Source organism: Mustela lutreola, chromosome 5 (assembly GCF_030435805.1).
Source record: "Mustela lutreola isolate mMusLut2 chromosome 5, mMusLut2.pri, whole genome shotgun sequence".
In the NCBI taxonomy this organism is placed as follows: domain Eukaryota; kingdom Metazoa; phylum Chordata; class Mammalia; order Carnivora; family Mustelidae; genus Mustela; species Mustela lutreola.
In genome coordinates this window covers 78,198,959-78,483,791 of record NC_081294.1, presented here as the reverse complement: position 1 = coordinate 78,483,791, position 284,833 = coordinate 78,198,959, and the positions used below count along the sequence as shown (strand labels likewise).

Sequence of the window (284,833 nt, the reverse complement as noted above, 5' to 3'; positions counted from 1 at the left end):
ATGTCTTCTGCCCATTTTTAAATTGGATTATTCATTTTGTGGGTGTTGAGTTTAATAAGTTCTTTATATATTTTGGATACTAACCCTTTATCAGATATGTTATTTGCAAATATCTTCTCCCATTTCATAGGTTGCCTTTTAGTTTTGTTGATTATTTCCCTCACTGTGCAGAAACTTTTTATCTTGATGAAGTCCCAATAGTTATTTTTGCTCTTGTTTCCCTCACCTCCAGAGACTTATCTAGAACGAAGCAGCTACAGCCATGTCAAAGAGGATACTTCTAATGTTCTCCTCTATGACTTTTATGGTTTCAGGTCTCACATTTGGTCTTATTCCATTTTGAATTTATTTTTGTGTGCTGTGTAAGAAAGTGGCAAAGTTTCATTCTTCTGTATGTTGCTGTCCAGTTTTCCCCATACCATTTGTTGAAGAGACAATCTTTGTCTCATTGGATATTATTTCCTGCTTTGTTGAAGATTAATTGGCCATATATAGTTGTGGGTTCATTTCTGGGATTTCTGCTCTGTTGATCTACGTGTTTATGTTTGTGCCAGCACCCTACTGTCTTGGTCACTGAAGCTTTGTAATATAACTTGAATCTGGAATTGTGACACCACCAACTTTGTTTTTCTTTTTCAAGGTTGCTTTGGCTATTTGAAGACCTTTTTTAGGATTGTTTGTTCCAGCTCTGTGAAGAATGCTGTTGGTATTGGTAGAGATTGCTTTAAATGTGTAGGTTGCTTTGGGTAGTACAGACATTTTAACAATATTTGTTCCTTCAACCCATGAGCAGGGAATGTCTTTCCATTTGTGTCATCTTCTGTTTCTGTTTTATAGTTTTCAGATTACAAGTCTTTCACCTCTTTCATTCAACAACACAAAAGCCAATAGGTGTTGGTGGGGATGTGGAGAAAGGGGAACCCTCTTGCATTGTTGGTAGGAATGCAAACTGGTGCCGTCACTGTGGAAGACAGTACAGAGGTTCCTCAAAAAAGTTAAAAATGGAACTATCCTATGACCCAGCAACTGCACTACTAGATATTTACCTGAAGAATTAAAAAATATTAATTCAAAGATATACATGCACCCGTATTTTTATAGCAGCATTATCTATAATAGCCAAATTACAGAAACAGCCAGTGTCCACCAACTGATGAATAGATTAGATAGATAGAGATAGATAACTATTTGTATTATATTTATATTAGGTAGATATAGATAGATAACTATATTTACATTTATATTTATATTAGATAGATACAGATAGATAGATAGGTAAATATCATAAAAAATGAAATGTTATCATTTGCAGTGACATGGATGGAGCTACAGAATATTAATGCTAAGGGAAATAAGCCAGTCAGAGAAAGAGAAATATCATGATTTCTCTCATATATGGAATTTAAGAAACACAACTGCTGCTGCCCCTCGGAACAATTTGTTACTTAAAATGTAACCTCTGGAGGATTTTACTAGTTACCAAGCACATTTAGATATGGCCTTAAGAAATACATATACTGACAACAGGTCTTTGGGGAGAAGGACGATATACGACCGTGAAGCTGGGCAGCTGGGGATGCCCCGCTCGCTCAGGGCGGAATGCCGCTCCTTCACAGAAGCTGGGCAGCTGGGGATACCTGGCTCGCTCAGGGCGGAATGCCGCCCCTTCACAGAGGCCAGGCAGCCAGAACGCCCCACCTGCCCAGGGCAGAACGCTGCCTGCTTCTGGGAAGCCGAGCATCCAGGAACATCCGGTCAGCTCAGGGTGGAACAAAAACCGCCTGCTTCCCTTATCCGTTATCGCTCCTTTCTCATCCCAGAAGCACCTGTTGTTAGTTAGATGAGTCCTTTAAATGTGCTTGTTTAACTATAAACTTTATCCTCCTTCTTGCTTGTCTGCAAGGCGGGATTAATGTTTGACCTTCATCAATCCTTCTATTGGCTATTGTTTTCTATCAAATAAAAGTGAGACTGTGGAGTTGCTCGTGGCAGCAGTCCTTTTTGACTGTTGTCCCCTGTTCCCAATCTCTTGCATCTGACTTGTTTGTGCCTAATTCTTCTCTCGTCTAGGACTGGAAGCGTCAACAACAAACAAGCAAAGGGGGATATAGACTCTTAACTCAAGAAAACAAACTGATGGTTACCAGAGGGGATGTGGGTGGGGAGATAGCTTAGCTGGATGATAGGGATTAAAGAGTGCACTTGCTGTGATGAGCATTGGGTATTGTATAGAAGTGTTGAATCACTATATTGTATACCTAAAACTAATATAACACTATATGTTAACTAACTGGAATTTAAATAAAGACTCAATAAAAGGGGTTCCTGGTGGCTCAGTTGGTTAACCATCTGCCTTTGCCTCAGGTCATGATTTTGGAGTCTATAGATTGAGCCCCACATCCCACATTGGGTTCTGCTCAGAGGCAGTCCACTTCTCCTTCTGCCCCTCACCCCACTCAGGCGTTTTCTCTCTCTCTCTCAAATAAATAAATAAATAACATCTTTTAAGAAAATTTTAAAAAGTAAGAGAGGACAGAACCTGAAATCACATAAAATGCGCAATCAAAACTAGAGACACGTGTTGCCTGGGTGGCTCAGTGGGTTAAAGCCTCTACCTTCAGCTCAGGTCATGATCCCAGGGTCCTGGGATTGAGCCCCACATCGGGCTCTCTGCTCAGCGGGGAGCCTGCTTGCCCCTTTCTCTCTGCCTGTTTCTCTGCCTGCTTGTGATCTCTGTCTGTCAAATAAGTAAATAAAATCTTAAAAACAAAAACTAGAGAGGGTAGACAGGGGAGGCAAGATAGAAGCATTTATTTATTTAAGATACTTTATTTTATCTGGTTCCTCAAGTTTAGCTAGATATCTATGAAACCATTCTGAACACACATGAATTCAGCCCGAGATGTACAAAAATATACCTGAAACTCTACAAGCAGAAAAACAACTGCTTTTTGCATGGTAGAAAGTGCAGAGTTGTGAATCTGTGGAGAAATATCAGAAGATAAACGGAGGGGGGGAGGCAGCCTCCATGAGCCAACTACTGGAAAGTGATATAAATCAGAAGCATAAAATCAGAACCCTTAGGAATCTGCTCCAGTGAGAGATACCCCTTTCTGAAAGAGGCAAGCAGAATGAAAGGAATAGAATTCTAGGTGGGTCACTGAGGTCTCAGGATCCTAGGAGACACACAAAGAATGAGGATGCCTGATCTGATAGACTGTCCAAGTAGTGGACCAGGGAAACTAGCTATGGTCAGTGAGTCCAGAAGAGACTTTCAGCTCCAGTGGCCATAAACCATGAGCAGGGCAGGTAGGGAGACCATTCTTTGCCTGACCACCCTGAAAAGAACTGGAATGTGTGGGCTGTTTAAAATAATAGAGCTTCCTTATGACCCTGCTATTGCACTACTGGGTATTTACCCCAAAGATACAGATGTAGTGAAAAGAAGGGCCATCTGTACCCCAATGTTTATAGCAGTAATGGCCATGGTCGCCAAACTGTGGAAAGAACCAAGATGCCCTTCAATGGACGAATGGATAAGGAAGATGTGGTCCATATACACTATGGAGTAGTATGCCTCCATCAGAAAGGATGAATACCCAACTTTTGTAGCAACATGGATGGGATTGGAAGAGATTATGCTGAGTGAAATAAGTCAAGCAGAGAAAGTCAATTAACATATGGTTTCACTTATTTGTGGAGCATAACAAATAGCATGGAGGACAAGGGGAGATGGAGAGGAGAAGGGAGTTGAGGGAAATTGGAAGGGGAGGTGAACCATGAGAGACTATGGACTCTGAAAAACAATCTGAGGGTTTTGAAGGGGCGGGGGGTGGGAGGTTGGGGGATCCAGGTGGTGGGTATTGGAGAGGGCATGGATTGAATGGGGCACTGGGTGTGGTGCAAAAATAATGAATACTGTTACACTGAAAAAATTAAAAATTAAAAAAAAATCCCCTGACAGAGCGGCAACAGCTGCACTCTCAGGGTGGCAGTGGCCCCAGAAAGGACAGTAGGAGGGCTCCCAGCCATGATGTGGGAGCAGCAGAGCAGAGTGCACCCACGAGCCCACAACCACTAAGTGTGGCTCTCAGGCCGGGGACCACCCCCTCCCCCGCCCCGCCAAAAGGGAGAACTGCAGTAGGGGCAAACCGAGAGAATCTTCTGGTTTGGGGCACACAGAAGTGGAGATGGTTTGACCTGGAGTGTTTATTGAAGAAGGGAGACTATGATCTTGTGGCTTTGGGCCAGAGATCCCAGCACAGCCATTTTTGCCCTGACCCTCTGATGAGGCATGGGAAGCCACCAGAGAACAAAAGCCACACAGAGGACCAGCTCATCTTGAGCCCATCCCCTTGATAAGGTCCCCAACTCTGCCCAGGCCTGAAAACAGAATAGTAGGCCCCTCGCACAGAAGACAGACTAGAAGAATAGGTGAGTGAGAAGCTTATAGATCTCACAGGACTATAAAACTCCAAAGCCAAGGGAAAATAATACATTGAACCCCACATGTTTCCTCATGACTTGTTTTTCCTTCAGTCTGAAATTTTACATTTTTAAACTCTTTTCCTGTTTCAATCAGGTTCTTTTATTTAATTTACTTAATTTATTTATTTGTGAGAGAGAAAGAGTACAAGCAGGGGGAGTAGTAGGCAGAGGGAAAAGCGGGCTCCCCACTGAGGAAGGAGCCCTATATGGGACTTGATTCCAGGACGCTGGGATCATGACCCGAGCAGAAGGTAGACACTTAACCAACTAAGCCACCCAGGTGTCCCTCAACTAGATTCTTATTTTAGCAATTTATGTTTTTAAGTCGCTTTATAACCTTTTTTCACATCTACATTTTATAGATTTATGTCTCATTTTAGTCCTTTTTATATATATATATATATATAAATATATATATATATATATATATATAGATATAGATATATAGATATATATATATATCTCCTTTGTTTTCTTTGCAATTTTGGGATGTAGTGTCTTCGAACACAGAGACCAAAATTCAACAGGAACAAGAAGAACAAGTAGATCATCCTGCTTTGTCCACCCTGTGAGATCATAGTTTCCCTCCTCCCCACCTTCTTTCATTGTTGTGTTCATTTTGGCTTTGAATGCTTTTCTGTGGTGGACTCCAGCCACTTCAGAGTTTTTCTAGGTGTATTTTGCCTGGGTTGTGGTTGATATTTTAGACTCTATTCATTTGCTCACCCATCCTTCCTTGGACAGAATGACTAGAAGGATAAACTCACAACAAGGAAAGAACCAGAGACAATCTTCTCAGCCACAGAATACAAGCAAGGTGTCAGAGATATAATTCAGGGTAGCAATTATAAAGTTAACAGCTAGGCTTGAAAAAGGAATAAATGACAATACAGAATCTCTATAAGTGGAATGAGATCTAATCAGGCTGAACTTCAAAATGCTATGAATGAACAAGATGGGATCAGGAGGGAGACAAACCATAAGAGACTCTTAATGTCACAAAACAAACTGAGGGTGGCTGTGGGGAGGGGGGTAGGGAGAGGGTGGTGGGGTTATGGACTTTGGGCAGGGTATGTGCTATGGTGAGTGCTGTGAAGTGTGTAAACCTGGTGATTCACAGACCTGTATCCCTGGGGCTAATAATACATTATATGTTTATTAAAAAATTAAAAATTTTTTCAAATGCTATGAATGAGATGCAGTCTAAATTGGATGAGCTAACAGCTAGTGTCAGTGAGGCAGAAGAGAGAATAAGTAATATAGAGGACGGGCTGATGGTAAGGAAGGAAGTCAGGGGAAAAAGAGAAAAACAACTAATAGCCCATGAAGAAAGGCTTCGAAAGTATAATGATACATTGAAAAGAACTGAGGCGCCTGGTGGCTCAGTGGGTTAAAGCCTCTGCCTTCCGCTCAGGTCGTCATCCCAGGGTCCTGGGACTGAGCCCTGCATCAGGCTCTCTGCTCAGCAGGGATCCTGCTTCTCTCTCTCTATCTCTCTCTCTCTCTCTCTCTCTCTGCCTGCCTCTCTGCCTACTTGTGATCTCTATCAAATAAATAAATAAAATCTTAAAAAAAAAAAAAGAGCCAATGTCAGAATCATCAGGATCCAAGAGAGGCTGGAAAGAGAAAGAGGGCTAGAAGGTACACTTGGGGAAATCATGAGAACTTCCCTAGTCTGGGGAAGGAAACAAGCACTCATGTCCAAGAGGCAGAGAGGACCCTTCGCAAAATCAGTAAAAACAGATCAACACCCCTATGTATAATAGTGAAGCTTACAAATCTTAGAGCCAAAGAAGCTATCCTGGGAGCAGCTAGGGAGAGGAAATTCCTCACATATGGAGGGATGAACATCAGAATAACATCAGACCTATTAACAGAAACCAGGCAGGCCAGAAAGGGCTGGCAAGATATATTCAGGGTACTAAATGAGAAGAACATCCATCCAAGAATACTTTATCCACCAAGGCTTTCACTGATAATAGGAGATAAAGAGTTTCCAAGACAGAGAGAAACTGAAAGAATACGTGACCACCAAGCCAGTCTTGCAAGAAATATTAGGTGGGATACTATAAGTGAAAGAGACCCAAGAGTCACATAGATCAGAAAGTAACAGAGATAATCTACTGAAACAGGTACTTTGCAGGCAATACAATGGCACTAAATTTCTATCTTTTAATATTCTGAATGTAAATGAGCTGAATTCTCCAATCAAAAGACACAGGGTATCAGATTGAATATAAAAAGCAGGACCCACCTGGGATCGAGTCCTACATCAGGCTCTCTGCTCAGCAGGGAGCCTGCTTCCTCCTCTCTCTCTCTGCCTGCCTCTCTGCCTACTTGTGATCTCTGTCTGTCAAGTAAATAAATAAAATCTTAAAAAAAAAAAAAAAAAAAGCAGGACCCAGGGACGCCTGGGTGGCTCAGTTGGTTAAGTGGCTGCTTTCAGTTCAGGTCATGGTCCCAGTGTCCTGGGATCGAGTCCCACATTGGGCTCTGCTTCTCCCTCTTCCACCCTGTCTGCCTGTGTGCTCGCTCGCTCGCTCTCTGTCTCTGACAAATAAATAAATAAAATCTTAAAAAAAAAAAAAAAAGCAGGACCCATGCAGATGCTGTCTACAAAAGATTCAATTTGAACCTAAAGATACATACTGATTGAAAGTGAGGGGATGGATAAATCATTTATCATGCTAGTGGACCTCAAAAGAAAGCTTGGTAGCAACCCTCATATCAGACAAGTTAAATTTTAAACCAAAGACTGTAGTAAGAGATGTAGAGGGACACTATATCATACTCAAGTGATCTATCCAACAAGAGCTAACAATTGTAAATATCTATGCCCCCAATGTGCAAGCAGCAAATTATATAAACCAATTAATATCCAAAGTGAAGAAATGTATTGACAATAATACATTAATAGCAGGGGACTTCAACACCCCACTCACAGGAATGGAGAGGACATCTAAGCGGAAGATAAACAAAGAAATGCAGGCTTTGAATGACACACTGGACCAATGGGCTTCACAGATATCTACAGAACATTCCATCCTAAAACAAGAGAATACTCATTCTTCTTGAGTGCACATGGAACTTTCTCCAGAATAGATCACATACTGGGTCACAAATTAGGTCTCAAATACCAAAAGACTGAGATCATTCCCTGTATATTTTCAGACCACAATGCTTTGAAACTGGAACCTAATAACAAGAAGAAATTTGGAAGGAACTCAAACACTTGGAAGTTAAGGAATATCCTGCTAAAGAATGCATGCATCAACTGGGAAATTAAAGAACTTAAATAATTCATGCAAACTAATGAAAATGAAAACACATTGATTCAAAACTTATGGGGTACTGTAAAGGCAGTCCTAAGAGGGAAGTACATAGCAGGCCGAGCTCCTCTCAAAAAATTGGAAAAATCATAAATACACAAGCTAACCTTTCATCTACAAGACCTGGAGAAAGAACAGCAAATAGAGCATAAACCAAGCAGGAGAAGATAAATAATAAAGATTGGAAAAGAAATCAATAAAATAGAAACCAGAAGTACAGGAGAATAGATCAAGAAAAGTAGAAGCTGGTTATTTGAAAGAGTTAATAAGATCAATAAACATCTGACCAGACTTATCCAAAAGAAAAGAGAAAGGACCCAAATAAATAAAATCATGAATGAAAGGGGAGAGGTCACAACCAGTATAGGTAATATAGGTAAATATATGTTAGAACATATTATGAGCAACTATATGCCAACAAATTAGGCAATCTGGAAGAAATGGATGCGTTGTTGGAAACTTATAAACTACCAAGACTGAAACAGGAAGAGGAAGAACATCTGAACTGACCAATAACCAGCAAGGAAACTGATGCAGTAATCAAAACCCTCCCCCAAAAAACAAGAGTCCAGGGCCAGATGGCTTCCCAGGGAATTCTACCAAACATTTAAAGAAGAAATAATACCTATTCCACTAAAGTTGTTTCAAAAATAGAAATGGAAGGAAAACTTCCAAACTCTTTCTCTGAGGCCAGCATTACCTTGATCCCAAAACCAAAGACCCCATCAAAAAGAGGAATTAGAGAGCAATATCCCTGATGAACATGAATGCGAAAATATTCACCAAGATCCTAGCCAATAGGATCCAACAGTACGTTAAAAGGATTATTCACCATGACAAGGTGGGATTCACTCCTGGGGTGTAAGGTTGGTTCCAGACGGTGATACTGGAAGTCCTAGTTAATACAGTAAGAAAAGGAAAGGAAATAGGATGTACATATTTTGAGAAGGAAGAAATATTATCCATGTTTGCAGATGATAAGATTGTCTATGTAGAAAATCCCAAAGAATCAACAAAAAACTTCTGAAGCCATTAAGAAACTATAGCCAGGTGGTTGCAGGATACAAAGTTAATACATAAAAGTCAATTGCTCTTCTATATAATAGCAATGAAAAATTGGAATTTGAAATTTAAAACATAATACCATTTATATTAGCACCAAAATAACTGAAACACATAGGTATAAGTATAACAAAACATTTAAATAATAGCTGGAAAATCCCAAACTATGTGGAGATTAAACAACTTACCTCATATGTTATTAAATAACAGTAAAGTCACAGAATAAATTTTTAAATGCATTGAACAAAATGAAAATGAAAATATTACACAGCAAAATCTGTGGGATATAAAGGATCTATATGAGGAAAACTACAAAACTCTGATGAAAGAAATCAAAGAATAGATACATAAATGGAGAGAGATTTTATGTTGAAAAGAAAATTTAATATTATTAAGATGTCAATTATTTCCAAATTGAATCTATTGATATAGATCCAATGCAATTCCAAAAAAATCCCAGCAAATTATTTTTTGTATACTGACAAACTGATTCTAAAATTTAGAGACTATGGACTCTGAGAAACAATCTGAGGGGTTTGAAGTGGCGGGGGTGTGGGAGGTTGGGGTACCAGGTGGTGGGTATTACAGAGGGCACGGATTGCATGGAGCACTGGGTGTGGTGAAAAAATAATGAATACTGTTATGCCGAAAATAAATAAAAAATAAATTTTAAAAAATAAATTAAAAAAAAAAAAGGAAAAAGACCCAGGGTGGCCAACAGAATACTGAATCAAAACAAAGAGTATTGATTCTAGCTGATTTTAAGACTTACCATATAATGCTACAGTGTTCAAGACAGCATGGTATTGTCTGGAGAATAGAAAAATAAATCAGTGGAACAGAATAGAAAGCTTAACTAATATAGTTAACTGATCTTTGACAAGGGAACAAAGGCAAATCAATGGAATTGGGAATCTTTGCAGCAAACGTCCATGCTGGAGCAAGTAGACATCTGAATGTAAACAAACAAGCAAACAAAAAGAATATACATGCATACCTTACACATCTCATAAAACTTAATCCCCAGAATGAATCAATAGATATAAATGTAAAACGCAAAATTATAGGGGTCTCTGGGTGACTCAGTGGGTTAAAGCCTCTGCCTTCAGCTCAGGTCATGATCCCAGGATCCTGGGATCGAGCCCCATATTGGGCTCTCTGATCAGCAGGGAGCTTTCTTTCCTCTCTCTCTCTCTCTGCCTGCCTCTCTGCCTACTTGTGATCTCTGTCAAATAAATAAATAAAATCTTTTAAAAAATGATACCATAGATCAAAACACACATTTCTCTCACCAAAAAAAAAGAGGGTATACAAATGGCCAACAATAACAACAAAAGAACATATGAACAGATCACAAGATATTCAGGAACTGAAAGTTAAAACAATGAGATATCACTATACACCAATCAGGGTGACCAAAATCCAAAACACTGACAATACCAAATGCTGCCAAGGTTGTGGAGCAACAGGAACTCTCTTTCATTGTTGGTGAGAACACCACCTTGGAAAACGTTTTGGCAGTTATTTAGAAGACTAATCATGGGTTTACCATATGATCCAGCAATTGTGGTTCTAGATACTTACCTAATAAGTTGAAAACTTTGTCCACAAAAAAACCTGCATACAAATATTTATGGTAGCTTTATTCATAAAGGTCCAAAATTGAAAGCAATCTAGATAGCTTTCAATAAATGAATGGATAAACAATGCATGGTACATTGGTCAAATACTTTGAAAATATTGTGGGTTTGTTAAGATGTCTATACTGCCTAGAGCAATCTATACTGTTAATGCCATTCTGATCAAAATTCCACTGGTACTTTTCAAAGAGCTGGAGCAAATAATCCTAAAATTTGTATGGAATCAGAAGAGACCCTGAATTGCGAAGGAAATGTTGAAAAAGAAAAACAAAACTGGCAGCATCACGTTACCTGATTTCAAGCTTTACTACAAAGCTGTGATCACCAAGACAGCATGGTACTGGAATAAAAACAGATACATAGACCAGTGGAACAGAGTAGAGAGCCCAGATATGGACCCTCAATTATATGGTCAAATAATCTTTGACAAAGCAGGAAAAAAAAATCCAGTGAAAAAAAGACAGCCTCTTCTTCTTCAATAAATGGTGCTGGGAAAATTGGACAGCTATGTGTAGAAGAATGAAACTCAACCATTCTCTTACACCATACACAAAGATAAACTCGAAATGGATAAAAGACCTCAACGTGAGACAGGAATCCATCAGAATCATAGAGGAGAACATAGGCAGTAACCTCTTCAATATCAGCCACAGCAACTTCTTTTAAGATATGTCTACAAAGGCCAAAGAAACAAGAGCAAAAATGAACTTTTGGGACTTCAAGATCAAAAGCTTCTGCACAGCAAAGGAAACAGTCAACAAAACAAAGAGGCAACCCACGGAAAGGGAGAAGATATTTGCAAATGACAGTACAGACAAAAGACTGATATCCAGGATCAATAAAGAACTTCTCAAACTCAACACACACAAAACAGATAACCATGTCAAAAAAAAAAAAAATGGGCAGAAGACATGAACAGACACTTCTCCAATGAAGACATACAAATGGCTATCAGACACATGAAAAAATATTCATCATCACTAGCTATCAGGGAGATTCAAATCAAAACCACATTGAAATACCACCTTACATCAGTTAGAATGGCCAAAATTTGCAAGACAGGAAACAACGTGTGTTGAAGAGGATGTGGAGAAAGGGGAACCCTCTTACACTGTTGGTGGGAATGCAAGTTGGTGCAGCCAATTTGGAGAACGGTGTGGAGATTCCTTAAGAAATTAAAAATAGAGCTTCCCTTTGAACCTGCCATTGCACTACTGGGTATTTACCCCAAAGATACAGATGTAGTGAAAAGAAGGGCCATCTGTACCCCAATGTTCATAGCAGCTATGGCCACGGTCGCCAAAGTGTGGAAAGAACCAAGATGCCCTTCAGTGGACAATGGATAAAGATGTGGTCCATATACACTATGGAATATTATGCCTCCATCAGAAAGGATGAATACCCAACTTTTGTATCAACATGGACGGACTGGAAGAGATTATGCGGAGTGAAATAAGTCAAGCAGAGAGAGTCAATTATCATATGATTTCACTTATTTGTCGAGCATAACAAATAACATGGAAGGTATGGTGAGATGGAGAGGAGAAGGGAGTTGAGGGAAATTGGAAGGGGAGATGAACCATGAGAGACTATGGACACTGAAAATCAACCTGAGGGTTTTGAAGGAGCGGGGGGTGGGAGGTTGGGGGAGATTGGTGGTGGGTATTATGGGTATTATGGAGGGCACGTACTGCATGGAGCACTGGATGTGGTGCATAAACAATGAAGTCTGTTACACTAAAAAGAAATTAAATTAAAAAATATATATATTGTGGGTTTGGTTCCAGACCACCACAATAAAGTGAGTGAAATGAATTTTCTGATTCCCCAGTGCATATAAAAGTTATATTTACATTATACTATAGTCTATTAAATATGCAATAGCATTATATGTAAAAAAATATATACATATTTTAATGTAAATATATTTCATTGCAAAAAGATGCTAATAGGGGTGCCTGGGTGGCTCAGTGGGTTAAGGCCTCTGCCTTTGGCTCAGGTCATGACCCCAGGGTCCTGGGATTGAGCCCCACATCGGGCTCTCTGCTTGACGGGGAGCCTGCTTCCCTCTCTCTCTCTGCCTGCCTCTCTGCATGCTTGTGATCTCTGTCTGTCAAATAAATAAATAAATAAAAATCTTTTTTAAAAAAAGATGCTAATCATCATCTGAGCTTTCACCAAATTTTAATCGTTTTTGCTGGTGGAACATTTCGCTTCAATGCTGCTGACTGATTAGATTAGTGGTTGCTGAGGGTTGGGGTCACTATGGCAATTTCTGAAAATAAGACAAAAGTGAAGTTTGTTCCATCAATGGACTCTCCCTTTCACAAGAATTTCTCTGCAGTATGTAATGCTGTTTTTTTAAAGAGTAATTTATGTATTTGAGTTGGTGGGGGAAGAGGCAGGTGGAGGAGAGACAGAATCCCAAGAAGACACCCTGCTGTGCATGAAACATGACACAGGACTCGATCCCACCACTGTGAGATCATGATCTGAACCAAAAGCAAGAATCAGATCTTAACCAACTGAGCCACCCAGATACTCTACACGTGATTCTGTTTGATAGCATTTTACCCAGGAACTTCTTTCAAAACTGGAGTCAATCAGTCAACCCTCTCAAACCCTGCTGCTGCTTTATCAACTAAGTTTATCTAACATTCTAATTCTTTGTTGTCATTTCAACTTTCACAGCATTTTCACTGGGAGTAGTTTCCACCTTAAGAAACCATTGTGTTTGCTCACCCATAAGAAGCAAGTCCTCAACTATTAAAATTTTTATCAAGAGATTGTGCCAATTCAGTCACACCTTCAGGCTCCACTTCTCATTCTAATTCTCTTGTGATAGCCATCACACTTGCAGTTATTTCTTCCACTGAAGTACCCCTCAAAGCCAGCCATGAAGGTGGTAATCAGCTTCTTCAAAATCTCTATTAATGTTGATAGTTTGACCTCTTCCCATGAATCTAAATGTTTTTAATGGTATCCAGAATGGTGAATCCTTTCCAGAAGGTTTTCAAATTTACTTTGCCCAGATCTATCCAATGAATCATCATCTGGGGCAGCTGTAACCTTACAAAATGTATTTCTTCAATAACAAGACTTGAAAGTCAAAATGACTCCTTGATCCATTGGCTGCAGAATGGATGCTGTGTCAGCAGGCATGAGACATCTGTACATCTCCATAAGAGTTCTTGGGTTATGAGGTGCATTGTCAATGAGAAGCATTATTTTGAAAAGATCTTTTTTTTTTTTTTCCTGAGGAGTACATCTCAACAGTGGGCTAAAATATTCAATAAACCACGTTATAACCAGATGTTCTGTCATCCAGGCTCTGTTTTTCCATTTACAGAGCACAGGCAGAGTAGATTTACAATTATTCTTAAGGGCCCTCGGATTTTTGGAATTGTAAATGAGCATTGGCTTCAACTTAAATATGTACTATGTGTTGGCTAACTGAATTTAAATAAATTTTCTAGAAAGGAAAAAAAAAAGTCACCAGCTGCATTAACACCTATTGAGAGAGTAAGCCTGTGCTTTGAAGCCAGGCTTTGACTTCTCCTCTGTAGCTGGGAAAGTGGCATCTTTTTCCAACAAAAGGCTATTCTGTCTACATTGAAAATAAGTTCTTCGGTGTACCATCTTCATGAATTATCTTAGCAAGATCTTCTGGAAATTTACTGCTTCCACTTGCACTGTTTTTTAAGTTTTTATTTAAATTCCAGTTAGTTAACATACAGTGTAAGTTTAAGGTATACAATATAGTGATTCAACACTTCCTTAGAACACTGAATGCTCATGACAAATGCATTCCTTAATCCCCATCATCCATTTAACCCATTCCCCCACCCACCTCCCCTCTGTTAGTCATCAGTCTATTCTCTATAGTTTAGTCTATTTCTTAATTTGCCTCTTTTTCCCTTTGCTCATTTGTTTTGCCTCTTAGAATCCACATGAGAGTGCAATCATATGGCATTTGTCTTTCTCTGGCTTATGGAGCTTACCCTAATACTCTCTAGCTCCATCCACATCATTCCAAATGGCAAGGTTTCATTCTTTTTTATGGCTGAGTAATATTCCATTGTGTATATATCCAATATCTTCTTTATCTATTGAACAGTTGATGGACACTTGTGCTGTTTCCATAGTTTGACTATTACAGATAATGCTGCTCTAAACATTGGGGTGCATGTATCCCCAATTATCATTTGAATTATCATTTTTGTATTCTTTAGATAAATGCTTAGTAGATCCAACTCCTGGATCATAAGGTATTTCTTTTTCTTTCTTTTTTTTAAGATGTATTCATTTGAGAGAACACACAAGCAGGGGGAAGGGCAGAGAGAGAGAGAGAGAGAGAGAGAGAGCAGACTCCCTGCTGAGCTTGGAGCCCAGCACAGCGTTCCATTTTATGATCATGAGATCATGAACTGAGCTGAAACCAAGAGTCAGGTTCTTACTGACTGAGCCACCCAGGCACTATATATATTTATCCCCCCCAACCCCAAAAGAGAGAGAGATGGGGGAGGGGCAGAAGGAGAGGAAGAGAGGAGAGAAACTCCTAAGCAGGGTCGACACCTATGGTGGAGCATGACATGGGGCTCAATCTCACAAACCTGAGATCATGACCTGAGCTGAAATCAAGAGTCATAGTCTTAACCAACTGAGTCACCCAGGAACCTCAAGTAATTCTGGTTTTTGTCTGTTAGTTTGTTTTTAACTTTTTGAGGAACCTCCATACTGTTTTCCACAGTGGCTGTACCAGTTTGCATTCCCACCAACAGTGAAAGAGTGTTCACCTTTCTCCACATCCTTGCCAACATCTGTTGTTTCTTGTGCTGTTGATTTTAGCCATCCTAAGAGGTATGAAGTGATATCTCATTGTAGTTTTGATTTGTATTTCCATGAGGATTAGTGACGTTGAGCATCTTTTCACGTGTCTGTTGGCCATCTGCATGTCTCCTGCAGTAAAATGTCTATTCATGTGTACTTGTACCTTTAAGTCATGGAGATGGCATCTTTCCTTAAACCTCATGAACAAACCTCTGCTAAGTTCAAAGTTTTCTTTTGCAGCTTCCTCACCTCTCTCAGCCTTCATAGAATTGAAGAAAGTTAAGGTCTTCCTCTGGATTAGGTTTTGGCTTAAGGGAATGTTGTAGCTTATTTGATCTTCTATCTAGACCACTAAAACCTTCTCCATATCAACAAGGCTGCTTCACTTTATCATTCATGTGTACACTGGAGTAAAACTTTCTGTAACTGACTGTGAACAATCAGTTGAGATAACTCACTACCTTCAGACCAGCCTGGAATAGACCTTTCAATTTCCTTCAAGAACTATTCCTTTGCATTCACACACAACTTGGTTGTTTGGTCCAAGAGGCCTAGCTTTCAACCAATCTTGATTATCAACATGCCTTCCTAGCTAAGCTTAGTCATTTTTAGCTTTACTTCTTTTGTTAAATGAACACTTAGAGGCCATTGTAGGGTTATTTCAATATTGTTGTTCCTCAAGTAATAGGGAGCCCCAAGGAGAGGGATTGAGATGGGGGAACAGCCAGTCAGTGGAGTCAAGAACACACCCAACATTTACTGATTAAGTTCACTGTCTAAATAAATAAATATATATATACATATATATACATACATACATATATATGTATATGTATACATATATATTTTTTTCTTTAAGTAGGCCCCATGCCCAGCATGGACCCCAACGTGGGGCTTGAGCTCATGACCCTGAGATCAAGACCCAAGCCAAGATCAAGAATTAGACACTTAACTGACTGAGCCATCCAGACACTCCTGGTTTACTATCTTATATGGGACAATTCATGGTGCCCCCAATAACAGTAGTAACATCAAAGATCACAGATCACAGATCACTATAACGAATACAATAAAAATAAAAATTTGAAATGTTCTGAGAATTACCAAAATATGACACAGAAGCAAAGGGAGTTAATGCTGATGGGTAAATGGTGGTAGTAGACTTGCTCAATGAAGGGTTGACACAATCCTTCAATTTGTTAGGGAAAAAAAAACCATTATCTGTGAAGTACAATAAAGCAAAGTACAATAAAACAAAGTATGCTTGGGGGCAACTGAGTGGCTCAGTCAGTTAAATGTCTGCCTTCACCTCAGTTCATGATCCCAGGAGCCTGGGATCTAGCCCTGCATTGGGCTCCCTGGTTAGCAGGGAGCCTGCTTCTCCCTCTCCCTTCTGCCATTCCTCCCATCCCCAGCTTGTGCTTTATGGCTCTCTCTCTCTGCCAAATAAATAAATAAAATCTTAGAGGAAAAAAAGTATGCCTGTATTACTGAGTGATTTAAGAAATGAGCTATCAAGCCATGAAAAACTATGGAGGAATCTTAGATTCAAATTGTTAAGTCAAAGAAATCAGTTGGAAAGGCTACATACTCTAAGATTCCAATTATATATCACTCTAGAAAAGGCAAACGATGGACAGAGTTAAAAGATCAGTGGTTACCAGCAGTTTGATGAGGGAGATGGGATTAATAGGTCAAGCACAGGGCATTTTTCAAGGCAGTGAAATTATTCTATACGATACTCTAATGGTGGAAAGATGAAATTATGCATTTGTCAAAATGCACAGAACTATAAAATATAGAGTAAACCCTAAAGTAAACTATAGACTTTAGTTAATATTAATATATCAACATTAGTTCATCAATTTTAACAAATCTACCACACTAATGCAAAACGTTAATAACAGAAAGGGGGAACGAGAGAGAGGGCACATAGGTCCTCCCTCTATTCTGTGGAATTTTTCTCTAAACCTACAATTGTTTTACTGAGGTAAAAAAAAAAAAAATTAAATGTCAGCAAAGAAAATCCAACAACACATTATGTAAATAACATCACAACTAAGTGGAATTTATCCCAGATATGCAGAATGCAATATTAGGAATTACAATAGTATAATTTACTGAATCAGTAGATCTAAGAAGAAAAGCATGACTTTTTTCCCTATGTGCAAAAAGACCCTCCAATAACATTCAAAACACATTCCAGATTTTTAAAAATAATTAAAATGGTAATTGGTAACTATATCTCTAACCTTACCATGTGTGTACATTAAATTATATCATCTTATATCATATACATATTACATATATATACACACATACATAACCATGTTAGGGACACATCTTACTTAATGGGGAAACAATGCAAGAATTCCAATAAAGGTCAGGATCAAGGCAAGGATGCTTTCTATTTTTACTACTTTTCAACATTACATTGGAGGAATTACCCAATGCAGTCAGAGAAAGGAAAACAAATAGAGATATATAAATTGGAAAAGAAGTTGGGGCGCCTGGGTGGCTCAGTGGGTTAAGCCACTGCCTTCGGCTCAGGTCATGATCCCAGGGTCCTGGGATCGAGTTCCGCAACGGGACCTCTGCTCAGCGGGAAGCCTGCTTCCTCCTCTCTCTCTCTGCCTGCCTCTCTGCCTACTTGTGATCTCTCTCTGTCAAATAAATAAATAAATTCTTTAAAAAAAAAAAAAAGGAAGTATAAACAATTCAGTAAGGTGTCAGCACAAAAATTTACACACAAAAATCAACAATCTTGGGGCACCTGGGTGGCTCAGAGGGTTAAGCTTCTGCCTTTGGCTCAGGTCATGATCTCAGGGTCTTGGGATCGAGCCCCACATCGGGCGCTCTGCTCAGCAGGGAGCCTGCTTCCTCCTCTCTCTCTGCCTGCCTCTCTGCCTACTTGTGATCTCTGTCAAATAAATAAATAAAATCTTTTAAAAAAATCAACAATCTTCATACATTTGAATAATAACAAGTTAGAAAGTGTTAAGGAATTGGAGATCCTATCCACAAACAAAACAAGATGAATTCTTAAAAGCAAACCTGTTAAATGTACAAAATCTCATGTGTGGAAAATTTTAATGTACTTCTAAAAAGGACAAATGTGGACTTGAACCAGTGGAAAACTTCCCTTTGACTTAATATCATAAAGATGTCAGTTGTCTCCAAATTAATAGGTAAGTTAATATGATCCCAATAAAATACCACCGTTTTATGGATGCAGACAATAATAACAGAAAAATAAACATGCAAGAATAAAGAGGAAATCATGTTATTCCCATTAAAATGACTACCATATAAACAAACAAACAAAAAAACAAACACCCCAAGTGTTGGCAAGGATATGGAGAAACTGGAATTTTTCTGCACTCTTGGTAGGAATGTAAAATAGTGCCCTGGTATGAAAACCAGCATTCCTCAGAAAACTAAAAATGGAATGACTGTGTGATCCAGCAATCCCAGTTCTGAGTATACATCCAAAAGAAATGAAAGCAGGATCTTACCCTCTTCACTACCTAGTAGTTGTACTTGATCTGGCTTGACGTCAGTGACTTTTAGTGGCTTAGTGATGTGCTGATGGCAAAATGACTCTCTTCCCTAAATTATTTGATGTAACAGTAATAACAATTCACTAATTATAAGCCAGTTATTGTTCCAAGCATATTTTAAGATTTTTTTTTAAAGATTTTATTTATTTATTTGGCAGACAGAGATCACAAGTAGGTGGAAAGGCAGGCAGAGAGAGAGGAGGAAGCAGGCTCTCCGCTGAGCAGAGAGCCCGATGCGGGGCTCGATCCCAGGACCCTGGGATCATGACCCGAGCCGAAGGCAGAGGCTTTAACCCACTGAGCCACCCAGGTGCCCCATATTTTAAGATTTTAACTAATCTATACACCCAACATGGGCTCAAACTCACAACCCTGAGATCAAGAGTTATATGTTCTACTGACCGAAGCAGCCAGGCACCCCTCCATTTCATTTTTTTTTTTAAGTAAATTCTACCCCCAACAATGGGTCAAGTTCACAACCCCAGCCAGGTACCCCTTGATTTCTTTTCTAAGTAAACTCTACCTCCAACATGGGGCTCAAGCTCAAAACCCCGAGATCAAGAGTTGGGATGCTCTACCAACTGAGGCAGTCAGGCAATACTCCATTTCATTTTTTTAAAGTAAACTCTACCCCTAACATGGGGCTCAAACTCACAACCCCAAGACCAAGAGTCATATGCTCTATCAACTGAGCAGCCAGGCACCCCAATACAGTGAATTTTCATAAGAACTATACAAAGTAGGTGCTATGAATGTCAATGTTTTAGAAATCAAAAAAGCAGTGTAACAGAGGTAGAGTTATTTGGCTAAGGTTACAAAGTGTGGAGGTTCTAGAACCAGGGCTTAAACCCTTATACTCTGCCCCTAGAGCCAAGACCCTTAACCTCTACACTAAAGGGCAAGAGGGGTTAAAGCAGGATCATTTTTTTTTTAAAAGATTTTATTTATTCATTTGACAGAGAGAGATCACAAGTAAGCAGAGAGGCAGGCAGAGAGAGAGGAAGGGAAGCAGGCTCCCTGCTGAGCAGAGAGCCCGATGCGGGACTCGATCCCAGGACCCTGAGATCATGACCTGAGGCGAAGGCAGCGGCTTAACCCACTGAGCCACCCAGGCGCCCTAAAGCAGGATCTTGATGAGATACTTGTACAGCCATCTCCGTAACAGAATTCACCATAGTCAAGGGGTGGAGGCAACCCAAGTGTCTACCAGTGAATGAATGGATAAACAAAATGTGGTGTATACATATGTGTATGTATGTGTGTGTCACACACATACACAACAGACTATTATTCAGCCTTTAAAAGGAAGGAAATCCTATCACATGATATGGCATACATGAACCTTGAGCACATTATGCAAAGTGAAATAATAAATAAGCTGTCACAAAATAAAAGGCCAGTCACAAAAAGACTCATTCTGTGATTTCCCTTATACAAGATACCTAGAGCAGTCAAATGCATTGATGATTGATGTACCAATAATAATGATGATGTCAGAGGCTGGGAGTGTGCATGAAAGTGTTTAATGGACAGAGTTTCAGTTTTACAAGATGAAAAAAGTTCTGCAGATGGGTGGTTATTATGGTTGCATAACAATATGAATGTAAATACCACTGACTGTCCTCATCCAAATGGTTAAAATGATCTGTGTACTTCACCACAATTAAAAATTTTTTCAAGGAAAAAAATTAGATGGCCTTCAATTTCCCATAGAATAATACCAGCCTGGGCTCCACTCCCAAAAATGTGCCTTCTATTTCACTTCATATTGCCAACAGTAGAGCACATTCTTCAAGTAAGAAATATTAGCCTGCCTCACTTACAATTGTTGAAACTGGAAAATAAAAGCATCTCAAAATGAATAGAAAATGGCAGGCATTACATTATAAAAAGTCAACAAAAAATGAGAATATATTGAAAAACCTAACTATTAAACAAATGCAACATTCCAGCCCAAACTAAATAAACTTAAACATTTGGTGTTATGAAAAAATATTGTGAATCAAAAAAAGAAGTCAGAACTAAAGCAAACAAAAAAGAAAAGATATAAGACAAAAGTTAGTCAAAACTTTTGTCAAAGACAAATCATCTCAGGGGGTAAAAAGTCTAATTTGTAAGATGTCCAAGGTAAATAGACTTTATTTACAATATAATAAGTGATATTAAGGAAAGGAATTAAAAGAGTCAAGAAATAAAATCAAGAAAGCAGTAAGAAGGATCAGAGAGAAAGTACTAGAAACCAAGGCAAAACAAACAACAACAACAAAAAAAACCCCGCCAACATATATTATATATATTCCTTAAAGAAAAAAAGCAAAAATAATGGATCAGATGTAATATTCAAAAGCATAATACAAGAAAAACTTTCTGGAAATAAAATATGAATCTACAGGGGCGCCTGGGTGGCTCAGTGTTAAAGCCTCTGCCTTTGGCTCGGGTCATGATCCCAGGGGAGCCTGCTTCCTTCTCTCTCTCTGCCTGCCTCTCTACCTACTTGTGATTCTGCCTGTCAAATAAATAAATAAAATCTTAAAAAATATATATGAATCTACACATTAAAAGGGTCATTCCATGAACCTACGGAAAACTGATATGGAATGGTCAATTCTGAGATTTATCTTAGAAACTGAATTATATTTGAAAGAAAAAAACCATCCAGGCCTCAGGCAAAAGATGAAATCATTTAGGAATTAAAGAATCAGGTTGGTATTTTCACTGCAACATACAAAGAAAGGTAGCAAATAAGTTTTTAAAACCTCAAGGAAAGGAACTATGAACCAAGATCTTATAGCCACCTGTCCTTCAAATAGCAAAGCTATAAAAATCAATTTGGGATATACAAGAAGTCAAGAATACAGTATTCAGGAACCTCTCTTGAAGAATTTACTGAAGAATGAATTTCATCCAAATAAAGACTAACTGGGGAGAAATTCAGAAAACTGTATGATGGGGAACATTAAATATATTAAGTTGTAGATATTTAAAATAAAGGTGGTGATAAGAATGGAAAACCCATATGCAAATTTTGTTTCCTAAAAACAACATGACTAAAAAACTGGGAGGAGAGAAAACAGAATAAAATAATTGGGGTTATATAATAGGAGGGAGTTAAGATATGGCTGACAAAGGAAAATACAGATTCCCAATGAGGAAAAGAAATTTGAGGACACAAGAAAAGATACAAGTATAACCATACCTTTGGAACAGAAGGACAAACATTACTAAACACCTAAAGAAACTCAGTTTTTCATATATTTGTTTTGGGTTGTTTTTTGTTTTGTTTGTTAGCACTTCCTTACTTTCTGGGACTGTAAGATGCTCCAGGTTCACCTCTTCATTTCCTTCCCCAGTCGTAGCATCAACTTTCCCCAAGAAGCCTGGTTCCTGGTGTAAAGGGAGCTGAACATTCACTGGAAGCCCAGTTGCTCTATGCTCTGGATGGGGGAGGAGTCTTATACACTCTCTCCAAGGCTGATTATTGGGAAAATGAAGAGAACCAGCACAGCAATAAAGAGCTAGAATATCCTGAACCATTCCAGTAGTTAGGAGGTGCTTTATTTCAAGGAACTGCTGACCTAGGGCCAGTCTGGCCACATCCTCCGAATTGTATTATCTTGAATGACAAGAAAGATGTGTGATACAGTAAATTAACCAGGAGTGATCCAGTATACTCTAGCATCCAAAAAACTGCCCTATCCAGACACTCTGAAGGACTACCTGAGGACACACTGCTGTGAGGACTCACATCTCATTAACCCCCTAGCAAGCTCTCACAAGCAGTTCCCTTCCAAGCTTATTCTGTTACTATACGGCAGTCACCTGGTCCATGAGTCTCTGGACACACCCCCTCTAGCCTCTATACTCATCAGACAACCACAGGGAGTCGCTCTGTGATCAAACCAATTTTCACAGTGCCTGAGTCAGAAGAGTGGAATCTTTACAAGGTGCAAGCTGTATTCCAGGCCTTAACCTCGCAATTTTGAGGCCAAACCAGATAAACCCCACAGCTACTCACCCAGGTATCATAATAGGTGTTACATGGTATTGCTTCTAACTATTTTAAACATTATTTTAACCCCCACATATGCTCATTCCTGGGTTTCAGCACCCAAACTATTTTTTTAAAACCACCAAAAATAAATAACCCCACATGAATATTCTATTCCTTTTATGTACATTTAACAGCTATCCTTTCTCTTCCCGTAATTCCTTCCAGGTAAGTTGTGTCTTTTTCTCAATCTACATATTTAATTGTATGTACAATATAGTTTTATGAAGGCAGTTAGGGCAGGAGGTGTGGAAATCAAGGTATTGATTTTGTGCTTTTTTGTACTTAATAGTACTTAATAGTATGTCTTGGTGATCTTTCTTGTTAGCACACAAATCTAATTCACATATATAGTAATGGTTGCATTATATTCAAGAATAAATGTACCAGTTTTATTTTAAATGTTTCACTGTTATATAAACAAAGCTGCAGTAAACATCCTTGCAAGTATATGTACACATACACAGATATGTTTTTAGGATAGACACTTAAGTGTAGAATTGCTGGATTAAAGAATCTTCACATTTAAATTTTTGGAGGGGGTTATGAGAGAGATACAAGAATCACTGTAGGTGCGGAAGCCACAGAATCATCTGAAGCCATCCGATCTTTTGTTCCCTAGGTACTTTAAAGGCAATTCCACCAGAATGTAAATTCCATGACAGCTGAAACCCTGATGCCTTACCCCAGAAAATACCAGGGCCTAGAACATGTTCAATATCTAAGCAACCACTGAATAAATGAACACATGGAGGCCAGTCACAGGCATAGTCCTCAACCAGAATGCAAAATTTTCATGGATTTTAGAGACCACAAATATCAAAGAAACTTCTCTTATAGAGGTTTCTGAGTTACCTGGGATTGCTCTGGGCTCCTAAATTTCCATCCCATCTTCTTCCCCCTTTCCAAGTCACCACCTTGAGTCCTTTCACATACCCATGACATGGACCAACCCCTTAGAGAGCCAACCACTTGCCAGTCCCAAGAGAATTTAGAGAACCTAAAATTTAGAATGCTTTTTAGAACAGGTGACCAAAGTTAAGATTCCACCATACCAAAGGGAGCAGGAAATCATTTGAAGACAAGCTGAATTAGGTGGTTTCCTGAAGAGTACTAAGAAACAGAAGGAACTCAGCTGATGCTTTCTCCAGCCTGCCTTGAAAGGGGAAGCAAAAGGGCCCAGTCTACTAGAGTAGAGCATTACTTGAAGGACCTGTAGAGCACATAATCCTATCAAGGGAAGAACCCATTAATCTGTCTGCAATTGGCTAAAAAATACTCTATGTGAAACTCTGAGCCAGTAGACAGACACATTCACAGTGATTAGGCAAAAGTTATGCCTGGCACCAAGGGAGTTATGTACAAAAGTCCAAAGGATAGAGTATAGTACTTTAAGGGACCCACAGGTGGTTCAGACGCTTCAAGGGGCTAAATGAGGCAGGGAATGTAGATAAGCCATATGGTGGCAGCCTTGCTAACCCACACAGAGCCCACTTTTCAGAGTACAGAACCACCAAAGGTTATTACAGAATTCACCTAGTTGGAGTTTGTGTAAGTATTGCTGGTTTGTTCAAGAGACTGATTTTTTTTTCCCTCTGTAACCCTGGGATCTGGCACAGTACCCAATCCAGGGAATATCAAAGCTTTCTCTTCAGTTAAGCAGTATGTGTCATCCAATTCTCAAGTGAGACCAAAGTAGGGAAGGCAGCTTATCAATGCTTCTCAATGGGACTGAGGGGACACATCCTATCTGTCAAACTCGGGGAGGAGGTGCTACCAGCATCTAGTAGGCAGAGGCTAGAGAAATGCTAAAAACATCCTGAAATGCACAAGAGAGCCTCCACAACAAAGAATTAACCAGGCCCAAATGTCAAAAGTTCCAAAACCAAGTAATCCTGTGCTTAGCATAACTGCATATAGTAAAGAAAACACTAAGTTCAACCCTAAACTCTTCCAAAAACAGACCAAAGGAGGCTAAAATTATAGGGAAAGTTCTGTTCAGACTCCTCCGGACACACATCCCATCAGAGGAAAATACAACTCGTGCTGAAGGAACCTAGGAAAAAAAAAAAAAGTGACAGGGCTCAAATGAAGGGAAAAGAAAGAAGGAGGTCTATATGTAAATATTCAGTGTAGGAAGAAAAAAAACAATACACAGGGAAGAATATGGAATGTTCCCACCAAATTAACAGGCCCAGTCAATGCCATTTATTATACATGTTGAACAGTCTCTGAGACCCAAGGGTTCCCATATTAAGGTTTTTTTTTCCTTTTTCTTTTTTGCATCAAACAGGTTCTTCCAAGAGCCTGCTCACAAGAAAGAAAAAAAAAGAGTAATCCTCAACAAAATGAAACAAACAGGAAAAGCTGAACAGTCTACATATGAAAAAGAAAGGTTAAAAAACTCACCAGACAAAAACCACACCAAACGTTCGTCCCATTTAATTTCCCGTTACATGCACTGAGGGAGCCATGAACATAAGACCCCAAGGCAGCAATGTTCTGAGGTTCTAGCTCTGGCTCCCTCTATGTGACAAATTCATGCACACACGCCCGCACATACCACTGACCCAGGCAGAAATACACATACATGCACAGGTGGTGAAGAACCACAGGGGGTTGGGGGGGAAAGAGGGCTATTCAAAAATGTGCTATCAACTGGACACTGGGACCCAGAAAATCCTTCTGCTGCAGGCTAAGCAAGAGTCAAAATTAAAACAGAGAGAAAACACAGGAAAAATGTAGGATGCTCAGAGAAGAAATTGGACAGATGAAGAGGGAAAGATACAGGGGGAGTTTTGGGAAAGCAGCCTCAGAAGAGGTTTTTCTTTATTGGGAACTCAGGCAGAGGTCCTGTGACTCCAGTGACATACTGAGGGAATACGCCACAGCATTACCTTTGCATCCTGTGCTCTCTCCCAAAGTAGAGGGAAACCACAGACATCCACCCTCTAGACCTCCCCATTGTGGCTCTTAAGGACTTTCCCAAGTATCCCCCCAAAAATGACACCCCCCCCCCCACACAAAGTTAGCAAAGAGCCAAGCACGGAAAGCCTCAGTAACTCTTCTTGGTGGAACCAAAGCCAGAGAAGCCCATCACAGCTGCCATCTCATCATCCTCCTCAAATGTCAAGTCCTCCTCAGCCCTCCTTTTCTTCTCCTTCTGTTTCTCTTTCTTGTAGGCTTTGGCCTTTTCCTCCTAGGGGGGAAATCACTCAGAATCAGTTCAGACTCCTGAGCCAAACGTTGCAAGAGACAAGTGAGTGTCAAGACTCCTTTCTATCTTTAGGAGAAAATAGTTAAAGGCAAGTAAAATTTCAAGAGCAGAGGAAAAGCCACAGTAAAGATTTTAAGGAACAAAAAAGAGCAGTTTTAGCCTGTGAAGAGCACTTCTCAATCCTACATCCCAGTTCATCTCTAGTTCTTAAAAAAGTTATGGAAGGAAAACCACATAATAGCAACTATCACTCTGGGGCACAAAGTATATGCCAGTAATTGATCTAAACACTTTCTGTAGATTATAAACTAAGATCTCTGATGGGAAAACTGAGGCATGGAGAGATTAAATAACTCGCCCAAAAGTCATAGCCAGTAAGTGAAGGAAATAGAATTCTGACCCAGGCAGCCTGGTTCCATGAGCCTCTTAGGGATTAGGTATATTTAATCCCTGCTATAGTTTAAAAACAAAAACAAAAACAAAAAAAAAAACAGTAGGCCCAGACAGTCCAGGAAAAAAAAGGATAGGTTTATAGCCATATCCTTCAGATTTCAAGAGTCCCAAACAAAGGTAATAAATGTTCCCCCCAATATAGTGAAATTCAGGATACATCTATCCTCTGAGGGTGGGAGTGGAACAAAGAAGAGCGCCTCTTCACAATTCATAATATGAAATTCAAAGCTGGTGGACAAAAGAGGGAAGGCTAGCAGAGCCTTACCTCTTCTCTGAGCTCTTTCATTCTTTCCTCAAAATCATAATCTTTCTGTTTCTCTTCCATCTTCTTCTTGTTGACTTCAAATCGTTTCTTCACCTGATCCAAGGTGGAACGTTCCACACGCATAGACATGCCCAGATTTCGCTGATCTGGGTGGGAACAACAGAGAAAAAGGTAATGGCATTACAATAACCTCAGCCCCTGAGAAACTCTTTGACATTTAAAAAAGTCTCATAAAATACACATCAAAAATAATTATGACTGGGAAAAAACTCCCTTGGTTTTACTTATTCTCAGAAGCAGCAGCTACAGACAGCAAGATCCAAGTGACTTTCAACTGCCCTTTCTTAGCAAATGCACACTCGTCAGGACAGCTAGGCCTTGGAGAAGCGCTCTGTCTGGGCTTATTGAGAGCCTAGAACAGTGTCTCACCTCAGGGCCTCCAAAAACATTAGATAATGAAGTAAAGCATGCCCTGTACTGAAGCCACTGGAGAAATTCTCGGGCATTAAAGAAAGATCCAGTTGAAACCACCCTTTCTCCTACCCCACCTCCAAAATCCAGTCCCAGCTCCAGTCACAAACTACCTCCAAGCCTTACGTTTCTTTCCATTAATGTGATCCAGGAAGTTGATAGAGTCCTTCACCACACAGTCACAGACATTACAGTAATACCTAGCAAATAGAAGAAACCACATTTGTGTCAAATCTAGCTATAAGAGCTTAATGTTTTCAACCAACAAACTCATATATTTAGGTAAATTTCCTTTTTACAAGAAGAAGACACTTCTCATTTTCATAAAGTATTACCTCTTAGAAGCATATGGTAGCCAGCCTCTAAGACGGGCCCCACAACGACCCCTAAATTCCTGGTATTTGTACCCTGGGACGTCCCCTCCCAATTTGTACTAGGGTTCATCAGTAACCAAACGAATACATCATGGTGCCTAGCAGCTCAGTCAGTTAGGTGTCTACCTTCGGCTCAGGTCATGACCTCAGGGTCCTGGGACTGAGCCCTGTGTCTGGCTCCCTGCTCAGCAGGGAGTTCGCTTCTCCCTCTGCCTGCTCCTGCTCTCTCTCTCAAATAAATAAGTAAAATATTAAAAGTTCAAAAGTGATGCTATAGCATTTCCAAGATTAGGTTACATTAAAAAAAAAAAAAGTGGCTTCAGTATTAGTCTATGTCTTATTCTGGGGAAGCAATTACTTTATTGTGAGCAGCACTGTGGAGAGGCCTCCAAAGCACTGTCACACGAAAAGAGCTTTGAATCAAATCAATCAGGCACACTTATGCCTCAAATGAATGCAGACCTAGAAGACACCTTCAATGAAGCCTTGTGAAAACCTAAGCCAGAATCAGAGTTAAGTCTTTCCCAGATTACTTCCCACAGAAATTGTGAGCTACCTGCTATTTTATGCTGCTTAATTTTGGGTGAACTTGTTATTTTACACAGCAATAGATAACTAATACAGAGAGAAATGACATGAGTGGGTTTCCTAGGCAACCCAAAGACATGTCACTCACTGCTATTTTTGCCCTCCTGCTAGAAAACCTAAATAAACAGAGAAATAGTGGTGGGCAAAAGACTAAAGTTCTTTTTTTTTTTTTTAAAGATTTTATTTATATATTTGACAGAGAGAGATCACAAGTAGGCAGAGAGGCAGGCAGAGAGAGAGAGAGGAGGAAGCAGGCTCCCTGCTGAGCAGAGAGCCCGATGCGGGACTCGATCCCAGGACCCTGAGATCATGACCTGAGCCGAAGGCAGCGGCTTAACCCACTGAGCCACCCAGGCGCCCCAAAAGACTAAAGTTCTTGCAGGACACTTCTTCCCATGGGTTATAGTCTTGTTCTAGGAAGAAGGTGTACAATCAAGTAATCCGTAACAACTACAAAATACTTTGCACCAGTCTGGAACCTCAACTCCCTTTATTCACCATCAACAGCTCCTAGGCTCCACTCTAGCTCTACCTAATCTCTCCCCTAGAAATGTCTTTAATAGTCCTTTCCTTCATTTTTTCCTTTTAAGATATGAAATAGTAGTTACAGCGCTAATATGAAGAGGCCTACAGAGTGGTCCCTGCTTAGAGACATTAGTATGTTTATTGAGGCTTTGGTGGGGAAGAAAGAAAAATCTAATGGTAGAATTATAGGTAACATGGTTGTTTTCCTGGGGCCAGAAAACCTCCTCAACACTTGCTAAAACCAACACAGACAGTTTATTTAACCTATTTTTAGCTCCTGAGAAAGATGAAAAGTCACTCACCCTCCCATCTCAGATTGCGGCGTGGTCTTGGTAATGACAATTGTCTTGCCAAGCTTGGATTCCAGGTCCACCTTATAGTCTCTATGTCGGAGAAGCTCCCGTTTGACTGGCTGCACTGGTTTTCCTAAAATTATTATAGTAGAGAAAGAAGTCCCTTTAATATTACAGTTCCTTAAGCAGAAAGGGAAAAAAAATGCATGCAACCCAAAATACAGATATCTACTCTCATTTCTTTCTTGAGCCTGAACCAAGGGAACAGTGAGAACCTCTAGCAGCAGCTAGTGAAAATCTCAACAAAGGAAAAATGAAAAGCAATCCCTAAGCTCTCCAGACTTTTTATCACTTTAAAACCAACAAGTCTAAGGGCACCTGGATGGCTCAGTGAGTTAAGCCTCTGCCTTAGGCTCAGGTCATCATCTCAGGGTCCTGGGATCTAGCCCCACAACAGGCTCTCTGCACGGCAGGGAGCCTGCTTCCACCCCCCTCCCCACTCTGCCTGCCTCTCTGCCTACTTGTGATATCTGTTAGTCAGATAAATAAAATCTTAAAAAAAAATTAAAAAATAAAAACCAACAAGTCTAAAAGCAAAGTTTATTTATTGATTAACTGAACTGAAGGGGGTTCTTAATTTTCACAAAAAGCAAACTTTTAAAAGAAAAGCAAGGAGGGGCACCTGGGTGGCTCAGCTGGTTAAGCATCTGCCTTCAGTTCATTTCAGGTCATGATCCCAGAGTTCTAGGATCAAGTCCCGCATCGGGCTCCCTGCTCAGCGGGAAGTCTTATTCTCCCTCTGCCCCTCACCCTGCTTGTGCACTCACTCTCAAATAAATAAAATCTTAAAAGAAAAAAAAAGATTAAAAAAATTAAATAAAAGCAAGGATAGGCAGTAATACTTTCAGATAGATATCCCAAGTACAACACAAAAGTAATCTTTGGAAGACTGGGGAAAATTTTTTAAAGGGGACCAACATTCAGGAAATACCTGTCACATACTTGGCACTACTGTATAAATTATATCAAAACTAAAAGGATTAGGGGCGCCTGGGTGGCTCAGTGGGTTAAGCCACTGCCTTCGGCTCGGGTCATGATCGCAGGGTCCTGGGATCGAGTCCCACGTCTGGCTCTCTGCTCAGCAGGGAGCCTGCTTCCTCCTCTCTCTCTCTGCCTGCCTCTCTGCCTACTTGTGATCTCTCTCTGTCAAATAAATAAATAAAATCTTAAAAAAAAAAAAAACTAAAAGGATTAGTGTGTGCAAGGTGGTGTAGAAGTGAAGTGAAAGAAGAATGCATATGTTTGAATACAGATGAAAAAAATAGTATTTCTTTTTGTATAGTGGAATCTCTACCTAGGAAAGAAGAACCAACTCCCTGACACTGTACAAAACATAGGGAACAGTACCACTAACCACCAGCTGAAATAATCACACGGTCGTTGGTGAGTACCCTTGCTCTTCTCAGGTTATAGGGAGGGGAAGGTCCTGATTATTATGTTCTTCTTCCCCTTAAGTGACTTCAAGTGAAATAGTATCTTCAGTAGCAGTAATGCACAGCTGCGAAAGTCATTTCTCTACTAAGGATTCTACTGTCCTCTCCATACTTGAGGAAAGGAGGAAATGAGCTAAGCAAAAGGACGACAAAGAAAGTAGAGGAAACAGAGCTGGAAAACACCTCAACACTGCTTCAGTCCATTTCCTCGCTCTCATTTTCTACATTAAGAAATCCAGAACCAGGGAGGCAACACTGTGCCAGAGGATACACAGGGTATGAGGACATCGCATTTCAACTTCCCACCCGTTCTCCAGCTATGGCTTCGCTTCTACGATACCCATGGCCCTTGATGGAGCAGGCACCCACCATCCTTCTTTTCTCTCTCTTCCGTGAGCCTCTTTTCGGCGAGTTTCTCATATTCATCTTTGTCCCACTTTCGGCGAAAGTCCAAGTTTTTTGTCTGTAAGGAGAAAAGCGCTCAAGATTCGCTGCTAATCATATCCGACCCCTAGAGAAACGGAGGGAACCGCGTCCACGCTGGCAAGGCGTCCCCCGGACCTGTACAGAGCGAAGACTTTCCGGACCGCACCAGGAGGCTGAGGTGGCCTCAAGACCCTAACCCAAAAGACCGCCGGGAGTCCATAGACCCTCCGCCAGGACCCCACGGGGAAGTTCTTGAACCCGGGACACTGGACCGCAAAAAGGTGTTGAGAAGCCAGTCGGGTCAGGATATTCCGCGCTGAGAAGCCACCCTCTGCCCCCCAACCAAAGCCTCTTCACACACAACACCTACCCCGCTACCCGACGCCATCTTCACTGCGAAGTGAATGGGAAGCCGGAAAATGACGTAAAAAGCGGCCCCGAGCCGTAAAGCAAGCTTGCCCTCCAATAAAGTTAGAGTCTCGCGTTCTAAACGAGCTAAGGACTGGAGGGCTTCTAAAACAAGCTTGTCGGCCCCGCCTCTGCACCGAGGAAATGGCGCATGCGCATGGAGAATGTGAAGCAACACGGAAGTAAGGGCGCCTACAAATGTTTTCGCCTTGGCTTTCTAAACAAGCATCATCAAAGGACTGATTCAGTTCAACTCGCCCATTTTACAAAGAACGACACGGTTTATATCGGTGCCCTTTGACCTAGTCTAATCAATTTTGTGTGCGTTTGCCAAGAGTTTCGAAATTTTCTTTAGGGTCTAATGGGTTATCAGGAGCCTGCAGCTGCCCCATTTACCCGTATGCACTAAAGATATGGCCCCGACACCAGTGTTTTTAAAAGTTGCAGCCTCCCCAGCGCACATACAGAAAGCATTTTTTGCACATGTCTCTTTATTTTTGAAGCAATATTATCACCCTTCGGTTAATTCATCTTTCCTTCTGGGAGGAACTTTATAGTCATTCAATCTATAGGGCACAATTTAGTCAACATGATTGGACTTGGAAAGGCCAGTCATTAGCCTACAGTCATCAGCCGTAGGGTGAAGAACTCTGGCAGACAGTTCACTATATGTTGATTTAGACATGACTGTGTCTCCAAGTTAGGGAGGAAGGGACAGTGGGGAGCACTGGGGAACTGACTGCTCCCTTCACTTAATACAGAAGCATCACACCTGGAGGTTGCTCCTAGCTCTCAGAATTCTCCAGTGTACACTCCAGCATTTTCTACAGCCAATGCAAAACAATCTCCTGATAACAAATCATCCAAACTACTACATTTAATATTTTATTTAATGTATTATCCATTCACTTCTAGAACAGCCACCTCCATAGGAGAACACAGAATATAGACAAGCAATAATTCTGGCACAGGAAATGATTTCCAAAATCTCAAAAGATTAGACCATTTTGTCAGTCACCTATTGAATTCAACATTCAAGATTACTATAAAGACAGCCTCACTCTATTAAGAGTGTGGACTAGACAGATTACATGTCAAAATGAGCACTCCTATACCGTTAGGACAGCATTTTTGTCCTCAAACAAAGGAGAAAGCAGCCATTTGCCCCTTCTTTGCTGTCTCCCAAAACTCCCTGGACAAGCCAAGGGAAGGTTGTGGACAAATTTCCCCAAATTTGGTCAGAAGCCATAGTGGAAGATTAAGTACCTGACTTCTGATCTTAATGGTCTCGGCTTGAGGCAACTTTCCTAGAGCCTTGCTCAAAGCAACCATCTCGGCACCTCTTGGTAGCATTCAATAGCACTTCAAATCTGCCATCTGTCTCTGCAGTTAAAGCATGCCTCTTTCACATACCAGCCATCTGCAACCATGCAGAATAGCTGCTCACACTAGCCCAGGAATCCTCAGGGCCTCCTACAGTTCTGTACCCAGAAAGGATGGAGGAGGCAGAGGAACTTGTCACTCATCCTGGCCAGCAGTTGTGAAGTCCATCAGGAACTCAGTCCTAGAAGAAACACCTTCTAGAAAGAGCAGCAGATGGCAAGCAGGCAAGGATTAAGACTCAGATAGTCTCTTCTGAATTTCAGTCACAAGACTTTCCCGTTTAATGGCCACCTGTAAAGTAAGAGAACCTTCATGTGACAAACTACAGAGTGTAATACTAGCTTCTTAGTCACTGCATTTCCAAATTCATTTTATCCTGCATCTGTTCCCACTACTTATTTAACCAGTAGGAAGAAGCGTGGGCTTCAAGCTGAACTAGAGAACGTATGCACTTAAGACTAAAGAGATTCCGGGGTGCCTGGATGGCTCAGTGGGTTAAAGCTTCTGCCTTCGGCTCAGGTCATGATCTCAGGGTCCTGGGATCAAGCCCTGCACCAGGCTCTCTGCTCAGTGGGGAGCTGCTTCCCCCTCTCTCTCTCCGCCTGCCTCTGCCTACTTGTGATTTCTCTCTCCGTCAAAATATAAATAAAATCTAAAAAAAAAAAAAATTTCATCTGTCCTTCTGCCCACCTACCTAACCCTAACTGGCTAAAAGATTGCCTGTGTGGCTCTTCATTCTTCTCTATCACTATTAACCCTGAAAGTACTTCCTCAGCCATAAGATATATATTTCTTAAAGAATCTAAGGTTCCTTCTACTCCCCCACTCACCTCCTCCCTGCTGGCCACTGAACGAAGTTTGATTACGCCTTCTTTAAGTTCTTGCTCACCAATAATGACTACCAATGGAATGCCCATGTGCTCACAGTAGTGCAGTTGAGTTAGTAGTTTCGGGTTGTTCTTATACAGCAGCTCTGCCTGGAAAGGGTGAACACAGAATAAGAGGCTTAAAAGTGACCACACTCCTCAAGCATTTACAAAGAAGTAAGGAGCTAGCTCTCCTACCAGAAGATACTTTAGTGAAAAGAAGGTTTTGAGTTCCGCCTTAGGCATTAGGTAGAAATGGCCACCTGAATGGCCACACATACCTAGATGACTTGGATATCAATTCTACTATACCTTGATCCCAGCATCCCAAAGCTCTGAAATTAGCTTCAACCGTTCATGAAGAAAGTTCTTCTGTGGTGTAGCCACAAACACTTGGGTCTCTGTGGTCCGTATCTTCTGACCAGAAGTCTGATTAAAGAGAGAGAAGAAAGTAAAACTAATAAACAACTTCCTGTGCATAAGTAATTAAAAAAAAAAAAAGACATAAAGAATCATCAGAAAACAGTCCAACTGTATATCCACAAACATGAGTTTTTAGTCTCCAGCTCCACCCCACCCCTACCTAGTACCTACCTTTATCCTCTGTTCCAAAATGGTGAAGATTCGCTCCACCCCAATACTGAGCCCCACACACGGCACTTTGTGGCCCTTGGGGTCAAACATGCCCACCAACCCATCATAGCGTCCACCAGCAGCCACACTGCCCACATTGAGGGACTCCTCAGACTGAGCTGGGGTCTGTAGTAGCACTGCTTCGTAGATCACTCCAGTATAGTAGTCCAGTCCCCGAGCTAGGCTTAGGTCAAAAGAGATCTGTGGGAACAAGACTATAATAAGTCCAAAAAAGACTCAGAACACTAAGAACCCCAAAGTTCACCAGGAAGTCCCCTCCCAATTCAGCTTACCTTCTCAGCAATTCCAAATAAAGTCAGGTATTCAAATAGCAGCTTCAAGTCCCCCAAGCCCTCTAGGGCCTGCTTGTTCTGGGATAGTCTAGAATCCTGCAACATTTCCTCTATTAAGGATACCCCACCTGGGGAGATATATGGGGAGAAATAAGATCTGTGCTTTCACCCAGAAGTGTTTTACCCAAATTTATTCTTAATATGCTCCAGCTAATCCTCACTTTCTTATTTAAAAAAAAAAAAAAAAAAAATCCTGGGCTCATGGGTGGCTCAGTGGGTTAAGCCTCTGCCTTTGGCTCAGGTCATGATCTCAGGGTCCTGGGATCGAGCCCCGCATCGGGCTCTCTGCTCAGCGAGGAGCGTGCTTCCCCCTCTCTCTCTGCCTGCCTCTCTGCCTACTTGTGATCTCTCTCTCTCTCTGTCAAATAAATAAACAAAATTTTTTAAATAGAGTCATTAAAAAAAAAAGTCCTGATCTCTTATGACCAGACTCTCCTCCTCTGCCTTTGCCATCTGAAGACATAAAGTGTTTATTACACTAAGTAAAAGAGAAATTAAATTCAAGCCAGACTCTGGCACTTAGCTTATCTTTGGAAAGGAGCTATTTCAGGGGCACCTAGGTGGCTCAGTGGGTTAAGCCTCTGCCTTCGGGTCAGGTCATGAACTCAGGGTCCTGGGATCGAGCCCCACATTGGGCTCTGTGCTCAGCAAACAGTCTACTTCCCCCCACTCTCTGCCGACCTCTCTGCCTACCTCTCTGCCTACTTGTGATTTCTCTCTCCACCAAATAAATAAATAAAATCTTAAAAAAAAAAAAAAAAAGAAAGAAAGAAAGGAGCTGTTTCAGAGATAGAAGTTGTACATACCTCCCCGTCAGTTTGATCAATAGCTCTGAAAATGCTGGTTCTTACCATGACATTGAACATAGTCACCAATTCTATCAGCCACTTCAGGAGCCAGGCCTTTCTTTGCCACCATCTCGTGTCTTACATCATTCCACGATATCTGCACAAATACCCAAACATTAGCCCACTTCCAAGATCCTTCTTCATCTAACTGGAAATGTCACGACTAGCTAACACTATACTCAACAAAGTCGGAGACAACTTAGAAAATGCAGTCAGTCAACAAAGCTTTTGCACAACAAAGTTCAGGTCTTGCTTCAGAATATCTCCTTACCTTCCCCAGAGAAAGCTCATTTCCAGCTATTGTCTCCTTATTTTTTTCTAGGGGTACAGATTTCAGGGCAGGGCAGAGATTCTGATATGGTCTACTGAAGCATGTCTTTTTAGTTACCTTGTCTAGTTTGTCTATTGAGGAGCAGATGGCATGGAACTTGCTTTCAGGAACACCACAGACAGCCAACATCCCATCCAAAATCCGCCGATCATTGACCTGTGAACTCAGTGGAAATAACCCCAGTCCCTTGTCCATGTGCTTTCCCTCAAAACAAGAGCAGTCCCTGTTAGCCTGTCTCATAAAAAGGACAGAAAATAATTTCCACAGCATCACTATATAGACGAAATATAACAGCTGTACTGAGAAAGTCCCAGGTCTACAGGCTTAAGGGCTGGAGTCACCTATGTTTTAGGAGGGCACCCAGATCAAATCCAGACTTCTCCCTTCAGTCCTCAGCCCTAGTCTCACCTTAATGAGAAAGTCCCCCAACTGCAACCCACTTAGGATTTCACACATAATCTTTAAGCACTCTGCATCGGGGATCATAGGGTCAAACTGACCAGCAATGTCAAAATCCTGCAGCAAAAAAAAAGGGGAAAAACGAAATCTTCACTGAGCAGCCAATTCCCAGGTTGCAGATCCCCAAACCTGTATCAATGCTGGTCACTTACACACTGGCAGAACTCCCTGTAGCGACCTTGGACTATGGTTGGGCTCTCTCGCCGCCACACCTTTCCAACATGGTAGCGTTTCATCCTCTTCACTTTATTCATAGCAAGATAACGAGCAAAAGGAACCTCACATAAAGAGGTTAAGGAGAAAGCATACTGCCTCCAAAGCTTGGGCCCAGTGTACAGACATTTGGGAGAACTGGGCCATTACCAACTGGATCTCATCCACTAGGATGAAAACAAGGACGTTCTGTCTTGTTTCCCACTATCCCCAAGGTCTAGAAGTGCTTGACATTCAATATATATAAATGAATGAAGGAACCCCATCAAGCAAAAGTGCAAGTTCAGTAAAAAAGCAGAGGAAATTGGCCTGCTGCCCACTCTATGAGATAAAAATGACCCAAGAACTCCAAGCATGGGCTATTCCTTCCCATTCAGATCAATTCTCAACCATTTCAAAATAGTCAAGTTTCAGAACCTGGATTTGCCTGCAACTTCTATGTCAATTTTTTTTTTCCCTTCTTCTCTTTCTTTTTTTTTAATGCCAACGTTTCTTAAAGTATAGGTTGAGAACCACCCACCTCTTCATGACCCCAGTGCCTGTTTAAAATGCAGATTGTTAGGGGCGCCTGGGTGGCTCAGTGGGTTAAAGCCTCTGCCTTCGGCTCAGGTCAAGATCCCAGGGTCCTGGGATCAAGCCCCGCACCGGGCTCTCTGCTCAGCAGGGAGCCTGCTTCCTCCTCTCTCTCTGCCTGCCTCTCTGCCTACTTGTGATCTCTGTCTGTCAAATAAATAAATAAAATCTTTTAAAAAATAAATAAATAAATAAAATGCAGATTATTAGATTGCTGAACCCCAATCCAGGTACAGAATTAATATCTGGGGATAAGGTCCAGAAATCTGTATTTCTGCAATCTTCCTCAAGGGAGTCTGATACACAATGAAAGTTAAATGAATGTTTCAGGCCAGGCTCTGCTGGCAGAATTGCCTTCTGGGAAAAACTGGAAGTAAAGGCTAATGCAAATAGACCTATGGATCCTAGAGGCACTGCTGTCCCTTTTGTCAAAGAAAACCCTCTGGATTTGGAAAGAGATGTCAGTCTCCTAACACTCAGAAAGATACAGTAAGGTCATAGCGCAGGGACAACAGCTCTCCACCTTGATCCTTCAGATCATAGATTAGCCCAGAGTCCTCTCCATACTTCTCAGTGAGCATTTCCTGCAGGGATCAAACAAAAACCACCAGAGTTCAAAGGAGGACTCCAGAAAACAGGCTAAAAGCTCTTTGGGAAACTGAAGGCAAGAAAAGAAATGGAGTTCCAGCACTCTCTTTTCTCTTCTTACCTTAAGTTCAAATGCTGGAGTATCTAATCTCTTTGCTCCGTGACGTTTAAAGCAGCCAACCACCATATCAAGAATTTTCTCCCTTATAACCATCTGCTGGGGACTAAGATCTCTGGTGCCCTAGATACCAAAAGTAGTCATGGTGAAAACACAGACAAAAAACAAGATCATTTAAGACAAAGGGTTAAACAACACCTGTAATTGAAAATCAGTAGTTGAAATCTCTTTTGAGTTCAGCTGACTGAGCCTCATCAGTATCTCTAGAATAGTGACTTTTTAAAACCTAATCTTAAAAGACATTAAGATGGATTAGGAAGAGACAAGCAGAGCAGAGGGCAGTCCTCCAAGGCACTCTAATAGGACAGAGTGGGGCAAAGGGCATTACCTTTGGTGTCTTAATAATAAAATTTGATTTTTCTTGATGTGGTTTCAGTTGGGACGTTATCACTGCCTCTGAAACCTGGCAGAAAATAGAATGTGAGATGTGAGCCACAAGACTAGCCAGACTTGGGACATCTCTCGCCCTATCACCAGACCTGAAAAGACCTCTGGTCTTGAGCAACAGACAACCTGAACACTGTTTTATCCATTTCAGTCTCCGCCTCCCTCCAAAACATGCATCATATTTGCACTATATACTTAATACAAATAAGATAACATCTTTATCATATTTGGAGGGTTTTTTAAAAGATTTTTTAAATTTATTTATTTGACAGACAGAGATCACAAGTAGGCAGAGACGCAGGCAGAGAGAGAGGAAAGCAGGCTCCCTGCCAAGCAGAGAGCCTGATGTGGGGCTTGATCCCACGACCTTGAGGTCATGACCTGAACCGAAGGCAGAGGTTTAACCCACTGAGCCAAACAGGTGCCCCAATATTTGGAGTTTTTAAATGAATACCCTGTATTTGGGCTTTTTAAACGTCTGGAAAAGCTTAAGCACCCAAGAACAATGAAGGCACAGAACAACCTACCAGTAATGCCACCAACCATCTAGGAGTAGGGATTAGTATGATCTCTAATTCTTAGTTCCAACTCAAAGAGCAAACACATGAACATGAATTTTTAATACAGAAGCAATGGTCATTAGGCTTAGAGACATGGAAAAAGTAACCTAAAGACAGAAGGGAACGCAGAACATGCCTGGTTGAGGAGAGAATAGGAAATGGCTATCCAAACTGAACTAAAAAAATCAGACTGGTAGGATGCTCTAACTGAAAATTAGTAACAAAAGATCTGAACACTGCTGTTCAGGATAGCACAAAGGATCTGCTAGGGTCTTTACCAAAGTAAAACTGAATTGGTAATTTTGTTTATTAGGAGCAGGCTGTATGTCCTTCCAGAAATATAGAGAGTATGGTAGTTCCTTATTTTGGCGGATTGTCTCCTCCAAAGGATGGCAGTTCAAGTCCACGGTCCTTCCTCTGCAATTCCAAAATCCCCAAATTTCTAAAAACCGCAAAGTGGTTTGTTTTGGCGTTTCTTTTTCGGCGGCTGGGAGGGGGGAGCTTATTTTGAGGTAAACTCTAATGTGAACTCAGTATACCTTTGGTCTTCAGTCATCTCACTTAATGGGACTATTTATATACTTTGCTTAAGAATGTATTTGACCCCAAGAGGTTCACCTCAGGGATTGCTGGGCCTATGTTAAAAATGCTCCCTCACTATGTATCCGTAGATAAGTCATTTAACCTTGCAGACTGTTTCCTCAACTGTAAAATGGAAATAATCCCAACTTCTCAAGATTGCTATGAGGATTAACTGACAAAGCACCTAAAATGCTTAGTTCAGTACCGGTAAACTACTCAAAAAAACCCGACTGTACTACTGGACTGCCCGCTGCGAGTCCATGCTTTCAGACTTGGATATCCTGCCGCAACTGACCACTCAATCTGGCTCACCTGACTATGAAAATGTACCTCCCTGATGCACACAAGACCGGACGGTCGCAGGAGCTGGCTCAACAGTGAAGCCCAGGCCCTCCTGTGCCGGAGTCCGAACGAGGGCATCGTGTAACAGGAGGCCGCCTTTCCGAGACAGGAGCCAAAGGACCTGGGAACGAGGCAGGTCGGACCCCACCCTAGTGAGGGTGCAGACAGCTGTAGAGGTTAGCCGTGGCACCGGCGAAAACGCGATCACTTCCGCATCTTCCAAAGACTGAAAGGCGGCTCTAGACCTCACGGGCTCCGTTTCAGCTTCAACACTTCCGGTAGTAGCCGGAAGTGGTTGTTGCGTTCGGCGGAGGCTCTCTAGGCGTACGGGCCAGTGACTCGATAGCCGGAAGCTGTCCGTGCTGAGGCTGCGGCAACAAAAGCTGATCTAGACAGCGTTCAGCGCCGGTTGGCCGCAGGATGGCAGAACGTGCAGCACTGGAGGAGCTAGTGCGACTTCAGGGAGAGCGCGTGCGGGGTCTCAAGCAGCAGAAGGCCAGCGCTGAGCAGGTGCGACCCAGGTGGCAGGGGAGAGGCCAAAATTAGGGCCAGGGAGGACTTAGAGCTGGGTGGTCTGCATAGAAGAGAGATGTGGGAAAGGAGACCGGGCGGGGAAGGGAGAAGCAGGGCCTGGTTGAGGAGGTGGGCGGGGTAGGACCCGAGAGAAGCAAAGCTGGGCTTGGGGAGAGAAATGTGCCTCAAATTCTGATGAGGGTGGGATACTGAATGAATGGCCGAGAGAGGAAGGAGTGGCAGACGTGATAGCTCAGCACCTACTTTACGTCCACAGATCGAGGAGGAGGTGGCAAAACTACTGAAACTGAAGGCGCAGCTGGGCCCTGATGAAGGGAAACAGAAGTTTGTGCTCAAAACCCCCAAGGTAAATATAATTCCTTTAAGGAGAAAGTCCCTAATCCCACTCCCAAGGGTGGATGCCCCTGCTTCCTTGAACAGTTCTTCTGGGAGCTGGGCTGAATTGGAATCTGAGTCATTCTGGGATAGCAGTGATGGCAGAAACTAGACCAGCTGGGTGCTTAGGGGAGTATGCCAGCTACTGCTACTCCTTCTTTCATTAAGTAAATATTTACTGAGTGTTTCCTAAGTGCCTAGCACCATAATATGTGAGTATGCCATGATGAACAATATAGCCTGCCCTCATGGAGCTTACATTCTACTGAGGGAAACAGACTTAGGACAGATAATTCCACTCTTGAATATGTAATTATAGGTTGTGATAAATGATATAAAGAAATGATAAGCATTCTCTGGGACAAATAAGAACTAGAGCGTCTGAAAAAGCCTCACAGAAGTGATATACTAACTGACTAAGATGAATGGGAGGTAGCCAGGGAGAGAGCATGAGGAAGGTAAGTTCGGGAACAGTATGGAAATCCTGAAGGAGAAGAGAACGCTAGTAGTTTCCAGGAATTAGAAAAAGACTTGGATTAGTAGAACCAAATATACAGGAGAGTAGAGGAGTGGAAATCCGTTGGAGATTACTAGCGTGGTCTCCTTCGGGAGAGGAGGAGTTCAGATGTCATTCTTTGTAAGTTCTATAACCTGAACTATTTACCATTTCATCTAGGTTCCCTTGGCACTTCATATATATATATATCTACTATTGTATTTCTTGGTGACTTTTATACACATAGTTTATTTACCCTGAGAGGCTGAGACTGGTGTCTGGAACTGAACAGATAATTCAATAAATGTGTGTGAAATTGGACTTCAAAGGAGAGGGGTCTTCCTTGTGTTAAGGTGTCACCTTTTTAGGTTCATTCTTTGGGCTCCTAAGTTAATTGAGCTATTCCTTTCTACACACAACTAATTTCGAAGGTGAAAGAGACAATGTAAAATTACAAAGCAAATATTATCAATAGTTTTTCAAACTCTTCACTGAAAAATTAATGGGGAATTTGTGACAGATCATGCTGGCCTCACTAAACCCAATGATAGATCTTAACATCACTAAAAGTAGGACATCCAGACATTATGTTTCTCCTGATGTGACGCAATAAGTACACAGCACCACCTATGAAATATTCTTGCCGGGGTGTCTGGGTGGCTCAGTGGGTTAAAGCCTCTGCTTTTGGCTCAGGTCATGATCCCAGAGTCCTGGGATCGAGCCCCACATCGGGCTACCTGCTCATCAGGGAGCCTGCTTTCCTTCCTCTCTCTCTGCCTACTTGTGATCTCTGTCTGTCAAATAAATAAATAAAGTTTAAAAAAAAAAAGAAAAGAAAAGAAAAAGAAAGAAATATTTTTGCCAAGAAAAATTGAACCTGAATCTAATCAGGCCTTTTGACCTACCAGTTTACCAGAAATATGGGAGATGGAGGAATGTATTAAATGACACATTGTATACACTGTTAATGAAATCCAGAATATGAAAAGTTCTTTAGGACAAATTACTCAATTTCCTCAAAATAAATGACATTTTTTTAAAAAGGAAAGGAAACTGTTGTGGATTAAACAGACAAGAGACAAACAAATACAGTGCATGGGCTTCATTTAGAATCTAATTCAAACAGTCAACCCTAAAAAAGTATTCTTGAGGCAACTGGGGAAAATTAAACACGGCTTGGGTATTAGATGATATGAAAGGGCTGCTGTTTGTTTTGTTGTTTGTAATAAAGGTATTTTAGTGTTTTGGCTTTTTTTAAACCTCATGCTTTAGCAAATGACAAATATTTAGGGACAAACTGATAGGATGTCTGGATTTACTCTAAAATACGCCAGGAAAGGGGCGCCTAGGTGACTCAGTCGGTTAAGCCGATGCCTTCCCCTGAGGTCATGATCCCAGGATCCTGGAATCCAGTCCCGCATTGGGCTCCTTGCTCAGTAGGGAGCCTGCTTCTCTCTCTGCTTCTGCGCACCACTCTGCCTGCTTGTGCTCTCTCTCTCTCTCTCTGATAAATAAATAAACAAACAAACAAACAAATAAATAAATAAGTTCTTAAAAAAATAAAATAATCCAGAAAAAAAAGTTGGACCTTAGATAACATAAAAATAACAGACACTGATAGTTATCGAAACTGGGTAATACATAACGTGGTGGTGTATGATACTCTTCTCTATAATGTGTGTTTGAAAATTTCCATACTATTTTATTTATTAAGTTATTTATTTATTTATTGACAGAGCCCAATGCGGGGCTTGATCCCAGGACCCTGGGATCATGACCTGAGCTGAAAGCAGAGGCTTTAACCCGCTGAGCCACCCAGGCACCCCTATACTATTTTAAAAGAAAGTGAGATTATACTGGAGAGTTAGTATCCACTTTAGTTTGTTGAAATGTGTCTCTTGATGTGTAATTTATATTAACGGAAAACCCAGTATCATGGGGTAGGACTCTTCCAAGAGGTTTTTGTGGTCAAAATTATTTTTATGATTATACTGACATATATTTGCCTTTGTGACCACATTTGTTAATGAAAATGCAAAAGCACTGGTGAGTAGAACTGCTGGTGTCTTAGCATGAAACATGACAGCAGCCCTACACTATTTGAGTAGCCATCATGTTCTTTATTTTCCTGCATTCATAATTTTTTTAAAAATTAGTTTTAATTATGAATGTCCTTGATAACAGTAAAATTTGCTCATTTTATTGAATCCCAACCCTTGAGTACTCTCTTTTTTAGTATTCTGTGTGATGAAATGGTAAGAATACAGAAAGCCCTTCTGCTGCATTCCAGAGCAGGAAAAACACTTGTGCTATTGCATGAGTTTAAGCTGCCTACCTACTGTTTTCACAGAACATCTTTTTTTTTTTTTTTAAGATTTTATTTATTTATTTGACAGACAGAGATCACAAGTAGGCAGAGAGGCAGGCAAAGAGAGAGGAGGAAGCAGGCTCCCTTCCTAGGAGAGAGCCGGGTGCTGGGCTTGATCCCAGGATCTTGAGATCTTGACCTGAGCCAAAGGCAGAGGCTTTAACCCACTGAGCCACCCAGGCGCCCCAGAACATCTTTTTTATTTGAAAGAAAAACTGAAAGACAAACTGCTGTTTTAAAGATTTGGATAATGAATGAAGTGAGCTTTGTCACTTCAAGGACAACATCTGACAATATTTTTTGCCATTGACAAAATTCAAGCATTCAGGTGAAAGTTAAGATTTTAGGGAACTTGTATCTTTCCCATCATGTAGACAGCTTCCCAATCTAGTAGTGAAAGAGAGATCTGTGTTGATATTAACAAAGGTGTTTTCTAATATAGTGAAGTGTGTAAATATTTAGAAGATCTGTATAATTTATCAATGACCCAATGTTTTCCACATGACTGATGTATAATGTTATAAAATAATGCATGGGTAAAAGATTCATTCAGAGTACAAGATGGAGTAGTCGATATCTTTAAAATTATGGTAAAATATATGTGACATGAAATTTGCCATTTTAACTATTTTCTAAAGATTTTATCTGTTTATTTGAGAAAGAGAGCACTGGGGGGAGGGGTGGGCAGAGAGAGAGAGGCAGATGCTTAACTAATTGAGCCACCCAGTCACCTTTTTAAACCATTTTGAAGCATACAGTGTGGTGGCATTAAGCAGGTTCGCATTGCATTGTTGTGCAACCATCACCACTATTCATCCCCAGAACTTATTTTCATCATACCAAACTGACATTCTATACCCATTAAGCAGTAACTTCCCCCTCTACCCTCCCTCCAGCCCCAAGGTAACTACTGTTCTACTTTCTGTCTCTGTGAATTTGGGGTACCATATTAACAGTGTGAAAAATTTACTGATGTAGTTCCTATTCCACACTGCAACCAATCTTTAAGAAACTACCAATTTTTGGATTTTGGTTTAGTTTAAGAAGGTTATCTACAGTTAGCTGAAAAGTTTATTAAAATATTCCTTCTTGGGAGCCTGGGTGGCTCAGTCAGTTAAGTGGTGCCTTCAGTTCAGGTCATGATCCCAGGGTTCTGGGGTCGAGCCCCATAGCAGTCTCCCTACTCAGCAGGGAGCCGCTTCTCCCTCTCTCTCCACCTGCTGATCCCCCTGCTTGTGTGCATGTACTTACTCTCCTCTCTCTCTGTCAAATAAATAAAATCTTTAAAAAAAAAATTCTTCTTTTACAATTACACATCTTTGTAAGGCTAGATTTTCTTTATGCAACCAGAACAACCTATCCCAATAAAATTGAATGCACAAAGCATATATAAGAACCCAGCTGTTCTCTGTTAGGTCAGACATTAAAGATTTGCAAAAATGTAAATCAGCGCTACCCTTCTCACCAAATTTTTTTTGTTTTGGGAAGTAGTTGTATTTTCCTAAAATGTTATTTGTGTTAATGTGTAATGGATTTACTGTGTGTTAAGTGAACTAATAAATATTCTTAAATGTTCACAGTTTTAATTTCTAATGCAATAAACTTTGATTGGTATAATCCACTTTGGGATCCTTAATAAATAAATAAATAAGTCTTCGGTCCTGAGACCGAAGACTTGAGAATAGGGTGTAAACACCCAGATTAGAAGCTCTGATCTGGAAGGACAGTGTTATTATAGCCCTGACTGCCACGAACCTGCTGAGTGGCCTTAGGTAATGATTTAACTTCTCAATATCCTGTAATTCATCCATAAAAGGAATCTGCCCAGCCTATGTCATAGGGTTATTAGAAGCAGATTAGAGAATCATATTTATTATAATTTAGTAATTATTGCAAATAGTATTGGAATTTTTTTTAAGTTACGCTGCGGTTAAGTGTTACTTAACTAAACTAGCTAAGCCAGTTTGAGTTGGTTATATACCTGTCTTCAGGTACGTGTTTTCTCATAGGAAGGGAAATGTTCTGGTATCATAGAAAATGAATTTTTAGGAAAACTTCTCAGAAAATATTGTTCTAAAAAAGAAAGAAAACAGCATTCTAAGAATTCTAGAAAATATAACCACTCTAAAAAGGGGATGAAATTTAGAAGGGTGTTAGCAAATGGGTGTGATAATTACTAGGGAATTGTTTGTGCTTGCTTTACAACTCCGTAGCCGATAGGGAAAAAAGTTTGGGGCAGTGTTTATATCTGTCATCCTCAAGGCCATGCTTTTGTATTTTTGTCCTTAATGTTTCCTGTTTGTTTTTAAATCCCATCCCTGGTTTTTTGGCCAATTTGGACTCCAAGGGTACAAGAGACTACAGTCCCCGGCAGATGGCCGTTCGGGAGAAGGTGTTTGATGTAATTGTCAGCTGTTTCAAGCGTCATGGTGCAGAAGTAATTGATACGCCTGTGTTTGAACTAAAGGTGAGGGATTGGTAAGGAGAAATTGGGTGGTGGGAGAGTGGATATATAAACAACAAAGAAGATGATAAGAGAGTGAGAAGTGTCTCTCCTGTTGGGGGGACAAAGACCATTATTTTCTCCAAAGAGAAGGGAGGCAGGCCTGGTTTAGAAGGAGAGGCCCTACTTTTTATTTGCTGTGGTCATGGCTGGTGGCTTCCAAAAGAGGGCCCTTGTTAGAGGACGTTGTTATGGTCCTGTCTACAATGAATTCCCTAGTACCGGTTCTTGAGATGTTTTTGAGATACATACAAACCATATATATAAAGAATAAATATGTAACCAGTCTCCTGTTGATGGACCCTGGGATTGCTTCCAGTTCTTTACTATTTAAAAAAAAAAAAAAATACCAGGGGCGCCTGGGTGGCTCAGTGGGTTAAGCTGCTGCCTTTGGCTCAGGTCATGATCCCAGGGTCCTGGGATCGAGCCCCGCATCAGGCTCTCTGCTCAGCCGGGAGCCTGCTTCCTTCTCTCTCTCTATGCCTGCCTCTCTGCCTGCTTGTGATCTCTCTCTGTCAAATAAATAAATAAAATCTTTAAAAAAAAAAGACTGCATCACTCCCTGTTTAAAACCATTACCCATTACATTTATAACAAAATCCAAACTCTGCTCATGCTTACAAGGCCCTACATGATCTTGCCATTGCCTTACTTTCCCACCTCATCTTGTGCTATTCTTCCCCTTGGCCCCAGTGCTACTCTGGTCTTCTTTCTATTCCTGGACCATTCTAAATATGGGTTTTTTTTTTAATTTTCTTGATTTTTTTTATTAACATATAATGTATTATCCCCAGGGGTACAGGTCTGTGAATCGCCAGGCTTACACATTTCACAGCACTCACCATAGCACATACCCTCCCCAATGGCCATAACGCAACTACCCTCTCCCTAGGCCCCTCCCTCTAAATATAGTTCTATCTCAGGGCCTTTGTACTTGCCCTTACCTCTTCTTGAACTCCCTCGCCCCTCTTTGTTTGATTTAATTTCAGATTAAAGTAGAGATTAAAGGTTTTAATTTCCGATCTCAACTAAACTGCCATTCTTCGAATAGTCTTCTCCAACTATTTTGTCTAAAGTATCCATTGTCTATCACATTGACCAGTTTTATTTCCATTAGAGCAGCTATCACTAACTGAAATTATCTCTTAATTTGTTTTCTTGCCTTAGTGTACTGCCTCTCCTCCTTAGTAGGAAAGATCCATGAGGGTGTGGACTGTATCTTGGTCTTGTTCACTGATGTATATTCATTGCTTAGAACAATGTCTGGTACTGGTGGTCATTCATCTGCAGGGTGAATTCACAGAAATTGCTAAATCAAAAGACTGTACTCATTTATGTTTACCAATTCTCTTGGTTTGCTGGGGCTTCCAGAACAGAGTACCGCAGACTTGGGCGGCATACACAGCAGATTTAGTGTCAGGAGGCTAGAAGTACAAGATCAGGTGTCAGCAGGGTTGGATCTTTCAGAGGGCCTTGAGGGAAGGATCTGTTTCAGGCCTCACTCCTTGGCTGTAGATGGTGTTTTCCTAGTGTTTTCACATTATCTTCCCTCTGCCTGTGTCCAATTTTCCTTTTTTCATAAGGACATCACTTAAATTGGATTAGGCCTCATCTTCACTTAGCTTAACTACCTCTTCAAAGACACTGTCTCCAAATATAGTCATATTCTGAGGTTACTGGGGGGTAGGATTGCAATATATGAATTTTGAAGGGGACACAGTTCAGCCCGTAACACCGACCAAATGTATGAATGTTTCTAATTCTAGACTGGGAATTTTCAGGCTTTTTAAGCTTTTCCAGTCTGGTAAGTAAAATATGTTACCACCTTATTGAAGCCATCACATGGTAAGAACTACTATTTCAGTTTTGCCTTTTGACATTGTTCAAACTTTAAGCATCATAAAAACATTTCATTGATCTAATAATGCAACCTTAGGAATTAATTCTCAAAAAAATGTATATTCCAGGGGCGCCTGGGTGGCTCAGTGGGTTAACACCTCTGCCTTCTGCTTAGGTCATGATCCCAGGGTCCTGGGATCGAGCCCCACATCAGGCTCTCTGCTCAGCAGAGGGCTTGCTTCTCTGCCTGTCTCTCTGCCTACTTGTGATCTCTGTCAAATAAATAAATAAAATCTTAAAAAAAAAAATGTATATTCCAAAGGAAAAAACTATACTGAAGTGTATTTATTGAAATGTTATGGAACTTTGTTTTTAAATAACCTAATCAACTGACAGTGTAACACTGGGAAGGAAAGAAATACAGAGCTGCTTCTCACCAAAGTATTACTCAGCTTTTAAAAAGAATATTTCAGGGGCGCCTGGTTGGCTCAGTGGGTTAAAGCCTCTGCCTTCAGCTCAGGTCATCGTCTCAGGGTCTTCAGATTGAGCCCCGCATCGGGCTCTCTGCTCAGCGGGGAGCCTGGTTCCTCCTCTCTCTCTGCCTGCCTCTCTGCCTACTTGTGATCTCTCTCTGTCAAGTAAATAAAATCTTTTTTTTTTCATTTTTTTAAATAAAAAAATAATACTTAAGCTCTGTCACAAAATGGATATGTGTAAAAAAGCAGAAAATGAACTTTGCATGTCCTTTCAATTATAGTTAACATCAAATACATTAGCATTGAGATAGCAGAAGTATAAACAGGTTGCAGTCAGTCATGTTAGGATGGTGGGGTTTTGTTTTAAAACTTCCTTTTAGGGGCACCTAGGTGACTCAGTGGGTTAAACCTCTGCCTTTAGCTCGGGTCGTGATCTAAGGGTCCTGGGATGGAGCCCCGCATCAGGCTCTCTGCTCAGCAGGGAGCCTGCTTCCCCCTCTCTCTCTGCCTGCCTCTCTGCCTACTTGTGATCTCTGTCAAATAAATAAATAAAATCTTAAAAAAATAAACCCAAACTTCCCTTTAAATTGTTATATTTATCATTGTGACCACCTTTGTATTTTCTCAGGAAACACTGACTGGAAAGTATGGAGAAGATTCTAAGCTTATCTATGACCTGAAGGACCAGGGTGGAGAGCTGCTGTCCCTTCGCTATGACCTCACCGTATCTTTCTAAACTTGGTCTCTTGGTACTTTGGATCAGTTGGTTCTCATTGGGCTGGGGCTATTTCTAGCCTCGGGTTTGGGGATAGCTAGACATAGGTGGGATTAATCCCCACCTATGATGCTTATGATAATCAGGGAACTTATTTCTTTAAACCAGGAATGGGACTTTAGCTAAACAGAGCATAGCCTTAAAAGTCTTCAGAATCCTGAGTGAGAGCTCAGCTTTATGTTGGGAACCAGTTCCAACTCAGTAATCCCTTGGCTCCAGAGTCTCTCTCCCCTGCCCTGTCCAGTGGACAGAGTTCTCTTTAATTGACCAACAGTCCAATTCCTTTATCTCCAAGCTATGTCAGAGAATCATCTGCTCAGAAATCCTGGAAGCCTTTCTCTGCTCTCTGGCATATCTGCCTGGCCCCCTCCTGTGCTCAGCATAGTCCAGGGGAGACACTAACCAAAGGGAGAGGAACCCTAATCCTTTTTGATACTTCTGCTGTGTGAACAAAGTTGATTCTGATGTTCAGAAATACTCTTAATCTTACAGGTTGTGGTTTTACTCACACACAGAGAAAGGTTAGACCCCAGCTTCTGTTGGTGGTGATAATCAGCTGCTGGACTGTATGAGGAGGGGCTTTCTCCTTAACCATTATCAGGTTCCTTTTGCTCGATACTTGGCAATGAATAAACTGACCAACATTAAACGCTACCACATAGCCAAAGTATATCGGCGAGATAACCCAGCCATGACCCGTGGCCGGTATCGGGAATTCTATCAGTGTGTGAGTATGTGGGGCATGACAGGGAACTTGGCCCTCCCTCAACTTAGTAGAATCTCCTGGGTACTCATGGTGTCCTGAACAAACTGGATGCACCAGATAGTGCTAGTCCTTAGATTACTTGAGTATTTTCATGTAGAGGATAGGGATTATTCTCCCCATTTTACATATGAGTAAACTTGCAATTCAGTAAGGTTAAGGGATGGTAGGGATAAGAAAGCCAAAGTCAGGCTTTTGAACTCTTGGTCCAGTTTTCTTTATGTTAAACCACAGCGATTGGATCACAGCAAAGGATGGGGAGATTGGATTTGAAGTATCAGGTCATCCAAAGTGGTGGCAGAGCTTCTGAATAAAGAGAAAATGGTTAAGGACTAAGGCCATGTATTTGCCCCCACAGTACTACGAGAAAATAAGGAAAAGTAGCTGAGTGAGATAATGAAGGAAAGTAGACAGAAGGGAAACCAGGACTGGTAAGAGACCCAAGAATGCTGGGAGATTCCTCTGGGTTGGTGCTCTGACAGATAATGAAGGTGGTGTGTGCATGAGTGTAGATAGGCCTTTATAGGGAAAAAGCAGAGCTCCCAGTACCCTGTCTGCCCGCCCGACCCTTAAGACAGTTAAAACCCTAAGCCCTGTATCTACCCATCTCCCTGCAGGATTTTGATATTGCCGGACAATTTGACCCCATGATCCCTGATGCAGAGTGCCTGAAGATCATGTGTGAGATCCTGAGTTCCCTTCAGATAGGCGACTTCCTGGTCAAGGTCAGAGCTAAATGGGTTTGGAAGGGCAAAGCCGGGCCTAGCTTCTCATAGGAGAATATCCTCTGCAGAGAGACCAGTAGCCCAAGTGACCAAAACTGTTGATGGTCACACAAAGGGATTCTATCCTCACTGTGCCTTGGGTCCCTGCAGGTGAATGATCGGCGCATCCTCGATGGGATGTTTGCCATATGTGGTGTTCCTGATAGCAAGTTCCGAACCATCTGCTCCTCAGTGGACAAGCTGGACAAGGTAATGACCTAAACACTTCACTCTTTTCTCAGACCCCACCCTGCTCTGAGAAATGTAAAATAAGATCAGAAATGAGGGAGGCCTGCCTCAGTGCTCACCAAAGGAGGATTAGCCCCAGAATGAAAGGCAACTTCTGCTCCAAAACTGCCCCCTCAGAAGGACCCACACTTGCTCTGCAGTGGAGAACTACCCAGGAGTCCCTTACTGGTATCTGTCTGCCTAGGTGTCCTGGGAGGAAGTAAAGAACGAGATGGTGGGAGAGAAGGGCCTTGCACCCGAGGTGGCTGACCGTATTGGGGACTATGTCCAGCAGCATGGTAAGGAACAGACCCTGCCTCTCCAATAGCCATCGAACTGGCCTCAAACCTTAGGCCAAAACTCCGTGTGTGTGTGTGTGTGTGTGTGTGTGTGTGTGTGTGTACACGCATGCAGATGTGTGTAGTCTAGGCAAAAAGGTAGAAAGCACCTCTACCTGTTTGCTCTTGTCAGTCTGGCTCACAAATGGTATCTCCCCAGGTGGGGTATCCCTTGTGGAACAGCTGCTCCAGGATCCTGAACTGTCCCAAAACAAACAGGCCTTGGAGGGCCTAGGAGACCTAAAACTACTGTTTGAATACCTGACCCTGTTTGGCATTGCTGACAAGGTGAGTCAGGCTGGGGTGGACACTGTAGCTGAGCTCTGGGGTTTCAGGTCCTTGATCCTCATCTGGTCCTGACTGTGCTCTTGTCTCCACAGATTTCCTTTGACCTGAGCCTTGCTCGAGGCCTAGACTACTACACTGGGGTGATCTATGAGGCAGTGCTGCTACAGACCCCAGTTCGGGCAGGGGAAGAGCCCTTGGGTGTGGGCAGTGTGGCTGCCGGAGGACGCTATGATGGGCTAGTGGGCATGTTCGACCCAAAAGGACGCAAGGTGCCATGTGTGGGGCTCAGCATTGGGGTAGAGCGGATCTTTTCCATTGTGGAGCAGAGGCTAGAGGTACGTCCTGGGGGTGCGCAGCTGGTGGCATGTGAGCTGTTTTGTTTTATCTTCAAGGGGACTGTTTCGGTCAAGGAGCATCTTTGGAAAGAAATGGAGAAAAGATGGTTATTGTCTTTCGTACACCACTATAGGCCATCTTTTTGGATCTTTGATCATTTTTTCTTCACAGAATCCTTTCTTCTGGATCCCTGCATTTCCCTGAGCACTGTCAGAAGTCATAGCATATCCAAAGATATATCTTTAGAATACAGAATGCTTGATATTTTAGTGCTTTTCAAACACTATCAGTAAAATTCTTACATACCCCTCTGAGAGTAGCTACTTTTATTTATTTCTAGACAAGGGAACTGAAGCATTACAGGTCACAGCTTGCCCAAGGTTGTGAAACTCTTTAAGTAGCAGGGTCAGAATTCGAATCCAGGCAGTCTAAATCCAGATTCTTGCTCCTAACTACTCTGATGTTGTTTCTAAGTGGTAAGCGTGTATCTGAGGCCTTGGGATCCTTCAGGTGGATATCTTCACTCTCTAGCCCCTAGAGTAACACCAGGGGAGGTCCTCATGGGCTTAGGAACTCCTTTGCTGCTGCTCTTAACTGGCTGGTCTCATTTCATCCCTCGGGGAATTTTCCAGCAGTAATCATCCCAATGCTTCCATCCTTTCCTCTGGAGCGGAAACCATCCATGTTTCCCAGTTAAGGTCACTGTTCCAGTAGACATCTTATGTTGTTAAGAACAATGAAGATAGGGGCACCTGGCTGGCTCAGTTTGTTAAGAAGCTGCCTTCAGCTGGGTCATGATCCCAGGATCATCAAGCCCCACATTGGGCTCCTTGCTCAGCAGGGAGCCAGCTTCTCCCCTACCTGCCACTCCCCCCTTCTTGTGCTTGCTCTCCCTTCTCTTTCTCTATGCGAAATAAAATCTTACAAAAAAAAAAAAAATCTATGAAAATAGTTTTCCAGAAAAAGACAAGGGGCAGCAGAAGCATTGTTCCTTTCCCCTGTCCACCCACACCCTGGGTTGGGCCCTGTGGCCAAAGCATAATACGCACGGTCTTTTACCTGGGCAGACATGTCGTAGGTGGGAACTGGGTAAACTCACAGTATTGCTTCTGTGTGAATGTTCTTTTGGACCCTTAATGTACTAGAAGGAGACAAGTTTTAAGTTATTGTACATAAACCACCTTTGCCCTTGCCCTACATCATCTGTTCTGGCAAGTCATAGGTACGAATCAGTCAGTTCATTTCTTAACATCTTCTAGGAGCTACCTTATGCCCCGTTGCTAGGGGAGAAGACTGGGCCCCTGTCCTGGTGGAGCTCGTGTAGTTGGGTCTGATCTCTCAGTATCCTGACAGCAGCCTGCTCTGTTTGCGCCTTGAAGGTAGCACAGCTCTCTGACTCTTACCTGCCCCTTCCCCAGGCTTTGGAGGAGAAGGTACGGACCACAGAGACACAGGTGCTTGTGGCATCTGCACAGAAGAAGCTGCTGGAGGAGAGATTGAGGCTTGTCTCAGAGCTCTGGGATGCTGGGATCAAGGTAGAGGAGGCCAGCCCCAGGGTGGCAGCAAACTTGGGAGTGCTGGGAACAGACTAAATAAAAGCTCCTCCGTGGCAACTTCGGGTAGGAGAGCTAAAAGCACTTGGGCTCCAAGGAGGTTGTCCCTGAGGACAGTAGAAACTAGCCTTCATCTTCCACCCTTGGCCCCTGCAGGCAGAGCTGCTCTACAAGAAGAACCCAAAGCTGCTGAACCAGTTGCAATACTGTGAGGAGACAGGCATCCCACTGGTGGCCATCATTGGTGAGCAGGAGCTCAAGGACGGGGTCATCAAGCTCCGCTCAGTGGCCAGCAGGGAAGAGGTACGTAAGTGGGCAGGAAAGCTGAGGGATGGGGAATGTATGGCATTTTGGCAGTCCATCCCCATTCAAGACCTGAGTAAAAGCCTGGCACTCATGTTAGTACCCTCTCAGAAAAGGCGAAAGGGTTAACCTGTTACAGTGGTCATGGTAGGGAGTCCCATCTCCATCTATACCCAGTGTCTCTAGCTTCTCCAAGAAGCACTATCTACTTTTTTTTTTTTTTTTAAGATTTTATTTATTTATTTTTTTGTCAGAGAGAGAGAGAGAGAGAGAGAGAGAGAGAGCACACAAGCGCACAGGCAGACAGAGTGGTAGAGGGAGAAGCAGGCTCCCTACAGAACAAGGAGCCCGATGGGGGACTTGATCCCAGGACGCTAGGATCATGACCTGAGCCAAAGGCAGTTGCTTAACGAACTGAGCCACCCAGGCGTCCCAGCACTATCTACTTTTAGTCTGCATTCCAGCTCCCAGCTGAGCCAAGCCTGATGACTAGAGGAAGGAGTGGGCATTTAGGAGCAGTGGAGTCAAAGATACTCATACCACCTTCTCTCCCCATCCTGGCCAGGTGGATGTCCGAAGAGAAGACCTTGTGGAAGAAATCAAAAGGAGAACAAGCCAGCCCTTTTGCATCTGCTGAGTTGAGCAAACTATCAGCCAACTGGGACTGGTGCTATTTGAGGCTAAAACAAGACTCTGCATATATACTTAACAGCTTTGAACACTTGGGTTCCAGCAGGAAGACCTGAACAGTGGTCAGAACAGAGACTTTTTATTATGATTATTTTATTGGTAATCACGGACAAAAGTGGCCAGGTATTACACCATTTTTCCATAGGAGATCCTGGGGGCTTAGTCCAGTCTGTGCTCTGGGGACCGAGCCTAAGAATGGTCGCCCCTGCACGACCCTAACCAGATGGAGAGAATGCTCCCCCCAAACAATACTTAAAGGTCCAATAAAATGACTCAACCACTGGAGCCTGCCTGTGTCACTGTTAACTGGCCCTGCCATCACTGTGGGAGCCTAGGCCTCCCATTCCAACGACTTGAGCGGTGGGAAAGTGGGGAGAAAGTCTTAAAGTACGCAGCACTGGCACTGCCCCAGGGTAAAGGGTGCCGCTGAGGTTCCTGCCTCCAGCGCACATCCGTGCCCTAGGAGGTGGGGCTGTCGGCACACTCCTGGGTTAAGGTTCCAGCTTTCACCTGAGGGTCCGAGGTTCCCGAGGCGCACGTGCAATGGCTGCCCCCACCCCCTTGGGGGGCGGGGTCGTATTCAGAGCCAATGAGAGCTTGGGGGGCGGAGGAGTAGGGAAGCTTCCAGAGGCAGATGCGGAGAAGGTTATAAAGGAGGTAGCGAGGGGCCGGTGCGGAGAGAGCCATGCAGTCCAAGCGAGAGTGTGAGGTAAGTGGTGGCAACAGGGGCTCGACAAGCGCCACCTGCGCAAGAAGTGGCCTATTGGGCTCCACTCCACGGGCGAGGTGGGGGCGGGCACGGTGATCCGCCATTCCAACCTGCCCTTTCGCCTTCAGCTATGGTGTGAGAGGGTGAATCCAGAGAACAAGGCCGCGTTGGAGGCGTGGGTCAGGGAGACCGGCATCCGCCTGGTGCAGGTGAACGGGCAGAGGAAGTATGGCGGGCCACCCCCAGGTACGGTAGTCCCAGCCCTACGCCTGCCGCGCTCCCCCAGCCTCGACAGTACCTACCGGCACCCTCAGGGCGGGGAGGGATATCCCGGTGCTCAGCAGGCATAAACCTCTGTCTGTTGCACCCCCTCCAGTCAAGCAGCTGAGGAAACTTAGGCTCTCCACCCACCCACCTTGCCTCCCTCGAGGCAGGGAAACCAGCCTTGCTGTTAGCTTAGGCACCCAGTTATGCCAACGACTCAGGGGGAGCGAGTGCTGCATCCGTTTCACGGACGTTTGCCCATAGGCCTCCTCGGGCTGGGTGCCGGGGCCCGAACCCGGAACCATCCCGGAGGATGACGGTGCCCCTTCCCGCCCCTTCCCCCAGGCTGGGTGGGCAGCCCGCCGCCGGCCGGGTCCGAAGTGTTTATCGGACGGCTGCCTCAGGACGTGTACGAGCACCAGCTGATCCCACTGTTCCAACGCGTGGGCCGCCTCTACGAGTTCCGCCTGATGATGACCTTCAGCGGCCTGAACCGCGGCTTCGCCTACGCGCGCTACAGTTCGCGGCGCGGCGCCCAGGCAGCCATCGCTACGCTGCACAACCACCCGTTGCGGCCGTCCTGCCCGCTGCTCGTGTGCCGCAGCACGGAGAAGTGCGAGCTGAGTGTGGACGGGCTGCCTCCGGGTCTGAGCCGCCGCGCGCTGCTGCTCGCGCTGCAGCCCCTGGGTTCCGGCCTGCAGGAGGCGCTGCTAATGCCCAGCCCCGGGCCGGCGCCCGCGCAAATTGCGCTGCTCAAGTTCAACTCGCACCGCGCGGCCGCCATGGCCAAAAAAGCCCTAGTGGAAGGTAGGGGAGGGGGGAGCAAGGCTGCGGGGGGCTGCTGAAGGGGGCCAGACACATTTTGCCATGCACTTGACACATCAGTATAGAGGGTGAAGCAAGATCGTAGAGTTAAGAATGCCTGGGTTTTCGACGTCATACTATATGACCTGAGATTTTTAATTTCCGCCGGTGTACCAAGTACCACCTATGTGAACTCTTCCCGTGCATTGTGTCTTTAGTCTTCAACATTCCAAAGAAACACAGAATGATCTCCCTCTTTAGATACGAAGAGAGGGTTTAAGAAAAATTGATTTGCCCTAGGCAGTCCTGCTGAGTCTGCCTTTTATCTACTATAGATCTTCCTACCTCTGGGTGTGGTGACAATTAGATGGCACTTAGCACATTCCCAGAGTCCTGGTAAGCATTCACAATAAAGGTTAGCTATTATGATGGTTATGAGGTAGACAAAGCCTGCATCCACCAACATACCAATAAGGAAACTTAGAAGGTAGCAGCTACTACACCCCCTTTTCAAAGAAACAATGAAGCCACCAGGAAATGGGAAGGCTAGATATTAAACAGGCCTCCCTCGGACTCCAAAGGGTTCACAGGGCCTGGGAACTTGGATCCAGGGTTTAGGCCTCCCCTTGTCTGCCTTTTTCCTGCAGGGCAGTCCCGCCTCTGTGGAGAGCAAGTGGCCGTGGAGTGGCTTAAGCCAGACCTGAAGCAGCGACTCCGCCAGCAGCTTATGGGTCCCTCACTGCAGTGCCTACAGCCAGAGGGCAGTCGACTGGCCCCAGCCAGGGACAAGCTAGAGTCCCACCAGGCTCGGGCTGCCCTGCAGCTGTTGTGCCAAAGGATGAAGCTGGGCAGCCCCGTGTTCCTCACCAAGTGTCTGGGCACAGGCCCTGCCGGCTGGCACCGCTTCTGGTACCAGGTGGTGATCCCTGGGCACCCAGTGCCCTTCAGTGGCCTCATCTGGGTGGTGCTGGCCCCAGACAGGCAGGATGGGCACGAGGTGGCTAAGGATGCAGTGTCTGCCAGGCTGCTAGAGGCACTGAGTGAGTCTGGAGCCAGCCTTCTCCAGTCTGCCGGGGCTGAGGCAGGTACCATGGTTAAGCAGTGACCCTGTCCTCTTCACAGGCAGCCTGCACAATTTGGCAGAGCCTGTGTCAGTCTCCAGCCCAGCAGGCCTGGGCAGCCACCATCTGTCCTCAAAGAGGAGCGTGGGCCCTGCCATACCTCGGACAGCCTCCCAGCTGGGGCAGGGCCCCAGTACACCAGGAAAGCTCAGGGTTGGCTAAGTTGTGGTGAAGGACCTTGTTCTCCCCCTCCCAGCCCAGGGTCTGACCTGCCTCATGGTATTCCTTGGCCATTCAGTGTGATAGACACACAAACAACCCTTCTTCTCCCACAGCTTAGTATGAATCTCATTTCTTAGTCTCTTGATTTGTCACCTTTGTTGATTTTATTTGGAGGCTGGCTGAGCCAGAGGGTCAGAAAATCTGCCTTTTGTCCCCACTACTTGACATTCTGGTTACAGTGTATGTGATTTTGGGTTTTTCTATGCTGTTGTATTTATATTAAACCCCTGGTTGGTGTACACCTGTGTCCGTGCTATCTTGCCCCAGCTCTGGACTTGTCTTATAATGGCAGAGTGAGCAGCCGCCACAGAACAAGGACTTTCTCCCACCAGTGCCCTCAGTCCTGAGCCTCTGGCTACATAGCTTTGTGTACTGCATAAGAGTAGTAAAAGTTCATAGCATCTCTGGGTACGCAGCCCAGGGATCAACACTTGTCCAGTGAGCACCTATCTGCCTCAATCACTATCATTCTCACTCTCCTCTTCCTTCTGAGCGGTGGAGTCTTCCTCTTCCCTCAGGCCTGCAAAGAAGTCATCTGTGCTCCAAGCCTTGCTGCTCAGACCCCGCAGTGGCCCTCCCTTTTTCTTACGCCGGCGGTAGTCATCGACTACCACAGTCCGCAGCTGGGCCATGTTCCAGAACTTGAGGCGCTGGTCGTGACCACTGCTGGCCAGGAAATGGCCACAGTGGGAGAGGGCCAGCTTCTCCACAGGCTCCCCAGCATGCTGCCCCACGCTGCCCACCACGCGATTTGGCAGGATATTGACAGCCCTGGGCAGAGAAAAGAGAGTGTTTGGTCTTGGTTGGTGGGCTCTGCCCCTGGTGTGATCTCAGGGCTTTCCTGGCCTCTCTCACCTGATGACTCCATCAGTGGAACCAGTGCACAGCAGGCTCTCAGTCACTGGAACCATGCAATCAATAGACTCTGCTCTTAAGGCAAACCGATCACTTGTGGCCCCAAAACCATTCCAGTTGAAGAGGTAGATGGTGCCTTCACTGGAGCCACAGGCCACCTTCTTCCCATACTGCAGGAAATAAAGGAAACCATATTTGTGGAGGCCCATCTGAACAAATCCCTATTATATTCCCAAACCCCCATACCCAGATGTACTTTCATGACCGTGACGGAGGTCAGGTCTCCAGACTGAGGCTCTGAGAGTAGTTCAAACCGGCGTCGCCTGATGTTGAAGACACCCAAACAGCCATCCCCACTGTAGAGAAAGCAGAGCAGCAGGCTTAGCCAAAGCTCCCATCAAAGGAGAGAGCTTTAACAGGGAAGGAAAAGGGCGGCAGCTTTGAGGCTATACCTGGCTGTAAGCAGTAGCTTCTTGGCTGGGTCCAGAGCCATGTCAGCAATATACTCCTCATGCTGCCGCATATCCATTAAGGGGCCCTCCTTCCGCTGGTCCCAGAGCCGGATGCCACCTGTGTCATCCCCAGTGGCCAGGACATTCTCATCTACCAGCAGCAGACTGTTGATGGGGGCACTAGAGATACAGAGCTTCTTGAAGCATCTCTGTCCCAGGAGGAATCTACCACATTACCCTTAACCGCAACACACAATTTAGCTGCCCTTACCCATGAGCCTTAGAAATGCGTCTCTCCAGTCGGCCCTGCTCCACATCTAGAACGTGGATGGCTTTGTCCTTGGAGACAGTGACAAGTTCTGGGGAGGGAAGGGGTACTCAGGTCATGGTGCTGCGCCCTGCTCCCTTGCCAAAAGATTGCTGGCTGGCTGGCTGCCGTGCCTGGTACTCACTCTGTCCATCTTCAGAGAAGACCACAGCTCGGCAGGATTTGAGGTGGTGACCTGAAGACCAGAGTTCCTTTGTTTCTCCCTCTTGGCAAGAGTAGGAAAAGCTAGGGGGAGGAGGAGAATCAATGACTCCAAAACCTGCCAGCATGGAATATAAAGACCAACCAGTCAACCTTCAGCCTATCTAGGAATTGCTGTTTATACACCATCAAACCCAAGGGGCTTAACATCCCATTTTTCCATTTTCAAATGTTAAGTCTTTTATTCAACATTTCAAAGTACATCTGCTCAAGACTTCTTTGTGAACTGACCCATCATCCTTAAAAGCCCCAGCTTGGGGAAATACTAGATCTGGACCACAATGGGGGGACATGAAATACCTGCTAAAGGCAGAAGAACAGGGGTGCCTGGGTGGCTCAGTTGCTTAAGTGTCTGCCTTCAGCTCAGGTCATCCCAGAGTCCCAGGATTGAGCCTTCATCAGGCTTCCTGCTCTGCAGGCAGTCTGCTTCTCCCTCTCCCTTACCCTCTTCCCCTCCCCCGAGCTTGTGCTCTCAGTCTCTCCCTCTCAAGCAAAAATCTTGAGGGGAAAAAAAAGGGAATGGCGCCTGGGTGGCTCTGCCTTGGGCTCTGGTCATGGTCTCAGAGTCCTGGGATGGAGCCCCTCCATAGGGCTCTCAGCTCAGCAGGGAGCCTGCTTTCCCCTCTCTCTCTGCCTGCCTCTCTACATACTTGTGATCTCTCTCTCTCTCTGTCAAATAAATAAATAAATATTTTTTAAAAAAGAAAAAAAAGGAATAGCTCCAGGAGTCTGAAATGTAAAAATTGACAGAAGACAGGGCTCTTGTACTCCAGGTCTATAGGAGCTAAAGAAAGTTAAAAATAATTACAAAAAAGGAAAAAGAAAAATAAAAGGAACAGCTCCAGGAGTTTGAAATGTAAAAATTGACAGAAGACAGGGCTCTTGTACTCCAGGTCTATATGAGCTAAAGAAAGTTAAAAATAATTACAGAATATTGTGGCCACAGGCTGAAAAGGAGGTAGGATCAAAATGGAGGTGGAACAGAGAAGGGCCAGTCTGGAAGTTCAGCTTTGAGCCAAGTACTTGTCAAGAGTGTATCACCAGTGGCTACCTCAAGGCAGATCCTCAAAAATGGCCGGATGACAAAGTCCTTAATTGCCAGGGAGTTTCAGGCAAGCAGAACAGGGTCTGCTTATTGGCTCTGTCCCAGTGCCTAGCAGGAGAAAAGAGCCCCAGAAAGCTAAGGTCAAGATGTGAGTTGGGTCATGGGTCATGAAGAGTTAAACAGTTCACCTGGCAGATACTGGAGACAGGTATGAATGTCCCTTCTAGGGCAAGGACAAGGAATGAGGAGGGTTCCAGTAGCAGGAGAGTGAAATGGCTGAATCTAGAAAGAGGGACTGGACTGGAGATCCTATAGGCCAAGCAGAAGGATGAATTTAATCCTTTGGGGAAAGGAACCTCTTTGAAATGATTGTGGGAGAAGTCAGAAGCCTGCCAGAAGGCAGTGGCTGAAGGTAGGAAAGAGGAGACAAACTGAAGCAATGGCGATGTGAATCAAGCGGGAGGTCCAGAGTGACTCCCAAGTGTACGGCATGAAGTAGGTAAGTAGGAGTAGTAGTAGAAAGGAACCCACCTTTGTTGAACTCAGTAAACACCTGACTGCTCTGCAAGGTAGGTCCAGGAATACCTCCTCTTACGGCACTTCACAGACACTGCATTTTTTTATACTGAAGGTCTGTGGCAACCCTGTATGGAACCAGTCTGTCAGTGCCAGTTTTCCAACACCATCTGCTTGCTTCGTGTGTCTCTCACATTTGGGGAATTCTCACAATATTTCAAAACTTTTCGTTTTATTTTTTATAGTCATCTGTGACCAGTGATTATGACTCACTCATGACAGTTAGCATTTTTTAGCAACAAAATATCTTTTAATTAAGGCATGTATACTGTTTTTTAGACATAATGCTAATACACATTTAATAGACTTATGTATAATGCATACTTATATGAACTGGGAAACCGAAAAATTCGGTGACTGGCTTTATTTAAACGGTCTGGAGCCAAACCTGCAATGTCTCAAAGGTATGCCTGTATTATTCCATTTTTGAAGATGAAAATATGGAAGTTAATTTGCCCAAGGTGACTGAGGCTAATGAAGAGGTTAAGGTTTAATGTCATTAAGTACGTTTGACAGCACAACTCTTCTGGTTAAAACCTTCAGTGACTCTTCACTGCTTCCAGCCTACTCATCTTGTTCAAAATCAAATACTTATTAAGCACGTACTGTGGTCTAGAAGAGGAGATAAAAAGGACAACAAAACAGACCACAGATTACATAAAAATGTTTTTCAAACTCCAGTCATGATCCATTAGTGAACTGTGATCAGTATTTTATGTCTGTGTGCCTGCAATAACAATGTAATAAACCGGAAAATATCAGGGTGCATCACACATAATTATATGTGGTGTGGACTGAGGTCAAAAAAGTTTGAAAAACATTTTTATTTTTAGTGAAGGAGCAAACATTCAAATAATTACACAAACGGATTTAAGATTACAAACCATTAGGAAGTTTCTGAGGGCAAGTTATCTGGTGCTAACACAGCAGTGTCTAATGAGTAATCTAATTTAGCCTGGGGAAGGGGAGGACAAATGCAGAGATGCTGAGAACTCAGGGATAGTGGGGAAAGTTTTCCAGGCAGAAAGAAGAAGCCACAAAAGAGCCGAGGATTTAAGATACATTGAAAAGGTAAGAATGAATGAGCACAGAAAGTAAGGGGAAAGTGAGCAAGGACCAGATGGCCAAGATCCTAAAATCTAGATTAAGGAGTTTTGACTTAACCCTAAAAACCAAGGTAAACTACTGAGGGGTCTTAAGAAAGAGAGGTCGTTAGATGTGTGTTTGAAAGATCAATTAAAGCAGGCAAGAGGCAAAGTGGAGGGGGCCCATTCAACCCATTTTAGGCTCAGTATAATAATCCAATGAAAAATAAGTGTCCTGAACGCCGCCTCGTCCTGCTACTGTCTCTGGGCTTCGTCAGGGCATTCCAGCCACTGTGTCTTCTTTCAGTTGTCTCAAGAGATTTGTGTGGTAACTGGTTCAAAACCAAGTGTTACTGAACGAATCGATCAGATGGGTCTTGCAAGATTTGTCTCCCGCACCTTTCTCCCCTCATCCCACTTTATCCCTGGGAGCTTCCAGATCCCGCAGCCCCGAGCCCTGCCCAGCACTTACACGAACACGTCCCCGTCCACGTCCCCCGCCGCCAGGAGGTCGCGGGCCGGATGGAATGCCAGCCCGCTGGCCGGTGCTTCCAGTACGATGTCTTCCGGGGTGTCTCGGATGCGGACCGGGGCTTCCGTTGAGTCGGGGTCCTCCTCGTCGCTCCCATCCTCGGCGGGCCTCTCCTCACACGTGCGGTCCATGCACGAAGGACAGCGAGCCGCTCAACAGTTGAGCAGCGAACCCAAAACCCTCCCCCTGACCTAGAGGAGTGGCCCAGATTCCACTTCCGCCTTGGGGGCGGATCCGGAAGTGGCGCTGAGACGGGAAAGGGCGGGGTGGGCCGCCGCTGTGGAGTGGTTCCCAGAAACCCAGCCCTCAAGGTGAGCAGCTGGTCCGCGTTACCGCGGCCCTTTTCTGGGCCAGGTAGATGGCGTGACTGTCAGTGTTATCCTTGGTCACGTCTCGCGAAGTTAGGTACTGTTGAAGTCCTTTCCCCTCATCCTGATCGATGCTGACAGTTGGGGACTCCCTCCTGCAACTAGTAAGGATGATTTACTGCCCTCAGGATGGAGAGGGGGACACCGGTCTTTCATGGCTTTGTGGCATCCAAGAGCAACCTCCATGTTAGCCCGGAAGCCGCAAAAGCCCCACACCACGAGAATTTGGCATGTGGAGGTCATGGACAGCACTCAGGCCAAGCGCACGCTTAAACTGCGGCGGGTCTATGCTCACATTTTTGGGGCCAAAGAACAGCACCTTGCCAGTTCCTACAGTTTAGCTGCATACCCTCAGTAGGCCGGGCCAGCAGTGCTCAGAGCTGGAAAGGAGTTGCTTAAAAGGAAAATGGGGACATTAGTCGACGTTTTTTTTTTTTTAAAGATTTTATTTATTTATTTGTGAGAGAGAGAGAGTGAGAGCGAGCACAGGCAGAGTGGAAAGCAGAGTCAGAGGGAGAAGCAGGCTCCCTGCAGAGCAAGGAGCCCGATATGGGACTCGATCCCAGGACGCTGGGATCATGACCTGAGCCGAAGGCAGCTGCTTAACCAACTGAGCCACCCAGGCGTCCCATTAGTTGACGTTTTTAACGTTCTGATTATCACCGGTTCCATAAAAATGGGAACACTCTGGTGGGGCAAATAAGGAGCACAAACCCCTGGTACTGAAGAGAAGCTTCTATATCACTGTGCTACTAAGCCTTCTAAGACATATTATATGCTGATATCCAACCCCTTCACGGAGAGGTGAAAGTGAGATGAGGGACCTCAGAGAAGCTCTATGTCCTATGTGAATGGAAAAGTTGCCACGTGGTGTGGGGGGCCCTTGTCACCCATGTTGCCAACCAGAGGATTTTGGGCATGTCCACAAGGCTTGGTAATATCTGCAGAAACAGATTTTATTTTTAAGTAAGCCCAACAGCCAGCGTGAGGCTTGAACACCAAAAGCTGCAGAAATGGTTTTTTTAAATGGACAGTCAACCCCCAGGGTTTTTTGCTTTTGTTTTCTAAGTAAGCTCTTTGCCCAGTGTGCGGCTTGAACTCAGGACCGTGACATCAAGAAACATGTTCTACAGACTGAGCCAGCCATACACCCCAAACCCCAGGTCTTAAATTTAATGACCCTCTAGCTATCTTCATTGAAGCCAGGTCTCTGTGACCCTTTTCTTAACTGGGACCAATGCCTACAACCATGAAACCAGCGTGTCCTTTACTGTCTGATATTAGGCATTCTAGGTGCTATTGCAGTTAAAGCCCAATTTCAACCCCCTAGGTGCCATGCACAAAGCTGTTTTCCTCACATGCTCTTGCCCTATCAAGCTGCCCTATCAAGGGCAAGGCAAAGATTAAGCTGGCCTTCTAGCTTTCCATGTATGTGGCCTTCCCACAGGTCTTAGGCTCAAGACAGGCAGTGGCAGCTAGGGATCCGGCCAAGAAAAAAGGGATGACTCTTAGGAGCACCAGACCGGAGGAGGAAAAGGTTGGGGATGAAATGATGAAATGATTCAGAGGCCAAGGGATCCACCTTAGGCCTTGGCAAAATTTCAGGGTATTAAAGGGCACCAAACCCTGCTGGCTTACCATAGGACTCCCCCAAGGCTATCCCTTCAGCCAAAGAAACAACAATTTTTGCTTAGAATTAACAAAGCTCTCAGGAGGGCATAAATCCGTTTTTGTTTCCCAAGTAATTCTCGTCAGCTGCCTTCACTTACAGCCTAGTCCTGTACAACCTTGGGATCAGACTGGCAGCCCAGGGACTCTCTACGCTAAAAGTAGACCCCCAAATGGGCCTGAATGAGTCTGACATGAGACCAATCATGCTTATGTTCCTCTATCTACCTCTTGCCCATCAGGGAGGTCATTACTTCCTTCTCCACTAGGTGTCCTTGCTAGGATCCTTACTGCCTAGGAATCAAAAATCACAGCTCAAGGAAAGCTAACTTTCTGCATGAGCATGTTACACAATCAGTAGAATTAGAAGCCGTCTTAGTGCTTCAGGGGCCCAGGAGGGAGGATGCTCCAACAGAGAAGACATGATAGTAGGTTAGCCAGATTTAATGGAACTAAATGATCATACAGTAACATTTTATATACATTGACAAAAAGAGACCTTGCAACTTTTTTGGGAATTAAAGAAAGCAAGCACTGGTGAGTTCATCCTTGTGGGGAGTCTTTTTGGACTTGGAAATGGAGATTAGTATTTTGGTCTTTTCACTTCAACTCTGCAATGGAAGGAAAAGTGAGTCAGCCTAAGATCAGTTCTCTAAGCAATTCCCACAGTGCCCCAGAAGAAGAATGCTGGTGCTCACCCATCAGCCTCCATCTTCTTCCTCTTTTCAATAATCTACAAAAAAGAACAGTTACACCCAATAGTTACACTGTCAGTCTGATCACGTGAGGCACAAGGCGAACTTCTCTCTACTTCCATGGCTCTCTACCCCCCCGCCTATTCCTTTTATCTGTGGGCCAGTGTCTCCTCCCAGCTGAAGTTCACCCAAGAAGTGATCTCACTTACTGCACTAATCTTCTTCCACTGGCGATCAAGCTCTGCCTTATCATTGGTTTCCTTGAAGCGCCTGGTTTTCCGCCCTTCAGACATCTTGATGCCATACTGGAATGCAGCTCTGAGAAAAATAAAGGACAAACGAGGGAAAGAAGGCACCAAAGGTTGCATGACAGTACAGAGGTGTTCCCAGATGGCCCTATGACTAAAGAACCTGTTTAGGAATGTCTCAGCCAGACCACCCTCAAACCTGGTGAAGGCTAGCCCACTCCATCATCATCCCTCTCCTCACTCCCTGGCCGTATTTAGTACCGACTCACTTAGGCAAAGCCTCCTTGTTGTTCATATACTCGCTGTATTCCTCCTGGGTATCAAAGTCCCAGCGGCCTAAGGGTCCTTTCTTATTGCCCTGTTGGAAGACAGAATGGGGACAGAGAAGGAAGAGATGTCATAGAAAAAGAATTTTAGCCCTTACTAAAGCCAGGTCCTCTCACAATCCTGTTGCATTATTCATAAATCCCACCCTGATAAATAATAATAAATGCTTACTATCTACTTACTATGTACTGGGCATTGTTCTGAACACTAAACACATATTTAATTCTCTCAAACGCTATTAAAAGAGAACCACAGTCCTCTCCATTCTCCTGATGAGTAAACTGGGGCATAAGCAGTAAAATTAATTGGCAAGGTAAAACTAAATAAATGGCAGAACCAGGGTTAAGTAAGTCTCCAAGATGGAAATAAACCAGGCTCAACCACTGCAGTAAAGAGAAGGAAAAAGTAGATGAAATTTCTTTACCATTAATGGTGTTATGTGTCAGGGGTTGAGGTTTGTTTTGTTTTGTTTTTTTAAGCAGGCTTCACATCCAGCATGGAACCCAACACAGGGCTTGAACTCAAAACACTGAGATCGAGATCTGAGCTAAAATCAAGAGTCTTTTCGCCTGACTGACTGAGCCACCCAGATGCCCCAAAGTATTATTGGTTTTTTTTTTTGTTTTTGTGATTTTTTTCTTAAGTTTTTTTTTTAATTTATTTATTTGACAGAAAGAGATGACAAGCAGGCAGAGAGGCAGGCAGAGAGAGAGGAAGGGAAGCAGGCTCCCCGCTGAGCAGAAAGCCCGATGTGGGCCTCCATCCCAGGACCCTGGGATCATGACCTGAGCCAAAGGCAGAGGCTTTAACCCACTGAGCCACCCAGGCACCCAGTATTTTTGTTTTTAAGACTAGCAAAGAACATTTCAATCCTGGCTAGAATAAAATTTGATTATTTTCTAAACACTGAAATTTCTTCTACCCTTTCTATTTATGCACTAAAGGCTTGCTTACGCCTACAATGGAAATCAAAATCTGACACTTTGTCAGAAATAAGAAGAAAAAATCTATTTTTGGGTGCATGGGTGGCTCAGTTCGTTAGGCAACTGCCTTCGGCTCAAATCCCGCAACAGGCTCCCAGCTTGGCAGAGAGTGCTTCTCCCTCTGACCTTCTCCCTTCTCATGCTCTCTCTCACTCTCTCTCTCTCAAATAAATAAATAAAATCTTTTGAAAAAAACCTATTTTTGGCCTATCTCATTTTGTTTTGTACAGTTAAGCTTCCCATGACTCCATAATGCTGCTGCTCTTACTGTTGCAGTTGAAGGAAGGTGAAGACCCAGAAAATGAGACACCAATCTGTTGGGAGGGGGGAAGAAGGTATGTGCCAAAGAGTAACTGCCTAAGACTCCCCACTCATCCTTCCAATGCCATACCTGATCCATTTTGCTGTAATCCACCTCCTCATCACTATCCACAGCCATGTCATCCATCCTGAAAAGAAGCAAAAGTTAGACAGATGGTGCAGACCCAGACCCCTATGCTTTAACCAGAAACCTTCCCAATTAAGATGCTATATGCCTAAAAATGACCAACGCCCCAACCCGAGACCTCCCACTCAGTGCCTAAAAGAAATGTTCATCCAAGTAAAAAGTACCCCTTAGTCCCAAGTAATCAGATTTCCACTTCAGCCTCCTCCCCACAACTTGTTCTCCAATCATCCCAGCCTCCCTTAACGGTCTCACGTACGTGGCTGGGTAACACTCGGCATAGCTATTGGACATTCCAAAGAAGTCTCCCAGCTGCTTTTTGTCCTCTGGCTTCTTCAGCATATGCTATGTTAAAGAAAATAATTCTAGGGGCACCTGGGTAGCTCAGTGGGTTAAGCCTCTGCCTTGGGCTCAGGTCATGATCTCAGTGTCCTGGGATCAAGCCCGGCATCGGGCTTTCTGCTCAGCAGAGAACCCTGCTTCCCCGCCCAGCCCTGCCTGCCTCTCTGCCTACTTGTGATCTCTCTCTCTCTGTGTCAAATAAATAAATAAATAAAATCTTAAAAAAAAAAAAGAAAATAATTCTACCTATAGCAGAAAAGCTTCAAGAAGGAAGGACCAAGGGCTCAACGTCCCAACATGAAAACTTTTAAGGACGTGAGTAGATCCTCTGAGAAGTGGGAAAGTCGAAATAATTGCATCCCTGACAAAATTTACTATAAAAGGCAAGAGGCGGGGTGGGGGCGGGGGTTGTGGGGAAGCAGGGAGGTAAGTGGAATTAGAAAGAACACAGGACAAGTTTTCTAGACTCCAGCAACGTATTGAAATAAAGGATATGATTCAGTGCCTTCCCAACCCGCAGACCCAGCAAACTTTTCATTGATTGACTTGATCAACTCCTTAGCAGATGCGGGTCCTAAGGGAAAAGAGATCTCTGTTCAGATTGTGAAACAAGAAACTTACCTCTGCTCCCTCCCGAAACATACTTTCCAACCTGTTTTCATAAAGTCATTTTCTTAAGCAAAAGAGAAAGCTTTTAGCTAACAAAACTTTATTCAAATTCCAACTAATAACGAGCTACCCCAGGGCACCTGGGGGGCTCAGTTGGTTCATCAGCCAGCTCTTGGTTTCCACTCAGGTCATGATTTCAGGGTTATGGGATTGAGCCCTACATCAGGCTCCTGGCTCTGAGGGACATCTCCTTGATTTTCTCTCCCTCCACCCCTCCCCCAACTTATGTGGGCACACGCACACGTGCTCTTTCTTTCTCTCTACTGGAAATAAATGAATCCTTAAATAACAAGCTACTCTGGTTGAGATGGAGTTATGTACACAGAATACTGCCAGTTCGACCTCCCTCACATCTTCAGAACCCTGCAGGTGGAGGAACTGTATCTAGCAGAGCAAATATGCCCTGCCATTGCCCAGGAAGATTCGGGTAACTCCAGACTCATCTTCTATTTCATGAAGCAAGACATGGATCTTAATGAAAACTCAGATCAGGCAGTCCCGTAATCCCAGCCTTTGCCAACTCTGAACTCTAGGACAGCAGCCTCTCAGCCCAAAAAGGCCAGAGCCAATGCAAGATGTCTCAGATGTCACCCACCTTTGTCAACATCCATGGGCTGGAAAGAAAACAGAAACTGAAGTGAGTATTGCCATGAGGGATTTGTATTAATTCCTCCCCTGCTTGACTGATCGGTGAATCAATTCCCTACCCACTTTTTGCCTCATTTTCAGGATGCTTCCCACCCTGGATTAGTTGAATCCGCTGCTGCTATGGAGCCCTGAGGCACCTATATTAACAAACAAATCTTGTACCTGGAAGAGCAGACACAGATGGGCAGCTCCCCACTTGGTAACCAGGGCCATATCTCACCTCATCATCCACTTTTGGCTTCTCAAAGTAGCTGTGCCTCTTCTTCTCTTCCTCTCTCTCTCGGTCCCGTTCCCTCTCCCGATCTCGTTCTCGCTCCCGCTCTCTGTCACGGTCTCGGTCTCTCTCCCGATCACGCTCCCGTTCCCGATATCTCTCCCGCTCCTTGTCCCGAGGCGTCTTGGTTGTGGATGGCACATAATCCCCAATGTCTTCAAATATACTAGAAAAACAGATCACTAGCTGCCAAAGTCATACACACTTCCATTTTTCCCTGGCCATTTCTCCACAGATTCTCATATCAAGACCTCCCCAAAATGCCAAAGACAAGAAACAGGGAACCCTTTCCTCACACTTAGCAGGTGACAGTGCTAGGATACATACTTCATGTCAGCCTCAGGGGGTTTCTTCTCTTCCATCTTCCCTAAAATATAGAAAGAATAATGAAGAATACATTCCTGAGTTGATTCCCACTCAAGGAATCATGGGTGGGAATTCATGCTCTCCAGCTCTGAATACTCATTAAACATCTGTTTAGAAGGTGGAATAACAAAAGCTCCCCATACTCTCCCTTCTCAAGCCTCAAAGCTGTCCATTGCTTCCTGGGAAGCTCAAGCAGACAGAACCTGTGTGTAACCATCTCCTTGTTAATGCTCCATTGCTCCCATTTTTTTCTGCTTCCCAGGAGCCTCCCAATGTTCTAGACACAAAAGGCTCCAGGAAACCTTGGTTCCACCCTCAGGTGCCCCTCCAGAGTTAAGGTTTCTCTCCCTAACCCTCCAGATTACCTTTATCCTTCTTCTTGAGCTTCTTATTGCGGGTACCCTGCCGCAGGTAGGAAAGGATCTGGGTGAGCTTGCTGATTACAATGTCATTTGTGGTCAGTGTGGTCTGGGCCTAAAAACCCGAAGCAGCAAGGATATTATATCACAGTGCAAGAATCTCCTCATTCATTCACTCATTCATTCACTTAACCAATTCAAGGGTGAGTTATAACCAACTCAGTGAAAAAACAGGGAAAGGAGGTGTCCTAGAACGTTCCAGTCACACAGAATGACATATACAAAGACCTGGGTCAAAAGTGAATCTAGGTGCACCTGGATGGCTCAGTAGATTGGGCATCTGACTCTTGATTTCAGCTCAGGTCATGATCTAGAGATCATGAGACCAAGCCTCACACTGGGCTCCGCAATAGGCGTAGAGCCTGCTCCAGACTCTCTCTCCCTCAGCCTTTCCCGCCCCTACTTACACTCTCTCTCCCTCTCTCTCTTAAAAGAAAAAGAGAAAGAAGTGAATCTAGCAAGCTGGGATTCACTGGAGAATAAACTGGAGAATCATGATGAAAAAGTGGTTCAGGACAGAAGTTGCCAGGGTTCGTATGCCACAACAAAGACTTTACTCTTTATCCTAATAATGAGAAATCATTGAAACCTTCTCAAGTGTGGTGAGATAAAAATTCCTATGTTGAAAATATCACACTGGCCACATGTGAAAAATCACAATGTAAAAGGGGATAGGAAGACTGTGGGGGTTATGACTAAAGTGTACAGGGGGTTTTTTGGGTGGGGTAGAGGTGGATCAAAATTTTTTTTCCCAAAATTTTTTTATATTGTGTGATGGCTGCATAATTCTATGAATATACTAAAAGCTGCTAAGTTACACATTTTCAAAAGGTGGATTATGTAGCACATGAATTACGACTCAATAAAAAAAAATAAAATACTGAAAAGAAACCAGAGTGAAAGCGAGGAAACAAAACAAGGGCATCTTTTATTAGTTCCAGTCAGACATGACAGCTTCAACTGGAATTTTACTGATAGAAATAGAGAAAAGTGAATGGATTCAACTAACATTTAGAAAGTTAAAAGTGGACAGGGTTAAATGTGGTGGATGAGATCCAGCGCAGAAGGAAGGCCGACTCCCAGATTTAAGGCCCACCTGACAGGCTCTCAGGACTCAAACCACTTACCTCCATGGTGGGGCAATCAGCTTTGCTGCGGATAAGGGTGGTGGGGATGTCCGTGTCTGCATATTCATCATCCAGGTCTACCACATAGGCCATGCGGCCCGGCAGGAACAGCTCATTCCGTTCATACGCCTTACTCCTGAAGAGCGTGCGGTAAACGTTGCGGCCTACAAAAAGAGAACCAGGAGCAAGCACAGCCACTGAGAAACTTCTACACTAACAGCTGCTATTTAGTAAGTGTTTACTCTGTACCACCACACCAAATACTATTGCCTCAGTCTTCACAAGAGCCCTGTAAGGTACACATCATTATCTCCTTTTAAGTTATCAGAATACCAAAGCTGAAAGGGAAGTGATTTACCTCAAGTCACACAGCTACGAAGTGAGAGAATAAAGATTGGGACCCAGTCTATCTAACTCCAAAGCCTGAGCTCTTATCCACTCTTCTACATTGTATTCTCAGGGGCACTATGGGCTTCGCATTGAATTAGGCCCTGTGAGGAAGAAGGATGAGGTGTAAAGGGATACTGACAATGATGGAAAAACCAGGTTGGCTACATACTCAATAAAACAGACATTTTGCATATAGTATTTTTAATGGCTCCAATAATCCCATGAGGTGAATTAGCCCTATTTTTGCAGAGAGACAAACAGGCACTGAGATGTGAATGAGTTACCTAATATCACATCCCTAGTGTAGTTTCATCACCAGGATTCAAACCCAGGTCTCTGCCTGCAAATTCTGAGCTTTTAATCACCAACCATGCTACCTCTTTTAACAGATAAGCTATAAGCTGCCTTCCTCAATGCATAAGCCACAATCTGCAAGAGCTTCTAACATAAATGAGGAGATATTAATAATAAAGGAAATGACTAAGTCCACATCTAAGTTCTGGTAGAGTATTCTAAGAAAACTAGCTAATGTCGGGGCAAGAAAGAGGAAAGCAGTTTGAAGGGAAGGGAAAGCACATCTTGCTCAGACCATTAAATTGCCTATAACCGACCTAAAATGCACAACCACTACCGTAAAAATTCTGTACTCACCCAAACGTGTCTTAAATTCAATTTTATTCTCAGGATCCTCATCTTTCCTGAAAAGACAAAAAAATATTTTCTTTTTTACCAAATGTGTTCCTACTTTAGGTCCCACTTTCCTAAACCCGCAACTTTCCCTGGCATTTACTTACTTGGTTTCCTTCTGGGGCTTTTCCATAAGTTCTTCCTCTTCTTTCTCTTTGCTGGCAATCTCAGCTCGTACCTAACAAGAAACCAAGTAGGATTTAGACGTTTATTCATTTTACATATGTTTGTCTAACACCACTATATACCACATTGTGCCAGGAACTAAGAACTCAATACTGAGCAAGACAATATAGTCCTTGCCTTAACGGAGCTTACAGCAGAAGAGACAAACAAACAAAATGTGAAAACTATGCTATGTGAAATAAAAGAGCTATGCAGAGATACAAGAAGTGGGAAGTGAGGAGTGGGGTTTAACAACCTCACTTGTTATGGTTAAACAACCATACCTGGGTGATCAGGGAAGGTTCCCCCCCAAAAAAAAATAAAATTAAGGCTGAGACTTAAAGGATGAGTACCAATTGGTCCTAATCAAGAGCCACTATTACTCTTCCTATATGGACTGGGCTGAGAGCAGCCTCCCCCCTTTCACTTTGAAAGGCCCATACAAGAGGATTCAGCATTCTAGGATTATTCTTTACCCACCCACCATGGCTCACCTTTTGAAGCAGAGCAAAATCCAAACCCTTCACCAAATGGGTGTGTTCCATGTCACCACCCAAGAATTTGGATTCCTGGATCAACTGTCTTCTCTTCTCTGCAGCGGATTTGTCCCTGTATAATGAAAGAAGCCACGTTAAAATAGTTATTTGTGAGTACCAAGTCCTTCTTGAAATAGCTCAGCCTGGGTTCCAAAGTAAGGAAAGTATTAACAAGAATTCACACTGTGATTGTAGGCCACTGGGATGCTGAGGGAATCCTGCCCTGGCAGCCTGGGTACTCACGCTTCAGCAGTGGGGCCCACAGCCCTGTAGTTAGCTGTGGTACTAATCAGCTCAGTTTCCTCATAATCTTTGTTGACCCCATCTCGCCGTTCCTTGGCACGGTCACGGTACTTCTCTGCTAGTTCCCTCTCTCTCTCAATCTCTTGTTGACGAAGCTTGGCATAATAACTGTGACCAGAGAAAAACAAACGTGTAAGGCTCACCAGCTGCTATCCCAAGGTCAGCAGAATTATTCCTACCTGTTTTATCCAACTGTCTGGTGAAAGCTCATATACATCCTCATAGAACTGCTGGCCAACTCCGGATAGTCCTCAAAATCAGAATTATAGCATCTTCCAGCTCACAGATAGACTCTTTCAATGCTACCATGGAACCTTCCATCTGTCATTTCAGAATTCTTTAATGCCACACAACTGTGTATCACTCAGTCTCTAAAGATGAGACTTTTCTGTAGGGCAAGAGGAAGTTATCTAAACTTTTATCACCTTCCAAATTTCAACTGAAAATCATTCCTGGGCCCCTGGGTGGCTCAGTTGGTTCAGCTATCTGCCTTCAGCTCAGGTCATGATCCCAGGGTCCTGGGATCAAGTTCCATATTATGCACCCCGCTTGTGGCGAGTCTGCTATTCCTCTTCCTCTCCCCCAACTCATGCTCACACTCAAAAAAAAAAAAAAAAAAAAAGAAAGAAAGAAAGAAAGAAAAAATCATCCCTTGCTGGTCTTCCCCAGAAGAGATAACAGCAAAACACAAGGTCCAGAAATTTCAGTATCTTATAAATAATCATGATGATGATGGTGATAATGGCAGATAAGATTTACTGGGTGGTTGCAATATGCCAGATACTAGTGCTAAGTGCTTATATGCATTACCACAGTTGGTCCTCATGACAACCTGATAAAAGTTATGAAATCAGAGGCATCTGGGTGGCTCAGTGGGTTGAGCCTCTGCCTTTGGCTCGGGTCAGGATCTCAGGGTCATGGGATCAAGCCCCACATTGGGCTCTTTGCTTCCCGCCCCCCCGCTCTGCCTGCCTCTCTGCCTACTTGTGATCTCTGTCAAATAAATAATAAAATCTTTATTAAAAAAAAAAGTTATGAAATCACTCTACTCATGGTAATACTGAGGGTTAGACATGTTAGGGAATAACCCCATCATTATCCAGCTAAGAACTGGAGAGATGAGATTAAAATACTGCACACTGACCCCAAAGTCCTAAATTGCCACTCTGCCTATCGTTCTTCTCCACTAAACCAGAGAACCTCAGATAATAAAGGAAAACCTTAATCTCCAGCCTCATAGTAACTACTGACCTCCACGCCTTTAAAAAAAATACTGTCCACCTTACAGTCCAACACTCCTTCATCCTTCCTTTACCTTTTCTTTTTTCTCCTTCGTGCAGCTGGATCTTCATCCTCATTGTACTCTCTTGGCATCCTAAAAGAGAAAGAAATTCACTGATAGCAAAATATTGCCACAGCCCCAGAAACCCCCAACAACTGGCTTTGAGGACTGAAGAAAGGCCTAGAATATGGAACAAAGCAACAGCTTCAACCACGCAGAGATCCAGACCACTATTTGTAGGTGAGTGTTTCTAAGCTTCAGAAAGCAGCAAAACCACTTGAAGCACTATTAAAATTCTACCTCAGCATCTGAGTTCCTAGAGCTGCAATGGACCCTGAAATCTATCCATTTAAGCACTAGTGGCATTCTATTAATACAAGTGGTATGTGGAACGTACTCAGATCTTAGCACACTCTAGTCTTCACTGGAGCTTCAATCTCCAGAGAGGGAGAATCAGAATTATAGGCATCAAAAAAGAACTAGCCTTCCAGTTCATACGACATCTAGTTCAGCAGATTCTGTAGGAAGGAGATGGGAGACAGGTTGGAGGACCCCAGAACTTACTCATGGTGACGTGACTTAGAGGGCGGTGCAGAGGTGGGTGCAGCCCTTGGGGTCATGAGAAGTTTCCTGAAGTCTTCATTGGTGAGTTTTGATCTAGAAGGCAAAAATTTTAAAAATTAGTATCCAGTAAGAATCAAAAAAGGAGTATGTTAAAAACCATGGTTAGCTTTACTAGAAATCAAGAAAATACAAATTTTAAAAAAAAAGCCACTTTTAATGCATCAGAGTGTTGACTATTACAAAATCTGATAAATCAAGTATGTGTGAGAATTTGTAAAGTGAATATTCCACTGAGAGGCACATAAGTGAAAGCAATTTGGCTGTATCAAAATTTAAGTGGGTATATCCTATGACCTACCAACTCCATTCACCCATATTTAGCTTTGTTAATTATTGGAATAGGAGTATAAAAAGGCGTATAAATAAAATTTCAGTTTTGGGGTTTTTTTTTAAGATTTTATTTACTTATTTGACAGAGAGGGAGCACATGCACAGAAGCAGGAAGAGCCAGCAGGTAGAGGGACGGGGAAAAGAGGCTCTCTGCTGAGCAAAGAGCCCAACATGGTGCTTGATCCCAGGACCCTGGGATCATGACCTGAGCCAAAGGCCAATGCCTAACCAACTGAGACAACCCAGGCACCGCACAATTTCAGCTTTGAAAGTAATAAAAACTTGGAAACAGCCTAAATGACCATTAACTAAAGACTAGATCATGACAGTATTTCCCACGTGTGGCAGACAGCAATGATGGTACAAGAGATCATTTTAAGTGACAAAACTTCACTCCTTGGGGCGCCTGGGTGGCTCAGTGGGTTGGAGCCTTTGCCTTCGGCTCAGGTCGTGATCCCAGGGTCCTGGGATCGGGCCCCGCATCCGGCTCTCTGCTCAACAGCCTGCTTCCTCCCCTCTCTCTCTCTGCCTACTTGTGATTTCTCTCTGTCAAATAAGTAAAATCTAAAAAAAAAAAAAAAAAACTTCACTCCCTGACCAAAGTTTAATTGGGTCCATTTGAGCCCTCTTCTGACTTTCTTCCTTGGCCTGCTGTGCCCAGTTTTAGCAAAGAATCCTTCTAAGTGTTCCCAAGGAAGACAATGCTCAAGATTACTATAACAGGAATAAAGACTACTGCAATAGGGGAGAAGGACTGAAACTCAACTCTGAAAACAAACTGGGACAATTGGACGTTTATTAAAAAAAAATTACTGGGGTGCCTGGGTGGCTCAGTGGGTTAAGCCTCTGCCTTCAGCTCAGGTCATGATCTCAGGGTCCTGGGATCAAGCCCCACATCGGGCTCCCTGCTCAGCAGAGAGCCTACTTCCCCCCCTCTCTCTACCTGCTGTTCTGCCTACTTGTGATCTCTCTCTGTCAAATAAATAAACAAAATCTTTAAAAAAAAAAAAATTATAGGGGCGCCTGGGTGGCTCAGTGGGTTAAGCCGCTGCCTTCGGCTCAGGTCATGATCTCGGGGTCCTGGGATCGAGTCCCACATCGGGCTCTCTGCTCAGCAGGGAGCCTGTTTCCTCCTCTCTCTCTCTGCCTGCCTCTCTGCCTACTTGTGATCTCTCTCTGTCAAATAAATAAATAAAATCTTTAAAAAAAAAAAAAAAAAAAAACTAAAAAAAAAAAATTATTAAGAGAAAACTGGCTAGCCATTAAGGGTAGGGAAAAAGGAGCTTGACTTGATCTATTGGATTACTTAAGGGGACTCTCCATAAAATGGCTTAACAGCATTCTTTGCTTAAACTGAACCTAATAGGACTTGCCAAAAATGGATCCCAGAGAAGCTTGATGAAAGTCTAGTGAAAGCAGGAGTCCTTGGGGTGCCTGGGTGGTTCAGTCAGTTGAGTTTTGGCTCTTGGTTTTGGCTCAGGACAGGATCTCCAGGTCCAGAGATCAAGGTGTAGCATATCAAGCCTGCACCAGGTTCCACACTCACTGGGGAGTCTGCTTCCCCTCTCTCTCTGCTCCTCCCCACTGCTCACACACTCTTACTCTTTCTCGCTCTCTGAGATAAATGTGTTTAAAAAAAGGAGGGGAGGGAGTCTTTGTCACTTACGTGAAAATAATTTTTAAGACCATGAGTGGAGAAATTAAGCAAGTAGCAAAATGATATAATATATAATACAACGTCACTTAATTTTAATACGTCAACTTACAAAATAATAGTATATCTTCCTCAGACCTACATGTATGCATATAAATGGATTTTAAATAGAAAAAGACACATATGAAAAGGAAAAGGAACAGTGGTTACTTCCAAGAAAGGGACTGGAACTGGGGATGTTATCAAAAAGAATATTACTCTTACTTCTACTTCAATTTTCTACAAGGATGAATTCCTGTATCATATAATTAAACATTAACTTTAAAAACTCGCACCCTCCCAGCCAGAACTTCCCCTCTAATATTCTTATGCAGTCGACATTATGCAGCTAAAGTTCAGAGATAAAGGCTCATGAGGTACAATTTTTGTCACTATCCTTGTTGACAAGACATTTATAATTCCTTCACCATTTCCACACCACTCTATTCATCCCCAGCTCATATACTTAGTCCTATACTGAAATACTCACTGGTGGAAGGAGTGAGGATCATCCACATCGTGGCCATCTGGAGCCAAAGGGTTGGAGAAAGGCTCACCTTAAAATAAGTAAATAAATAAATGAACAAACAAAAAACCCTGGCGTTAATTTAATAAATCTATTTCGTGTCAGTTCCTGTGCAAAAGTTGGGACTATATTAATGAACAATACTGATGTTTTCACGTCAAACTGCTCCCATTCTAGTGAAGAAGAAAGGCAAAAGCAGCAACAGTGACCACACAAAGTAGTAGGTACCCAACTGAGAAAATACAAGGAACTCTTGGTGCAAAGGAGGGAGCCCCTAAACCGGCGCTGGAGGATCAACAAATACTTCCGGAAAATAACATCCAAGATGCTGCAATTAAGATAAACTGGCGCGACCCAAGATTAAGTGCAGGCGGTAGGGGCTACTTCACAGACAATACACACCCGTCGTCACTTGGGGCTAGGACAAAGCTGAGACAACAGTCCGGAGCTGCCCGGCTTCATTTGATACTAAAGGGCTTCGCCAGATTTCCACCACCCGCACAGTGCTTAAACTCTGAAGCGAAAACAACACTCCAAGCGTCCCAAGTCCTGTAGGTAATAAAGGGCAAATGACCCGAGCCTTACTGTCTCGCTCTGGCATTTCGTCTGCGGTGTTTCAACGCCAGCAGGAACTGAAGCTCCAAATACAACACAACCAGGACAAGATTTTTCCCACGATGCACCTCAGGAACAATCCCACAGTGCTTTGCGCTCCGCAGCCCTTCCGCCTCCGCCCACTCGCGGAGAAAATGGAAATAAGCGGCACTCGCCTTCTGCAATGCTTTTAAGACATTGGCTAAACTTTACCCCGCCCCCTGCAAGACATCTAACTATCGCGGGAACTGGCAGGGCCGCGATTAGTCAGAGTGGAAAACTTGGCCGGAAGTCCTAGGGCGGGGAGTTAGGCACTAGGGGAGATGGCGGTTGCAGCAGCGAGTCGCGGGATTGGGGCCAAACTTGGTCTCCGTGAGATTCGCCTCCACTTGTGCCAGCGCTCACCCGGAAGCCAGGGCGTCAGGTGAGGTGCAAGATGGTATGCCGGTAGGCTTCGGGGCGCCCAGGTCATGACCTCTACCTCTCGGATGTTTGGGGAGTCTCGCGCGTAGACAAGCACGTACGGCTTTCTCTCCCCGCCCCCCAACAGGGAATTCATCGAGAAACACTATGTGGAGCTGAAGAAGGCGAACCCCGCTCTGCCCATCCTAATCCGCGAGTGTTCTGATGTGCAGCCCAAACTATGGGCCCGCTACGGTGAGCGGGGAAGCGGGCAGTTTGGGACCCCGATAGGAGAACAAGGGTTGGAGAAGAGAAGGTCATCCAGGGTCACACAGAAACCTGTAGGGATCCTGGAACTCGGACTTCGGCCTTGCTTTTGACGTTGTTTCATATAAACCTACATTCGTGGGGTTGTAGAATGCTGGTGTCTCGAGTAATACCAATATAGATGCGGGCCCTGCCCTGCATAGGGACCAGGAGCTGTTGGTTTCGTAATTCGAAACGGGGTTCATATTGGGAATCGATGCTCATCAATTCCCGTCGAAGTGGGTCCTTACACATGACGTGTGGGTGTGGTCAGTGCCGTTTCAGGTAGTGTGAGAATCTCAGTAATACAAGCATATGCTCTGTTGATGTTAAGGTTAATGTTAAGCTCTGTGTTGAGTACTTCCTTGTCTAAATTTCATTTAATCTTCATTAATTATATGAGGGGGTGGATTCTTCTTTTCTTACCGTAGAGGTTAGAACGGTGAGTCAAAAATTTTACCAAACAGGGGCAGGTGCTGGTTCAGTAAGTAGAGCATAGGACTCTTGATCTCTGGTTCAGGAGTTAAGCCCCATGTTGGGCATAGAGCTTACCAAAAAAAAAAATTTTTTTATGAAACATACCTAAGATTACATAGCTAGGATACAATAGCCTTTAACCTTTACACGTGTCCCCCCTTTCTAGGATGAACTTCTACCAGATTTTCATGGCTAGCTCATTAGAATTCATGATGTTGTTACTCAGGTCTGAAATTATTTATCACCTCCTTAATAAGGCATTCCCTAGCAAATCATATAACACTGCCCTTATCCTGTTTATCATATTCTTAAGTTTACTAATCTGGAAATTATGGTCATGTTGCTTGACACATAGTAGGCCTTCTTCTAGGAATGTCGGGGCCAGGAGAAAATAAGTCATACCTAAGGTTAACGGACTCTAACAGTGGATAACTGCAGTATATGTTAAAAATTGTTTGGAGGAAAAAGCCCATAGACTAGGGGAGATGGATGCAAATTACTTTAGTGTTTTATACTAGGACTGGCACAGAATTGGCATCCAGCCAAGGCTAGGCCCAGGCAAAGCACTGCTGTGGCTAATAATAAATACCTTACCACGCCCCTAAAAACTGCCTTGAAACATCTTCCTTCCCATGGTGGCCACCCAGAATCAGCCAAAATTCTAGTTGGATCTGGGCTTCCTAGATGTGTTTGAGACCCCCTGGATAAACTCTAGACATCCCAAATATTCCTTGGTCATATCTCTGTACTACTTTTCTCACCCTAACAAGACTGTAAGTTGAAGACAAAGACTTTTATTAATATTTTGGTAATCCCACAGTGTATACTAGATATTTAACCCCTATTCTCTCTCCCCAGCATTTGGCCAAGAGAAGAATGTCTCTTTGAACAACTTCAGTGCTGATCAGGTAACCAGAGCCGTGGAGAATGTGCTAAGTGGCAAAGCCTGAAGCCTCCACTGATTAAGAGCAACAGCCCCACAGGTTGGGCTCTGTTGGACCGAGTACAATGTGAAAAAAGTGTTCTGTTCTGTATAAAGCTTGTGCTGAAAACACCAGCTCTGCATGTTCTTACCCTCATTTTACCCTCTACCCCTTATCACACAACCACTGAGGCAAAACAGTTTACTATAAAAATAAAACTTTATTCTGTCCTGGACACAGGAGCAGAGAATATGAGATGTCATTATGGTTCTAAATCCTCAAAAGGGGATCCAGGGACAAGGAAATTGAGAGGGGTGGGGGAGGTGATGAGTTGAATGAGTGATATCGAGAAGCCAGGTCACCTGTGAAGAGCAGTCTTCTGGAGAGCATACACACGATCCTGGAGCTGTGCCTCTTCCTGATGTTTTTCTAGGACCTGAAGCCCTGAATGCTGCACAAATGCCTCCACAGCCTGAGGGCAGGGAAAAGGATTCATCACCCGAGTTCCTGTGCCCCAACACTAGATTCCCACAGCCTTACAGGTTAGCCCACCTCTATTTGGAAGAGTGCCTTCCCAACCAGAGGCTGCAAGTTCTGAACTGGAGTCCACATAGGCTTGCCAGGCCCAGAAAAGTGGCTATAGATAGGATGGAAAGGGAAAGGGGCCATTGTGAGACTACAGGCCTCAGAATAGGGGTACCAGGGCCAAAACTCACCTCTGGCCGATAGAGGAACAGCAGATGCAGGAGCTCTAAACTCTGGCCTACTACTTCAGTGTCAGAGGAAGCCAGTGTGCCAATCAAGCAGGGGAGCAAGGGCCCTGGCCACAGATGTTGGCAATAAGCACGACCCTTCTCTGCCACATTGCACAGAACTGTGAGCACCTACAGAGAGACATGTATACAGAGTCCCCACAAAGGATGAAAACTAAAGACTAATCATGGAGCTAAAATATATGGAGTGCTGATCATGTGGTCAGGCACCATGCCAAGCACACGCATGTTTTGTAATCCTCAGAGCTGCCTCAGGTAGCTCTGGTATTCTCAAATTACACACAGGGAAACTGAAGTTCAAGGTGGTAAGCTGATCTGCTTAACTAGCAAAACAGGTTAGGGAGGGGCACCTGGGAGGCTCAGTGGGTTAAAGCCTCTGTCTTCGGCTCAGGTCATGATCCCAGAGTCCTGTGATAGAGCCCCACATTGGGCTCTCTGCTCAGCGGGAAGCCTGCTTCCCTTCCTCTGCCTGCCTCTCTGCCTACTTGTGATCTTTGTCTGTCAAGTAAATAAATAAAAATCTAAAAAAAAAAAAAAAAAAAAAAAAAAAACCCAAAACAGGTTAGGGATTCACACCTGACTGGTTTGGCCCTGAAGCCGTCCACACCACACTACCTGCCAGTCCTCAGGTAAGGATACTTCTGAGTGCAAAGGCCTGCTCCCAGTGTTTTTACTTTGGCCATAAGATCCAGGACTTAAGTGACCCCAATACCTACCAATACGCTCACCACATTAGAAACTGGCAACAACTGCAAAAGAGGCTTGATCAGATCCATGGAGAGCAAGGAGGTACAGAAGCTAGGACTATTTGCTGGAAGGGAAAATGTCAAGGTAAAGTCCCTCAAACAGGGACCTGAACCTGCCACCCGCCCCCAGTCCTACCCACCTCAGCCCAGGCAATGAGGAAGCATTCCCAGAACCTAAAGGTCTAGGCCGAGGCACATTACAGTACATACCAGTAAGGTTGTTGAGGAGCCAAAGGCACTCAGGAAGCAGGCTGGGCTGTTTCTGGACGAAGAACTGCAGAAGGATATATAAGGCCGCCACCACACGCTCATCTTCAAGCTGATTTTGCCCTCCCATAACCTCCACTGCTGCTTCTGTTAGCAAGTTGCTTAGACACCGAAGTACAGGGCATACCAGCTGCAAAGACAAGTTGGGAGTACAGTGTAAGGGGGAAGGGGTTACCTACATAGTAAGTAGCAAAACCGGAAGAAAGGTAGCCCAGATCTTGACCTGTCCTCTTCACCTACCAACTCCAGTCCTGCATCCTCAGTTCTCTGGACAGCCCCAGCCACGTCCAATAGCAGCAGCCCCAGAGTGGAGAGACCCCCATGGGAGATAAGCAGCGCATTGTTGACCTGGCTAGGCAATAAAAAGCAAGTACTCAATCTATCCCACCTTGAGGATGGCAAATGGCCTAGAGTGATGGGTTTCCTGGGGTCCAAGCAGAGAAGACCACAGGAGGAAGAAAACTCACTGCAATTCCAGAAACCAAAGTTCAAAAACCCGAGGATCTGGAAAGGAGCCCCAGGGCAAGTCTGTGGTACTTTTGCAAATGGTCTGTGTTACCTGCAGATGATGTAGTGCAGGCACCAGGCAAACTCCACAGCAACCCCAGGGTTTAGCTTTGGTCCAGGTTGCAACAATTGTAGGATATGCTGGGGGAGAGTGGAGGCCAAGACGGAACTGCCAACAGGAAAGTTTTGAGTTGGAACCACAGAAGACAAGATGCCAGTCATTCTTCCCAAACCCTAACAGCAGGTGGGAAAGTATCCAAATCCAAACCTCTTCCCAGCCAGATACAGAGCTAAAATGTGCACTGGTTTCAGAAACAAGACTGAATCTGGTGTCCGGGGGCTACATCACCAAGTAGGTCACATACGCTTCCACATCTGGAGATAAAATTTTACTTACGGGATGATCATCTCTGGAGCTTCCTTAGCTTGCAGAAGCTGGGACAAGGCATATCCAAGGGCTTCCAGCACAGTCAGATGGGGAGACTAGAAGTAGACAGGGTAAAGATCTGACTATGGAAGCTGGGTCATAAGATTTCCTATGACTTTCAATCCCTTAGCACAGGGCAAAGGCTGGAGCTGCCTAAACAAAGCAGGGGGCCATGTAGGGACAAGACAGGGGAGGACTGCCCAAGGAGGGAAAAAGCAGATGGATGCTCACCTGGATGCAGGCAGCCAAAGCAGGAACAATGCCCTGTGGCAGGAGCCGCCTTCTCACAGCCTCACTCTCCACAATCAGGTTACCCAGTGTATACAGACAGAGCTCCTGAGAGTGGGACAACAAAAGCACGGGGCATGGCCTGTCTCAGGCTAGGGTGGGGGTGGGAGAGCAGAGGATGACGTTTTCCCTTTGAAGCTCTGGGTAAAAGGGAGTGGAAGGTGATGGGCATATGTATGGCTATGGACATCAGGGGAAACAAATTTTCTTCTTCCCCCTATGTGCCAGCTCAAACCAAACCCAAAAGCACAGTATTTAAATCCAAGTCAAGAACAAGGTAGGAAGGGAGAGGGCTTACTATAAAGTCTGAGCTGTGACCGGAGAGGTAGGTGAGAAGGTAGGAAGTGGCTGGCAGGCAGGCCTCAGCCACCGCAGACTGCTCGGAATGAGAGAGCTCATGAAGGCACCGAGCGGCCTCTAGCTGCAACAGGGCTCGGTTGCTGGTCAGAAGCCCAACCAGGGTCCGCATGCTGCCCTCCAGCCTACATGAGTGAGTACCAGAGCCCTGCTCAGCCTGTGCCCCAATCCCTCCACACTCCTGTCCATCCCTCAGAGGCCCAGGCCCCACTCACCACCCATACTGACCAGATGAAGGTTTGCTGCGTCTGAGGGTGCTGCAAGCCTCGACGAAGGCTGACCAGAGCGCTCTCTCTCTGCTTTTCATCTGTCCCCCGCTGTGCTAACTGGAGGAACTGCTGGATCTGGAGTGCAGGGTAGGAAGAAGAGTGATGGAAACAAAGTTGCCAGAAAGCAAGCATGAATCCTACTCTGTCCACCTCACCTGTGAGCACTCTAATGCTGCAGCGTCCCTAGAACTTGTCATTCAGGCTAATATGGCTAATAACCATCAATCTTGCAACAGAGTAGACAAAAGGACTAATCAGAACTGGGTTTAATAATACCAGCCCTGTCACTTACTTTATAAGGAAACTAAACCTCAATTTTTCACCTGAAAAATGGGAATAATGTATTTCCTGCCTTCTTACAGAGTTGTTTCACGGATAACATTTAAATCTTTCAGTCTGGCACAACTTATCCCTCTAGCCATTCTCCCCATGCAACCTATACTCCAACAGCACCCAGCATAACATGACTTGTTTTTTAATGCTTCCAAGCTTTTGCACGATCTATTCCTTCTGCCAGGGATATCATCCCCAGGTCCTCCACTCCTTCCAGATTTCTGTTCCTCTTTCTAGCTTCCTTTCAGACTTAAGGGTTTCTATTGTGCCTCATGTTTCCTTCATGACAGATGGTAACATGCCTGTCTTCTTCACTGGGCTGCTGCAAGTACCACGAAGAAAAGGACTCTCCTCATCTTTGTGCACTTCAGTCCCCAGCACAGTGTCTTGGGATGAAGTAAGCACACAATGAACCAACAAACCAATGGTATAACCTAGACATGAATACTTTTGTAAACAACATACGTAAACCTAGACAATATAAACAAAGGGGATGCCCAATGCCTGAATGAATAAATCAGCTAAAACTAACCATTTCATTCACTTAGTCAATAAATAATTACCATCTACTATATGCCAGATACTATAGGGCATCTGAGTTTTCAATGACAACAAATAAGATAGGGTCTAGGTTCCCAAGGATTTAAAGTCTAGCTGGAGAAACAGTAAACAATTAGTATGATTAATATTCTGCAAACAGGCTGTCAAGGCAATACTAAAAAGGACCCATTAAAAAAAAAAAAAAAAAAAAGGACCCATTTTTAGATGTAGCAAATGTAAAGGCCTTGCGACAAGAAAGATCCTAGCATATTCTTTCAAAAACTGAAAAGGGAGAATGTTGGCTAAGATGAGTAAACTGGCAAGGTTGGAGCTGGGCAACCATTCATCTAGGAAGGAAGGATTTTTAATTTTTATTTTTTTTAAGATCTTCTTTTTACGATTTTATTTATTTCAGAGAGAGCACAAGAAGGGGGAGTAGCAGTGACTGGGAAAAGCAGGCTCCCTGCTGAGCAGGGAACCAAATACAGGACTTGATCCTAGGATCATGACCCCAGTTCAATGCAGACCTCTAACCGACTAGGCCATCCAGATGCCCCAAAGATGTATTTATTTGAGAGACAAAGAGAGAAAGCCCGCACAGAAGAGTGACAGAAGGAGAGGGACAGAGAACCTCAGGCAGACTCCATGCTGAGCACGGAGCCCAAGAGTGGGGCGGGGGTGGGGGGTTAATCTCACCACCAAAAGCTCATGACCTGAGCGGAACTCCAGTCGGAGACACTTAACCCACTAAGCCACCCAGGCGCCCCAAATTCTGGATTTGTGAGAGACACATCTGACTGATGTATGGAGAATGAACTTCAAGGCCGCAAGCACAGATGTAAATGATCTGTTAGAAGGCTACTGTGTGTATACAGAGAAGAAGATGGTAGTAGCTGCGATGTTGACCACCTTGAAGACGCCAGGGCTCTTTAAGAGATGAAAAACGCCAGGACTTGACGTACTGATGTGGTGATGAGGGACACAGTTCTCGAGGATGATTTCCCAGTTTCTGGTTTGGCCCACTGGATGGATGGAGGTACTGAAGGGGCCGAGCTCAAAAGGAATTTTGGCGCCAGTGGGCGCAGAACTCACCAAGCACCCGGTCCCCTCACCTCAGCTTCCCCGAGGATCATGGCCACACATTCCCCTTCGGCTTCCTCCAAGACGTCGTCTCTCAGCAGCCTCTTACTGACCAGCTGCTGCTCCCTCCGCGCCTTCCGCAATGCTGAGGGCAAAGGAGCCGGCTAAACGTAGGAGGGACATCTAGGACCCCCGTCTGCCACCCGGGGGCCTCATCTATCCCCGATTGCCATACCATCCGCCATACCACAGCACTCCTCCGTAGTGGAGGAGCTACGGTACCCCCGCCGGTATCTTCCCGCCTTCCTTGCCCTCCCGCACCTGCCTCCCGCTCCCGGCGCTGGCACCGTAGCTCCTCCACTACGCAGCCCACCGGCCTGAGGCGGCCCTGCCGTCCTCTCCACATGGCTGAGCTGGAGAAAATTCGCAGGGAGCCCAGAATCAGGAAACCGGCCCCAAACCTAGAAGAAGGCACCCGACTGCGCAGCTGTAGCGCAGGGCGGAAGAGGAGGAGTGAGTGGGCGGAGCACAGTGCAAAATGGTGGCGGGCGGACCAAAGGAGAGGCGGGGCGAAGAGACAGTAGATGGGGTGGGGCAAGGGGCAGGGAGGGGCGGGGCGAGAGCTAGAGGCAGGGTAGGACTTGGGCGGTGAAAATCTTAGGCAAGACTCAGCAGCACGCGCTCCGCCTGCGGTTGGTTTTTCTCCCTCCCAGTTCTCTTTCCCAATTCCAGGAAAGAAATTCAACCTTCATCTGGACTGCAGTGCGTCACCTTCCGCTCAACAAATATAACCTCCCCAAACCTAACACACTCTAAAGATTTTTTTTTAAGATTTTATTTATCTATTTGACAGAGATCACGAGTAGGCAGAGAGGCAGTCAGAGAGAGGGGAGGAAGCAGGCTCCCCGCCGAGCAGAGTCCTATGCGGGGCTTGATCCCAGGACCCCGGGACCACGACCCAAACCGAAGGCAGACTCCCTAAACCACTGAACCACCCAGGCGTCCAACCTAACACACTCTAGACGGACATTCAAAACTATCCTGAGTTTTAGGAATATTTCACCAAAACCTCAGCTCTCACTGATGAACACTGGATTGGCATCACCTTACTGAATGTTCTCCACGACAATTATCCCCATTATGCGCATATGAAAATGAGACAAATTATTTCACTGTTCTGCATAAAAGTGAATCACATTATTTTGGGGATAAAGTAATCCTTAAACCAGATTTGGAGCACCACTAACTACTATGTACTGGGGAAACACTAGTGAATTAAAAAACCATGTTCCTCACCTTCGAAATCTGAATTGTGTCAAAGTAAACTTTACATGGTCTAATCACTGCATACCTCTCCAGTCTTCACTGCAGGGGCACATCGCCTAATTCATCTCTCCTGGGATCTTCTTTTTTCCCTAAAACAAGCCCTCCTCTTTTCCTCCTCCAGGCTTTTGGCCAGGCTGTTGCCCTGCCTACAGAGCCCTAACTGCCTGAACACCGCACCCTCCCTCAAACCAGCACCCTTCCCCTAATTAACACTGCCCTCAAGATCTCAATTCCAATTGTCCCCTACTCAGAACTACTGGGCCTCTGTCCCTCAAGATCTCAATTCCAATGTCCCCTACTCAGAACTACTGGACCTCTGTCCCTGTCATAAGAGCCTATAGTGCCATATACTTCATAACCATTTTTACTGTCATGAAGTTACAGTGTATTGTTTGATGTTGTCCTCCCCAAATCCCATTCACAGCTCCAAGAGAATGGAGTCCTGGTAGCAGTTAAGCATTTTTATTGGAGGGGGTGCCTGGGTGGCTCAGACCGTTAAGCATTTCTCTTCGGGTCAGGTCCTGGGATGGAGCCCCACATCAATCTCCCTGCTATGCAACGAGCCTGCTTCTCCCTCTTCCACTCCCCCTGCTTGTGCTCTCTCTCTCTCTCTCTCTCTCAAATAAATAAAATAAAATCTTTTTTTAAAAAAGGAATTTTTATTGGAGGTCTCTAATTTTTAGAAAGCTATTATTTAGGGAAATATATGAGTAAGAACAAATCCAAGAAAGGGAACTGTTCTCAAATCAACTTCCTCTGGTAGTCTGTGGTTAGGATTTGACACTTTCAAACCAACTTTCTTTCCTAGAATTTAATTCCACCTCTTGGAGTTAATCGCCTTTAATCTGGGACTCCTGGGTGGCTCAGTCAGTTAAACATCTGCCTTCTGCTCAGGTCGTGATCCCAGGGTCCTGGAAAAGAGTCCCCACATCAGGTTCCCTGCTCAGTGGGGAGCCTGCTTCCCCCCTCTGCCTGCCACTTCTCCTGCTTGTGCTCTCTCTCTGTGTCAAATAAATATATATTTTTTAATTGTCTCTAGGAGCTCCTGGGTGGCTCAGTGGGTTAAAGCCTCTGCCTTTGGCTCAGGTCATGATCTCAGGGTCCTGGGATCAAGCCCTGCATCGAACTCTATGCTCAGCAGGGAGCCTGCTTGCCTTCCTCTCTCTCTCTGCCAGCCTCTCTGCCTACTTGTGATCTCTGTCAAATAATTAATAAAATCTTTTAAAAAATAAAATAAAAAATTGCCTTTAATCTCTTCCACAGATCACCTAGTTAAATATCTGCAGACCATTATCCTGCCCCCACATCTCTCCAGGCCCAGCATCCATCCAGCACTGGAACAGCCATTTACTGAGCAACTGCTCAGAGCACCATGCACTGGCTGGGTATAGAGTCTGAGTCTTTTATCTCCTTTGTCATGGGACAGGCTGCTTCTAACACCTACATATTTCCCCTGATGGGGAAGGTAAGACAAGTCTCCAGGAAAAATATCTGCCCAGACAGTTACAGCTGCCCACCCAGTTTTTTTGTACTTGTCTTCCCAACATCACGATCAACCCTGTGAAAAACAGCCCCAAGTCATCTCTAATACAGAGCTAACTGTTCCTTTCTCCACAGCTCCCCCAAGTCTTTAGCTTCTCCTCTGCGAGTCCTCTTCCCTATGGACTGTAGTCTGCATCTGTGTTTGCCTCCCCCCTCCTACCAGAGTACCTGAGGGATGGTGCAATGGTCATGTGTGTGTCCCTGGGCTTTGTACCAGCCCTGACATTTAGTAGACAAATGATAGGTATTTGTTGAATCAAGGTGAGTTGGGGATCCTTGCAGAACCATTATTGCCCCCTCTTTGCTTGGAACCATCATCCAAAGTACCACCCTTAGAATGATGGGATTTGCTAAGGAGCCAGGTTTCAGTGGTCTGAGTCTTCTGAATGCAGAGGCACTGATGAAGAACATAAAAATCAGGACTATTCTTAATAGATATGACTCTGTAGTCACAGACAAGTACTACCATTATCTCCATGTTACAAATCAGGAACCCAGAAATCTGAGGTGCAGAAATTTGCCCAAGTATTAAAACCTCAGTGGTAGAGCTGGGATTCCAAGCCTGGCTGTCTGACCACAGAGTCAGTGTATTTAACACTGAACTATAAACTCACATTCTTGGTCCTCAGGGATGTTCCAGTGACCCGGCCTGGCTGGTCTTAGGGCACAGCTTGGGGTATCAAGACATGCCCAACAAGATACACAGGGAGCAGTGAGGTCTAATGAAACCTACTTGTTTGGAATATGGACAAAGGTAAAGCCATTTATTTAAAAAAAATGGGAGAAGTGAGAATTCAAACATTTTTAGTATAGGTCTTGCCCCAGAATCTACAGGTGAAGAACTGTGAGGGTGGTTGTGAAAGCACAGCCCCTATTCACCCTCTGGGACACGTGGGTTTTGTGGGGTTTTTTTATTTGTTTGTTTTTGCGAAACAGGTGATTACTAATTAATCCTCATTCAACATAGGTCCTGCCTTTCCTCCCAGGAACTGTGTTGCGGGGGAAGGGCAGTGGAGAGCTAGGCGCAAGGAGGAAATCTGGGTTTGAAATAACTGTTTCTCAGTTTCAGGGCAAGGAAATGGAAACTGCAAGAAGTGGAACTATTTGGCCAATGTGTCTCTATTAAAGACCTCTTTAAGAAAGCTATTATTTTCTGACTGAACCACCTGGGTTAAGCACCTTGTCTTCATGATCTCAGAGTCATGGGATTGAGCCCTGTGTGGGGCTCCCCACTCAGCAGAGAGTCTGCTTCTCCCTCTCCCTCTGCCCCCCACCCCAGCCCCTGCTGGAGCACTGTCTCTCTCTCTCTCTGTCTCTCTCTCTCTCTCTGTGTCTCTCTTTCTGAAATGAATACATAAATCTTAAAAAAAAGAAAGATTGCAAGCTGGGGCATCTGAGTGGCTCAGCCGGCTGAGTGCCCCACTCTTTGTTTCAGCTAAGGTCATTATCTCAGGATCATGGTATCCGGACCCTCAAAACGCTGGGTGCTGAGCGAGGAGTCTGCTTGTCTCTCTCCCTCTACTCTTCACCCCACTCTCTCTTTCTCAAATAAAGAAATAATCTTAAAAAAAAAAAAAAGCCAACGCTCTTACTTTCTTTTATTTTTTTAGATTTTTTTAAAAAAACTATTTGACAGGGCGCCTGGGTGGCTCAGTGGGTTAAGCCGCTGCCTTCGGCTCAGGTCGTGATCTCAGGGTCCTGGGATCGAGTCCCGCATCGGGCTCTCTGCTCGGCAGGGAGCCTGCTTCCTCCTCTCTCTCTCTGCCTGCCTCTCTGCCTATTTGTAATCTCTGTCTGTCAAATAAAATAAATAAAATCTTTAAAAAAAAAAAAAAAAAAAAACTATTTGACAAAGAGAGACAGAGATAGCGAGAGGAGAGAGCAGGAACGGGAAGAGAGGGAGAAGCAGTCTCCGCACTGAGCAGGGAGCCCCACGTGGGGCTCAATCCCTACCCTGAGATCATGACCTGAGCCAAAGGCAGCGGCTTAACCGACTGAGCCACCCAAACGCCCCCCCACCCCCAAAATCAAAGCTCTTACCTTCTTAATAATCAAAGTTTTAAAAAAAGAAAAAGTCAACAACAACAACAAATCATAAAGGAAGGGGTTGTTCTTCAGACCAACTTCCTTCCCTTGAACCTCAGTGCTATTCCTTGGAGTCAACAGAGGAAGTTTGCGATATCCTCCACAAAATATCTAGCTGCGCTCTCCACCCTCAGTCTCCGGAAGCTGTCGTGGGCAACAGCTAAACATGCGAGGGTATTCAGGGTATTGGATTTGGGTGTCGTTAATAGTAACCCAGACGAGGAAAAAGTTAAAGAAACTACCCCAGTTGATTCCTTGGGATAAAGACAGGGGGAAGTGAGAGTCCTGGCCTGAAGCACTGGGGACTTTTCTTTCCCCAAAGTTAGTAAACAAGCCTGGGGTATCTGACTCATCAGGATACTGCCTGGGGCATTGCACTCTAAATGCCCTACAAGATCCTTCCTGTTACAGTCCTGGCAACATCCTTCATTGCAAAACTTCCCAGAAGGGTACCACATGGAGTAATTGGGTGGCAGAGAGGTGGGGAGTGACCAGGGTTCACAGAGAAAAGAACAGAGTGATATCCCACGGTTGCATAAACTCGCAGGCCGCCCAAGAGCTCAGCTAAGTGTGTGAAGCCTAGAAGAAAGAGGTGGGTGCGGTTGTACAGCAAAGTAGCTCCTCCCTGAGCTCGCCAGGACACAGAGACCCGGAGCACCAATAGACCATGGTGAGTGTACGGTCTTGGGGCCCAAAGGGAACTACTCAAGGAACCCCAGGCACTGACTGGGGCAGCCCTGACCTCTGCTTTCTTCCTTAGGTGCGCGCGCCCTGCTTGCTGCTGCTGTTGCTGCCAACGCTGTGCATCTCTGAGGTCGTACTAGAGCCCTGCGAAGTGGACGACGAGGATTTCCGCTGCTTCTGCAACTTCACGGATCCGCAGCCCGAGTGGTCCAACGCCTACCAGTGTGTAAGTGCCATCGAGGTGGAGATCCATGGCGGCGGCCACAACCTGGAACAGTTTCTAAAAGGCGCAGACACAGACCCGAAGCAGTACGCTGACGTGCTGAAAGCTCTGCGCTTGCGGCGGCTCACAGTGGCCTTTGCGCAGGTTCCTGCTGTGCTCGTGGCAGCCTTCCTGCGTGCGCTGGCGTACTCCCGCATCAAGGAACTGACGCTCCAGGACCTGGAGGTAACCGGCGGGACGCCACCGCCGCTTCTGGAAGCGACTGGGCCTGCGCTCTCCACCCTCACTCTCCGGAACGTGTCGTGGACAGCGGGAGGTGCCTGGCTCACCGAACTGCAACGGTGGCTGAAGCCGGGCCTCAAGGTACTGAACATTGCGCAAGCACATTCGCTTGCTTTTTCCTGCGCACACCTCCCCACCTTCCTGGCCCTCACCACCTTAGACCTGTCCGACAATCCCCGACTGGGCGAGCACGGACTGACTGCAGCTCTCTGTCAACACAAGTTCCCGGCCCTCCAGGCTCTAGTTTTACGGAACGCCGGGATACAGACGCCCAACGGCGTGTGCTTGGCGATGGTGCGGGCGGGTGTGCAACCTCAGCGCCTAGACCTCAGCCACAACTCGCTGCGCGCCACCGCCCCAGGCGCTCCTGTGTGTGTCTGGCCGAGGACACTGAACTCTCTCAACTTGTCCTTCGCCAGGTTGGAGCAAGTGCCTAAGGGACTACCGGCCAGGCTTAGCGAGCTTGATCTTAGGTGCAACAGGCTGAACAAAGAGCCTCGGCCAGAAGAGCTGCCCATGGTGAGTAACCTGACGCTGGATGGGAATCCCTTTCTGGACCCTGAAGACCTCTACCAAGAAGACCCGATGAAGTCTGGCGTGTTCTCAGCCTGTGCGCATTCGGCCCTGGCGGTGGGGATGTCAGGAACCTTAGCGGTGCTTCAGAGTGTGGGGGTCGTCGCCTAGGGCCCACGAGAGAGACGAATGAATTGGCTCAGATTGTCCTGGCTCCACAGAAGCCTTATCCGGACATCTTAACCAACCAACCCTCTGCCTCATCTTCATTAAAATCTGAAACAAGGAGATAGGTGTCATTCACTCAGTGGGTGTCTGTGATCTGCTGGGCACAGTGCTGGCTGTGGAATCCATTATATTTAGCTTTCTTCATCCAAATCCCCTAGAAACCTAAGAATAGAATTTAAAGGGTGGAAGAGGCAGGGAGTGTTTCCTGTCTAGAGCTGTGTGTGAGAAATGGGGGTTTCTGTGCAATCCAGCTTTCTGAGATTACTTACACCCGTGTTAAGGTTGTTTGAATGGTAAACATGCCAAGGAAGATACAGAATGTTTGCTCTCTGGTGCATTTCCCAAGAGCCAGCTGCTCCCCCTTTAAAAAGTAATAAAACTCAGAGTTACATGCTTATTCTCTCTCTCTCTCTCTCTCCCAACTCTCCATGGAGAAGGGACAGCTCTACCACCTGTCTCACATAAATTCTGAGTTTCATAATTTCAGGGTTTCTCTTCTGCTGTGTAAAGCCCCTCCGCACACACAGGTATGCTGGCTTTCACTGTGTCATCTAAAGGGGAATTTATGCATGGAGGACGGTTACAAGATACTATCATTAAACAGTCTGTCTCTGAACCAGATACCTTGTGTGTATAATTGTTTCTGGCTGGATCCTTAACTTGTAAATAGGATAATAGCTTAGACACTTCACAACATCTTAGACCTCTCACAGGGCAAGTAATGACATGTACCTTCCAAACCACATTTTCTCAGAGACCCAGGACATCAGCCAAGAGGTACTGCTCCTTCTAGGAGTCCCTTCTTTTTTTTTTTTTTTTTTTTAAGATTTTATTTATTTATTTGACTGAAAGAGATTGCAAGTAGGCAGAGAGGCAGGCAGAGAGAGAGAGGAGGAAGCAGGCTCCCACTGAGCAGAGAGCCTGATGCGAGGCTCAATCCCAGGACCCTGGGATCATGACCTGAGCTGAAGGCAGAGGCCCAACACCCTGAGCCACCCAGGCGCCCCCTAGGAGTCCCTTCTTTACATTGAGGAGGCAGCCATATGCATCAGAGAGCTAGACACCTGCCTCACAGAGGACCTGGAAGAGGGATGGAGAATGGGGCGGATATAAGCACAGCCCTCTGGCCTGCCTGCCTCCAGTGTCCAGCGCCACACAGGTAGGAATGGAGGATGCAAAATAACATTGTTGGGAGAGTTACACGGATTACCAGACCACAGACTCAAAGAATCACAGGGACTGATAAATTGCCATCCCCAGGCAGGAAACCCCTCGGAGTATCCCCAAGAAGACTTCATCCAGCGCAGGGGAACATTTCCAGTATCAGAGAACTAACGACCTCAAGCAGCAACTTACATTTGAATAGCTTTGAGTGCTCTTCATCAAAGTTCTGGAGCCTCTGCTCAACCTCGGGCCCTGTGTTAGGACACTGATATATAAAGATGAGTCCAAAACATCCATGTCCTCAGAGAATTCTCAATCTAATAAGGGAGATGTACACAGAATAGATAGTTGTGATTCCATGAATGGGAGGGATCTACTCTATGAGCTCCTCTGGAAGACTGTACAGGAAAGGAGACATTTATTCTGGGTCTGAGAGGTGAATATCACTTCCTCAGGAAGGACGTTCCCAGGCAAAAATGGGTACTTTAAAAGGTTCAAATCTGAAAGTATATGGCCAGATCTGAGAATTATAACTGATTATGTAGGGCTGGAGATCCGAGTGATGGAAGCTGGTGACTTTCATTCATTCAAGTGCTGATTATATGCCAGGGACTATGCTAAACCCTGTGGATATATCAAGAATAATACAGAAGTTCTTGTTCATATGGAATTCAGATTCTGGTTGGATAGTGGGGGTCAGGGGCAGATTCTAGTTGGATAGTGGGGGTCAGGGGCCTTATCAAACTATGATAAGGCTTGTGAAGAGAAAGAGGACAGAGTGTTGAGGATTGATATGTTATATGGGAGTGTTAGGAAGGTCTCTCTGATGGGGATATTTGAACAATCTCCTTAGCGAATTGGGAAAGTGAGCTTGAGGATATCTGCAGGAATAGCATTTCAGGCAGAGACTATGGCAAGCATAAAAATCCTGAGTGTTAAAGGAAACAATAAGGAGGCCAGTGTGGCTGAAGCAGGGTGAGCAGGGGTGGTAGGGAAGAACAGTAAGAGAAAACATGAGAGAATAGCAGGGCCAGATTACGTAGGGCCTTGTAAAGCAATGCTATTCAAAATATCATCAAAGGCAAGTGCCAGCCCACACACTGTTTATTACTGCACTGTGAGGAGGTAAATGTAAAAAGTCAATAATGAGTGGTTAGAAACTCTTTTTTTTTTTTAAGATTTTATTTATTTGGGGTGCCTGGGTGACTCAGTGGATTAAGCAGCTGCCTTCGGCTCAGGTCATGATCTCAGTGTCCTGGGATGGAGCCCCGCATCAGGCTCTTTGCTCAGTGGGGAGCCTGCTTCTCTCTCCCTCTCTCTACCTGACTCTCTGCCTATTTGTGATCTCTCTCTCTGTCAAATAAATAAATAAAGTCTTTTATATATATATATATATATATATATATATATATATATATATAAAAGACTATATATATATATATATATATATTTTTTTTTTTTTTAAATTTAGAGGCGGCTGGGTGGCTCAGTGGCTCAGTTGGTTAAGTGGCTGCCTTCAGAAGACCAGGTCATGATTCCAGGGTCCTGGGTTGGAGCCCTGAGTAGGGCTTCCTGCTCAGCGGGGAGCCTCTTCTCCCTCTTCTGCTCCCCCTGCTTGTGCACGAGCACTCCGTCAAATAAATAAAATATCATATTTTATTATTTTTTAAGATTTTATTTATTTATTTGACAGAGAGAGAGAGCACAAACTTAAGAGCCATCTTTCCCCTCTGGGTAGAAGAGAGATTTAACTAAGAGCATGTCATGAAGGGCCTTAAGAGATGATCTCGCAGGGTGTGAGGAGTGATTAATGAGTTTGAAGTGGACAGTTACTGGAAGCAAGTGTGTGTTTGAAAAAGCCCACAGGTGGCCACGTGGAAGATGGATTAGCAGATCCTAAAGGAGCACTGAAGAGGTTATTGAATGAGTCTAGGTGAGAAAGGGTGAAGACCTGACCAGGACAGCAGTTGCCATGGAAATGTGGAGGAAGGATGGCTCCAAGAGCTCTGAAAGAGGTAGAACCCGATGGGTCCCAGGATGCCTGAATGTGGGGAAAGACAAGATGCTTCAGGTTTCTGGTTTAGAGGATGCCAGTCTCACTCATAGGGATGGAAATGGAAAAGAAAAAAAAAAAAAAGATTAGGAGAAGGGCACTTATGAGCTTGAAGTGCTTCAAATCCAGTAGCTAGCTGGTCTTTGGAGTTTAGATCTGACAAGACAAGTTTGGGCTGCATTCCAGAACTGAGGAGCCCTCAGTGTAGAAGTGGTTGTGAAGTCATGTAGATGGGGAAGCTCCAGGGATAGAGCAAGGAGATTGCTAAAAAGGGAACCTGGAAAGCATCAGTCAGCATTTAAGGATGTGGGAAACAGGGTCCTTAAAGGACACAGAGACAAGGAGAATTGAGAACTTTTCAGGTGGGGGACACAGGGACAGAGTGGTCAGCAGTTTCCTATGCTTCCTTCCCTATCTTTGTCTCTGTCTCCTCCTCAGCATATTCTAGCTGCTCCACTCTGGCATTACTTCCTTTCACACTGGCTCTTCACTCTCCTGGGAATGCTCTGGTCATTTGTTTGTTCACCAATTTTTAAACTTGCATGTATTTTTATTTAAATTCAATTAATTAACATGTAGTATATTATTAGTTTCAGAGGTAGAGCTCAGGGATTCATAGTCTTGTGTAATACCCAGTGCTCATTATATCACATGCCCTCCTTAATGCCCATCACCCATTTACCGCAACCCCCCACCTCCCACCCCCCTCCATCAACCCTCATTCCTATGATTAAGAGTCTCTATGGTTTGTCTCCCTCTCTGATTTCCTCTTGTTTTATTTTTCCCTCCCTTCCCCTTTGCTGTTTGTGCAACATTTGGTGAGTTCCTACTACACAACAAGCACTTGGAAGTGCTGAGGATACATTAGTGAACAGAGCAGCAAAAGTCCCCATTTTTTTGCTTACATTGCAGTGGGAAGAGTAAAGTCTATAGTGCGTTAGAAGATAAGTACTATGGAAAAAAAAACAGCAAAGGCAAAACAATCAGGAGTACTGAGTTAGAAGTATGTGTTAAAATTGCAATTTTATTTTTTAAATTTTTAATTTTTTTAAAGATTTTATTTATTTATTTGAGAGATAGGGACAGAGAGAGCACAAACAGGGGGAGCAGCAGAGGGAGAGGGAGAAGCAGGCTCTCTGCTGAGCAGGGAGCCAGATATGGGACTCGATCAATCCCAGGACCCTGGGATCAGGACTTGAGCTGAAGGCAGAGGCTTAACTCACAAGCCACCCAGGGTACCAAAACTCACTGGATTTTATATGTTAATTTTGTATCTTGAAACTTTCCTGAATTCATTTTTTCTTTTCTTTTTTTTTTTTTAAGATTTTATTTATTTGACAGAGAGAGGAGACACAGCCAGAAAAGGATCACAAGCAGGGCAAGTGGGAGAGGGAGAAGGAGAAGCAGGCTCCCCACTGAGGAAGGAGCCTGATGTGAGACTCTATCCCAGGACCCTGAGATCATGACCCGAGCCGAAGGCAAATGCCTAACAATTGAGCCACCTGGGCATCCCAGAATTTATTTTTTCTAACAGTTTGTGTGTGTGTGTGTGTGTGTGTGTGTGTAATTTTTATGATTTTCTTTAAAAAAAAAAGATTCATTTATTTATTAGAAAGAGAGAGTGTGAACACACATGAACAAGTAGGGGGAGAGACAGGGAGAGAATCTTCAAGCAGATTCCCCTCTGAGCATGGAGCCCACTGAGGGGCTCAAATCTGGAATGCACGAAATAATGACCTGAGCTGAAACCAAGAGTTGAATGTCACTCTTTACAATTTTCTACATATAAATTATGTCATTTGTGAATAGAGATAATCTTGCTTCTTTTTCACTTTGGATACCTTTTATTTCTTTTTCTTGCCCAACTTCTTTAGCTAGAATTCCAGTGTTAAAGATTTTTTATTTATTTATTTGACAGACAGAGATCACAAGCAGGCAGAGAGACAGGCAGAGAGAGAGGAGGAAGCAGGCTCTCTGCTGAGTAGAAAGCCCGATGCAGGGCTTGATCCCAGGACCCTGGAATCATGACCTGAATTGAAGGCAGATGCTTAACTGATGGAGCCACCCAGATGCCCGTTAATATTTTTTTTGAGATTTATTTATTTTAGACAGAGAGAGAGATCACCTGCATACAATTGAGGAGAGGGGCAGAGGGAGAGGGAGAAAAAATCTCAAGCAGACTCCCCACTGAATGCAGAGCCTTACTTGGGGCTCCATCCCACAACCATGAGACCATGGTCTGAGCAGAGATGAAGAGTCGGTCCTTAGCTGACTGAGCCACCCAAGTGCCCCACGTTAATTGTTTTTTTTTTTAATTTTTTAAAAAGATTTTATTTACTTACTTGACAGAGGGAGAGAAGGAATACAAGTGGGGGAGTGGGAGGGGAGAAGCAGTCTTTGGTTGAGCAGGGAGACCCCATGTGAGGCTCAATCCCAGGACCCTGGGATCATGACTTGAGCCAAGGGCAGATGCTTAATGACTGAGCCACCCAGGTTAATTGGTTCTTAAGATAAGAGAAAAAAATGTTTGTATGCAGATGGGAATAATCCAGTAGAGAGGGAAAACTTGATGATATAGGAGAAAGAAGGGAGTCTGGAGAAATGTCCTTGAATAGGTAAAAAAAGGACTGGTACCTAATTCACCAGTAAAGGGGTTGGTCTGGGGCACCTGGGTGGCTCAGGCATTAAGCGTCTGCCTTTGGCTCAGGGCATGATCCCAGGGTCCAGGGATAGAGCCGGGCATCAGTCTCCATGCTAGGCAGGAAGCCTGTCTCTTCCTCTTCCACCCAACCTGCTTGTATTCCCTTTCTTGCTTTGTCAAATAAAGAAATAAAATCTTAAAAAAGGGAGGGGTGGCCTTCAGATAAGCACACATACGTCAACTTATAGTCACCTGGCTGGAAGGCAGAGTATTTGAGTAAAGATGCTTCTGCAATAACAGGAGACCGTGGAACTTCTACCAAATTAAGCTCTAAATACTGATCTTCTTATGGCAGGCACCTCATTGTTCAGGATTCAATTCAAATATTACCTCATCTGAAGGAGCCCCTCCTGCCTCATCATCCTGATTACAACATCATACGTTATTTTCTTCAAGCATTAATCTCAATTGGAAATCATCTTCTGTATTCATACTTTTTTTGTTTGTTGAGTATTGTGTTGGAAGTACCATGACAACTGCTGAGAGCAGCAGTGGTGTCAGTGTTGTTTACTTCTGAATCTCTAGTCCCAAAGACAGTGCCTGGCACAAGGTAGGTGCTCCATTAATCTTTATTGAAAAACTGATTGAATGAATGGAAAGAGTGGGCTGAGGCTTTATAGCAGCCGTGAGTTAAGTGAGAAAAAACTGATTAGTGTTTTGCTTCATTAAGGTCAAATAAAAATATTTTTCTGAGGTTGGAGGCCATAAAACATGTGTCACATTTCCAGTCACAAGGCATGTAGCATTTTCTGATAAGACAGCATATAGCAGCACAGGAGTAGGATTCAAACATTCAAAATTGGGGGTGGGTAAAGTTTCTGTTCAAAAGGGTGATGCAGGAAGATTCTGAACCCAACTTCTCCCACTGATACACTGAATCTATAGCTATGCATCATACAGTTTCTTCTGCGGAAAAAAAAAACAAAACCAACAACAACCTAGAAACTGGCAGAGCAAAATTGAGGGTGGGTATACAGGGCAGCCCAACTGAGACTCAAGGATTGAGCAAGTTTTGTTGATAAGGCAGGGCTGAAAAATGTGCCCTAGACAGGGAAGGAAGTAACAAGGAGTGAGAAATGGATTAGGAGAAGTAACAGTTCTACTTCCACATGTACAATGAATTTGGATATCTGTTGGGGTGTGATGAATTGTATATTTGTAGGACTGAGGTCATAGAACTTCCATTTCTGAGCCAAAAAGTCTCCCTGTAGCTTCCTCTTTTGTTCCTGTGCTGTCATCTGGAGCCAAATGGACGTCAATTCTTTTCCTCAGAAGTCCTTGTATCCTGAGTCAAGAGTTTCTGCTCTTTCCCAAACAGTCTTCTTTTCCCCAACACCCCCCTCCCCTGCCTCTTATCATAATCAGAACTCCCTTATTCTCTAGATCAGGAGAGGCTCTTTATGAGCCACCTCAAATTACCTACAATGGAAGAAGTTTGAATACTGACCTGTATCTTTGAGGACATAAAAAAATTACCAGTGGTTTTTTTTTTTAACTATGGTATTATATATGATAGGTATGATATTGTGATAATTTTTTTTCTTTTTTTAGATTTTATTTACCCATGTGAGAAAGAGAGAGAATGACGGAAAGCATGAGGAGGGAGAAGGTCAGAGGGAGAAGCAGACTCCACGTGGAGCTGGGAGCCCGATGCAGGACTTGATCCAGGGACTCTGGGATCATGACCTGAGCCGAAAGCAATTGCTTAATCAGCTGAGCCACCCAGGTGCCCAATATCATGGTAATGTTTAAGAAAGAGTGCTTGACAAATCATAAGAAAAGAAAACTACAGTCTAATATTCCTTATGAGTATGAATGAAAGAACCCCCAATAAAATACTAGAAATTGACTCCAGCAATTTATAAGAAGAATGTATAAAAAGAATTATATACCATGACCAATTTAGATTTATCCCAGGAATGGTTGGTTTAACAGCTGAAAATCAGTCAGTGTAATACACCATATCATATCAGGATAAAACATAAAAATATGATAATATAAATAAACACAGAAGCATTTGATAAAACCCAACCCCTTTCATGAAAAAAAAAAATTAGGAAGAGTATCCTCAACATGATCAAGGGCATCTACAAAAAAAGTAAGTCGATATCATAGCTAATAATCAAAGACTAGGTGCTTTTGCCCTGAGATGAGCAACAAAATAAGGATATATGTCCTCACCACCTTCATTTGGCATTGTTCTAGAGATTCTGGCCATGACAATTACTCAAGAAAAAGAAACAAATGACATCCAGGTGGGAAAGAAAGAAGCACAACTATCTAAATTCATAGATTTTATGATCATGTATATTTAAAAAGTCCTGTGGAGGGGCACCTGGGTGGCTCAGTTGGTTTAACAACTGCCTTTGGCTCAGGTCATGATCCTGGAGTCCCAAGATCAAGTCCGGCATTGGGCTCCCTGTTCAGCAGGGAGTCTACTTCTCCCTCTGACCCTCCCCCTTCTCATGCTCTCTCTCTCTCTCTCATTCTCTTGCTCTCAAGTAAATAAATAAAAATTTTTTTTAAATCCTGTGGATTAACTAAAATATATTAAAACCAATCAAGTTCAATAAAGTTCTAAGATACAAGCTCAACGTACAAAAATCAATTTTATATCTATACACTTTCAACAAACATAGTGAAAATGAAATTTCAAAAAAAAAAGTCATTTACAATAGCATTAAAAGAAATACAATGATTAGGAGTAAATATAACCAAAGAAGAGCAAACTTAAACTCCTAAAACTACAAAATGCTATTGAAACAAATTAAATAAGATCTAAATAAATGGAATAACATCCCATATAGATGGATCTTAATATGTTAAGATGTCAATTCCCCCCAACTGATCCGCAGATTCAACTAATGTCTTATAAGAATCTAAGCTTTTTGTATAAATTAACAAGGTGATTCTAGAGTTCATATGGAATTTCCAAAGATGCTATAGACAAACAATTTTAAAAAACAAGAACAAAGTCGGAGGACTTACAATTCCCGATTTCAAAACTTTTTGTGAAGCAATATAATGAAGACACTGTGAAACCGGCACAGGGACAAACATGAAATCAGTGAAAGAGAAGTGAGAGTCCAGAAATAAACCCATGTTTCTATGGACAGCTGATTTTGACAAGGATGTTGAGAACATTGAATGAAGAAATCTTTCAAATAAATGGCACTGGGACACCTGGATATCCAGATACAGATGAATTAATTTGTATCCTTAACTTAAGACTGTATACAAAAATTAACTCAAAATGGATCGATTACATAAATATAAGAATTAAAACTGTAAAGCTCTTGGAAGAAAACACAGAAATTAATCCTCATGACCTCTGATCTGGCAATGAATTCAGAGATATGACACCAAAAGCAAGAACAACAAAAGACAAAAAGAATAAACGGAATTTCATCAAAATTTAAAACTTTCCTGCATCAAAAAGCATTATCAAAAAAGATGAAAAAACAACCTACAAAATGGGAGAAAATATTTGCAAATTATATATCTGATAATGGTTTAGCATCCAGGATATCTACACAGCTCCAAAATGGAGCTCTACTCATCAACAAAAAAGACAATTCAAGTAAAAACTGGGGCAAAGACTTACATAGCCATTTCTCCAAAGAAACTATACACATGCTTGAAAAGATGATTAACATCATTCTTCATTAATAAACTGTACAGGACAAACAATAATTAAAACCTGAGCAAAGAACTTAAATCCATATTTCTTCAAAGAAGCTAAACAGATGGTCAAACAGGCATGTGAAAAGATTCTTAAAGTCACTGGTCATTGAGGAAAGGTAAATCAAAGCCATAATGAGGCACCACTTCACACCCACTAGTCTGGCTCTAATAAAAAGAAAGAAGAGGGGACGCCTGGATGGCTCATTCAGTTAAGCGTCTGCCTTTGCCTTTGGTCATGATCCCAGGGTTATGGGATTGAGTCCCACAAAAGGCTTCTTGCTCAGTGGGGAGCCTGCTTCTCCCTCTGCCTGCCATTCCCCCTGTTTGTGTGCTAACTCCCTCTCACTCTCTAATGACAAATAAATAAACTTGGGGGGAAAAAACCCAGAAAGAAAGAAGAAGGGTGTCTGGGTGGCTCAGCTGGTTAAGCATCTGCCTTTGGGTGGGGTCATGGTCCCAGGGTTCCATAACAGTCTTCTTGCTCTGCAGGAAGACTGTTTCTCCCTCTCCCTCTGCTGCTCCCCCTGTGTGTGCTCACTCTTTCTCTTTCCGTCAAATAAGTGAAATTTCAAAAAGAAGAAGAGAAAGAACTGTTGGTGAGAATGTGGACAGATAGGAACCCTCACATGTTGCTGGTGGGAATGTAATATGGGGCAGCCACTGTGAAAAACAGTTTGGCTGTTCCTCCAAAAGTTAAATGTATAATTACCATATCATCCAGCAATACTACTTCTAGGTATATATGCAAAAGGATTGAAAAGGGATATGTAAAACAAAATTTGTACCAAAACATTCATAGCAGTGCTGTTCAACTCAACTATATGACTAGATTAAAATGGAAGACTGCAAACCTGGGTAGCTTTGCCCTGGGGGACATTTTAATCACAAAATAGAGTGATAAACTGGACTAATAACTCTTATTTTTTTGTACCAGATCTACACAGTGAGATATAATATGCCACTGGCATTGATAAGATTATACTATTGATAGGCATGGGAAATTTAGTTAAGGCCTCCTGTGCCTACACCACACTGATTCATTCTGAGTGGCTCAGCTCGTTAAGCATCTGCCTTTGGGTGGGGTCAAATGTTAGGCACACATAAATTTGTTACCCCCTTATTTACAGTTTAACTCTGCAGTTTCAGTTCCTCAAGCCTGTGTCACAATGCCTACATCATTCACTACTCTTCATTTCCTCACGTAGGCATTTGATCATCTCACATCCTCACAAGAAGAGGAAGGATGAGCCCAGTAAGAATAGATAAGATTCTTTTCTTTTCCTTTTTTCCTTTCTATTCGTTTAAAGATTTTATTTATTTATTTGACAGATGGCAATTATAAGTAGGTAGAGAGGCAGGCAGAGAGAGAGGGGGAAGCAGGCTCCCTGCTGAGCAGAGAGCCCGATGTGGGGCTCAATCCCAGGACTCTGAGATCATGACCTGAACAGAAGGCAGAGGCTTTAACCCACTTTAACCCACTGAGCCACCGGGCATACCTCCTTTCTCTTTTCTTTTGAGAGAGAGATCACACAAGCATGAGCAAGCAGGGGGAGGGGCAGAGGGAGAGGGTGAAAGAGGATGTTAAGCAGACACCGTGTCCATCATGGAGTCTGACGTGGGATTGGATCTCATGACCCTGAGCTGAGATCATGACCTGAGCCAAAACTAAGAGTTGGATGCTCAACTGACTGAGCCACTGAGATGCCCCAGCAATAAGATATCTTGAAAGAGAGAACATATCCACATAATTTTTATTATAGTATATATTGTTTTAACTGTTCCATTTCATTATTATTGTTGTTAATCTTTTACCTTGGCTGATTTATAAATTAAACTTTACTATAGGTATGCATAAGAAAAAGCATAGTATATATGGGGTTTGGAACAATCTGTGGTTTCAGGCATCTTATTGGTTGTCTTGAAATACACCCTCCATAAATACGGTGGGGACTACCATATTCATGTTTTCATTATTGTTCTCTTATATAAATACTTTATGAAATGTAGATAATCAAACAGGTATGACCCTTTTGCTATTAAGGGATCCTTGGTGAAAAATCATTAAGTGGTTTGTGATATAATAAAGAATATATCTGGTCTTTGTATCGAGTTGAAGGAGCAGAGCTTCAAAAACCTTTGGGATTTCTTGAATGATAGGAGTCTCTCTGCTATGTTAATGAGGTGACTTCTGGCAGGACCTCCAGATAGCTTCCGCTGAGAAGGCTGCTCATCAGAAGAAACAACCAGGACATTGCCTGGAGTTGAGTTCAGTCACATAGCCTATGATTTTATGAAACATATGCCTACATAATGAAATCTCAATTAAAAATAACTTTTGCGGCACACCTTGACTCCACAAGGACAGAAATTCCTGTGCTCAGGCCCCTTCCAGACCTTGCCCTATGTATCTCTTCATCTGATTGTTCATTTATAATAAAAAGGTTCTCATAAGTAGAGCACCTTCTTGAGTTCTGGAGTCGTCCTACTGAATTATTGAAGCTGAAAGGTAGCAATCGGAACCCCCAAATCTGTAGCCAAGTCAGACAGTAGTGCAAACAGCTTGGGGTTCCTAGTTGTGGCTGTTATCAGAAATACAGGCAGTTTTGTTGAGGACCTTGTGGGAACTGGTGCTAACTCCAGGCGTTAGTGTCAGAATTGGATTGAAATATAGGACACCCAATCGGTTTCAGAGAATTGGTGTAAGATACAGTAAGTATAATGTGCCTTCCTCAGTTATGTAAGTCATTATAGCAAATTATGGAGCCTGCAGAATAGTGGGGTTGATGGATCTGTAATCAAAGGAACGAGACTAATACAAAGCGAAGGTCAAGCAAAGCTTTATTTCACGCTAAGCATCGAGAATCAAACCAGCCGTTCGGGGCAGCCTCTTACAGAGAGGGCGACCCTCCCAGTCTTTTCACCTCTGTCAGGAAAAATCATTCAGTCATAGAAAGGAAAGAAATCCTGATGCATGCTACCATATGGATGAACCTTGAAAACATTATTCTGAGTGAAAGAAGCCCGTCACAAAAAGAACACGTCATTTGTTTTATATGAATATCCAGAATAACCAAATCTATAGAGACAGAAAATAGATGAATGGTTGTTTAGTGATTGTAGTAGGGTGGGGTTAGAGAGGTGATAATAGAGAAAACAAAATTTCTTTATAAAGTGATGGGAATGTTCTAAAATGGTGTTAATAAAACCCATTGAAATACTTTGAGTGGGTAAAATGTATGATGTATGAATTATATCTCCATAAGGCATCTTTAAATATGTTTAAATTTTGGGGTGCCTGGGTGGCTCAGTGGGTTAAAGCCTCTGCCTTCAACTCAGGTCATGATCTCAGGGTCCTGGGATTGAGCCTGGCATAGGCTCTCTGCTCAGCAGGGAGCCTGCTTCCTCCTCTCTCTCTGTCTGCCTCTCTGCCTACTTGTGATCTCACTTTCTGTCAAATAAATAAATAAAATCTTAAAAAAAAAAAAAGAAAAAATCTATTTAAATTTCAATTCAATTTAATTAACAGATAGTGTATTATTAGTTTCGGGGTAGAATTTAGGATTCATCAGTTGCATATAACACCCAGTGCTCATTACACCAAGTGTCCTCCTTAATGCTCATCACCCAGTTACCCTAGGCCCCCACCCACCTCCCCTTGAACAACCCTCAGTTTGTTTCCTATAGTTAAGTCTCTTATGGTTTGCCTGCCTCTCTGTTTTTATCTTATTTTTCCTTTCCTTTCCCTGTGTTCATCTGTTTTAAACAGTTTCTCACATTCCATGCGAGAGAAATCATATTTGTCTTTCTCTTGACTGACTTATTCCACTTAGCATAATATCCTCTAGTTCTATTCATGTCATTGCAAATGACAAAATTTCATTCTTTTTGAGAGCTGAGTAATGTTCCTCTGTGTGTGTGTGTGTGTAGAGAGAGAGAGAGAACAATGCCCAGATGTCTACTGACAGATGAATGGATCAAGAAGATGTCATATATACCCATCCATTCATCTGTCAGTAGGCATCTGGGCTCTTTCCATAGTTTGGCTATTGTGGACATTGCTGCCATAAACATTGGGGTGCACATGTCCCCTTGAATCCCTAGGTTTCTAATGTTTGGATAAATACCTAGTAGTGCAAATGCTGGATTATAAGGTAGTTCTATTTTTAACTTTTTGGGGAAACTTCATACTGTTTTCCAGAGTGGCTACACCAGTTTGCATTCTGTCCAACAGTGTAAGGGTGTTCCCTTTTCTCTTCATCCTTACCAAATTAAGCCATTGTCTTTTTTTTTTTTTTTTAAGGGTGGTTATCTTCTGTAAATATGAGCTGAAATAGCAATAGAAGACACATAAGACGTTTGGGATTTGCTTCAAAAAAAATCCATAGGGGATGGGGAGGGGACCAGAAGAGATAATACTAACCATTGGTTGATAATTGCTGAAGCTGAGAGCTTGGAGGATCATCATATTATTCTCTCTACAGCTGCATATGTGAGGAAAAAAAAAAGAAGAATCTGATGCAATGTTCTGACTCAGAAAAGAGGGGACTGTTGGGATACCTGGGTGTCTGACTTTGCCTCAGGTCATGATCCTCATGGTCCTGCTGGGCTCCCTGCTCAGCAGGGGGTCTGTTTGTCCCTCTCCCTCTGCCCCTCCCTGATTGGTGTTTGTGTTCCTACACTCTCTTTCTCTCTCAAATAAATAAACAAGATCTTTTAAGAAAAAGAAAGAGGGCAACCCTGTCAGGACCCCTCTCACTCCTGAGAGCTTTTTCTGCCTCCCTGCTGAATAAGCTTCTATCGCTTATATTCACTAAGATGAATGAATGAATGAATGAATGAATGAAGAAATAAAATTTTGGAAAGGAAAGAAAGGAAGGAAGGAATGAAAGAAGGAAGGAAGGAAGGAAGGAAGGAAGGAAGGAAGGAAGGAAGGAAGGAGGGGACTGTCATCTCCTTTGATAAGTTGTTGTTTAGAGGTCCTCCCCAGAGCCCTCAGGTCAAGGAGATGAATTATTGAGGGGAATCGGAGAGGCACAGAAGCCATGGAGTGTGGAGAGGCAGCTAGCACAGGGGCTGCTTTGGGCCAGGACAGCTCAGTGTCCCCAGCCCTCATGGTCAACCCCCAGGCCAGGCTGATGGTTGTGGTGGAAATAGAGGGAGGGCAAAGAGGATCAGGTAAGAAATTCTTACACATTCATTCTTCGAGGGAGTGCAGCCTAGGGGCGCCTCTTGGGAGAGGGGAAGGATGGCGTCATTTTACTGCTTCAGCTGCTGCTGCTGTGCTGAGATGCTGTTTGAGGGAGCTCTGCCTTGCAGGGCCTCTGATCCTGTGCATGGTTCCCCAGTTAGGAAACTGAAGCCAAAATTGAGAGCAGGACCTAGGAGTGCTGGCAGTTTTCCCTCTGAGAGTTGATATCTAGTCCGTCTTTCTCAGGCCCTACAGTCCTTCTGGAGGGGCCCAAGAGCATCCGCCTGCTTCAGCCGGGTACTCCAGATGCCCAGGTAAAGATGGGATGGGGTGCGGGTGAGGGCTGGGGAAGACAGGACTGACAATGCTGAGCCTAGCCCTCCCCACAGGAACAATGCCTCACCTTTGACAGAGTCCTGGGCTCTGATGCCGCTCAGGTAGGGGGGTTTTAGGGAGCTGGGAGGAGCATGGGAGCCCTCAGGCTCCTAGATCCTGGAGTGCTGAATGTTTCCCAAGCCCTTTGCTCAGACAGACTGGGTCAGGGCACCTGAGATCAGGGGATGTGTTTGTGTCCCCTGTAGGAGGCTGAGCAGGAGCTGCTAGCACGAGTCCAGTCCACACTAGGCTTGGTGGCCCGAGGGTACAGTGTGGCCCTATTGCTTCGGGGTCGGGAAGCAGAGACACCCCGGCTTGTACCTCAGGTGAGTCCCAGAGGAGCCACTGGGCATAAGTCTCATGAGGCCCAGGTGTTCCTTCCTCCCCGATACCTTTGAGAAACTTCCCTTCCCCTTCTTAGCTGGATCAGATTCCCCTCCTTGTGGTTCCTATAGTATACTATGGTCCGTACAGAATGTTTTGCCAGGGATTTTTGCCTAGATTTTGCCAATCTAGGCAGCGATTAAGAGGTAGGTCAGGGAAGGTGGGAAGCTGGGCCCCATGGAGTAAGGGTCAGGGAGGGGTGGTTTGCAAAGATCAAAGATCCAGGGAGGTCTAATCTTCACAGTTTTTCTTAATACTGATAATAAACTTGACAGTTTTGTTTTCAGGGCTTCATGAAAATGCCCCCGAAATCAAAATAGCTACTTCAGAAACCTGTCATAGGCCCCTGCCATAGGAAACAGCAGGTCTCACTGAAAATGTCTACTCATGTGACCGGCTCACTGTGAACCATGAGGCCTGGGGCTCTTTCTGTCCTGGAGACTGTGTCTGTAGCACCTAGTGGAGAACCAGGTGCAGACTTCACCCTCAGGAAGTGCTGAATTATGGATTCAACCTTTCTACATCCCTACTGAACCCCTTTCTCCACTTTAGCTGTTGCAGATGCTGTTTGAGGAAGCTCTGCCTCCAGGGGGCCCTGATCCTGTTCTTACTACCCTTAGCCTGGTGCAGGTGAGACCCTGCAGGGAGGGGGGCCTGGGAACCAAGGCCCCTGCTATGTGGCAGAAAGTGCCTGAGGCTTGGGAGCAGCCAGAAGAGCTTGAGCCCAGCCTCATTCTGCTGCTCGCTGGTGTGGGCTTGGCTCTCCTGAGGTCTCCTTTTTCCTGCCTGAAATGACTGAATTTTGGGGCCCTGATTGGCCCATAGGGCCCCAGTGAAAGGATCGTGTGAGCTGAAGCCTGGAAAAGGCTTTATGTGTAACCAGTGTTGTGCTTGCGTGATTCCAGCTCAGCCCCTGCGGGAAGACTCGGGACCTGCTCTCTCCAGGGACAGAGAACTTGTCAGTGCTAGATGTGTCCCCCCTGGGCTTGTGAGTATTTAGGGTCCAAGGGGATCTGAGGGTGCTTGTCTTTTTTTTTTTTTTTTAAAGATTTTATTTATTTATTTGACAGAGAGAAATTACAAGTACACTGAGAGGCAGGCAGAGAGAGAGAGAAGGAAGCAGGCTCCCTGCTGAGCAGAGAGCCCGATGCGGGACTCGATCCCAGGACCCTGAGATCATGACCTGAGCCGAAGGCAGCAGCTTAACCCACTGAGCCACCCAGGCGCCCCTGAGGGTGCTTGTCTTAAAGCAGGGCTGAGACCCCCACACCCAGCGCTTGGAGGTTTCTCCCCGCTGCCATAAACTTGGGGTCATGCTTATCACAACCCCCCTCCTCTTCCCTGCATCCCATATCCCCAACCCTCTCATTCTTCTTACCCTATCCTTCTATGTCTCTTCAGCTCGGTCCTTATCATCCTTGGACAGCTGAGCATCTCACTGAGCAGAACTTCAGTTTCTCCATCTGCAATATGGGAGAAATTCCAACTAGCCTGTTTCCCTCAGTGGGCAGATAACAGGAGGAAAAAGGAGATCGTACAGATGAGAGACTTTTAGGGGATATACTGAGCTTGGAACCTTAGGGATGATTCTCACAGGCTCTTGGGATCCCATCTAGCTTCCAACACAGAGGTTCTGGGGCTGGACAGGACCCTGGTGCTTGGGAATTGAGCTCAGCCTCCCTTCCTCCAGGGTAGTGGAAAATGCCAGTGAGGTGGAGGTGTCTGACTCAAGAGTGGCCTCGGCGCTGTACTTGAAGGCTGCAGGCGATGAAGGCAGGTGAGGACAGAGGGCACCTGTCACCTTCCACCCCCGTCTCTTAGGTGTTTGGTTTGATCCTACCCTCTCCTCCATAGGGCCTGCTCTCTGCTCACTGTCACCATTTCCTGCCTGGGGCCTGATCCTCCTGAGGGGCCTGGGATTCAGGGCATGTGGCGAGGGGCCTTGAGGATCCTGCAGCTCCCCGGAGCCCTGTAAGTCTCATGGAGTCTTCTGACTACTTTGGGGAGTGGCGGTTTGTGGGGAGGCTGAAATATGGATGCAGAGACCCAGGGCAGCCCCAGAATGTGTGTGGCTTTCTAGGTTCCCTAATGTGTGTGGGAATTTTCCTTATTCCCCCCAAATCTCACTCCTCACTTTTCTTTCCTCCCAGTCTTTCCATGCATCTGTTGTTTGCTCCAACTGTTATTTTTGCTCATTCTTTCATCTTTCAATGTTTTGAGGGACTGTCCTCTAGCATAGCTGTTCTGCCCTGAGAGCATTAGAAGGTAAGTGATACAAAGCCCTTTTGGGGAAAACCTAAATAGCCAAAACAACACACACAATTCCTTGGGAACAAGATCTACTCAGCTCTCTCCAGAGCCAAGTACCCCCACCAGAAATGCAGACTGTTGTCTTCAAGACCACCTCTGTGCCGGGGAGGAGGCTGGGGGTGGGGTAAGTGATAACACCACAGAGAGCTCAACATATTTAAGTTGGCTTTCTCCCAGTGAAGCAATCCCTTGGTTGCTCTAAGCCTTGGACTTGGATTGTCCCCCCGAATTCTAGAAAGGTTGACTCTGACCATTTTTGCCAGACCGTTTTGACAAAGGACAGACTCCCAGAGTTCCCCACTCTGCCATTTTTGTGGATATCACCTTGCTTTGCCATTTTTAATTGGGCGATTAGTCTTTTATTACTGAGTTGTAAGAGTTCTTTAAATATTCTGGATGCAATTCCCTTACCCAATAGACAAAATAAATTTTGAACTATGAGAATATATTGTGTAATTTTGAAAATAATAAAATAAAGATCTATGTAAGGTTGCCAATCTGCCTGGTGGTACACAGAAGTTACTGGAAATAGTCAATCTTTCCATCAGAATGTGATTTGGGCCAGTTTCTTTCCCTATCCATCAGAGGACATCTCTTTTCTTCCTCCTTCCCTTGGGCAGAGATTGCCCCCTGCTGCAGGTATTGGCTGGTAAGGTTATTGGTGAGGAGGTGGAGGGCTCGTTGCCCTGGATTGTCTCGCGGCTCCTGGAAGGAAACAACTACAGTGGCCTTCTTCTTCGCCTGGACCCTCAAGGTGGCCTGAAGGGAGGGTGTGGGGTTCTTGGGGAAGCTCTGGGATCTAACTTATGCCTGATCCACCCTCTCACCCAATCAGCTGCAGTCCCAACCGCAGTGCAGAGAGAGCCTGACCCTCTGGGAGGGCCAGGATTCAGAAAAGTTGCGGGATGGCTAGGTTGCCAAAGGCTGGAGAGGCAGGGCCAATAGAAAAGCAACCCCCCATCCTTCAGAGACTTTCAACAGTTTACCAAGCATTTTTACACTAATGGCTTTTATTCTTACCACAACTCCATGAGACACATATAACTTAGATGAGGAAAGAGAGGGAAGCGTAATTTATAAACAAGGAAATGAAAGATCAGAGGAGGGAAAGAACTTGCCTGTTTTCACAGACTTATTAAAAATCAGGCCTCTGTGAAATGATATGATGTCAGAGACGTGGGGGAGGCCAACTGGAGGGCACAGATCAAACAAGAATGATTAAGATTTGATAATTATTGAAGCTGGGTGGTAAATAGATGGGTTTCCTGTTCTTTGTATATGTTTGAAATTTTCTATAACAAAAGTAAAAGAAGAAGAAGCAGCAGCAGCAGCAGCAGCAGCAGCAGCCTGACTCTCTGTCTCCCAAACTAACAAACACAAATTCATTTGATCAATATACTCCCAGACCATGCACTGTGCCAGGCCCTGTGGAGTGAGGAGGATTAATTAGGGCAGTTCATGCCTTCAAGGATAAAACAGTGAAAGAAAAAGTGTGTTTATCCACTGGCCGGTTTGGTATCATGATTAAGGACCCAGGCCTTAAGGTCAGACAGAACTGGACTTAAGTTTCAGCTCTGCAACTCATCAGGAAATTCCTTGACTTCTCTGAGCTTCATTTGCTTCATCTGGAAAATGTGGGAGTAAGACAAATGAGAGTTGTATTGAAGCATTATGTGGATAAAAAAAGGGAATCCATGAAAAGCCTTAGCACAGTGCCACCAAGTACACATAAACGCCTGATAGGTATTAGCTCTTTTTATAAATAATGCCATTAATAAAAATTAAAAGTATTACAGGCAGTGTGCTTTGGAATCCAGAAGGAGTGATTCTCTTTGAATGTCCCCTCACTAGGTGGCTCCCTGAGCTTTCTCTGGGCTGCTCTGTTGGGGGCTGAGGGAAGGAGGATGCGGGCGAAACAGGTGAGGCCCACCCTGTGGGATGCAGTAGAAGAGGGCCGGGCCCGCCGGGCTGGCCTGAAGAGCCTGCGTTCAGGCCTCCTTGGAGACAACCTGACGGACAGTGGGCTCAGCCAGTTGGGCAGGGCATTGCGAGAATTGCAGGTAAGCAAAGTGAGGCCTGGAGGTGCCCCAGAGAGCAATGGCTGGAGCCTACCCTAAACCCCCTCTCCATAGGTAGTAAAAGCCTGGAGCCGGCGCCCAGGGAGCCAGATGCTCAAAAGGGTGAAAGCTGAGGCTGTGAGGCTCCCAGAACTACAGGTAGGTCTTCTCATTCCACCTCTTAGGAGCCCCATTGATGTCTGCCTTCACAGAGCACTATGAGGCAGCCCTTCCTTCATTCACTATTTACTGATTTCCCAGACATTTATTGACTTCTCACTACATGTCAGGCATAGTGCTATGTAGACCCTGGGAAATCCCTGTCCTCATGGAGTTTATAATTTCTGGAAAGAAACAATTTTTAACACCATCATCAGCGCTTTGAAGGCCCTATCAACACAGGGTTCTATGGGGGCATCTAAGTTAGTTTTTTTTTTTTTTTTTAGGCATTTTTATTTTATTTTATTTATTTATTTGTCAGAGAGAGAGGGAGAGAAGTGAGAGCGAGCACAGGCAGACAGAGTGGCAGCAGAGGCAGAGGGAGAAGCAGGCTCCCTGCCGAGCAAGGAGCCCAATGTGGGACTCGATCCCAGGACGCCGGGACCATGACCTGAGCCGAAGGCAGCCGCTTAACGAACTGAGCCACCCAGGTGTCCCTTTTTTTTTTTTTTTTAAAGTTAGTTTTGACATGAGAAGGAAGGAATATTTCATGGAAGAAGTTGACCCCTGAAGGAGGTGAAGAACATTGTAGGCACAGAATATAACAGGCAAAGTCTTGAAAAAATAAGGGAGAGCTTGGTCTCTTTGGGAGACTGCAAGCGGCTCATTTTGCTGGAGAATAGTTTGGGAAGAGTCAAGAGAGAAGGATTAAGTTGTGAAGTCCAAAAAAAAGGGGTGAAGTGGGGGTCAGTTCGTAAAGGGCTTTGTGAATTTATTGAGATATTTGGACTTCATCTTGAAGGTCAACAGGGAAACCATAGAATTTTTTTCAGCAGAGAAGACCAACACAGCTTACATTTTTCAGGTGAGCAAATGGGAGGCTCAGAGAAGGGATCTGAGCATCTCGGGGTCACTGATACAATCAAAGGTAGCAGAAGGGTAAACGTGCCCAAGTCTTTAGACTCAATATGGTACTTTTTTTTTTCCTTTTTTATTTTATTTATTTGACAGAGATCACAAGTAGGCAGAGAGGCAGGCAGAGAGAGAGGGGGAAGCAGGCCCTGCTGAGCAGAGAGCCCAATGTGGGGCTCCAACCCAGGACTCTGGGGATCACTCTGGGATCACCCAAGGCAGAGGTCTAACCCACTGAGCCACCCAGGCACCCCTCAATATGGTACTTTTGCATCAGTTTAGAGCATGGCCTCTCCTGTGCAGCAGGAGGCACTGTCCTCCAGGATTTGACACTGTGTGCCTGGACGGCTGCTCCTGTCCATCTCCTGGTCCTTCCCTTTTCCTATTTCCTTACAACTTGTTTTTCTAGCCCTGAGCTCTGGGAATTAGGCAGGGAAGCTTCCATTTATTGAGCAGAGCCTGCCACTTGTGCTTTAGGTGCATTATCTTATTTCATGCCCTCTACAAATTTTGTCAGCTCTATTTTACATGGATTCAAAACACTAGTCACCCACCTGAGGTCACACAGCTGACGAGAGGAGGGGCTGGCACCGCAATCTGTTTGATTTTAAAGCCCTGAGCTTAATTCACACTATCCTGGGAGGAAGAGTATGGAATTCTCACTCCTACTTTATTCTCAGCAGGTCATAGATTCAACAGCAAGCCAAAGCCCAGGATTCCAGGGAGAGCCCAAAGGTGGGTTTGAATTTGGGGGTGAAGCTGGGTATCTCCTCCACCTTTACTGGGCTTAACTGCATTTTCTTCCAGTGGTAGGAATAACAGCATCTCTAGGACTTGGACTCCACCAAAATCATCTTAGGGACTCTGAGGAACAGGTAATATACTTCATGTGCCCCAGAACAGCTGAAGTTGTTGGGAGAGTGGAGTTGCAGAGCCCAGTTAATGTAGCTACTGCTTCTCGGTCCCAGCGTCAGGAAGGAATACAGAGCTCCTGGCAAAAGAAAGACCCAAATGCCTATGTGATTCCTAAGGGGGAGGGGGCATAGGAAGGCTATTTTCCTACTGGGTCACATTAAGGGTATAGAATCCTTCAAGGCCTCCATGGTACCTATAGGCAGAGCCAGTAACTCTCCTTTCTCCCTCTGACCTCCAAGTCTCTGTCCAGGTTCTAGGCCCTTATAGGCCAGTAGGTCCTGGATGTAGTTTTGGGAGCAGCCCTGGTAGTGGGGTTCTGCTGAAAAGCTGGACCCTGAGCCCAAGGCTGTGAACACACATGGCTTCTAAGCCTAGACTGATGCCACCTAGGCCTGGCAGGTCCCAGATGTGGCCTTGCAGTTCTTCTTGGCCCAGGCCCGGAGGAAGAGACTGCACGAACAGCACCAAATATGGATCCAAGAGGAACTGAAGCATTTGGGACAGGAGGAGGTGGTGGCAGGTGACCAGGTCAAAGCCCTGGTAGTTGGAAAGGAGGTAAGGAGGGTCAGGTAGGGAACTTGAGGCTTCTAATTGGTCCAGGCACTATGCTGGGGGTGGAATCCAGCCTCAATCACAATAGACTGGGCCATACCCTCTCTCATGGTCTTCACAGCTTTGTGGGGGACAGATGAAGTGATTTTCAGTGCTAAGTACTGTGATGCAGGGAGCTAAGGGCTTATGGGAACAAAGAGGTGTGCCTGACCCAGGCTGGAGTGGATCATAAAAGATGGCATTTACCTGAGACAAAAAAACAGATCGGCCAGAGGAATTTACTAGACTGAGCTCCACTTGGGCAGTCTGTACCATCACATAGAGGCACTGAGTAAATATAACTTGTTCGAGCAAAATCAGAAACAAAACTTGTGTCTATGGAAGTGGTGCAGATATGTTCTGAGGACAATACTGTATGAGCAAAAGTCCAGAGGGAAGCAGTGGCAAAGTACAGTCTGGGTAGAGCAAACTGTCCATCTGGCGGGTCCTGGCAGGTGCAGGGTCAGAGGTGAGGCTAAAGAGACCAGTGTGTGTCATGCCTCTGAATTTGGACTTTACCCCAAGAGTGACAGCAAACCACTGAAAGGCATGTGTCATCTCAGTTCTGTCTCTTGCTAGCCATATGAATTTGTGCAGGTTAGGTCACTTCTCTGATCCATGGTTTCCAAATCTATGTACTGGATTTGGAAAACTAAAATGGCAACTACCCCATATGTTTTTTTCACTGAAGAAAGTGAAATAATACACATGAAGTGTTTAGAAAAGAGCCTGGCACACAGGTAGCACTGAACAAAGAATATGTATTATCACTGAAGGCCTCTAAGGAGAGGCAGAGATGGCCCTGGGAGCAGACGATGCTGAGACTGCGGCTGGAGGCCCTTCAAGCAGAGCAGGACACTGCGGAGCAGGACCTTGCAGCCCTCTATGACCTGCACGTGCAGGCTGCCCGAGCTCAGACACGCCACATGCTGCAGGTCAGTGAGGTCAGAAGGCAGGCCTTGAAATGGTTCCAAGGCTGACTGGCTGACAAGCATCTCTGAATCTGGGCACAGGTATTCCGAGCCTGGCGAAGGTTGTGGGAGGAGCAGACCATGACCACAGAGCATCACCACCGCAGCCTACTGGCTGGTGTCCTACAAGACAACATCAACCTGGCCAAGCAGAACCAGGAGCTCCAAGCCCAGAACCAGCAGCTTCAGCAGGGAGTAGATTAGGCTGAGGCCAGTCATTGGCAGATTGCTGCCCTGGGGAGGGATCTGATGATCAGTAATCCTGCAACAGCAGCTTCCTTTCTCTTCATTCTTAAGGGGCTTAGAAGGGAGAGGGAGGGGGGACACAACCACCAAGTTAACCTTCATATGGATAATTAACAATACCACTAACCAGGTCTCACTGTGCCATTCCCTGTTAGGTGCCTAATACCCACGACTTCACTTTAGCCTTTCCTGCTACCCTATATAGTGGTAGGTACCATTTGATCCCCATTTCAGAGGTAAAACAACTAAGGCTTGGAGAGGTTAAGTAATTGCCCAAGGACAGTCAGCTATTAAGTGACAGAGCCAGAATTCGAATTCAAGCCAGGCTGACCATAGTTCTACACTGCAGACAGTGGTTCACAAGATGCAGTGTGTATTGGAATCATTTAGAGAGTTTATTAAAGAACAAGAAAAAATTTAAAAAAAAAAAAAAAAAAGATTCCCAGACCCTACCCTACTTCCTAAGATCTCCAATAGGTCTCACTTATTTTTTCCTTTCTTTCTTTCTTTCTTTTTTTTTTTTTTTTTAAATTTAAGTTTAGTAGGTATTCTCCCACAGGAGCAGGGATAATGTTCCTCTGGCCATGAGGAGAGATGACACAAAGGAGTATCAATGACAGAACCAGAGGAAATAAAAATTAAAACCATACTGAACCCATGAGTTCTCTATCCTAAAATCTAGTTTATCTTGCCAGGACCAGTACCTTCTAGTCCCAAGAATCCCTCCAAATAACCCCACCACCCTAGTTTTATGCTTCAGAGAAATTTGTAAAGTTCTATGACAGAGAATAGTCTCTACTCCATGGAGCCCTGAAGGAAATAATGCTCCTGGCAACAACCAGGAGAAAATAGTATTTTCTCCTAGTCTGTAAGCATTAAGCATTCTCCTAGTCTGTCCAGCATTAAGACATTCAAGGTCCAAGATGAACAAAATTATGTTTGAGTGAAGCTACACGGCACAGAAGGCACAAGACTATCATAGCCAACTGCAGGAACCACCTGCATCCCAGAACACTTTATTAAGACTTTATTGCTTACATAGTTAAGACACACTGATTGAGTGACACCAAATTTCCCTGTGCCTGGTTCCAGGTCACTCTGTGTAGAGCTTCCCTAAACTGTTGAGAGCTGGGACACTGCCAGGCAGGGGCAGGACCCAGAGTGAGAAGAATGGTACCTCCTAGGAGCTGTAGAAGGGGCAGTGGGCTTTGAAAGGGCCCTTGGGGTGAGCAGAGAGGTCAGGAGTGTAGCCTTAAGCCAGGGCCCAGGGGCAACATTCCCTGAGATGAGTCAAGCTCCAGCCCTCTCTGGGGTTTCCAGAACAAAGGCTGGGTGGGTGTGGAGAGCAGCACGTTGGAGGGAGCATGGGGTACTGTCTCCAGGTGTTGCTGGAGCTAGGGTAGCTTGGAAGGGTGGCCTGGGTGATTGGAATAAAAGGGGTGGCAATCGGGTTTTCCTGCATTACAGTGAGGGATGAATGTCTCTAATGAGGGAGTCATGTACCAAAGCTGGGCTGGAGTAGCCCGTACCAGGCCTGGGAGCAATGGGTCTGCTGGGGTGACCGCTGGTGGCAAGGAAAGCCAACTGTTGCCCATGCCCCACTTCAAACAACTGCATTCATGCAGGATGAGGCAGGGAGCCTCCTCCATTGGGGGTGGAGTCATTTCTAAGGTCTAGGTATTGATGTTCCCCCAATCCTTAGTGTGGATGAACTTCTGAGATCTTTCTTTACTCAAACCCAGTCTTTAAGTCTCCTGAAGTAACCCTTCGTTCACCCACCTCCAGGGACTAACCTGGCTGCTCTCACCTCCCCAGCTTTTGTCACAAGGCACTTGTTACAGGGCTAGCTTCTGAGGAAGGGTCGGGAGGCGGCTCTGACGACGGTGCCCTATCTATGGAGTCAGAAGTCTGGGTGGAGGGGGTCAGAGGCTAGTGACTGCCATAATAGAGGCGCACAGCCAGACCAATGAGCAGCGTGGCCAGGAAGAAGGCAGCCGTGAGCTGCAGCCGCAATAGGGCTGCTGAGAGCACGGCATTGACCACCAGGGAGCAGGACACAACGAACAGGCGTGTGATGCTGCTGCCGTGCTTCATGACAGCTGACATGAGCAGTCCATTCAGTGCCTGGCTCAGCACCACCAGCGCTGCCCATCCGGAGAAGCCCTCCAGGAGGCCCGGGCCGGGGCCACCACCTGCATGCAGACCTAGGTTCAGGAGCACACCGAAAGTGTAGAGGAAGAGGTTCTGAAGGGCGAGGGGCAGCCGCTGTCGCTTCATAAGCAGTTCTGTGTACACGGATGACAGGCCTGAGATGAGGCAGTATAAGATGAGAAGCAGCAGTCCCAGTGGAGTGACATGTAGGGGCATGGGGCCAGCAGCAGCTGCTGAAGGCGGTCCAGGAAGTGTGTTCCCAGGGTCCTGGAGGCCACCAGCTGCATAGCAGGCCCCCGCTGCCATCAGCAGCAGCAGTGCTAAGCCCTGGCGGGCAGAGAGGCGGTGCCGGAGACAGAGGCAGTAGAACAGGGCCGTGCTTCCGATCTTGAGATTGCTCAGCACCTGGTAGGTGCTGGGGTCCATGTAACGTTGAAGATAGATCACCAGGTTGTTGTTAGCGCCATAGAGTAGGGCTGATAGTGCAAAGGGGGCAGCCTGGCGCCATGGTGGGGCCCCTTGGGGCCATGCTTGCCAGCCCACCAAGAGGGAGAAGGCGCACAATAGTAGCTTCGTCAGCTCGGTCAGCAGCACAGCCGAGGAGGGCCGAAAGGGCACTCTGCCGTTTACATGGCACAGTGCCAGTAATGGGGCATGAGCACCGTACATGGCAGTGGACAGGAGTAGCATCAGGGTCCAGCGGGCCTGCCTGGGACGGCCCAGGCCTGGTGTACCCCCGTCCTCTACACTCATGCCCAAACCAGACCCTGGCTGGCCTGGGTAGCTAGCAAGGGGGCAGCAGGAATTGGAACACATTTGGGTAAAATCAGTAGGGAGCCAGCGCCTAGGAGGGAGGAGTTGTGGGACATTGCTAGACAGAATACTGAGAGTCAGAGTCAGCTGCAAACTCCACAGTCAGGGCTGGAAGAGGAAGTGGCTGGTGGCCCTAAAAGCCACAGTCTTGGGGCCAGTCCCATGAGGTTAAGGAGGGGCGTCCAAACTGTTGGCTGATAAGCCACTCTAACCTCTGCAGGAAGGAAAGCAAGGATGAAGGCTGTGGGCAAGTTGGAGATGGCAAAAGGGTGACAAGTGGGGAAGCCAAATATGGTGTCTGTGGTTGAAAGACCTCTACCTGCAGGCCCGAGGTGCTCATCCTTCCTCCCCCATGGGATCCAGAGCTAGTCAGGCCCCTTTCGCAATGATCGAAGATAGTCCCTCAATGTCTTCTCCACATTGGGCACGGCATATGCCTGAGCTGCGTAGATGCCAGTGCAGGTACCCACAGCAAAGCCTAATACTGCGGATGCCCTCAGTTTGGCCACGACATAGCCGGCTAAGAAGCCCTTGAGGAATGGGGAGGACATGAGTGAGCCATCCTGTGGAGTAAAATGAAGGAAGAAACTCAGCCAGGGTCTCCCTTCTCTATCCAGGATCTACTCAAGCTGGCCCTAGAGCATCCCACCACTAGCTCCTCTTTACTCTAAAAAGCTGCAGTATTGTCTCCAAAGATTTTCTCGAGGTTCTGGAGGCAGAAAAAGAACCTAGAAGTCCTTATCACACAATCTCAGAACACCATGGTTAGAAGACTCCAACGACAGAATCCTACCCCCACAAACCTACAGAGATGTCCCTGAGGAATCGGACCCATCTGCTTCTCCAGCCTCACTTCCTCACTTTATCATGCTCTGCATTACTGCAGCCAAAGTTAAACTATTTTTACCCCCCATGTTCATCATGCTACCTCCAACCATGAGAGCTTGGCATATATTGTTTCATCTGCCTGAAATGTTCTCTCCCCTCCTCTTTACCTAGTTAACTTCTACTTAGGATGCCAGTTCAAGTGTCATTTTCTGTGTTTTTTTTTTTTTTTCCATCATTTTCTTAGGGAAATTTTCCTTGGGGTCACAGAGAACCCACCTCAATAACCATTTGCTAAATAAATCTTTAGTACCCATTCAAAAGCGTATAGGGCAATGCATCCCAAGGGTGGTGGGATGGGGAGTCAGGTGGGGGGGTGGGGGAGTGGTAGGCAGGTGCAACTTTACCTGGCTCACACCACTGCTGACTTCGTCTTCTACACGCTGCTGCAGGCGTTCCAGCTGGTTCTTTAGAAATGCCAGGTCCTTAAGCTTGGGCAGAGAATCCTAGAACAAAAAAGAAGCATTCTTTCCAGAAGGTTAACGCAGCTCCATTCTCTGCTCAGGTCTACCAGAGGCTGGGTGGATGGGGCTGTGAGCATGAGAAATCTCATCTTCTAAAAACTTCCTGAGGGGCACCTGGGTGGCTCAGTGGGTTGGGCCTCTGCCTTCTGCTCAGTTCATGATCTCAGTGTCCTGGGATTGAGCCCTGCATCCTGCTTTCTACTCAGTGGGGAGCCTGCTTCCCACCCGCCTGCCTACTTGTGATCTCTGTCAAATAAATAAAATCTTAAAAAATAAAAAGTAAAAACTTCCTGAGATGATAGTGGTAACAAAGAAAAGACATTCAAAAGTGAATTCCCAAGGGGACCACAGAGGGCGTAATAGCCGTGATCTGCGTCTGTGAAAACCATTACAGAATTTTATAGAACAAGAAGTGTGTAGGGAGGCAAGAGGAACAGCTAGGGCACTTTCAATTAGATTTATCAGGCTGACTGCCTCGATTATAGGCTGCCTGAAAGTTGCAACCAGCTCGTCTTGCCTACTGGATCCCCAAGCCCAACACAAAGAAGACTGGTAAGTACTTAGTAAATATGCGGATGGTGCTGAACTTCAGACTGAGAGTGAATAAAGGCGTGAGGCAGTTTCCTGGACGCCCTGGGGGTAAATCTGATTTCTGCCCGGAATTCCCAAACTGTGACTGGATGCGCTAGCTGGGGTGAGGGTGGGGTGGCTGTCTGCAGAAGTGCGGGTGAATGAACTGAGTGGCTCTGATCATCTCGAAGTATGAAATTCAGTGTAAGCGCAAGAGAGTTTGAATGAGAATGTGCGTGTCCTTGTGGCTTGGAAACATCGTGTTTCTAGACATGAAATTTCGTGGGACTGGGGAACGCAAAAGAGTGAGGATGCGTCAGGGTGAGTGTGTCTTAGTGTGTGCCAGTAATTAAGGACTGTGAGGGTCTCAAGAGAGGACACCTGGGAGATGTCCGGCTCTGCTTGCCTCGCTACTCCACTCCCCAGTGTTGAGCCAGTCGCAAGAGTATAAACCCGACAAGAGTAAAAGCCCCATAAAGGGCACCTCTACGCGAGAGGCTCCAGTGTCGCCTCTCCCAAGGACCAGAACGGTGTGAAAACCACCCCACATTGCAGATAACCCCCACATTCACTCACCTTGTCATCCGCCATCTTCCCCGCCGAACTTGTGGCGCAGGCGCAGCCCCGCCTCCCACTTGCCAAGTGCTACGGCCATCTTTACTGAGGGCGGAGGCACTTCCGGGGCATTTTTGGAAAGGGTGCCGGTGCTCTCCCCTCGGCGGAGCCCCTGTGGTTTCATTCTTTCACGTACTCTCACGTGACCCGTCCGGCGCGACACAATTTGTGTGTCCGCGCTCACACGACCCGGACGCGATGAGCTCACTGATACGCATGGGCGCCCTGCGCACGTTCGTCTTTCTGGTCGTCCGTCCCTTGATGAGCTCACAGTTGCGCCGTGATGTCAGCGGGGGCATTGGCGTCGGTGCGTCTTTCCCGGAGCCACGCTCGGAAACACGGACCCCGTTGGCGATCCTGAGGCCTGTTTACACGCGCCACCCCTTGGCGGGCGGTGCTCCTTAGGCTTGTCCTCTCCCGCCCCTGAGATCCGGCTCTTACCCAAGCCCGTTGGCCTGGCCAGCGCAGAGAGGCTGGGCTTGTGGGCGCAGCAGCTCCAGAGGTCGAGCTGGGCTGAGATTGCGGGCCGGCAGAAGCCGGCGGGGACGCGGTCGGGGCTATGCTGGGCAAGGATTACATGCTGGCCATCATTCTGGTCAACTGCGATGGTGTGCACGGAGGGACCCGATGGGAGGATGGGTGTTGAGGGGGAATGAGGGAGTTGACGGGGTGTATCTCAGGGTGAGGACCAGGGGATAAATGAACCCTGGATCTTTGCACTCTAAAGGACCTCCTGGCCCTCCATCCTAAGGATTGTCCCGTTTGGGATGGAGGGAGGGTTCTTTTATTTTTTAATTTTAATTTATTAATCTGAGAGAGAAAGCACAAGCAGAGAGGAAAGGGAAAAGCAGGCTCCCTGCTAAGCTGGAAGCCCCACGTGGGGCTGATTCCAGGACACTGAGATCATGACCTGAGCCGAAGGCTGCAGCTTAACGGATTGAGCCATCTGGGAGCCCCGGAGAGAGGCTTCTGTCAGGGTTATTCTGAACCCACCAATATGCCTTTCCTCTACAATCCTGTGATTCCTTTCCCCATCCCATGTTCCTGTAGATGACTTGTGGGGGGACCAGAGTCTTGAGGGGGAGCCAGGACTGCCCCCTGGCTGGAGGAAGATACGCGATGCTGCGGGTACTTACTATTGGCATGTACCCAGTGGCAGCACCCAGTGGCAGCGCCCAACCTGGGAAACAGGAGATGGAGAGGACCCAGGCACGGTAGGTGGAGTGCAAGGAGGGAGGCTGAGCCCCCACGTGGATCTAGGCCTGCTGCCGCCACTCTGACTTAGTTCCCTCTTTACAGAGGACAGAGGGGATTTGGGGACTTCGGCCCCCCAAGGGGAGATCCTTCTCCAGTCTGGAGAGCTCACTGGACCGCAGGTAACAGGGATAGGCCAGGCCAAATGAAAGACTTGGGGTTCCATGGCATTCAGGGATGCAACTGGACTCTCATTCTGCCTTTAAGCCCAGGTTCTTGGTTCTGTCTCATTTCTTGAGTTAAGACTCTGTGTTGCTGTATGTTTTGTTATGTGTTCTTTCCTATTCTGGGTACTGGTAAATCGTGTTCTAGATCTTGGCCACTGTACTAAGCTCATTCCATGGGAGTGCCTGCCCTGTGTTTTAGAGAGTCTTGTCTCAATTTGGGGTTCTGGTCCATGTTTTGGATCCTGTTCCCCGTTTGCAACTTTTATTCTATGTTCTAAGTTTTGAATTTTTGTTTGAATTTAAACCACTCTCCGTATTACATTTATTTAATATGTCGTGGGCCCTCTCCCACTCTGGTTTTGTATTTGGGGTACTGTGTTCTGGGGCTTATCCCACATTTCATGCCCATTGCTTAGCCAGGGCTTCCCCACTGTCCCTTGTGTAGGAAAAGTGGTCACTTTACAAGCTCTGCTCTCTTCCAGGAACTCTCTGTCCTGGTATGGTGAGGAATCCTACATCCAGAGCATGGAGCCAGGGGCTAAGGTAGTGTCTTGGGCCTGAGGGCCCAAGAAATGGTTTTGGAGGTGGTGGATTGTTCTGGATTGTTCCAAGGGAGAGGTTAGGGGTGGGACTGGGCTGAGAAGAGGTGATGAAGGGTGAAAGGAGTGGGTACCAGAAGGTTTATGTGTGTGGAACCCATGACATCTGCCATCCTACCCTTATCTCCTGTTCCACTTCCACATCTGCCTCCACTCTCTCATCTCCTGTCCTTTCCCCTAACCCATCAGTGCTTTGCAGTCCACTCCCTGGGTTGGGTAGAGGTACCCGAAGAGGATCTGGTACCAGGAAAGAGCAGTATTGCAGTCAATAACTGCATCCAGCAACTGGCCCAGACTCGCAGCTGTAGCCGCAGCCAGCCCCCAGATGGTGCCTGGGGCGAGGTGAGCTGGCTGGCCCTTCAAGGGATTCAGCCCAGGGCCTAGCGGAGAGAGTCATTGCTGAATTGCCTGTTCTTGGTGGCAGCTGCCTTCATCTGAGTTCTGGACTGACCTTTCCTTTGCAGGGCCAGAACATGCTGATGATCCTAAAGAAGGATGCCATGAGCCTGGTGAATCCTCTGGACCATAGTCTGATCCACTGCCAACCTCTGGTGCACATCCGTGTGTGGGGTGTGGGCAGCTCCAAGGGCCGGTGAGGACCCCTTCATCCCCCCAAGTGAGAGTTGCTCCTCCCTCCCTCCTGCAGGCTGTGATCCCCACTGATGCTGATCCTCTGTACTTGAACCCCTGGACACAGATCCTCTGACATGGACCCAAGCTCTGCCTCCCCTGCCTGGTCCAGCTCTGGTTGGGGAGGGTGGGCCCAGCTCAGCAGGGACGGATGGGGGAGAGCCTGAGAGGCTGGGCTGATTCTCTCCTGTGCTCCCACATGCTTCCGGAACAGTGACAGGTGAGTGACAGCCTAGTGCCTTGAACCCCAGCCCTGACCTCCCGATTCTATCCCCACCATGTTCCTTGCCTGACTTTCCAGTCTCCTGCAGACACTACAGGTCCCTTTTCCTACCAGCCTCTACCCTACCCCAGTCTCTGCTCCTGCCCCAGCCCCATCTCTGACCCTGCCAGGGACTTCGCTTTTGTGGCGGGTGACAAAGACAGCTGTATGCTCAAGTGCCATGTGTTTCGCTGTGATGTCCCTGCCAAGGCCATTGCCAGTGCCCTGCATGGGCTCTGTGCCCAGGTAAGAGCCAAGAGTGGGGCAGGGAATGAGGGTATGGAGCTGGCGTGAAGCTTCCAAGGTGGTTGGGTCAGGGAAGTATTGGCTGCCTTAACCTCAGTTCCCCTCTCCCTTAATCTCCTGCTGGTTGCTTTGTGTTTCAGATCTTGTCAGAGCGAGTGGGTGTCAATGGTGATTCCCCTTGCTCCTCCCTAGACCCCATCTCCCCTGAAGACCTACCACGGCAAGGTATGGGGAGGAAGGTCCTCCATTATAGTAAGGGGCTACTTCCGTGAAAGTCTGGGTTGCTTAATTGTTGTTTAGTCCTTCCCTGGAGATGCGGGACTTCTGATGTGTACTGGTTCCAGGGATCCCAAACTCTGAATTGGAGGAGCATCCATGGCCTTCTTTCTTCTGTCTCCAGTTCTCAGAAGGGTGGGTGAGGGCATCATTGAGAGAGTGCCCAGGCCAACTTGCTGTGTGTGTGTTTCAGTGGAGCTGCTGGATGCAGTGAGTCAGGCTGCTCAGAAGTATGAGGCACTGTACATGGGGACCTTGCCTGTCAACAAAGCCATGGGTGAGGACTGAGCTGGCTGAGGAGGTGGGCTACATGAGGTTGGGGAAGGTGGGTATGGTAGGATCTACCATCATTTCTCAGAGTGCTCTCATGGCCCTGTCTGGTCTAGAATGTGCCATCCTTCCCAACTCAGGATTCTAAACCCAGCCCCACCCTTCCCTTGCCATCTCTCTGAATCCCAAGTCAGTGAGAGGGGCCTAGACACTCCCTGCAGATCCCTTCTTTCTTTATGCCTGGGAGACATTATGGTGGGCATGTCCCCCCCCCAGGCATGGACGTGCTGAATGAGGCCATTGGTACCCTCACCACCCGGGGAGATCAGGATTCCTGGGTCCCTGCCATGCTCAGTGTGTCTGACTCTCTAATGACTGCACATCGCATTCAGGTACCAGAAGAAGGTGAAGTTGGGGGCTGTGGAGGGGGTGGGAGGGATGCTGAGGGGCTTATTGCATGCTATTGGAAGAGCTCACTGGGTCCAGCCAGTCCCCGGTCCTCTAGTGACCAGGCCTGGTATGGGCAGGCAGAAGCTGGCGCAGAGGAGGAACCACTATGGCAGTGCCCCGTACGCCTCGTGACCTTCATTGGCGTTGGCCGTGACCCTCACACCTTTGGCCTCATTGCTGACCTGGGCCGTCAGAGCTTCCAGTGTGCAGCCTTCTGGTGCCAGCCCCACGCAGGGGGACTCTCTGAAGCTGTGCAGGCGGCTTGCATGGTGAGTTTTGGGTGGGAATGGGTAGGTGGGTTTGCCCTGCAGCTGCTCTGTATTGGTGACTGGGGCTTAGGATTGGCAACCTCCAGAAATCACAAACGAGTAATCCCAGGGCTGATTGTAGTAAACTGCTCTTTTATTTGGCCCTCATGCTGTTTTTAATAAGTTCGAGTTCGTTTAGAGCTAGAACATTTCATGTCTTAATTGCTATTCCTATTTCTCTTAAAATAGCAGAACCTCTGATACTGGGTCAGCACATACAAATTTTAACATTCAGCTCAATTGTGTAGGGGCTGTTCGCAGTAGGGTGGGCACTATTTCTCCTGTTTGTCTCAGGTTATTTCCTGACATCTGTGGGCATTGGAATGTGGGATGCTTGCAGTCTGAATTCATCTTACTCTTTCCTTAACAAACGTGAGTGCCTGCAGGGTACCAGGCACCATACTTGATCCCTCACAGAACACTCAGGTTAGATCAGAGACAGACCAGAAAGCAGTTGTACTCCATAGGAAGATGGAGGAGACCGCCCATTCCTGAAGGCCACCTGGAAGAGTTGATAGCTGAGAGTTGAAGGTCTGAGGAAGAAGTTAGGTAAAGGGGATTGGGACAGAAGGTGTGCCAAATACAAGGACGCCCAGTTGTGAAGATTCTTCTAAAAGAATCTAGTGTATCTGGAGGAACAGATGAAGTGAGAGATGGGGGCAGAGAAAAACATCCAGTCATGGAAGAACTTAGAGATTGTGGTCATGAGTTTACTTGCCCCAAGTCACTCTGAGCCATTGAAAGGTTTTGAGCAGTGAATTTAAGTTTGTGGATCAGGAAGATAACTTAAGGTATATTATAGGTAAGTTTGAATTCCAGTTCTATCATTTTTTTGCCTAGGTGACCTTGGGCAAGTCATGTATAATCTCTGAACCAAAATTTCCCCATTTGCAAAATGGTGAGAACACCTCATAAATAACTTTGGATTAAGTTAGGTTATGTGAAGCATGTAGCACAGTGTCCAGCTCTCCTTAAATGCTCAGTAAATGTCAAATTTTCTGTTTCTGTTATTGAGCTCCCTGGGAATGCTGTAGGGGCTCCAGTTGGGGCCGACTACCAGCTTTATTCGACTACCAGACTGAAGCCATGGCCAGTTGCCTGTTCTGCAGAAGCTTTCAGGGAGTCCAGGGGCAGAAAGGAGCTGGATCCTCACATTCCCCTTTTCCCTAGGTTCAGTACCAGAAGTGTCTTGTGGCCTCTGCAGCTCGAGGCAAGGCCTGGGGTGCCCAGGCCCGTGCCCGCCTGCGGCTCAAGCGGACCAGCTCCGTGGATTCCCCAGGAGGTCCCCTGCCACTCCCCCTGCTCAAAGGAGGGGTTGGGGGTGCAGGGGCAGCCCCTCGAAAGCGGGGTGTCTTCTCTTTTCTTGATGCCTTTCGCCTGAAGCCCTCTCTGCTCCATATGCCCTAAATTAATCCAGGACTGGGTAAGGAGGCTCTGGGTCCATACCCAACTCTGTACCCCTTCATTCTCCAGGGGCCTGTAGCCTCTCACTCCTTGAAGCCTTCTCTGCCTGCTCCTCTGGCTCTTGCCTACCCTCTGTTTATTGCCCAGTTTATTAAATGTTTATAGGGATGACTGAGAGGCCCTGCACCACAACACAGACCCCTGGCTGTCCTCTCCCTGGGTCCCTGTGTTCCTTGCCCCTGTTTGGCCCTGGACAGTTGGCTCTACCTCAGCAACACTTTATAGCAAAATCAGTACAAATAAAAATCCCTCAGTGACCTCACAGGGTGTGAGTATATTGGGCCTGGGACAGGGTTGGGGGTTAACACCTGTGTGAGGTGAGTGTCTGTGTCTCTGCTTGGTGTTGGTGGCTGCCTGTAGTCACATGAGGACTTGGTGTGGTGAAATCTGATTTCATTCTTTTAACAAATGTATTTTCTGAGGTCTGTGTGCTAGACAGTGTGGATATAAAATACAGGTTCCACCTTCAGAAGGGGAGATGAACAAGCATTAAATGAGGTAGAAGATAATAGGTAGTACAACTAGGCAATCTCAGGGTTGTGGAGGCTCCAGTGAGATTCTTAACCTGACCTAAGTACTGAAAGGAAATCAACACTAGTTACTGAGCCTAGAGAGTATAAATGTGCAGGGCCGTAGACAGAGGTGAGTTTCTAGAGTTCCACCTGGCTAGATCACACAGGGACATTTGTGGGGCAGGAGTTTCTGGTGGTTAAAATTTACTCCTGAGAACAACTGTGACAGTTTGAACCTGCAGGGGATTAGGACTCCTAGACTGCTGCCTTTTGGAAAACAGCCTCTTTCGGTGCCTTGTGATCAGGGCCCCGATGCCTCATTAGCTGGAGATTTCGAGTACTTTAGGGAGCTGCGGCAGCGTTCCCACAGCGGCTCCTCCCAGGATTTCTGAACAGCCATACGACGAATCGGGCTCCTGGCAACCAGCTGGCCCGGGGGTGGCACCCGCTCGGGTGAACGGCCGCCCCGGAAGTGACGCGCTGTGCCGCTGGCCTTGCGGAAGTGGAGATGGCGGAGCTGTACGTGAAGCCGGGTGAGCACGGCTGGTGGCCTGGGGTCGCTGGGTCGTCCCCCTACCCATGCTGAGGGCAATTATTGCACGGGGGGTGGAGCCTTCGTCTCTCCAGGGCTCGCTTCACATGTCCCCTCACTCCCGCAGGCAACAAGGAGCGTGGCTGGAATGATCCCCCGCAGTTCTCCTACGGGCTGCAGACCCTGGCTGGTGGACCCAAGCGCACGCCGCTCACCAAGAGGGTCGCCGCTCCCCAGGATGGCTCCCCCAGAGGTGCGTGGGGCTCCTGTGTGCGGACACCCGCCGAGAGGGCGGTGCCAGGGATAAACTTGGCCCGAGGGCCCTTTTTGCTCCTCTGAGGTCTCTGAAAGGAGCTCCATAAAGGGGCACAGGGCAGGCCCTTTTCCCGGCTCCTTCTCTGCTGCCTCTGTCAATAAATGGTTAAGTTTCAGTAGAATCTCTCTGCTTTCTATGTAGGTGAACTCATCCAGACCCATGGTTTTTTAATAATTTTTATTCCCAAATTGTTTCCATATTTTATTTCTAACCTGGATAGCATAGCTATATATTCATTTATCTTGTGCTACCTCTTCATTTGGTTGTCTGTTAAGATCCAGACTTAATGTGTTCATTCATTCATCCAGTCAGTGTTATCCACTGAGCATCTCTGAGCCAGGCACTGCTTGAGGGCAAACTAGACAGCAGTGAACAAGACAAAAAGGTTTCTATTTTCATGTCTGTCTCCAAAGCTAGGCTCTACTCTAGCTTTGGAAATAGATTAAGTAGTGGTAAGGGCTCTGCAGAGAAAACAAGGTAATGCAAGAGTGACTCTGTAACTAAGGTGGCTGAGGAGCTGACATTTAAGCTAAATGGTTAAAACCTAGCCCAGCAAAGATCAGGTGCAAGAGCATCCCATATGCAGTAAACAGTGCAAAGGCGCTGAGAATAAGTTTGGCAAATTCAGAGATTGAAGGAATACCTAATGGCCAGAGGACAGTGGTTTAGGTAGAGAAGTTACAATCTGAGGATAGGCAGGGGCCAGATCATAGCAGATTTTATAAAGCATGATAAGGAAGTTTGTATTTTAATCTGGGTAAAGTCGGAAGCCATTGAAAAGTTTAAAGTAGAGGGATATCTTTATTTCTGAGCATGTCCTGCGTGAACAACTGAAGACATGGCCCCCCAAAAGGGGCTCGGATTTAGCTTTTTCAGCACCCCTCTGTTATCAGTACTCACACCGCAGAGGAAGTGAGATTCCCAAGCAGGCTGCATGCCTAGAACAGAGCCTGATATGGGGGTTAAATCTTATGACCCTGAGAGATCATGACCTGAACCGAAATCAAGATTTGGATGCTTAACTGAGCCACACAGATGCCCCACAAACCAGGGTCTCATAATCTTGGCATGACTGACATTTTGGGCCAGATAATTCTTTGTGGTAAGGAACTGTCCTGTACCTTGTAGGATATTTGTAGCACTCCTGGTTTCTACCCACGAGATGCCAGTAGCGTTCACCCAGTTGTGGCAGCCAAAAGCACCTCTGGACATTTGCCCCTGGGGGCAAGAATCTCCCCAGCCTGAGAAACAGTGACTGATGTACATCTTAAAAAAGATCATTGTGGGGGCGCCTGGGTGGCTCAGTGGGTTAAAGCCTCTGCCTTCGGCTCAGGTCATGATCCTAGGGTCCTGGGATTGAGCCCCACATTGGGCTCTCTGCTCAGCAGGGAGCCTGCTTCCTCCTCTCTCTCTGCCTGCCTCTCTGCCTACTTGTGATCTCTTTCAAAAAAAAAAAAAAAAAAAGATCACTGTGCCTGCTATATGAAAAAACAGATTTTAGTGAAAATGTGAAAAGGCAAGTTAAGAGGCTATTTCAGGGGTGCCTGGGTGGCTCAGTGGGTTGAGCCTCTGCCTTAGGCTCAAGTCATGATCTCCGGGTCCTGGGATCGAGCCCCGCATTGGGCTTTCTGCTCAGCAGGGAGCCTGCTTCCTCTCCCCTCTCTCTCTGTGCCTGCCTCTCTGCCTACTTGTGACCTCTGTCTGTCAAATAAATGAATAAAATCTTAAAAAAAAAAAAAAAGAGGCTATTTCAGTAACATGAGCAAGATTTAACAATGATTTGGACAAGAGGGGGGAGTATAGAGGTAGTAGAAATTGGGTGGATGTGGCATATGTTACTGAGGCAGTCAGTAGGAACAGATATAGGTGAGAGAAAGAATCAATATAACAGACTTTTTGCTTGAGGAACTGGCTGGTATTGTTCATAGATATGGGAAACGAGGGAATGGGGGGGCAATATAAGTTTGAGGGGAGGGTAAAAGCAAGTTTTGTCTTGGACATGTTAAAATTTGGGCTGCTGCTGTGGGGAGGAGAGGTCTAGGCCAGAATTACAGAAATGAGTCTTGACTGTATGGATTATGTTTGATGTTGTGGGCTTGAATAAGGGTACTTAAGAATGTGTGGATAGAGGCCTAAAGGGGGTTCAAGATGGAGCCCTAAGGCTCCCTAGCAGAAAAGGAATTACTAAAGGGGCTTGACAAATTGCTAAAGTAGCAAGAAAAGTGAAATTTACTCAGTAAAATTTTGACTCAACCAACCATGATGGATGATGCTGAGAGGTCAGGATAGAGAGAGAAAAGGGACCTTGGCTTTGCTGAACTAAATTGTGATAATGTGGTAACCAGCGTGGTTACCACAGAAGCAGTCTATGGAGTAATGAGAGTAGAAACGCAGCTGGATGGGCGGAGAAGAGAATGTAAAAAGAAGTAGAGAGACTATACACTATATAGCTCATTGAAGAAATCCTGCTGTGAGACAGAAATGAGGCTATGCCTAAGGATGAAATGGGAGGTAAGGGAGGATTTTTGTTTTTAAGATGGTAAACACTAGAGCATGTCTGTATGTTGATGGGATGATTCTCTAGTGGGAGAACTGGTGGGACAGGAAAACAGGGTAGCTGCAGGAGAGAAGCCTAGAGAAGAGGCTGGCATTAGTATAGCTGGAAAGATGGTCTCTGATAGGAGCAAGAATCTTTCATCCATTAGAGGAAGGAACGTGGCCCCAGGTACAAGCAGATTAGTAGAACTGTTGGTGAGGAGATGAGAGTTCCTGTTTAATTACCTCTCTTTTCTCAGTGAAATATGAGGCAGCGTTGGATGTAGAATCCAGGGAAAGGAAAAGTAGGGGAAGAAGTAAAAAATTCAGAGAGAAAATGTGAGAAGAGTTCTGAAGAATGGAAAAATGAGGCAAAGGATCAGAATTCCAGGCAGTGGTGGATACCTTTTAATATCTGTACCCAAGAATTTAAAGTGTGACTCAATAGCATGGTTCTGTCTTTCCTTCTAACAAGTGTGGGCAAGTTGGGTTTACCAGGGAAGTGGGACGAGGGGAGGGGATAAAGTGAGGTAAGAGTGTCTATGAGGGAGTGATTTTAATGCATGAAAAACTGATTGATTGGGCTGGAAGGACAGAGGTTTTGGAGATGGTACAGTGTTAAGAACAAGGCAGAGAGGAGTGAAAGGTTGAGGAAAGGTGGGAAAAATCATCATTGAAGGTGTGGAGCTTAAACTTGAGAGGCCAAACAAGAAGATGAAATAGTCATCCGTGTGAATGTTGATGCCTAGAATCAAATGACTTTTCTTTTTTCATAGTGCTTTCCACCATCCCATTACTATAGGCAAAAACCAAGAGTCATCCTTGACTCCTCTCTCCCTCACTCACAATCCATAAAGTCCGGTTGCTTCCTCCTCCTAAATAAATCTCAGACCACTCCGTTTCACTTCATCTGCTTTCTCTATAGTCCATTTCAGGGTACTCTTTCCCAGACTACTCCATTAACTTCCCAACTACTGTCCATGCCTACCATTCTTGACCTGTTCTCATCTATTTTTCACAGACCCTAGAGAGTAAATGTCTTAAAAAAACAAGTCTAGTCACATCATCCCCTGCTTTTATAAGCCTACAGTGGCTTCCCATTACCATTAGGCTCAAGACCAAACGCCTCCAAAGCCCTATACGGCCTGGACTCCTGCTTGCTTCTCCAGAGATAACTAATACTGCTTTCTGCAGTGTTAATAATTTCCAGCCAGACAGGGCTGGTCTGTGTAACTTGAACAAGTCAGGACTTACCCTGGTTCTTAGGCACTGCTCTTACCTCTGCCCAGTACATGATTCTTTGTGGCTGCATCTGCCTCATCCACTAGCTATTAACTTTGTGAACTGAACATTTTGCTATACAGTAATCTGGCAGTTGCACCTATATTCTTAGTCATCACTGCAATATTGTGACGTAAGTGCTCCTACCATGAGATCTCCATTTTATAGAAAAGGAGCCCAAGCCCGGAGGTTAACCTGCCAAATGCCACATAGTGGGTGAGCAAGGATAAATGTATTAGTCAACCTCAGAAGGCCTTTCTTGAACACACAGTCTAGGTGGTTCCCTGTACTATATCCCCTTCTCAAAGATTTTATTTATTTTGAGAGAGAGTGTGTGCTAGAATTGCATGAGTCGTGGAGGGACAGAGGGAGAGGAAGAGAGAATCCCAAGCAAGCTGACTCCATGCTGAGTGTGGAGCCTGGCTTGGGGCTCCCTCTCACAACCGTGAAATCGTGACCTAAGCCAAAATCAAGATTCCATGGCTTAACTGACTGAGCCACCCAGGTGCCTTACTATTTCTCTTTATTACATCATATTTTCTTTGTAGCATGCAACATAACTTGGTAATTTTCGTGTGTGTGTGTGTGTTTTCTTTCCCTAGAATTTCTGTTCCAAGGTCAGGAACGTAATCCATCTGGTTTACTACTCTGTCTCTGCTGCCTTTCACATTGTCTGGCACACGGTAGAGACTTCATAAATATGTATTTTTGAGTGAATGAGTTGTCCCAGAGAATAGTCCTCTAGAAGGGATGAAGTTAGAATTGAGCTTTTTACCTGTTTCAGCCGTATTTGCTTGATTCTGCTTTACCTTTTCAGTCTCCACCTCACAGACTTCTCCCGGGCCTCCTCCAATGGGACCTCCACCTCCTTCCATTAAGGCTCTTGGGCCTCCACCCACCGGGAACTGTCCTGCCTCCAGTGCGGAACCAACAAATTTCCCAGTCATCGAAGCTGAAACTTTGCTGGAAGATGTGCTCAAACCTTTGGAAGAGGCACTGGAGGACTGCCGTGGCCACACAAAAGTAATCCATCTTGGCATGCCAATGGGGGATAAAAGGACTATGGTTCTTTGTTTTCTTGTAAAGTAGCACTACAGAATCAATTTCTGAGGGTCTGAGAAATGCGGAGATTTAAAATTCTAGCCATATATACGCTTTTCTTGGGAGGAGAGCTGTAAATTTTCTCAGTGGGGCCTCTTTACTAATTAACATATTAATTCTTAATGTGTTTCTCTGGGCCAGAGAAGGTGGGTCTACTTCCTGTTTGGTGCTGCCTTTCCCCTCCCCTGTTGGGCTAGCAGGGCTGACTTGGAGGGGCTTCTGTCTCTTAGAAGCAAGTATGTGATGACATCAGCCGACGCCTGGCTCTGCTGCGGGAACAGTGGGTTGGAGGGAAGCTGTCAGTGCCTGTGAAGAAGAGGATGGCTCTGCTGGTGCAAGGTATGGGTAGGTCTTTCCATATAGCCTAGCTCCCTCACCTTGTCGTGGATGGCTGAGCTGGAAGAGATGGTTGGGATGAGAGGACTGAGAGCTAGGTCTTTTGCCCCAAGCTGCTGGTTTACCTCCTCTCTTTCCTCAGAGCTTTCAAGTCACCAGTGGGATACAGCAGATGACATTCACCGCTCACTCATGGTTGACCATGTAACTGAGGTCAGCCAGTGGATGGTGGGAGTTAAAAGATTAATTGCAGAAAAGAGGAATCTGTCTTCAGAGGAAGAGGCCAATGAAGAGAAATCTACAGCCACAGCTGAGGAGAACCAGACAATACCAGGTGTCCAAGAGGCTCCATAATCCTGGATCCTGACTCACCTCACACCATTTCCTATGCCTTGGCACAGAGGCCTTCTCTCACCTGGCTCCCTCTTACCATTTGGGAGACTGTCTGCCTCCTTGTGATCCTTGGCCTCATCCACCCATCTCTGGGGGAAGAGGTGTCAGCCACCTGGGCCACAGGGAAGTCACCTGTTACCCATAACATATGCATTTCAATAAAAACATCTTAATAGTGGGCCCTGGGTAGGAGAGAGAAGCCCTTCTTGTGCCAAACAAGTTGCTTGTTATGTCTTTGACTGCCCTGCTCCCTGTTTACCCTAAAAACCTCTCTCCTTCCATTCAGCATTAATGGCTTTGCTAAGAAGCATGACCAGTTACTGTCTGCCGCCTCCCCCCTCAAATAGACAGAAACACACATTACTTGCTGGGCTGAGTATCTCTATTTTTGGATAATTTCATTTCAGCGTAAGAACAGAGGCTCAAATAGCAGGGGAGATTTTTTCTCTCAAGGAAAGGAGACTGTCCTGTTTGCACTGTCACCTTTGAGATGTACAGTGCTACAGAGATTAGAATATAGTGGTATAAATTGAAGGAGAAAAAGACTAGATTGCCGACATATGGGATTGTGCATTTTTTTGGGCTGGGGGAAGGTCAGGGGTAGGGGCATAACTCTGTCTGACTCACCAAATGTGCTACCTCATTTTGGGCCCTAACGTCTCTTCTAACCCTCTGAGGACAAGAGAGCCAGATGGAAGGGACCAGAGGTTCAAATCAGGCTGAGAAGGGAGAATACAGGCTTTCAGTGTTGGAATAGGGGACAATACTTACAGGTGGGATGCAGAAAAGGCATGGGGGGAGAGACTGGAGAAGGTTAAACTCTAGGGCAGTGCCTCTTTTTTCCTGCTTTGGAATAGATAGGGAGGGGCTCCTGGAGAGGCCCAATTCCAGGAAGGCTGCTTCCTGGAAAGGCTGGAACAGCCCTTGGCAGGGGTTAGGGTATTGCTGTTTGTGGTTTGGCGGCTGCTCTAGCCTGCCCCCATAGCCTGCCTTACGCTCTAATTGCCGTTGGAGGTGGGCCCAATGACAGCTTGGAAGGGACCTGGGACCTGTGATCCTAACTAGGTCTCCTGGGCCCCTTGGCTGTGTGGCTGAGATAGGAAGGGCAGTGTTGAGGAGAACACCGGAGTCAAAGCATTTCTTTGAACTTTTACTAAGCAATCAGTGACATACTCCATCCCTCAGTCCCAGCCTCAGCCCTTGAATGGAGGGCTGGGGGTTGGGAGGAGTACCTACAGACCGAAGGGAAAGTAGAGCTAAGGGCTTGGCAAGTTGCCCACTCCTATCCCTGGTCTAGCTGCCTCAGAACTAAGGGAGGCCCGAAACCAACAAGTCCCTCCCTTCCAGATTATATGAGGCCACCTGGTGTTTGGAATACACCAGGAAGAGGTGATGGCAGCAGCGGTATGAGGGATTCCTCTAATTCCACACAGGATCATCTGCACTGGATTAGATGTCCATTTCAAATTGTGCGTCATCTGGAGAAAGAGAAAGGAGGAGGACTGGTTGCTGGGCTGGGCTACAAACTCAGCCAGCTTAGCATCAGTGCAGAAACCCGTCTCAGCATTAAACCCCCACTGTACTTAACAGGGGCATTTGGATCCAAAGCATTTAATTTTAGGCCCTGCTTTCCTTACCGGGTATCTCTTCCTCTGTCTCCTTCTGCTCCTTCAGCAACTCCAGCTTGGAGGGTGGGGCTGTTGGAGGTGTTGTGACCCCGGGAATCTGGGGGAGACAGCAGGGGGGCGTCCGAGCAATGGGTGAGTTCTTGCACTCCAGCAGGAACTTTCGGTCGTAGATGATCCTCGTGCCTGTCAAGGGGTAGGGACTAGTTAAGAGGCTGGAGATTGGGCACAGAGCTGTATGGAGTTGTCACAAACAGGACTTTTAGGGACTTGGGACTCATTTCCCCATGTATTAAAGGGCTGCAAGCTGGGATCTCAGGTGACTAGCATTCCGGGCTCTTAAAATTAAAAAACTACCATGTCTAACCAAGATGTGGCTACGTGCCACGAAGCAAGTGGGGCATCCCAGCTGGTCCAGACAGGGGCTTTTGGTTTAGGGAAGCTTGCAGTCTCAGTTCTAGGAGGAGCACAAAACTCAGGTACTTCCACCGTTCCTGTCTGGCTCTGCTGGCTCTGGGCCTTCCCTACTTTGGTTGGGGGTTGGGGACGTTAGTCCTTCAGGCAGTTACCTCAGGAAGCCAAACAGCAGATGTAAGAAGGAGTTTCACCCCTTCTGCCACCTGGATTCTGAGACCCTGGAGGAAGAAGCTGTGTTCCTCCGGACAGCTGCTTTCCTCATGAAACACAGGGACAGTCTGTTCTTATCCTGACCCCTCCCAAGTCCTATCAGGCTCAGCCCCAGCCTACAGAAACTTGGCCCCAGTTCTGTCCTCAAAGGGCCCTACCCTGTTCTTGCCTCTCCCCTCTGCCTCCACGTGGCAAGAAACCCTGGGTCGGGAGCCCAGCAGCTCAAGATCCCAGGCAATCAAGCCCAACCAAACAGCCGCCCGCCCGCCAGCTGGCCGGCCAGCCGGCCAGCCGCAGATACCCAAAGCTCCTGGCCCCAACTGCCCGAGTCCTGCTCAAGCCGCTTTGTAAAGCCTGGTGCTTTCTGCCGATGCCACGCTCGGCTGGGGTTTCGGCTCCTAATTCCAGGCGGCAAAGTCGAGAGGGGCGGGTAAGCAAGGCCCCCAGAACCCAGGCCATAGTGAGGATTTCATTCCACAGTCACGCGGAAGCCAGGCTTTAAGCCACAGTGCATTACTATTAGGTTTCAGGGAACTGGGCTTCGGTTCCAAACATTCCCCACCCACCCCCGGCAAAACCTACAGCGGACAGAACCCAAAGCCGGCACCTCCCCACTCCCGCCCCGCGGCAGGACGCACGCGCCGGCCTGCCCAATGCCCGCGGACCCCCAGCCCGGCCCGCTGACCTCCCGGGGTAGTGGCGTATAGCGTGCCCCCCGGCGTGGTGCTGTAGCAGTCGGGCAGTCGGTCCCTGCCCCCGGGAATTGGGCAGCTCGTGGAGGTGGACATAGCGAGCGGGACGAGCAGGAAGGCAATCGGCTGGCGCCGAGGACGCGGAGCGCAGCTAACACTGAAGCAGACTCGGTAGACCACGTGCGACCGCAGCAACAACACCAGGACGACGTCACGCCCGGGGCGGGCCACGAGCCGTCACTCAATTCGACGGTCCCGCCTTACTCACGAGGGGGCAAGCCCGACTAGGGGAGAGTTGAAAGCAGTCCCGCACAGGCCTTCCGTTCCTCCAGGCTTAATAGAGGCCAGTCCGACTCTGAGAGCTGGAGCCACTCAGCTATTTACTATTTACTGTTTGGACAGGGCGCCTGGGACCAGGGAGGTATTAACACGTTACTGTCATGTGTTAATTCACCCATTTCTCTTAACAGTTTTGGACAGTAAAGTACTATTATTAGCCACATTGTACAGGTGAGGAAAGGAAAGAGAGGTTAAAAACTGGTTCAAAGTCGTACCTTGCAGGAGGGGGAACTGGGATTCAGACCTGAATGTATCTGATTCCAAAGCCTGTGCTCTTTAGCACAGTTGGGGACTGCCTCCCATTAATTAATTACAGGACAGGGTAAAAAGTGGCGGATGGTCTGGTGCACAGCAGGAAGGGGAAGGTCAGGGAGAGGGGGTGGCCTCTTTGGAAGAAGTAATACCTGGACAGAATAATGAATAGATGTTGTGGGACAGAGGCTTGCTCTTTGATCTTGCTGCCACAGCTAACCTCGGGAAACTAAGGAACGGCAGAGGGCTGGTGAGGAGGACTTGGTCTTTAGGCCCCTGGGATGGAAGATCAGAGTCTGGCCTTTGGGGATATTTTGATGTAGACACTGATATGAAAGGAGGCAGGAGAGGGGTGGTGGAAAAGAAAGTATTAAGCCTAGTACGTACATATACTAAAAATCTTGATTTGATCAAGTAGTCTTCGGATTTCCTCAAAATCAGTATTACCACCCCTCCCCCCACTAAGTGCAGACCACCAGGTATCATGCATTTAACAGTATTAATGTTACTTCAGTTCTGACTTCATCAGATTTTCCTGTAGCTCTGATTTCTCCACTCATTAAAAAAAAAAAAACCAAAAACTATTTTATAACTCAGTGCTTCTCAAATTTTAATGTGCACATAAATTACCTGGAGAGCTTATAAATGAGAATTTTGATATGTTAAGTTGAGGGTGGGACCTGAGAGTGTAAGTTTTTAGCAAGATTCCAGATGATGCAGTCCCTTAGGTCTGCAGGTCCCTAGAGTAGCACTTCAGGGAGCAAGGATATTTATATTTTATTGTTCCAAAATGTTTCTGAGCCTCTTACAAAGTGGCGTATACCAAGAAGGGTCTTGATAGTGCTGGAAGGTAAGGCTGGGGAGCAGATTGTGGGGGGACATCTAATACAGCTCAGTTTTTGAGGTAAATCTGGTTGGAGCAGTGAGGAATAGGATGGAGGGACGGTGAGAATGAAGGTGAAGATTCTAGCCTAGTGAAACAGGGTGGACCGAAGGGCAGTGCCTATGAGGATGGAGAGAAGTGGTCAGGATTGCCATACACAGAAGGGGAAAGAGAAGGTGATTGATTAAGGGTGGAGTGAGAGAGAGGGAGCTAAGCTAGGATAATTTCCAGTCTTCTGACTTGAAAGTCTTGGTAGAAAAAAAAAAAAAAAAGAAAAATTCTTGGTAGTAGTAGTACCCCCTAATATAACAGAGAAAATAAGAAAAGCATTATCTTACATTGGGGAATGTACAGTATGTGTGGAATGCTGAGATGAGACAGCACAGCAGCTAGATATATGGGTCTGAAGCTAAGGGGGAGAAATCTGGGCTAGTGATTTGGATCTAGGTGGAATGCAATCCAAGAGTATCGGATGAGATCACCTGGACAGAAGATATAGCTTAAGAAGAGCCCTGAGTACATCAACATTTATTTAAGAGGTGGTGGAAGAGGATTCACCACAAGAGACAGAGAAGTGTCAAAAGTTTTCAAGAAGGATCACTGTTGAAGTGAGGTCACCCTTCTGTTAAAACTGACAGCAGTAGTTACTACAACTATAATACTGTTGCTACATGCTTACTTTTGAGGTGCTGTGCGCTGTAAGGGCTGGGGAACTAGAGATAGGTCATTAGCCTTAGGGAGAAAGCCACATACATCATGCATGCAATCTGTATGAAAGACTGAGAGTTTAAATCAGAGGCTCAACACTGATTACCCATTAGGGAGCTTAAAACAGACAAGTGCACAAGAAAGGAAAAAAAAAAGGAAGAAAAGAAAAAGACCTATGCCCAGGCTCCAACTGTAGAGATCTGATTAAGCCTATAAGGGAATATCAGGTTTTTGCTACCAGAAAAACTACTTTGGACTTATACCAATACCATGAAGATAAAACAGGAGGTAAAAGATAAAACAGGCTGGCAGTCTGGAGGCGAGATTCATGATCCTGTTGTTCAGATCAGGTCTTAGATTGGAAGTGGTCTTAATAAACATTAAGTTCTGGATACTTAAAACCATCTTTCTCTCCCTCATTTGCTACAGAATAAAGAAGAGGTAAAGAATCTGCCTGATGGCAAATGGTGACAAATCTTTAAGGGCAAATAGAAAATAGAGTATTATCACAGCCCCTCACCCCAGGACAGGGTCCACTGGGAAGACGTCATAACCAGCAGTACTTCTTGGTAGAAGAGATCTAGGGCTGGAGAACAAGATGTTCAGAAGCTGTTTTGCTACAGGCTTATTTGCCACTTCTGGGTTTACAATGGAGTCCAAAGTTCTCAAACAGTGGGCCAGAATCAAGTATACTAACCACTCCTTTTTGTTTGGCTTGAAACTATAATATGACTAGCCTTTCCCCTTCTACAAGACACCTCAAACTGAGGATGGTTCCCTCCTGGGCTAACTTTGAGGATGGGAGGAGGATTTGGCTGGAACCTACAAGAGATGAAAATTGTAGTTTCAAGTCCTGAGATTTCTTACCTCTGATTAGGAGAGGCCACCATTGGCTGTCCAACTCTCTTCTTCGGTCTGGTTAGCTGAGGTGATGGGATTTCCCCTTTGAGAGCAGGGACTGAAGGAAGCAGACTGGCCTATAAAAGGGCAAGTCAGCACACTGTAGCCACAATAGGTTTAAAGGGTCTTAAAACATCAATAATTTTATTGGTGGTGGAATTTTATTACACTACTACTAGAAATAAGTGGGTCCAGAAACCTCTATGATATATTTTTATTCCTTGAAAGAGCTGTTATTCTCATGTGGTTTGATCTATGCCTCAATAGGATGTTTCTTAATGATGTCAGGTCTTACTATGAATGTGCAAGGTTTTCTTCTGCCTCTATTAAAATTTCAAAATCAGTACTGTCCCACACAAGAGCAGGCTTCTGATTCCAGGTGAGAACCAATGGTAGGGACTCTCAAATCTCAGAAATGTAAACATTCTACTGGCTTCCAGTATTCCCATCCCATATATTCTCATTCACAAGAAAAAGGAGAAAATCTGTGTTAGCACTAGGTGGCTCTTTTGAGTTCATTTACATTCAATTTTATTTTCAGATGAGGAAAGTGAAGCCCAGAAATGAAAAATGACTTGCCTAAGGTCATAGAGCTTCAAGTGACAGAAATGAAAACAGAATTTAGGCTTATTTCACTATACCCATGCTGCCTCCCCCCAGATCCCTCATATATTTTTAAAGTAATTAAGTTCTTACCTGAGCTAGGTTTAATCCAAGGTTCAGGTTGGTAAAAGAGCAGTAAAATAATGCCAGGAAGAGGCAAGACAGAGGAAGAAGAGATTATAGCAAACAAAATGGATTGGGGAGGAGGGATCCAAACAGAAAGAAAAGAAGGCAGTGCCAGTAAGAGGGCAAGGAGGAGGGTATCCTGAGTAACTACTACTGACTACACAACTCCTCTTTCTTCCTAATCCTCCTAGGGGTTCTTCTAATTGTCCCCTCTTCTCATGGATTCTAGTTCTTGACCTGAGATAAAATTTCTCATTCTGTTATCCTCAAGGTGCAAAAGACAGGGTTAAGAGCTCTTCCAGATAATTTTAATGTATTGTAGACTCTTAACACAGGAAAATCATTTTTGTCCCACTGAATGATTTTCTTAATATTATGTCTCACTAGTGCATGTTTCAATCAAGAGTAGTTTCATTCATTTCACTAATATTAGGTGATTTTTGTTGTTGTTGTTAGTGGTAAACAGAAACAGCAAGATATATAGGGGATCCCAGGGGTCTTTTGAGAATACTTGATGTGGTTATCAAGTACTAAAAAAAGCAGTAACTTCAACACCTGTGAATCCATTCAAATCCATTCAAAATAGGAAACAAGAAATGACATTAAAGAAGCTCTCATAGTTGTGATATGGAATACAAAAGACCCAGGCATGTCTAACACAGAACTTGGGGTGTCTCACTTAGGAGTGGCTTTAGGAGCCAGGCAGAGAAGCTTAAGAACTTTTGGTGGCATGAGAATTGAAAAGTGCTGCTGGTATGGCTCTGCTGCCAGTTACTGTTTTTTGTATGTTCTTTTTTCCTTGATATGTGTTTTGACTTCTCTATCAGCTTGAAGCATTTTCTTGTTTTCTCTTCTAGAGTGCATATACATAAAACCAGGAAGTTCCACTGTATTAAACATGAAAAGTTTAATGACTGTTCTTTTCAGAGGGTTGTTTTTCCTTCTCTATTGCATCAGGTTCTTGGCATAGCCTATAGTTTGGCCAAGGCAATCCGCTCTAGTGTTCCTCTGTTTAGCTTGTTAAACACATTGGCTCTTCATACTTAGGGCTGTGGAACTAAGCCCAGAATTAGTCACACATTTATAATGATTACTCTGCTGATTCAACAATACCACAGTATTACGGGAGGCACTCCCATCCACTCCTGTGTCCCAACCCAAATAAAAACATAAAACACTGTAACCAAATAAGTCTTCAGATAAAAGCCAGGAAGCACAAAAGAATGTGAAGTTGAGAATTTGGGTGTCCCTAGGTTTGTTCAGTGTCATCTGATTGCAATCCTATGGTCTTTATTGATACTTATGATCTTTAAGGAGGTAACCCCAGCAAAGGCCTATCTACTAAAGTCACATAAGACACATTGCAGGGGCTTGAAACTTAGTCCTACTTATAAAATGATATAGAAGAGAACAAGGAAATAAGGACTGTTTAACACAAAATAGGTAGATAACTAGTCTTCAAAACGCTTTTTCAAAGCAGTCTAAAAAAGATCTCTAAGGTGTAACATGTGAGACGCCTATTAGAAATACAGTATTAACAAACTGGTTCAATAGGACTGTGGATTGGGTAATAGCTGCATGACCACTGAAAGGATCACACCCCACTTCTAAACACTGTTCATCTTTTTATTGAATATTCTGGTAAATATTTCACATTAATACAGGCTACATTAAGTAGAGCCACTATATGACAAGAAATTTACTCAACTTTTTCCTTTTAAGTATGTAAACAATTGTACATGTATTTACCACCCTAAAAGGTTGAAACATGTAATCATCTAATTCTCTTCTGCATACAAGTAGCATTCAGTATGTTTAGCCAAAAGCACTAAGTTCAAAATGGCTAAACTAACCAGAGAACATAATCAGGTGGATAGGAAATCACTTCGTTCTTATACAATGGGCAAATCAAATCTCCATTGCTAACGCCTCAGAGAAATTTTCTTAGTTAGGCACATTAAAAAAAAAAAATAATAAAAAAAAAAATCCCCAGGTTCTTCCAAGGTTTCTCAAACAAGGCTAAAGAATAAGACCTTCTAACTTAGTTGACATATTTGAGATGCATGTTTCCAATATGAGGAGCCCACGTGCCAGGCCAAATCTGAAAAGGGGGAGGAAAAATTGGAATTTCTAATTAGGAATCTTTAGACAGTTACAAAATGAATATATAAATGCAATGGCAATTCACTGTTTCTGCCTAGGAAGAATGCACATACATGAGATAAAATGTTCAGAAGCATCACACTGTTACTGAAAAACTTAGTTCAGATGAAGGTGGTCAGATGTCATGACTTGATATTCAGAATTTGCATTACCCAAAGAATTAAAAGAGTGACATGACAAAATAAGAGAGCACTAAGTCTATTTTACCTGCTGGGCATCAGTGCATTCAGTAGAATTTTGAATAACTTTTATCATAGGGTTCCAAGCAGGATCTGGGTTGTGAAGTCCATTAAACAGAGGTCCACCTGGAACATCAGCAAGCTGAGGATGGGAGGGTATTATGGTGCCTCCATACATGGAAATTGGCAGACCCTATGAAAGAAAGCAAAAAGCTTAATCCTGAAGGTAAACGTTAGCTCTCTCCAATTTCCTTTCATCCACAAAACTCCCGCGGATCCTTTAAAAATACAGAATCATGCAGTGTTGAAAAACCAAAAGTGGTTTACCTGCATTAGTAACACTTTTCAACAAGAAGAAAATCCCCCCAACTAAATCCAGTATCAAATCATCAGGAAATTTCTCAACTTTGACGAACACACAGAATACCCTCAACTTTTCTGTATTTTAGTTTCATCAGTAAGTTTGTGCTAAGAAGAAAAGGGAAACTCTACGAAAAGACCTGGCCAAGTCATGGAAACAAGCTTGTTACACCAAAAGAGAGAATTATTTCAATACAAACTATTCCTTAACATTGGCTGGCAAAGTGTTAAACAAGTTACAGTGATGTTTGTTGACTCACTTTAGAAAAATCCAGAAAACTGCTTGCCATAGGTTGATGAAAAATGTTAGAGGGGGCTACCATTCCAGAATCATCTCTCTCCATTGGTTGATGCTGGGAGAATGTGCTTGGGTCTGATAATTGTTGATGCATTGGATGGTTCCCTATCACAGACTGTGACCAACCTGATAAGCCTTCTGGAAAGAAGAATTGAGGACAGGGTTTGATATTTATTGGAGTAAAATAGCAAAATATTACTACTTGAACTTTTTTCATACTGAATTTTATCACACTCATTCCTCTGAAAAGTTCAGTGCATGTTGATGACAATCTTTGCAAAGTGAAACAAACCAGTTCCTAGAAAACTGAGTGAAGTCTTTTGAATACCCCAAATATTCTACCTAATCCTTTGAAAGAGAGCACTTATGCTCTCTGAAAGAATATAAATGATTATCCCATTACTGGAAAGCTTAAAAGGGAAGGGAAGTACACTTTGAATCTTCTACTTCTAATCTATACTTATTTTTATAACATGTATTACAGATATTATTATGTATAAACCAAACCAACATTCCAAACTCTGAAATTAGACTGAATTCTTCGAAAGTATAAACACCCATACTGACTGTTAAGTGTAGGAACTAAGCCATTTGGTTTTAAGGAATTAAGTTTCATTTATTTATTTATTTATTTATTAAATATTTTATTTGTTTATTTGACAAGAGATCACAAGTAGGCAGAGAGGCAGACAGAAAGGGGAAGGGAAGCAGGCTCCCTGCCAAGCAGAGAGCCCGATGCAGGGCTCCATCCCAGGACCCTAGGATCATGACCTGAGCCGAAGGAAGAGGCTTTAACCCACTGAGCCACCCAGGCGCCCAAGGAACTAAGCCTTAATGGCAAAATCCCACAACTTACTGGAGATATCCTTCCAAAAAGAAGACAAGGCAACTATACCTGACATAGCGTTGACTCCAAATGACCAGATCCCACTGTGTCCAACAGGAGCAACAAAACTGGTCCCCACAGGGGCTTGTGCGACAGATCCTCCTTGCCGAATCCGGGCTAGCCTCTCTGTTCCAATGGGGGGAGGTATCTTTCGATCCTGACTGGCACTGCCTCCTTTTGGTTGGCCCAAAGTTGGTGGGGCAGAGGTGGCTGAAAGAGGTGAAGATGATCCCGAAGAAACAGATGGAATAGGAGAGTCACCTGGTGGCAAAATATTTCTCTATTGTTTTATTACATTAAAAACTAATTATAAGAATATGAGAAACCTTGTTGGAAAGACCTATTTCACAACACAGGTTCTGTAAGAAAAATTTCATTTTATAAGATCTTTCAAGTGAAAGCACATAAGTTCTATGAATATTATCCTACACTACTTCCGTACATACGAAGTATAAGCAAATACTCTAAAAATTGTTTTCCAGATTGCTGAACAAAGCTAAAAAGGATGAAAGCCATATTAATTTTTATTCTAGCTCTAAACAGTCTTCTCAAAACATAACCTGTCAGATTTTAAATTAACTTAAATGTGGCAATGTTTGTACAATAATTAGCATATTGTTTGGAAAAGAGCTGGTGGCCTTCTCTCTTTAGCTGTTCTCTTTTTTTCTCTTCCTATGGCCCTTTTTTCCATAACGAAGAAAGGTTATATGTTAGCAAATATCTTGGATTCAATTCATGGTTTTGTTTCCTAATGTTGGTAGTTTTCCCTGTCAAAAGGGCCAATATTCATTGACTGCCTCACGAAGCTCATTTTAAAAAATCAAATCCTGTTCAAGTACTGTGAGAACTTCATCTGTTCTAAATATTGAGAAAAATAAGAAGAACAAAGGCATATGTTCACTTATAAGTGGTAATAATTCGGTTTCCTATTTTTAGTATATGTGCTGCCGAAGCGAGCACATAATTTGGTTTCCTAAAATGTAAAAATAAGCTAAGAATCATACCAAAATGACTAGATACATAAATCTACTTTTCAAAAAAAAAAATCTACTTTTCGGACTTAAGAAATTATATTGCAATACTATCCCCAAAGGGTCCTTTTTATAAAACTAAGTGTAGTACCTCTTTTCTTGATCCAACTCCCTGTGTAAACATTTCTGGCTTGGAAAGACAGCTTGACCCCTCTCAAGTTTTCTATCCTATAAATGACTGACAATTTTTGACAGGCCTCCAATTCAAACCTTAGGTATCAGAATACCATCATACCATTAGCTTTAGTTTACTAAACTTTTACTAGAGTTACTATGCAGTGTTTCCTGAAACAAATGGTTTAATAGCTTATTCAAGACTCTTTGGGAAGAGTTCCTCCAGGATTCCTACATGAGTTTGAGGCGCTTGTCCAAGGATGGGGGGAAAAATGTTGCCTGTTGAAACTTGGAGTCCCAACAGGAGCTGGCCCTTGCAGGAAAACCCGTGTTCCTGGGATGCCGGAAAAACTTGTCAGAGGAGCAGAAGAGGAAGATGGGGAGCTGCCTGATGGATCAATGGATGGTAAGCCTGAAAGAAAACAGGTCCGAGACATCCAATTAGCCAAGGTTTTAAAACTGAAAGTCCAAAGTTTACTTAATTCCTTTTTAAAAGAGAAGAAAGCATGCAGTTTATTTTTGTAGATCACAGCAAAAATAACCCACGTATGTGGCCCTATATTATGGCCCAAACGAATTTTACTCTTGAAGTCCTGACGAATCATCACCAAACAGCACTAGATACAGAGGAGTGAGCCCAACGTTTAAGAACGGCAGTCACCTGGAATGATGTTCTGGATAAATCTCAAAGCTTTCATTGGAGAGGCTGAAATGTGAGCATGTTGTGACTAAATGGTACCAATTAATCACTTCTGCTTCGTCTTCTGGGGAAAATCTCAAAGTACAGCTATTCATCAATATAAAATAGTTATTTCCTATGGGAGATGAATAACATGATCTACCAATGTTTCCTTCCTAATGAGGAAGAGTACCCTATTAAAGATAATTTCAGTATTCCATCTGATAAAAAAAAATCAACAGTTGCATATGAAAGTTTTTATCTAGTTTGTGTATTTGTGAAAAGACTGAATTTAGCAGTCTTTTCAAATGCCACTGCTTTCTTTGGAGAATGTATTAGAGAAAGGGAACAAGTGTCTGGAAAAGGATTATAGATACTTGTCTCAGGAAAAGATAATTGATATCAACATAAAAAAACTGTCAACTTCTCTCAAGCAGGTCTTCATCCATTTAAAGTATGTAATTCAAAGGCTTTTAGCATATTCACAGAGCTATGCAACCATCACCATAATCAATCTTAGAACATTTTTATCTTTCCTAAAAGATACTCTGTACCCATTACTTATAACTTTCCACCCTCCAAACAACCAATTATAAACTTTCTGTCTCTACAGATTGGTCTATTCTGGAAATTTCATATAAATGCAATTATATAGTATGTGATTTTTTTGTGACTGGTTCTTTCACTGGGCATAGTATTTTCAAGGTTCCGCCATCCTGTCATGTGCATCAGTACTTCTCTCCTTTTTACTGTTGAGTAGTAATCCCATTATAGCAATACACATTTTATTTATGCATTTATCAGTTGTGGGGCAGTGGGTTGTTTCCACTTTTGAGTTATTATGCTGCCATGAACATCTGTGTACTCATTTTTTGTGTAGACATGTTTCTCTTCCACCTACGAGTGGAATTACTGGATCATATGGTAACTACGTATAACTCTCTTCTCAAATTGCTTTGAATTTCCACTGACAGCATTTGAGGTTTCCAATTTCTCCACGTCCTTCTCTTACTGTCTTCAGTATTACTATTTCTTACCTGTGAATCAGTAGAATTAAAGTATATCCATGAAAGAAGAGGATCAACAAAAGAAACCAGACAGGCAGTTACGGTAAAAGGCCAAGCCTACCAATCCTGGACCTCAGAGGGAAGGTCCAGGATTAATGCTTGCTTTCTAAAAAATGGTTACTTTTGACTAGCAGTAGATAATTTTGATGGTATAGATCTAAGTACTTAAGGTCCCCCAATCTCATTTTCTACCAAACCAGATGGATGATTTCCTTTCCTTTTCTTCTTTTTTCTAGAAATTCATAATCCGTACACCTTCTGGGAGGCAGTATGTGGAATGCAAAGAGTTTAATACTGGAATATGAGAGATCTGAGGTCAAATTGGCTAAGGTACTGGGAAGTCACATGTTAGTGCCAGCCATGTCAAAGATTAATGCCTTCCACACAGATTGCTTGAGCATTGGCAATACATTCTTCTTTCACCCTGTGGCCTCTGAAAACCTCTATTACAGTTTCCCCAAAATGAAAAGTTAAAATACATACTGATTTATGAGAAAAAAATAGAAAATGGAAGAAAAAAATCCCAGAGAATATTTTGGACCATAGATGCTTTTATGCAAGCTTATATATTTCCTTGAATATGATGAAACAGCTATGTTTTCCTGAAAAGACGAGTGAATGAAAACATCTGAAATGAAAGCTAAGGCTACACCATATAAACTCCCAAATTTTCAACACACAGATCAGCTTATAATTAGCAAAATGGAAGGATGGGCTACAAAAGACAGTTTTCCAAGGGGAAGAAAAGAGCTTCTTACCCCCACTCCACGTTAGCTGCGATTTCTCATTTGTTTTTCACAATAGTGTAGAATAGACTGAAATTTGGCTCCTAGATTCTAGAAAACAGACTCTGGTCTTCTAAATATCTTCAAACCAACATTAGACTCTTATCTATCTATATCTTCTTTATAACGCCTCAGCAGCTAATTTGTAATTTCAAGAAACTGAAGTGCTGAATCTAAATTGGCCTTTTTAGAGTAAGAGCCCACAAATGATTGGATCTCTTTAGTCAACCCCATCTAATGTCAATAATAAAGAACACTATCAAACAACCCTTAACATTCAGTCTGAGGACCCAAGTCTGAGAATATAGAATAATGTAGATTAGGGACTAGTCCCTAACACCTTTGTAACACAAACTTTTTAAATATGAGAAATGCGTATACTCACTATGATTTTAAAAATGTCTACATGGGGCACCTGGGTGGCTCAGTGGGTTAAGCCTCTGCCCTTGGCTCAGGTCATGATCTCAGGGTCCTGGGACCAGCCTGGGCTCTCTGCTCAGCGGGGAGCCTGCTTCCCCCTCCCTCTCTGCCTACTTGTGATCTCTCTCTGTCAAATAAATAAATAAAAAAGAAAAAGAAAACTCACTTAAAAAAAAGTCTACAAATGTGAAATCCTTGAAACATCCCAAGTCCCTTTTTAGTAATACCAACACACCAGTTCTTAGAAAATGGACTGACGCAAGGTAAAACCTCCTTGCCATGAGGGACAGAAACATCATCAAGCCAACAGAAAGCAGCTCAATGTATGTAAGTGATTTACCTGCATGTAGATTTCTGCCCACTCCATCAGCAATCATTAATGGGTATTTATGACATACTCTCATTTCTTTAATATTATAGACTATTATGTATAAAAGAACGGCTTTCTTATTATCATGGAGGATTCGGTTATGCCGATAGAGCCCCACACTGAGCTGCAGTAATAGTCATCATAACTTACCAACGGGACTAGTAGAAACTCGCTGGGAAGGTGGTCTGAAGCCAGGTGCCTTGGAGTTGTCGGGGTGCACATTTTCCAAGTGTCCAAGTACAGAGTTACCCAGGAACGCTGACTGAACAGTGAAAGAGGCATCTGCAGCAACTCGTGAGGACAGTGGACCATCTCCCCAACCCTGATTAGCTGGCACCTGACCGCTATCAAAAAGACTACTGAAGTGATTGAAAAGTGTGGCCGGGCCAAATGTAGGTGGCAAAGATTTATTTGCTGGGTTAATGTGCATCTGAGAACCATTCATAATGTTCATGGCTGAAGAAAGCTGCACTGCAGCTGGTGGGCCTTGAGGTGGTGTTAGAGGAACTGGATTTGTAACAAAAATAGACTGGGGATCCTGGTGTATAGTTGCATTTGGTACCACTGAGTAAAAAGAACCTCTGGGCTGCATTCGATGAGAAACTCGAGGTGCTGGTACAGCTAACTGAGGTAAATTACTGGTGTCCTGATTATCGGCAGCAACCAATCTGGGTGACGCCAGAGTCAATGGAGCGGGTTCTGCGTTAGATGCAAAAGGCATTGCCATGGGACTTAAATCAGAGACACTGGACGGCTGTGTCTCGTCCTGCGTACTGCCAGAGGGAGGAGCAGGACTACTGGCCGGGTGCGCTTCTGGAGCTCCCGGGGTGTTGCTGGCAGAGCTACTGCAGCTATTGGCCGTTGAAGAAGGGGTGCACAGGTTCGCCAGGGCCTGCTCCTGTGTGGACACTTTCTCTTTGGGGGGTAGCATGGCAGAGAAAGATTCCATCTTTTGTGAAGAAAGCTGTGCTTGAGGAGTACTCGCGGGCAGAAACGTGGTGGGAACTTGCCCGCTAGGGAGAGGTGCAGAGGAAACAGAAGGCAGGGAACTACAAGTGCTTGTCACAGAAGAAATCACTGTCACTGGAGGACTCGTCTTAGGCACACAGGCAAACAACTGCTTTCTGACTGATGGAGTCCGGGTGTTAGTCACACATAGCTGCTGACTGGCAGCAACTACGGAAGAGACAGTGATAGGACAATTGGCAGTAGCTAGTCCAGCAGACTCGGAGGGTAAGACAGTCCCGTTCTGGTTAGGTAGACGGCCTGCGTTATTATGCTTTGGAGAGCTACTTGTGTTGCCAGGATTCACAGGTCTCACTGGGAATGGTCCCCAAGTGTTAGGAGAAGGTGAAAAGGTTCCTCCAAACTGAGCCATGGGCAAGCGAGGATGCCGAATCTGTTGCATAGTCTGAGCAGCCAGCAGGGCAAAATGAGGGTGGGGGTAAGCCAAGGGTAGAGAAACTGGGAAGGAAGAACGTACATTTGCTGGAACGTTCTTGTTAAGTTTATTAGTTGGCTGGAACGTTGATAATGTTGTCGCCTGTGATGTTACGAGAGCTGGAGCACCCAAAGGAAATGCATTTTTACTGGAAGCTGCTGTGGTGCCAACTCCAGATGAGAAGTTTGCATGGATGGATTTGGTGCTGGCAGGTGTTCTGATATGATTTTTAGGAATCAAGTCTTCCAGTTCCTTAGCAGGATCTTGAATAAGTGCATTGATAAGTTGAACTGCATATCTTGTTGATTCGGTACCACCCCTGGGGAGAAAACAAACAAAACACGAAAATATGATCAAAAACTTAAAAACAGGTCATCTTAACATTAAATAAAATTCTTGATTGTACCACAACCTAACAAAAGTTAGCTTCTAAAAAACATTTAATTTCTACACAGAATGAGTAATACACATTTTTCACAATTACCTTATGGTGATCATTCTCTCGCCGTTCTTGTCTTTTTGTTTATCCACATCAATATGCGCACCCGTAACGTCTTGTATAGCAGTGATGTTGCACCCTCCCCTTCCCATTATCCTGGAAACCACGGAAGCTGGAACGGACAACTTCTTTGACCTAGAAAATGAAGACCACACATGAGCTTATGAAAGCAAAGATCTTTTTAATTTTTTTAAGATTTTTATTTATTTATTTGACAGACAGAGATCACAAGTAGGCAGAGCAGCAGGCAGAGAAAGAGGGGGAAGCAGGCTCCCTGCTGAGCAGAGAGACCAATGCAGGGCTGGATCCCAGGACCCTGAGATCATGACCTGAGCCAAAGGCAGAGGCTTAACCCACTGAACCAACCAGGCGCCCCAAGCAAATGTCTTTATTTAAAAAGATCATTTGGTGAGAATGTTCAGACACCTGTAGAATAGTATTTCTTAAACCTTAAAGGGGCAAGTATTACAAGGTTTTGTTTTAGGAACTGACCTCTTCTCATACTGAATTTAATTTAGTGAAAGTAAAAATTCCTTTGTCATTTCAAACAAGATTATATTTTAAACAACCTGTAATCTAAGCATTTAAATCTACCTCTAACATCGCACGTCAACTAAACTGCAATAACTCTAGGTATATACCCTTCCTAAATTTAAATAATGCAGGGTGCCTGGGTGGCTTAGTGGGTTAAGCCTCTGCTTTCGGCTCAGGTCATGATCTCAGAGTCCTGGGATCAAGTCCTTCACTAGGCTCTCTACACAGTGGGGAGCCTGCTTCCCCACCTCTCTCTGTGTGTGTCCAATAAATAAATAAAATCTTTAAAAAAAAGTAAATAATGTGTAACATACTGTTAAACTTCATACCGAATAGTAGAGGCTAGCTTTCAATATCAATAATTTACACTTAGCAATAAAACCCCAAAGCCTCAGATATGAACTACATAAAAAGGAAGTCACACATGGAACCTGGGACTTGCACTTATATGTGAGCTGAGCAGAGCTGGAGAGAAGACCAGAGGCTGATCTTGGGATCTGATAAGATGGCCTGGCTGTCCCTAAGGACTATTAAAGAAACCCAGTGTTTGCAGGCAGCAGCAGTTCTTAAGCATTAAAGCAGAACCAGATGAGAGCAACACCTACTATTTTCAAGTTCTCAGTGTTGGGCCCCAGGATTCCCCATGTCAGAGAGGGACCTTCACAAAACTGAATTATTCTGTCTAGAAGAATATCAATGGCAGCACTTGAGGTACTTTTCATGATCAAAATTTATCACACCTTAATTCTGGGATGGATATATTCAGATATTTTGAGAGCTAAAGCACAGACTTAAGCTCACAGACTAAAGCATAGGCCATGAGCAATACTTAAATCGATCTTATCATCAAGTGTACATCACTTCTCCTATTCTGCCAAGACTTCTTTTTGTTTCCATTTAATGGACACGATCTTCAGGAACAGTACTGAATAAAAGCCCAGACATTTTAGTCCTTTGGCGATTTAATACACATTAGCAAAAATGTCTGGTCCTGCTTCCCTGTTGCAAAGCATGAACAGAGGCTAAAAGTATCATCTGGACTGTACAAAACATTTGAAAGCAGTAGCCCTTCTGCTTTCATTCATTTCCCTGCTCATGGTTTAAGTATAAAGCATCGTGATGGGGTGTCTGGGTGGCGCAGTAGTTGGGCATCTGCCATCAGCTCAGGTCATGATCCCAGGGTCACAAGATCGAGCCCTGTGTTAGGCTCCCTGCTCTGCGGGAAGCCTGCTTCTCCCTCTCCCACTCTCCCTGCTTGTGTTCCTTCTCTGGCTGTCTCTCCTAAAAAATAAATAAATAAATAAATAAATAAAACACTGTGATTAAAGGTCCTCTTCTTTCCTCTTTTTTGAGGGTGAAGGTAGTTTTATTTTAATTTTACGGGTGCCTTTCCCCTTGTAGCAATTGCTTTGGTTAATAGCGGCTAACCAGTTTTTTAGAACATACTCTCCAGCAAAGCCTAACTTAATTTAAACACTGTAAATGGACCAAGTTGATTGTTTTTGCCATTTGGGACCATTAAACAAACATCACAGCCCTCACTAATAACACTGTGACTTTGCTGCAGAACAGTCAGTATAAAATCTTCACTTTTTTTTTTTTTAAAGATTTTATTTATTTATTTGACAGACAGAGATCACAAGTAGGCAGAGAGGCAGGCAGAGAGAGAGGGGGAAGCAGGCTCCCCGCTGAGCAGAGAGCCCAACATGGGGCTTGATCCCAGGACCCTGAGATCATGACCTGAGCCGAAGGCAGAGGTTTAATCCACTGAGTCACCCAGGTGCCCCAAATCTTCACTTTTATTTTTTTATTTTTATTTTTTTAAAGATTTTATTTATTTATCTGACAGACAGAAATCACAGGTAAGCAGAGAGGCAGGCAGAGAGAAAGGAGGAAGCAGGCTCCCTGCTGAGCAGAGAGCCCGATGCGGGGCTCGATCCCAGGACTCTGGGATCACGACCCAACCCGAAGGCAGAGGCTTTTAACCCTCTGAGCCACCCAGGTGCCTCCCCCAAATCTTCACTTTTAAAAGAAGTTTATGACCATGTTGTATGGTTTGTCTGGAAATGTCTGCAATTATTTTGTTATTGTAAAGCCAACATATGTCGTGTCATATAAAACATGCTGCAAAATTTACATACTGCTTCTCATTTTACTTAAGCCAACTCTGGATTGAGTATGGCACAAATAATAACCACATTCTAATTATTCATTAATTACCTGGTCACCACCTCATTAGATAAGAATCTATGCGTGGTCTATGACAGTTAAAAAGATAAGACTAATACTACTTACCTTCGTACAACTTCTTTCCACCCTTCTTCTCTTTTCTGTCCCCTTTTGGGGCTAGTTAGATTCAGCTTTATGTTTGGAGAACTTAATGGCAATGGCACTGACTTAAAGCTTGTTGATAAGGAATTAGAATTCGTTTCACCTTCAAGTCTGAGAAGAAAGAATTAATCAAGTCCAATAAAACAAATTTTAATATAGAAACTCAAGAGACCATTTATTGTCAAAGTTATGCTGAATGTTTGAATTAAAATTTGGCACATCAGTTCAGAAAAGCAGAAAAACAGGGCAAAAAGTTCATCATCTACGTCAGTATGAAAACAGATTCAGAAGCCAGAAGCTGGACTATAATCAATAAAAATGACACAGTGAAAATAAAAATCAAAATATGCTAGTATTTTCAACTTCAAAATTTAATCATAAAAATTTCTAATCATCTCACTTAAAAAATGGCACACGATTAGGACATTAGTGAATTTCGGTTCTGAATACTGAAAGACAGATAATGTGGTAGACCTAAATTGTTTAACACAATTTGTGCTAAAAAAATGTACTCAAATTTTTGTGCCAGTCATGAAAAAGGACAGGTGGATGCAGAGTTAACAAATCAGAAAAATTTACCGTGTTTGAGTTTTGGAAGTAGCAGTACTTGTCTTTTCTTCTTGGGAATGGAGTAGCAGTGACGGGTATCTCCTATCATTAGAGGAATTCACATCCATAGTGAAATTTAACTCTTGGCTTTTACCACCACTGCTACTCTCACTGTTGCAGTCTGTGCTGTCCAAGTTATCCGAGTCACTATTCCCACCTGTACCACCACCTCTGGGTTCTCCATTTATTTTATTTTTATCAGCTTTTTGCTGTGCTAAGGATATATGTTGTTCTGGTAATATTAAATGTGCAGTGGGAGGGGTCTCCTTTGTTTTGTTCTTCTTATTTTTCCGATTGGTGCTAGGAGTTGTCACCACATTGGCCCTTTTTTTCCCAAACACATTTGTGAATGTTGCAGATGTTGCAGAAATTCCGATTGTGGTGGTGGTTGTTGCACTAGGAGGTTCTATGGGAACTTCTTGCTCCACTGAAATTATCAAAAGGATAAAAGTCACACTGACAGCCACAGAGCTCAAAACAAACTATGACAAGATATACATAATAATTCCAGCCTTTAAGTCATCTTTTCCTTTCACCAGTATTCACTAGCAAATAAAGAAATCGTCATTGTTAGAACAAATGTACTATATCCAATTTTGATGTCTAACTCAGTATAAAAACATTCACAGCATAACACTCTTAATATCTGAGGTGCTAGTATCATGAAATAACCAAAAATCACAATATAGTTTAAATTCAGGGAAATTTTCATAATTTGGCTATTGTTGATAAGATATAAATTTTGGGGTGCATGTTTCCCTTTGATTTAGTAGCTAGAAAGTTATTAGGCACTAAGCAAAACAGGTCAGTCAGAGAAATACAAAACCATATGATTTCATTTGTATGTGGAATTTAAGAAACGAAACAAATGAACAAAGGGGAAAAAAGGAGAGAGAATGACAAACCAAGGAACACCCTTAACTGTAGAGAATAAACTGATGGTTACCAGAATGGAGGTGGGTGGGGGGATGGGTGAAATGGGTGATAAGGATTAAGTAGTGCACTTGTGATGAGTGCTGGGTGTTGTATGCAAGTGCTGAGTCACTAAATTACACACCTAAAACTAATATTACACTATGTTAATGAACTGGAATTTAAATAATTTTTAAAAAAAATTCCAGGAAATTCTCAGATAGTATTTTATTTTTTTTTAAGATTTTATTTATTTATTTTTTAAAGATTTACTTATTTATTTGACAGACAGAGGTCACAAGTAGGCAGAGAAGCAGACAGAGAGAGAGAGAAAGAGGAGGAAGCAGCCTTCCCGCTGAGCAGAGAGCCAATGCGGGGCTCGATCCCAGGACCCCGAGACCATGACCTGAGCCAAAGGCAGAGGCCTAACCCACTGAGCCACCCAGGTGCCCCAAGATTTTATTTATTTATTTGACAGAGATCACAAGTATGCAAAGAGGCAGGCAGAGAGAGAGGAGGAAATAGGCTTCCTATGGAGCAGAGAGCCCGATGCAGGACTCGATCCCAGGATCCTGGGATCATGACCTGAACTGAAGGCAGAGGCTTTAAACAACTGAGCCACCCAAGCACCCCTCAGATAGTATTTTAGAATTAGAATTCAAATAGAGAACAATTACTTGACTACTACAAGCATTACTAGAATGTACAAAAAACAATCTGTGAATAATAAACCCCAGCCCTCTGTAGCTTTGAGCCTGAACCTTAGCTCAAAACTTATTGAGGCACTGGACCTCTTCCCAGTTTCCAAATGGAGGAGGAAAGGGTAGGACAGAACCTGAAGAGAAGCTGGAAAATCTCTTTACTGTATCACATTTAGGACATACAAGATGTTTTACAGGGTGATTTAAATTAAAACTGAACTTCAAATTACATGCTTGCCTTCCTCCCACTTTCTGTTTCTCTGTATCACTTTACAATGTAAAGTATTTAAAAATATCTACTATAAAAGCCAACTGTCAATTTCAGATTAAAGTATCGAATATCTATCCAGAATTAGAGTAAGAAGTACTCAAAATGAAGTTGACAAACACAATTTTAACACTAATTTGGAAAGGTCGTTTCTTACCATCTTCATCATTCTCCTCTTCATCTTCATCCTCCGGTAGTTCTGAATTCTCCTTAGGTTTGTTTTCCTCATCTTCTTCCTGCTTCCTTTTCTGCTCCTCCTTTTTCTTTTTTCTCTTTTCTTTTCTTTTCTCTCTTTTAGCTGCAAGAGCCTGCTTTCTGCTCTCCTCTCTTGACTGCAAATTAAGAAGGCATATCATTTAGCCAATAATGCAATCATTTAAAATAAATAATGAATATTTTTGTTTATGATAGGTGGGGCTTCCCAGGGATGCCAGTCTCAAAACACGTTTATAAAAGCACACACACACACACACACACCAAAAAAAAGATAAACTGGACATCATCAAAATTAAGTTTTTGTATTTCAATGGAACCATCAACAAAGTAAAAAGGCAACATATAAAATGGGGGAAAAAATTTGCAAATCCTACATCTGGTAAGGGATTTGTATCAAGAATGTATAAAGAAGTCCCATGACTCAATAATAGAGACAAATAACTCAATTTAAAAATATACAAAGGACCTGAACAGGCATTTCCTCAAAGACGATATATGAATAGCCAAAACATATGAAGACAGATGCTCAATAACTACTAGACATCAAGGAAAAGCAAATCAAAATTACAAGATAACCACTCCCTATCTGCTAGATAGCTATAAGAAAGACAGACAATAGCAAATACTGGTGAGGATGAGGAAAAACTAAAACCTTCAAACACTGCTGGTAGGAATGTAAAATGGTAGAGCTGCTTTGGAAAACAATCTGACATTCCTCAAATGGTTAAACAAAGAATTACCATATGATCTAGCAATTCCCTTCTTAGATGCATTATATATATATATACATATATATATGTATATATATATGTATAGGCATATCTACATCTATATACAGATGGTATATATATGGTATATATACATACCCAGAGAAATTAAAACACATTCATACAAAAACTTGTACCCGGTGTTCACTTTGGCAGCACATATACTAAAAAATCTCTAACAATACAGAAGATCAGCATGGTACCTCCACAAGGATAAGAGGCAAATTCGTAAAGCATTCCATATTAAAAAATATATATATTGTATATGTATAAAGTAGAAATAACCTGAATGTCCATCAACTAATGAACAGATAAGGATAAATAAATATGTGTGTATATAATGGGATATTATTTAGCAATACAAAGAAATTAAGTATTGATACATGTGACAACATGACTGAACCCTGAACACAGTATGAAGTGAAATAAGCTAGTCACGGAACAAATATTGTATGATTCCATTTATAGGAAATGTCCAGAATAGGCAAATCCATAAAGACAAAATACAGTTTAGTGGTTACCTAGGATGGAGGGACTGAAGGGGGTGACGCTTAAAGGGTGTAGGGTTTCTTTTTAGGATTGTGAAAATATTCTAAAATTGACTGGTGATAAATGCAGAACTCTATGAATGTACTGAAAGCCACAGAATTATATGCTTTATTTGTTTGAAAATATATGTATATTTTAAGAGTGTATTTACTTGAGAAAGAAACAGAGAGCACAAGCAGGGGGAGGAGAAGAAGGAGAGACACAAGTAGACTCTCTGCTGAGCTGGGGGCCTCCCACAAGGCTCCACCCCAGGACCCTGAGATCACAACCTGAACTGAAGTCAGATGCTTAACTGACTGAGCCAGTCAGTCACCCCTGAACTGTAGGCTTTAAATGGGTGAACTGTATGATATGTGAATTAAATCCTAGTATTGCTGTTAAAAAAATACATTTATGTAGCATCTGTTTATTGCTATATAGTCAGCTATATGATAGCTGACTAAAATGCAACTATCATGATCTTATAAACTATTAAAAATTTTCACTGTAAAAAATACTGAACAGAGACTATTATAAAAATTGTTTTCCTACTTTATAGAATTTTTTAAAGCCACACACATAATTCTGATCACTTTTAGGTTTTGCTGTGGCTAGTATCAGAAAATGTCTTTTTTTTTTTTTTTCCAGAAAGGGGAATGTAGTAAGTTGCTAGCATCATGATGAAAGTTTGAAACAAGTAGAAAACACATCAAGTGATTTATCCTTCTAGGGTAATTAAGTAAAGCATTTTCCTCAGAATTAAAATTTATCATTTTGAGACATAAACTGATTATTCTTTGAAATTTTTATTTATCCGAATCAGAAGTTGGCAAACTGTGACCTGAATGCCAAGTCCAGTCTACCATCTGTGTTTCTATGGCTTGAAAGCTAAGACTGGCTTTGACATTTTTAAATGGTTGAAAGAAATAAAATGAGTATTTTGTGACACTTGAAAATTATACAAAATTCAAATTCCAGTGTTCAAAAACAAAATTCTATTGGAACACTGTAATGCTCATTCACTTAGGTATTGCCTATAGTTGCTTTTGTGCTATACCAACAGAGCTGAGGACTCATGACAGAGCTGAGGACTCATGGCCTACAAAGCCGAAAATATTTACTATTTAGAATTTTATAGAAAAAGTTGGCAATTCACTACGTAAATGAGAAAGGACTGAGAGAAGAGATTGCGTATTTAGCTAAAAACTGAATTTCATCACTCTGTTGGCATAAGAACAAATCGGCTAGCCAGTTAGGGAATTGCTGACCATATCCCAGGGTAGTTACACAAAAATCAAAATTATACATGAAAGGTACCTTAACAGTCATCTAACTATGAACTCTGCTTTATTTTAAAATGAATATAACCTTTTTTCCCCTTCTGACTTTTAACTGTAATCTTAAGGTTTGTACTTTTACCCCTAATATAAGCAATGAATGTCCTTTTATGTTCAGATCTTTTGAGCATTTGTCTAATTATTCACCTTAGGCTAAGTTTCTATAAGTGGAATGATGGGTGGGAGTATGGGTATCCACCTTTTTATTTTGGAAAGCACTTCCATTAATAGCTATAGTGATTTACACCATATATCAAAATTCATTCACTAGAGTGCTAATCCTTCCTCATCCTTGCCATCAATGGCTATTATCTAATCTTTAAATTTTAACTTTGCCAATGTGGTTAAAAAAAAAAAATTATTGAACATTTGTATTTCTTTTTCTGTGAACTGCCCATTCATGTTGGATCATTTTTTATTCTGGCAAGTTGTGTTTTTCTCATTGATTTGTAAGCAGCCTTTCCTTCTGTTCTTAACTTACATGTTTTTTGGATTTTTTGTTTGTTTTTAGAGAGAGAGGTGCAGGGAAAGGCAGAGGGAGAGGGAGAAAGAGAATCTTAAGTAGACTCCATGCCCAGTATAGAGTCCAATGCAGGGCTTGATCTCACAACCCTGAGATCATGACCTGAGTCAAAATCAAGAGTTAGACATTTAACTGACTGGCCACCAGGTACTCCTTTTTTTTTTTTTTTTTAAAGATTTTATTTATTTATTTGACAGAGAGAAAGACCGCAAGAGAGGGAACACAAGCAGGAGGAGTGGGAGAGGGAGAAGCAAGGGGAATGAGAGAGGGAGAAGCAGGTTTCATGCAGAGTGGGGAGCCTGATGTGGGGCTCGATCCCAGGATCCTGGAATGATGACCTGAGCCAAAGGCAGACACATAACAACTGAGCCACCCAGGTGCCCCAAGGCACCCCATGTTTTATTCTTTTTCTTTTTTAACTAAGGGATTCAAGAGTTTAGTATCTCTCAAAATAATCAATTTTTTTTCTTCTTTTAATCATCAACAAAATAATCATGTTAAGCTAGCTCTTGCATTCCTAAAATAACTCTACTTGATCATAGTCTTTGCTCTTTTAATACAACTTGTGGATTGAACAGTAACACCCTCATTTTCCAGGTAACCAGACTGACCCTCAGAAAAGCAATTTTTTTTTAAAGTTTTTCCATTATATCACACAACCTAGGATATTAGACACTTACTCTTTAAGTGAAGATCTAATAAACCACTAACAGCATACATCTTGTACTTAACAAAAGATTTTCAATGTTTAAAAAATTTTTTCTCAAAGTAATGTTAAAACCACTAAGGTAGAGGCACCTGAGTGGCTCAGTTGGCTAAGCATCTGCCTTCGGCTTAGGTCATGATTTTGGGGTCCTGGGATGGAGCCCCATGTAGGGCTCCCTGCTCAGCAGGGAGTATGCTTCTCCCTCTCCCCCTCCACCCCATTCATTCTTTCTCCCTCTCTCAAACAAATAAATAAATAATCTAAAAAAAAACCATTTAGGTAGTAATATCATTTGGTAAACTATGATCTGCATGAAAACTAGTCTCTTACTTATATGATTCAAAATATTTTTAAGAACAAGAGGTCACAATAAAAAAGTTGATGGTGATTTGACAATCCATTAATCATCAAAATCTTGGAAAGAGATTTTGTTAAAGTTGTTGGTCATAAGGATAGTAAACTTATTCCTATAAATTTCCAACAATTCTTTTTAAAAACTTCTGGAATTTATTTAATAAGTAAGTAATTTCTACTACAACCCATGTGGGACTCAAACTAACCACATGCTTTCCAACTGAGACAGCCAGGTGCCCCAATTTTCAACAATTTCTAAAAAGAAAAATTATTATTTTTTTACCTTTTCCAGATCAAGTTCCTTCAAAAGAATACTTGCATTCTTATTTGCTTCTGCAGCCTGCTGGTCTTTAGCCTTCACAATTGTCTCAACACATTGGTGACATTTTTTCAAGAGTTCCTACAGTGGAAAATGGAATTATATAAATATAGGAACACATAAAATCTACAGGCCTTATAAATAAAACTTGAGCTGATAAGCAGAGTGAAGTCCAAGACTTAAAGCCCAAACAAATGAAAATTCACTAAGCCAAAGATAAGCTATCCTTTGAGCCTAGTCATAAATTAATTCTCACCAAAAAAGGGCATTATTTCCTAAAAAGTTTGTGTTCTTAGGCAACTTTCTAATCAGGCTAATAGTCTAGCAATAACTTTTAGCCACACTCACTGTGATTATAGCTCATAACAGGAAGGAAATCTCAAAATAATCTGTTAATATTACAATATCCATTCTCCATGGAGAAACTAAAACCCAGATGGAATAGGTGATCAGTTTCACAGAAGACAAAAGGAAGCTTGCTAACTGCACACTTTGGCATATAATTCCACAAAGAATAAAAATGTGCTTCAACAGTTTATTAAACCTACCTTATCTGTAATTGTTGCTATGTATCTCATGCATTCTATATCAGAAGGGAACTGATTGACTTCCTTCACCAAATATTGAACAACTTTTACATGACCCTGTAAGAACAACAACAACAAAAAATGCACAAAAGAATTCCTTGAAAATTTGCCCATATGCTTAATAACTTAAGAGTAAAAGGTATGGTGATACTTCCAGATAGTTCACTAAACTGAAAATTGAAATTGTGAAAATAACACACTCACTTATCTTTCCTAAATTTAATCTAGCATTTCCTCACTGAAAACAGAAAAACTTTTGTAGAAAACAAGTGTTTCCCAGAGTAAATCTATTAATAAAAACTGGTGGTATGAAATGAACCTTTATATAAAAGGGAAATTGGTACTAAAACAGAAAGATGTTCGAGATTTCAAAGCATTACTTTGGGTCCATCTTACAAAACAAGGTAGACTCTCACATTTATTTGGGGCTCATGACTTGAATCTAGGTAAAATGCTTTCTAAATGCTATGATCAGAGGCGGATGATATAATTAATTCTAAGTACCATGTATTTTAACATGACCAAATTTACATAGTTTTCCTCCTACCAAGTTCTTAAACATCTTCAAGTATTAGTCTGATGGTGACAAGTTCAGAGACGTCAAAAAGTCATTGCCTCCAGGGCAGGGAACTGAGAATAGGCATGACGAAATTTTCTAGGATTACAGAAGCATTTTATATGTGTAAGGGATGTGGGTTACATAGGTATATGTATTTATCAAAACTCATTAAACTATGCACCTTAGGTTTGTGTATTTCCTATATGTAAATGATCCTTCAATTAAAAGGAAAGGAAGAATTGAAAAAAGAATTAAGTCCAGAAAAAATGTTAAGTTCTTTTTTTAAGATACAAAACTTACACTATTCTCTTTCAGTAACTATTTAGTGACTACCTAGTACGTATTGGGCACCATGCTAAATAAACAATGTGAATAAGTAAGGATATTCGTGCTTGGTCTTCCTGGATCCAACAGTCTACTTGGGGAGATAAGCATTAAATAAGTAAATACATGTTTGAATGTATAATTACAATTTGGGATAAAGAAAATAATAGGGTACTGTAAAAAAGAACAAGAGGACCTTTTTCAGATGGGTATTAGGGAAGGACTCCCTAATTTAACATGGGAGCTAAATGATGAACAGCAGGGAGCCCATGAAGAGCAAGGGGAAAGAAAACCAGTGTACAAAGTCCCTCTGGAAGTTAAAAATTTAATGCATTCTAGACCAGTAGCAGAAGTGTAGTGAGCAAGGGTGAAGGGTAGCAAAAATTGCTTGCTGTGGGGAGGCTGGCATGAGCCATATCATGTAGGGCTTTGTAAGCCATGTTCAGTAGTTTATAGTTGATTGTAATTATAACGGTAAGCCTTTTAAAAATACAGCAGACAAGCAATATATATATATATAGGAGGTATAATGCATTTTTATGAAAGAGTCCACTCCTTTTTGTTCCTTCTTAGGTAGAGAAGACATCATCCACATAAAAATCTCGGGTTTTATGTTCAACATAACAAAACTAGTTGGGACACAACCGATTTAACAACGCAGCTGCTTATAGTGAACTACAGTGTAACTCTGAGATTTGGCCACAAAAGAGGGTGGAAGGATAGCAGTGATTTATGTTTGGAAATTCAGTCTATTCCCCAGGAGCAATTCATTTTTCCCACATGGTTTCAACTTAGAATTAGTTAAAAATGGTTACATTTTACCTTCTTCCCTCCACATCAAATTACCTTGCGAAATGCTGACATAAGAGGTGTGATTTTCCGGTTATCCACTGCATCCACATCAGCACCCGCTTGTACTAGCAACTGCACCACGTCAAAATGACCACCACTGGATGCCAACCAGAGTGGCGTGTTTCCCTTCTTGTTCCGAACATCAATATGGGCTCCCCTATAAAAATCAAAGAATGTAAAAAATAAATAAATAAAAAAATAAATAATCAAAGAACGTTACTATAGTTACTATAGTCTCCTACAAGGTGCTGACTTTCTATTTCCTCTCTGTCTTTTATCTTCTATTAAATAGCATGCAAATAATATGTTCTTCATTTTTTTCAATAATCTGCTCTTTAAAATGTCAATAAAGAAAAACAATCTGAGTAGCTGTAAAGGTGCTGAAAAGTGAAAAGGAGGACAAGAACTTCTATATATAAATCAAAAATTTACCCACCTATTAATCAGGAGCTCACAGAATTTGTAGTGACCTTTGTCAGCTGCTATTGTTAAAGCAGTATCTCTTGAGGAAGGCACAGGGGGGGCATTGACATCTGCTCCTTTATCAAGGAGAACTCTTCCAACCTCTGCATATCCTCCAGAAGCAGCTTCCATCAAGGGGGTAAGACCAGTCTGTTTAAACAAAAAATTTATGCAAGTACATTAGTAAAATTTTGTTAACAGTCTAAAACATTTGATTTACCAATGGATTCTATTTCTGATTTTCTCTCCTAAAAGAGCTAAGCAATATTTAATCTTCAATTTTACAAAACAACAAATGAAAATTGTTAGAGTGAATCAGACATGCTAGAATGAATTAATTTATCATAACATACTGTCTCATATCAAAAAAACCAATTTCACAAGTTCTACACTGTTATAAATTTACACACGAGACAATGACTTGTCTAACCAATGAGCAGCTATGAAAGATAAAAAGAAAATTAAAGTATATTGTTCAATGGAAAAACTTTGTTTAAAAATTAAAAAAAATTTTTTTGATTAACATACAATGTATTATTTGCTTCAAGGGTACAGGTCTGTGAATCATCAGTCTTACACAATTCACAGTGCTCACCATACCACATACCTTCCCCGATGTCTATAACCCTCCCACTGCCACCCTGTTTAAAATTTTTATCTGAGAATGTAGTTTGCTAAATAACTCAGGATAAATTCCTTCTATCCTGTTCAAACTTGGGAAAAATAGGTTAAAATATCACTCCATAAATTTTATACATATGTGTCTTTTGCTCATTAATCTCTAAAACTTTTGCCAAGAGACATTTCATACTGGTATCATTTCTAAAGAAATATAGATTTTTATAGGACTTCTAACACTGAATATGTGTAATCCATTTCCTGGATAGCAGGAAAGATTCATTTTTCTTTGTGCTATGAAAAAAAAATGTTTTGTCTGTGTGCTATGAAAAATTTGAGGAAAACTATACTTCCTAATTTTGTAGATTACAAAAATGTAAATATTGCATTAAATTTTAAGAAATAGGGGCGCCTGGGTGGCTCAGTGGGTTAAAGCCTCTGCCTTCGGCTCGGGTCATGATCCCAGGGGTCTGGGATTGAGCCCCGCATTGGGCTCTCTGCTCAGTGGAGAGACTGCTTCCCTCTCTCTCTGCCTGCCTCACTGCCTACTTGTGATCTCTGTCTGTCAAATTAATAAATAAGTAAAATCTTTAAAAAAAAAAAAAAGAAAAAAGAACTAGAAAGATCACCCTCTCATTAAAAAAAAAACACCAAAAAAACCCTTTCAAATCTGAAATGACTACCAGATTGGCTGCTGTCTGACTATAAAGAATTCCACATAAGCTACATTTCTAGGGTTGTAAGTACCTAATAGTTCTAAACACAGAAATTCAAAACACTGATACACTCCCTTCCTTCTAAATGCCAAACAGTCATGAATTTGTCAGAATCTGTTACAATCAGACTAAATTTTAGCTATCTAAATTTTATAATCTATGCAGTAGTTTTTCTGATTGGATTTTTTACCAATAATAAGCATATGCTTCTTTGAAGGAGTTCTTTAAAAATCTACATTAAAGGACCCTACGGGACACTTGGCTTAGTCGGTAGAACATGTGATTCTTGATCTCAGGGTTTTGAGTTCAAGCCCCATGTTGGGCATAGAGCTTACATAAAAAACAACAGCAACAACAACAACAAAAAACAAACAGAAACCTCGACTATCTTACTACAAAGATAGCTTATTATATTCAAAGACTGCAAACTGGAGGATTAATAGCTACTCAAGGCTAAGGGTGGAAAACATACAGATTCTACTTTCTTCATTGTTCTTAATAAAAGACATGAATGATGATAGTATGTCATTGGCCACAATTCCCAGATCTTGTCTTGGGATGTCATTTTTAACTTAAGACAGTTTAAAACAGCACATTCAATTTGAGTTGAAATGCCATGCTAATTTTTTTTTAGATTTTATTTTTAAGTAATCTCTACATCCAACGTGGGGCTCAAACTCACAGCTCCAAAATCAAGAGACACACACTCTACTGTTTGAATCAGTCAGATGCCCTTTCATAACTATATATATTTAACTCTACTCCTGATGTGGGGCTTAAACTCACAATCCCAAGATTAAGAGCTGGATAACTTACTGACTGATCCAGGAAGGAATCTGAAACACCACACTCTTTATACTAGAAATACACCCTAAGTAGTTGAAAAGTTATAAAATGCTTACCTTTGCCCTATGTTCAACATTGGCTTTTCGATCCAGAAGCAAACTCACGACTTCTGCTCGGCCTTGGAAACAGGCCAAAGTGAGAGCCGTGTTCCGATTGGTCTCGATTTGGGCATTAATGTCTGAACCCATATCAAGCAGCAGTTTCACTGCAGGAACATGTCCATTCATGGCAGCCAACATCAAGGGAGAAATACCTAGTTTACTCCCAGTCCTAAGGGGAGAAATTTGCGTAGAAAATTAAGATAATATGTTGCCTACTGTTTTTTAAAAAACAGAATATAAAAGATGAAAATGCTTCAGAGTAAAAAGGTCTCTAACACCAATGAATAAATTTTATTCGTGTAGACTACTAACTAGGAATAGGAAAATCTCACAATTTACAACATAATCCCTATTTAGAGGTTAAAAATTTCCAATCATACACAACGAAGTGCTTCCTGAAATGAGGTATCTTTAAAAATCGCTATTTTAGCTGAAATAAGCTATGATTACTTATAAGCACCTCATAGGAAAAACTGTTGGTCTTGTACTTTAGAACTATCTCTAAAAAAGTTTCTAATTTTTAGTTACAAGTACAGTTGACTTTAGTATTATCTTAATTAAAATTGATATCCGTACAAATATTTAGAGGAAGACGCTTAACCCCAAGGTAGTAATTGACCAGTCATGAATAAAATGAAGATAGATACCTTGAATTAATCTCTGCTCCAGCATTAAGCAGAATCTTAATGATATTAACATATCCTCCAGATGCAGCTAGACTCAATGGTGTATAATCAGACACATTCCTATGTTCTTTATTTGCACCTCGAGCCAGAAGCAAGTCTACCACCTATGAAGTAAAATACAGAGAAACCAGTTTAAACCAAGGGTTCAACTTATAATGAAGGAAGCACAAAGAAATGGAACCTATACATTACTCATCTGAATATCTGACATTTTAATTATGCCCTAAATATTCAAACATCAGCACTAGAGAAATGGATTCAATTTCATACCAAGGAATTTGGAGCTTTGAAATCCCAATTATATTGAAATAACAAAATATTACTCATTCTACTCATTATCTGTTGAGTGATGAACCTGCCATTTCGTATGTGTTAGGACTGTGGCTTATTCAGCCTCAATAAATGTAAGGATAAACAGAGTTGGTTTTTTTGTTTGTTTTTTGGCTAAAGCACAAGAAACAGATTCCATAAAAGCCGATTTAGTACTCCCAGAAAATTTAGTATATGGAACATGTCACACCACATGTAAGTTTTATTCATGTAGCTAAATTACTAAGCATATGCATATTTAATATATAAGCATAATGTCTACAAAATGAAAATTAACATTAACACACCTCCTGACGTCCACCAGAACATGCTAACGACAGTGGAGTATCCTTAGTGCGTTCTGATTGTGCTTCTATATCTCCACCTTTATCCAAAAGGATTTCAACAACTCCAACATGCCCTGCTGTTGCTGCCAGGATCAGTGGTGTGAAACCTAAAGCAGAAAATAAAAATCTCAAATTTGTGTTTTTTTACTTATTGAGCCATTGCTTTTAATTCTCTATCACTTCAAAAGAAGAAGCTCTTTAGGGCAGACACTTACAACCATTTAACATAAAACTGCTCTAATCACTTATTTATTAGTGACAAAACGCCAAAAACACATGATAAAAAGGAAATGCTAAGTCAAACAAAACTACCAAAGTTTATACTCATAATGAACACTGTCTGATATCTCTGTAAGCTCTACTTTTGGATTAAAGAGAAAGGCAACGACAACTTGCTATACCTCACTGGATATTCCTTATTGAAATATGCGTATCCCTTTTTTCACTGAGGTAGTCTAGGGACTATTTATAGATAATCAAAAATATAACTGTTTTCTTAAAAAAAAAAAAGAAAAAACTGTTTTCTCATGTAACTACTCTCAGGCTTTACTTCTGACTGACATTTCTTACCTTTTTTGTCTCTGTGCTCAATTTTAGCATCTCGCGCAATGAGTACGGACACAAGTTCTTCGTGACCACCCGCACAAGCTAATGTTAACGCTGTGTCATGATTGCTCTCAGTCTAGAGGGGAGAAAAAGTTAGTTTTTGTTTACAATGGTGTTATCATTTGAAGAGCAAATAATACTTATTTTCACAATGAATGTATAATGATGATTTTCTTTTCCAAACAAAGAAACTCAGAATTTGCAAAAGAAGTTAAATAAAGGGGCACCTGTGTAGCTCAGTCAGTTAAGTGTCCAACTCTTGATTTCTACTCAGGTCATGATCTCAAGCCCTGCATTGGGCTCCAAGCTCAGCATGGAGTCTGCTGGAGATTCTCTCTCTCCTTCTGCCCCTCCCCCCAACTTATACATTCTATCTCTCTCTAAAGTAAATAAATAAAATCCTTTAAATAAATAAATAAAGCAAGCAAGGAAGCAAGCAAGCAATCTACTTACATGTGCATCAATGTCAACTGAAGGATACACAGGGGGAATAGACTGGGAAGCCACATTGCTTGGAGACTGTGAACAGGGTTCAGGTGTAAGACATTCTGTGGTCTGAGAGGAACTGTTTGAACCACTGGGCACTCTGCTACTCACAGCTGAAAAACAATATTCATATTGCTGAATTCTACTTAAAAAAGTAAAGTCACTTATATACATAAAAACACAGAAAAAATTTTATAGCAGGAATATAATGTGGTAGTTATAACACAAGCTTTGGAATCAGATGGGCCTATGTTTGAATCCCAGTTCCACACTTTCTGATCTCAGGCAAGTAATTTAACCTCTTAGAGCCTCAATTTTCCTCATATGTAAGATGGGGATGATAACAGTAGTACCTGCTTTGAAAGACTATTGGAAACACCACTTGAGATAATGCAGGTGAAATACTTATTAGCATGGTGCTTAATGTTCAGTGCATACACAATGTTATCAATAGGGAAAAAAGTTTACAATAAAGAATAAATTTTGTATCTTAGTTTGTAAAAATTAATTAGATAAAAATGTCCTGAGGACAATGCACAAAATAGGGGAGAGGAGAACAAGTTAAAATATTTCTCACATAAATAGCAGACAGTGTATGTTTTTAAAATTGAGTATTTATCTTGAAAATTTGCTAAAATGAATTAACTCTAAAAATAAAATTATTTTTAAAATCCACATTGGAACTTTTATTAGGGATCTCAATCTGGTGTTTGAGACTGCTGTCAGAAAGCTGAGTTAATTGACGTTATATCTTTATGTCTCTACATATTTCTTATGTTTCATAAGAGGCAGAGTTTGCCCCACAGTGGGAGAAATAGGATCTCAAAGGTACCTTACTTACGTGGTAAGTAAGGTACAAAAAGCATTTAAAATACACAGTGTTAAAAAAATAAAAAATAAAATACACAGTGTTTGGTACATGTGAAGGGCTCATTAGATGTAATTACCAGATATTTTATAGGACTTTCAGTACTATTGCTCACTGTATTGAAAAATAAAAACATGACTCACTCAAGAAAAAACTCAGAAAAAAGCCTACAATCATTCATATAAAAAAAGACAAAGCTTCAGTGATGGCAATAACCTCTCATCAAGACTAAAAGTAAATAAAAAACACATAGGTCTCAAAGGAAAATGTAAGCATTTCAAGAGTTAGAGAACGTTTAGTCTCTAGAATTTGGGTATGACTGGATCCCAATCAAGGATACTGTTCACAAGTGTAAACAACTAAGTTTAGTTTAACTTCACAAATTTTAATATGTTCAGATATGTTTCTACATGAACTGTCCCATCCTCTTCCCCACTAATATATATAAAACCATATTGACTATATGAATTTCTGTAGCTTCTTCCATGGTTACAAATAGGAATTATTATTTTATGTATTTGTTCCACCTACAAGAACATGCACAAAATGAAAACAAAGCTTTAAAAATCTTTATCATTCAGCAAATTAAAAACAGTATTTATTCTGTTATACCTCCTCAAAACAGCTGGTATATTTGGAAAACAACTCTAGAAAATAAAACACTAAAGACCGACTTGTAGCTCCTCTGTAATAGTAAGATTTTTAACAGTGGTCTCATAATGATTAAAAATACCTTGCTAAAGAACTACTTTTATCATTATTAATGTTGTTTATCTATGTTATATTTTTGTTATCATGAAAAACAGATACTTAAAAATTTTTAAATTGATTAGAGTACTATGCCAGATGTGAAACTATAAGACTTCTTTACAGAGATGGCTTTAAAAAAAAAATTCTGTGCATTTAACAGCTCTATTACCAAAAATGTGTTGTTACATCAACTATTGTACATTTTTGTACATTATCCTAGAAACATTTTTCCCTCCTTCCAATAACAACAATCAGAAACATTCCAAAAAGTGACTTTAACAGCATTAATTGCACATAAAAAGTAATAAAGATAAGACTAGAAAGTAGCAAGATTTAAAAGGTACATGTGGAATAAAGGTTTTATTAATATAAAATTACACCAGGACTACTACATTTTCATAAATCTTAAAATGTTTCCTACCTCTGAATGAAATGTCTCTGATAACGAGAGATCACTACCCCAAAAGTCACTATATAATTCAAATTAAATGTATGTACTATCCTAAAATGGGGTGATACTGAACTGCAATATTCTACTTAATTCTCTATGAAATTTAAGATGGTTTTATAGGCAATATGGAAGATAATAATAAACCTTACCATATAAAAATCTCAGATAGTAGGTGTATACAAATTATGCTGTGAGATTTTAGGAAGTTAAATCACCATAATCTGTTTTATATAATAGTAGCTTTATTAAATACAAATAAATAAAAATCTATAAGTAAAATATTAACATGTATTTGAAGAAATTATTTAAAAAGATACTTTATTACAAATTCCCTCAAAAATAAGAGGGTTTCCTAATTATCTTTTTATTCTTAAGCTTACATTGACTGTTAAAGGATTTCTTAAAGCAAGATACTTTTGAATTGGAATTTGTTTTTAGAGAACCTATTAAGATGCCAACAACAGTACAATGTGCTAGCCACAAAATTATATTACCTTACACATATACTACATCTTAACATAAAATTAAAGGAAATTGTTCATCTTTTTTAGTAGTCTAAGAAAATAACAAATATCTTTAAGATAAATTCAGAACTTAAACATGAATCAGATACATGCATATTACATTTAAGGTTCTTAGACATGGCTGAACTGAGTTTGAGGTGACACTAGTAACAACTTCCATACAAAAGTATGGAAAAGGACCATACTTTTCCATACTTTTCCAAGTATGGAAAAGGGAAAAGGACCTATTTTCTTGGATTATTATAAATAAGTCACGAGATAATGTATATAAAATATTAAGCACAGAGCTCAGTACATGGTAAATAATCAATAAATGTGAATATATTGATGTTAAGTTGATTTTTAATCAATCTTCTTTATATATTAATAATAAAATTTTTACTAGATGCTTCTGGAACTGCTTAGTGGTCAAAGCTATTTTGTATTTTTTTAGATTTCCAAACCTTAGGTCTAGACATCTGAACTGAGAATCATTTGTTATTATGATACCTTCTAAAAGCCCAGCACTTACATTCACAAGAAAAGGACCTGAAGAACCATGCTCCCAATTGAGAGTTTACATACATTCTGTCTGGGATTTATCAAATGTAACATATATTAGACTATATACTAAAATACTCAGTCAGCTAATCAAGTGATGACCTTAATAAATTATTTATCTAACTAACCCAATTACATGAAAATATTTTGATATAAGAGCAATAAAGAAAAAAATACTCCTATAAAGAGTGAAATTTATTACTATTATGTATGAATATTCTATAAAATAAAACTGTAAGATATACAGTATTCTCTCCTTTATTAAATATGAGTGATGAGAACTAAATTTGGGTAAAATGGATCACATACATGTCTGATGTAATCTATAATCATACTGATATATTAATACATCACGTAATTACAGAATTGGGGATTCACCTACTGCATCCTTGTCTAATTTCTTTCACCTTTGATAAAGAAAATTAAGAGAAACTGGGTCTTAATAGAATAACACTTTTTAACTTTAAGTGTGATAGTTCACCATCTTGAACAAAGAAAATCTAATTATTGCTATATATTTTTAAACAGATAACCAAAATGGAAATTTTTATATGAAGATAATTTGTTTAGTTATTGGCTGATTTATATGTAAAAGTTTATTAATAAAAGAATATTATACAAAATGATAGGCCAACTATCACTAGATATTAATGTCTAATAGAAATGATCTTAGTTTATATTAATATAATACATAATTAAACGATGTTTCTAAACAAATTTTTTGAACTTTATAAAGTCCATATCAACATAACAAATAGTTTGATGAAATAAATTTTGTCTCCCCTAGAAGAATCATCCATAAGTACTACCATAAAGTTAATATCTACAAGTTCTTTTTAGAGAGGTTTCTAAATAATTAAAAAAAAAAAAAAAAAGACAAGTTCTAAGTTACAACAAAACTAGTTTGAGCAGTAATGTGGCTGCAAACTGAGTATTCAATTAGGAACATTATAAAATCATTTATGTAATCTAAGTCTTAAAAATGTTATTCCTGTATTATTGGTTTCATTATTATTATTCATAACCATACTTGATGCTCAAATACCTGCTTTTACCCAGATTAGAAATTAGGAATATAAATGAACTCTAAGAGTTTATTCATAATTTATAACAACTCTCAACACCAATGACACAAAGTTAATTTGAGTTAAGTGGCTATGGGCTGAAGATATAAAAACCCAAATTAAAGAATAAAGAATCTAACTCCTTAAAACATTTCCCAGCATTTTTATTTTCTGTACGGGAAACTAAGTATTCCTCCTCTGGACAGTGTTATTTATTACATATCAGAGGAGGCTCATTGGCAGAATCACTATTCTATAACCATTGCAAATCATACAAATGCTCAATAAAATTCCTGATTTAAGTAAGCTTATTCCACATTTTTAAAGATTCAGTAAAGATTAGGAAGGCTAAAAGCTCACAAAAGAAGAAAGGAAACTGGGATAGCATAATTGGGATGGGAAGAGGGGAGGAGAATATGACAAGAGGAAACAGACAACAGTAAGGAAAAAAAATGTTGCAATCAAGAGACAGAGGACTGGCCTGCCTTTGAATATCACTCCAGCTACATCTTAGTTCTTGGTCTTCATCCACTGTCAACAGCCATTCTGGCTGCATTTCTGAACTGGGCTCTCATGGAGGTGATACATTCACCAGCCATCTTTAGGAAGGTAAATGATTAATTGCACTGTTTTCCCACTGCTGCAAGGACAATGAAAGGGAAAGTAAACTTGTGCACCTCATTTCATATCTAGTTGTAATTTTCCACACAACAATAAACAGAAACATATACTTTAAGGTTATCAGGCCTTTCTTTTTTTCTTTTCATATGTGTATGTGTGTTGTGTCTGTCTGTGTGCTTTCATCAAGATAGTTAATATAAAAAATCCTAATCTCCAAATCATAATCCAGTTGATAATAATTTCAATCTTCTAGCCACAAATACAAGAACATGGAATACTCATAGTTTTCTCTAAACATCCCTTTTAATTAAAAATACTTAAGTTGATCTAATAAAATTATAAATTAATTCAGAATTATGATTTTCAGATATGAAAATCACTACCAGGAAAATTTAATGTATAATCTTATGTGAATATCTCTAAAGCCTATAAACAAATTTTACTTTGAGATGTCCTACTCAGGATACAACACAGGGTGATGTCTTGTTTTTTCGTTTGTTTCTTTTTATTTTTAAGTAATCTCTATACCCAGTGTGGGGCTCAAAGTCATGACATGGACAGCAACAGTTGCATGCTCTACCAACTGAGCACCCCAGGCACCCCAAAGGGTGGTTTGGATACCAAAGTTCTAAAATAAAAGCTCATGGCAACTTTACTTTTTGCCTTTGCAAATAACAAGAAAGAAAAGGGGAAAACACATTTTCATGTGTTAGTGGTATACAGCTTAGTTAAATTCACTTCCAAAACACCTTAAGGCATAAATAATTTTACAAAGATAGTTCTAAAATGGAAAAGTACTAAGTTGGTGTTTTTGGAGGGTCGTGTAAAGAAGTTGAGCACACAGATTAAAGAGAAATTATTACAGATATATTATTTCTTAACCCACCTGCTATCAGGTCATCAAGAGTGTCGGTAAGCGTCTGGGCTGGAGTTGCAACCATTAGTCCATCTGGTTCTTGAACTAAGAGCCCCTGATCATGTCCAGTAATAGCAATCTGAGGCTGTCCTATAATCTGATGATTACCTGATACTTTCTGAAGTTCAAGAGAATTTGTCCCATTAGAACCTAAGTCACTGGAAAAGTTACACTGTGGAGAAGATAAAGGCTGGACTGGGACAAAATCAATTTGTTCTGCCGATGGTGGAGACTGTTGCTCATCATCAACATCATTATCTTTAAATAAGATTGTGTCAACCTGAGGTAACTCTGAAAAGTGATCCTCTGGGAGACTAATATCTCCTTCCCCTTCTGGGAAGACTCCTCTATGAGAGCACTGTTGGTGTAGAGATACTGTGTCTTTCTGACCTTTGGTTTCCAAGTATTCTTTGGTAAATTGCTGCTGTGTTTTCATCTGCAACTGCCTTTCCACTTTCTGTAGTTCTTTCAGTATTTTCTTCTTCTTCTGGACTTGCTCTTCTCTGTTCTTTTTAAGTTCTTCTATCTTATCTTTGTTCAGAGGTTCACCTTGAATTAACTCCAGTGACTTAAGCTGTGCTTTTTCAATAGCACTAATTCTTTGTCCCAGTTCATTCAGCTTGCCTTCAGTCTCCTCTACTATGCACTCCAAAGGCTGGTATGGGTGAAAAGGTGGCAGTACGTCCTGATCTGCTACCTGCAGGGAACTGGACTTCTGCTTGGATGTACCTAAGCACATGAAAAATGTTTGAAAAAGTGCCATGCTAAAAAAAAAAAAAAAAAAAAAATCAGCTCCCCCTCCCACACACACGGACCTCCCTCCCCAAACCCTTATAACTAATGCTGTAGAATGAATGTTCAAAGATTCACAACAGTGGAAGGTAGATTAAACTGTACTCATCTATTTCAAAACAGCACACTCAGGATGTTAATTTGAAAAATGTGACTTTTTTTAAATTAAAAAAATCGAAATTTTAGGTTAGGAGAATTTTGGAAGTTAAGATGGGACAAGGAGAAAGGAGATCAAAGAGGAAAGAATCTCACAATTTTGCATATTAGGTTTGACTTTTAAAGAGCATTAAATCTAAAATAGTGACAAGATAGTGTTGAGGATATCATTAAAGATATCCCAATTGTTTCTTCACATTATTAGCTATGCAAGTAAAGGTCACTACAGGAAACTATAACTTGTAAATCAACGTAATGAAAATTGTTTTTTAAATGGCCAAAACCTATGTCTTATTATATTAAAATATAACATGAAATCAGTTTTTTCCAGACCTATCCTTCTAAAATTTCCATTAAGTAAATCTTTAACATTTCTTTACCTGAAAATGACATTAAACTTAAATCACAGAGGACAATTATTCTGAGTTTAAAAATAAAGTTTTCATGTAAAAGTCTATGAGAAAAACAATGTGTGTTACCTAGGAGAAAATCAGACTTCTCATACAGGATTTCTCATATTGATGGTATATGTTAAAAATGAAGTAAATGTATGTTATTTTAAGATTTTAGATCACAATTAAAGTAAGATACTCCTCATGACAAATTAATTATCATTATTAACAATCTTACCATCTGGACATAAAATGGAGGGAACTATTAAGTAACTACTTTGAGGCAAACTTAAGGCTTACTCTTCTGTTTAGGAAGAACTGGGGCTATTCAACAATGAAAAGGAACAACTGATATGTTCTACAAGGTGGGCAAACCTTGAAAACATTACACTAAGTGAAAGAGGCCAGACACAAAAGATGACATACCGTGCAATACCATTTATATCAAATCTATAGAGAAAGGCAAATCTATAGAGACAGAAAGGAAAGTAGTTTGCCTGGGGTTATGGTATTGAGAATGAACACTGATTATGAACTAGCATGAGAGATATTTTCAGAGTAACAGAGATGTTTAAAACTAGATGGTAATGATGGTTTCATAATTCGGTAAAGTTACTAAAACTCACTGCACTGTACACTTAAAATGAAGGAACTTTACGGAATGTGAAATTAAACAACAGTAAATTTGCTTTTAAAGAAGATCTGGGCAAGAAATAGTTGTTTACTCTTCTGAATTGCAATCAACATATATGAATAACATAGGTAACTTAAGATTTTTAAAAATAAGATCATCCAATGCATTCAACATGATTCTTGAGTCCAAAGAAAAATGTCATCACCCATTTGATGTTAATACTCTGAGTTACAAAAGAAACCAATAGAGGAAAAAAAATCAGGGATTCAACTGTTTTTATTTTGTTTTGTTTTTGCTAGATTAGGAAATCTCAAAAATGCAGGTACCTCAAACATCTTCAACATGTTATTAATGAAAAAGTACAATGGTTCTCCCCCAGATACTGATTTTAAAGGTTCAGGATACCACAGTTTCAAAACTACTGCAATCATTCTAAGAGACTTAATTATTCCTTAAAAGCAAGCTTCAGCAAAATTTATTACCCACAGTCAATTTCAAATTTATATCTGAGCAAAGGGACGGGTCAAGACCTTATCCTTCCAGAGCAAAAGCCATTATATTTGTGAGATAAATGTTTTCAAAGATTTTATTTATTTATTTATTTATTTGAGAGAGGGAGGGAGAGAAACCCTAGCAAGAGAGAACACCCTAGCAAGAGGAGGGGTGGCCGGGTGGAGCCGACTTTCCAGTGAGCAGGAAGCTCCACACAGGGATTGCACACGGAGCTCAATCCCAGGACTCTAGGATCATGATCTGAGCCAAAGGCAGACACTCAACAGACTGGGCCACCCAGGTACCCTTTGTGAGATAAAATAATAACTTCTTTAAGATCTTACAGGAATCCATGGTTTGATTTATTTGTTCCAAGTACCTATTAACAATCAACAGGTAAGAAAAGGGTAAAGATGGGCGCCTGGGTGGCTCAGTGGGTTAAGCCGCTGCCTTTGGCTCAGGTCATGATCTCAGGGTCCTGGGATCGAGTCCCGCATCGGGCTCTCTGCTCGGCGGGGAGCCTGCTTTCTCCTCTCTCTCTCTCTGCCTGCCTCTCTGCCTACTTGTAATCTCTCTCTGTCAAATAAATAAATAAAATCTTTAAAAAAAAAAAAAAGGGTAAAGATTTACTGCCACAAATAGCAATGTAGATATCTGCTAGTCCAGCAAAGAAATTTTCAATCATGCAATAAATTCAATAACAATTCAAGCTCTGCAAAGACTGAATGAATGTTGCTTTAAATGTTCATTAATTTTCAAACATACTAGTGTACTTACTATTTAATTTGTATTTAAGATTAAGGAAAACTAGGTAAGAGGTCAACACCAATCAGACTGGTAATTATGACCACCCTGGACAATCTCAGATCTAAAATCTTATAAACAGTACGACCCAAAGTAAGATTGGAATTTTGAGGACAGTAATGGATAGGAATAAGCCCTATCTTGTTAACAAATAAAATATAATAAGCTTAGAGCACAAGGTTTACTAAAATTAACTTATTTAACTTAAAATAAAAACTTTAAGGCCAGTGAAAATAATGGACAAAAACCAGTTCTTCCCAAAATAGCTAATGGCTGAGTATCTATAATCATGGTATTAGTGGGATTGCCCAGATACACATTAAAGCATTAATAAAAGATATAAGTCTGAAAGAAAACAAGTTGGTAAAAACAAATAATGTCATCTAATTACTCCTAGAAGCTTAAGCAACACCTCAGTGTTTGGGAAAAGTACTAAATGTGACAAGCATCCTCTTAGCAACAAAATTTTTAGCAGGTAGAATAAGAATCCAGAACATAAGAGTTCTAACTTTTAAAACATCTCCTGTCAGAAACAAGTCACTATCAGAAACAAGTAATTTGAATCTATTCACTAGTAGCATTGAGTGACATCATAAAGTACTGTTTAGGAATATAGGTAAAGCCAGTATCTTACTCTTAAGTCTGGTGTTTTCCTACTTTCCCTTTTTCCCTTTTCCTCCATTAATAAAACAAACAAAAAAAAGTTTATAACAGGAAACCATGATATACAGATAGTTTATAATACAGCCTTTATTTTATGCACAGTGAGGGAATGAGGTGGACATATACTTGGCAAAAATTAAGTCTGCTATTAAAATGAGTTTAATTCCATCAATCATTTTTGTATCTAAATTAGTACCTGTGCAATAAAAAAAGTAATGGCCAAAGGGAAAAATACCTGACATACAAATAGATCTAGATTTTTCCTTACTTGTTTTTGTCTAAGGAAATTTAAACATGGTTCTACAATTCCCTTGCTTTCTTACATTACCACACAGAAGCAGATTCCCCACTCAGCAGGGAGCCCAACGCAGTGCTTGATTCTAGAACTCTGGGATCATGACCTGAGCCAAAAGCAGATGTTTAACCAACTGAGCCACCCAGGCACCCCTAGAAAGATTATTTTTTTGAAGATTTTATTTATTTATTTGTCAGAAAGAAAGCACAAGCAGTGGGTACAGCAGGCAGAGCAGGCAGAGGAAGAAGCAGGCTCCCTGCTGAGCAGGGAGCCCGATGTGGAATTCGAACCCAGGACCCTGGGATCATGACCTGAGCAGAAGTCAGACGCTTAACCGACTGAGCCACCCAGGTGCCCCCCAAGAATGAATTTTAAACAACACTCCCAATTGGGTCTTAAGTGGAAAAAAAAGGTTGATGAAGTACAGTTGAAAATAACATAGTATGTAAGTGTAGTAGCATATACATTGTATAATGGAATTTGTATTTGGATAGATAAATGTATATTGTTTTGTGAGTTTCAATACAAAATACTTCTTACTATCGTCACAGTCAAAAATGAAAGCCACTGGAGCTGAGAAATGACTCATTTTTCCTTTATACCTAAATTTCTGTCTCAAAATTTCCCAAAGTAACAGGGCATCCTATATATGTTAACACAGTAAGGTTAACCAAGAATGTCCAAAGAGTGAACATCTGTGTAACATGCTAAAAGATTAATTGAACATCCTGCTTTTTAATATAAATCTCATATATTAAAAGATATTAAATTTGTACAGTGATAAATTCACATAAGCATGATTACATAATGGAAATCTACTAGAGAATATCAGTAGTAAAATTTTCCAGAGGAACACTCAATTTCATTCACTGTACATATAATTTCTATACAATTTTACTGATCTGATATGAAAATGAGAACTTTTCATGTTGCCTACTCCAATAAACAATTCTGGGATATAAAGCAGCATATTAATTTAATTCTTAGTTTATATTCAAATTTGGTTTTGATCTTTTCTCAACCATTCTAGAATACTACTTCTTCATTAATTTTTTAAACATCCTCTTTAATTACAATGTCTCTCTTCTTAAAAAAAATTCTTAATAATTTTCTTTGTCTTCAGACAATCTAAACTTAACCTGGCGCTCATGAATTTATTTAACAAATATCTGAACATCTAGTATAAGCAAGGCATAGTGGACTATACAAAGACAACATAAACCCTGCCCTTGAGGGGCTTACAGTCTAACAGGGGAGATAAAGATGTACAAAACCAAATACAAAGATAAAGCCACGGGTTTGCAGGTTTGGGAATGGGACAGAGGGTGTATAATATGGGTAATATGGGAACCCTTATGTATTGCTAGTGGGAATGCAAACTGCATAGCCATTCTAGAGAGCAATTTGTGACACTTTGTCAGATAAACATTATGCAGTCCTGTAACAGGTTCCTTTTTTTTTTTTTTAAAGATTTATTTATATTTTATGTGAGAGACAGAGAGGGAGAGAGCACGCACACATATGTGTGGCGGGGGAGCGGCAGAGGGAGAGGTTGAGAGCAATCTCAAGCAGACTCCCCACTGCGCTCAGAGCATGAGGTCACAGTGCTCGATCTCACCACCCTGAGATCAAGACCTGAGCCGAAATCAAGAGGAAGAGTCACCCAGGCACTTCCTATGAAAGTAATTCTGTTCCTGATTTTACCCCAAAGAGATGCTCACACACTTCCTTAAGAGGACTGTACCAGCATTTTCATCACAGCATTGTTTGTGGTGGTGGGGGACAAGAAGCAATTTGGATACCCATCACTGGAAAAAGACAAGTAAAAAGTGGAAGATATACAAGATGAAGCACTATGCTGCTAGCAGAAATAGTCTAGAGGCAGACACACGGATAGATGTGTAAAACAGTGTTTAGTGAAAAAAGCAAAAAAGAAAACATGATCTATAGTACAATACTACTCATGTAAAACAAAAATATGCATAAAGTAGTAAACATTTTATAAGAACTTACAAAAATAAAAGAATTCGCATCAAACACAACAGAATGATTATCTCAGGGAAGTAGGATTAACTCAACCTTCTCTACATGAAGTCCAAGGGGAGGGGAAGGGGCAGATGTTACCAGAGTCAGAAGAAAGATCCAATAAAGAGCTGTAGAGTACTCCAGAGAAAAGAAATTACTCCTCAAGAGGACTTGAGGTACACACAAAAGATGTGTTTTGTTTACCTTGACATCATTTTAATGTTCTGTAGGGGTTTAGTTCTAAGTGGTACAACCTGCAGAGGATAATCATGAGTCCTATCTTTTAGAATCTCTGGAGAACCAGTTATAACAAATAAGATGTGGCTTTGATCAACAAATTTGATTTGGAAACTGATATGGAAAGGCATAAAGTTGGTATTACCTATGCATCCTTTCCCAATTGAACATTCAAAACTATAGTTAATAAAACTAAATAATACTAGAAAACTGAGCATATCACTATCAGTTGGTTTCATATTTTGTTTATAGGGGTGATCTTGAGGCCTCTGTCAGATGGCACCTTGAATGTCAAATCCTTTGAAAACTAACAAAGGGTAAGGGAGATTAGCTTCCTAAATCAGGAGAATATGGGTCAAGATAGATGGAACAAGTGTTGTACATGGATCATGAAAGAAAAGAATATCTGGGTAGTATATATGTAAAATATCTAGGTAAGTTTTAAGGGCATGAAAGTATTTTAGAAGGATGCAGATACAAATAATAAAAAGACTTCAGGCAGAAGTAAAATGTTCTAAGAACTTAAAAGATGACTGCTAAGAAAGGAAGAGAGTGTTAGAGAGGAGGGAGAGGAAGAACTCTTCCTTCATTCCTAATCACATTTTAATAGAGATACAATCTATGGACTTAGAAGAAACAAAAACAACAGGGTCAAACAGAGATTTCATCACTCAAAGGAACTTCTTTAGAGACACAAATGAGATGTTTTAAGGAGAAAAAGCTACTTTAAGCAGGAGAACATAATAATATATCTTTGATGATTTAAATATCTATCTGGGTAATTCATTGTATAAATCTGTATCATCAACTAATTTTTCCTAATTCATAGTGATAAAACATTCTATGATGCACATGATTTATACTACTAACACTTTTTAAAAAGATTTTATTTATTTATTTGACAGACAGAGATCACAGATAGGCAGAGAGGCAGGCGGGGGGGGGGGGAGGCTCCCCACAGAGAGCCCAATGTGGGACTCGATCCCAGGACACTGAGACCATGATCTGAGCTGAAGGCAGAGGCTTAACCCACTGAGCCACCCAGGTGCCCCTAAAATAGCATCTTAATACAGTGCATCACTGCAGTTTGATTCTACACAAAGAAATATTAGGTTGGCAATGCCACATTGCATCTGGCAAAAGCAAGCACCCAAGTGTCTAAATACAAGTGTTAATTTTTTCCTTCTAATTTAGTAAAATGAAAGATTACTTAAAAGGTTAGTCATTTCTATGCTATTCAGTAAGTAAAAAAACACCAAAGTGAAGAAACTTAAGTAGGTACCCAGTATCAGATGGTATTTCAGTATTCAAAGAGTATGATTGATTATTCACTTAAGCATCAACTTAAAAGAAACCCTACCCAAACGTTTCTACTGACTTACATATTAAATCTAAATTTAAAATGGTTTACTTCTTCTCTGCACACACTCCATGTCCTCCCTAGATTATTTCTTGATTATTTTGTGGCTCTGTTATTAATATATTTTTTGAATCATTTCTTATTCAGTATTGAATTTCTCCAGCCAAAGTTACTATAGTCCTCTACAACATATAGCCAAACATAAAACAAACACAGAGACATTTAGGTCTAAATATTTTACTAAGACTAAAGTCAGTTAGGATGCTTAGATTCCTTAATAAGCACATGCTTAATCTGCTTTTTATTTGTTAAAATTAAAAACAGCAGTCTTCATTTCCTGAAGAGTTTGAATAGCTAGGTGTGCAATGGAAAACTCCATCATAAAGCTTAAGTCAGAGAGATCACCAATATTTTATCTCTGGAAGTAATGGTTTAGAAATGAAGTGACCCTTGGTCAAGGCCCTTGATACTCTAAATTACTCAAATTGACATAATTTAAAAGAAGCTTCTACTTGCTGCTATCACAGTCAAATCTATCCAACTTTTCTTAAGTCAAAGAGAAACTAATATATACTTATACACCTCATTGTGATTTCAAAAATCTAGAGCTTGGTTATCATATACTGAATATGAATATGAATCATATGCTCATATGAATCATATGCTCATAAATGTATTTTCATATAGTTTTAGTATCTTACACATCACCTATTTTATTTCAGAGAACTCAGACAGGACAACTATACATGATTATCAAGTGAAGGTACTTTGTATCTACAAGTGAAAAAGCAGGAAAATATCAGAGTTCATAAACTTGAGACTTTTAAAGAATATATGCTTCTTCTTGTTTACTTGGATGTTATTTATGTACTTTTTGACAGTTCCTTGTCTAGGTTCACATGATAGATGTTAGCCCACCATATTCAGTATTGCATGAAAGAAACTAAATGTAATTCTTAAACTTCTAACTGCCTCAGTTGCATCAATGCTATGAAGAATTAACTAGACAGCAAACACACATTTTCACTCCTCATATTATACTACTGTTTAACAAAAGAACTGCCATATGGAAAATAAATGTCTGATAAATTTTTGCTAATGTAATATAATCAGTAAGTTGATATGCTTTGTAAGTATTTTTATCTGTGCCAGATGAAAACTACACCTAGCAGTATGTTAATGATTAAATTAGAAGTCATTTTTCTTAGTATTTATCTTCTTTCTTTTATAAACAGTCTGTAAGACTATTAGCATTTGTCAGAATTACCTACCACAATTAATCCTGGGTAGATGTTAACTGTATGCCATTAAAGTACTTTTACGAGTTCATTAATTAGGTGATAAAATACCCATTTGAAGGAAAATAATTCAATAACCAACCTTTTTGTACTCCTAGAAGGGTAGCGGGGTTCTCCTGTGATGTTCTGTCAGGTTCCTGGGGAGGTACAACCATGGCGAGTGTATGCATTGGTACACGTGGAACCTAAAAAGTTAACTCAGAAAAAATATCATCTCAGACCAAAGAATAAAACAAGGGCCCATAAATGAAATGGAAATTTAGATTTTCTTCATATACTACCAAATTTACTTTTTTGTTTCTAAAAAAACAAACAAAACAAAACAAAAAAAGCCTTCACCAAGGAATAATTTCTGAGAATATTGAATTGGACAAAATCAGGCTATCTATATGCAATGAATGATTTAAGCTAAACAGATTAGTATTACTCTCTTATTAGAGAGGAAGCCTTAGTGAGTGTTGGTGGTTTTGATTATAGCTAGAAGTACAAGTCATATATTGACTGACCCATTTACCCTGTTCAAATTTGTTATGGGTCAAAAAAGAAAATCCAACATATTCCCTAACTGGGTAACTTAGCAGTTCTCAGGATAACTTTGTAGAAAAGAACTTAAGATTTCACTGAACTTTGTATACTTAGTATACTCTCTATATTCTCTCCCTATTTTTAGGTAGGTTTAAAAATTACTTTAATCAACTTTTGGTGCATTTATCCTGGCTAACTACACTTTCCTGGTTAATAAAAATAACTATCTCTAGAATAACTAATACTGTCTTGGGAGGTACTAAGGAAGAAGCTATCCCCTGGTTTAAGGTTATGTTTAATGTATTCATTAAAAATAACCCTTGGGCGCCTGGGTGGCTCAGTGGGTTAAGCCGCTGCCTTCGGCTCGGGTCATGATCTCAGGGTCCTGGGATCGAGGCCCGCATCGGGCTCTCTGCTCAGCAGGGAGCCTGCTTCCTCCTCTCTCTCTGCCTGCTTGTGATCTCTCTCTGTCAAATAAATAAATAAAATCTTTTTAAAATAAATAAATAAATAAATAAATAAATAAATAACCCTAAAGACCTAGCTATAGTAGTTTGACAATGTGGAAAATTTATATTTATATTTGGTATTAAGTGTTTTTTAAAAAGAGCTTTTTTTTCACCAAATAAGGCAAGAGTTAATTTTCATGTACTTTTTTTTTTTTTTTTTTTTAATTTTTTTTTTATTTTTATTTTTTATAAACATATATTTTTTATATACATATATTTTTATCCCCAGGTCTGTGAATCACCAGGTTTACACACTTCACAGCACTCACCAAATCACATACCCTCCCCAATGTCCATAATCCCACCCCCTTCTCCCCAACCCCCTCCCCCCGGCAACCCTCAGTTTGTTTTGTGAGATTAAGAGTCACTTATGGTTTGTCTCCCTCCCAATCCCATCTTGTTTCATTTAATTTTCATGTACTTTTGAAGGAAATAGATCTTAAAGGATTTAGTATCTTGTTTATCTCAATACATAATAGAAGAGAGGAACAAATCCATTTTCCTTAAAACTAATTTTAAACAAAAACTCCCAATCAGTTCGGAGGCTTTATATTTATAAATCAGCTGTTTTACTTTACCTGAGATTGATCTTGAGAAGGTGAGGTGAGCTGAGACACATCTGTAGTAGGAACTGACAGAACATTGTTTGGGTAATCCAACAGATAAGAAACAACATTAGTATGGCCACCTTTTGCAGCTTCGATGAGCATTGTCGAGCCATCCTGAGAAGGATCGACAAAACCATTAATCAATTATTTGTAAATTTCTTCTTATAACTGCTCTCGACATGCAATTTCTTAGCAGCCTGTCTAGAATCAAAACTCATTTATAAACAGTGATAAATATGAAGCACTGAGACCAGCAAACATATCTTCAATATCTTTTAGTAACAATGCATATATTAATTATTTACTTATTTTTAGGTAGAATACCTTGAGTCGATGAGTAGGGTCGGCTCCATGAGCCAAGAGTAGCTCAACAACTGCCAGATGACCTCCCGCACATGCTAGCGACACTACTGTATGATCATTATTGGCTGTAGCCCTATTCACATTGGCGCCTTCAAAGAAACATAAACAGCAATCTTAGAAAAAGGAATGAAGCAAGGTCACAAAAAATATCACTTTAGAGATTTTTTTTGAAGTACGACATAGATTTTAAAAAGTACACAAATCATAAATGAAAAATTTTCACAAAATGAACACACCTGTGTATCCAACACCCAGATCAAGAAATAGAATGTTATCCACATACCAGTAGTCCCACACCTTGTGCCCTCTTTCCGTCACTACCCACCCTTCCAATGGTACTACTATCCTGACTTCCAAACTGGTCTTAGTTTTTGAACTTTATATGAATAAAGTCATACAGTGTACTCTTTTGTGTCTGACTTCTTTCACTCAATATAATATTTGTGAGATGCATCCAAAATGTTGCATGTAGCTGTAGTTCGTTCATTCAATATCACTTTTAAAATAGAAAATCTAGAAGACTAAGATTAATCAATATATACAGATTAAAGTAAGCATCAAATAATATCATTGTATATAACTCTCAAAATGTTGTAAAGACATTTTTTTTATCTACTTCTAGAATGTGGCCAGGTCTCAAAGAAGAGAAAACAGATTTTTTAAAACAATATTTAAGAGAGCTTTAATTCTTCACATTGTGTATTTTAAGAGTCAGAGGGACCTGGATATGGAGAGAAGACAAGAATATCCAAAAATATTATCTGAAAGCCTAGTTAGTGAGTTGTTCAATAGCTTTGTTCGATGTGACCTGCAAAAGTCTAAATGCAAAATCCTTTCTTGATCTTCTTTTTGATAAACTGTTTTTGACCCCTAAAAAATTACAGTGCACCAAAGTCTTAACTCCATAGTTAAGACTATAGCAATATTCCTTCTTCATTAATTCCACACTTAGTTTCTGAAAAGAAAAATAAACCCATGGGCAAAACCACTATAATTAATTTAATTTTCAGAAATATCCAGCCGAACCTAAATCTAACTCACATAAAAGTACCTTTTGGAAGGGCAAGCAAGACACACCAATAAACTTTCTTATATTAGCAACATGTGATTATTTTTAAAGTTGTTAATAATAAATTTAGATGGTAGGATTGTTTAGCAGTTACTACAGCCTAGAAAGGCTATCATCAATGTGTTCTTTTTCTGACAAGTCTGATTACGTGCTTAGTAGGGTTGGTGTTGGATATGACTAGATAACCCCCTTAGCAAGGAGCCTGAGAGAATTCCAAAGGTTACCCATCTATTTATTATTACTTCAGTATGCTTGAGGTAAATACCTTTTACAGACTATGTTGTAACTCTATGTAAAGATATGCCTTATTTGGTAGCAAAAATGTGCTATTAAGAAAATAAACCTAGTTGTACCCAATTAAAGAAGAAAAGAAGTATATTTAAAAGGATAAAATCTTATACTTGTTTTATAGTGGCACAAAATATCTGAGTTCTGTTGGAACATAGGTATAAAATTTTTATTTTGTTACTAAATTTCTTATTTTTAGGGTCTCAGTCAGTTAAACACCTGTCTTCAGCTCAGGTCATGGGATTGAGGGTCCTGGGACCCTCAGGGTCCTGGGATTGAGCCCTGCGTCGGGCTCCCTGCTCACTGGGGAGCCTGTTCCTCCCTCTCCTCCCTGCTCATGTCTTCTCTTACTGTCTCTGTTGCTGTCTCTCTCTCTCTCAAATGAATAAATAATATCTTTAAAAATATATATTTTAAAATTCTTAATTTAACCACATGACCTGAGCAGACTTTCCTTGCATTTTACCATCCTACCCCAGGATCTTTCATCAGATGCTAGAATACCTCTAACACTATACACAGAGTTAGGCTAGACCAAATGAAATCATTGATATTACCATTGTTGATATTTAAAATGACAGTTTTGTGGTTCAACCTAACATGGGTTTAACAGTCCTGATCTCTCTCTTCACCCAAAGTGCAAACTTCTTTCCCCAAATATATTCTAATAAAAGAACCTCTAGGGTAATATAAAAATAATACATAACATCCTTGTATATGTGGTTAATTCAACTGTACAGTAAACAATAGTTACAGACTTTCTGCCTCTCCACCCCCCCCCCATCCCCCCCCCACCGCCAGCAGAACTGCCTTATCATTAAGTGCTGAACAGTACTCTATTAAATATAGCTGGATGTTTTACATTTGGCTTTTCTAATTTTGGTCAGGAATAATAGGCAGCTTAGTTGCCAAACTTCACAAATTCAAAACTAATACAGAAAAATCCCGGGGTGCCTGGGTGGCTCAGTGGGTTAATAAGCCTCTGCCTTTGGCTCAGGTCATGGTCCCAGGGTCCTGGGATTGAGCCCCAAGTCGGGCTCTCTGCTCAGCGGGGAGCCTGCTTCCTCCCCTCTCTCTCTGCCTGCTTATAATCTCTCTCTCTCTCTCTGTCAAATAAATAAACGAAATATTAAAAAAAAAAGAAAAATCCCAATAAGTACTTCATGAACTCTACACTTACTAAATAAAATACAGCAATAAAAGACTAAAATACAATACTTGTACTGTAGGAAAAACAGCTCTAACACAAACTGCACCAGTTTAGGATTTTTTCTTCACAAGTTAGAGCCTCTTACAAATCCTTACTTGTAATTCCCTTACCTTTGCTAATAAGAAACTGCACAGTGCACAAATGACCAGCTCTCGCAGCTTTCATCAAAGGTGTTCTTCCACCCTCAGATTCATGTTCCTATTAAAGAAACAAAAAAATAATCCAACAATGCCAATTCACTAACCATCTATTTTTAAACACTTAGTACAAATGACATGAGAAGTAAGATTTAATACTTACTGTAGCCACTTATACTACCTATCTCAATTCCTCCAAAATGTAGGATTAATTTCAGTCAATAGTACATGGTATAACCTTTTAAGGGCAAGTTCACTTTTGCATACCAAACAACAGCATTTAAAGATATTACTTGGGTTTTGTTTGAGCCTCAGAGAGAAATAGCCGCATTTTTCCAATCCCACGATCAAAAAGATGTTTTCCCTAACTATTCATATGAATTGTGAAAAAAGAACCTTAGTCTTACACATGATTAGGAAGATTCTGATCTTATATCAGAAACTAATAAGAACTCTATCACAGGACAGAAACCAATCTTTCTCTCTCTTTTTAAATTTTATTTATTCAGAAACCAGTCTCTAAAGAAAAGCACTACAGTATTTCAAGGGTTAAGAGGAAAGAAAAATGGAAAAAAACACACCAACAAGCAGACTTTCTTTTAGACTAGAAATTAAATATGTGAATAGTGAAAGGCAAAAGAAACAGTTTTATAATAGCAGAAAGATTGCTGTTCCTTCTAGGAAGTTTGCCAGCAAGAGGAGTGAATGACAAAACTGCATGCTACCATCCTAATGTCAAGTGTCCCTAAAAGGAGCTTGTTAATAAGCCAAGTAATACTGATAGGAGAACTTGAACTCTTATTACATTCATCTAAGTATTAAAATATAGCTGACTGATGAACACTGGGTGCTGTATGTAAGCGCTAAACCACTGAATTTTACTCCAGAAACCAATCTTGCACTGTATGTTTACTGAATTTTAAATAAAATAAACAAATAGGGTGCCTGGGTGGCTCAGTTGGTTGGGCGTCTGCCTTCGGCTCAGATCATGATCCCAGGGTTCTGGGATCGAGTCCTGCATCAGGCTCCCTTGCTCAGCAGGAGTCTGCTTCTTCCTTTGCCTCTTCCCTCTGCTCCAGCACTCGCTCTCTCTCTCTCTCATATAAATAAATAAATACATAAAATGTAGCTGTGCACTGCTTCTATGAAAAGTTTGCTCACCTATCCCATTTCATTGTGTATGTAAACATTAATTTCTGTTGTTCTGGTCTTTTGTTAACTAAGAAAAACTTGATAAAGGGTGCCTGGGTGGCTCAGTCTCTGCATTTGGCTCAGGTCATGATCCCAGGCTCCTGGGATCAACCGCCACGTAGGGCTCCCTCCTCAGAGGGGAGTCTGCTTCTCCCTCTCCCTCTGCCCCTCCACCCCATTCATGTGTGTGCTCTACCTCAAGTAAATTAATATATAAAAAAGGAAAACTTGGTAGAGAACAATGCTTAAGTCAAGCTTTATTTCAGCTCTTTTCTAATTAACTCAGAGCATCCTTAAGCTACTATAGTCAACTTAGAAATAGTGTGCTCAGGGGCACCTGGGTGGCTCAGTGGGTTAAAGCCTCTGCCTTCAGCTCAGGTCATGATCCCAGGGTCCTGGGATCAAGCCCCACGTTGGGCTCTCTGCTCCACGGGGAACCTGCTTCCTCCTCTCACTTTCTCTGCCTGCCTGCCTACTTGTGATTTCTCTCTGTCAAAGAAATAAAATCTTTTTTTTTTTTTTTAAAGATTTTTATTTGTTAGAGAGAGAGATACAGAGCGCAAGCACAGGCAGACAGAGTGGCAGGCTGGAGGCAGAGGGAGAAGCAGGCTCCCTGCTGAGCAAGGAGCCCGATGTGGGACTCGATCCCAGGATGCTGGGATCATGACCTGAGCCGAAGGCAGCTGCTTAACCAACTGAGTCACCCAGGTGTCCCAAAGAAATAAAATCTTAAAAAAAAAAAAAAAATGGTGTTCTCAGGGCGCCTGGCTGGTTCAGCCAGTGGTGTATGCGACTCTTGATCTCCAGAATTGAGTTCGAGTCCCACACTGGGTGTGGAAATGACTTAAAAAATAAAGTCTCTTTTTTAAAAAGATGTATTTATTTATTTTAGAGAGAGTGCATGTGAAAAAGCAGGAGGGGCAGAGAGAGAGGGAGGGGAAATCTCAAGCAGCCTCCAGGCTGAGTGTGGAGCCCAACAAGGGGCTTGATCACATGACCCTGAGATCATGACCTTTTCTGATCAAGAGTCAGAGACTTAACCATCTAAGTCACCCAGGTGCCTCTAAAAAATAAAACCCTTAGAAAAAAAAAAATAGTGTGCTCTGCCAATAGGATACTTTTCAGTCTGTAAAATAACTACAGCTAATCTACAATTTAGGCAAACTAACAATGAGAAATAAGTAGACTGTCAGCCCAATGGAAACTTTAAACTGGCCTACAGTGACATAAATTACACTCTAAAAGAGATTTAAAAATTTTTACCTTGATAGTACAGAATCTCTCAACTTCTTATAAAAATTAATTTATGTTTTGACTTCATGTTATTGATGAGGTGACACTCTTTACTAATTTTAAAATATAGAAGATGGTTAACACAGGTGATGCTTTGGAATGGATTTTGAATTTACATTCAAATGTAAGCAAATCTAACATTCTAGAAATCTACTTAAAACAAAATGGAATATACTTTATGAAAACCTCATTCAGGGGCACCTGGGTGGCTCAGTGGGTTAAGCCTCTGCCTTCAGCTCAGGTCATGATCCCAGAGTCCTGGGATCAAGCCCTGCATCAGCTCTCTGCTTGGCAGGGAGCCTCCTCCCCTCCCCCCGCCTGCCTCTCTGCCTAATGTGATCTGTCTGTCAAATAAATAAATAAAATCTTAAATAAAAAAAAAGAAAAAGAAAACCTCATTCAGAAAGACCTAGAAAGTTGTTCAGTTTCTCCATGTCACTTTTTTCTGAATTATCAATGCAATCAACTACACACTGGAAATAAATTGCTCCTTTGGCAATGTGTTATTTCCACTCCTGACTCAAGGCCTTTCTGTTCAAGCTGTTCTTTCTTCCCTGTAACACTTCTCTATTAGCTCCTTTTCATCCTTCGCATCTCAAGCTAAGTGTTATTTCCTCAAGGTAGACCTCCTTGAACTTCCTGACTCAATTACTCTATTACAAATCTTCCTTGACTTATGATGGGGTTATGTATGGATAAACCCATTTTAAGTTGAAAATATCTTAAGTGTAAAGTGCATTTAATATACCTAACCTACAGAATATCATAGCTTAGCTTAGCCTACCTTAAACATGCTCAGAGCATTTGCCCACAGTTGGGACAAAATCAACAAGCACAAAGTCTCCTCCATAATAAAGTACTTAAAATCATATAATGAATGAACACTATACTGAAAGTGAATAACAATGATTTTATGAGTTCATGATGGTTGTGAATGCATTGGTTGTTTATTCTTGAAATTATCTGGCTCACCGTAGCTGCTGCTCCCTGCTGCTGCCCAGTAGACAGTATCTTATCACATATCACCAGCCCAGGAAAATGTCAAAATTCAAAATTCGAAGTATGGTTTCTACTAAATGTGTATCACTTTTGCACCGTCATAAAGTCAAAAAATTCTAAGTGAACCATCATAAGTTCAGGACCATCTGTATGTACATAGCTATATGAACCACTCCTTCATAAGTTTCAATCATATATTAGTTTGTATAACTATTTGGCTAACATGTCTCTGCCACTAAACTGTAAGCTGCATGAGAACACCAATCGTGTCATTTTTGCTTACCATTACATTACATACCTAACATCTAAAACAATAAACTGCTCCAAGAAGGAGCCTAAGTGTAACTGACCTCTTAAATCTTCCTTCTTAGTATTGAGGTTTGAAGTTTTAATTTTCTACTAGGTAAATAAGAGAAAGAAAAGTTAATTTAACAAGAAATTAAGGGTAGTAGCTAACTCAGAATTAGACATTCATTATCTGCATTTGATAATACATTATTACTAGAACATGGGTGGGCAATATTAACGTCACTTTTCTTTTCTTTTTTTCTTTCTTTCTTCTCTCTTAGGCCTAGCAGTGACACTCATCAGCATAACTAGGTCCTGTGAGTAATGGCAAAGACAAAAGACTGTGAAAGCCCTCCTTTAGAATAAACTTAAAATAACTGTTAGTTCTGCATATATCAAATATTTTGATAGCTCTTAAATGATATAAATCAGAAAGTATAGTCCCAAGATCCTCACCCCAAATCAAATTTCAAAATTCAACACACCAATAAAATTTCTGAAATAAAAGGTGTGAAAAGTTATTTTATTTTCCTCCCTAAAAATAGATGCATGCATTCTTTGGTTTTGAAAAACATAATTATATTTGACAAAATGGTAGGTAAAGGAATGTCCCAACTTTTAATGTATTTATAATATTTCATGTCCTAAAATCAATAATGTAAATCCTACAAGATATATAAGTTGCCCCAAGATATCTGACCACTAAGTCCTTCTCTTAAAGATTTTTTTTTTTTTTTTTTTGACAGAGAGAAATCACAAGTAGGCAGAGAGGCAGGCAGAGAGAGAGAGAGAAGGAAGCAGGCTCCCTGCTGAGCAGAGAGCCCGATGCGGGACTCGATCCCAGGACCCTGAGATCATGACCTGAGCCGAAGGCAGCGGCTTAACCACTGAGCCACCCAGGCGCCCAAGTCCTTCTCTTAAAATAGGAATCAGGGACGCCTGGGTGGCTCAGTCAGATGAGTGGCCAATTCCTCTGATTTTGGAACAGGTCATGTTCTTGGGGTCCCAGGACAGAGCCCCACAATGGGCTCTGCACTCAGCGGTGAGTCCACTTGAGCCCCTCTCTCTCTCTGCCCCCCCACCCCTGCTCTCTTATGCACATGCACGTGCTCTCTCTTTCTAAATAAATCCCTAAAATAGGAATCAAATTTGTATATACTACTTATGAACGTTGGGTTTGTTAAGCCAATATTTGCTCAAGATCAATCAAATTTTAGGATTTAAATTATGGTATTTTTCCTTCATAAACAAAGAAAATTATTTTCCAAGGTTATAAACTTAAATATTGCACATTGTAACATTTTTTCTTTCTCTGTTCTTGGAAATAGCTAGAACAACGTACAGTTTATTTATTCCTTGAGCATCTGGTAAAACTCACCTATATATTCATCTGAACTTCCTCCTTTCATTGGATGGATGATTTTAAACTACTGATTCAGTATGTAATATACTTATCCTTCTACTGAGGTTTCCTATTCATGAGTCAATTTTGATAAATTTATATATTCATGGAAAAAATCAGCATTCACTTCATGCAAGTATTCAAATTTATTGATGTTCATATGACTGCCTTATAAATTTTCATGATCTCTACTGTATCATATAGTCATAACTCCCTTTAAATTTCTACCATTTACCTGTGCATTTTCCCTTTTTAGCAAATAGTCTTATTTATTTTATCTATTTCAGTAGTTGTGTTTTGTTTTTATTAAATCAGTTTTTAAGTTTGGTCTTCTTCCCTATTTTTTATTATTTTCTATTCTATTATTTTTGCTTTTATTTTTATTATTACCTTACTTCATGGTGCTTTTTATTGTTCTTTTATTAGCTCCATTTACTTTCATTTTGTATATTAAAAAAACTTTTCCTTCTAAGGACCGCTTTAGCTGTATCCTCTCACCTAAGTTTTGATGTGTAGTTTTTGTGATAATTTCTTTGTAATTTTCACTATGATTGCCTCGTTAACCCATGAATTATATAAAAGTATTTTTCTTCACTTTCTAGGTGAATGGGATGTTTTAAAAAAAAGGTTTTATTATTAATTTGTAATTTCAAATCAATAAAGATCAAAGAATTAAGTCCATGTGACTAAGGAGTTTGTTTTAAAGACTTTGTAGTCTAAAACATGGACAATTTTATTCATGTTCCATGTACTGGAAAAGAATTCATAGTATATTTAATAGAAATAGAATGTTAGCCATTTATAAGCAAATCTGATTTTTCTATTCTTAACAATTGCTTTATCTCTTTGATCAGTTTCATACAGAAGTCTATGGAAAAAAATCCTATCACCACAAATAGAGACTTATCTTTCTTCTAACTTTGTAATTTTCTATTTTCTTTAGAAGGTAGATTGTTACTGATTAATAACTGTTATATCAGTTGAAGGAACATTTATCTCTAAAAATGCTTTTGGCTTAAAATTCCATTTCAGGTGGCACTTGGGCAGCTCAGTCATTAAGCGCCTGCCTTTGGCTTAGGTCATGATTCCAGTGTCCTGGGATCGACTCCCATATTAGGTTCCCTGCTAAGCAGGGAGCCTGCTTCTTCCTCTCCAGTTCCCCTGCGCTTGCATTCTCTCTCTCGCTATCTCTGTCATAAATAAATAAAATCTTTTGAAAAAATCCCATTTCATTGGATATTAATATTGCCTTACATAACTTTTTCCATCACTTCGTCAATCTTCCCCTATTAGTTCACTTTAGGTTTATCCCCAAAGACAGAATTTGCTAGATTTTCATTTTTAATCTAATTCAAAATTCTTTCCCTTTAACAGCTGTGTTCAACAGATTTATATTTGTTCTGATTACTGACATATTTTGCAAAAAAAAAAAAAAAAAACTTTAAAGTTATTCAGTACCTGATCCTTCTCTCCTGAACAACAGAGGGACTCTAGCATGGCTTTTCAACCTTTTAACACATCCTTCTGAATTTCATGCTACTGCTATCTAGAACTTTAGTATTACTTTGGTTTTAAGCATAAAAATTTAGGTGTTGTATTAAAAATTTATATTTATAATATGTTTTACTAATTTCTTTGCTTACCGTAGCTTCCTGCATCCCACGCCTTCCTCCAGGATATATCTGTCTCCTTATTGATGTATATATCTTTTAGTAGTTCTTTTGGCAAGGATCTGAGGTGGTAAGCTCTTTTATTCTTTGTAGATATGAAAATAAGTTTATTTTTCCTTCTCTGGAAGAGTAGTTGAGTACAGAATTCTATTTTTTTTCTGGTATTTGGTGGATATTACTTCCCACTGTCTTCTGTGATTATTACTGTTGATGAGAATCTGCTGTCAAAAATTTGATTGTTGTTCCTTTGAAGTAATGCACTTTTCCCCTTCTAGTAGCTTCTAAAATATTATCTTTCAAATTCTACAGTTTCATTTGTTTTATTTACTAATCTTTCAATCAAGTATTCATGTCTGGCTCTAATTTCAGAAAATTCTCTATCATTATCTCTTCAAACATTGCCTCTACTGTGTATTTCTATCTTCTCATTCAGAAATTTCAAATGTGTGGTAGAGCTTCTCAATCTACCCTCTTTTTCTCAATTTCTCTTTCACAAAATCTTCCATTTCTTTATCTTTATGCTATATTGTGTTATTTCTCATTTAATCACCTGATTCACTAATTTTTTATTCAACTGAGTCCAATACATTGTTTATCCTACATATATTTTATTTCCACAACTTTCCCTTTCACAAAATTAACATTTTTTATTTCATACCCATCTGTTCTTAATTCATAATTATTGGCTTTTGTTTCATTGTTTCATGTTGTTTTGTGGCTACTGGTTATAGTTTAAAATAAGCATGTTTAAAGTCTTTTATTTCAATTGCCTGAGCTTGAAGTCTCCTGTTTTGCACTTTTTGTTTGTTTGCTACATCTTGACTATCTCTCCATGTCAATTTGCTCTTGAGCTTCATAATTTTTTTGAAAAGCTCAATTTGCATGAGAGTTTTTCTTTTATTTCTATTTACAAACTTAACCCTTCTCATCAGATGATCTGAAAGTTGCCTGAATCTGACCCTAAAAGTCCATGTCAGCAAGAGATCTTCATTGGCAACTTAAAACTTCTGGTCTCATGGAGTTATTTTAGTTCTGCTCACTAAACCAAAAAATAGAGGGGCACCTGGGTGGCTCAGTGGGTTAAGCCTCTGCCTTCCGCTCAGGTCATGATCCCAGGTTCTTGGGATCGAGACCCGCATCAGGCTCTCTGCTCGGTGGGGAGCATGCTTCCCACCCCCTCTGCCTGCCTCTCTGCCTACTTGTGATCTCTGTCTGTTAAATGAATAAATAAAGTCTTAAAAAAAAAAAAAAAGTGTCTTCCAAGTTCTTAGTTACACGGTTGTCTTTGTATCTTCATTCTACCAAGAACAAGTAGATCATTTCTAACTGCAACAAAGAAGTTGATTGTAGCTTTTTTCCCCATCTTTGTTCACAGGTGGGGCAATATGGTCCCCAGTTCCTTGCTTCAGTCAAGTAGACTAGATCTTCTTGCCTGTTCCATTTGTGATGCATTCAGTCCCTATTGCCTACAGAAACTGAAATCCCAGCCCCCACGCTCCCCCTTTCTTTAAATTTAATTCTTCTTGGGTGTATAGCTTCAACTGTGGATCCACACTCCAATTCTAGTCTAGTGTTCTTTAATCTTTTTTCTGACTGTAGCTACAGAGTCTTAGTTTGTTTTTCTCCAATACTTTATTTATTGTATCTACATACTTGAAACAACAGAAAGCAGAAAGGTTTCAAAATATACTAACACTGACTTTATCTTCTTGACTGGATGTAATCTGTACTTATATTTAAACAAACTTGAGGTAGCTGAAAAGGACTCATTCAAAATACAATAACCTAGAAAGAGAGAACTTGTTTTTGTGGCCTTTAAAAGAAAAGGCATTAGGAATTTTGTGTACTTCACAAATAGTTTTAGATCAAGAAAAAAACAGATAAAAGTTTACTAGCTTTGAATAGTAAATCTAAAAAGTCTGTATGTTATTCCTTAATAAAAACTTAACATTTAAAAAGTAGGTCATATTTAAAGTTAATTAAGGTAAGTTAATTAATAATGGTTGAACTATATTGATAAATGGATAATTAGAACTTTGTAAGTCCCCTAAAATATTATCCATGAAAAATACACTGCAAGGTTTTGGTTCTGAGGAACAAGCACTAGGAGGAAAAGGCTGCATTTTTTTCCCCATTTGGATTTAGATAACAAAATTTAACTTAAAATTAAGTTTATTTTTTAAAAAGTAAGTTGATTTCCCTTAAAATCATAGCCATGCACACCCAAGGTATACATCTAAGGATTGTAACTGTATTACAGAGGCAGTACTTCTTCGAGTTTGAGGAGGACATTGTCAAGGGAAAGACCAGAATCAGAGAAGAGGGAGAGGAGACTGTTTTATACTATATATGTACTAGAGGATACTAATGTTCTCCCCTGGGAGGGTATGTTCTTCCAATCCACCACTGTATTTTAATTATTACCTTAGTGATCTGCTCTTACTGATCTTATTCATATCCCTTAGGACAACTGAGATGGAAAAAAGATTGAGCCAGTACTCTAGGGCTTGTGTTTAGCTCAGTTTCTAAAAATCACAAGTAAAAGAGAAAAACCAAACTTAACTTGATTTGGTTGGAGAAAGAATGATGGATTATAAAGCAAAGATGGAAAAGGAAGAGAACTCAACACTGATGCAGAGTGACGGACTCTAGCAATGTCTCAAAGTGTGGAATATGGAGAACTTGCCATCAGCATCTCCTAGGATATCATTTAAAATGCAGAGTCCCCATTTCAGATCTACTAAGTCTGAACCTCTAATAAAAGTGGGGCCACAAAGCTCATTTAAAAAAAAGTACCCCAAGTTTTTGAGACTTACAGCTTAGAGATTTATAATCACGTTTCCTTTAACCAGTCTGAGAAGAAAGAAATACTTTATCTGAAATAACACTCAGCTTTACATTCTCGATAGGAGCCTGAGATATTATACAACTGAGTAAAAATTCATATTTTCACATAATATTTTGTGAAATATATTATTTACTTGGTTCAAAATAGAATGAATATAGCAGCTTCTTATTCAACAAGACAATAATGAAGATCCTTAACAAGCATTTTGATTAAGAGTGGCTTGATGCTGAAAAATTTATTTTAAAAGGCCTAAGCTGTGATATAATCACAATTTATTCCTGATTTTAAAATTAAGCACTGCTTCCTGAGTTTAAACAAATCTCTCTGAATTAAAATGGGTACCAAATTTGCTTGACTCTTAAAACCATGAGGCACAAATTCAAAACATTTTCTCAAAAGAAGTGTTTGCTTATGAATAAGTATTTACCTTCTTAAAAACCAATTTCAAAATGAAATTACAGGGGGCAATTTTACAAAAATAATTTTAAGTTTATAGAAATTAATGGCATGACTAATATATAGTAAATGCTTCACCTAATTATTTTTCTTTGAGGATTATATAAAAAACAATCCAATATAACTCCCTAAGCCTGAGTTTTCAGATTTTTGATAAACAAAGCTGAATGCAAAGGACTTTAAAACTGAGGATTTCTCTCTGTAGTATGTTGAATCTCCCTGTAAGGAAGAATGCAAAAGAACTATCTGAATAAGAAAATCTATCTTCACCTAAGAAATTTTTTAGGAATACCACATAAAAAAAAAAAATACTAAGGAAGCAAACTACTAGTAACATAAATCTCTTCTTATTGGAACTTCATAATCTTTTTCAATTGAAGAAAATTTTCTTTGTCACCCAGCAAGGTCCTGGAACTTCTTGGCTGTAATTCAGATATCCAGAGTTTTGGTTACCTACAACATCTATTCCTTATGTAGTAGCTTACAAGCATCAAAGGCCTCCCTCACCTGATGCTTGGCCGGATCTATGCCCTCCAAAATAGTCTTCATGTCCTCCTGCTTGTCCTGTGAAAGGAAAAAGAAGAACTCACGGATCTTGTTCCAAAAATGAAAATCACATTTGGCCATGAAGACCTTGTGACTGGTATTTCAGGTGCTGGGCTTTGTAAACTCAGGATCTTCAACTAAAGAGATTCTCATCTATAGAGATCATAATCTCAGAAGCATAATATGATTTTTTTTTTAAGGGTCTGATAATGTGGTTCTCTATAATATAACTTCATTATAAACTTTCACACACAGAAAAATTCTGCTGAATTACTTGAACTCATGCCTTTGTCTTGAAATACAACTAGAGCCACAGACTCAAGAGCAGTGTCTTAATATCTAACCAAGGAAAATATTTAAATCAAAGGAACCGGGAATATCAGAAGTTGGGAGAAAAAGTAAGGGAAATACTATAAAGTATTTAAATAGTTATATTGTTTTCTCCCTGAGAAATGCCCTTGGCACTCATGCTTTTCAACTAAATCAGGAACTTCCAAAGAACTTGAGATATTGTATAGATCTATTTTTTCCTCAATCTAAAGTTGTGACAGAAAGTACTTGAAGGTGAGATAGGGATACATTAGAAGAAACAGCAATAATCTTTTCAGTCACTAACCAGAGAACTAAGTCTCCAATAAAAGAAACATGGCCGAGATAAAGTTTCACTCTTTTTTTTAACTCTTTAAAAAAGGATTTATTTATATATTAGAGAGAGAGAGAGCATGTGCAGCACGCACAAGGGGATGTGCAGAGGGAGAGGGAGAAAATCTCAAGCAGACTGTCCCAAGTAGGGACTCAGGTGCAGGGCCAAGGCTCATCTCATGACCCTTGAGACCACAACCTGAGCTGAAATCGTAAGTCTGGCACTTAACCACCTGAGCCACCCAGGTGCTCCGAGAAAACTTCACTCTTAAGTCATGCCTACCTCTTCTTTGGGTGATGTGCTTACCTTAGGGGGATGTATGCTCCTATGATGGAGACTTGGTGAGTAAGTATGCTGAGACAACTATATAATCTGAAGAAGTTATCAGGATTCCTCTCCCTGCCCCATCCCCACATGATGTTCAATAAGTAGCCAGCCTCATTCAAATATAAATAATAAGCACAGAGTATCCAATAGAGAACATACTAAGAAATTCCTATCAAAATAGAAACAATAAATTTTTAGTCAAATATCCCCTACACTTCCAAATAAAGAGAACCTGAATTCTTTAAATAACTGAATAAAGTGATATAACAACAAGAAAAGTTCTAAAAGTAAGTTGGAAGAAGAGAAGAAACTAAATCATGAAAATCACATAGAAGCAGAAATGTACAGAAAAAAATAATGACCTGGAGGATGGGCTTAAGAAAAACAATGCAGAGGAAAAAAGAAAGAAATGCAAAGAATTAGACATAAAGATAAAAGAAACAAGAAAAATCCAATATACTAATAATAAATATCCTAGAAGAAAGCAGAAAAGAAAAAGAAACATTCAAGGATATAATACAAGAAAACTGAAGGTGGGGGAGAAGAGAAGACCTAACAAGATGACCTAAAATCTTCTCACTAATTTCCAGGAAAAGTTACATAAAATAATAAACACTAAGAACTCTCAGAGGTTTAAAAGTATAATGAAAGACTCTTATGATAATCCAGGCAAAAAAGGGAAGTAACTTACACATAATAGGGAATATTCCAGCAAGCTTTGGAAATATTCAGTACCAGAAGACAGTACAATAGAGGGTTTTAAATTTGAGGAGAAAAAAGAAGCAATTCAGTAATTCTATATATGGTTACATTCATTCATAAATATAACATACAGCAGTCTCAAAAATGCAAGCATCTGTGAATTCATTTTTTTGGAGGAGGAAAGTAAATTCAAATCAAAATGCCAATATGAGCCAGTCAAAAGGGAGTCAGATTTGGGACCTCAGGAATTATAAGGCTACCTACTACAAGAGTAGTAAGATAAACAGTGAATCCCCTAAATACACAGCTAAAGTTAAACAACGTGAGAAATAGTGTAAAAAAAAAAAAAAGACTGTAAATATAAATGTTATAAAAAAATGACAATGAAAAAAAAAAAAAAGCTCATGCAAATCCTATGGGGGAAGAAGATACATTTTTCTCCTCTTTCAGAATGAAATCAATATTGTCTGAATACTTGATTTTCTTTTTTTTTTTTAAATATTTTATTTATTTATTTGACAGAGAGAAATTACAAGTACACTGAGAGGCAGGCAGAGAGAGAGAGAAGGAAGCAGGCTCCCTGCTGAGCAGAGAGCCCGATGCGGGACTCGATCCCAGGACCCTGAGATCATGACCTGAGCCGAAGGCAGCGGCTTAACCCACTGAGCCACCCAGGCGCCCCTGAATACTTGATTTTCTTGAAAAAAAATCAATGTTAAGGAAATTAAAAAATATTTCAAAATTTGCATTTGTAGATGATGTCTGAATACTCTCGGAAAGTAATTTTACACCTGTGTTTTATGTAGTTCATAAAAGCTTTGTGAGCAATTAAGAAGCAGCTCACAGAGCTACTTGGAACACAGAAAGATTTTTAAGATAAAACAAACATGGAGACTCTGATTAAAGATTAGAAAATTAAACCAAGAAAAGAAAGAAAGAGAAGGAACTCACTCAATATAATTCAGTAAGAATGTGGGGAATCAGGTCTCAACTGTTAATAGAGATGCAGACTGGTTCAGCATTTTTGAACAATTTGGCAGCAGCTATCAAAATTTTAGAAGTGGATCCTCTGGTAACTAGTAATTTCATTTCTAGGAATTTATCCCTATAGATAAATTCACAAAAGTAGCAGAAATATGTGAATATGTCTAACAATATATAGTACAGCATATCTATAATAATATTTTAAAACTGTAATAACCCAGAAATTTATGAATAAATAAATGGTCAATAAATTACATAGAACCCTAGTACCTGTGAAAAAGAATGAGAAATCTATAGGAACACAGAAAAAAATTATAAGAAAAAAGTTACAGAAGAGTATATGTAGTAACAAATCCATTCATATAAAAAAAGACATTGCTCACATACATGGACTATATATATGCTTGGGGATAGAAATGTCTAGAAGGACAAATAACATATTGCTGAAATTTTAAAAAAATTATGAAAGGGGACCTGGTCCATATTTCTATTTTATAAGATTTAATATAGATAACAAATTAATCTTTCAAAACTTTTCCTTTTGAGTGAAGTCCACATCAAATCTTATTTCAAAGGAAATAAATTCCACAAATAAGAACCAGAGACTGTTAACACATCCATGTCCAAGTCATGTAATTTCAACTTTCTAAAAAGTGCCCAAAGAAGTTCATTTGGCTGGTAGAATTCAATCCAAGGAAAGCAAAAAGAGTCAGAGAGCCTACTTGATGGTTAGGGATGACCTAACCATATCACCTAACCAAAATCGGTGACAGACCATTATGACATATTCAAAGTGCCCAATTTCCTCATCAGTGTTAAAGTGCTTCAACTGCAATAAAATACTAAAAATGTTAAAAAAAAAAAAAAAAAAGTCCTTAAAAGCTATGGTCAACACTATGGAGAAAGTATAGTGAAAACCAAAGTTCTATCTCAATAAGGAATTATACAAAGCACCAAACATCGATAGCTGTTTCTTTCAACAAATGTAACTTTTCATCATACACACATAAAATATCTCTGGAAGGACACAAGAAATGAACATTATGGCTAATGGAGAGGGAAAGTAGATGCCCATAGGGCACTTTACATTTCAATTTTGAACCATGTAAAGATATACCTATTTAAAACTAAGAAAAAAATTTTCAGAGTGCCTGGGTGGCTCAGTGGGTTAAGCCTCTATCTTCAGCTCAGGTCATGATCTCAGGGTCCTGGGATCGAGCCCTCTCTGCTGAGCAGAGAGCTTGCCTTCCCCTCTCTCTGCCTGTCTCTCTGCCTACTTGTGATCTCTCTCTCTGTCAAATAAATAAATAAAATCTTAAAAAAAAAAAAAAAAACTAAGAAAAAAATTCAATTATAAAATTAAAAAAAAAAAAAAACAATTTAGCCAAAATAACAAGGAAATTAAGTATTGGTACAGAACCAACTTCTACTCAATATGGCAAAGACCCCATAACTGGCAACGCTCTGTACCTACCACACTTCCTTAGGTTGGTTTTATTTATTTCCTCTGACCCATTTCATCTAAAACAGATTCACTGTGAGCAAAAGAAAAAAACATGCTCTATCTTGTGCCTTTGGTATCCTGTCCCTTTTCCACCCCTTCTTCAAGGTGGTAAACATCTTTTTTTTTTTTTTTTTTTAAGATCTTATTTATTTACTTGACAGAGAGACAGTGAGAGAGGGAACATAAACAGGGGCAGTGGGAAAGGGAGAAGCAGACTCCCCACTGAGCAGGGAGCCCGATGTGGGGATCTATCCCAGGACCCTGAGATCATGATCTGAGCCAAAGGCAGATGGTTAACACCTGAGCCGCCCAGGTGCCCCAAGGTAGTAAACATCTTAAAGTAAAATGGCATTCTAAATTCCTTATCTCTCATTGAACATTGCCTGTGTATATTTGAAAGCCGAAGCTGTAAAAACAATCTTACACAAAGGACATTTTGAAAAGTTTTAAGGTATGTAAGATGAGAAGATGAACACAAGTTTATATTGTTACTTGAAATAAAGTTTGGCTGCAAGAAAAAAAAGAATGTATTTTTTTTAATTTTTAATTTTTTTATTTTTATAAACAAAAAGAATGTATTTATAATTGAATAATTCCAAAGATAACTGAGAGACTTATATTCTTGAGGAAATAGTTCATTTAAAACAAAAATCCATGTCAAAGAAACTCTTCCTACTTCTTTAACAGTATTTAAGTAGAATAAAATATTAATAGATGACTAAGAGGTAATGACTTAGCATTATAATGTCAGATTATTCTTTATTGGGGTAGCCTTACTAAGTCAATTATGTATTTTAGGGATTAATAACTTTTTTTTTAAAGTAGACTCCACACCTAGCATGGGGCCCAAACTCATGACCCTGAGATCAAGAGTCAAATGCTTGAAAAAAAAAAAAGAGTCAAATGCTTAACCAACTGAGCCACCCAGACACCCCAGGGATAAATAGCTTCTATCTATTAAGACAATCTATAAGATATTTTATGACAAGTTAAACTGCTAACTAGTAATTATAGTTAACACCCAAAATAATTTTTGATAATTAAAATGCATCTAATACATACAAATATTTTAAGAGGGAAAATAATTTATATAATACTTAACACCATTATTAGTAATGATGGTTTATAATCTTAAAAATTCATCTTCTTTAAGATCTCATAGCACTTTACACATTCTTGGACTAACAAAACATTCAAGATCATCTAATCTATCTAATACCTCGAAATAGGGAATTCACTTGTTCTTCAGAAATCACAAAATTAGACTTAAGCCAGGTAGTTAAAGATCATCTGGTCTAAATCCCTCACAAGAAAAGGAAAAGGACCTGCTTCCCCTTCTCTCTCTCTGCCTACCTCTCTGCCTATTTGTGATCTCTCTCTGTGTCAAATAAATAAATAAAATCTTAAAAAAAAAAAAAAAAGGAATACATAAGAAAAGGAAAAGGAAGAAGAAGAGGAGGTGAGGAAAAAAGAGAAGAGAAACAAAGAAGCCTGGAGAATTTAAGTGATTTGCCCAACCATACCCAGCAGAGCCAAAGTAAGTAAGTTCTACTTTCAAATGGCAATGCTGGCCTATAAAATGGTAAGGTGGGTCACTAAATCTTTCCATATGAACATAACTAGAATGTACTTACATTCCCTTAATATCTATGTTAATTGTTTATCATAGGAAGTACTCCTTGAGTGGGGAACTTACTGATCAGTTATACTACAATATACCTCTTTTAGAAACGAAAGGCCAAGAAGCTGAAGACTTATTTAACTGATTTCTATTATCACTCTTTCCCCCATTTCAAATTCAGTTTTGATGGCAAATACAGGTGAAGGAAAGTCTACAAATGACCATTATTTCTCCTATCCTAACAAATGTACCAAAGTTTTAATACCAAAATTAAAATGTCATGATGAAAAGATTAAGATTCCATAATCTTCACAAATGGAAAACATAAACACCAAGTCAAAACACCTCTGACGTGTTAGTCAACACAAAGTCAAAATTAAAAGCAAGCAAGAGAAAAATGCAGTTTTACAATCAAATCAAACTGCTGTATATAGTTAATGCAAATTCTCCACCTTGAACTTGAAAATTAATAGTAATAAGAAGACTGTGATAAAAGAAATCAAGCCATAAGTGCTTTAGCTAAAGCTAGCTGGCTACAGAGATGAGAACAAGTATGAAATACTAGAACTTTGCCTTCTGGTCTAAAGACCAGTAACTGGTGAAAACAGCCTAGAATAATAAAGAACACCAGAGCAGGTTCTAAAAGACTACAGTAGTTGGTCGATTTCAGTTATGAAATGGTGTTATTGGTAATTTCTGATCAAAGAGTTCAGTAACAAATGTGTGAAGATACAAATAACATGAAAATTCCTTTTCAGAGAAACAAGATTAAGCAGTTTCCAAAGGCAATTTTTAAAATGTATTTCTTTTAGATTTTAAGTAATGCTAATGCATTTTAATACAAATTTTCTTAAAATGGGTTTACTCATATACCTATAATCATTTTCAAAAACTAAAAATAAACCTGGGCTCAATAAACAAAGATGCTATGTAGACAAAGAAAACACATAAAGGAATAATCTTGATTTCAATATTCCCATTACTGTTGTAATAAGAGATGCAAACATCAGGAAGATATGAATTAGGTGATCTGCTCAAGGTTTTCTATTCATAGAGTAGTTAAATGATTCTGCATGCTAAACGGAGAATATTCAAATAATTCTGGAATTAATGGACAATTTTTCATTTAATTTTTTTACTTTCAAAAGGAACACTTTAAGTGGTCTATTTAAGGATACTAATCAAGCCCAAACGTTTTAAATAGATTATTCAAATTTATTCAATTATTAAAAAGTTAGACAAGCTATATATACCAATCTACAACCTCTAAATAAGATATTCAGTGTCGTTTTTACTAGAAATATCTATATATCATTTTATTTTAAAGTATTTTTAAAACTAGAAAAAGTGACATTTTAAAAAACTAAGTTTCAAATTAGAACATGCACATATTTTGAGGATCTACCTGAAAACGCTCAAGTATGCCATCAGTTCTAGCTGAGAATTTTTTAAAAGCAATCAATAAGAAAATTCTAGATTTCCCTTAAAACTAAGTCCTGAATTATACTTACTATACATTTAGAATGAAAGCCATAAAAGTTTTCAGTTTCATTTCAAGCAACAATACAAGAAAACCAAATTGTTGCATTAGAAGTTTTTTAAACCATAATTAATATCCTAACTGATTCTGGTACAAAATATTCTAAAGAATGAGAAACAATAGCTTTTAAGTTCCTTTTCACAAATTATTATACCAAAACCTTGAACTGTGGCCAGAGTTAGACTCTAAAATTTAATAAAGCATAGGGGTTGGTTCGGACTGTGTTCCAAGGTTGACTTGGAAATCCTTATTTAAAACTGAAGGTAAAAATAGTTTCCCCCAAAATGAAGGCTCTCGACTAGCCCATACACACAGAAAATTCATTTTACTTAAGCAACAAATATAGATATCAGAACACACCAGTGGGATGCCAGAGATAAAATGGGAGTAGAGAGTCTTCTATCTACAAAGGAAAGGAGGAAATTAGTATAGGCCAAAATAGATACGAGGAGATGGCAGAAAAGAATGGCGAACAAGAAAGATGCTATTGCCTGTAAGGTCCAGCTAGTAAAAATGATCAGTCATTTTTTCTCAGGATTTGGACTGATCCACCTGTTTAACTCACTTCTTATTTTTTATTATGTCTTGTTTCCCCCACTGGCTAACATAGTAAAGCCTGAAATCACAAAGTTTATTTGTAGGTTCTAAATACCGAGCTTACTATACTTTCCCATACTTGCCATATTTTTTATAAAGATCGAGTACTGCTTTTTTATTAACCAGGAAAAGAACTAATATTAAAATTGAAAAGCCTCTCCACAGATAGCAAAAGCATGGAACAAGCAATATATTTTTAAAGTTAAAATCAATATATGAGGTTATTCAAAAGAAAAGAAGCTATGCTCATGAAGGTATTAAATCTAACAGTATTTATACTGTGAAAAATGAAAGCAAGTCAAAAGTTCAATGAAAGGTGAATCAAGGTCTGTTAATGGAAGAGCTATAAATACAGAGACTATGTGGCAATATGTAGAACATACAGTGGAAAAAATAGAAAATAACTTTATTACACTATAGTTATAATTACAAATAAATATGAATGCGAAGGCAAGATCGTAAAATAGAATAAATGATTGTATTAGGATAATAATATTACCCTACTTAATTAAGATATATATTTATCAGAGCCACTTTTTTAGTCATACATTTGGAATGTAAAATAATATGATAAATTTAACTCTTTTTATCTGTTCATTTAACATAATTCTTCTGAGGAACTCTAATCATACTCTTTATGTAATTCCAGAAGACTACAAAATAAAACATTTAAATTAAAAATATTTCATAATAGATTTTTAACTCAAAATCAGTAAGGTTTTGCTATAAATTAGTTCTCTTAGATGAAATCAATAAGGTTTTGCTATATATTGGATTCTATTTAACAGACAGTTCCTCTTTCTACTACTTAATATTTTCAGAATAATTTTAAGCAAACATTAAGAAAATAACTTTACCAAAGAAAAATGGAGATAACCAGATAGAATTCAGAGGACTATTTAACTTTGTATATAGCATTTACGCTATATCTTATTTCTTTATTTTATATGATGAAATACTTCAATTCTTAATTTTTATGGATGACCCAAAGCAAGTCTAAAAAAGGAAAGAAGGCAGAAGGTTAAGATCCACTTAATGTGTCATTCTGCGTAATTTTCAAGCAAAAAAAGTATACCTCTCAGAAATTCTAACCGATGAGGTAGATCCTGATTGATGAGAATGAATCCTATTCTTATCATTATAATATTTAGAATCAGTAGAAATAATGATAAATAGCAAAACATACTGTACATTTATGTTAACCACAATCATTATTTTCCAACAATGTTTTCAGGTATCTGTGGGAGTATCTGTTACTTGAAATGGTTTAAAAGGCAATATTAAAAACTTTTTTTTCTAAATAACTTTAAACTATCAGACCTCCTCAACATTTATAGTTGTGCACGTCTTACAGATTTTTAAGAAATATAAAAGAAAATTCGGAGACAGACTCTAGAAAGCAATTTAAAGTACCCTCCAAAATAAAAATTAGTCAAAGCACACATTTCATCAAGAAGTATGAACCTTTAAAGTGAAAAACTATTTACAATTCCCCACAGTTGTAAAGATTATTACATATATGAAGCTGCCATCTAATTTGAAATTTTGAAAAGCCAAAATAGAAAACATTAATAGAAAACCAACAGAATGCTGTAATAATATCAGGAAGAAGACAGTTTTGTTTTCAAAAGTCAAACTAATTAAAGAAACAAAAGAAATCAAAGTGATTTGATAGGTTATTCTATTCTGTAAACATATCTTTGAAATTATATGTCTAAAAAGAGCAGTTTAAAAAGTTCAGGAATGTCAAATGGGACTGGCATTGAGTGGAAGAAACCAACAAATAGTTTTACCTAGGAAAGAAATATAATATAAATATAAAATAAAATATATTTGTATATAAATGCTATATACAAAGTTAAAATTTTTTTGGTTTAAAAACTAAGTACTTTCATATATATTTAATGAATGCAACAATTACAATAACTTTTTCAAAAGTTATTTTATGCAAAGTATGCAAATCACTGATCTCCTTTCCGAGTGTTTTCTAAATGTTAAAAATAAAAGAAAGAATATCAACATTCTGAAATAAATAAATGAATAAATAAATATGTCTTACTAAATCGGCCCCTGCTTGAAGCAAAACATCTGCAACATCCGTATGTCCATTTTCGCAAGCATAGGTTAAGGCTGTGTCTCCTGTTGCTGTCGTAGCATGAACATTAGCACCTGGCAAGCAAAAAAACCAAACATATACTTGTGAACTGTAAGATTGTATTAAACAGTCCAATTTTACAATCTGATGAAATTGATGAATTCAGTGAAATCTTTTTTTTTTAAGATTTTATTTATTTATTTGACAGGCAGAGATCACAAGTAGGCAGAGAGGCAGGCAGAGAGAGAGGAGGAAGCAGGCTCTCTGGTGAGCAGGGAGCCTGATGTGGGGCTCGATCCCAGAACCTAGGGATCATGACCCAAGCCGAAGGCAGAGGCTTTAACCCACTGAGCCATCCAGGCACCCCAAAATTGATGAATTCAAATATTAAAATACTACAGTATTTTAAGTATCCCATTTTTCTTTTATGCATTTAGGCACACAGAAAGAAACTGTACTAGATGTGTCTGAGTGGCTCAGTTGGTGAAACATCTGCCTTCAGCTCAGGTCATAACCCCAGGATAAAATCCCACATCAGGCTCCCTGCTCAGTACAGAGTCTGCTTCTCCCTCTGACCTTCCCCCATCTCATGTTCTCTCTCTCACTCTACCAAATAAATAGAATCTTTAAAAAAAAAAAAAAAAAAGAGGAACGATATCATATTATTTTATAGAGCCCAAACCGGGGGAGGGGGTGCGGGGGCTGCAAAACAAAAAATATCAAAAGAGTTCTCTGAAATCATATTGTGGTACTGCTGATTTGTATTTTTTTTTTTAAATTTAATTTTTTTTTCAGTGTGCTGATTTGTATTCTGACATAGTTCTATGGATATCTTAAAATCAAATGAGTAAACAAGTAATCTTTGGTGAAAAGTGAAATTTTCGGAACAACCGAGAGAAAACACAGAAGACTGTTGAAGTTAGGTGAAAACTCTATGGCTCTGAATTAGAGGTACTGACATAAACTCATGTTTTTTATCCATAAGAAAAATAATTCCTAACTCTGACAAACCAATAAGTGCTAGAGACAATGACACACCAAGCAGAAATAGTCTCTAGCTTACACTATGGTCTCTACATACTATTTTCTAACAAATGCAACAAGGGCTTAGAAAAATAATTGGTTTGGGGCAGAATGTGTGTAAGATGTGCCTGAAACACCTTGCCATATCAGAAACCAACAGAATTATGAGAGACTATAGTGAGGTCACATCAAAAGGACTTCGGAGCTAACCTTACTGACCAAAGATAATCAAATTTTCCCATCTTTCAATAGTTTTTGCTTCTAAAAGAATGAGAACTATGATGAAGTAAAAGCCATCACATATGCTTAAATTTGGAAGTTCAAATAATGTTCAAGTAAAAAACAAAACTTCATTAGTCACCAGTGAAGGATATTAGGGGATTACCTTATTGTTTTGTTAATTGGTAAATAAAAGGAAAAAAAAAAATCAAACTGCCATTCTCATAGGATTTATATCTAAGGGTAACCAAATAGCTGACGAAGGGTAGTTTCTCTTTATAGACACATTTCAGCTAATAAAGAAGGAAGGAATAACAGAATTGAGACTACTCCTAATGAATTAATAGATCTACTGATAATTTATGAATTAATGATCATTTGTGGCTAATAATATCACAAAAAGAAAGATAATCAGACGTTTATTACCTCCAGAAAGAAGTATACAAATAGTACCTATGAAGCAGTCTAGTAAAAAAAAAAACAAAAAAACCCACATCATACCCGAATTCAGATCAAGTCTCTAGATTTAACTACAACTTTATAGGAAATCCAAGAGACAGAAAAACAAGTAAAATAAAATCATGGAGATGCAACTGGCAAAATCCATACCAGTGGGAAGCCTAAAGAATAAACATTCCATTTCTTCAATCAAAGCTTGCAAGGAAATAGAAAAATGGAAGGGGAGCACAAAGACAAAAGAGACTTAAGAGACATTAACCAGGGCGCCTGGATGGCTCAGTGGGTTAAGCCGCTGCCTTTGGCTCGGGTCATGATCTCAGGGTCCTGGGATCGAGTCCCGCATCGGGCTCTCTGCTCAGCAGGGAGCCTGCTTCCTCCTCTCTTTCTCTCTGCCTACTTGTAATCTCTCTCTGTCAAATAAATAAATAAATAAAATCTTTAAAAGAAAAAAAAAAGAAATGTTAAAAAAAAAGACATTAACCAACAGCTGTTATATAAATCTTATTGAATCTTGATTTAAAAAATTCATTAAACACACATACATATTTGTAAGAAAAATATGAAAACTGCTTAGACATTTAATAATACTAAAAGATTACTATTTTAAAAATTGTAGGTAGGAAAATGATATTGTGGTTATTTTTTAAAGATTATCTTTCTGAGGGGCACCTGGGTGGCTCAGTGAGTTAAAGCCTCTGCCTTTGGCTCAGGTCATGATCCCAGGGTCTTGGGACACAGTCCCGCATGGGGCTCTCTCCTCAGCAGGGAGCCTGCTTCCTCCTCTCTCTCTGCCTGCCTCTCTGCCTACTTGTGATCTCTGTCAAATAAACAAATAAAATATTTTTTAAAAAAAGATTATCTTTCAGAGATACCTATTAAAACATTTATTGATTATTTAGAGAAATAAATTTATATTTTTAATAATTTATTTTTAAATTAAAAATTTGAATTTTAAATTTAAAAATGTTTCTATAAATATATATGGTGGCGGATGTTAACTAGACTTAAGTGTGGTGATCATTTCACAATTTATACAAATACCAAATCATTAGGTTATACACCTGAAACTCATGTTATCTATATCAATTACATCTCAGTAAAAAACAACTGTATAAAAATAAATGGGGGAAAGCACCTGGGCGGCTCAGTTGCTTAATTGTCTGCCTTCGGCTTAGGTTGTGTGATCCAGGGGTCTTGAGACTGAGTCCCGCATCAGGCTCCCTCCCTGCTCAGAGGGGAGTGTGCTTCTCCCTCTATCCCTTCCCCCTGTTCATGATCTCTCTCTCTCTCTCTCTTTCTCTCTCTCTCGGATAATAAATAAATCTTAAAAAAAAAAAAAAAGAAAAGAAATGGGGGATATGGAGGAATATAGATGAAATGAGATAGGTCAAGGCCCCTGGGTGGCTCAATCTTTAAGCGTCTGCCTTGGGCTCAAGTCATGATCCCATGGTCCTGGGATTGAGCCCTGTGGTGGACTCCCTGCTCCGTAGGATGCCTGCTTCTCCCTCTCCCACTCCCCCTGCATGTTTTTCCCTCTCTTACCATCTCATTCTGTCAAATAAATACACAAAATCTTAAAAAAAAAAAAAAAAGAAGAAGAAAAGAAATGATAATGGGTCATAAATTAAAAATTGGTAAAGATGGGGCACCTGGGTGGCTCAATGGGTTAAGCCTCTGCCTTCGGCTTGGGTCATGATCTCAGGGTCCTGGGATTGAGCCCCACATCAGGCTCTCTGCTCGGCAGGGAGCCTGCCTCCCCCTCTTTCTCTGCCTGCCTCTCTGCCTACTTGTGATCTCTCTCTATCTAAAAGAAAAAAAAAAATTGGTAAAGAAAGCTGGGTGATGGCTTCTTAGGGTTCATTATACTATTCTCTATGTTTGAAAATATGCCATAACAAAAAAGTTCTTGAAAATGATAGAGGCAATATATTAAAAAATTTTATTGTTTTGCTTTTTGTGTGTGTTTTGTTTTTACTGCTACACTCTAAGAAGAACTTCATGTAAATTAAGCACACTCTAAACTGGAAAAAAAATTTTTATAGATAGTGATCATATAAAAAAGTGATTCTCAATCCCCTGAGATAGTTCTGGAAACTTTGTACGTCAAATTAGCATAAGCAGCTAAACAAGATTCCACAGTGGTACAATAGGAAAAACGATGTCCAGAGCTCTAAGTATGAACATTAGCTCTGTCACTTATTAGCCTGGTTGCCTTAGGGTAACATGATTGTGTATTGTTTCCATATCTATAAGAATGTGTTTAATATTTCTAACTATATAGGGACCAGTGGCAATTAATAGAAATAACATAAAAGCTGAGCAGAATGTCTTGGTATTCAATAATTTCTTACTAAACATTAATGCCTTCTCTTAAAAGCCTCTTACAACAGCAAGACTTAACACAGAGGGATGTGGAAAGACTATGGAAGGTAATCACTGGTAGAGCACTCCTGAAGGGCACAAAGATAGTTGCTGAAAATGATGGAGGTACAATGACTGAATAATGCACACATTAACTACAGTGACTGCTAATATCTGAGTCAGGGGAGAGGTCAGCTTGTATGACTGGTCTATGCTTTTGTTCAAAAACTACATAATCATCTGCACTAACAATCCTAAGAAATTATTTCAATAACAATTCAAAGGAAAAACTGAATCTGGGCTATAATGAAATTAATGTTAACAATAAAAGCTTAAAAATATTGAACAAAGCCTTGCTAAATATTATATTTTCCTTAACATATTAATTTCTTCATATGTCAAGTTTTTTTTTTAAAGATTTTATTTATTTATTTGACAGAGAGAAATCACAAGTAAGCAGAGAGGCAGGCAGAGAGAGAGAGAGGAGGAAGCAGGCTCCCTGCTGAGCAGAGAGCCCGATGCGGGACTCGATCCCAGGACCCTGAGATCATGACCTGAGCCGAAGGCAGCGGCTTAACCCACTGAGCCACCCAGGCGCCCTCTTCATATGTCAAGTTTTAAACAATATGTCAGACACAGATAAAAAGAAAATTTTCATATTGTTTTCAATATACTTATAAAGGTGTATGTCTATCTGGATATTTTTTTCTAGTTTTCTAGTATTTTTTTTTAAGATTTTTATTTATTTATTTGTCAGAGAGAGAGAAAGAGCAGGAACACAAGCAGGGGAGCAGCAGGTGGAGGGAGCAGCAGGCAGAGGGAGAAGCAGGCTCCCTGCTGAGCAAGGAGCCAGATGCGGGACTTGATCCTAGGACCCTGGGATCATGACCTGAACCAAAGGCAGATGCTTAACTGACTGAGCCACCCAAGCATCCTCTGCTAATTCTTATTTTATGCTATAAAACTACAAATATTTTATGCAAAACTACTAATTTCTTCCTATTGCTTATCAATGCATAAAGCACAAATCATTTTAAAACTAAGTACTTCTGCCAAAAATTAAATTCCCACTTGTTCTTTTTTCTTTTTTTACTCTTAAGAAGACTTAAAAATGTCAAGAAATGAACAGGCTTGAAAGTATCAAACTATGACCTCTATAATGTCATCATCCCCACCTCCACTTACTAACACAGAGACTAAGAGGAACTAATTTCTGCCTTCCAGAAGCCACAAACTATTGAATGGAGAGAGAAGGTCAATGTGCAAGCTATGGTCATGAAGCAAACCTTAACAATAAGAAAATGTTTTAAGACATTTTTAGAGATGTAGGAGCCTAAGTAGAACAATCAAATTGTAGAGCTGGCTTTCAACTTCTGTAGATATGAAAAAGTTAAGGTTAATTGATAAAGTTATGAAAGCAATATAAAAATCCTTTTTCTAAAGGGCATTTTTAAATTCACATACCAGCAGCCAATAAATATTTAACCAACTCAAGGTGTCCCTCCTGTGAAGCCTCCATGAGAGGTGTGGAGCAGCCGAGTTCTAGATCAGCCCCTGCTTTAATCAAGAAGTCTGCAACTTCAGAAAACCCTCCACAGCAAGCCAAGGTCAGAGCAGTTTCTTGGGTTTCTTCCGTCTGGGCATTTATATTTGCTCCTAAGAGGAAAGCATAAAAATTGATAACACTAGCTGCAATACTTAGGATAAAAATATTGTTCTAAATTATGTTAATCATCTCTCCCTGCTTCTAGGATTCCTTCTAGGGTGCTGATAATTTATTTTACCATCAATGCAAAAAAGTATTTTAGTTGTAGTACACTTTGCTGATACTCAACACAAAACACCCAAAGGAAATTTATTTTTTAATTAAAGAAGTAAAACTACTTTACCTTGCGCTAAGAGTAGGGCCACCATCTCCTCATGTCCTTCCCGAGCAGCTTCCATCAAGGGAGTATATCCCTCATCATTAACTTCTTCTAGATTTGCCCCCCTTTCAATAAGCAGAGCTGCCAATTCAACATGTCCTCCACAGGCAGCTAGCGTTAACGGAGACTCGAATGAATCTGCGGGCATGTTCACTTGAGCACCACTATCCAAAAGCAAACGTGCTACCTCTACATGTCCATCCTGCAGATTTTTAGAAGGAAAACAAGAAGGAAGGAATTTTGTTGTTTTGAGATTTTTAAATTGGGAGAAAAGAAGAGATTGAGGAAAAATGAAAAGGAAGAAAGAAACAGAGATGTACCTTAGATACACATGTATTATCATGCCCATCTGAGAAACCTGAGGTGTCTTATCAAAACTCCATTAAGATTACTTTACCTTACCTTTGAGCAAACCCAAAATTTTCCACAAGAATCAGACTTGCAACATATATTAACAATTCCAAATAATTTCAAATTTTCACATTCTTTGAAGTTCAAAAAACTGTTAAATCCATACACAAGAGTACTTCAAAATAATTACTGTTTATACTACTGCCAAGTCAAATATAACTATACCCTCCAACCTAGGTGTCATAGGATACTGTATTAGAGCTATTTAAGAAACAAGGACTTGACAAAAAGTAACAACAAATTCTAAGAAGTCATTACCACTTGGGATTATGTCACCAAGGAAAACCCCTGCGGGCTGATAGTACCCTATATTTTTCCTCATCACTAGCTTGTTGCAATGAAAGAAAAAATTTTACAAACATATAAAAACAAGTATCTATTCTCTTGTAAATAATATTACCATGGGTCCATCTGTATAGACAGAAGGCAATTATTTTCTTTTTAAAGATTTTATTTATTTTTTTGACAGGGAGAAACACAGCGAGAGAGGGAACAAAAACACGGGGAGTGGGAGAGGGAGAAGAGGCTACCCGCGGAGCTCAGAGCCTGATGCAGGTTTTGATCCCAGGACCCCGGGACCATGACCTGAGAAGAAGGCAGACACTTAACAACTGAGCCACCCAGGTGCCCCAACAGTAAGGCAATTAATAAAATATTCTCATGGAGCGTAATTCATCCTATCCCTCTGCCGCCATAAATATTCCTCTTTTATTTGTTTGTTTGTTTTCTTTAGTGTCAAATTCTTTATTTTATTTATTTATTTGAGAGAGTGAGAGTGTGAGCAGGAAAGCACGAGAAGGGAAGCAGCAGAGGGAGAGGGAGAAGCAGACTCCCCACTGAGCAGAGAGCCTGTTGTGGGGCTCATTATCAGGACCTTGAGATCATGACCAGAACCCAAGGCAGCCACTTAGCCAACTGAGCCATCCAGGCACATCATTAGTTTCAAATTCTTCACTTCAAAATTTTATATATGCCTTAACTCTTGTTGCAGCATATAAAATCAAACGCTGTGTTGGTCTGTATTTCAAAAAGGACCAAAATACTGCTGAAAGGTAAAGACTGAATATAAAAATAAGGTTTTATAAGGTTGGTCAATCCTTTTATTAAATAATTAATTAAAGAAACCTTAATTAAATGTTAGATTTCAATATCCATCAAGAGTTTCATTATATTTGGGGCGCCCGGGTGGCTCAGTGTGTTAAAGCCTCTGCCTTCAGCTCGGGTCATGATCCCAGGGTCCTGGGATGGAGCCCCGCATCAGGCTCTCTGCTTAGCAAGGAGCCTGCTTCCTCCTCTCTCTCTGTCTGTCTACTTGTGATCTCTGTCTTTCAAATAAATAAATAAAATCTTAAAAAAAAAGTTTCATTATATTTAACTAAATGACTAGCCTAGCTTTAATCACTTTTGACATAATGTCAAAAACAAATGACTTGGTATTAAAACTTCAGTTTTACTAAATCTGAAATGAAATTCTAGCTTTCCTATTAAATACTAATACTTCAAATATATGTAAAATAAAGTATATTTTAACCAAATTGCTGTATTAAGTTATTTGATATTTGAAATACATTTCTAATTGAAAAGAAAATAGAATTTATAAGTATTCACAGATCAAAGAACTACTGCCATGCATAGCTCCTCTAGGCTCCCAATAGTTTTGTGTGAATTTACTTCAATTTCTTTACTGATTTTGCTTTTATATCTTGAGTACATACATTAAGGGAGAAATTATACCAAGCACTTTTTGCTTTAATAAAAAATTTTAATTTTGTCAAAGGAAAAAATAATGGAGTAAAAACAATATAATCTAATCTTAAAGGTCTAATACAATTATTAGACTTTTAAAAAATTCTAAGACTAGCCAGTAGCCAGTACTGGACTCACCCTCCTATAATAAAATATGGTAATTTTTGGGAAAAAGAGATAAAGCAACTGGAAGCACTAAATAGCAACCAATCTAAGGCTAAGCACCACAAAAAGGCAGCACATAAGATGAACCCTACATTCACTCCAGCTTTCTCTCTTTAGGCATCTTCCAAACCATGGTCTAAGGAAACCAAGGCTAAACAAAGAGTGAAGATTTCTTTCAACAAAGAAAACAAAGATCAGAATACAAAGCAGCCAAAACAGAATTGCAGGAGTATGAGCAGAAAAAGTATGGGCTGAGAAAACGAAAATACAGAGTAATCTCAAAATCTATATAAAATTATCTTCAGATACTTGGGGCACCAAAGATGCCACTCTGGGAGGCTAGCAGAGAATGGCTGCTGAAAGGCTGGAGACCTTGGGAGTTTAGACTCAGCCAGAATAGAAAGACCAATGGTGAATATCCATGCTTTCAAATGAGATGGTAGAGAGGATACCTAAGGAATATCCAAAGATCAAGGAGCAAGGAAGTAGTAGTATAAGAATAAGGAGTATAAGAAATTAAGCCTCAGTATGACCAATGATCCACTGGTAATTTAACTGCCTGCTAGAACAAAACATAATAGTTTTATAAGAACATGATAATCAAGATACTTGAAAAGGGATCATTCATAGCATATGGCTTACAACTAAAAATACCACATATTAAAAAGCAGGAACATGTGGTGACTGTCAAGATACACAATAACCAATAAAAGCAGACCTGGCAGAGGGGAAGCAGACCTAGAAATACATCAAACACAAGAGATAGAAAAAAGGTCTATTAATGATATATTAAAGAAAATAAAGGGGGAAAATGGAAAAATAAAAAAAAAATAAATTTCAACATAGAATCAGAATAAAAGAACATCATATCAATAATTATATTTAAATATAAATGGTCTAACCAAACCAATTAAAAAACAAAGACTGACAGAGTGGGTTGCAAAACATGACTTAAAAATATGCTCTCTGCAAAAAACTCACTTCAGTCTATATAGGCATATCAAACATATCAAAGATTGAAAGAAAGGATAAAAATACTTATCAGGAAAACAATCACTGGAAAACAAAAGTAGCTATATTAATATCAGGAACTATGTTAACAAAGGAGACCTCAGAACAAAGATTACCAAAGAGACACATCACATAATGATAAAAGGGTCAATCATGAAGACGACACAGCAATTCTAAAAATGTATAGGTACCAAGCAACAGAGATCCAGCATGTGAAAAAATGAGAAAAAAATGAAAAGCAACTAAAAGAACCACACAAATCCACAAGTACAGCTAAAGATTTTAACACAACTCTCTCAGTAATTGTTAGAAAAACTATACAGAGAATCAGAAATAATGTAGAAGAATTCTACCATCAATCAACAGGATCTAACTGACATTTATAGAACACTCTACCAAAACCAGCAGGATATACATTCTCCACAAATGCATAGGGAATATATGTTCACATCTTGAATATAAAACAAAATTAAAGAAATGAAATCACGTAGAATGTATTTTCTGACCACAATGGAACCAAACTAAATATCATTAACAGAAAGATCACAAGAAAATCTTCAAATGTTTAGGAACACACGTGAAAATAACCTATGGGTCAAAAAGGAAGTCTAAAGTGAAATTTAAAAAAATATATGGAACTGAATGAAAATGAAATATAACACATAAAAATATTTTTAAAAAATTTTATTTGAGAGAGAGAGAGAAAGTATGGGCAGGGGGAGGGGAAAGGGAGAGGGAAAAGAAACCCCCTCTTGAGCAGAAAGCCCAACATGTGGCTCAATCCCAGGACCCTGAGATCACAACCTGAGCCAAAAGCAGAGGCTTACCCAACTCAGCCACCCAGTCACCCCAACATAATAAAATTTCTAAGACACAACTAAAGTAGTACTGAGAGGGAAATTGATAGAACTAAGTGCATACAATTAGAAGAGAAAAAAATCAATAATCTAAGCTCACATTTCAAAAGCTTAGAAAAGGAAGTACAAAACACACCCAAAGGACGAGAAGGAAGGAAATTCTAAAGAACAGAGTGCGATTATAATACTCAGTGGTGAAAAACTAAAAGCTTTCCCCTAAAATCAGGAAGAAGTCAAGGATGCCCATTCTCACCACTTTTATTCAACATTAGTACTGGAAGTCCTAACCACAACAATCAAACAAGAGAAAGGAATAAAAGGCATCCAGATTGGTAAGGAAGAAGTAAAATCTTCACTATTTGCAGATGACATGACACTACTTATACAAAACCCTAAAGACGCCACCAAAAAACTACTAGAACTGATAAATGAATTTAGTAAGATTCTAGGATACAAAATCAATGTACAGAAATCCTCTGAATTTTTATACACTAATAATGAAGCAAGAGAAAGAGAAATTAAGAAAACAATCCTAGGGTACCAGGTGGCTCAGTTAAGTGTTTGCCTTCACCTCAGGTCTTGATCCCAGGGTCCTGGGATGGAGTTCTGCATCTGGTTCCCTGCTCAGTGGGGAGTCTGCTTCTCCTCTGTACCCCTCACCCCTGCTTGTGATATCTGTCTCATGCTCTCTCTCTCTTAAATAAATAAATAAATAAATAAAATCTTTTAAAAAGAAAAGCAAGCAACCCTACTTACAACTGCACCCAAAATAATAAAAAAAACCTAGGAACAAACTTACCAAGGAGGTGAAAAACCCATACTCAAAAAATAAAACATTGATTCACAGGGAAAAGAAAAAAGAAAAAAAAAAAACACTGATTAACAGTTCTCTGTTCACAGATGATATGTAGGAAACCCTAAAGACTACATACACAAAAAACTGTTAGAACTTATAAATGAATTCAGCAAAATAGCAGAATATAAAGTTAACACACGGAAATTAGTTGCATTTCAACACATAACAATGAACAATACGAAAAGTTATTAGAAAATTCCATTTACAAAAGCATCAAAAAAAATAAAATATTTAGGAATTCATCAAGGAAGTAAAATACTTATACAAGGAAAACTACAAAACACTACTAGAAGAAATTAAAGAAGATACACAAAAGTGGAAATACATTTCATTTTTATGGACTGGAAGCCTTAATAACATTAAGATGTCAATATTACCAAAAGCAATCTACAGATTCAATGCAATTCCCATAAAAAGCCCAATGGTGGTTTTTGCAGAATATAAAGACCCATCCTAAAATTCATATGGACTCTAAAGGGACCCCAAAAACCATCTTGAAAAAGAGAATAAAGCAGGAAGACTCACACTTCCTGATTCCAAAACATATACAAAGCCACAGTAATCACAGTATTTACTACTAGCATAAAGACAGACATAAACAAAAGGAATAGAAGAGAGATCTCAGAAATAAACCCTTCCATATATGGTCAGTGATTTTTTACCAGGATGTCAAGACCATTCAATAAGGAAATAACAGTCTTTTTAACAAATGATGCTGGGAAAACTGTTCATCCACCTGCAAAAAAATGAAGTTCGACCCTTACCTAAGACCATATACAAAAATTAACTTAAAAGGGCTCAAAAACCTAAAACTATAAAACTCTTGAAAGAAAACATAGGACAAAAGCTTCATGACATTGGATTTATCCATGATTTCTTAGATATGATACCAACGGCACAGGCAACAAAAGAAAAAAATAAATCGAATTTCATGAAATTAAAGTTTTATATATAAAAGGACACCTCCAACAGAGTAAAAAGGCAACCCATGGAATGTGAGAAAATATTTGGGTATATTTGTAAAGGGTACAAGAGATTCATATCCAAAATATATAAAGAACTCCTAAAACTCAAAAACAAAAACAACCAACCTGATTCAAGGGGCAAAGGATCTAAATAGACATTTCAACAAAGAAGATATATAAATGGCCAATAAGCACATGAAAAGATGCTCAACATCAATAATCATTAGGGAAATGCACATCAAAACTACAATGAGATACTACCTCACAACCGTTAGGATGGCTACTACCAAAAAGCCCCAGAAAATAACAAATGTTGGTGAGAATATACAGAAATTGGAACCCTTGTACATTGTGAAAATGGAAAAACGGAAAAACCACTGTGGAAGGACGGTATGAGCAATTCCTCAAAAAATTAAAAATAGAAATACCGTATAATCAAGCAATACCACTTCTGAGTATATACCTGAAAGAACTAAAAAGAGGGACTTGAACAGTAGGATTATTCACAAGAGCTAATGCAAGGAAGCAACCCAAGTGTCCAACAAAGGATGAGTGAATAAGCAAAAATGTATTATTTATATATACAATAAAATATTACACATCCTTAAAAATGTAAGGAAATTCTGACATATGCTACAACATGGATGAACCTTAAGAACACTATGTAAGTGAATTAAGGCAGTCAAAAAGACAAATCCTATATGATTCCTCTTCTTTTAATTAATTAATTAATTTTGTATTGCTCTTAAATGAGATAGAGTAGTCAAAATCATAGACAGAAAGTAGAATGGTGATTGCCAGGGGTTGGGGAGAACAGGGAATGGGAAGTTGTTATTTAATGGGTACAGGGTTTCCGTTTTATAAGATGAAATGAGAGACAGATGGTGATGACAGTTATATAACATTACAAATGTATTTAATACACTGAACTATACATGAAAAATGCGTAAGATGGCAAACTTTGTTATGTGTCTTTTATCACAATAAAAAAAAATTGGGAAGAAAATAAAAGTCTCTGGGACGCCTGGGTGGCTCAGTTGGTTGGACGACTGCCTTCGGCTCAGGTCATGATCCTGGAGTCCCGGGATCGAGTCCCGCATCGGACTCCCAGCTCCATGGGGAGTCTGCTTCTCTCTCTGACCTTCTCCTCATTCATGCTCTCTCTCACTGTCTCTCTCTCAAGTAAATAAATAAAATCTTAAAAAAAAAAAAAAAAAAAAAAAAAAAAAGAAAATAAAAGTCTCTCAGTGTGTTGGAAATGGTGGAACCAAGCCTGCCTTTTGTACTGGTTTCTACATTGGCAGATTTACTATCAGAAGTTAAACAAGCCAGAGTACCTGGGTGGCTGAGTTGGCTAAGCATCTGCCTTTGGCTCAGGTCATCGCAGGGTCCTGGGATCCAGCTCCGAGGTAGGCTTCCTGTCCAGCAGGGAGTCTGAGTCTCCCTCTTCCTCTGCCCCTCCCCCTGTTCATGCTCTCTCTCCCACTCTCCCTCAAATAAATAAAATCTTTCCCAAAAAATTATTTAAAAAAAAAAAGTTAAACCAGCCTCCTCCAGCCATCCAAGATGCTGAAAGGAAAGAAGGCTAAGGGGAAAAAAGTGGCCCTGGCTCCTGCTATTGTGAAGAAGCAGAAAGCCAAGAAGGTGGTCAAACCTGTTTAAGAAAAGGCCCAAGAGAGGCACCTGGGTGGCTCAGTGGGTTAAAGTCTCTGCTTTCAGCTCAGGTCACAGTCTCAGAGTCCTGGGATCGAGCCCCACATTGAGAGCCTGCTTCCCTCTCTGCCTGCTTCTCTGCCTACTTGTGATCTGTCTGTCAAATAAATAAAATCTTTAAAAAAAAAAAAAAGAAAGAAAGAAAAGGCCCAAGAATTTTGGCATCAGATGGGACATCCAGCCCCAAAGGGACCTCATCTTTTTGGCAAATGGTGCCACTTTATTTACCTGTAGCAACAAAAGACTATTTTCTATAAATGCCTGAAAGTGCCTACCACAATTAACCAGCTCACCCAGGTCTTGGACCACCAAATAGCTGTACTCAACTGCTTAAGCTGGCCCACAAATACACACCACAGACAAGGCAACACAAGGAGAGACTGTTGACACGGGCTGAGAAGAAAGCTATTGGCAAAGGGAATGTCCCCACCAAGAGGCCGCCTATCCTTCAAGCTGGGCTTAATAATGTTACCACCTTAGGGGAAAATAAGAAAGCTCGGATGGCAGTGACTGCATATGATGTGGATCTCACTGAGTTGGATATCCTCGTGCCTGCCCTGAGTGGTAAGATGGGGATTTCCTACTTCATCATCAAGGGGAAGGGCAGGCTAAGGTGTCTGATCCACAGGAAGACCTTCACCACTGTCGCCTTCACGCAGGTTAACTCAAAAGACAGAGGAACTCTGGCTAAGCTGGCAGAAGCTATTAGGACCAATTATAATGACAGATATGATAAGATCCACTGTCACTGGGGAGGCAAGGTCCTGGGTCCAAACTCAGTGATTCACATTGCCAAGTTGGAAAAATCAAAGGTTAAAGGACTGGCCGCCAAACTGGGCTAAATGTATGCAGCTGAATTCTCTATACATAAAAGCAAAAAAAAGTTTTATTTCAAAAAAACCAAAACAGAGATGCCTGGGTGGCTCAGTCATTAAGCATCTGCCTTTGGCTCAGGTCATGATCTCAGAGTTCTGAGATCGAGTCCCTCATCTGGCTCCCTGCTCAGTGGGGAGCTTGGTTTTCCCTCTGTCTGCTGCTGCTCCTGCCTGTGCTCTCTTTCTCCCCTCTACCCTTTGACAAATAAATAAAATCTTTAAAACAAAATAAGAACAAACGTGAAATAAAACATTGCTTTTCAACGCTATTGCAAATGAGTGCAATTTAAAATTACCATGCAAGCCTCCATTAAGGCAGTGTGCATCTCATCTGTTTTGTGCTCTTGGTCTGCACCAGCATCAAGCAGAAAGCGAACCATATCCAAATGGCCTTAAAAAAAAAAAAAAAGAACATGAATTTGAATTTTTAAACTGTATTTCTAAAGAACTGAGTATTAATTTAATACATTAAATATTAAAATATGGAATCATTTTCTTTCAGGTATCTACACAAAAATTTATGAGAACTTATTTTTCATTCAATAAAGGAATGACAGTTTTACAAAGCCAATCCAAAATAATAAGCACACTCTCATCAAGGTATCTAGGTTTTAAACACTGAATTAGTAGAAAGCATATAACAAGTTAAGTAAAGCAGTAATACTTATTCTTTGATTTAATCTATAAAAACTATCAAACTATAAATCAAAGCACTGAAATCAATTAGAATGCCAGGTAAAATACTTTTGGATAATATTTTTCATAAAAACAGCATTAAAATAATGACCATAAACTCACTGTGGCAATGAACAGGCACAGAAAACTCCATTCAAAATAATTTCAACCCTCTGGATACATTAAATATATAAAAAGCCTTAATAGTCAGTAAGAAAAAGACAAACACTCCAGTAGAAAAATGGATGAAGGACATGAAATGGTTATTAAAAAAGAAATGTAAATGAATACTAAACTGAAAAAGAATATTAAACCTTCCTATTAAACAAAAACAAATTAAAATGATACACCATTTTTTACTATCAAAATGGCAAATATTAAAAAGAATGGTAATACCCAGTGTTGGTGAGGGTGTAGGGTGGGACAAAGGGCACTCTCAAACACTGCTGGTGGGAGTGTAAATTGGTTCAACCTTTCTAGAAGGCAATTTGGCAATATGTATCAAAAGCCTTAAAAATGTCCATACCCTTTGACCCAGCAATTCCACTTCCAGGAATTTATCCTAAGGAAATAATCAGAGATTAGGCAAAGATGTCTGCACAAGGATGTTATTACAGTGTTTTTAATAATAGTGAAAACTGGGAACAATTCAAGTGTCCAACAATAGGCAATTATGGTACATCCATTTGATGTATCTGCAGAGACTCCTAGTTCCCTACTCAATACCCATTCTTTCAGTCTTCCTTAATAACAGTACTCTGGTTTTTTTATCTGAGTGGCAACTAACTAAAAGAGTACATTTCCCAGCTTTCCTTATTATATGTAGCCAATGAGATACAAGCAGGAGCTATAAGGCAGAACATCTAAGAAGATTTCTTAAAAGTAGCTGACTGATGTGGAAGGAACTCCCCATTTTGCCCTTACCCTCTCTGTCCTTCCTACAATGTAGACTGTTGGGGCTCTAGGTAACATTTTGGATTACAGGTAACTTTGAGGATAGAAACGACACAGTAGGAAGGTAGAAGAGAAAAATAGAATTCTGAGATCTTGATAGCAGTGGAACAGCTATACTAGTTCTAGACAGCCTACACCCTTGGGCTTGATTTACATATTAAAAAAAAAAGTCTTCTCTTTTGTTTAAATCATTATTAATTTAGGTTTCATGACACATGCAGCCATACCCACTCCTACCAGAAACAGTGAAATACTATGTGACCATCAAAAGTTGTGTTATAAAAATATTTATTGAAATGGGAAATGTTCATGATATATTGCTAAATAAAATAAGCAGACTATAAAACAGTTAGGTATGGTTGTTTAGTTTAAATATATATGTTTGTTTATATATATGCTTAAAAAACACACTGGAAACATACTAAAATACTGCTTACATGCTTTAATCTTTAGGTAGTAATAAAACATGTTCATTGTAAAATTTCTTTTCCTTATACTTTTACTGTTTTTGAGGTTTTCTGTTTAAACTGTGATTACTACTATTACTTGAGGTTGTATTAGTTTTGAAATAAAGGTTGGAAAAAAATCATATAAAATGAAAGTTATTAAAAAATGAAAACCCTCTAAATCTGTGCTATGAGTTTTCGTTGACTTCATAGCTACCTGAATAAATCTGAATTAACATAATAAAGAAATATACACTGTGAAATTTATACTTTACAAAATATAGGCTAAAATGGGCTTTCTATATAATCTCTTACAAGTTACATAATTTGACGGCATACGGAAAATATAAGTAATATAAAATTAATTCAAATACTCAAATATTTAAATACTCAAAGTAGTTATGAAAAAAATTATAAATATTCACATATAGAGAGAGTACCTTTATAGCACGCAAGGGTAAGAGCACTTTCTTTGAATTCATTAGAATGAGTGTTGATGCCTGCCCCATGATCCAGAAGAACTCTTGCAACTTCCACATGACCTGCACTGGCAGCTTCCATTAAGGGGGTATGTCCATTTTCATTATGATCTTCTATATTCGCACCTTCATTAAGTAGCACTTTCACAATGTCAACAAATCCTCCAGCACAGGCATAAGTTAGTGCAGTATTTCCTAACAAAGAACAAAAAGATACACAGAATTAGGATAAAATGGATAAAACTATAACTATGCTATACTCCAGTTCTACCTCTTCAATTCCCTTACATAAACCACTAGAACTATCATCTTATATTTTTTTTGTTCTATTGGTTAAGAGCATCATCTTAATTTTCTTACTAATTAAAAGATTTATTAAAGAGGCATCTGGGTGGTTCAGCTGGTTAAATGTCTGCCTTTGGCTCAGGTCATGATCTCCAGGTCCTAGGATGGAGCCTCTCATTGGGCTTCACACTCAGCAGAGAATCTGCTTCTTTCTCTCTCTCTCTCTCCCTTTGCTCTCCCCCCAGCTCATTCTCTCCCTCTCTCTTTCTCAAATAAATAAGTAAATAAAATCTTTAAAAAAAATAAATAAATAAAAGATTTGTTATAAACAGGCCAACTGGGGCAGCTGGGTGGCTCAGTAGGTTAGGTCTCTGACTTCAGCTCCGGTCATGGTCTCTGGGTCCTGGAATGGAGTCCCACATTAGGCTCTCTGCTCAAAGGGGAGCCTGCTTCCCTCTCTCTCTCTCTGCCTGCTTGTGATCTCTCTCTTTCTGTCAAAACAATAAATAAAAATCTTTATAAAAAAAAACAAAACAGGCCAATTTACTTATATTCCCATTAGTTTAAAGATATGTGTCAGAAGAAAAATGTAGCTAAAACAATGAATAGTCTTATGAATAAGTCTGCATAAAGAAAAGGTAAGAGAAAATTAAGGAATGGATATACATAGAAAGAAAATGTTAAGGATTTCTAGACTGTGAAGTATCAAAAGAAAAAGGAATAATTTTGAATGACACACTAGAATATTTTAAATAAAAATATACTGAAAGGGATTTTTCAAGATGACACTTCATTTTACTTGATAGCCTAATAAAGTAGGAAGATATAAATCCCTCTCAGCATAACTTCTTCACAAGAAACATTTCTTTAAAAAGGTCGTTATCCAGGGCTCCTGGGTGGCTCAGTAAGCTAAGTAGCTGCCTTGAGCTCCCTGCTCAGTGAACAGCCTGCTTCTCCCTCTCCTTCTGCCTGCCACTCTGCCTACTTGTGCTCTCTGTCTCTCTGTCAAATAAATAAATAAAATTAGAAAATAAAAGATCATTATCCCATTATTGGCATGCCACCTATTTCTTTCCTGATTTTGTTTTGAGGATTTTTATTTATTAAAAGAGGTAAGGGAAATGGTTTACTACCTAACAGTAAGGCACTGAAGAAGATTATTTTAAAGATTCAGCAAGAGAAGTAACATTCCAGAATCCAATGTGTTTAGAATTCAACTATTCAACCATTTTACATATTATACATGTTACTATCATTACAAGTAAGACAAAATGGTCAGCAAAATAGTCTACAGTTCCTTCCAGGAAGCCTTGCTCACTTACATTTAAAATTCACTTAAAGGTGTAGAACAATGACATAGCTTTCATTATGTAAATTTTTAAAAAATCATGTCGTTGCCTCACTAAATCCAAGTAATCTTACTACTAAAACTATACCTGTAACTCAAGACATATGACCAAGGCTCCTTCTATGTGTCTGCGAGGTATAAATAACTAAAAGAACACCTCTTACTAGAAAAGCTTTCATTCTGCCACAAGAGTATCTTAGTAGTAAATGGATTCAGTATGCCCCACATGAAAAACCCCACGGGGTGAATACTCTCAGGTTAATCTATAATCTAAAGTTAAGGCAGTTGAATTTAAATGAGATAAAGAATTTTAAGACATACAATTCCTAATTTTGCCTCTTATGGCAAAAAAGAAACTGTCTCCAGCAGAAAAACTGACAATCTTGGCCAAACAGAATCTCAATCTTTTGAAGATACCAAATTAATTTAGATTTTACTCATTTCTAATCAATGGCTAAGATTTTTCTGTAGGTTTACAATTGATTTTTCCAATAGTAAAAATCAGATTTTTATCTCTTAGGTTATAATTAATTATATCACTTTATTTTCCTCAAATTGACACATAATTTCTACTTACCTGTTGCTGACTGGGAGTTGACATCTGCATCATGAAGAAGTAATAATTTCACAATATCTAAATAACCTCCACTAGATGCTGCCATTAGGGGAGTTATGTCTCCTTTATTCCCTCGATCTTCAACATTAGCATGCATAGCAAGCAATACCTTTAAAACACATTACACAGAGAGAGAACAGTCAGTTCTTACTATTAATAGTATTTCTAGAGAAATAAATGCATAAATGCAACAGAAAATGTTAACTGCTCTTGTCAAAGAATATGTGTTATGCTTGGGATTATCCAGCAAGAGAACAGCAGAACTATACTACCAATACAGAAACTAACTAGTAAACACACGGTTATTTCTCAATATTGCTACAACAGACAGAAAAAATTAAAAGAATTGAGATAATCTGGATGAAATGACAATACATCACTACTTTCCATTATAGCTGTATATTATTTCTAAAGACAAGCTGAAGATATTACTATTACTTTTATGTGTTTCTTATTCATTAGGAACAGTTTTGAGTAAATGGCAGAAAAATGCACCTTGCCCAGTTACATGTGTAGGCAACAAAATGAATTATGTACCAGGTTCCACTTTACCTACTGCCCAAAAGGAAGGAATCTGGCCTCTAACAATTTCTTTGATTAGTAATAAAAATAAATCAAAAACCTTTCCATAATTTCAATCACTGAAGGTAAGTTCTGCTTACTTGTGCTAATTCATAATACCCTGCTGAACAAGCCAAACACAGCAGACTTTCTCCTTCTTCTGTATGTTCATTTACACTTCTGCCTTCATCTAGCAATTTACGAACGGCATTCACATCCCCATCTGAACAAGCTTCTGCCAGACTACGACTGAAAACAAAACCATCAACAATTAACCAACAAAGAAAGTCTCAGAATCCTATGCTAATAAACTATATTAAACAGAAAAATGTTGATACAGTAAGAAAAAAAAACTTGTATGAACATTTTGTGTGTTTGTAATACTAATTATTTGTGGAGGCCAGCCAAGCCAGAAAGGCAATAAACTGAGTATGAAAACAGCTGTCATTTTTATTTTCCAGAATGTTATAACATTTTATCATATTAATTTTCAAGTAAAGTCTTAAAAACTATTAGATGCACAAGTTTTTAAACTCAATCAATGCAGTAATTCCTAAAGATATCTGGGATATAACTCCATGGCTTAAAATTTTATTTGGTAACAGAAGATGTGATCTACTGCACAATGGTTAACAAAATTGATAAATCTCAAACTTTAATGTGCATACATATAATCACCATGTTTCCTGTTAAAATGTAGAACCTGATTCGTAGTTCTGAGGTGAGGTCTGGGATTCTGCATTTCTGACAAGCTCTAAAGTGATGCTGATACTGCTAATTATGGACCATATCTCCATAACCTGCATCTGGATTAGTGCATTAGTAACCCATTTCATTTATTATTTACTCAAGCAGTCAGCTTCCAGTTTACTACTATCATCTTTAGAACAAGTAACTTCCTTAGAACGAGGAATACAATTTTACTCACTTTGGATTTCTTACAGAGGCTAGTACAGTACATGCCATGAGAATATTCAATGAATATGAGTGGAATATAAGAATAAAAATAGTCTCTGTTTTTATTTCTATGTAACATATATACATTTATGTATCCACTTAAAATATAAAACCCATTCTAATATCTGCTTAGCGAAAGTTATAATCCCGTCCAAAAGATAGAATTAACCCAAAGCTGCTACTTCCCCAAATTCCACTCAAGAAAATGTTTGATACCCAGAAAAAGTCATTATATGCATACGTGTCTACTTGTCCTGCACTGTGGCTGTTTTCTGCTCTCATCCGTGTCAGTGCAGCAGCAGCTTCATCTAATGCACAGCTTACTGAGGACGTCAGTCTCCGCAACACCTCAGGATCTGCAAAAGCTTTACCATCAGCAGTCGACAATTTGCCAATGCCTTCAGCGTGCGTCAATCAGGTAGTGCAGGGGAAGAAAAAACAAAAAAGTGCAAATTGTAGTTACATTACTAGACACTATTATTTAGGGGAAAAAACGGCATAGTCTCCATAGAGAAGGCTGACAATCAGAATATAAGGTTGATAATAATTTTGCCACAAATGTCAAAAGGCCACCGCATCTTTACAAGGCACGTATTAATCTGTCCCATACCTAACTCCAAATATAACGTAACATGATGCTCACTGAGGTAAATGAATGAAAGTTCTTTCAAAATATATAGTCATACTATAAGATCTCTAGTGGAAGATCATATTTATACTATTTTCAGTAATAATGAAGTAGGTCGTCAGCACTAATACAACAAACAATTCAACAATTTCTCCCTTTGGTTTAATAGCCACATAGAACCATCTTCTAGGATAACAGGGTAAATTAAAATAAGTTCATTCTAATATTTATTATGTGGTTATGATGTAAATGCACTAGAGAGACAAAAAGGGATGAGGCACAGTTTCTGTCCTTACTCATCTCAGGCTAGAAGGACTATTACATGTCTAAGTTGCCAATTAAACTTTTTCTCTAGATTCAGTGAGGAATCGGTGACAACTGTAACAGAAAATTTCAATGAGTTATCAAAATTTTAGATGTAAACATCCTTTGACACAGTGATACCACTTTCTAATACTTTGTCCTATGAAGACACATGCACAAATAAGAAAAGCTACACATGACTATAAACTACAACAATATTTGTGATATTGGAAAAGAGGAAATAATCTAAGTATCTCTCAATAAGGAACTGGTAAAATAAATTATGGTACATCTAAGCAAGAAAATATTTTATTTTCTCCTTTGTGATATTGGAAAAGAGGAAATAATCTAAGTATCTCTCAATAAGGAACTGGTAAAATAAATTATGGTACATCTAAGCAAGAAAATATTTTATTTTCTCCTTTAAAAGAAGAAAGATCGAGCTGCCTGGGTGGCTCAGTTGGTTGAGCATTCAACTCTTGGTTTCAGCTTGGGTCATGAACTCCAGGTCCCCATGCTGGGCTCTGTGCTGGGTGTGGAGCCTGCCTGAGATTCTCTCTCTCCCTCTCCCTGTGCCCACTGCCTCCCCCACTCTAAAATATATATATATATATAAAGAAAGAAAGAAAGGAGGATTATAGAAAGATGCTCATAATAAAGTAAAAAAAAAAAGGGAAGTTATATTATGTACAATATGACCCTATGTATATTTAAACATATATATTAAAGCTACAAAGAAAAAAGTCTAGAAGTATATGTAAACCTTGACAGTGGGAAGGTTTTATTATCTACTTAATATATTTCATATTCCCTTAGTTATTTCTAATTGTATTAAATTATGACTTAGAAAATAATTTTAAAATTCTTCTTGAAATAGCTTTAATCTTTTTTTCCTAAAGTTTATTTACTTAAATCTTTTTTTTTTTAAGATTTTATTTATTTATTTGACAGAGAGAGATCACAAGTAGGCAGAGAGGCAGGCAGAGAGAGAGAGAGGAGGAAGCAGACTCCCTGCCGAGCAGAGAACCCGATGCAGGACTCGATCCCAGGACCCTGAGATCATGACCTGAGCCGAAGGCAGCAGCCCAACCCACTGAGCCACCCAGGTGCCCAGTTTACTTACTTAAATATCTGTATACCCAACATGGAGCTCAAACTCACAATCCTGAGATCAAGAGTCACATGTTCTTCCAACTGAGCTGACTTTTGGAATCTGTCTCATGCTTAGAGAAGTCTCCCCTACATTCACATTAGAAAAACACAACAACCAGGCACCCCTGAAATAATTTTAGTTCTTAATTTTCTCTAAGAATATCAAGGAGACCTTGAGAATAATGATTTAAATTTGACAATTTAAACTCATATGTAGTTGGATAGAATATTCTGTCTAAGAAACTGTCAGATATATTTTAAGATTTATTTATTCATTTTAGAGAGAAACAGAGATGGAGAGAGAAGGAGGGAGCACGAGTTGGGGGACAGGCAGAGGGAGAGAATCGTAAGCAGCCTCCCTGCTGAATGCTGAAAGAAAGAAAAGAGCCCTTTATGAGAAATCATGAGGTGCCCAGAAAAAAAAAAAAAGTGAGTTTAAAACCCTTAATTGGGGATTAAGGAGTGATACTCACAACATGAGTGAAGTGTGAGCCTAAACCAGAGAGTAAAAACGTACCACTACCTGTAAACAAAGCTTGATCTAGGGAAGAAAAGGAAAGCAGAGAAGACTTGGAGAAGAGAGATGTCTTTTCTCCACATTTCTCTCTCTGCTCTAAGCCAAATAATTCAAGGGTCCAAAGCAAAGCAAAAACAAAACAAAGCAAAACAAATAAAGAATCCAAAATTAGAGGGTGGTCATGGCACTGCCGTTCAGAAATCTTACACAGTATATCTTATACATTATATCCCTATATCACAAGTAGGAGATGCACTGGAAATCCAGACTCTAAAGGAGGGACATTCCATGTTATTACAAATGTGATCTTTATACCTTTCTTTAAAAAATTACTAGTTCTGCTTCAGTTTAAACAGTCTTATTCTGTTGTATCTAATTTTAAGTTTCTATTCAGTTCCCAAAAGACACAGTACGTAGACTAAAAGTCAATCTGCTACAAATTATACCTATACTTTACCGTAACAGGACAAAGTTGAAGGAATAACAAAAGATGACATTAAGTAAACTCATTCTTAACATTTATATCTTTCCAAGAGTAATATAAAAAATGCTCAATTTATTTTAGCTCCTATTTGTCCCAGTCATTATTTGGTCAAATGTAATACTGTTTTTCTTCAGTCACCATGAAATGTGCCAAAAGGCTGCTGTGATTTTTCTGCATACTTATCTTTAATATCATGTTTATTAAAGTACTCAGAAACTGGGGGCACCTAGTTGACTCAGTCAGAAGAGTATGTGACTCTTGATCTCTATATTAGGAGTTTCAGCCTCACATTGTATGTAGAGATTACTTAAATAAATAAACATTAAAAAATTTTTTAATTAGGGGCGCCTGGGTGGCTCAGTGGGTTAAAGCCTCTGCCTTTGGCTCAGGTCATGATCCCAGGGTCCCAGGATCGAGCCCAGCATCGGGCTCTCTGCTCCTCGGGGAGCCTGTTTCCTCCTCTCTCTCTGCCTGCCTCTCTGCCTGCTTGTGATCTCTGTCTGTCAAATAAATAAATAAAATCTTTAAAAAAAAATTTTTTTAATTAAAAAAAAGTACTCAGAAACCAAAGTTTCTCTATTTTTTTAAAAAGAATTTTATTTATTTGTCAGAGAGAGAGCACAGCAGGGGGAGTGCTAGGCAGAGAGAGAAGCAGACTCCTTGCTGAGCAGGGAGCTTGATGTGGGGCTCCATCCCAGGACCCTGGGATCATGACCTGAGCTGAAGGCAGATGCTTAACAGACTGAGCCACCCAGGAGACCCAAAATTTTCTATACTTTAAAAACCTTCCTTTTTTAAAAAAAGAATTTTTCAGTGTTCCAAGATTCACTGTTTGTGCACCATACCCAGTATTCCATGCAATACGTGCCCTCCTTAACACCCACCACCAGGATCACCCATCCCAACCCCTCCATTGCATGTATCCCAACCCTCAATTTATTTCTGAGAGTCCAGTCTCTCATGCTTCGTCTCCCTCTCCAATTCCTTTACTTTTTCTTTCCTTCTCCTAATGTCCTCCATATTATTCCTTATGCTCCATAAGTAAGTGAAACCTTTCTGTGAGGCACTTGGGTGGATCAGTTGGTTGAACGTCTGACTCTTGGTTTTGGCTCAGGTCATGATCTTGCAGTTGCAGGACTGAGCTCTGCACTCAGTGTGGAGTCTATTCAGATTTTTCTTCCCTCTCTCTCTCACTCTCTCAAACAAATAAAGAAAATGTTAAAAAAATTTTTTTCTATTTTGAATTTTACTCTGAATTTTTTAAAATATTTATTTATTTGACAGACAGAGATCACAAATAGGCAGAGAGGCAGACAGAGAGAGAGAGAGAGAGTGGAGGAAGCAGGCTCCCCGCTGAGCAGAGAGCCCGATGTGGGGCTTGATCCCAGGACCCTGGGATTATGACCTGAGCTGAAGGCAGAGGCTTTAACCCACTGAGCCACCCAGGTACCCCTATTTTTTAATTTTCTGCATTTAAATGGCTTTAATATAGTATAAGGTTATGTATATGGCACTCTAACAAGCTTTTAGGCACTACTTTATTTTTTTAATTTTGGGGCACTATTTTCAAAAATAACCTACACATTCTTCTAGATTATATTCTTACATGTAGGGCACCTGGGTGGCCCAATGAGTTAAGCAGCTGCCTTTGGCTCAGGCAAAGGCATGATCATGTGGCCCTGGGATCAAGCCCTGAGAGGGGCCCCTGCTCAGCAGGGAGTCTGCTTCTCCTCTCCCACTACCCCACCCCCTGCTTGTGGCTCTCAAACAAATGAATAAATAAGCCTTCAAAAAATTGTTTTAAATAAATTCTTACATGTATTTAATATGCACATATATTTTTGCTAGATAAGTAACTAAAAGGAGTAACATACAAAATGAGCATATCTCAAAAGCAATATACAGAAAAAAAGAAAAGCAATACACAAAAATTAGAAAAAATAAACTTCCTTCTTGAAACAATTTTAGTTGATAAAAGGCTTTCATTACAGTGGAATTGAAACCTGGTATAACAAATAATATGCATGTTGTACAATACAAAACAGTGATGAGTATATATATATATTAGTGAGAAAGTATGCTTATCACAGATTTTTCTGTTTTCTGTTTATATCAACAAGAAGTTGATATAAAGCTTGGTATATTTCAGTCTAATTTTATGTCCAATTTTTATTTAATTGTCTACTAAGAAAAAAATAGCAATTTATAATTAAGTTACCCCTAGATGAAAGTGAATATGTAAATAAGCACATGCAGAATACCCAAATCAGTTAAGATCAAAGATTCATAATCTGATGAATTTATCTCCCACATTTATAATGTAATTAGTAATAGCTTAAGTTTTCCTTAATAACCAGCTGATTATCTAAGACCTTAAATACAGTGCTGAGCCCTACAATCATCCATTGAAAACTTTCAACTAAGAATTTTTGAAATATGAAATGTGAACATTTTCGTTAGGAAATACAAAACATAATATATCTTAAGAGTTCAAATTTCATATAATGTCATAGTTTGGGGGTAATTTTATACAGCTTTGTATAGAGATCTAGACTTTTAAAGAAATGAAAATAAGAAAACCAGAAATAAATTACCTGCTGCTTCCAGCAATGCTTCTAATCGTGCCTGTGTCTCTGGATCCACAGTACGTAAGTCTGCTCCTTCTGCAGTGCTCGATAAGAATATCTCTGATGTTGTTTTAAGTACTGGGTTATCCAGATCTTCTTGGTCCAAAATAAATGATTCAACCTGTTTATGAATTAAAAATGTAATAGCCATGAAACTGATCTCAATATTGGTAGAATAACAGCAATTTAAGATAATATGATTTCTGATTTGGAATATAAGTATAAGCAGATAAATTACTATAGAAATATGGGGTTGTGGGAAGGGACTTTGAAGGAGCCTCATATCTTCAGACATGACTACAGTGTAACTCAGAGACAGCAGATTCCAGTTTCCTGAAGAACACTGTACCTTCTGTGCCTAGCATGGAGCTTGAAAAGCAGTTTTTGTTTTTTTCTTTATAATGAAACAAGTACAAGAACATAATCCCTGGAAAGATCTAAATAGGACTAAATACTGGGGCACCTGGGTGGCTCAGTGCATTAAGCATCTGCCTTCGGCTCGGGTCATGATCTCAGGGTCCTGGGATTGAGCCCCGCATCGGGCTCTCTGCTTGTCAGGGAGCCTTCTTTCCCCTCTCCCTCTGCCTGCTTCTCTGCCTACTTGTGATCTATCTCTCTGTCAAATAAATAAATAAACTCTTAAAAAAAAATAATAAATAGGACTAAATACTAAAAAGACTAGATAGCATGGATATGTCAGCAAGGCTCCATTTTTCCTCTTTTAATCAATTTACTAAATTCTGATTCTTAAAAGAAAATAAGATTTAATACACTGCAAATATCTGGAAACCTATAGATAAGAAAGCTCCATGAAGTTAAGAAACACACCTGTTTGTTCACTGCTTTTGTCCTCTGGGCCCAAGAATACCTCATATACAGGAGGTATTGAATTCACATTTGTTGAAATGAATGAATAGTATAAGCAAAAGCAACTTATGAAAATAAGCATGTAACCCTCTAATTTCAAATCAACTTAATTCTAAAAAATTTTTTTAAAGATTTTATTTATTTGACAGACAAGAGATCACAAGTAGGCAGAGAGGCAGGCAGAGAGAAAGGAGGAAGCAGGCTCCCTGCTGCACAGAGAGCCCGATGTGGGGCTCAATCCCAGGACTCTGAGATCATGACCCGAGCCAAAGGCAGAGGCCTTAACCCACTGAGCCACCCAGGTGCCCCAAATCAACTTAATTCTAAAATGAGTTTTCTTTTTTTTTTTTTAATTTAAAATGAGTTTTCTTAACAAATAAAATATGTACAATTTTTCAGAGAAGCAATTTGGAAATGTGTTTCAAAATGCTTTAAAAGGCTCATGCCCTTTGATTCAGTAATTCCATTTTAAGGAATCTATCCTAGAGCTACCCTATGACCCAGCTATCGCACTACTGGGTATTCCCCCTAAAGATACAAATGGAGTGATCCAAAGGGGCACGTGCAACCCAATGTTGATAGCAACAATGTCCACAATAACCAAACTATGGAAAGAACCTAGATATCCATCAACAGATGAATGGATAAAGAAGATGTGGTATATATATACAATGGAATACTATGCAGCCATCCAAAAAAAGCCGAAATCTTGCCATTTGCAACGACGAGGATAGAACTAGAGGGTATTATGCTAAGAGAAATAACTCAGTCAGAGAAAGAATTATTATATGATCTCTCTGATATGAGGATCTGAGAGGAAGGGCGGGGGGTCATGGGGGGAAAGGAAGGAAAAAATGAAACAAGATGTGATTCGGAAGGCGACAAACCATAAGATACTCTTAATCTTGGGAAACAAACGGAGGGCTGCTGGGGGGGTGAGAAAGGGAGGGATAGGGTGGCTGGGTTATGGACACTGGGGAAGGTATGTGCTATGGTGAGTGCTGTGAATTGTGTAAGACAGATGATTCACAGACCTGTACCCCTAAAGCAAATAATAAATTATATATTAATAAAACAATAAATAAAATTGTAAAAAGGTATCTGAAAGCAAGACAAAAATATGCAAGGATGGTCACTGCACATTAATTCAAATTCCAAAAATGAGAGGGGGAAAAAACTACAATTGGTAATTTGGTAAATACATTCTGTCCATTCACAGGATGGACTACCATGTCATTAAAAACAATGTTTCTGGGTGCCTGGGTGGCTCAGTGGGTTAAGCCGCTGCCTTCGGCTCAGGTCATGATCCCAGGGTCCTGGGATCGAGCCCCGCATCGGGCTCTCTGCTCGGCAGGGAGCCTGCTTCCTCCTCTCTTTCTCTGCCTGCCTCTCTGCCTACTTGTGATCTCTTTCTGTCAAAAAAATAAATAAAATCTTTAAAAACAACAACAACAACAACATGGACGCCTGGGTGGCTCAGTTGGTTGAGCAGCTGCCTTCGGCTCAGGTCATGATCCCAGCGTCCTGGGATCGAATCCCACATCGGGCTCCTTGCTCAGCAGAGAACCTGCTTCTCCCTCTGCCTCTGCCTGCCATTCTGTCTGCCTGTGCTCGCTCTCTCCCCCGCCCTCTCTCTGATAAATAAATAAAATCTTTAAAAAACAACAACAACAACAAAAAAGCAATGTTTCTTGGGGTGCCTGGGTGGCTCAGTGGGTTAAGCCTCTGCCTTCGGCTCAGGTCATGATCCCAAGGTCCTGGGGTCGAGCCCCACATCGGGCTCTCAGCTTGGTGGGGCACCTGCTTCCCCCTCTCTGCCTGCCTCTCTGCCTACTTGTGATCTCTCTCTGTCAAATAAATAAATAAAATCTTAAAAAAAAAATGTTTCTGAAGCAAATATGGTGACATGAGAAAGTATTCGTAAAGTGAAATGAAAATCACAAGATTCAAAATAGTATGATCTTTATTTTGCTAAAAGTATATATGTATATATACATATATATATGTAACATGAACATGACTATTATGTATATAATCCTGAGTATATATTTATGTACCCAGATAGGTCTACAATACGTAAACACATAGATTTACATTTGAATATAAAAGTACATTTATATTTGGAGACAGATAGAAAAAAAGGAACAGAAAGGTTAAGTACTTCTCCAAGGCCACACAGCTAATAAATGACAGACTGTTTTCAAACCCCACCACAAAGCTACAGTCTATGCTCTTAACTACTAGGCAATGCTACTTCAGAGGGCCACAGTATTTGGACTACATTACTTGGCATATCTGGTTAGTTTGTCATCAGTTTCATAATGGCCACCAAATAAACATCCTAAGAAAGACAGTAAAGTTAAAATGATTAGGATACATTTTATTACCTAGTGAAGTACTAAAATTTTACAAAATAAAGCTTTAACTTCACAACTGATAATAACACTGAAACACGTTACTCTGCTGCTATACAGTTTCTTTAATATGTAATTACAGACAAAGATGCCATTCTAGACCCATTTCAAGATAAATGTATCCTATCCGTCATTAAATGATATGAAAATATAACTGCTTGTACAATAAAAATCTCACAGGCCCAAGAAATTATTAGGTGTTTGCAAATAAGTATACCTGCCAGTTTTAAGGACAGATAAAACCATCATGCCAAATTCTGGAATTTTTTTATTACAGACGGTATAGCAAAGTTAACATTTCTGGGACACCTGGGTGTCTTGGTCAGTTAAGCATCTGCCTTGGGCTCAGGTCATGATCCCAGGGTCCTGGGTTGAGTCCCACACTGGACTCCCTGCTCAGCGGGAAGCCTGCTTCTCCCTCACCCTTTCGCTCTCCATGTTTGTTCTCTCTTGCTCTCTCTGACAAATAAATAAATAAAATTTTTAAAAGATTTTAAAGAAAGAGAGAGAGCGAACAAGCACATGCATGAGCAGAGTGAAGGGCAGAGGAAGAAAGAGACTCCCTCTTTTGGGGGTCGGGGTGAATCCTAGGATGCCGGGATTATGACTCCAGCTGTAGGCAGCCACTTAATCAAGTGAGCCCACCCAGGTGCACCCCCCACCTTTTTAAAAGACTTTGTTTATTTATTTATTTATTTGAGACAGAGAGAGAATAAACAAAATCTTCAGAAAAAAAATGTTAACATTTCTATTTTATAAAAAGCATTCATTTAATGTGGTATTAAACATATTTTGGAGACAAATACAGATTTGCACTGTGTTAACGCTTTAAAAATCCAAGTTAAGAATTCTCTATTCTTGCTTATTCACTTTCCGAATATTTACTTAAGTCCTCATTTTATTTTAAAGATTTTATTTATTTATTTGAAAGAGAGAACACTACAGATAGAGAGAGGGTGTGTATACCCGAGTAGGGGGGCAAGTAAGGGTAGGGGCAGATAGCGAGGGAGAAACAAATTCCCTGCTGAGCAGGGAGCCTGATGCGGGGCTCGATTCCGGGACCCTGGGATCCTTACCTGAGCCCATGGCAGAGGCTTAATCTACTGAGCCACCCAGGCACCCTGAAGTCCTGTTTTATATGAAGCACCTCAACAGTATGAAAATGTGGCAGAAGATGTAAGTCAAAGGTAACATGGCTATCACAAAAGGCTTCAAAGAGAAATAAAAAGTACACTAATAGCAGTAATATTAGTGTCACATATTCCCAAGCAGCACCTTCCCAAGTGTTTGGGAAGAATCAAGTTTGGAAAAAAAACACAAAATATAGGTATGTCCCTTCCAGGGGCTTGTAACTTCTCTCTAAAATTTAAAATTCATAAGACAGTTTATCCAGTTTAATTCTCCTACATCTTAAAACACATATAAATTCAAGTTTCAGTAAGGCAACATGACATAATGGAAAGAATAACTGAACTAGGGCGCCTGGGTGGCTCAGTGGGTTAAGTCGCTGCCTTCCGCTCGGGTCATAATCTCAGGTCCTGGGATCTAGTACCACATCGGGCTCTCTGCTCAGCAGGGAGCCTGCTTCCTCCTCTCTCTCTCTCTGCCTGCCTCTATGCCTACTACTTGTGATCTCTCTCTGTCAAATAAATAAATAAAATCTAAAAAAAAAAAAAAAAAAAAAAGAATAACTGAACTACAGCTCAGGAGAATTAGGCTGAAGCGTCAGTTTCACCAGGCACTATGTGTGACATTAAGCATGTCACTTTCTCCCTTTCTGATGTTCCATTTCTTCCTTAATAAATAAAGAAAACATCTGCCCCACCTATCTTACAGTGCTATGATGATGAAATAAGGTAAAATAATTTGAAAATAATAAAACACTATATGAATGTAAATCTTGAATACTGTATATTGTAAATATGAATATTAATGTAATTCTTAGAATATTAGAATATTAATTCTGTGTAATTACAACTCTTTTGTCCTGTCCCTCATCACAGTGTTTTATCTTCTGTGCCCTTCAAACTGAAATAATAATATTTACTGAGAATCTCACATGATACATTTTCATCAGAATTCACTTAAATTCTTTTTTAAAATTTTTTTTCCAGTTTCATTAAGATATAACTGACATACAACATTACATGAGTTTAAGGTGTACTAACATAATGATTTTGTATATGTATGCACTGTGAAATGACCACCACAGAAAGTTTAATTAAAATCCACCATTTCATAGGTATATATTTTTTTCTTGTCATGATCACTTCAATTTTCAAGTGTAGTTTTAGGCATTTTATATTTAAGTTCTGACCCAAAAGATCAAATTGTAAGAGCTCCTGGCTGCCTCAATCAGAGGAATGTGCAACTCTTGATCTCAGGGTCATGAGTTTAAGCTCCACGTGGGAAGCAGAGATTACTTAAATAAATAAAACTTAAAAATAAATAAATGAATAATAAAAGGATCAAATTTTAAATAACTACAACACTTGTGGGAAAATCTCAAGTTTCCCAGAATGAGTTGTAATTATATATAACTATACACACAGATGATCTGAATATGATTAGATATGCCAAAAAGCACGTAACTCTAATAAATCCTTTGTCCTACCCTCTCTAAAATTTTAAAAGCCTGCCTCAATATGGAATCAATAAAAGGGCAAAATATCCGGTTAGTCTATTACCCTGGGAACATTTGGCAGTTCATAATATCCTATGGCAGTTCATAAATATCTTACCTGGTAAACCTGTTAGAAGACATATTTTTATAATTCAGATTGCAATAGCATTACCTTAACCAGCCAACATGGAAACCATTTACAGGAACACGGAAATACTAAAATTAGACCAATTCTGTACATGTAACATAAAAGTCTTGGTGATAGAGTCCAAAAAAAAAAAATCTGGAAAATGTGTAAGTCCAAAATAATGTATCTAATTAAATTAGTCCTTATCATATAAATGAATACAGTAGCCCAGAAGTATCTTACATAAAGCTAAAGGATCACAGAAATGTCCTTACTGCCCAATGATAATTATATAACTCTCGATCAAGCAGCTACACTGAGCAGCAAACACAAAACATTCACCAATATTGGTACTGTTTTTCCCAATGACAAGAAAGTTTATCTTAAGTCTTAAGATAAGATTTTTTTTCCTATATTAGGTACAAAAACAAAAGGTGGAAGAAAAAAGATAAGAGGGAATCTGGCCCCCCCAAAATACTCTTCATTTATAGGTAATCTTTTCTTAATGCTATAGGCAAAGCACTTTATGTCTTCCATCTCAAAAGTCTTTCCTCACCCTTCCTTCTTTAAAGACAGGAGTAGGGGCACCTGGACGGCTCAGTGGGTTGAGCCTCTGCTTTTGGCTTGGGTCATGCATGATCTCAGGGTCCTGGGATGGAGCATCTATCTCTCTGCTCAGCAGGGTGCCTGCTTCAACACGGCGCCCTCCCACCGCCCTGCCTCTCTGCCCACTTCTGACCTGTCAAATAAATAAATAAAATCTTTTAAAAAAAAAAAGACATGCGTATATGATAATTGTTTTTCTCTGACTTATTTTGTATCTCACTGATATGAGGAATTTGAGAAACAAGACAGAGGATCATAGGGGAAGGGAGGGAAAAATGAAAGGAGGAAACCAGAGAGGGAGACAAACCATAAGAAACTCTTAACCTTAGGCAACAAACAGGGTTGCAGAGTGGAGGGGGTTGGGAGGGATGAGGTGGCTGGGCAATGGACACTGGGGCGGGTATGTGCTATAGTGAGTGCTGTGACTTGTGTAAGACTGATGAGTCAGACCTGTAACCCTGGAACAAATAATACATTATATGTTTTATTTTTTTTTAAGATCTTATTTATTTATTTGACAGAGAGAGAGAGAGAGACAGTGAGAGAGGGAACAGGGAGCCAGATACAGGGGAGCCAGATGCAGGGCTGGATCCATCCAGACCTGAGCTGAAAGCAGACACCCAACCGACTGAGCCACCTACGCGCCATAATACATTATATGCTAATAAAAATAAATAAATAAATAAGTATAGTAGCTTCAACTGGAATTTAAACAAAGTGGGGGCAGGGTGGAAAAGGGGAACAAGCATTTTCTCCTATTTTTTATCCTATTTGACATTTCAAGAAATGAACAACTGAATGACAACAGTTACTAGAAAGACTAACCACAGACTCAACTACTGCCATCTTAAAAAACAAAGTCAGATACCTGGCCAAAATCTAGTTAGAAAAATCATTTATTAACTAAGCTATGCTTTGGCCAAAACTTAATTTCACTAAAAAACAACAACAAAACCCCATGCAATTTCTATCAAGTGTAAGTTATAAGCAGTGTTATAATTAAAACATTAACAATATTAATATGGTTTAAGTCTTAAAAAAGTAAAACAATAATACCTCACCTATATATTTGTCCAATAACCAACTGCTACTTTCTATAAGGTATATTTCTAAAAATAGCAATTGTTAGTAAGTTAGTAAAAAAGGAACATTTGAGCATAAAACATGTATATTATATATATTTGCTTATATATTCTCCAGTCATTTGGTCATCTCATGCAACAAGCAAATAAACTACCAAGCTCTCAAATATAAGTTGAAAATACATTTATACAGAACATTTATGCAGAACACCTAACAATGAATTATGAAACTTTTATTTTAAACATGTTAAATAAATTTGTATTTTGAGCTGAGGACTAAAATATTAGTAGCCACAAATTTTGTGTCTGCCAAACTTTAAGAATAATCATCACTCCCATGAATTCCAACTGGACCAATGAGAAGGGTAAATGTTTTATACTACCTCCTCTCACAAACTTTCAAAAATAAAGCTCCCATGGGGTGCCTGGGTGGCTCAGTGGATTAAGCCTCTGCCTTCGGCTCAGGTCGTGATCCCAGGGTCCTGGGATAGAGCCCCGCATCGGGCTCTCTGCTCGGCAGGGAGCCTGCGTTTCCCTCCCTCTCTGCCTGCCTCTCTGCCTACTTGTGATCTCTGTCTGTCAAATAAATAAATAAAATCTTTGGAAAAAAAATAATAAAGCTCCCTTAAAAGACTCAGATTTGAGAAGCTGGCTCAGTCAGAGGAGTGTGTAGCTCTTGATCTTCGAGTTGTGAGTTCAGGTTTCACATTGGGTGTAGAGATTACTAAAAAATAAATACATTTATTAAAGAGGTCTCTTGAAAAGAAAAAGAGATTCAGATTTCATAATTTAAAATGGAAATCTACATAAAACATTGTAAACATCGGAAACATTTAAAAAAATTTATTTGCTGTATCTCTTCTCTTTTGACAGCTTATATTTGGACAGACCAGTATGTCCTACTTTTACCCACTCAAAGTAAGCCCTCTACTTTAAGTCAGAATCAGCATTTATACCATTTTAGAATGTAGGGGTTTATGATCGAGCTCTACTTGGAAGAGCAAAAATTATGGATCAGTGTTCCAAAAGATAATTACTGAAGGACAGAGCAATTCTTTTTTGCAAAAAACACAGTATTCAAAAGTTTTGACAGTAGTATCACCACAAATATGCCCCAAGATGCACTCAAAGGGAGAAAGTAATATAGTTGCAATTTAGGACCAAATAATGATAAATTTAGGAATGAGTTTTGCTGATACCATAAGACCCAATAAAATCAGCAAAAACATCTGGATACTGGAATGAAAAGGCTATATTTCTTAACATAAAACTTTTCAAGTTTCTTTCTACAAGGAAAGTTGTATTTCTAATTTCAGACCCACAATCCTCTTCTCAAAAAACAGTAATGGTACCTTGGGTTTCCTGAAGTTGATTAATTTCATACAGTTCAATAGAGAGCCAGTGTGCTTTTCCTAATGCTAAGTTAAAGCTAGAGAAAATTAACTTCACTTTGCTCAATTACAGAAACACAATTTCTAATGTATAGTTTTAATACAGACTCTATTTTTTTATTTAAAAAATTTTTTCTTTTAAGATTTTATTTATTTGACAGACAGAGATCACAAGTAGGCAGAGAGAAAGAGGGGGAAGCAGGCTCTCTGCTGAGCAAAGAGCCCAATGCGGGGCTCGATCCCAGGACCCCGGGATTATGACCTGAGCCAAAGGCAGAGGCTTTAACCCACTGAGCCAACCAGGCGCCCCCAGAATCTATTTTTTTTTATTCTTCTAATTAAAAATGGGGAAAAGGAAGGTCTTCTTAAAAGCAATTGCTACTTGGGGGGCCTGGCTGGCTGAGTTGGTAGAGCATGTGACTCTTAATCTCAGGGTCATGAGTTCAAGTCCCACCTTGGGCAAAGAGTTTGCTTAACAAAATGATAAAAAAAAAAAAATTAAAAACTGTGCTGTTTATTTTCTTTTTTTTTTAAGTTTTTATTTTCTTATTTATTTGACAGACAGAGATCACAAGTAGGCAGAGAGGCAGGCAGAGAGAGAGGAAGGGAAGCAGGCTCCCCACTGAGCAGAGAGCCCAATGCGAGGCTCAATCCCAGGACCCTGGGATCATGACCTGAGCTGAAGACAGAGCCTTTAACCCACTGAGCCACCCAGGCATCCCAAAAACTGTACTATTTTAAAAAAAAAAAAAAAAAAGCTACCATGAATTAAGAGCATTAAAAAAACAGGCTACCATTAACAAAATGCCTCACATTTACCAGCATTTTCTATATTATTCCAATCAATCATCTTTTTAAAAATATTTATTTATTTATTTTAGAGAGAGCAGGGGAGAGGGAGAGAGAGGATAATTTTTTTCCCTAAAAGATTATTTATTTATTTATTTATTTGACAGAAACACAGTGAGAGAGGGAGCAGAAGCAGGGGGAGTGGGAGAGGGAGAAGCAGGCTTCCCTGCCAAGCAGGGAGCCTGAGGCGGGGTTTGATCCTAAGACCCTGGGATCATGACATGAGCCCAAGGTAGTCAGTTAATGACTGAGACACCCAGATGCCCCGAGAGAGAGAATCTTAAGCACAGAGCCCAACTTGGGGCTCAATCTCACAACCCAGAGATCATTACCTGAGCAGAAACCAAGAGTTGGAAGAGTAACTGACTGAGCCACCCAGGTGCCTCCCAATTCAGTCGTCTTAACTACTTGATGAAGTATATTAGATGACTTTAATTTTAAGTAACTGAAACTCACGAAAGTTATGGGACTTGCCCAATATCGCATAATCATACAGGATCTGAAGCCATATATTTTGGATGCCAAAGCTCATACTCTTTTTACCACACCAAACTGTATTAAGTGAATCTTCTCAACAATGGAGTATTACTAAAATATTAACCAACAAAGTAAGCAAAAAAACTACAAGTACGGTAATGCTTCAGTTTAAAAACAGTAACAATGTCAGGAAAAACCTTTTTATTTTTTTATTTTTTAAAAAGATTTTATTTATTTATTTGACAGATAGAGATCACAAGTAGGCTGAGAGGCAGGCAGAGAGAGAGAGAGGAGGAAGCAGGCTCCCTGCTGAGCAGACAGCCCGATGTGGGGCTAGATCCCAGGACCTTGGGATCATGACCGGAGCCAAAGGCAGAGTCTTTAACCCACTGAGCCACCCCGGTGCCCCAAAACCTTTTTATTTTTTAAAAAGATTTTATTTATTTATTTGTCAGAGAGAGAGAGCACAAGCAGGAGGAGAAGCTGGCTCCCCGCTGAGAAGGAGCCTGATGTGGGACTCAATCCCAGGACTCTGTGATCATGATCTGAGTCAAAGGCAGACACTTAATCGACTGAGCCCCCCAGGTGCCCCAGGAAAACACTTCTTTAGATCAAATTAAGTGCAATCAAGATTAGCAAACCCACTAACACCTCTTTGGCAGAGTTCTTAAAAAGACACACAAATCATGTTTTCATTTAGTAATTTCTGGCACCTACATCTACATTATTTCTAATGTATATTTACCACACATATACAACAAAATTTGTGCCAGAATAGGTTTTTTAAAAAGAAGACTGCTCACATACTCATTAGAAAAGTCACAAGGAATGAAGTACCTGGCAATTAAAGCCAAAAAAATCTTAATGTTCAAAAAAAAAAAAAAAAAAAAAAAATCTTAATGTTCAAAGGATAAACTTTGTATTTTCTCTATCATAATAAATGGGTAAGGTTGAGGTTAGAAAGGAGTCCTGGCTTCTTCTCATTATCCCAAATAGAAAATAAGCATTCAACACTCCAAAGAAATACTTGATTTTAATAAGTTAAAAAGAGCCTCAAACACCCATAAACCTCCAATTAATTCCAATAAGGAGCAGAAAGCATAATGACTAAGAGCAAGGACTCTTAGGAAACCAGCTCATCTCTCATAGTGTGATCTTACCTAACTTGTTTTAACTCTTTAGCCTCAATTACCTCAGCTATAAAATAAGGACAGCAGTAACCATACCACAGAGTTATTGATGAGTAAGCAAGATACTATATCTAAAATTGCACAAGAGTGCTTAACACATGGTAACTGCTCAACAAATATTAGTTATTATTATTATTATTATTAATATTATCACTATTACTATCATTAAGGTCAGTTTGCCTTGCCTTCCTATACTCTTACTCTCCACTCCACAAAAATAATATAGAATCCATCATACTCATTTTAGGCTAACAGGTAACATGAGCATATTAAGCACTACAGATATATTCATTCAACATTTTTTCGGCACCTACTATATGCCAAACATTCTATTATATACTGTATATCTATTATATACAAATATAAATAAAACATGACTCTTGCTAATTGAAATAGAAAATCAAGTAAATGCAATAAACTATTACAGATGTTATAAAAGTTATATACAAACAACACGAGAACACAGAAAAAGGAATGGTCAATTCCAGCTGGAGTACTAATAAAGGACATGAGTTAGAGATGACAACTCTGAAACAAGAAGGTATCCAAGAGTCCAAGACACCTGAATTAAAATACCAACTTTGGGGCACCTGGGTGGCTCAGCTGGTTAGGCATTCAACTCTTGATTTCAGCTCAGGTAATGATCTCGGGGTTGTGAGAACTGGCCCCACCCCGGGGTTCCATGCTTAGTGGGGAGTCTACTTGGGATCCTCTTCATCTCCCTCTGCCCCTTTCCCCAATCTTTCTCTCTCTCAAATAAATAAATAAATCTTTAAAAAATAAAATAAAATCCCAACTCCACCATTACTAGATATACGACTCTGTGTACATCACAAAATGTCTCTAAGTATCAGTTTCCTCATCTGTAATTTGGGGCTAACTGTTTTTGCAACTTGAAAAAAAATTTATTTGAGACAGTAAGGGGGGTGGAGAGCAAGTGCACAAGCTGAGTGAGGGGCAGAGGGAGAGGCAAACTCCCCACTGAGCAGGGAGCCAGAGGTTGGGCTCCATCCCAGGAGTCGAGGATCATGACCTGAGCCAATGGTAGACACTTAACCAACTGAGCCACCCAGGCACTTTTTGCAATTTTGATTTTTGATTAAAACCAAAATCTTCATATGATACTGGTAAAGAATATATGAGAATATATGGGTAAGTACATATCCCAGTGGACAATAAGCCCTCAACATATAGTAGCTATTATGATTCTAGAAGCCAAAGCAGCAGAAGCAAATTAAACCAGGGCCAATAACAGCCTGATATGCTCAGAGAACTATAACAATTTGGTATGACTAGAAACAAAAAGCAAATAAAGTAGGGTAAAAAAGGATAGAGTTTAAAAAACAGAAGCCAAGGGCGCCTGGGTGGCTCAGTGGGTTAAGCCGCTGCCTTCGGCTCAGGTCATGATCTCAGGGTCCTGGGATCAAGTCCCGCATCGGGCTCTCTGCTCAGCAGGGAGCCTGCTTCCTCCTCTCTCTCTCTCTGCCTGCCTCTCTGCCTACTTGTGATCTGTCTCTGTCAAATAAATAAATAAAATCTTTAAAAAAAAAAAAAAAAAAAAAACAGAAGCCAAATCCTAAATAGTCTTGTATGCCACATTAAGGAGTCTTAGATAAAGATATGAGAAGGCTTTTTGTCAAAATAGTGGTATGACTGGACTGACATTAGACAGTTTACTCTGATAGCAAGATAGAGTAAAAATTAGAGGGGTATAATCTTGAAGGTAGACAGAGCCAGGGATTAGTGAATTAAGTGCCATTGAAAGATGATGGTTTTATTTATGGCAGAAGCAACAAAGAAAGGGACAAATAAACAAGATGTTAAGAAAGAACTTACAGGACTTAATGCCTGCTTAGATGTGTATGGTGAGAAGAAATAGCAGATATGAGATGTGAGGTTTCTGACAACAGTAAGCAACTTTAGGGCAATGTAATTTACAAAGGTGGAGGTAAAAAAAAAAAAATTGGGGTGGAGGGGGAAATGATGAGTTCAGAATTAAAACTGGTGCCCTGAGCTATTTATACAACATACACATAGTACTATTTATACAACATACACATAGTAGGCAGTTGGAAGGCTTCTTGGCAGACTGCTAATAGTAGGAGATGGAAGCCACATGGATATACAAGAGAAGAATGTTCCTAAGAGAACAAACTACAAATGCCAAAGGCTCTGAACCAGGGCATGCTTGGAGTTTACAGAACATAATGAAGCAGCTGTGGTTTTGCTTAAATATGAACACAAGACAATCTGATGGTAATGAACTTTGTATCCTTTCATTTTTAATCATTGCCCTCTAAACTTACCACTTAAAAACCCATCAAACTCCTAAAGTATGACATCTAAACATCAAACTTTATAGTAATCATCCAGCTTACACAAGAGAATGATATTTGCATTTAAGATCGTGGATTGTCACAAGACCATGAAAATATTAAAAGAGGTAATGCAATTAAAGTACACAATGCATTAATCACCCTCAAAAAAAATCTGTTAATATGTGAAAGGAGTTAGAAGGACAAATAGAACTTGAATAAATAATTTACCTTGTTTTAAGAAGTTCTCTGAAATGTTCATGCTTGTGAAAAGACCAGTATCTTTAAGGGCAGGGACCACATTTTTTCATCTTTGTCATTCTAAAGAGTAGAATAGTTTATCAAATAGTAGGCTCTATATAAATTACTGTCAAATAAACAAATTCACTCTACAATACCTAACAAACAGACTGCCAAGGACTCTAATTTCTGAAAGACATAACTTTATTTTGTATGATGTGAATTCATGAACAAGAGGTCCTATCCTAAACTAAATTCTGATTTTCTTTTCTAGAGAATGAGAGAATGATTGTAACAGATAAGCAACAAGGAAATAATAATACACAAAAGGAAAGTATCTTTGATACTGTATTATCATACTATTCTAAATTTTGCGGGAGGAGGAATAATAGATCAAATCCATGCACCTGATTTAAGTATAGCCTTAATTAATGCTCTCTTCTAATTAAAAGGAAATAAACTTCTTTATCAAATCCTAAGTAAAACAGGTACTATAGTACATACTCTTACTGTTCATAGAGTGAAAATAACTAATAATTTAATATAATTGCAACCATTTGAGCAGTGACATCTAAGATTTGTTTTTGCGATTTAATCACATAGGTGATAACACTAGCTTGGGTGTCAAGCAAATTGTATGTTACTTAAATATTAGATCCACACCTCTTAAGCAGTTGTTAGAAGCTACCAAATGCAAAAACTCTAATGGTTTATATTTTATTCCACTTATTCATTTGTCCATTATCCTAAAAAAAAAAAAAAAAAAGAAAGAAAGAAAAGAAAAGAAAAGAAATTCCACCCACATTCTTCATGCAGACTATAGTCCACATCAAATGCATTCAGACTACAACCATGGAAACCAACCATCTCCTCCCACTTCCATTTTATCTCCTCTCAAACAAATACCCATGGTTTGTCAAGGAGAGGATACATGAAAAATAATCAAATACTAATACTGTGACAACTTGCTCTTCTCATGGGCTGGCAAACACAGGTTTAACACATTGAGTTATCCCCCTAGTCCAATAAGAGTGTAATAAGAGGGGCAGAAATTTCGACAGTTAGAATATTACTAATAGAGGGGAAGGAACTTTTATGTGTGACCACAGATTCTGCAGCATACTCCCTATTAAACTCTTCTGAAGACCCAATCAAGAGAAGGAGAACATATCCAATAACCTAGAATAGCTAAAACAATCTTGAAAAAGAACAAAATTGGAGGACTTACACCTTCCCATTTCAAAATGTACTACTACAAAAAGCTACAGTAACCAAGACAGTATGGAATAAGCATAAGACATCTAGATAAATTGAATTTAACAGAAATAAACCCTCTCATTTACAGTCAACTGACTTTTGACAAGGGTGCCAAGGCAATTCATTGGAGGAAAAAACAGTCTTTTCAACAAATGGTGTTGGGACAATTGGTTATTAACATTCAAAAGAATGAGGTGGAATCTCTACCTCACACCTTATATAAAAATTAACTCAAAATACACCTAAGATATAAATGTAAGAGTTAAATCTACAAAACTCTTAGAAGGAAGCAGGCATAAATCTTCATGACTGCGGATTACACAACAGTTTCTTAGATATGACACCAAAGGCAAAAGCAACAAAAGAAAAAAAATAGGTAATATAAAAGTTGAGCTTCCCCCAAATTTTAAAATGTTAAGGACATAACTGAGTGAAGAGACAATCAAAAGAATGAGAAAAAATATTTGCAGATCACATACCTAATATGGAACTAGCACCCAGAATATGTAAAAAGAACACTTAAAATTCAACAAGAAAATAACCCAATCAAGGGACGCCTGGGTGGCTCAGTTGGTTGGACAACTGCCTTCGGCTCAGGTCATGATCCCGGAGTCCCGGGATCGAGTCCCACATCGGGCTCCCAGCTCCATGGGGAGTCTGCTTCTCCCTCTGACCTTCTCTTCACTTATGCTCTCTCACTGTCTCTCTCTCAAATAAATTTTTTTAAAAAAATCTTAAAAAAAAAAGAAAAAGAAAAAGAAAACAACCCAATCAAGAAATGAGAAAAAGATCTGAGTAGGCATTTCTCCAAAGACACAAATAAGCACATAAAAAGATGCTCAACTTCATTAGTTATTGAGGAAATGCAAATCAAAACCACAACGAGATACCACTCCAACCCACTGGGATGCCTATATAAAAAAAAAGTTACCAAAGATGTAGAGAAGTTGGAACCCTCGTACATTGCTGATGCGAATGTAAAATGGTGTAGCAGCACAGAAAACAGTTTGTCAGTTCTTCAGAAAGTCAAATATGGGAGTTAGTAATCATAGGGCCTAGCAATTACACTTCTTAGGTAAACACACAAGAGAACTGAAAATAAATTTTTTTCTTTCTTTAAAGATTTTTTTATTTATTTGACAAACAGAGATCACAAGTAGGCAGAGAGAAGGGGGAGCAGGCTCCCTGCTGAGCAGAGAGCCTGATGCGGGGCTCGATCCCAGGACCCTGAGATTATGACCTGAGCCAAAGGCAGAGGCTTAACCCACTGAGCCACCCAGTCATCCCTGAAAAGAAATTTCATGTAAAACTTATACACAATTGTTCACAGCATCTATATTTATAGTCCCCAAAATGTAGAAAGAACTGATGAACAAAATGTGGTATATCCACAAAATAGAGTATTTTCCCAGTGGAGTACTGATACAAGTTACAACGTGTAGAAACCTTGGCAACAATATGCTAAGTGAAAGAATCAAGGTACAAAAGACCTCATATCATATGATTCCATTTATACGAAATGTCCATACTAAGCAAATCCAAAGACAAAGGCATATTAGTGGTTATCAGAGAATGTGGAGTGGGGGCAGGAGGATGCATAGGAAATGACTGCTAGTGGGTACACGGTTTTGTTTGGGGGAAGGGAGTGGTGATGAAAATGTTTTCAAAAGACAGTGCTGGTAGTTGTACAACTTTGTAAATACATTAAAAGCCACTGAACTGTACATAAAGAATGAACCTATGATATGTGAATTATATTTCAATTTTTAAAACTCTGGGAATTTGAATTTGAAAAGTACTTTGGAAATCTGTTCAATTTCCTATTTTGATAAATGCACTACAGTAATGTAAAAGAATATTCAGGGAATGTAAATTCAAGAATTTAAGGGTAAAGAGGCATGAGGTATGCAACCTATTTTCAAATGATTCAGAAAATAAATTATTCATTTATTTATTTATAGAGAGAGGATAGGACAATATGAACACAACTGGTGAGTCTTGGTAAAGGATATATGGAGGGGAGGGAGTTCCTTGTACTACTGTTTCAACTTTCCAGTAAGTTTCAAATTTCAAAATAAAAAGTAACAAAGGAAGATAATGTAACCAATATAATTGGACTATTGCCCCTTTGGGGATCGTTTTTTTGATAATGATAATTTGTTTCACCTATGTAACTGAATTTTGCGACTGTATAATTTTTAAAAGACAAAAATAAAAATATAGAGATATAGCAGAAGAATAAGTAAACAGAGGAAAAAATCAATTACAAGCTGGTAAGAGCTAAAAGTCCTTCCAAAGTGTACCACTCAAGGTATCAACTGACAAGGTCAAACCTTTACTTTCTGACTAAGATTTCATAAAATGAACATTTTTTTTCAATTTTTCAATTTTTACATGAAAATGTTTTTCAATTCTACATCATTAAAGAAAATATTAAGGTCCATTTATCCTGCTTTAATACTATACTGAGATAATTTTTTTAAACTGAATTTACCACTAGTGATATAAAGGATAAAACATGTTCTTCCTAGCATTTAATCAATACACGAAGCAGTGTGATCAATCACAAGTTAGATAATATGAGAATGAATCAGGAAAAAAGGGGGAATTATATTTCAGAAACATCGACTCATCTATACTATTCCATGTTAACTGGGTTCAATGCCTTTAGGGAAGACACCACTGAGGGCTCACACAGCCTCTCCCTATTACAGATGACTTTTATTATTTTGTCAGACTCAAACCTTTTGATTTGGTATTATCTAATGCAATAATACAATTAAGATTTCTTTAAAGATTTTATTTATTTTGAAAGAGAGAGAGAGGGAGGGGAGGGACAGAGGCAGAGGGAGAGAGAGAAACCCAAGCGGACTCTATGCCAAGCAAAGACCCTAATGTAGGGATCCATCCCACAACACTGGAATTATGACTCAAGCCGAAATTAAAAATTGGACACTTAACCAACTGAGTCACCCAGGTGCCCCAACACAATTACATTAAGATTTGCATCAAAACAGGGGCGCCTGGGTGGCTCAGTCAGTTAAGTATCTGCTTTTGGCTCAGGTCATGATCCCAGAGTCCTGGGATCCAGCCACACATTGGGCTCCCTACTTAGCGGAGAGTCTGCTTCTTCCTCTCCCTCTGCTGCTCCCTCTGCTTGTGTATTCTCTCAGTCTGCCAAATAAATAAATAAAATCTTAGAAAAAAAAAAGATTTGCATTAAAACTTGTTCTCAAAGTGATCTACAGATTCAGTGTAATTCCCACTAAAAGCCCAAGGGCCATTTTGGCAGAAATATAAAAACTCATCCTAAAATTCATGTGGAATTTCAAGGGACCCTGAACAATCTTGAAAAAGAAGAACAAATTTGAAGAACCAACACTGCCTGATTTCAAAACTTACTAGAAAGTTACAGTAATCAAATCAGAGTGATACTGGCATAAGACCAACATATAGACTAATGGAACAGAACAGACACGCTAGAAAGAAACCCTCTAACACATGGCAAATTGATTTTCTTTTCTTTTTTTTTTTTAAAGATTTATTTATCAAGAGAGCGCAAAGCAGGGGGAACAGCAGGCAGAGGGAGAAGCAGGCTCCCCCCTGAGCAAGGAGCATGATATGGGACTCAATCCCAGGACCCTGGAATCACAACCAGAGCAGAAGGGTAGACTAAGCCACCCAGGTGTCCTGGCAAACTGATTTTCAACATGGATGTAAAGACCAGTCAATTGGAAGATGATAATGTTTTCAATAAATCATGCTGGAAAAAAATGGATACCCATATCAAAACAACGAAGTTGGACACTGATCTTATATTGTATACAAGAATTAACTCAAAATGGATCTAAGACCTAATTTAAGAGCTAAAACTACAAAATTCTTAGAAGAAAACATTGGGGAAAAAAATCTTCATGACATTGGATTTGGCAACAACTTTATGCATATGACACCAAAAGTATAAATGAAAGAAAAAATAAGTAAATTGGACTTCATCAAAATTAAAAACTTGGAGGAATAAAAGGCCACTATCAACAGAGTAAGAAGGCAACCTACGGAATGGAAAAAAAATAGGTGCAAATTACATATATGATAAGTAATTAATACCCAGAGAACATCTATAATTAAACATTGAAAAAGCAACCTAACTAAAAATGGGGATAGCAGGGCATCTGGGTGGCTCAGTAGGTTAAGTGTCTGTCTTCAGCTCAGGTCATAACCCCAGGGTCCTGGGATCAAGCCCTGCTCAGTGGGGAATCTGCTTCTCTCTCTCACTTTCCCTCTGTGTACTCTCACTTTCAAATAGAAAAATAAATCTTTAAAAATAATAAATAAACAAATATAAATAAAAATGGGGATAGGATTTGAATAGACATTTCTCCAAAGAAGATATACAAATGGCCAAAGGCACTTAAAGGCATTTAAAGATGCTCAATATCACTAATCATTAGGGAAATACAAATTAAAACCACAATGAGATACCACTTCACACAAATCAGGATGGCTATTGTCAAAAACAAAAACAAAATAAAAAACAAATATTGGCTAAAATTTGTGGCACTTGGAACCCTTGTGCAATTTTGATCAGAATGTAAAATACTATAGCTGCTATGGAAAACAGTATGGCAATTCCTCAAAAAATTAAAAACAGAATTACTATATGATCCCGCAATCCCACTACCATACTCAGAAGAACTGAAAGCAGGGACTTAAATAGGTATTTATACACCCATGTTTATAGAAGCATATTCACAACTGCCAAAAGGTAAAAGCAATTCAAGTGTCCATCAACAGATGAATGGATAAACAAAATGTGGTATATACATACAACGGTATAGTATTCAGCCTTCAAAAGGAATGAAATTCTGACACATGATACAACATAGATGAACCTTGAAGACATAATGCTAAGTGAAACAAGCCAGTCACCAAAAGAGAAACACTGTATGATTCCACTTATTTGACATACCCAGAGTAGTTAAATTTACGAAGAAAGAAAGTAGATGGGGCACCAGGGTGGCTCAGTCGGTTAAGCAGCTGCCTTAGGCTCAGGTCATGATGCCAGGGTCCTGGGATGGAGCCCTGCGTCGGGCTCCCTGCTCAGCAAGCCTGCTTCTCCCTCTCCCTCTCCCTCTGTTTGCTGCTCTGCCTACTTGTGTTCTCTATCTCTCTAATAAATAAATAAATAAAACATTAAAAAGAAAGAAAGAAAGTAGAAATGTGGTTGCTAGGGGCTGGGGAAGGGTAGATGGGGATCAATACAAAATCTGGGAAGATGAAAACATTCTGGAGATGGCTGCTGGTGAAGGCTGCACAACAATATGAGTGTACTTAATGCCACTGACCTGACCCTTTAAAATTGTTAAAATGGTAAATTTTATGTTATGTATATTCTAAGAAAACTAAAAAAATGGTTAAAATGGTCCATTTTGTCTCTGTATATTTTGCTACACACACAAAAACAGAAACAAAACTTGTTCTCAATCTAACTCTCCTCATTACAAACTGTTAAACAAATCAAACTCACCTTGGCAACTTAATAAACTGCTCTCCCATACAATTCTTTGGTTCTTAAGGCTAATCCCTGGGGGTATACTTGCCTTACCCTTTTCAAAATTGCTCACTAATGTAGGTAAATCAAACAGCCAGGATACACTAGGGTATCTACTTTAAAAAAAAAAAACAAAAAAAAAAACAAAAAACAAGAACAAAAGCAAACACCTTTTCTACTACTGAAAACATCCATTAAGGGAAAAACTTAATGAGAACAGAAGTGTACTTAAAGGAGGAAGATCAAATGTGCTCTTTGACAAACAGCTGCTAAGTTTCAGTCTAGCAAGTAAAACAGAGCTTTATATACAAGTTTACTTTTTTCCTGGTTTAGGTAAAGTTGGCCGGAAAAAGGTAAGCCAATCAATCATCATAAAGCAAATGATCTTCATTCACGGAACTACACACCATCAACTACCAATAGAACAGCACCTAGACTTTAATTTCTACAAGTTAATCAGAGTGTTAACAATACACAAAACCAACATTTTCCATATTGGCAAAGGTGCAAAATTGGGTTTATCCCTTTCTATATCAGTAGTTTTAATATTTATTTAATTCTTTTAAGATGAATGAAATTTTCAAGTAAGTTCAATTACAAAATTACCTTAGAATAGTGCTCCTCCTGTACTCAATGGTATACTTTTTTTTTTTTAATTTTGTTTATTTGACAGATGGAGATGTCAAGTAGGCAGAGAAGCAGGCAGAGAGAGAGGAGGAAGCAGGCTTCCTGCTGAGCAGAGAGCCCGCTGTGGAGCTTGATACCAGGATCCTGGGATCATAACCCGAGCCGAAGGCAGAGGCTTTAACCCACTGAGCCACCCAGGCGCACTCTCAATGGTATACTTTTAATTGCCTTCTTAATATACTGATCTACACAGCAGTCACCGATTTCGTTAAATAATATAAAACCTTTCAGGCTGGGTTATGGACATTGAGAAGGGTATGTGCTATGGTGAGTGCTGTGAATTGTCTGAGACTGATGGTTCACAGACCTGTACCCCTGAAGCAAATAATATATTATATGTTAATATAAATAAATAAATAATATAAACTTTTCCAACAAGGTCAACTATAGATTATGTGCTAGTCTGAGACAGGCATGTCTTAAGCAACTAATTAAATTCATTGGTACAATGCACCAAAAAAGAAACAGTCAGCAGGAGAAGTAAGATAACTAGAATGGGAGTCAGATGACCTATTTTCTACTACAAATTAGCTGTGTTATCCTGGGCAAGTCACTTAGCTCAACTGTGTTCTGACTTGTAAAGCTTTGCCCAGGGTCCCAACATGAAGTTTCTAATTTGACATTTTGCCAAATATGGGTATTTTTAAAAATTCATAACAGTAAGAAGAGTATTATCTCAAAATAGAAAAAAAAAAGTACAGAAAAATAGCTTTATAAGTTCATTACATTGTCCTTACTTTTTTCGTCTCACTTTAATGAAAACTTCTATAGGGACTAAGCAAGCATTTATTGGAGAAACAGTATTTTGTAACCCAAACTGCCTTATTTCTTAATCTGAAGAAGTAAAATAATAGCATGGGTTCTGGATTCAGTACTAGATTCAAATCCCAGCTTTACCACCTACTAGCTGTGTAACATTTTAACCAATTTTTTTGGTTTTTGTTTTATCATTTCCCTGAGCCTACATTATAAAAATGCAGACATCTACCTCAAAGGGGTATTGAAACAAATAATGAAAGTATCTAGTACGGTACTGGCACATTATATGCATTCAGTAAATGGTAGCAGTTACCTAAAAAGGAGATGAGATAGGATTATCATCAAGATTCTATGACTTTATAGACATGCAACAGAAAAGAAAAACTATACATAATAAAGCCCAAGAAGATATATATATTGAAATAGTTAGGGGGACCTGGGTGGCTCAGTCCTTAAGCATCTGCCTTCAGCTCAGGTCATGATCTCAGGGTCCTAGGACGGAGCCCCACATTGGGTTCCCCACTCTGGGAGCAGTCTGCTTGTCTCTCTCCCCCTTCCCCTCCCCCTGCTCTTGCTCTCTCTCTCAAATGAATAAATAATCTTAAAGAAAAGAAAAGAAGGGAAAAGAAAAGAAAAAGGGTGCCCGGGTGGCTCAGTTGGTTGGGTGTCTGCCTTCAGCTTGGGTCGTAATCTCAGGGTCCTGGGATGGAGTCCCACGCTGGGCTCCCTGCTCAGCAGGGAGTCAGCTTGTCCCTCTGCTCCTCCTCCCGCCCACCCCTCCCCACTTGTTCTCTCTCTCTCTCTCACTCTGTCTCTATCTCAGGAAATAAATAAAATCTCAAAAAAAAGAAAGAAAGAAAGAAAGAAAGAAAGAAAGAAAGAAAGAAGCAGTTAATTTATAATGGGTTAAAAAAGGAATTTTTTATAATGGGTAAAAAAAGGAACTGATTTTATTTCTTATACTTTTGGTTATGTAGGAAGGTAGGTTTGGTAAAAACAAAACAAAACAAAAAACAAAACAAAAAAAAAAAGGTAGACTCTTTTTACTTGCCAACTCAAGACTAGTACTTTTTAAAAACTGCTTTGCTTTCTCTTTAAAGCAAAATATTTTATTTACCTAATCTATCACTGAATCAGGCCAGAATTGGTTTTCAGAGGTTATCTAGTGCATTTTCACCTTACTACCAGATAGACTCAGGAAGGAATGTGCTTAAACTCATCTCCAATGCTTCATTCTTAACGTGTTTTATCACTCTGATTAGAAAAAGTCTAAATCCTTCTCAAATTTATCGCTTAGAAATCTCATATATAGGGGTGCCTGGGTGGCTCAGTGGGTTAAAGCCTCTGCCTTCAGCTCAGGTCATGATCCCAGAGTCCTGGGATCAAGCCCCACATCGGGCTCTCTGCTCAGCAGGGAGCTTGCTTCCCTTCCTCTCTCTCTGCCTGCCTCTCTGCCTACTTGTGTCTACTACTACTGCCTGTCCAATGGATAAATAAAATCTTAAAAAAAAAAAAAAAGAAATCTCATATATAGAGTATGTTATATTTGGTATAATAATAGGGAAAATAAAAATTCATACTTGTATTTCCATAAATTCTGAAAGGAAATAAAAGACATAAAAAGTATAGAGGGCAGGATATTTGGGATGGGTAATTTCAAGATTTTTCACTGTATTTGCCTTTATGTCACTGTGACTCACAAATTGTACACATGTAATCACCTATTGAGATGTACTAAATAGGGGCACCTGGATGGCTCATAGGTTAAAGCCTCTGCCTTCAGCTCAGGTCATGATCCCAGGGTTCTGGGATCGAGCCCCATATTGGGCTCTCTGCTCAGCTGGGAGCCTGCTTCCCCCTCTATTTCTGCCTGCCTCTCTGCCTGCCTCTCTGCCTACCTGTGATCTCTGTCAAATAAATAAATAAAATCTAAAAAAAAGAAGAAGAAGAAGAAGAAGAAGAAATGTACTAAATAATAACCATAAGAAAACCTTCCATCCTTCAAGTTTCACAATAAGGTTTTCCTCCATCCAAATCTAATCAACTTTGGCTTGACCCACCATTCATATAACCATACTTATCAACACATCATTTTATATGTAAAGTCTTTTTTAAAGGTTTTTAAATTTATATATTTGACAGAGGGACAGAAAGAGAGGGAATACAAACAGGGGGAGTGGGAGAGGGAGAAGCAGGCTTCCCACTGAGCAGGGAGTCCAATGCAGGGCTCAATCCCAGAACCCTGGGATCATTACCTGAGCCAAAGGCAGACACTTAAGGACTGAGTCACCCAGGTGCCCCATGTCTTAAGGCTTCAATGAATGAAACTTGTAATATAACAAACTGTTACAGTAGTAACATGTAGCTTTTCCTTCTGTAAACATTTCCAGTGCCTCCAAAGTTCGCACTAGTATACAAAGTTATATTTCCTATTTTATCACCAGTATTGATAATTTATGGAATAAAGTACTTTCTACCTTGAATGAAGTCCTCATCAAAGTTTTTTAGAAATTTATTTTCATGAACAATAAATGAATTTTTCAAAAACAATAGAGTATTTTAAGTGAAAGTTACTCGAAATTATAAACTTACTGCAGAAAATTTACAGCATTTAACTTTTCAGTACCCTCCTTCAATTTCTCTCTTGTCTAGATTATAAGCACAAGCCTTGAAATGCTATTAAAAGCAGTGACTCACCTTGTTTACCTAAAGTTTGAATACAGAGTATTCGTGACAAAATTGCCATCCCTGCTGATAAGAATGGGCTCTAGACCAGTGGTTCTCAACCAGGGGTGAGTTTGTCCCCAGAAGACATTTAACAATGTCTGGAGACATTTATGGCTCTCACAACTGGATGGGTTCTACTGGCATCTAGTGGGTAAACGCCAGGGATGTTGTTAATGCACAGGACAGCCTCTAGCAACAAGAATTATCTGGACTAAAACGTCAGTATGTTGCTGTTGAGAAACCTTGTTCCAGATTACAGATTACAAGTAACTCTAAAGCAAATGATACATCTCCTCAACTAGAGAAAATCAAATAGAAATTCTGTATGGCTGTACTTTTGCCTCTAAAAATAATTTTCAAGGAAAAATAAATCCCTACAAAGCTTTTGCTATAATTTGCTATAAATTGCTGTACACAGTGTTTGTGTGCTTCTACCTAATTACAAGTAAGGCACAGGCCTCAAGATAAGAAAAAAAACCTCAATATGATAAAAACCTATGCTGTCTAATTGAGTATCTATCTTTAAAGTATCTGTATATAAACAAATACACACACACACATAGGTTTATATAGGCCTAGAAAATTTCCCAAAAAAAACCAACAAAAAAACCACAACTGTAATATTGGTTATCACTAAAGAATGGGATTTGAAGGATCAGTGGGAATAAAAGGACTTCTACTTTGCACCATATATCTAATACCTACACTGTTGAATTTTTCAACATGAGACTATATGACTTTTATCATTTTAAAGTAGGGGATAACTGGGTGGCTAAATTGGCTGAGCATCTGCCTTCTGCTCAGGTCATGATCCTAGGGTCCTGGGATTGAGACCTGTGTCAGGCTCTCTGCTCCTCGGCGAGCCTGCTTCTCCCTCTCTCTCTGCCCCCACCCCCTACTTGTGCTCTCTCTGTCTCTCTCACCCTCTCTCAAGTAAGTAAATAAAATCTTGAAAACAAGAAGTTAAAAGGAGAATATCATGCATACATATGCATACACTCTGATGACAGAAAAATTAATTCACAAACCTCACAAAAGTCTTTCCTTTAGGTTATTTTCTTCTTTTTTACTTGCTTAAAAAAAACTACGAATCTAAAAATCAACATTTAAAAATTGTTTTTTTGAAGAATTTTCAACCTGATTTCTATTCTAAACAATAGTACATTTCAATAGGATCCAATGCAAGTTCTGATTTCTATTCAAGGCCTTGGACAGCTAAGGAGCATTCTTGCTATGCCTGAAGAAATATAAAACAAATATTTACCTATGTTTAGAACAACAAGAACCGAAGATCCTAAATGGTGGCATTCTCTAAGCTAGTATAATTCTAATAAAAATTTTACAAAAAGACCCAAGCCCATTCCTTAAGCCGAACGGTCTTTTGACTTAGCCAGCAAGGGAAAACAGCTTGTTTTTTCTTAGCTATAGGCTCTCACAATGAACAAATAAGAGGTCCTTAGAGTATTTATGCCTCTGTACACCAAATATATAAGACTTCAACTAATTCTAGAGCAAATAAACTAGGCCTCCACATTTCTTACTTATTTCTCACCAAGTCCTGCCCCTTTTGAAGAACAAGACAAATTTCACTCTCAAACTATAAAATAACTCTTTATCTTTCTGTATGTCTAAAGTATAAGTACTTGGTTCTAGAACATCTAGAAAAGACAAAAATAAAGATTTTAGCATTATTCATCAAATGCCAATTGGGTGAGTATTTTTTTTTTTAAAGATTTTATTTATTTATTTGACAGAGAGAGATCACAAGTAGGCAGAGAGGCAGGCAGAGAGAGAGGAGGAAGCAGGCTCCCTGCTGAGCAGAAAGCCCGATGCGGGACTCAATCCCAGGACCCTGAGATCATGACCTGAGCCGAAGGCAGCGGCTTAACCCACTGAGCCACCCAGGCGCCCCAGGGTGAGTATTTTTTGAACAACATTATGATCTCTTCATACTGGAAATTCAAAGGCAATGATATGGGAGAAGATGGCTAATACTTTGAAAGAAAAAAGAAAAAGAAGGAAGAAATCTGCTTGGGCAAAATATGTCATTTCACTCACAAACACATGGACTATCCTCTACCACACATACTGTAAAGACCAGATACTCCAGGAATTTCTTTCTCTGTGTGATATGGGAGAAAGAAGTCATAAAAATAAAATTTCCTTTTTCTACAGTAAAGTAAAGAATCTATATGCACCCTGAGCAACATCTTAGACTAAGATAAAGTCTCCAGGTATCCCAGACACATTCATTCCAAAAATGAGGCCCACCGATATACACTTAATACCTAAATCCTTTTTAGGCACAGAAAACTTAAGTAACAGGTAACTAAGGAGTTCTACCACTAGCCTAAATGGGTACAAGGATCATCAATAAGTAACATGCAAAAAAACCCATCAAAAAAACAAAAAGGTACGATTCTGCTCACAGCTTTAATCACATGGTATGGGGAATCCAAATGAAATACAGTAAGCTAGAGAAAGAGAGAGAGATGCTGTGTGTGTGTGTGTGTGTGTGTGTATACAACAAGCCTCATAGAAATGATTACTTCAAAAGCTCATTTCCCAGATATAACACATGAGCCAAAGAAGTTAGAAATTTATGACTTTGGGGTGCCTGGGTGGCTCAGTGGGTTAAGCCACTGCCTTCGGCTCAGGTCATGATCTCAGGGTCCTGGGATCGAGTCCCACATCGGGCGCTCTGCTCAGCAGGGAACCTGCTTCCTCCTATCTCTCTCTCTGCCTGCCTCTATGCCTACTTGTGATCTCTGTCAAATAAATAAATAAAATCTTAAAAAAAAAAAAGGAAATTTATGACTTTGGAGGCTCACTCGCACTCTACCTCTGAAAAAATTTAAACATATTATTTATGTAAAAGTGCATTAGTGATCTTTCACATTACCTATGATAATTATGTAAAAATGGTCCAGAAAATCAAGGATATTACTTTTAGACAAAAGGAAACCTTTTCAATCTCCCTTACAAGTTAGGGAAGGAAAAAAAAAAAAAAAGACTCTATCTTTAAAATCTAAAGGTATTCCCACTTTGCTCTGTAGGTAAAAAGTACATGTGTTTTAGGTTCCTCTCTCATCCACTTTCATTGAAAGGATGAAAGAAAGTCTTCCATAAGCACAAGAGTGGAGGTGCTCCAGAGACTCTCCCCATAACTGCCTATTCAAATAAAATCCTGTCCCACTTTGACTTAGAAGTTATTTCTCTTAAAGTGAAATTCAAAGATACAGACATTCAAGGGACTAGCTTCCTTACAACCCACACACTATTTTTTCCAAAGCGAAATGTTGGAGTGAAAATGTACTAACATTTTAAAACTAAATGAACCCCTGTTCAGACATGGTAAGACAATGTAGAATGGTAAGACAATGCACTAACTGTATTCTGCAACCCACAAATAGTTTCTTATTCCTCTCAAACACAACAGCCAGGATAGTTGTACACAGAGAAATCTCTGTACTTTAACAGCAAGATCAGAGGCTAAAATAATTGGTCATAGGGGAATGAAGGAGGCACCTTAGAACCAAAATAGAATACTCTGGGCACTTAGAACAATAGCCGTCAAGAAACAGTACCATATCCAAGCCATGGTCAAGATAGATAGATAGATAGATAGATAGATATAGATATATATCTATATATATCTATATATAGATATATATCTCCCTATTCCCCAGGGCCCAAAAGATGACGATGCCTTCCATCCCAGGTTGCTCGGACCTAAAAAGGCACAGTTAAGAGTTAAAGAGTTACAAGAAATGAAGGATCTGATCATTAATTTCTGCAAAAGCTGTTCAGTGTTTCAACTTCTCCAAGTCTAAAAATACAGACTTCAGCTATCCAGCTATTCTGAAGTGCAAAGATGCACTGGAATTTCCTTTTCCTGCATAACTTCACAAAAGGTCCCAGGTGCAAGACTCACGTGCTTTCTCAGGGTAAAAGCAGAGAGCTTCTTCATACTAACATGCTTCGAACTAAAAAAGGAGATTAAGAACACTTCTTTCATACGTAGGTAAGGTACAGGGCAAAGAATTGACAGACAACTCAACACTGGGGACAGGCATATAGTGGAAATGCCCTCTCAGCGAGCAAGCTCTGTCTATCTCAGTCTCTCCCTCTCCTGTCTCGCTCGCTCTCTCAGTACCAAGGGCAGGGACTCTGGCAAGACCCCGCCCCCCATCTCCAAAGCGGGGTGGGCGGGAGGTAGCCAGAGGAGTCCTTGTTCCCGCGCGAAGCTTAGAGACCAAAGGACTCCCCATTGTGGGTCTACGGATGGTGACGCGAACCGGTCCCGCTCGAGCCGCGGGCTGAAGAGTATGCTGAGGGCGCACTAGGCCCGCACCGCTGCCACTGCCGCCATGGAGCCGATCGCTGTCAGAGAACGGCTCCGCCCGGGGAGCCAGAGGATGGCCCGAGCCCTGTGCCGGCCCAAAGAGAAATTATGCCTCACACTGTATGGAAGGCGGGGGTCCTGGAAGCGTACCTCGGACACCTCGTCCTCGTCGCTGCCAGAGGCACCACCTCCACCCCCGGTCCTCAGCACTGCAGCCGCCAACTTGAAATCCAGCGCCGCGTCTCCTCCGGCCGCACCGCTGCCGCCGCCACCGACGCCCGGTGCGGGCCCGGCCTCCCCAAAGAGTCTCACGGTGCGAATCCCCAGTCCGACCCCTCCCGGCGGAGGCGGCTCCGAGGCCCCGGCTGGGGCGGATCGCGGAGCCACCGAGTCCAGGTCCTCCTCAAAGGAGGTGCCGCCGCCTCCGCCATCGGTCAGCATGGTTCGCACGCGGAGCCGGAGACGCTGCCGAGTCACTCGCAGCCACCGCCGCCGCCGATCCCGGGAACGAGAGGAACAGCAGGAGGAAGAAGCTTCTCCTTCCCCCCGTCCCAGCAGCGCCACTAACTTCTCACTGCCTAACCTGCTGCCTCCCGCCCCCCACACTCGCCACTGGCTGCAGCTCTCCAGCGGCTGCAGATCATTGGCCAAGGTGACCCGTCGCTCAGGCTCTTCGTCACGCGCCGCTTGCTGGCTCGCGGCCCCCAAGCTGCGTTGACCCGCGCAGGCCTAGGCGGTTGCGAACACCCGCCTACTAGTCCCCACGCGCCGACTTCCGGTCCTTTTCTACGTCTATTGGTCAACCTCTCTCACTACCTCGTCACGACCTTAAAGTGGATTAGTTCGCCTTGTGGTCAGTCATAGTGACCCCTGACAATAGGAAGCTTCATTGGCGCCACAGAGTGTCGATCACTTTGTCACAGGACGTCGCGTGCTACAATTGGCCCCCGTAGTACCATTCATCCCGCCCCCATCTGAGGTGACGGGAAAGGGCTGGGGAATTTCCACTTTTGATTAAAATGACCGCAGAGGTGACGATCCTCAAGAATTGGTAAGATTTGGAACAGAATTCACTCGGAGTTTGGTGGGGCTTATCTGTCAAGGATGCAAGAGGCGCGGAGGTTACGAAGCTCCCACCTGTCGCTCCCCGCCGGACGCGGAGACTGCGGCCGGAGAATTGCTGCATGGGGATTGGAGGAGAGAAGCAATCCGTCTCAGCGCGTCTCCACCTTCCTGACAGCCCCTGGTTGGAGGAGCGGAGCGTCAGTCATTGGAGCGGTCGCCACCTCTGGGACAGGTGAGATTGTGTAACCTATGCCTTTGGCTCTTTGGGCGGGTGTAGGGGGCTGGGACAGGAGAGGAGGCAGGGCTGTTCTTCCTTGGCGCCTCCAGCCTTTCTGAGGGGAGCCCGGCGCGCGAAGCTGAGGGGACCAAGGGGGCACTGCTTGGGATGTGGCCGCCCCGAGGCGATTCCGCCCGCCCGCGTGCCGGGACGTGGCTGGGTGAGGCAGTTCTACAACCTGCCGCCGGGATGGCCCCGCGGGGCCGCGTTCTCTTGCTCGTGGAAGGCGGCGGGCCTGAGGGCTGGACAGCGCCTTGCCTCAGTACTGGGAACTGTCCCACCGAGGAAGGTGGGAAGGCCGCGAACAGCTCGAGGAAATCAGACCGCAGGGCGTGTTGAGAGCGCGGGCTCTGGCGCTGTTAGGAATTCTGGTGCCTCCACTTACTTGCTGTGTGACCTACGGGCGTTCTGTGCTGAATCTCTGTGACTTTCAGTTCGTTCATCTGTAAAATGGGACCAACAGCAGCACGTCCCTCATTGCGTTGTTGTTTTGAATACGTTAGCAAAGTGCCAAACTTAAAGACCCATTGTTATTAGTTACTCTTCCTTCAGGAGTCTTCCACCTGCCCCTGGGCCCAGGGGCAACCAAACTAATTCTTGTCATATTTCGGTAATGCAAAACAAGCTAGCTAAGGCAGATGGCGGGAGTTGGGGGCGGGGGGGTCCGGCGTGCGGAGGTGTCTTCCCCCTTCTAAGGATCTGTCTCTGCTTCTATTATCCCTATCTTTATCCTTCTCTCTTTTGTCAATAAAGAAGGGCTTTAAAATACTCATGCTTCGACAAATCCTATGATCAAAGATCACCAGAGGGGCGCCTGGGTGGCTCAGGAGGTTAAAGCCCTACTCGTGCTCTCTCTCTCTCTCTCTCTCTCTATGTCAAATATATAAATTAAATTAAAAGTCACCAGAAAGGCGTTTGGTGAAGTTTGTATGGCAAATGTCCTTTGACCCAGAGAATGAGCATATGACTTAGGTTGGTTAAAAGCAAAAGATTTGGCACTTCTCCTCTCTTGCAACTCTAACAAAGGTCTTTGTATATCTTGATTGTGCAATTTTTAATATTTCACCTACCTTGAACTGTAATCTGAAAATTCTGTAAAGACTATAACAATTTGGGGGCACCTGGGCGGCTCAGTCGGTTAGACCACCAACCGGTGATTTCGGTTTAGGTCATGAATCTGTCTCATCGGTGGTGAGATCCAGCCAGGGTCAGGCTCTAGCTCAGCCTAGAGTCGGCTTGAGATTCTCTCTCTCCTACTTTCTCTGCCCCTCCCCCACTCTCTAAAATAAGTAAATATGAAATATATATATATAATTTTTTAAAAATTTGATTCTGCCAAGCTTAAAGAACATTTTGAAGATTGTTAACATTTCTTTGGCATGGTAATTTCTAATTCTGGCATTTCACATACCAAACAAAGGAGTCTTTTCTATAAGCAGAATATGTTAGGTGAATGTTCTTTCTAGATAATAAGTTGTAGGAAATGGAAAAAATTCTTGTGCCTTTTCTACAGAGCTATTTTGATACAAATGTCCTGTGTAGTGTCTTTAGTTAGAATCTACAGAACTTAATTAATTAGCCTGTATCCTCAGTGCTGTTTAAATTTTGAAGACATGTGTGACGAGGTCACAAGCCAAACTAATAGCACCAACGAAAGAAACCCAGCTCTGCCCAACCCACTTCAAAGCTGGATTATCCAGAATTGGTATGGATACATCCCTAGGCAAAAAACAGGTATTGACTGGTGCAGCATTACAAAGGAACTGCTTGTCAGTCCTAACATTAATACAAAAATAAATTTCTGATGCAACTCCCTGAACAAACTCATTAAATTCTTTGAACAAATGTAATGAATCTCGGGAACAGAGAGAAAGGAAATCTGGGCATATGCATTTTACCCAATATATTTGAGAGAGAACTATATACTCTTTACTCAGTGCCTAGCAATCAACCCTGAGTATAGCCAGGAAAATATGATTGAGCAATAATCTTTGTTTCACCTGGATCTTTACCTGAGACACTTGTTGCCAGGAGTTTGACAACAATTGAGTAATCATTTTAGGATTTAGTAACTCCCAGTATTCTAGATAATGGTGGCTGCTATTGTTGAGACTGTATTAAGCATGATTTTAATATTTCTATATACACCACATCATATGGTATTACAGAAGTGAAAACAGAGAAATCATTCAGTCAATCACTAAACCAAGTAATACCTTTGGTGAATATATCAAATCACACTCAAAGTATTCAATGTAAAAAATCAATAAGTTTATGTGATTTATTGGATAATGTTGGTTTTGATATATCATATCTTAAGATGGTATTTGCTAACTAAAAAAAGTACATGTCACTGATTTTTCAAATGCTAAATAAGCAGTAGAGAGCAAAATCCCTCTTTGAGGAAATACATATATATGTTAGAAATGAGTATTAGAATAAAATGTTTTCTTCCAAAAAACTAGTGGGAGTATTGATTAAGGAGTAGTTATAGTATATTTCAAAGCACTCTTCCTTTTGACCATCTTTCAGACATAGAAGGAAAAGGCAAAAAGAGAAACTGTATATCCCAAGGATTTTTAAAACTTCTAAGGATAATAAAAATCTTCATTTTTTTGCAAGAAATGTGAGATTGACAAATGAAATTGTATATACAGGGACTTAAGCTACTTTGACTACTTTAACTGTAGTTCTTTCATGTGCAACTTACATTTTTTCAAGACATTTATTTAATTTCTGCATGTCAGTGCATCTCAGTTCAGCCTGTCTATTTAAGGAAGGAAGTAAACCAAAAAATATGTTGCACTTGGAAGTTATGTCATTTAACCTTTATAATAAACTTACCAAGATTTCACCCATTTTCTGATGAGGAAGTTGAAACTCCAAAAAGGTTAAATAACTTCCCCAAGCTTATAAGAGCAATGTATGGAAAGGCTAGGATTTGAATTTATTTCTGCCTGATCTCAAAATCCATGCTTTTCCCCCTATATCACATTGATCTCTTGGTACCCTCAAAGGAAGAGGAACTTCACCAATCAGATAAACTGATATAATAATCCAATCATTTTATCTTTCTTATAGACCTGCTAATTAGCACTCTAGGTGGAGTTATCCCTGACTGCCACCAAATTTAATATCTTTCTTTTTTTTAACAACTGGATGCACTTAATTTAAAAAGTTTTCTGGTTTTTCCAACTGTGTTGTTAATTTCTTAGACCACGTAATTTCACATTAAGAAATTTGAATAGTTGATACCTTCACGTGGTTCAAATTTCAAAAATAATTTTAAAAACATAATAAAAGGAGTCATTTTATTTTGTCCTTTATACACTCAGATACCCTCTCATAAGCAAAACATCTTTTAAGTCTTATTTATTTATTTATACTTACTTACTTACTTAGGGTGGTTTTATGAAAGCATGGGGACAGAACCTGTGAGCAGAAAGAGTTGCCCAAACTGTCTTATTAGGTTTTAAAATATTCTTCTAGAAGGGCACCTGGATGGCTCCATTGGTTAAGCATCCAAGTCTGGATTTTGGTTCAGGTCATAATCTCAGGGCTGTCAAATGGAGCCCCACGTCAGGCTCTGTGCTGGGCATGGAGCTTGCTTAAGATTCTCTCCCTCCCTCTCCTCTCCCCCTACCCACTCACCCCCCTTTTCTTTAGCCCCTGCCCCCCACTCCTGTGCACACATGCACACATGTTCTGTCTCTCCAAAAAAGAAAAGAAAAGAAAATAGACCTGTAGAGATTTTTAAATATATAAGCAATTTCATATGTGTCAATTTATTTTTTCTCTTTAAACACAATGGCAGCATCTACTATACACACTTCTATATCTTGCTTTTCTCACCTGATTTATTCTAGACATATGTCATGTTATCATGTAAAGAGGTCTGTCATTCTTGTTTACATCTTCATAGTATTCTGTTTACATGATTTATCATCTTTAGTATTGAATATTTAGATTATTTCCTTACCCCACCCTTCACAAACATTGTTACAGATGTGTAGCTTTCTGATCTACTGTCTGTCCTCAAGGAAGTGCTGGGAACATATTAATTTAACTGAGAAATCATAAGCTGAAGGCTACTGCTTATTTGAGCTATATACAAAACATCTAGGAAGTGGGCATATTTTTAAAAATATGGAGTTATGGCTGCAGCTAGATACCACACCACACAACCTAAGAAAAATATTCAGAAAATTTCCTGGAGTTTCTTCTGCTATTGAACTTACCTTTCCTAAAAAGGGGATGTATATATATACAAAATATCTACTTCCCTTCTAAAAGTTCTATCCTTACTGCCTGCCCAACAAAAATGAGCCCAATCAGGATGCCTAGTCGTTTAAGCATCCGACCCTTGATTTTGTCTTGGGTCATGATCTTAGGTCATGATCTAAGGATTGTGAGATCAAGCCCTGTATCCAGTGTGTGCTGGGCATGGAGCCTGCGTAAGATTCTCTCCCTCCCTCCCTCCCTCTGCCCCTCTCCCACCTAAGAAGAAGAAGAAGAAGAAGAAGAAAGAAGAAGAAGAAGAAGAAAGAAGAAGAAGAAGAAGAAGAGGAGGAGGAGGAGGAGGAGGAAGAGGAGGAAGAGGAGGAGGAGGAGTGAGGTCAATAAATGATGTTACTCCATTTGATTATACACCTTTAATGCCAGAAATCGTTTTTTGGTGGGTTTTTTTTTCCCCCAAACTTCTAAAACTAATGCGTATATAAATATCTCTTGTGGTAGAATCACTCAGGTTCTCAGCAAAAGGAGACTTCCTTGGGGCTCTGTCAGAATTTCTTTTTCTTTTCTTTTTTTTTTTTTAAGATTTTATTTATTGGGGCACCTGGGTGACTCAGAGGGTTAAAGCCTCTGCCTTCAGTTCGGGTCATGATCCCAGGGTCCTGGGATAGAGCCCCAAATCAGGCTCCCTGCTCAGTGGGGAACCTGCTTCTCCCTCTGCCTGTCACTCCTCCTACTTGCTCTCTCTCTCTATCAAAAAAATAAATAAAATCTTAAAAAAAAAAAAAAAAGAAAAAGTAATGTAAAACTGACAGCAATAGTAATCATCTCAGGGAGGAGGGGGGTGCCTAACTGGCTCAGAGGATGCCACTCTTGATCTTAGGGTTCTGAGTTTGAGCCCCACGTTGGATGCAGAAATTACTTTAAAAATTAAAATCTTAAAAAAAAAAAAAAGTAAAAAAGGGTGCCTGGGTGGCTCATTCAGTTAAGCAGCCAACTCTTGGTTTCAGGTCAGGTCATGATCTTAGGGTCCTAGGCTCAACAGGGTCCTCCATGCTCACCAGGGAGCCTGCTTAAGTATTCTCTCTCTCCATCTCCCTCTGCTCCACCTCCCACCAGTGTGTGCACTATCTCTCTCTAAAATAAAAAATCTTTAAAAAAAAAAAAAAAAAACGATTAAGGGCGCGTGGGTGACTCAGTGGGTTAAGCCTCTGCCTTCGGCTTAGGTCATGATCTCAGGGTCCTAGGGCTTTCTGCTCAGCAGGGAGCCTGCTTCCCCTCTCTCTCTGCTCTGCCTCTCTGCCTACTTGTAATCTCTCTCTCTGTCAAATAAATAAATAAAATCTTTAAAAAAAACAGTTTAAAAATACTGATTATCTCTGGATAATGGAATTATACAGAGATTTATAAAGTTGCTTTTCTTTTTTGAATATTTGTATTTTCTAGGCTTTTCTTTTTTAGTTTTTTCCATAGTTAACATATATTTTGTGTAATAAAAATTAAATATTTAAATTAAATAAATTGATTTCAAATAAGTTTTGCAGTTTTCTCACCTGTTCATTCAGCCAACATTTACTCAATTCCTGCTATGTGCATGTCAGTGTACCAGTTGCTTTGGGGGAAAACAAAAGAAACAGAAGAGTTAATGTACTTCCTTTAGACTATACTGATATATACTTAAAGGTTGATGATTAGGTGGATAAAATGCACAGGGAATAATAGAAAACAGACAAATTCAATACTGTATGATAAAATATTTTACAGCACTGAGTAAAGAGAAGATAAAAGAGAAGTTAAAATGGAGTAAGTTTATTTAGGGAAAAGTTGATTATGACCATTTTGAGCTAGGGTAATGACTGAGGGAAACAGAAGAGGTAAAGCATTACAAATGGAAAGAAATGATAGGAATGTTGATAAGAAGTTGAAAGTCTTGAAAGTGTATGTCAGGATGGTAAAAAGACTAACTGGGTCAATACAGAGAAATCGAAATGTGAATTCAAGCGAAATTTAGTTTAAAGAAATGTTAAATACTGGACTGGGGGCTTGAAATGTGGTTCAAAAGGCCATCCACCATAGTTCTTGAAAAGCAAAATTATCAAGATAAAAATTGTTGAGGGATAATTACAATTGTTTTGTTTTGGCTGTATTGCATGAGTTTTGTTAGAACAAGGAAATACTGGAGTCTGGAAAATAAGCAGTCTTGCTGTTGTGCTTAGTCCAGGTATGAGGTAATGAAGCCAGATCAGATGAATGACTATCAAATGGAGTAAAATTTACTGTCAGCAATCATGAAGAATCCATAGGACTTCGTATCTGATTAGATGTAGGAAACAAGGAGTATAGGAACAAAAGTTACTTCACAAAAACTGATACAGGGTGCCTGGGTGGCTCAGTCGTTAAGCATCTGCCTTCAGCTCAGGTCAGGGATCGAACCCCACATCGGGCTCCCTACTTGGCAGGAGGTCTGCTTCTCCCTCTCCTATTCCCCCTGCTTGTATTCCCTCTCTATCAAATAAATAAAATCTTTAAAAAAGAAAAAGAAAAACTGATACAAAATTTCTGAGGAGAAATGTGGCATAATGTATCAAGATCCTTTCTTTACAGGAGTCTGGTGGGCTCACTCTGTAGAGCATATGATTCTTGATCTCAGGGTTGTGAGTTTGCACCCCACCTTGGGCACAGAGTTGACTAAAAATTCCTTTCTTTAAGTTTTCATTTCCATCTACTAGAATGCCTAAAATCCAAATAACTGATAATACCCATTGCTGGTGAGGATGCAAAGCAACAGGAACTCACTCACTGCTAGTATGGTATAGCCACTTTGGAAGAGAGTTTCAAAGTTTCTTACAAAGCTAAACATTGTCTTACCATACAACCCACAGTTGCACTCCTAGGTATTTACCCACAGAGTGAAAAACATATCCACATAAAATTCTGCACGTGATTGTTCATAGCAGCTTTATTCATAATCACCAAAACATGGAAACAAGCAAGGTCTCCTTTGAAAAGTAAATAAACGGGGCGCCTGTGTGGCTCAGTGGGTGAAGCCTCTGCCTTTGGCTCAGGTAGTGATCAAAGGGTCCTGGGATTGAGTCCCGCATCTCTGCTGAGCAGATAGCCCACTTCCTCCTCTCTCTCTGCCTGCCCCTCTGCCTACTTGTGATTTCTTTCTCTGTGTGTCAAATAAATAAATAAAATCTTTTTTTAAAAAAAAGAAAAGTAAATAAATAAGCAAACGTGTTCTCACTGCATGATGGAATACTATCCAGTAATAAAAAAGAATGAGCTACCAAGCCATGCAAAGATGTAGATGAATTTTAAATGTATTGCTAAGTGAAGGAAGCCAGTCTGAAAGGCTGCATACCATGTGATCTTATTTATATGTGACATTCTGGAAAAGGCAAAATTGTGGAGATGGTAAACAGATCAATGACTGCCAATGGCTGGAGTGGGGAAAGGGTTGAATGGAGGAAGCACAGGGACTTTTCAGACTGGTAAAATTCTTTATGATACTATTTAGAAATGACATTCCTGTAACGACTTGCATACCTTGCACCCACATCTTGGGTTTTAATAACATTCTCCAATAAGAGATGGCTCCTTGGAGAAATGGCTGAGATTAGAATTAGGGTGGGAAATATACAAGATGAACCCAGAGCATCTTACAGTGCCATAAAGTAAGAAAATAGTACACATGCATGCGTGCGTGCATGCATACATGCATACAGTCACACAGACACACTAATAAGGACATCTGAGAGAGATAATAGGAGCTAACTAAAAGAGCCCCTAACAGCCATAGCTGGAATAATCTGAACAAATAAATAGTCTTGAAATAAGGCCCAAAATATAAAACAAGTACCCTTGAATCCATATAGGCATAAATAAATGTTCAAATAAACAAATAAATGGGGAAAATAGGTAAGTCTTCCAAGCAGAAGAATTTCAAATTTATGTAGAAACCCTGCCCTTAAGGAGGTGAAGTCCCCTCTCCTTAAGTTTGGGCTGTGCATAATGATATCCTTCCAGAGAGTAAAATATGGAAAAGGGAGGGGATAGAATAACTTGAAACTGGAGAAAAGTGACAAACACTGCCTCAGCCAGGTTATCAGGATTAATATCAACAGTGATAACTCATATTGATAGTGTATACCCTTGATATTACCTGCAGGAAAAGTCTGAGAAACTGTCATAGTCAAGAGGAGCCCAAAGAGACATGATGACGAAATATAATGTGTTATCCTGGATGGAATACTGGAAGAGAAAAAGGACATGAGGTAAACTTGAAGTAAATTTGAATAAAGTGTAGATCTTGGTAATAATGTGTCAGTTAGCTAATAATATGTCGATGTTATTTTATTAATTGTGACACATGTGCCATGCTAATATAAGATATTAGTAATAGAGGAAATTGGATATGGGCTATGTGCAAACTGTACTAACTTCCCATCTTTTCTTTAAATCTAAAACAATTCTATGGGGGCACCTGGGTGGCTCAGTTTGTTAAGCATCCAACTCTTGATTTCTGCTCAGGTCATGATCTCAGGTTGGTGATATTGAGCCCTGCTTTGGGCTCTGTGCTGAACAGGGAGCCTGCTTAAGATTCTCTCTCCCTCTACCCGCCACCCCGCAAAAAGTTTAAATCTAAAACTCTTCTAAAATTTAAATTGTTTTATTTTGATTTTTTCAGTTTTGTTGATATATAATTTATCTATAACACTGTATTAATTTAAAGTATACAACCTTAAGTTTGATTTACTATTGCAAAGTGATTGCCACAATAAGTTTAATTAACATACATTACCTCACATAGTTACAAATTTGTCTTCTTTTGCTGGGAACTTTTAAGATCCTACTTTCTTGTGAAAGTTTATTTTTTAAAATGCTTATTCCTTTGAGGGTTACCTCAGTGGCTCAGTCAGCTAACTGTTTAAAAACAAACAACAAAAAAAATAAGAAACATCAGACAGATATAGATTATGTATGGTTGAGGGGATAGTGGGTTTACTTATTTATCTATTTATTTATTTATGTTTCCAGGTTTTGTATAAGCAATCTATTACTCTGGTGATCAGAAAGAAATATATGATAAAGGTTGTAAGAAAAAAATCACTATAGGTGAAAAATCAAAGGATTGATCAAATGGGATACTTATTGTCAGGGTTGGGAAAATAAAGCAGGAATAATTTCTTTTTCAGGTAAAGAAGATGATAAGGGGTTCACCTTATCTGTTTGGTTTCAGACTGCAATGGGAAGAACTTTTTTTAAAAAAGATTTTATTTATTTGACAGAGAGAGAGAAACATCAAGAGAGGCAACAAGCAGGAGGAGTGGGAGAGGGAGAAACAGGCTCCCTGGAGAGCAGGGAGCCTGAAGCGGGGCTCAGTCCCAGGACCCTGGGATCATGACCTGAACCAAAAGCAGAAAATTAACAATTGAGCCAACCAGATGCTCCTGCAATGGGAAGAACTTAAATATATGCACCATTATATGGTAACCCCCAAGAGAAACATACTCAACAGAAACACAGATAAATGTCTTTATTGTAACTGGAAACAACTGTTTTTGAAGACTTTATTTATTTTTGAGAGAAAGAGAGAACACAAGCAGTGGGGAGAGGCAGAGGGGGATGGAGAAACAGACTCTCTGCTGAGCAGGGAGCCCAATGCTCCCAGGACCCTAGGATCACAACCCGAGTTGAAGGCAGATGCTCAACTGACTGAACCACCCAGGCGCCCCTGGAAACAAATTTTTTAAAAAATGTATATTTTATTAATTTATTTGACTGAGAGAGAGAAATCACAAGCAGGCAGAGAGGCAGGCAGAGAGAGGGGGAAGCAGGCTCCCCACTGAGCAGAGAGCCTGATGTGGGGCTTGATCCCAGGACCCTGAGATCATGACCTGAGCCGAAGGCAGAGGCTTAACCCACTGAGCCACCCAGGCGCCCCAGGAAACAAATTTTTAAAAGATGTCTAGTTGTAGCTTTGGTTTTTATAAAAGAAAACATCTCTGTACAGAAAGGTCATGTGGTTACCAATGAAGATTAAGTTATTTTTCCCCCAAGTGAGTCCTTGGTGAATACATTTTAGGTATTGCCTCCCCAGAAAGATGCATACTGAAAATATGCTCTCCTTCATTGCTCAGTAGTAATTAAAAGGGAAGCCCAAGAATCACACTAATGAATAAGTATCAGCAAGTGTATAGGCCGTCAGCCCAGATACCTACATCCACAGTTGTATAAGCTCATTGACAAGAACAGGGATCTAAGAGCCTGCAATCAATAGATCCTCTGAAAAAAACCAGAAATTTACTGTGTGCATCACAATGAAGCCACTACCTCTCCTATAGATGTGGGAAACCTGAATACTCCAAACCTCCTGTTTCCTTATGTCCTCCTCTACACTGCAACTTGGACAGTCACACCTACCTTCTCTAGAGCTCTCCTTGATAGCTGGGGCTTTCCGCCACAGACACCAGAAGGGCCCAGGACTGGTGAAAGTTTAGAATCTCATTTGCTGAGCACTTTCCTGATGAGAGAATAGTTAAATAGAACACCTCACAGCAAGATGCAGCTTATCTTCCAGGTGGTCTGGTTTATAGTGAGGGAGGACCTGTAAGTAGTCCTCTAGGTCTCATACTACCCCTTTAATAAAGAAGAAACTGGAGGACTGAGCATTAGGGTCAATACCTCCTGCAAAAATCTTTAGGGTGATGTTTCCATTCTTCACCCTCTGATGTTTCCTGTAAGAATCAGAAGTACACCATTGCATACCAAAGTGAGAAGAGAACAAGCCCAGGATTCCAACTCAAAGAGCAACTTTGGCTTACAAGTGAGTACTGAGTCATTCTGAGGACTGTTCTTAGAGACTCTTGTGGAGTGTTTGAACTCAACTTTGTTTACCACACCCCTTGCTCATCAAGGCAGGCCTATAAACCAAGAGACGCAGCATGGCGTTCACCTGCAGGGCAGGTGCACAGTGCCACCTCCTAGATGTTCTTCCCCAGGAAAGTGACATGTTGTTTGCTAAGAGGACACCTATAGACAGTCTAGTTGAAACATGAGTCTGGTATAAGCTCACAGAAGCTATAAGAAAAACTGTGGTCCAGACACTACTCTGAAACTTTACCTAGATGGACCTCTTGAACCCTGGCATTGGCACCACTGGTGACAAGGAAGAAAAAACAGCCAGGGTGGGACTTCTCCAGCATAAATCTCATAGATGAAAAAGGTTTATCATTTGAAGAGGATTGTTTCACCATTTCAAGAGTTAGGTAGGACAAAAGCCTCAGAAATGGGCAAGCCTGTCAGTGGCCTCTAGGGTTTGATTAAAGCCCTAGTCTGTCCCAGTGCCTCTGTCCATAAGTTGGCAGAGTTTTTAACCAAGACTGAGCCATAAGGGAGTGTCCAAAGAAAGCCGCAATACTCTTCTGTGTACTAGAGACTTCGTATAAATATTAGAATTCCTTGAGAGTAACTGAAGGACTCAAATATTTTAAAACCCTCGAAAGCACTGGTGAGACCACCATTCAGAGCCTGATCATCTCATTCCCCACAATTTTTCTCACAGATTCCTTGTTGTACTTTTATATGCCATTAGCAAGAGTATAAATTGATAAAATCTTTAAGGAAATCAGTTTTGGAGTTACCTTCACATTTTAAAATGTATTCACCCTTTTATCTAGCAAAATCCAGTTCTAGTTCTGGGGCAATTGGCACAGAGTTCCTCTCATGTCATGGCTCCACACACAAATTCAAAAATATGTGTATGAAGGTGTTCACTGAAACCTTGCTTGTCCATTATTAAGTGGTTAAATAAGTAGTGTTAAAACTATAAAATGCAAACTATCATCTGGGCTTTTAGCAAGTCATCATCTTTTTGCTGGTGGAGGGTCTTACCTCAATGTTGATGTCTTCAGACTGATCAGGGTGGTGATTGCTGAAGATTAGAATAGATGTGGCCATTTCTTAAAATAAGACAACAGTGAAGTTTGCCTCATTAAAGGACTCTTCTTTTCATGAACGATTTTTCTGTAGCATGTAATACTGTTTGACAACATTTTACCTACAGTAGAGCTTCTTTCAAAATTGGGAGTTACACGTTGGTGGTATAGCGGTGAGCATAGCTGCCTTCCAAAATTGAGAGTTAATCCTGGGGTGCCTGGCTGGCTCAGTAGAGCATGAGACTTGTGATTTCAAGCCCCATGTTGGGTGGAGAGATTACTTAAAAATGATACCTTTAAAAAAAAGAAAGTCAATCCTTTCAAACCCTGCTGCTGCTTTATCAACTAAGTTTATATAATAATCTTAATCTTTCATTGTCATTGCAACAATCTTCACATCTTCACTGGGAGTAGTTTCCATCTTTTTTAATTTTTTTAAGATTTTATTTATTTGTCTGAGAGAGAGACCATGAGCAGGGTGAGGGGCAGAAGGAGAAGCAGACTCCATGCTGAGCAGGGAGCTGGACTCAGGGTTCCATCTCAAGATCCTGGGATCATGACCTGAGCCAAAGGCAGACGCTTAACCAACTGAGCCACCCAGGCACCCCAAGAGTAGATTCCATCTTAAGAAGCTGCTTTCTTTGCTCATCCAGAAGAAGCAAGTTTTCATCCGTTCAAGTTTTACCATGAAATAATGGCAATTCAGTCACACCTTCAGGCTCCACTTCTAACTCTATTCCTCTTGCTATTGCCATCACATCTATACTTACTTCTTCCACTGAAGTCTGGAGCCTGTCAAAGTCATCCATGAGGGTTAGAATCAACTTTTTCCAAACTCCTGTTAATGTTGGTAGTTTAAATCCTGAATATTCTTAACAGCATCTAGAATGGTGAATCCTTTACAGAAGGTTTTCAGTTTACTTTGCCTATCTTGATTTTTGACATGCCTTCCTCACTAAGTTTAATCATTTCTAGCTTTTGACCTAAAGAGACATGCCGTTTTTCCTTTTATTTGAACATGAGAGGCCTCTGTAGGGTTATTAATCAGTCTAATGTCAATATTGTTGTGTCTTAGTGATTAGGGAGGCTCGAGGAGAGGGAGAGAGGTGGGGGAACACGTGGTGGGTGAAGCAGTCAGAACACACACAACATTTACTAAGTTTGCCTTTTGTGAGCACAGTTCATGCATGGCACCCCAAAACAATTACAATAGCAACATCAAAAATCACTGATCACCATAACAAATATAATAATGAAAAAGTTTGAAATATTGCAAGAGTTACCAAATATGACAAAGAGACACAAAGTGAGCAAATCCTGTTGCAAAAATGGGACCCATAGGGGCAGCTGGGGGGCTCAGTCGATTAAGCATCTGAATCTTGATCTCCCCTCAGATCTTGATCTCAGAATCTTTAGTTCAAGCCCCTCATTGGGCTCCACATTGGGCATGGAGCCTGCTTAAAAAACAAACAAACAAACAAAAAACCAGTTATATATGTGGAAAGTGGGCGATGGATTTCTCACCCAGGTCTGCAAAATCTAAGTGCTAAGGTCTCAAAAGAGAAATAATAGAAAAGTTTCACTTAAAGGGCACCTGGGTTGCTCAGTTGGTTGAGCTTCCAACTCTTGATTTTGGCTTAGGTCGTGATCTCAGAGTCATGGGATCTAGGGGCTTAGGACTCAGGTCTCAGAGGGGACTGTGTTCTCTCTCTCTCCCTCTTGCCCTCCCTTGGGTCCTATGTGCTCTCTTTCTCTTCTCTCTTTCTAAAATAAATAAATAAATAATTTTTTAAAAATGTCCTTAATGGGGGCACCTGAGTGGCTCAGTCAGTTGAGTGTCAGACTCTTGGTTTCTCGGGTTATGATCTCAGGGTCATGGGATCCAGCCCCACATAGGAATCCATGCTCAGCACAGAGTCTGCTTGTCCCTCTTCCCTCTGCTCCTTCCCCGATTCCTGCTCTCTCTCTCTCTCTCCCTGAAATAAATAAGTAAGATCCTTTTTTAAAATGTCCTGATAAGGGGCGCCTGGGTGGCTCAGTGGGTTAAAGCCTCTGCTTTCGGCTCAGGTCATGATCCCAGGGTCCTGGGATCGAGCCCCACATCGGGCTCTCTGCTCAGCAGGGAGCCTGCTTCCACTTCTCTCTCTGCCTGCCTCTCTGCCTACTTGTGATCTCTCTCTGTCAAATAAATAAATAAAATATTTTTTAAAAAAAAATAAATAAAATAAAAAAAAATAAAAATAAAATGTCCTGATAATAGGCTCCTGGATGTCTCAGTCAGTTCAGTGTCTGCTGTCAGCTCAGGACATGATCCCAGGGTCTTGGGATCAAGTCCCACATCCAGCTCCCTGCTCAGTGGGGAGTCTGCTTCTCCCTCTGCTCCTCCTGCTGCTTGTGCTCTCTTTCAAAAATAAATAAATAAATAAATAAAAAGGTTAAAAGTTTAAAAACAAAACAAAACTGCTCTAATGAAACAGTAAAGATTAAATTTATTCATTAAATCTCAACCTTTGAGTACATATATTTTTAATATTCTATATGAGGAAACGGGAAGTATGAACATTGGTTGTCTCAAGGAAAAACATTCATGCAACTATTTTTGTTATAAATTGAACTAACCATTTTTTTCATGGAACATCATTTTTACTTGAAGGTATGACTGACATAAAATTTGGTAATTCAGACATGTATATTTGGCAGACATTTTCTGGACTCTACCACTTAAATGAAAACAGCTGCTAGTATTTGTGTCCAAATATAAAATTTAAGCTTTGGGGCAAAAATGAGGATTTCTGGAAAATTGCATCCACTATCATTGGTGATTAGTTCCCCAAGCTTAAAGACTTTTTGATGAGATAGGTAATGATATTGCCAAATGGATTTTTTACATTCTGTAATAAAATGTGTCAGTATTTGCATGAGCTGCATAACTCAATGAACTGTATTTCCCAGATGACCAATGCATGATGTTATAAAACCATGCATAAATAAAAGAACATGGAAAGATGGACCAGTGGATTTTAATGTAACAGAATATGAAAAATTTATAGTTACAGTTTCAACCTTGAGAAAACTAACAGTTCTCGAATTTTTGGTGTATTATTAAAGATAAGAATGAGGGGCACCTGGGTGATTCAGTCAGTTAAGTGTCCGTCCGACTTGTGATTTCAACTCAGGTCATGAGATCGAACCCTGCATTGTGCTCTACGCTCTGCGCTCAGCAGGGAGTCTGCTTGAAATTCTCTCTCTCTGTGCCCTCCCCTTGCTCTCTCTCTCTCTCTCTCAAATAAATAAATACATCTTTTTTTTAAAAGATAATAACCACAATTATCTGGGGGAAAAAAAGTTAAAATATCCCTCCTTTTCCCACTACATATCCATGAGTGCAGATTTTCTTCATATTCCTCAATGAAAATACTATATTGCAATTGACTGAATGTTGAAGCAGATAGGAGAATTTGTCCTTTATTAAGACAGACATTAAAAATTCATTCTTACTATTTTTGCTTGGAAAAATATATTTTTTCTGAAAAATATGTTACTTGTGTTCACATTTATGAACCAAACTGATTTTTATAAATCAGTTTTATTTTCTGATACACTAAATACCAACAGATAAAACCCATGTATATAAACAAGAGCTCTTTGGGTCTTTAGTAATAAATAAAAGGACTTTGGGTCTTTAATAATTTTTAAGCACATACAGGAGTTCTGAGACCAGAAGGTCTCCAAACTGCTGCAATGCTATGTAGCAGTTGCAGGGGAGGCAGAAGGGTGGAGGAGATGACTTACGAAGACTCTGCTGGCTTTTCAGTCTTTCCTCACTGAGCCAACTCTCATCTTTAACCCAGCAGTTAAAGCTGGGGAGCAAGAACTCTGAGCTATGTTCTAGGCATCTCTGGTGTGAATCTATGAAAAGGAAGAGGCACTCCTTTCCTCCTTTCTCCCTCTCTAAGTTTCCAGGCAAGACTTGGCAGTTGCTCAGGGTGAAGAGAGAGACTAGAAAGGGCAGGGAGGGAACTTTGCAGCCACTAGGGAGTTTATTTAGAAACCCTGAAATTAAGTGGTAAGGGCAAGCTATCAGGGGCCTCAGCTGGTCCACTTGGGCTCAATATCAGGAACTGGGAGGTGCCAGGGACGACTCCTAGAGCAGTGATACTTGTATTTCTTTCCTCCTATTCTGGCCCATTTCCTAAAATGGCCTAAAGTCTTCAGTAACTTTTAAGAACCAATAATTCTTCTAGGCCACAGTCTCAAATGGTTAATTAGAATAGGCCAACATGAAAGAAATCAAACTTAAAGAGAAAAAATGTAAACCAACAAAGTAACAACTACTATTTTGCTGCGTATGTTGCATTCCACCTCCACATGCACTTCCATCTTTCCCTTTCCCTCCTACCATCCATCCCCTCCCCTTGGCCTGAGCCCTGTCCTTCTTTAGACTACTACTGAGTTATTAGAGATTTAGTCACTAGGAGGGGGAACTTAAGGGTAAGGCATCATACCATGATTTGAGTCCCCACTATGCCATTTACTGGCTATGTGATCAAGCAGGTGACTCTCCTTCTCTGGACCCTCAGTTTCTGCATCTTTAAGATGAGATGATCTTCCAGCTCTGTGATCCTGTGGTTATTAATAAACAAAATAGGTCAAGCTGGAGCTAAGGACTGTGTCATAATGTATTCTTGTTGAGAAGAGCAGAGGAGGGGCACTGGGTGCCTCAGTTGGTTGGACATCTGCCTTTGTCTCAGGTCATGGTCCCAGGGTCCTGGGATCAAGCCCAGCATCAGACTCCCTGCTCAGTGGGGAGCCTGCTTCTCCCTCCCCCTCTCCCCCTGCTTATGCACTTGCTCTCTCTCTCTCTCTCTGTCAAATAAATTTAAAAAAAGAAGAAGAAGAAAAGAAAAGAGCAGAGGATTTGGAAAGGGAACACAGCTCTAGTTTGCATCACTATACGTTATCCCCTTTGGACATGGATATATTCACAGGAGATGAACAAACACAGGTCTCTGAAAACAACCTGGAGAAACCTCCCAAGACTGTGGTTCTTCCCTTGGGTTCACTTAGCTGTTAGGTTCCTGGAGTCGGTATTAGAGAATTCCCTCAGTTCTTGCCCAGCAGGGATAATTCCTTTGGTCTTGGGGGCCCTAGAGGTTTTTGACCGCCATGTTGTGACCCTGCTAATTAGATACCAGGCTCTGGCCCCTACCAATGTTTTAATTTTTTTAA

At 40.9% G+C, this 284,833-nt stretch overlaps 14 protein-coding genes, 2 long non-coding RNA genes, 1 other non-coding gene and 1 pseudogene across 39 annotated transcripts in view; 8 read left to right on the top strand and 10 right to left on the bottom strand.

The window, feature by feature from the left end:
* LOC131832157 (uncharacterized) overlaps positions 1-18,236 on the bottom strand; it is a 25,371-nt gene extending 7,135 nt beyond the window's left edge. The window contains exon 1 of the long non-coding RNA XR_009353935.1: positions 9,652-18,236. This is a non-coding gene — a long non-coding RNA (uncharacterized LOC131832157). The remainder of the gene's footprint in view (positions 1-9,651) is intronic.
* Positions 18,237-25,142: 6,906 nt separating this feature from the next.
* On the bottom strand, positions 25,143-33,134 carry ZMAT2 (zinc finger matrin-type 2). 2 transcript variants are annotated; one of them, XM_059174809.1, is made up of 6 exons: positions 32,958-33,134; positions 31,006-31,099; positions 29,153-29,276; positions 27,490-27,563; positions 26,893-27,038; positions 25,143-26,156 (listed from the first exon to the last, which is right to left on the bottom strand). In XM_059174809.1, the coding sequence occupies exons 1-6, from the start codon at positions 32,994-32,996 to the stop codon at positions 26,013-26,015; spliced, it is 621 nt and encodes a 206-aa protein (XP_059030792.1). In that variant the 5' UTR covers positions 32,997-33,134; the 3' UTR covers positions 25,143-26,012. The 2 variants fall into 2 exon arrangements, with proteins under 2 accessions (XP_059030792.1, XP_059030793.1); XM_059174810.1 differs by lacking the exon at positions 32,958-33,134 and adding an exon at positions 31,433-31,579.
* Positions 32,343-40,049, bottom strand: LOC131832149 (histidine--tRNA ligase, mitochondrial). 3 transcript variants are annotated; one of them, XM_059174793.1, is made up of 13 exons: positions 39,737-40,049; positions 38,224-38,298; positions 37,839-37,958; positions 37,618-37,713; positions 36,496-36,621; positions 36,293-36,400; positions 35,942-36,115; positions 35,557-35,650; positions 34,646-34,773; positions 34,314-34,553; positions 34,032-34,148; positions 33,684-33,830; positions 32,343-33,144 (listed from the first exon to the last, which is right to left on the bottom strand). In XM_059174793.1, the coding sequence occupies exons 1-13, from the start codon at positions 39,842-39,844 to the stop codon at positions 33,085-33,087; spliced, it is 1,593 nt and encodes a 530-aa protein (XP_059030776.1). In that variant the 5' UTR covers positions 39,845-40,049; the 3' UTR covers positions 32,343-33,084. The 3 variants fall into 3 exon arrangements, with proteins under 3 accessions (XP_059030776.1, XP_059030777.1, XP_059030778.1); XM_059174794.1 differs by having other exon boundaries at positions 35,942-36,088; XM_059174795.1 differs by having other exon boundaries at positions 35,942-36,040.
* Positions 40,050-40,095: 46 nt separating this feature from the next.
* HARS1 (histidyl-tRNA synthetase 1) lies at positions 40,096-54,680 on the top strand. The gene is made up of 13 exons (XM_059174796.1): positions 40,096-40,276; positions 40,557-40,646; positions 45,887-46,006; positions 48,986-49,081; positions 49,734-49,859; positions 50,513-50,620; positions 50,771-50,869; positions 51,093-51,186; positions 51,386-51,513; positions 51,606-51,848; positions 53,268-53,384; positions 53,559-53,705; positions 54,271-54,680. The coding sequence occupies exons 1-13, from the start codon at positions 40,187-40,189 to the stop codon at positions 54,340-54,342; spliced, it is 1,530 nt and encodes a 509-aa protein (XP_059030779.1). The 5' UTR covers positions 40,096-40,186; the 3' UTR covers positions 54,343-54,680.
* Positions 54,681-54,940: 260 nt separating this feature from the next.
* Positions 54,941-57,491, top strand: DND1 (DND microRNA-mediated repression inhibitor 1). Its single transcript, XM_059174808.1, has 4 exons — positions 54,941-55,104; positions 55,233-55,350; positions 55,714-56,175; positions 56,820-57,491. The coding sequence occupies exons 1-4, from the start codon at positions 55,081-55,083 to the stop codon at positions 57,275-57,277; spliced, it is 1,062 nt and encodes a 353-aa protein (XP_059030791.1). The 5' UTR covers positions 54,941-55,080; the 3' UTR covers positions 57,278-57,491.
* A 105-nt stretch (positions 57,492-57,596) lies between these two features.
* On the bottom strand, positions 57,597-62,809 carry WDR55 (WD repeat domain 55). Of its 2 annotated transcripts, none has more exons than XM_059174806.1 (7): positions 62,530-62,809; positions 59,275-59,409; positions 59,094-59,181; positions 58,823-59,002; positions 58,627-58,726; positions 58,371-58,540; positions 57,597-58,286 (listed from the first exon to the last, which is right to left on the bottom strand). In XM_059174806.1, exons 1-7 carry the CDS (start codon positions 62,684-62,686, stop codon positions 57,971-57,973), a joined length of 1,146 nt encoding a protein of 381 aa, XP_059030789.1. In that variant the 5' UTR covers positions 62,687-62,809; the 3' UTR covers positions 57,597-57,970. The 2 variants fall into 2 exon arrangements, with proteins under 2 accessions (XP_059030789.1, XP_059030788.1); XM_059174805.1 differs by having other exon boundaries at positions 59,275-59,375; positions 62,530-62,808.
* Positions 62,810-65,053: 2,244 nt separating this feature from the next.
* IK (IK cytokine) lies at positions 65,054-78,447 on the bottom strand. The gene is made up of 20 exons (XM_059174792.1): positions 78,290-78,447; positions 77,669-77,735; positions 75,096-75,188; positions 74,565-74,624; positions 73,190-73,357; positions 72,905-73,019; positions 72,353-72,423; positions 72,210-72,256; positions 71,169-71,332; positions 69,988-70,096; positions 69,584-69,623; positions 69,203-69,422; positions 68,930-68,948; positions 68,161-68,239; positions 67,583-67,663; positions 67,270-67,327; positions 65,838-65,926; positions 65,530-65,638; positions 65,324-65,358; positions 65,054-65,236 (listed from the first exon to the last, which is right to left on the bottom strand). The coding sequence occupies exons 1-20, from the start codon at positions 78,303-78,305 to the stop codon at positions 65,209-65,211; spliced, it is 1,668 nt and encodes a 555-aa protein (XP_059030775.1). The 5' UTR covers positions 78,306-78,447; the 3' UTR covers positions 65,054-65,208.
* Positions 78,448-78,539: 92 nt separating this feature from the next.
* Positions 78,540-80,540, top strand: NDUFA2 (NADH:ubiquinone oxidoreductase subunit A2). Of its 2 annotated transcripts, none has more exons than XM_059174811.1 (3): positions 78,540-78,722; positions 78,849-79,041; positions 80,342-80,540. In XM_059174811.1, exons 1-3 carry the CDS (start codon positions 78,622-78,624, stop codon positions 80,369-80,371), a joined length of 324 nt encoding a protein of 107 aa, XP_059030794.1. In that variant the 5' UTR covers positions 78,540-78,621; the 3' UTR covers positions 80,372-80,540. The 2 variants fall into 2 exon arrangements, with proteins under 2 accessions (XP_059030794.1, XP_059030795.1); XM_059174812.1 differs by having other exon boundaries at positions 78,564-78,722; positions 78,849-78,955.
* A 66-nt stretch (positions 80,541-80,606) lies between these two features.
* TMCO6 (transmembrane and coiled-coil domains 6) lies at positions 80,607-86,522 on the bottom strand. Of its 7 annotated transcripts, none has more exons than XM_059174799.1 (12): positions 86,315-86,505; positions 86,026-86,138; positions 84,000-84,115; positions 83,713-83,896; positions 83,358-83,462; positions 83,097-83,182; positions 82,752-82,868; positions 82,433-82,544; positions 82,136-82,322; positions 81,896-81,990; positions 80,959-81,290; positions 80,607-80,878 (listed from the first exon to the last, which is right to left on the bottom strand). In XM_059174799.1, the coding sequence occupies exons 1-11, from the start codon at positions 86,397-86,399 to the stop codon at positions 80,961-80,963; spliced, it is 1,530 nt and encodes a 509-aa protein (XP_059030782.1). In that variant the 5' UTR covers positions 86,400-86,505; the 3' UTR covers positions 80,607-80,878; positions 80,959-80,960. The 7 variants fall into 7 exon arrangements, with proteins under 7 accessions (XP_059030782.1, XP_059030783.1, XP_059030786.1 ...); XM_059174800.1 differs by having other exon boundaries at positions 81,123-81,290; positions 86,315-86,502; XM_059174803.1 differs by having other exon boundaries at positions 80,607-81,290; positions 86,367-86,522.
* Positions 86,523-91,369: 4,847 nt separating this feature from the next.
* On the top strand, positions 91,370-93,497 carry CD14 (CD14 molecule). The gene is made up of 2 exons (XM_059174791.1): positions 91,370-91,616; positions 91,707-93,497. Exons 1-2 carry the CDS (start codon positions 91,614-91,616, stop codon positions 92,817-92,819), a joined length of 1,116 nt encoding a protein of 371 aa, XP_059030774.1. The 5' UTR covers positions 91,370-91,613; the 3' UTR covers positions 92,820-93,497.
* An 11,802-nt stretch (positions 93,498-105,299) lies between these two features.
* On the bottom strand, positions 105,300-112,370 carry LOC131832146 (uncharacterized). The gene is made up of 3 exons (XR_009353934.1): positions 109,804-112,370; positions 106,899-106,959; positions 105,300-106,803 (listed from the first exon to the last, which is right to left on the bottom strand). It is a non-coding gene; the product is annotated as an uncharacterized LOC131832146 (long non-coding RNA).
* Positions 112,371-117,567: 5,197 nt separating this feature from the next.
* Positions 117,568-119,553, bottom strand: LOC131832141 (probable UDP-sugar transporter protein SLC35A4). The gene has a single exon (XM_059174786.1). The coding sequence runs from the start codon at positions 119,551-119,553 to the stop codon at positions 118,516-118,518; it is 1,038 nt and encodes a 345-aa protein (XP_059030769.1). The 3' UTR covers positions 117,568-118,515.
* Positions 119,554-119,915: 362 nt separating this feature from the next.
* Positions 119,916-122,284, bottom strand: SLC35A4 (solute carrier family 35 member A4). The gene is made up of 3 exons (XM_059174789.1): positions 122,046-122,284; positions 120,783-120,881; positions 119,916-120,113 (listed from the first exon to the last, which is right to left on the bottom strand). Exons 1-3 carry the CDS (start codon positions 122,058-122,060, stop codon positions 119,916-119,918), a joined length of 312 nt encoding a protein of 103 aa, XP_059030772.1. The 5' UTR covers positions 122,061-122,284.
* Positions 122,285-122,496: 212 nt separating this feature from the next.
* On the top strand, positions 122,497-128,272 carry APBB3 (amyloid beta precursor protein binding family B member 3). The gene is made up of 13 exons (XM_059174790.1): positions 122,497-122,692; positions 123,135-123,298; positions 123,384-123,460; positions 123,988-124,048; positions 124,294-124,446; positions 124,569-124,696; positions 124,949-124,954; positions 125,128-125,242; positions 125,383-125,467; positions 125,712-125,795; positions 126,065-126,180; positions 126,316-126,507; positions 127,717-128,272. The coding sequence occupies exons 1-13, from the start codon at positions 122,644-122,646 to the stop codon at positions 127,951-127,953; spliced, it is 1,467 nt and encodes a 488-aa protein (XP_059030773.1). The 5' UTR covers positions 122,497-122,643; the 3' UTR covers positions 127,954-128,272.
* Positions 128,273-128,896: 624 nt separating this feature from the next.
* On the top strand, positions 128,897-135,194 carry SRA1 (steroid receptor RNA activator 1). Its single transcript, XM_059174788.1, has 5 exons — positions 128,897-129,055; positions 129,182-129,307; positions 134,004-134,209; positions 134,518-134,626; positions 134,766-135,194. The coding sequence occupies exons 1-5, from the start codon at positions 129,031-129,033 to the stop codon at positions 134,975-134,977; spliced, it is 678 nt and encodes a 225-aa protein (XP_059030771.1). The 5' UTR covers positions 128,897-129,030; the 3' UTR covers positions 134,978-135,194.
* A 959-nt stretch (positions 135,195-136,153) lies between these two features.
* On the bottom strand, positions 136,154-266,677 carry ANKHD1 (ankyrin repeat and KH domain containing 1). 12 transcript variants are annotated; one of them, XM_059174783.1, is made up of 38 exons: positions 266,240-266,672; positions 236,550-236,703; positions 231,113-231,269; positions 230,016-230,163; positions 229,315-229,462; positions 227,066-227,299; positions 224,847-224,941; positions 215,916-216,153; positions 215,491-215,682; positions 209,929-210,038; positions 199,913-199,969; positions 189,232-189,319; positions 186,516-186,643; positions 186,162-186,305; positions 184,632-184,734; positions 175,372-176,130; positions 169,635-169,780; positions 169,146-169,257; positions 168,537-168,682; positions 167,881-168,023; positions 167,189-167,402; positions 164,927-165,102; positions 164,485-164,647; positions 162,717-162,812; positions 162,133-162,249; positions 157,576-157,750; positions 155,508-155,964; positions 154,893-155,039; positions 152,049-152,198; positions 151,607-151,883; positions 150,274-150,385; positions 147,038-147,214; positions 145,667-145,918; positions 144,734-144,909; positions 144,142-144,306; positions 141,010-141,119; positions 136,654-136,827; positions 136,154-136,494 (listed from the first exon to the last, which is right to left on the bottom strand). In XM_059174783.1, the coding sequence occupies exons 1-38, from the start codon at positions 266,528-266,530 to the stop codon at positions 136,491-136,493; spliced, it is 6,735 nt and encodes a 2,244-aa protein (XP_059030766.1). In that variant the 5' UTR covers positions 266,531-266,672; the 3' UTR covers positions 136,154-136,490. The 12 variants fall into 12 exon arrangements, with proteins under 12 accessions (XP_059030766.1, XP_059030763.1, XP_059030757.1 ...); XM_059174780.1 differs by having other exon boundaries at positions 150,274-151,883; positions 266,240-266,677; XM_059174774.1 differs by having other exon boundaries at positions 144,734-144,906; positions 150,274-151,883; positions 266,240-266,673.
* Positions 158,542-158,649, top strand: LOC131832888 (U6 spliceosomal RNA). Its single transcript, XR_009354237.1, has one exon. It is a non-coding gene; the product is annotated as a U6 spliceosomal RNA (small nuclear RNA).
* On the top strand, positions 223,523-224,517 carry LOC131832145 (large ribosomal subunit protein eL8-like; annotated as a pseudogene).
* Positions 266,678-284,833: the final 18,156 nt, after the last annotated feature.

What these genes read in the sequence shown, in the direction of transcription:
- TMCO6 (XM_059174798.1), bottom strand. Translation starts at nt 86,399, where the DNA reads ATGTGGAGAGGACGGCAGGGCCGCCTCAGGCCGGTGGGCTGCGTAGTG. An exon ending in GCTCCAGAGATGATCATCCC is followed by an intron (nt 82,869 to 83,096) that starts GTAAGTAAAATT and finishes TCCTGTTGGCAG; the next exon opens with TTCCGTCTTGGCCTCCACTC. An exon ending in GCTCCTCAACAACCTTACTG is followed by an intron (nt 81,991 to 82,135) that starts GTATGTACTGTA and finishes TTTCCCTTCCAG; the next exon opens with CAAATAGTCCTAGCTTCTGT.
- SLC35A4 (XM_059174789.1), bottom strand. An exon ending in TCAGCAGTGGTGTGAGCCAG is followed by an intron (nt 120,114 to 120,782) that starts GTAAAGTTGCAC and finishes TTTACTCCACAG; the next exon opens with GATGGCTCACTCATGTCCTC.
- IK (XM_059174792.1), bottom strand. An exon ending in GCCGAGTGTTACCCAGCCAC is followed by an intron (nt 67,328 to 67,582) that starts GTACGTGAGACC and finishes GCTTCTTTTCAG; the next exon opens with GATGGATGACATGGCTGTGG. An exon ending in ATTACAGCAAAATGGATCAG is followed by an intron (nt 65,927 to 67,269) that starts GTATGGCATTGG and finishes GTCTTCCAACAG; the next exon opens with GGCAATAAGAAAGGACCCTT.
- APBB3 (XM_059174790.1), top strand. Translation starts at nt 122,644, where the DNA reads ATGCTGGGCAAGGATTACATGCTGGCCATCATTCTGGTCAACTGCGAT. An exon ending in GAGAGCTCACTGGACCGCAG is followed by an intron (nt 123,461 to 123,987) that starts GTAACAGGGATA and finishes GCTCTCTTCCAG; the next exon opens with GAACTCTCTGTCCTGGTATG. An exon ending in GCCTGTCAACAAAGCCATGG is followed by an intron (nt 125,796 to 126,064) that starts GTGAGGACTGAG and finishes TCCCCCCCCCAG; the next exon opens with GCATGGACGTGCTGAATGAG.
- HARS1 (XM_059174796.1), top strand. Translation starts at nt 40,187, where the DNA reads ATGGCAGAACGTGCAGCACTGGAGGAGCTAGTGCGACTTCAGGGAGAG. An exon ending in CCCTTCGCTATGACCTCACC is followed by an intron (nt 49,082 to 49,733) that starts GTATCTTTCTAA and finishes AACCATTATCAG; the next exon opens with GTTCCTTTTGCTCGATACTT. An exon ending in TCTGGGATGCTGGGATCAAG is followed by an intron (nt 53,385 to 53,558) that starts GTAGAGGAGGCC and finishes TGGCCCCTGCAG; the next exon opens with GCAGAGCTGCTCTACAAGAA.
- ANKHD1 (XM_059174780.1), bottom strand. Translation starts at nt 266,530, where the DNA reads ATGCTGACCGATGGCGGAGGCGGCGGCACCTCCTTTGAGGAGGACCTG. An exon ending in GGAGCAGAGATTAATTCAAG is followed by an intron (nt 167,403 to 167,880) that starts GTATCTATCTTC and finishes TTCTCCCCTTAG; the next exon opens with GACTGGGAGTAAACTAGGTA. An exon ending in AATGCACTGATGCCCAGCAG is followed by an intron (nt 141,120 to 144,141) that starts GTAAAATAGACT and finishes GCCCTTTTATAG; the next exon opens with GCCAGTCTGCTTCCTTCAGT.
- NDUFA2 (XM_059174811.1), top strand. Translation starts at nt 78,622, where the DNA reads ATGGCGGTTGCAGCAGCGAGTCGCGGGATTGGGGCCAAACTTGGTCTC. An exon ending in CCCGGAAGCCAGGGCGTCAG is followed by an intron (nt 78,723 to 78,848) that starts GTGAGGTGCAAG and finishes GCCCCCCAACAG; the next exon opens with GGAATTCATCGAGAAACACT. An exon ending in CCAGGGTCACACAGAAACCT is followed by an intron (nt 79,042 to 80,341) that starts GTAGGGATCCTG and finishes CTCTCTCCCCAG; the next exon opens with CATTTGGCCAAGAGAAGAAT.
- ZMAT2 (XM_059174809.1), bottom strand. Translation starts at nt 32,996, where the DNA reads ATGAGTGACAAGTTCCTCTGCCTCCTCCATCCTTTCTGG. An exon ending in GCCTCCTCCATCCTTTCTGG is followed by an intron (nt 31,100 to 32,957) that starts GTACAGAACTGT and finishes TTCTCCTTACAG; the next exon opens with ACAAAAAACTTGGACTTTCG. An exon ending in TGAAAGAGCTCAGAGAAGAG is followed by an intron (nt 26,157 to 26,892) that starts GTAAGGCTCTGC and finishes TTTCCCCCCTAG; the next exon opens with GAGGAAAAGGCCAAAGCCTA.
- DND1 (XM_059174808.1), top strand. Translation starts at nt 55,081, where the DNA reads ATGCAGTCCAAGCGAGAGTGTGAG. An exon ending in AGTCCAAGCGAGAGTGTGAG is followed by an intron (nt 55,105 to 55,232) that starts GTAAGTGGTGGC and finishes TTTCGCCTTCAG; the next exon opens with CTATGGTGTGAGAGGGTGAA. An exon ending in GTATGGCGGGCCACCCCCAG is followed by an intron (nt 55,351 to 55,713) that starts GTACGGTAGTCC and finishes CCCTTCCCCCAG; the next exon opens with GCTGGGTGGGCAGCCCGCCG.
- LOC131832149 (XM_059174793.1), bottom strand. Translation starts at nt 39,844, where the DNA reads ATGCCCTCGTTCGGACTCCGGCACAGGAGGGCCTGGGCTTCACTGTTG. An exon ending in TGACTATGTTCAATGTCATG is followed by an intron (nt 34,774 to 35,556) that starts GTAAGAACCAGC and finishes ATATCTCCCCAG; the next exon opens with GTGGGGTATCCTTAATAGAG. An exon ending in TATTTGGAATTGCTGAGAAG is followed by an intron (nt 34,554 to 34,645) that starts GTAAGCTGAATT and finishes TTGTTCCCACAG; the next exon opens with ATCTCTTTTGACCTAAGCCT.
- WDR55 (XM_059174806.1), bottom strand. Translation starts at nt 62,686, where the DNA reads ATGGGAGCGACGAGGAGGACCCCGACTCAACGGAAGCCCCGGTCCGCA. An exon ending in GTGGACGGGGACGTGTTCGT is followed by an intron (nt 59,410 to 62,529) that starts GTAAGTGCTGGG and finishes CCATGCTGGCAG; the next exon opens with GTTTTGGAGTCATTGATTCT. An exon ending in CGCATTTCTAAGGCTCATGG is followed by an intron (nt 59,003 to 59,093) that starts GTAAGGGCAGCT and finishes CTGTATCTCTAG; the next exon opens with TGCCCCCATCAACAGTCTGC.
- SRA1 (XM_059174788.1), top strand. Translation starts at nt 129,031, where the DNA reads ATGGCGGAGCTGTACGTGAAGCCGG. An exon ending in GGAGCTGTACGTGAAGCCGG is followed by an intron (nt 129,056 to 129,181) that starts GTGAGCACGGCT and finishes TCACTCCCGCAG; the next exon opens with GCAACAAGGAGCGTGGCTGG. An exon ending in ACTGCCGTGGCCACACAAAA is followed by an intron (nt 134,210 to 134,517) that starts GTAATCCATCTT and finishes TCTGTCTCTTAG; the next exon opens with AAGCAAGTATGTGATGACAT.
- LOC131832141 (XM_059174786.1), bottom strand. Translation starts at nt 119,553, where the DNA reads ATGTGTTCCAATTCCTGCTGCCCCCTTGCTAGCTACCCAGGCCAGCCA.